Genomic DNA, 288,358 nt, shown 5'->3' on the forward strand with positions numbered 1-288,358 from the left:
AGTCACTATTACCACAGGGGGCCGCTGTGGAATGTCACTATTACTACAGAGGCTGCTATGGGATGTCACTATTACTACAGGGGGCTGCTGTGGGAAGTCACTATTACTACAGGGGGCCGCTGTGGGATGTCACTATTACTACAGGGGGCCGCTGTGGGATGTCACTATTACTACTGGGCGCCGCTGTGGGTTTTCACTATAACTACAGGGGCTGAAAAAAAGGGATACTATTAGTAATAGCATCTCCTATATCGGCCCCAGTAGTAATAGCATTACTACTGAAGCCACTGAAACCCCACCCCCATATGACCAAAGCCCCGCCCCTGCCATGCCATGGAAAAATGGTCGTGCTGGAAGCCGATCCCTGGTGCAAAAAAGGTTGAGGACCACTGCAATAATGGACTCACAAGTGCAATATAATGCCGTTTCATGGATGATATCTGCAGTATCATAGTACAAGAACATCTGTATGGAAACATTACAGCTAGCATAGCAGGAGTAAATATAGTACATGCAGACGATATATATTGGTGGCATTTGTAGCTGAGGGTGGCGATCCATTTAAAGTTCTTACTGTAAATTCACTGTATTTCTATGTAAAGCTGTGACTAATCTGAGGAGTTTACTTTGTGATGTAGGCATAAGTAGTCGCATTTCGTATGTTACCTCTTACTAAACGCCTACACAGTATCATCCAGTGTCCATGTCTGGTTTGTTTGCTCAAAAAAACTCCTAAGCCAGCAGAAGGCTGTTAACCATTACATGTAGGCAGGAGGTCACAAGCTAGATAACTGTGCAAATAGTAGCATGTAATTACGTGAAATGTCCCATATACTGCGTCGTGGGTACGGTCAGGCTCAGGCAGACTCATTTTGGCATCTGCATTATGAATACGCAATCCTACCAAAAGTAAATTGCACACCTGAGCAAGAATCAAAATTAGTATGTATTTCCATATGCTAATACTTAGGCCTCCAGCACACGGCAGAGACGGATTCCGCATGTGGAATCCGGCTCTGGCAGCAGCGGCGTCCACGCTTACCTGCTCTGTCGCCATCTTTTCTGTACTGTGGATGGACCCGACGGCTCGCCATCGTACATGCGGAGTTCAGATTTTTTTTTCAAAACCTTTTTTCCCCCATGCCGCTGGGCGACGATGCGGAATCCACAGCCAGTCTGCAATGTTGGCCGCGGATCGGACAGCTTCCATTGAATTCAATGGAAGCCATCTGCAAGGAATCCGCAAAAAAATGGAGCAGGCTGTGATTTTTACTCCACTTGCGGAAACCACAATTGGTTTACGCAAGGGTGCAGTAAGAATCTATGGGCCATGGGCGGCATTTGCTGCGGATCTGCGGTGCGGATGGCTGCCACTGATTTCGCAGCAAATATCTGCCCATGAGCAAGTGGGGCTCCTTTGGCCCTTATAATATCAGATACTCTTTATGGCATACTTTCCACTAACATCACTTCAGCTGGTATTTCCCTCCATTCATCCTGCAACCATCTGGTGAATTCTCTCAAAGGAGATGCATCAGCTTGTCTACAGTGGTGCAAGGAACGTCTTCACTGGACCATTTAGCAATGGGAGAATAGACTACGGAGTGTCCAATTACCTTTGGTAGGATAGTATATATGTGATCTATGAAACACCCTGACAAGTATTTATATACATAGTATTGATTGAATTTGCTCCCTGAAAACAAGAACTACTCCATGCAGTACCAAATCAGCGTTGGTGGAGACCTCTCCAGTGTTCTTCATCATGCATGGTTAACTTTAGCCGTCCATACACATTTATCTAGCTCCCTCCATAATCAACAGCATCCACCATCAATTTTACAAGTATACTTCCACCTAATGTCTGCTCTTGGAGCAACAATGATCGGGCTCTTGGAAATCAGTATAATTCCCTCCTGCAGCATTGAAAAACCTTTACTGTGCATTGCTGAGGTTTACTTAAAAATGTTTTAAACTCTCATGTTCTCCTATCAAAAGTACCTGGAATGAAATGTAAGGCGAACCCCTAGTTTGTGAACAGTGCCGGTCAGGGCCAGTCCTCCATTTATACAGAACATGTGCATGTCTATCTTTAATAAGCTTTGCTGTTACGATGCTATTACACAGTAGCATATCTCCTGAGGGTGCATTTCAATGTAATTCTACCAATGGGACTCTATCCAGCCACAGCAGCCAATGGGAGCACAATATTACCGATCGGTTCAGCAAGATTGTGTGGCTATTGGCAGCTGCGGCTGGTTAGAGTCTCAGCTACAAGCGTTTTTCGTTATGTGAGAATGCACCCCAAGGCTTTATTCACACGAACGTATATCGGCTTCGCTTTCACGCCTGGCTGATATACGCTGCCCTTCTGATGCATTGGTTTACAATGCATCAGTTTATATAGGCATATTACTGCGGCGTAAAAGCGCCCAGCCGTCCAAGTTAGCGCATTTCGGCTGGGCGCTTTTACGCCAGCCAGGAAAGATAGTTGAGGAACTATCTTCCTGGCCAGAATATGGCGGCCGCTGCCATAGACTCCTATAGGAGCCTATGGTAGCTGCTGAAGAAGGGAGGTGGCAAGGAGTTTAGCAGCTAAAATCATGTATAACAATGGGAATTTTATATGGTCTTTTGTATACTTTTACTAACACAATTGTGAAGCTCAACCACAATAGATATAAATAAAGTGCAACTTGGGGTTAATCTTGCAACAAATGGAATATATGAAGTTTTGGCAGAGCGCCCGATGGTATCCATTTTCTTGTAATGTTGATATGTGTGCAATATTTGTTTCATTACAAGTTTCATCACAAGCATTATCTCACCAGTAATAGGCTGGATTCCCACGAACGTATATCGGCTCGGTTTTCACGCCGAGCCGATATACGGTGTCCTCATCTGCAGGGGGGGGGGGAGGATGGAAGAGCCAGGAGCAGGAACTGAGCTCCCGCCCCCTCTCTGCCTTCTCTCCGCCCCTCTGCACTATTTGCAATGGGGAGAGGCTGGATGGGGGTGGAGCTAATTATCGCCACTTAGCCCCACCCCACCCCGCCTCCTCTCATTGCAAATAGTGCAGAGGAGCGAAGAGGAGGCAGAGAGGGGGCGGGAGCTCAGAGCACTGCTCCTGGCTCTTCCATCCTCTCCCCCCTGCAGAGAGAGACAACGTATATCGGCTCGGCGTGAAAACCGAACCGATATACGTTCGTGGGAATGCAGCCATAGTTTGATGTTTCTGTGTATTTCCCCTTTGCCCTATAGCCTATACAGCTGACAGTCATTGTAATTATCTGTTCTGTTCCACCTATTTTAGCTGGTCCCACACTCCATTCAGATCATACCACTGACGAGGGCTCTGTGTAGCCGATACGCGTCTGGTTAGAGATGTGTACACCTGGCAATTTTAAATATGACTAAATAAAGGAAAATTACAAATTTTACTCTGCAAGCAAGCGTGGATTACACTTTTTCCTGCATGGAATTCTCTGTTAGTGAAATGAGTACCCAGCTTGCTGGGGGGAAAAAGATGATTGGGGAAGGCAATGGCAAACCACCCTGCCAAGAAAACGTCACAATATGAGGTCAGTCAGGACTCGGTGCTGCACCAGGGGCCTTTACCTTACCTTATTGCACATAGATTAGAAGCAACACAAGTAGAAGCAGTAGATAAAAGATACATACACAGGCTATTCTTCATAGGTCCAAAGTCAAAAGTACCCAATTAAAACCAAATATCTATTGCTTCTCCTGGACCTGTATTGTGTCACAGCCTGGTTCTGCTGAAGAGCTCATAGCACTCTACTAACCTAGTCCAATCCTGTCCTTGGGCAAAACAATAAATGCCCCTTATACCCCCTTTTCACCAACACTACAAAAATCATGAAAATACATTTTATCAGGCTCCTGTTAACCAAAGCAACTTTGGACTTTATTTTAAAGAGCAAAATACTCCCCTATCGGTCATGGACAAACATTATGCAAGTCAGCGGGAGTGAAATGCCTCTAAGTAAGGTATTACAAAAAAAACATAAAATAGCATTTTTGGCCAGTTTTAGTTGTGTAATGTGTATCAATCCTCATAAACATTTACATTGGCTTTCTTATTTATTTTGATAGCAAACATCTTCACAAATTTGTAAATATTAGGGTTAAGGACTCTTAAAAGAAAGAAAAACAAAAATCAGCAGCCGGGTGCAGTTCCCAAGTCGGCCGCCAGGGGGCTGGTGTGAGGCGCTACCTGTGCTCTGAGTGGCTGCACTTCCCAGCAGCGCGTTGTCTTTGTGAGTCCAGAGAAACCTGCGTATGTCTTGTGTGTGATCAGGGCAGAGGACGCCGGAGCCGGGAGGCTGACAACACAGGGTTTAGCCCGGATCCCTCCTGCTGGACCTCCACGGTAAGAGCTGTGCAGGTGGAGCAGGCTGTAGTGCCCTGCACTCAGTGCTACCTAGCTGCCTCCCTGCACAATGTGATCAGCACTACCTGGTTATGCATTTAACTCTTTCAATGCTGAACCTGCATAAGGACTCCGTATTCAGTCCTGGAAATGCTCCTGTCTGTATGTTAAGGGGGCTGATCCCAATGTGCTTCTGGTCCCCATTGTTATACAGATGTGATATAATACAGAATAGCATATATTATACAGGTAAATGTATAGGTCTCCAATATATGCAGTGCCATGTCAGTTAACCCTATGAGATGCTGGATCAGGCACACTGCCGCTTGCTTTCTTGGGTGCGTATTAACCCCTGGAATATTAGGCACTTGGGCAGTTTAACATAGGTGTTTTTTTTTTCTTTCTTGTGCAAGTTGTGTCCAATTGTGAGATGGACGGAACTAGCGCGGGGAAAGAACCCATTGATTTCAAGGGGCAGTTTTTCTCTCGGACCGATAGTCCGAGATTGGAAAAAAAATTGCAGCATGTCCTATTTTACTGCGATTCTGCCATTATTCTCTATGCAACCCCCCCCTAATTTTTTCCCCCCATGCACTGATGCTAATTCATTTTAATGAGAGCCACAGGGCATAGGAAACAGATTTTCGTGTTACCAATTGCTATAGCGCGTACGTATTCTGCAGCGCTGCACAGCAGTCAGCACTTACTTTGGACCTTGTCTCCACCGGGGCTCATAATCTGCATTTACTAATATCCGTGTGAGATACAAATGTCATAGATAAGTACATTGATTATATAAATATGTAAATTAGCGACCAGATCTCTGCAGGGAAATAGTTGCCGTACCTCAATCCGTATTATGATTGTGATAAAATGGCTGACACGGTGATCGCTTATTGGCATTTGCTTTTTGTGAATGGGCCTTTAGAGGATGAGGAGGGGTTAACTGGTTCTCTGGGTAGAGTTAAATAAATGCCGTGCTGTAAACGTCTGGTTGATCGCTCTGTCATACAGGCATTACTAATTAGAGCCCTTTATTCACACTTAAGTTTCTTTCGTAGTAAACGTATAATTTACGCCGTACGAGACGCAATCTGTTACCTGTTACTGCAGTGTAATGAATCGCGCCATGGTTAGAGTGTATATTGTACTGTAATCTGCTCTTCTGCGCCCGCTGACGGCTCCACTTCCACCTATTAAAGTTTATATAGTTTTACTCTTGCTTACTTGCTGCATAGATGTGATTATTGCTATGAGTCGATTGCACCATAGCTGGCGAGGAAAGGGTTAAAGGGGAACATTGTCACTGTATCCTTTTAAGAAGTCCTCGGATTCCATGAGGATCTTTCACTCAAAATGACATTGTTCCACAGCACCCAGTGGAATGTGCTGCTGTCAAAATCCAACCCACAATCCGCACTTCTGCATGCAGATTTGGTGCGCAGTTGGCAGCACTGGCAAAGTTGGCAGTTGGCAGCAAAGTTCAACTATTTTCAATTCTGCATCAAAATTCGCACGTTCTACATGCAGACTTTGATACAGAATTTTCTATACAGCAGGGTGGCAGAACAGTTCCACCAGTGTGAAAGGTCCCTTTCCAAGTGATTATCTTGCTATTTGCCAGTCTGCAGGGACCATGTGATACTTTTAGATGGAGATGGTGATATAATGTTGCACCTGTAGACTGTTATGCACCCATATGGCTGCTATGATATTATATGGCAGCACATATGATACACTTTATTAGATACTGTATTGCAGCAGTAGTCCTTTTCTAGGAGCATCGGTTCATGGAGGCAGTACATGGCGATGCACCCATAGACACTTTTTATGCTGCCATACAGTATTTGTGTACATGGCATTGACATTAGCATGAGCCCATATTTGACACACTAATAAAGTGACCCTCTGGTCCTGGACAGACAAAGATGGCCGTGCCGCTTCTCTAACTATCTGCTGAATACTTTCATTGCTAGTCATAAGGCCCATTGAGACAGGACGAATGTCGAGCAAACGATGCCCAACCCTCGTCCCCGCACATACTCGCTCCCATGCCGCTATCACTAGCTCACAGCGGGGAGGCTGCAGGAGATCTCTCTTCTCGCGCTCCCCTGCCCCTCTCCATTGATCTAACATAGCGGCCGTTCAATACTGAACAGCTGCTATTTTACACTGAATGATCAACGATCTACGATCTGCTCATCGTCCATCGTTTATGCTGCATAAACGATGGACGATGAGCTGATCGCTCAGTGTAAATAGCAGCCTTTCAGTGCTGAACGTCCCCTATGTTAAGTTATTGGAGAGGGGCGGGGGAGCGTGAGCGGTGAAATCTCCTGCAGCCTCCCCGCCCCCCTGCTGGCCGCTTTGTGAATGAGCCAGTGAAACTAGCTCCTGTGCAATAGCATGGGAGCGAGTGTATGAAGGAATGAGTGTCGGGCATTGCTTGTCTGACATTCGTCCTGTCTAAATGGATCTTAAGGCGTCATGTCCACGGGCAGGTCGGGTGGGAGTCCGCAGCAGAATCTCACCCTGCCTGCGGCAAGAAGACAGTACCTACTGTCTGGATTCTCTGCGTGTCTGTGCGGGTCCCTCCATCTTCTCCACTGTGGATGTGAGCGGGCGCACTGCCACACACAGGCAGGGGAGTGTTTTGTTTTTTTAATCTACTGCTTCCCGCAGGATCCACGGCACGTTCGCAATGTCAGCTGTGGACATGCCACGGCTTGGACGGCTTCCATTAACTTCAATGGAAACCTTCCATGCGGGACCCGCAGAAAACTTGTGCATGCTGCGTTTTTGTTCTTTTTTTCCCTCGCTTACTATCTGCAAATCGAGAAAAATGACATCCGCAGGTATTTAACTACCTGCAGATACCCAATGATTGTCTATGGGCTGATTGAACTGCGGATCGCACGTGTCGGTGACACCCGCGGATTCTGCAATTCAATTATGCCCGTGGACATGAGGCCTTAGGCTATGTTCACCATTGCAAGCATGCTCAGAGTGTGGGAAAACATAGAAGTCAGGACTGGGGAGAGGCGGAATACAGCCAGCCAGGAGTGAGAGGGATAGAGCTGACGGCAGTCACTGCCCATTACTACTGTCCTGGTTTCTACGTGTTCCACGCTCCGAGCATGCTTGGAATGCAATGATGAATACGCCCCCAGACCCTATACCTGCTTTGATTGACCAGTGTTCCCCATGTGAGCATACTAATGCACAGTGTACATCAGGTAGTCAGAGAAGGGGTTTGGCCATCTTTATTTGTCCAGGACCGGAGGGTCGCTCTAAAGCAATTTGTCCAGAATTAGAAAAAAACATCTAGAGTGTTTCCAAAAACAGCGCCACGTCTGTCCATGGTCTGTGTGTGGTATTGCAGCTCAGGTCCATTCACTTAAATGGGAATGATGTATAGTAATAGACAGCGGCAGTGGACGGATATTACGTTATTTCTAGAGAAACCGATGGCAGACCCCCTTTCTATTCCCGAATATACCTCTTTAAAGTCTACTGGTGTCATAGGTTTCCCTTAGGACCGCTTTGTATGAGCCAGAGTGAAGAGCTGCTACGTAAGCGCTCTAACCCATCCATTTATTGAACATGACTCCAATGAGGAGCTGAACTGTTGCTGTAGAACTATAAGGGAATACATCTTGCACATCTTGCAGAACATATTGGAGTTCTGCTTCTTCTTTTCCTTTTTGTTGGTCTCTACTGTGCACTTAGAGTCTGGGCCTCGGAAACTCTATACCTACGGTTGGCAAACTTTTGCTTTACTGGTTTATTCATTTGGATAGACCATCAATCTTTTAGATTGTCCGCAATTCATGGAAATGGCTGCTATGTAATATACATCTCCCTGCAGGGGAATTTATAGGCAAACAAAACTTCCTCTCTGGTTAGAACTGCTGATTACTGGGGGTTCCAGCGGGAGGGCCTGCGCTTTCATTACAGAAGGGGTTATCTTTGGGAGAAAACCCTTAGGCCTCATGTCCACGGGGAAAATCAGATCCGCTGCAGATTCTACATGGAGAATCTGCAGCGGGTCCCTCCTGCCCCGCGGACATGAGCGCCGAAAATAAGAATTTAAAAGTATTTACCATCCGGCGCGGGCGGAGAAGATCAGCTGTTCCTCACGGCCGGATCTTCATTTTCGGCCGGCGGATGAATTCCTGACGCCGGCGGCACGTCGCCCGCACGTCGCCGACGTGCCGCGTGCATGCGCCGGGCACATCCGCCGAGCCGAAGCAAGGAAGATGCGGCCGTGAGGAACAGCTGACCTTCCCCGCCCGCGCCGGATGGTAAATACTTTAAATTCCTATTTTAGGTCTCCCGCGGATCCGGACGGCTTCCATAGGCTTCAATAGAAGCCCGCGGGAGCCGTCCCCGCGGGAGACCCGCACGAAAATGGAGCATGGTCCGGATTTTTCCATGCTCCATTTTTTTTTAAATGCCTTTTATTGACGATCCGCGGGTATTTATCTACCCGCGGGTGGTCAATGCATCCCTATGGGATGCGGATCCGCATGCGGGAGATCCGCTGCGGATCTTAAATCATATTTTGCCCGTGGACATGAGCCCTTAGAGCCCCAAAAGGAAGGCATGGTACCTGACATAATATACTGACCAGTCCTAATACAGTCTTCACGTCTGTTAAGTCTTAAGTCACCATGGGGAGGCAAGTGTGTGTGTGTGTGTGTGTGTGTGTGTGTTCTAATCTAGTTGTTTAATCCAGCAGTAAAAGAGTTAAATGCCTGCCTCAGCACCATTGGCCTTATCATTATTTCCTAGTTGGGATCAGATTGAGGATGTAAATGGTATTTTATTTTTAAAGGGGGTCAAATGTTCTTTACAGAACAAATTACAATCGGCTTTGGTATTATTCTTTCCAATTACAGGGTTTTCATGCATGGCAATATATATATTCTACAAATGAAAGTATCCAGATAGCACGAGTGCACGCACAGGGACTTACTTCACTAACACAGCAAATTTGTATATCGTTGCTCCTATACCAGAAAATTACAATTATGGCAGGAAATCTAAAAATGCATGGGAAATATTCCTATTGGGGCATAAGAAGTTTCTTAGCTGGAGTGAATGCTAGTTGGTGCCAACAATGACCTCTTCTCTAGAGGACTCAGATAAACCATTGCAAGCTTGGGCATTAAGTCAAATTGGTGCCTTGTAGGGGCATTGCTAGGGTCCTAAAAGATCAGGGGTTGGAGCCCCAAGGCATATGTTATACAAGCTAGATGCGGTACAACAGGGTACTAGAGCCTCCATGCCTGCCTGTATCACATCTTGTATCAAAGCTAGAGGCGGTACAACAGGGTACTGAAGCCTCCATGTCCACCTGTATCAAAGCTAGAGGCGCTACAACAGGATCCTTTTGCTCTTACATTGTAATCACTTAATTAAATCAACATTACAATCACAGATAAAGTTTTATTCCATTCCAACAACTGTAGTGGCCAGCGCTGGTAATTGCAGGCATAACTCCCATTAATATCAATGAGACTGTCCCTGCAATTACCAGCACTGGGCACTACACAGGGGTCATAAATTATGTTTAGGTGCTGATAGCGGGTGCCCGGACAGCCAATTGGCCAGGTTTCCAAGTAGTGGACTCCAACTGAGCACTCCCTAAAATCCATTAAATCTCTCAGTACATGAAGCACATGGTTGGTTAGCTAGACCTTCTGATGCGGAATTTACTGCTGTGCAAGATATATATGAATTATCATGCCACCGTTAAATCATCTGATAACATAAACCTCACTATCCACAGATGACGTTTTAAGATCTGGTGTATAGAGTAACCACAGACAGTGGATTACTTGTCTTTCACACATTTCTTCATCAGCTACACGGCAGCTTTTCTTATTGCTCAACTCTTTTTTTTTTTTTCTCTTAAGAAAGTTTGAACTTTAATCCAGTTACAAAAGTCTTGTATAGAGTCCAAATTTCTGCAACACGGTCATAAATTACAGAGCATTTCCTCGTGAATTGCAGCATGTCCTTGGAGATACAAGTCCTGAGTTATCTTAGGTAGCCTTCTAAAGCAGGTTGCAAATACTAGAAGACAACCACCAATGGTACCATGACGGAAACCTTTCTGTGTAGCCTAGAAGTCTTCATTGGTAAGCAATGTGTCCTCTGAAATGTCTTCTTTTAATAATGGTTTGTGTCAGTCTTTAATAGTGCTAGCACTTTATGCATGGATCAGGAAGCTCAGGGTGAACACGGTTGTAGTAGGTCTCGTCTTTCGAGGGGAGTACTACAGATTATGGAATTTATGTAAGGGGAGATAAAATGGAATCGCTCACTAACACATTTCTTGTTTGGACCAGACTTCAGTTTTAGAAAACAAAGTTTGTCTTTTAATCCAATTATATTGAGCAATGAAGATCTGGAAATTCCACATTTCTTCATCTGTTAATCCTGGCACAGGACAGACATCCAGGATTACACGGTTCATGCGCTCAGTTTCGAACTTGCAATTAATTACTGTGCTCTTCCCTCAGGTTGTTAAAAAATTCCCCTTCTGTGTATCGGTGTTGTATCTGCATTTGGTTGTTTGTCATTATCAATGGACGGTTTATACATGCCAACGAGTGTTCGAGCATTTGACAATTGGCTTGTCTAATGGGGGCTAAAATAAAGATTGGTGGAGGGCTGACTCCTGGAAGTCCGCAGATCTATTGTTTAAAAGGGTCGAGAGACTCTGGTGAGAGATGTAGCCTCTGTGTACCAGCAACAACGCCGTACGTTGCATAGTGACTGTGGTTTGCATTCTAGCCTAGTCCCATTCACTTGAGTTGGATCAAGTGGCACGTAAGGTCGTGTGATTGATGAACATGTCACAGGCCAGAGAAGAAGCCGCTGCTCACTTGAGTGCTGCAGCCTCTTCAAACAGCAGATTGGTGGAGGTATTGGGCATAGATTCCCCATTTATCTGATATCAATGACCTATGCTGGGAATAGGCCATCAATATTTACAGTAAGTCCTGGAAAACCCCTTTAAGACATGGGGACCGGGAGATCTTCCATCACTAAAGGAGTTGTACCAGAATCGTAAGTTATTCCTGTAACCACAGGATAAGGGATAACTTGGTAAGGGTCTCGGTGACGCCATGGAATGGAACGCTGGCCGAGCATGCATTTCACTTGGGTTGACGGAAATCAACCCTGGCTATCTCAAGCAGTTGTATTGAAAATGAATGAACTCATTCTTCTTCTTACTGTGGGGGGTGCAGAAAGCCTGCAGCAAGGAGGACAGGGTATACGGGACCCTCATTCGCAGAATTGATGGGAGTCTCTTGGCAGTGAGACACCAACCGAAGCCTTGTGGATAGGGAATAACTTGCAATTCTGGTACAACCCATTTTAAAGAGGTTGCTTCATGAGGACAACCCCTTCCATATGCACTAAGGCATATATTATCATAGAGAAGGGTCTTCTGTTGGGATTTTCCCGTTATTCGCTAGAGGATAGAGCCAATCCTAAAAATTGACACTTGCTTGGTTTGCTTTGGCAGTTGCATGGGAAATGCATGGCCGGCCATAGAAGATTATCCCTTAGCAATCATCTGATCTTTGATCTGAGACAACCCCTTTAAAGACCATACAGACACAATACACTACACTTATTTTATGATGTTCGAGAAGCTGCAAATATATATAGTAGTGGACAGCCAACAGAATTAGCCCTGGGCATCAAACTCCGCAGTCCATTTCCTGCTCCCTGGGAGACATTAATGCTTAGTAATTGCTTGTACGTCAATGTATTTAATTCATTGTTTAATAATAGAATCGATCCTTATGTTTGTTTCGTAATTTCTGTTTGATTTACAGTTATTAGCCTTTAGTTAGGAAAACAAATCTGTTTTTAAAGTCACATTGCCAAAATTCATCCCACTTTCTAGAAGACGTTTTTGTAATCGCAGATGTAGATATAGAAGAGGTGAGTTTGGTTTTTGGCACAACTTATCATGACAATTAATTTTCTGTAGTATCCACAGTACTGTAGACACACTTTAGTATCTCCCCCACATACGCCTCCTCCCCCCATCTCTCCGTTATGATCCCCAAGGCTCTGTCTTAGGCCCTCCAATCTTTTACATAGATAACTTTGGCCTAGGGCAGTTCATAGAATATAACCACTCTTAGTACCCCTTTTACGCTAATCACACTCAAATCGACCTCTCTGACCCTGAGGTTCCCTTTCTACTATCCAAAATCCCAAAGTGTCAACTATGGAGAAAAGAAGGTAGAGCAACCCAAATAAGAAAAGAAGAATATAGGTTTGGTCCTTAATAGCAGAGAATTCTCTGTGCAGTAGGTGCAGCCAACCCAAATTGACCGTCTTGGCCTCCAAGATGGACGTATAGACAATAGATACCAAAAAGTGGGTATAAGGTGCAACCTGGGGACATGCATGAGTACACAATGGTGATATTACTTAACTTCTCTGTTTATTACATAACAAGCACAAATATGTGTTTTTCGAAACTTGCTGAAACTTTTCTCCCTGGGCAAAACGCCAGAAGTCTGTTCCTGACGCGTGCCCCCAGCAAATACCGAGGAAGAGGCATAATGGCCTTGAAATGTGTATATGTGCTGATTATGTAACAGAAGTTAAGCAATACTACCATGGTGTGCTCATATATGTTCCCAGGTTGTACCTTATACTTAGTTTTTGGTATCTAACGTTTTAGCGATATCCTCTTCCTTATACTTCTACTTTTTAAAACTCTGCATGGAAAGTATAAAATTCTTCATCTTTCCTTCATGTTACTCAACCCTCTCACTAGATCTAGCAATCACGGACAGTGGCTCCACACTTTCCCCAATCCCACATGCCTGCTGTCTTGAGGTAACCTTTTGATTCTGCCCTCTCCTTCAAAACCTATAATCAAGCTCTCGCCACCTCCTTCTGCTTCTATGTCAAAAACATTTCTTGAATCTACTCAATCCCGAATTTTGAGTCAACAAAAATACTGCAATACATGTCCTCCTCTCCCACCTAGACTACTGCAACATCCTTTTCTGTGGCCTCCTAACATACTTGAAATCCTCCAATCTGCTTTCAACTTTACTGCCCGACTAAACCAATCCCTCCTTGTTAGTCCCCTGCCTCTCCCTTTTGCCACATTCCTTCACAGCCTACCCATCACTCAGAGAAGCGGTTTCGAGATATTATCATACCAGGCTGTCCACTCCATATATCTCTGACCTAATATCCTGATGCCTCCATACTTGTAATCTCCGATTCTCACAAGACCACCTCTCTTCTTGTCTGCTCGTCACACAATTGTCTCCTAGATTTCTTCCGTACGTTATCTATACTCTGGAACTTGCAACCTCAGCACATCAGATTCCCCACTTCACCTTCGAAACCTTCAAAAGTAACCTCAAAAGCCTGCAACCTGCGGTAACCCTGCTGCCACCACTATATGGGCAGGTTCTACCTTAATCTACTATCTCCTGGGTCATTCCAGGATAAATCGCCCAAGGGGATAATACCCGGCCATCTCAGACTTTTAAGAAGCCGTGCACACTTGTTTGTTACTATAATGGATTTAGAATTACTTTTCAGACCCGTCAGGTCAAGAAGTACAGGAAATTCAACTTTCCGAAGGTTACAGAGAACCATCATTTATAATAATGTCTCAAAAACTATTGGGCGTAGGTAGGCGTGCGAGGTGTCCTTCTCTTCAGGAAGGCGTTCTTTGAAGTTTTTATAGAAAAATGATTCTTGACCTCTTGATGGTAATAAAATAAATGACAAATGATGCAGACAGGTGACGGGCAGATATGGTGCCGCGGGAAATGTTTCAGATTTTGTAATATATATTATACACACATACAGAGTGGATATCAAAAAGTCTACGCCACCCCCTGTTAAAATGCCAGGTTTTCGTCATGTGATTGGCTAATTCTGAACACAACCGCATCCTCAAATATAAGAGGGTGTTCACACTTATGCAACCACATTATAGTTTTTTAAAATTATTTTTGCTTTTCCATCCTAAAAATTTCAGTTTGTTTTTCTAAGGCCTTGTTCCCACGAGCATATATATGCTACGATCTGATGCATTGGATTCCAGGACTATCTTTTCGGCCTGGTGTGAAAGTCCCCGCCGCTATATCGGCTGGCTGGGCGCTTTCGGCCGCGGGAATACGGCCATGGGATCTGATGCATTGGAATCCAGTGCATCAGATCGTAGCGTATATCAGCCGGCCATGAAAACGGTGGCCAATATCCGCTCGTGTAAAAGAGCCCTAAGGTGTATTTGGCCATATTTGATAACACTACAATGGTTGTCGGTATAGAGCTGGTCACCATCAATATTTTTTCTTTCTCAAAAACTGTAAAGGACGCCTTTCTGAAATTTTTGTGGTAAGAAACTTCATTGTATGGCTTATATATTAATTTTTGTACAGTTTTTTTCCTCTGGAGTGGCTCAGCTCCTTAAAAAAAAAATGTAAATATTAGAGATTAGCGAACGTCTCTAAAGATTCGCGTGCCAGCGGGGAGAGCGGGGAGGAACGGTGAAGGGGGGGGGGGGGGGGAGAGATCTCTCTCTCACTCGCTCCCCCCTGCTCACTCCCGCAACTAACCGCTCTCCCCCACCGGCACCTGAATCTTTAGAGATGAGCGGGCAGGTACTCGCATAAGGCACTACTCGCTCGAGTAGTTTGCCTTAGCGAGTATGCTCGCTCATCTCTAGTAAATATGTGTTCCATTTTCTTTAGCTTGTATTAGAATTACAGTATAAAAAATGTTCTACATTTTATTACAAAGAGATTGTCACCTTGCACATCTTTCGACGCCCAATAGTTTCCATGGTATGAATTATCCAAAATTACAGTTCTCAGTTGTCCTTGGGAGCAGAGCTCTTGAGTCAGAGGCAGGCCACGCTGGCTTCTTACAGCCCGCAGCATGTGTACTGACATCGCTCTCCCTATATACAAGCAGAGAGAAAGCCTCTGTCCGACCCACGGCCCATTCGCAATGACATTGTGGAAAAGTTGCAGGTACCCGCGTCATCGCCTAGCGACAGCATGGGAAAAATAAACATTTGAAAGAAAAAGAATCTGTCCTGTGCATGTCCGGATCATCCATGATACTGGTGAAAATCGTCGGGTCGTCGACTGCGGTCAGAGCTGGAATCCGCTGCAGAAACTGGCTCTGCCGTGTGCAGGCGACCTTAAGAGCTCTGCTGTAAACTCAAACAGGCAAACATTTCAGAATATCACCTATCACAGTGCAGATCTGACCCGGGTTCATTCAGCCCATGGTTCAAGCGGCAGGAACCCGTGATAGGTTCCCTTTAAGACATTTTTTTTTTCTTTTTTGATTGTGGTTTTATTGTGCGCGATCCGTAACCCGACAATTGTTGGTCTCACTGGTAGTGTTCACATCTGTCATAGTCACAATAGAAGAACACTCTTGCTGCCTGTATGACATTGTGGTCACAATGGCACTCGTTTAGTGAACTGCAAAAAGAACGGATAGCAACAGGTTTTTAGGGTAAGATTTGCCATATGTGACAGTTAGTTATCACTATTCTTCACTTTTCACAGATTAGACTGTCATTACCGGTTGAGGAACAGTAGTCAACATTTTAAAGCAACCCAGTCCTGGAGAGACAGAGATGGCCACACCACTTCTCCTACTACCTGATGCACACTGTACATTTAGTATACATCATTAGTCTGACACACCTGCTGTGATAGACCAGTGCTGTCCACATGAGCAGTGCCGCCAGTAGGAGCAGCATGTAGGGTCGTAGACTACCGATGCATACTAATACACGGTGTCCATCAGGCAGTCGGAGAAGTGTACGGCCATCTTTATCTGACTAGGCCCGGAGTTGCTAAAAGTGAAATGTGGCGAATCTCAGTAAAATTAGTTTTTCGTTTTGGCACCATAACCTGATCTTGAGCCAAGAGAGTCTTTATCTCCTGCTTCGTCAGCTGTGCCCTCCTGTCCTGAGATGGGGTCAGGGTTGTGGTATGCCGGCTGTCATCATATGATTGGTTGTATTCTTGTGTTTCATTTTTATCACCGTTTGCGTTTCTTTTTTTTTTTTTTTTTTTTAAATGGTAAAATTGCATCTGGACAGAAGTGAATCACTTATATGACAGAGAGGAGCTTGTATGAAACAAATCTAAACGCCTTCAATTATTTATTATAAGGTGTTCGAGATTTTATTTGATGTATTGCAGATATTACTTAAATTAATGACCATTTTTTGCATAGTGCAAACCCTGTCCACAGGAATATATTTTCCGTTGTGCTTCCTTGGTCTGCAAGGAGCCACCAGTAGGACAGTAGAATGACAGATGAGCACTGTATAATTTATATGGCTAACTACTGCGTGTATGTATATGTTTTGTAATATATTATAGATAGATTGCTTCATCTTGGGGATATTAGACTTCATTAGGGGGAGTGAAACGTTTATTAATGGTAATTTGCTAAAAAAAATTAAAACAAGTTCACATCTGCACCCCAGTCTTTGGCTGATACCTGGAGATGAGCAACAAAAATACTGGAACCACCAGATTGGTACATGCTGGACCCTTAAGGACGCCATTGATTTATAATAGTCTGTTTGGCTTTCGACATGCTAACTGAAATGTTCTCAGACAAATTAATACAGCTTGCTGCACTATTTCATTGGGGATTTTGTTGTGTTTCTGCTTCAGAGGTTCTTAATGGAGCCTCTGACAGAAATGTGATTGTAACCCAAGTGGTATAGGCTCCATCTGGTGACCATCTTGCTTTGGTTAGGGACTTGAGGCATGTGAGGATTTGATCATATATATCTATAAAGAATATATTGTTTATCATTTTGCCTTTATTTGCTTTATTAAGGCCACTTTGACCTAATTAGCTAAATTTGTCTAATGATAAGACCCCTTTTTACATCACAATGAATGAGGCGGTGGTCACATATATGCACTACTGCTCCATTCATTTAAGTGAGACAGCTGGAATAGATGAACGCTTGAACTCTACCATCTTTGGCCTCCCATTAAAGCGAATGGAGTGGCAGTGCGCACTCGTGACCACCCCTCCGCTCGCAGACCTAGTCATCAGAAAGAGTCCCTGCAGATGGAGCCTCACGGATTTTCATAGTAGTCCCCTATCCTGTGGATAAGGGGGGTAACTTCTTTGAGTCAGACAACCCCTTTAAGAAATGGTAATTCAAAGGATTCTTGTCGAAGCATATTGGGAGTTGTATTTTCTCAACAGCCAGAGAGCTACAGATTGCAGACCATAGCCTTAAAAGTATTGGTAAGCCACAAGGGACCCCTCCTCGAGACAGACAATCTATCTTATTTCTTGATGTTCTGTTAAAACTACAGCTTCAAGGTATGTTTAGTTATTGCAGTATTTTATTTGATTTTCTACCCATAAGACTAGATATGCCTTTTTTTTTCTTCTTCATTCGCCACTTGACCTTCCTCTAAAAGCCATCATGATGGCATTGTATCGAGGCTCATATTTCACAATGACAGATCTGGTGTCGTGTAGCTCCGAGCAAACCTTTCTGAAGCTAGAGAAGGTTGCAGTAAAATTCTGTTAGTCCAGCATCTGCAAAAGTTCTGTGTGATGACATTTTGAAACGCAAGTATGTGCTTACTATAAAGCGACAACCTTGGGCTGCTGCGGATGAGAAGAGTTCAGTCTTAAAGGAGTTATCGTGCAAAAAATATTCATTCTTCTCTTGACTACTAATTGGCTTTTCCCACACTAAACGGGAAAGTTTCAGCTCACCAGGTAGCCATCTTCAATCAGTAGCAAGATCACCAATTTGTCGGCAACGAGATATAAAAAAACTTCAGAACTCTGCAGGATGTGCAAATAAAATCAATTTCTTTATTTACCACAACTCTATTAAAAACGTCTTCACATAGAAAGTGCTTGTACATTTCGACCTATAGTCATGATCACAGCAGCCAAGGTCATTTTTCTGTCCAGTTGCTGCACCGATATCCCTACCCTGTGCCAGTCACTGAACTGGTTACCCAAACCCAATTTAATCTCATCACTCTCCTCCATACGGCTCTCCACAGTGCTGCACCGCCCTTTATCTCCGTCTACCACCCTACCGATTCTCTCCGCTCTGCTAATAACCGTATGGCCCTTTCAGGCGAGCCTATTTATTGTTTGAATGCACAGATGACATAATTGTTGGCTCGTTCGCTCGTGCGCTTTGTTTATACAGGCAGATACATCGTTGGCCCGTTCAAATGAGAAATCGTTAAGTCGTTCACATTCACTGTATAAGTGTCTGAGAGGGACTGAATGGGCGGTATAAACCGAACGATTAGTGAACGAGCCAACAGTGATTTTTATGCATGTGTAAAGTGAACGATTTATATCGTACATCGTTCGCACGTTGGTTCGCGTTTATGTAGTGGCCCAAAGTCTATGCATCTGGCCCTTCCATAACTCTTGTATTTGTCTCACATGTCATGTTCTCACTGTGGATGCACTGTGCAAAGTTTCCTGTCACTAGTTATGTGTATTGCATAGCTGCAGCGTGCAAGAGGTTAATGTTTATGAATGTCTGGAAATGTAACAATTTTGGCTTATGTGACATTGGATGATATATGTGCTTGCAAGGTGTGTGCAATAAGTTAGTTCTTCTGGGAATTTGTTCTTGGTTCTCCTTCTGAGAGAGCGTGCCAGCCACATGTAGGTACCTTCAACCTACATGTGGTGAAGAATGGAGGAGTAAGAGAGGTATCAGAGGTTTCTGCCCAAGACCAGCTCTCACTAAGACGTAAGGAAGTGAAGTCCGCCGTGCAGTGTCTGGAAGACAAGGTGTGAATCGGGTTAATCTCCAACACCCAAAGTTTTAAGCGAGCCCCAAACATGCATCTATTTAGGGAAACTTATTACATTCCCTTATCTAACACTTCTGTATTTTCCTCCCCTTCTACATTTATTCCTCAGAACACAATCTTGTCATTCACAGTATCTTCCACAATCCGTGTACTCAAAGGCTCTTCATATCCATACATATATTGATACCAGCTGATAACTGATTCATAAATGTATACTACTCTACTTACTATAAAAGATGGCTGGACCATTGTACCAAATGAGCACTCTTGTACCGCTTGTGTTCTCCCTAGGTCATCATAGATTGTAAGCTCTTGCGAGCAAGGCCCTCACTCCTATAGCCCAAATGGTTTATTACTTTATTATTGTATGTAATGTCTGATTTTCTTTTATGCTGTACACGTACCCTCTGATTTGTAAAGTACTGCAGAATATATCTTATCTATTGGCTTAACCAGTATAGCAATACAAGGGACTAGGGTGAAAGACCAATGTATTAAGCATAAGAGTTTAAAGCCATGTCCAAAGCTTTGCTTCCAGGCAGCAAAAATTGCTGGAAAAATTGGGGGAAAATTTTCGTACTGAACCAGGTGCCACGTCCAAAAAGCAGGCCCTGAGCCGAGGAGACAGCGGGGTAAAGTGAAGGCTTTGTCACGGGGCTCTACCATCTCCTCGCTACGAGTGGCTAGTTACCCGACCTCGTTGCTGGCTTGGGGAGATCACAACAAAAGTAGCCTAAGTTACCAGGAAGTCCTGTTTGTCACTCGTGACGCCAATGTTCCATCCTCTGATGTGGAGCTTCCATAGGAATAAAGTAGACCACACAGAGTCTTTTCTGGACAGGAACCGGGAATGTTCGGTTCTGTCCATTTACTTAAACTTGTTTGAACAATCAGAAATGGACAGTTTTTGCACACAACAAATTACAGGGTGTTGGAGTGACAAGGATTCCCGGGGTATTATAGCTCTACAGTCCCAGTTATCTGTAGGCTTTTCGTCCCCATTGAACTGTCTCTCTAACCACGGCCAAACACTCACTTCTCTCACAGACTTGCGGTTTCTCACTGTCTCTAGTTACATGCTGTTCTTGCGCTGTACTCCCATGTAGCTCCGGCATGTCCGGACATTCATACTCTCTTGGAGTAGCTGGTAAAAGGAGGGTTCCTGGTATGGCAGACCATCTCTCCATCTCTTTCTCCCTCTCATTCTGTCTCTCTCCAACTAACTTTCCAGATTCTTCCTTGGAACTCTCATGCAATTACCTAATTACCCATTCATCACATGATCAACAACCAATCCACGAATAAACAAAACGATACAATTTCCAGACATGAACAGACAATAACCCTTTCATGCCTGCACTCTAATACACCTAAAACTGATGTATTCCATAATTAAAACAGGAACACAAGACCGATATAAAACATGCATACTGAGGTGCAGTAGTGGACTCCAACACTGGGCCACTATACAGGCAAACATAAAGTGGCATAAAAATATGGCCGTGTAACATAGTAGCATAGTATGTAAGGCCGAATGAAGACAATGTCCATCTAGCCCAGCCTGTTTATCCTCCCATGTTGTTGATCCAGAGGAAGGCAAAAAACCCCAAGAGGCAGGAGCTAATGAGCCCTTTTGGGGGAAAAATTCCTTCCCAGCTCCCTAATGGCAATCAGACTAATCCCTGGATCAACCTCTAATAGTTCCTACCTGCCTGTATACCCGGATTAACAATTAACCTAACATTTATATCCTGTAATGTCTTTCTGGAGTGGAAGGATATCAAGTCCCCTCTTAAACTCCTCTATGGATTTTGCCATCACCACCTCCTCAGGCAGAGAGTTCCACAGCCTAACTGCTCTTACAGTAAAGAACCCTTTTCTGTGTTGGCGATGAAACCTGCTTTCTTCTAGACATAGAGGATGCCCTCTCGTTACCGTCGCAGTCCTGGGCATAAACAGATCATGGGAGAGATCCTTGTATTGTCCCCTCATGTATTTATACATAGTTATTTGATCACCTCTGCAAAATCACTGGTGAACACTGCAGACTAAGGGACAGGCCACTTGCAATAATACGCGCCTACAAGCCTTGCATGGCACTTGGCCTTAACTTTCTTTTTTGCTGTGGTTGACTGCGTGTAACGAGAGCCTGTTTACTTTCATTTAATATTTATAACCTGTTTAAACTTTGCGCTCAAGTCAGCAACCTCACAAGTAGAAGGAATCTTTTCTGCTTTGCTACTAATAATGATGAAGTGACCTTTAGAACCCGGAAATCATATTTTAATTTTTAATAGTCTAGATAATACGGCAATGAAAATTATTTCCGGCAATTGACACTACGTACGTAGGTTATTAAACCAGCAGTGGTTTTATTGCGAGTCGATGATTAGAGTTCCAGATATGAAATGCGACAGATAATTTTCAGTGTTACTAAGGAACTTGGATCTAAAATACCTGGCCAAAAAAACCTTGGAGGTGTCGGCTATAGCTTATGATGGCAACTGCACGCTATTAGATAGATGGGTTATGTTACAGAACACAAGCCATCCATCGCAAGGTACAAAGCATCGGCCCTTCTACAATGGCGCAAGAAAGGTCCTCATTGGACCGTTGAGCTATGGAAGAACGTTCTATGGCGTGGTGAATCGCACTACTCCATATTAAAATCGGATGAACGCAGCCGGGTGTGGAGGATGTCTGGGGGACGACTACTGCCTGATTATGTTGTTCACACAGTTTAGTACGGCAGAGGTTCCATTATGTCTAGGGCAATGTCTAGATCCATTGGTTGTAGTGGCGACACAAAGGTGTGTCTTGACATTTTAGATAATGTTTTACATAGGTTTGAGGATATGGATGTTTCACGGTTGGACCGGCCTGTACAGAGTCCCAACCTGAACCCTATTGAACATTTTTGGGATGAGCTGAAATGTCGTGTCCATCTTCTTTTGAGAGAACTCGCCAGACATTTGCAGGATGAATGGAGGGAAATCTCAGCTGAAATGTATCAGACGTTAGTAGAAGGCATACCTTGTAGAATATTTGATGTCATTAGAGCTAAAGGAGACCCACATAAGTATAAATATATTTAAATACATACTACTTTTGGTGTCCAAATACTTTTGGTAGGATAGTGTATGTTTTATTATTTGACTCTAGCAAGTCAATGGGGTTGCAGTGGGTTATTTTTTATATATTTTCTTCTTTTGTTGGACAACTCCAAAGCATCATTGGTTGGATAAAGACAGTTGTAGTATACACACATCAGTTTCCATTGTAATGTAAAGAAACCCCAAAACATGGTAGCATTGTATAAAGAGTCAGAATAATATGGTTGGAATGAAACCATTCAATGTACTAATATCTGATCGAACAACTAGATAATTGACCATATTGTATGGCTTGTCAGATCATAAAATTAAAGTGGCCTTACCATCACCATAAACGGTGGAACTTTATTTTCCGTATCTGCGCAGGTTTAGTTTCCTCCTCTGGGCCCCGGATGTGATACAACAGCAGTAAGGCAACCATTGTTTCCAGAGCTACAATATAGCATAATGCCATTTGAAACAGACTTAGCATTAAATCGCTTGCTGCTAAGGTCTGTTTCTTCTAGTTTGATGCACAAATAACCTGCTGGACCTGAATGATATGTCTTGTGTGCGCACAATGATGACTGCTATTGGGATCCTTTCACATGGGCTGGAATTAGGATGCAGCATGAACCGTAAGCTGTGGTAAGTTCCATACCGAAATCCATAGGCCACCTGCGGATTTTGATGCAGAATTGAAAATGGCTGAAAACCTTCCTACAATTTCGCATTAAAACTCAGTTAGACCTGTGGATTTTGGCATTGAATTCTGCAGCTGCAGATTTTTTGGTGCGTCCCAATTCCGGCCCATGTGAATTGTCCCTTATAATGCAACTAAAAGTATATGTGCACGTCTTTTTGAAGAGATACATAGGATGTGCCAGAAATCAATTCCACTAGTAGGCCCAAAGATCTCCAGTTCAACATTGTCTGTAGACCACCCACTTCTAAAGGGAACTGCAATTCCCATATGTGCGTTAAAGGGTTTACTTTTGGTAACCCTACAAGTGCAAAGTAAAATAATGAATGACCTTCTTAGACCTGCCAGGTCCTGCGACAAGTGAGTTGGCTGCTTACCTTTGTAGCTGCTGTCCCCTGACTGTACTGCAGTTTTTTTTTTGCCTAGTAGTCCATCCAGCTTGCCCGCTATGGTTCCCATTACATACGGTGTCCAACACTACTCTTCGATCAATTGGGCACTCTCCACAGCTCAGTGTCAATCAAAGTGACATCAGTCATTACCATTGAGGGGTGCATATTTGGTATTTCAGCCGCACTTAAGCAGAGCTGCTGATTAGAGCCACCTGATTGGCTCTTCGGCACCACGTGACTACACAGCGTGCACGCGCATTGCCTTCAGCAGCCGTGTGCACTACACACTACAGTTAAGCAGACGTGCACTACACACTACACTTAAGCAGCACGGGGTTAGGTTTAGGATTACGGTTAGGTTTAGGGTTGGGGTTAGGTTTAGGGTTAGCTAAACCTAACCCCTAAACCCTAACCCCGTGCTGCTTAAGTGTAGTGTGAAGTGCACGCCTGCTTAACTGTAGTGTGTAGTGCACACGGCTGCTGAAGGCAATGCGCGTGCACGCTGTGTAGTCACGTGGTGCCGAAGAGCCAATCAGGTGGCTCTAATCAGCAGCGCTGCTGAACTGCGGCTGAAATCCCAAATGTGCTTATGGGGTGGATACCGCCCACTTGGCAGAATACTAGTATCAGGCTTTGGATGTAACTGGAGCAATAGTGGGCGAACGAGGGGGCCAACAAGAAATATAACAATGGTGATAGAAACAGCAGGACAGCAATTCTGAAGCTGTGCAGCCCGGCCCGCTTGTCACCAGACCTGACAGATCCCCTTTAACTGGAAGTTTTTGCCTGAGTTGCACAATGATCACCTGTTGTGTGAAGTTTGACCTTGCTTATGGAAATGACCGTAGGGAGGAGGATGACTCCCACTTGCTGATTCGCTAAGCATTCTGGAGCAGTTTGATATTTGTCAATGCGGAACAAAGAGCAACACATGATGTAACCTCAGTATTTTTCATTTACACATCAGCAATGGAAATGGAGGCTATAGAGTCACAAGCTATAAATGGTTGAAGGACAAACAAGACTATTTGTGGAGGCTGGAAGTTCTTAAGACAAACATTCATATAGAAATGTTGTAGAATTAAACCTGGTTAACTCCTTCTCCGCTGCAGTAAGTGGGTTTAGTCTTAATTGACCTCCAGTGTGGTAAGATTGTAGCTAAATTCTCCCGATGGGTTTATTCGTACTTCTACTATGAACATAAATGGGCCACACAGTTTTTATTTTATTTTTTGCATTGACTGTGTGTCTGTGAAAAAAATTGCATGTCTGAAAAGGCCCCTTGAAGTTAATGAGTCTGTGTGTTGTCATGTGCAGCCTGTTGCAAACAAAGTGTGAATATGGGAGGGGACCAGTTGACTTCTGTGGGAGTGTTGTGAGCATGTTCTATGACCCACACAGAGGTCATTGTGCAGGGAAGAGGAAGAGGTGAGCTGTGAATGTCACCTATTTTGGATCCTCTGTTAGCTATATATTGCTTACCATTGTAATCCTGCTGGTGATAATGAGATGCACTCAGGCCCATGTGCTGTTAACCATGCCACGCTTTATATAATAGCTCGTTTTCTGATGATACATTCCCTTTCAGGCTAAATACCCAGTCTGAATACTACTCTGCAACACAATAATTGAGGGTCCCAACACTGAATGCATGTCTACACAAGCTAACTGCCCATTTTTGCAACTGCATCTCTATAGGGCCTCTTTCACAGGACTGTATGTGTTTTTACGGTCGCACCTACGCAGTCGCCCATAAAATCGCATGAATGAAGAATCGCTGCGATTTTGTCCCGAACTTGCTGTGTATTCTCTGCCATTCACACGGATGGCTGATGCATAGCGGCAAAAAATACGCTGCTGCGCGGAAATCCAACAGTTGGCAGAAGTTTTCTTTTCCCAGCGTTGGATGCAGGTCAACTCCCTCCCCCTCCCCTTTTTTTCACCTCCCATAGAAGTCTATAGGAGTTTCCTGCATATCTCGGCAAAAGATAAGCAAGATCTATATTTTGACCCAGCGTATAAAATCGGCGATGTGCTACTTTTACACGGCCAAAAAACGTTCATCTGAATAAATACATTGCAATCCAATGCTCGGACGGGCGCGATTTTTGCCCGTTTTTTCTTTTTTTTTTTGTTAACCCCACTAAATAGCGGCATATATATTGTTGTGTGTATAGGGCCTAAGGCTGTATTTATAGGGGCTAGTGCAATATTGGACCCAAAAAATTGGACTGATATTGCACTAGTAAAATTGCGATTTCCCTATGCAAGCATGATGCGATTTGCGTCGCATGAGAAAATCGCATTGCTGAACATATGTTTTTTATACACGTTAAAACTGCATGTTTTTTTTAAATAGGAATATTTTAAACATCGCAGGGCACTTGCCAGTGCACAGTTAGTTTTTTATTTTTTTAACTCACCCATAGGAAATAATGGATGAGTTTTCTGCAAAATCTCAGAAAAATAAGACATGCTGCAAGAGAAAAATCCCACATATAGAGAGACCCATTGAAAACAGCGGGGTCTATTTATGGGCGAATATAGTTCATCTCACAATGCACAAAACCCACATGGGAAAACTTGCCCGTGCGAAAGCCCCCTTCCATTTATGGTGGGAGATGTGGCTGCATACATCACTGAAGCATGGATGGGGAGTCACACCGGTGGCTTACCGATAGCAGGCGGCCGTGAATCTGATTGCATGAGCATTGAACTGTTAGAGCTTACTGTTATCTCCTTCCTACATGGATCGTTTCTTCATCTAGTCATCCTATGAAGGTGTAAAACTGGATCCCCTATACCAAAGTTTTGATGAAATTCAATAACTAGTCCATAAAACCAGAATTGCATTTATTTTAATCAACATTTGCAGCAACTGTTTGCATTGTATAGATGGTTCTCTAATCTGTTTAATCCTCTTCTTGAAAGGAAATCGTAAAAAAGAGACGCAATCCCCCCCCCCCCCCCCAACCCTTATACGCATGCTGCCAGTACTGTCAGCTCTCGCTGAGCGTGGCGTCTGACTCCACTCTCGGTGGGAGGGCCAACTGATGTATAGGTTGAGTGAATGATCTTCACACGTTAGTTGATCTAGAAGGGGTTGGTGCTTGGCATAGACTCAGGAAGACTGGCAGGCTTTCTCATTAGCAGAATTAACTTCAGGCTGTAAGAAGAGGCTATAGTATTTATTATACATAAGCAGGTACTGAGCGGTCTTGGGGGCCATTTTTTTGGAGTCGAAATGTGTCATCGGCACTTCTACAGACTGGTGGGTGACGAGGCTACCTTCAGAGGAGCATAAGTATCAAGCTTAATAACTCAATGGCTGCAATTACTTTATTCCAATGTTGCCGAGGAAGCTTTGTACTTACATGGAATATCGTGCAAACCCAAAATGATCAGTATACTTGTTTGTTAAGGTGTTTTGTAATAATCAGTGCCTGTCCTCAGCTGGCACAGTAGCATGTGAAGGAGTTTGATCAGCTGCTTAGCAACCGATTCCCACCGTCAAGACCAGGGTGACCGTGCTAGCTCTCCGGCGTGGTCATTTTCGTGTTCGTGGCAGTATAGACATTATTGAGATTCATCAGGGCACACAAACTCCCAAAACTCATTCTCTTTTTTTTTTTTGCCGCATTAATGTAGCACACCGAAGAAAGTGAGTCCTGAAAGTTATTTGCTAGGTGCATTTTGATTGGTTCCAATGATTAACTACTCCATTTTTGTCTTCTAGTAGTTTTGATATATTTCTCTGTTTTTGTCTTTCTACTGATGTTTGGCCCAGAAATAGAAGAGATGAATGAGTTTTAGGACTTTGTCCAGGGGGAAGATTGGGAACCCAAAGTGGCGCTGTAAGAAAATTTGCGAAGTGGCTTTATTTATTAGGTGGGGCAAATACAAGTACAGTAGGTTGCAATTCTCCAGTCATAGCCATGTAGCTGGTAGGAGGGGAAAGCCTATGCAGTGTGCATAACTCGCCACCGCTGATTCACTATGGAGGTACATAAAGTGACTATTTTTGTTGCATTAAACCACCATACTATTAGTAAAGACCAGTTTAAAAAAAATCTGTATTCTCAATAATTGCACTATATGAGGACCAAATAATACACCCAGGCTGTGACCACATAATACCACCATACTGTTACAGAAAAAAAAGGCCAGCATTGCCCCCATACAGTGTTAGATACCAGCTCTACGCAGGCATTGGTATTCGTGTATCTTAACGCCACCAGGAAGTCCTGGTGGAGTCAAGAATTACAGGGGGGTGACGCCCCCTCTACCTGATTGGCTGCAAAATAAGGCTTGCCTACAGGTCCTGGCAGGCTAGTGTAACTGTTGTGTCCCGGCTCGCAGGCTCCCCGCTCGTTTCCAATGCTAGGTGCTGCTGCTGCACCGTTTCTGCCCCTCATCTGGCAGTAGCTGTGTTGTTCTCGGCAGTGCTGGTGTAGCGTCCACGGCCCTCTGCTCCCCGCTCCTGCTACACTGTTGCTGGCCGCTGCCCGCTGCAGTTCTGCTGTCCACGTCCGTCTGCTGGACTCTCCTCTTCTGGTGCTTCCCCGACCCTCTGCTCCCCGCTGCTACTTTAATATACCCGGCCATCTGCTAGCCGCTCCTGCTGTACCGTCCCCTGCGCTGCCTCCCGGTTCCCGCTGGTGCTGTTCTGTGTGTTTGCTGCACTTGTCCATGATATGTGATGCAGGCACAGGGTCTCCCTTCTGTAGTTCACACCGGTGGCAGCAGATCCACGGCAGTCTCTATTGATTGTTGGCTGCTGTGAATGCTTAGGCTTAGGCATATATTACCTGTAGCCTTACATTACTACTTGGAAATGCTTCCATGTTACACGGGTAGCATGGAAGCATTAACTGTTTATAATGTAAAGTTATAGATAAAACATGCGTAATAGAGATGAGCGAGCATACTCGGTAAGGCGATTTACTCGAGAGAGCATCACCTTTTTCGAGTACCTGCTGGCTCATCCCTGAAGATTCGGGGGGCCGCGGGGGTGAGAGGGGGGTTGCAGACGGGATCGGGATGGTGTGAGAGAGAGAGGGATCTCTCTCACTCTCCTCCCTGCTCTCCCTCGCTGCCCTGCGCAGCCCCCGAATCTTCAGGAACGAACCAGCAGGTACTTGAGTAAAGCGATGCTCTCTCGAGTATATCACCTTACCGAGTATGCTCGCTCATCTCTAATGCCTAACCCTAAGCATTCACGGCAGCCAACAATCAATACTCGGCGTACTGCTAGCACCTTTGACAAGTCGCCCAATGGGGAGCTAGGGGTGTGACATGGGCGTTTCTCCTGTCAAACCCCTAGCTTCCTGGTGGCGTCATGATACACTGATACCATAGTAATAATGCCATAGTAGTATCTCTCTTTTTGTGCTTGCTATAGGCCTTAAACACTAAGTGCCAATTTTATAGTGACCCTCGCACAGTAAAAGCAATAGCAATAATGCCTACTTTATGCCTTCACTCAGTAATAACACCCCCCTTTTGCCTCATTCACTAATGTCCCCTTTTGCTTCCAGTCAATAATAATGCCATCTTTTGCCCCATTTTAGAAATAATGACCCCTTATATTTAATAAAATAAACAGTCTTTTTTATTTTATTAAATACACTTAAAATAAAAATTTGAATTGGGGGTCCCGAATGCCATGCATAACTCAGCAAGCCTGGCCCCCTGCAACTGGCCTTCTGCTGAGGCTTTCTTCAAGTGTGGTCAATGACCAGTCCGCCCTTGTCTCTGTCCTGGTATGGATCCATATTGTACAGATCTGTTACATGATGACCATATGCTTATGGGGGGCACATAGCTGGCATTGATGTGTATTTCTGGCTCACAGACATTTAATATGCCAAATGTACTAATAGGCGGATGCCTCTTTATAAACTTGGAGCATCTTTCTGTGGCTCCCTGCTGCTGAAGACTGGCATAAGATTTCCAGGCTTTATTATAAGTTTAGTGTCTTGTTTCTTTCTAAGTTAAAAAGTTAATAATTTAATAAAAAATTTCATATTTCCCAATATATTCGCTTTCAGTTCATGTGTAAGATTTATATTAAATTGATGGTCATAGGTTCACGGATCGGGCACTAAGACGATTAGCAAGTCATGAATGTTTGATGGGCATGTTGTGCTGTGTGCCAGGCGCTTGTCTGCAGAGAAGATAACGCATTTAATAAAAAACATAAAATATGAAGCAAAACTTTGTAGATTTCTCTGGCAAGTTAGGCTTTTGTTCACTTATTGTATTGCGCAATGTGTGTATGTTGACCCCATCAAGCTCATAGAGGGGAATATATTATTTTGGGGGGTTAGATATGTTGCACCAAAGGAGCCCTAAACATTGTCTATAGCTTATAGAAGGAGCTGCTCAGATGTAGGTAGATGAACTGGAGATGATATGAGCAGCATAAGTAGTAGCACCTGGGCCCTAGGGGGACCCAATAATAATCACCTTTATATAGTGTGTGCATATTATTGCAGCACTTTACATCAACTTGCAGATAAGCAATGCAGTGCAGGGATCACTTTAAAGTAAATCGCAGCCTGAAAAAAATCCCTATTAATAAAATTTTTTAAAGTTATAAATTGAAACCAAATCCTCAAGTTCAGGATAAATTGATACATTTATACATAGACTTAAAGAGACTGTAAGCTACTTTGAGCCCTATAAGCCAAACTTATGGGCTGAAAGTAGGTGACTCACTTAGTCCAGGGATGTAAGGGTTATACGTACTGTCCCAAAGAGTGAAAGCAGCCTAACTCAGTTAGGAGAGGCAATAATGTGCCATGATTAAATTCTATTAAATCTGATAGCAAGTTGATAATTCTAAGTACCTATCCCTGTACTGACTGTATTATGCCACTACTTAACAGTGGAGCAACCGCCCTGACAAGGACAACCCCGGTCATATGGTGGCTGCCCCTACAATGTCCACTAACACGCCCTACAGTGCAGCATCAATGTCTTCAGTTACCAATGATGAGACCCCCAATGTTTTTTCCAACCAATCCTTGGCTAATTCAGGGGATCTAAAGGCACTGAATCCTAGTTTCCACAGCATGCTGGTACTGACACTTAAAATGGTCTGACACTTGGGTTCTGTCTCCATTGGGGCTCATAATCTATATTCACCGATCCGTGTTTTTGGAGTGTGGGAAGACAAGAGGAGTATCTAGAGGAAACCCACACAAACACAAGGAGAACACACAAACTCCTTGCAGATATTGTCCTTTGTTTTGAACCTAGGACCCCAACACTGCAAGGAAACAGTTTTCATGCTACCACCTGTCACATTGCCACATAATAAATATAGTGATATTAGTAAATGCCTGTTCGGTGATGTCACTACAGTAATCCCTGTTTTGTGACATCACTGTCTACATGTAACCTTTTACCTGTGCAGTGTCCCAGGAGCGGAGCCACAGCCTAGGAGACGGAGGGGTAGAGTTTGGGCCTTGTTACGGGATTCTATCATCTCCGACCGTAAAGCGCAGGTGGATGGTGACAAAATGATTCAGACTAGGGTAGTGATTCATTAAAAAAAACCTCTGGCAAACTTAGCTAATTATAATTTAGAAATGTACATTATGTATATATGGTTGGAAGTCTCTATATTTACACAGCCGTAGTCTCTAATGCTGCAGTACTAGAACAGTCGTTTTATCACTTAGCTTTTGCATACACCAGGTGCCCTTTTCTGTGGATGTCTGTTCGGTAAAGGTGACTTGCCTGACTTTCCCATTGCTGCTACTGTTACTTGCCTGTTATCTACCTGCAACCATTGAGTCCAGTATATAGTCAGTTCTGAGACTTTGCTGCCTACACCATGGACCTTGACCACGAGGTCATCTTTTTTCTCTTATGGTTCTGGTTTTGCTTTTTAGCTGCTCCAGTAACACCATTCTAGCTCTGTCAGTACTGCATATACTATCTCTCATCATACTACCCCGACTTACACTATTCTGCATGCCTACTTCTTATGCAGGCCAAAATTCCTTCCCCGAGCAGTACTCTGGTGCCTTTTGCTGTGGGATATAGGTACTCCTGAGTCAGATACTGCACACATGTGGGAGATAATGCTATAATAAGTAAACTCATTGAAGAACACCACCCTCTCCACGGTCTGAGCATAACCGGATCAGGCAGTTGAAATCCAACTACCGGTATACCCGGTCTCCAGCTTCCTTGCCATCTGGGGAAAGCCGGTAGGCCCACATACACATTACATGATTGGTGGTACGATCTGTTGAAGTCAACTGGTTCTACTAATATGCAATTAATGTGTAGGACCACTTCTATACGAACATCCTTTTTGTAAAGGCTTCTGTGTATACTAACATGCAGAGCAATAAACTTCGAGGCATCAAAGTCTTTGAACTTCTTTATGAACGATCAGTTTTGTCATTAACCATTTTTTATAGTATCACTCTGAATACTTGTATTTGCTCACTTCTGAACAGTATTTTGCTTGGTGTAAACGGGTCTTACAATAGGCACTGTCACTTTAAGGGAAGGAATACTTTTTTGCAGATGCTTTTCTGTGCTTTATTCCTGTTGCTGCAGCTACTAGATCTTAAGGATTATAGGGCCTGATAAAATTTCTTTGACACTTGTGCTCCGCTAATCGAGCGAGTGCAGTGATTTGTGTTAAGTTGAAAATTTAAGATTTTCTGATTGCTGGACTGTAGAGTTGTAGCTCAGATTCCAGCTTCTATCGAGTTCATTACCTCTTCAGTAAATCTCAGTTGAGGTCTATTCCTACTATTCACATGCAAGCCAAATGTGTCCATAAAGCACTCAATGGGTCCTGACGGATGCCAAGAGAGTATCCTTTTGGTATCCACTGGGCTGCTGCGCTTTTCTTTGCAGTCGGCCATTGCAAATAAACCTATACAATGGTGGTCCATTGTTGAATATTTGCAGACGTCACATTTTCCCAACACATCAAATAGGAGCCCTAAACGCAAAGTGAATAGCAATATGGGGCCTCAGGTGTTTCTCCAAAAGCTCCAGAGCTATAGTTCTGGAGCATTGGATCTTGGTTTGCCTTTTCAGTAGAGCGGTGATGTGATGTATGGCTTTGATTGCTTTGTAGATTAGAAAACAACTTTAAGGTGTCTAACACATTCCACTCCAGTAAACTTCCAATTAGAGATGGCTGATGGACCATAAAGAAAGTGTGAAAACTAATTGGATTATATGGATTGAATAATTACTTAGAATGTTCTTTGAAAATGATCTTATTTTGTAGACCCAATCTGGTAAACTTTGCCATGCCGTTGCTGTGATCCTATCCCAATAGTCTCCCAGGAGATTTCGTCTGGTTCAGCGGACACAAAAGCCATCATACCAATGCCTGAATGAAATGAAATGGAACTCTAAGAGGCCATCTGAATTTTCTTGTGGCCTGGAATTAAAATCTTGTATAAACACCATCAGTACAAAACATCCCAAAAAAGTTGCGTGTCAATTTTAGGCACATTAGCTACCTAGTGCCTGGAAGTTGTGTAGCCTGGAGTTTGGGAAAAATATTTAAAGTATGAGTGTTACAATCAGCTGAAATTCCACTTCTATTTTGCCACATCCCATCATTTAGTTTGTTACTGGGGTCATTGCTCATGTAACTGTCCCATTGTACATCTATTAGTGAGGGTCAGCTGAAGACACGGCTGCTACCCAGCCTCATTTGGATGGAAGTTCTTGATTGGTTTATTTAAATATTCCTGGCTTCTACAATGTATTGCTGGTTATAGCATAAACTATGTGTGTTTAAATCCAGGATTCCTATTTTGCCTCAAGTATCTTGTTCTTAGTCTAGTTTTTGTTTCATGTTACTGTAGTTCTGTTCCTGTGGTTATTCCTAGTCCAGTCCTCTCTTCTTAGCCTAGTAGTTGCTGTTTTGCTTTTGTTCCTTGTTTTGTCTGTATTTTGTTTTGCTGCTTAGTTTGGTTTTCTTGTCCGAGTCTTAATGCCCTCTCATTTATTGGGCTCAGTGTTTCACATAGGGTTTACATTAGGGATATCTTTAGGGCTACTGAAGGATAGTGGTGTCTGGTGTTGAGTTCAGCATCAGGGAAAGACTTGGAAAAAAAATAGTTTGGGGGCCTATTGCCTATCTGCTCCATTATTTAATTACCATCACCATGCTTCATCTACTCTGTTATCTGACTACCATCACCCTTATCCAGTTATGCCATCTGGTTACCATCGCTATTCTTTTCCTGTCCTCTATACTTGTCATCCAAAAGGAATTGGTCGTGTCTCCTAAATCAAGAATGCTTTAGTAGTCCTCTTCCATTTGAAATTACAAGAGTTGTCTAGGATTAGAAAAACATGTCTTCTTCCTTCAACAACGGCGCTACACCTGCCTATGGGTTGGATAAGGATAAGCTGCAATACCGTAAGAACCATTAGTGGACAATTGTGGTGCCATTTTTGGAAGAAAGCAATGTTTTTCTAAACTTACGTAAAAGGGTATTCTGGTTGTGAAGCGAATTTTCAAAAATTCTTGATATGAAAGGTGTTTGTAGCAGGTCTATGCACAGCTGGTTATGAGCATAAATTGCACACCCATTACTTTCTTATCCTGTCCTAGAGTTCTTCTGTTGTACCAGATTGCTAATCTCCAAGATGGCAACCGCATCCCTGTTGACATGTAGCTTCAGACTACATTTACCACAATTTCTTGCTCTGTCCTTTTTCCTGTATGCTTACCCACTAAGTGCTGCCCTGCTCTTCAGCAATACGGTCCTGGGAGCTGAATATCAAAAAAAATTGTCCTTGGTTGTTCCTGGGCCACATGCACATGGCCAGGTCAGATTCCGCATGTGAGATCCCACAGCGGAATCCGACCCTGTGCCCGGCCAGTGACCCCACGTACCTATCAACGGTCTTCATAATCCATGCTGCAAATGTGCTGGCTGGCGCACATGTGCAGTACAGATTATGCCGCACCATGACTAGGCGATGACGCGGATTCTGCAACCTTTGCACAGTGATGATTACGGAAGGGCTGTGGGTCAGACAGCTTCTGTTGACTTCAATTGAAACCGTCCATATGGAATCTGGCTTAAAATAGAGCATGCTGCGATTTTTCCACCGTGAGCAGAAAACCACAGTTGATTTCTACTCGTGGGCAGGAAAAAACGCTTTACCGTAGCATGCTATGGGCAGTATTTGCTGCGGAATCCGTAGGTGGACGCCCACTCCGGATTCCGCAATGCAAATCCACCCATGTGCAGCCGACCTAACTGAGCAAGCCCAACGCTGTAGAGCTAGAATGCCTACAAAAGTTATTCAGGGCAATCTGTGAATAAACACTTCTGAAGTGCCATAAGGAGGTGGGTATTAGTGTAATATGTCAACACCAGAAGCTAGGGGTTGGCTGGCCTCAGCTAGAGGTAACGCCCCAGTCACGCTCCAAGCTGCCGATTGGCTAACTTGCAGCCTTCTGGTTTCTGATGCTGGCCGTCTCTACAAGCAGGAACATGGGGATGATGGCACTTTAGCTGCTGCTGTCCCATCTCCAGTGAAGGACGGCCTGACCCCTCATCGCTGTTAGTTGCCGGCTCGGCTCATGCGTGCTTCTGCTGTCTGGTGCTGTTCTGCCCCCTCAGCACTTGAACTTGGCACCTCGTGGTCTCTGCAGCAGGGCTGGTCTGCCGTGTGCACCGAGAGGATCGGTGTTAGAGCACCCGAGTTACGGGCAGGCTCACGCCCTCAGCACCACCTGGTGGACTCGGCAGTCTTCAGTTGTGTGTGCAGGAGAGTGCTGCTGGCCAGTTCTGCCGTCTCTGCCGGAGCACCCGACTGACGGCCAGCCTCACCTCCTCAGCGCCTGGTGCACACGGCCGTCTTGAGGTGTGTGAAGGATAACCAATAGTGAGCTAGGGGCATGACCTCTACCTGAGGCCGGCCAACCCCTGGCTTCCGGTGGGGACATATTGCACAAATGCCAAGGAGGTGATTGGTTTTAGAGCTACAGACACAAAATCCAAAGCAGATCCACATACAAACTTTAATGACATTTGATTAACATTTATTTGACAGTAACTTTGTGCAACGGGAATAGCCTTTTAAACAAATCCTCTAATCATTTCTATTCCTGGATAATATCCACAGTAATTGCTGTGTAACTGCAGAACTCTCGCCCTACTTTTCTTATATAAGAGGTAGTGTTTTGTGGACCATGTCTTGATAGCAGCACAGGAGTGTATTTTGTATTTTTAGAGTTTTTCTTTTGCCCTCCTTATTGTGAAGTTTGGGACTTTCCATCACATTGTCAGATTATTAGTGTTGATAGAGTACTTGGGTAGTGACTATAAGTACATTTGGAAGCTAGGAGGGATATTTCCTACCTAGTAATTTTAATTTTCTTTAAAAATGTGGTGTTTCTTGCAATTTAGGAATTGAGCGGCATAAATTGATTATCCTTCCCCAAAATGATCGCTTTGTGTGTATCTGGAATTTGAAGTATGGGTGGGTCTCATAACCAGGGACTAAACAAGCCTCCAGCTAGGCTGAATGCAGACGGTCGGATTCCGACTGCGAGATCTCGCAGCGGAATCAGACCCGGTGCTCCGGTGGTGACCCCCGGCTTACCCGTCCGGTGTCTTCTCTCTGCACTGTGGATGTGCTAGCAGAGCCACCATGCCGGCGATGTTGCGGATCTGCAGCGACTCGCCGCAGGATGAACAGCTTCCATTGACTGCAATGAAAGCCTTCCGTGCGAGGCTCACACTAGAATAGGACGTGCTGCGACTTTTCCCCTGCAAGCAGAAAATTGGAATTGATTTCTGCTTGTGGGCATGGAAAAGCGTTTTGCTTAGCATGTCCTATGGGCAGTATTTGCTGCAGAATCTGGAGGCAAACGCTCACTCTGGATCCCACAGTGCAAATATGCCCATGTGCATTGGGCCTTAAGCACAAATATATTATACACACCCAATATACTAACACTGGGAACACAAAATATTTATAATAAACCCGAAAAGTGGGGGAATGGGAAATCTGACCCTAACCTACTACAGCGATGACCCTAACCTACTACTGCGATGAAACCTTTCTTAAAAGCGGAGCACTTGCCCTGATGAGGGCGACACCACATCATGAACCTAGAATGACCCTGAGTCTCCCTAGTTTTAAACAAGAATGTTTGCTGTAATAAATGCCAATACATACAGTATAGATGTTATAGAAGCATGCAATGAACCAGATGAAATACCAATGCGAAAATAGCAATGGTCAGGAGATGGATGGTACAACACTCCAAATATTCATAACATCGAACTGGGCAGGAGTCACTTGACTAGAAACCCCTTCAGACTAGAAGTTTAACTAGGGTCCTCGATGAGAAGGAACTGCAATACATATGTATAGACAAGCGCTGAGTGGTTGGCTGGGACATTACTCCCAGCTGACCAATGCACACACCAGCAAAGTAGTGCCCATGTATTTGTTCAGTGCTGAATAACATTGAGCATACACGGCATGTGGATCACCCCATGACATCATCCTGGTCCCGAACTGATGTGTCTGGTGAGCCATAACCCTTTGATTAGGAAAAGCCGATAGTGGTTTTTTTGCTATTTTTTTCCCACTGCTCATTGTTTATTGAGGCTGCAAGTTTTACATTGATGTTATTTGATACCCTTGTGAATAAAATAATTACATTGCATTACAGTCTGCTTTATCGGTGAACTGTTGGCACCCTGGCAGTTCTTCTAACCTGTAAGGTCACTTTGACCTTTACCGGCAGACTTCACAATGTAATATTTTTGGCATGGAAAATTAGAAGGGAAGGTTTAACATTTATTGGTGCTTTTGAGGGCTGTTCACACAAATGACATTTATAAATGTATGGAGCATTGCATACACTACTGTAGTATAGTCTGTACCCATATGTAGTGTGCCAGAAGTAATAAATGGTATACTATTTATTATGGCATAGTAAAGTTCAGTGTATGTACTCCCATGACAGAATTCAGATTCACAAAATTCATACCTTACTGGAAATGTGAGTCACGCAATAGGTCATTTTTAGATGATACATTTTATATTAAATTCATTTTTTAATTTTTAAAAAAAAAATTTTGATGTCAAGATTCATATATTAAAAAAAAAAAATCTTGATATCCAGCATTTTCCACATTGATCACTAAGCCTAATTGTCTGACACTTTCTGTCCTGTAGAGAACTTTTCATCAGTCCTCTAATTATCACAAGCAAGATTACAATGAGAGGTAACGCCTATACAGATAACACAGGATCCACCATTCATAATAGTTGATGGTCACAGCTCACCTCTTTCACTGCTCTGCACAGTGCCCTCTGTATAGGCCATAGAACATGCCTAGAACACTCTCCCATAGAAGTCCGTGAGTCTGCTTCTGTCTTATGTGTCTTTGGCCCATGAGACTGCTTTAAAGTGAAGTACAGCTTGGGCACAATGACCTTCTCCATAGTCATGTGCAGAAAGTCTTGGGTGGCGCAGAGTGTTAAGGCAGTAGAAATGCAGTCCTAAACTTTCGCTCATGACCTAAGGGTTGTGAGTTCCATTTCCGTATGGTTCATGTAGCCGGCTCAAGGTCGACTCAGCCATCTATCCTTCTGAGGTCTGTAAAATGAGTACCCAGCTTTGTGGGGGTTGATGAATAAATTATCTGAAAGAGCTGCAAAATAAGTTGGCACTGTACAAATAACAAGATTTAATTTTTTATATGATTTTGATTAAGTCGACAACCATTTAAAAAGGTTGTCCACCTAAATCTTAGGACTAAACTTTGAAGATGGGGTCTGATGGGATCTGTCTACTGCAGAGTTCCTTTTCCTGTCTTTGTTAGGGTGTACGGCTTAGTAACTACAGTAATTAAGGATTTTTTGCTTGGCATTGAACCCTCAACAACAAGACTGCTTCAAGTTGTTCTTAGAAGTCAAGACTCAATTGGCATGGAGTTGAGGGCATAGAAAGAACAAGGAGGTTTGGAAGCTCTCCGAGGTTTATTCCTATCTCTCACTGCCATATCTGATTGTTGTAAAAGTAATTTTAAGTGAAGAGCTTCAGCAGTTGCTCCTCTTTGAGGTTCCTCACTTGTCAACCAAATTTTATGGTTTGTTAGTCATTGACAAGTCTTCGCCTCGGAATTCCTTTTCTATCACCATATGAAAAGCATCCCTTGAGCTCAAATTATTTTGCACAGACACCCCCCTTAATGCGTTTTATTTCATACGTTCTAGCCCTGTAGTCGAAGCCTCTTGCTTTTCTTACTTGCTATGAACCCTCATGTAGGCATGCTTCATGCTCGAATCCCTTCATCAGTGCATTCCACAGCTAATCCTCTGTCAGTGTAGCCACGTCCATGGGCTGGAGATCTGAGAATTGTCATCCCAACACAGAGAGAGATTGCAATCTCTCTGGGGTCACTCTTCATGAGAAACCTATGTTTTTGTAAGGCTGAGATGTAGTTCTTGGTATATATGGCATTATTATATAGTGTCACTCGTGAATATGGGAGTTTTGTGGGATGTTGGGGTCACTTCATTACTTCATGGCTCCATCAACTTTACCTTGTGAGTCTGGATTTTTTAAACTTTCCAAAGAAAGTTTGGATGAGATTTAAGAACACTCCTATCTACTTTTCCGTGAATGAAACATTGGGACTCTGCAGTATGGTACATGGTTCAGGTAGGTAGAGTATACCTGTATGTACGTATAGATATCACCCAAAGGTCTACCATGAATAATAGAACCTCTAAGTGTATTTAATTTTAACTATTTTCATTTTTCTTGATTTTATGAAAATGCCGAATTTCTTTTTAACCAGGTCCGTGTGGGTTTGTGGTCAGATTATTAATGTCTGCAATCACCATTCTTTGTAGACTGTGATTACTCATTTTATAATGTGATTTCATTTACAATGTTGTGGTCTTGTAACTCTCTTTTAGTTTAATTTTTCTTCAGTTTTTCTTTTATGGAGGATGTTACGGGAAATGTCACGAAAATGTATTCAGTCATGTTCTTATGAAAGACATTTGCTTTACTTTAAACTCTTCCAGTAAGTACAGTCACAAGATTGGAAATACTGACATCGACTTTCATAAATTAGATCCTCACCGTCAGTATGTTGGCCTTTTAATAAAGACCTAAAATATTCTCTCAGGGAGCGATCTCCAGTGAATGCTGGTGGATTAAAAGCCTTTACAATTTTAATGAATTAAAGCCAAGTTTGAAAAAGTGCATAGTTAGTGATTGATTTGGGGTTTGTTTGCACGTAGCAGAAACTCCGCAGCATTTCTATAGAAGACACAGTCAAAATCTGTACTAGGTTGGAATTTGCGACAGTGCTTCCCCTTTCCTTCAAAGTCTTTGCGCTGTCAGCGCTTCCTTCAGCCAGCATCTGGCAGCCTCTAGGGAGCGCAGCGCCGCTGGTCAGGTGATGCGGAAGTGGCATTACTTGACCACTGAGTACCGGCTACAGGGGTGCACTGACAGCACAAAGATTTCGGAGAAGAGGGGGGTGCTGGATCTTCTGAAATCAGCTGATGATGTGCAGCTGATTTCGAGTCCAAATCTGCACCAGTCCTGTGGATTTGGAGTCTGTTTTGGATGCAGAAATGCTGCAGAAATTTTGCACCATTTCTGCTACATGTAAACGTACCCTAACGGTGGTTATACTCATTATACTAACAGCAGTCAGACCCATTGATTTCAGTAGGGCCAGATGACCATGTGTTAGATGTTGGGTCAAGTGGGGTGTTGTCTCTCCTTATGGAGAGCACCCAAAAAGTGTGTGGAGACACCTAGGGGGTGAGTGGGTAGGGTGATAGCATTGTCTCTCCCTAAGGAGAGCACCCAGAAGGGGTGTGAGAAGACACCTGAGAGGTGAGTGAGGAGATTTATACGGCCATGCATACTCGTCCTGGGTAATTTATGCAAATAAGGAAGATGGAACAATACCTCTGCAGCGCCACCCATTAGATGGCAGCATTCCTTCAAATCAATGTATGACTTTTTAACAAGTCTATAAAGCAATGATTTGGGAATAGGAAACAAAGCCAGAAAACCATACACAGACAGCTGTTTTGGGGTGTTTGCCCCTCATCAGTGTACATTAGGTTTCTGGCCTGGCTGGTGAGAGGCCTGTAACGTGGGTCAAGAGGGGTGTCATCTCTCTTTAAAGAGAGCTTCAAAAGGTGTGTGGAGATGCCTAGGGATGACGTTCTGTAAGATGTTTTGGCGTAGTTGACATGATGGCATACTAGGTGGCAAGCTTAATGAAGGTTATGGACATTGCTGAAAATGGCATCAAGGAAAGTGGGGGGGGGGGGGATGTGTAGGGTAGCAGAGGAGCTTGATCACTTCCCCACCAAAGACCTTGTTGGCCAAGTTGTACGAAGCAGTAATTTAGTACCCACCGAGTCTTGTGCATTTATACTGGGTGTGAATATGTGCAGATCGTGGCACACTGAAATATTACTGGATATTCTCCCCAGAAGCATTGCTTATGAATTGCTGATTAGATTATACTTTGCATAGTCCCTTCGCTGTATCAGTTTCCATCTAGTGTGCTTCTATCAGCTGTGTAATAAATGTTACAGGAGTCTGTTTTTCTCTATGGCGTCTCCTGTGACGAGTGACCTAGAACAGACATGGGTTATTAAGCATGAACTGGAAAATGTTGATGATCAAAGCCGAAGCTTAAAAGTAACGCATTTACACTGTTGTGGCAACCGTGGAACTGCGCTGAGTCTCTGTACTCCTGCATTACATCTACTAGATCAGTGCCAGAGTGTTACACCTATGACAAGCCAGCCTCATGTCTTACGGAGACCTCAATGTCTGCACCATGCTGGTTCGCGAGTTGTGTTGTGCTTTGCTTACAGAACAAGGGTTTAGTATTCCACTGCTATCAATGAGTGAATAAGCAGTTTCCAAAGAAGGGAAGGACATTCGATGAGCAGTTTTCAGGATCCCTGGTATTTCTTTGTAGGTAGTTGATTGTCAAGCTTTGTCATGTAAACCCTTGAGCTACTGTTGTGCCATATGTTTCCCTTCCGGGCAGGGATGTTTTACTGAAAATGAATCATTTATGTACAGGTGTGAAGACATTTGTTGGCAATGTCATCTATTAGCAGAGGTGAAACATAAAGCTGTTGAGGCCCAATGCAAAAACTGTTACAAGGTCCTCCAACTATAATGCTTCATTTATATTACTGGTAATCAAATATAGGGAAGAGAGATCTTATGGGCCCCCAGAAGGCTCCTAGGCCCTGCTGTGACTGTACCCTCTGCACTCACTATAGTTGCGCCCAGGGGCGTAACTATAGGGCATACAGAGGATGCAGTTGGGCCCGGGAGCCTTAGGGGGCCAATAGGTCTCTCTTCTCCGTATAAGGAGCCCAGTACGGTATTAGTGTATCTTGATGCCACCAGGAAGTCCTGGTGGAGTCAAGATGGACAGGGGGTGATGCCCCCTGCACCTGATTGGCTGCATAGCAGGCTGCAAACTACGTCCTGGAAGGCCACTAAAATTTTGGGAAAAATACTTCCACTGGGCCCTGGAGAAAAAAAACAGCCTGTCCACCAAAGCACAAGGCGCTAGCTGGCAGACTGTTGTAGCACAGAGGCCAAAAACTGTGGAAGCAGTTTGTACTGCCGCGCCGCTGGTAAAGTCGGCCGCTCACAAGTGCCGTCGTCACTGCTAGTGCTCCGCTGCCTGCACTCTGAGCTCAGTGTAGGCCGCTCCCACAGTCACTGGTGCCGCCCTCAGTGGTTCTGCTCCGCCATGACTGTAAGATCTGTGGCGGCCGCTCCATCGCTGACAGCTATGGTCCACTGAGATTCTGGTCCGGCTTGGGGAAAGGCGCATGAGGTGTGGGTGGAAGGTGGCTGCCTGAAGGCTGCGGTATGTAAATGTGCCATCGGGTGGCAGTGCCTCTTGTAAACGGCTAAGCAGACATTTTACTGTCAGCTATTTGCTGCAGAGAACTCCGAAATCTGTCCAGACTATGCATAGCAGAAGCTGGCAAACTTGGACCTATCAGGAGCTAGGGGTGTGAGAGGGGCGTTCCTCCTCTCCTGTCAAACCCCTAGCTTTCGCTGGAGTCAAGGTACACTAATACCGCCCAGTACTACAGTGGAAATAAAACATTATATCTGCGTGCCCTGTTGCAAATTTTGCATTGGGGCCCAGAAGCTTCAAGTTACGCCCTGTCTATTGGGGTTGGCTGACCATCTCCCAATGAATGACTATCTGATGCTCATAGATAAATTCTATAAGAGTTGTGTGGTTGCCTCCTCTCCTTACTGCCTCCATAGAAGTAAATCCTAACTTCACTGAAAACTAGAGATGAGCGAGCATACTCGGCCACGCCCCTTTTTCGCCCGAGTACCGCGATTTTCGAGTACTTCCGTACTCAGGCAAAAAGATTCGGGGGGCGCCGTGGGTGAGTGGGGGGGTTGCAGCGGGGAGTGGGGGGGAGAGGAAGAGAGAGAGGGCTCCCCCCTGTTCCCCGCTGCTACCCCCCGCTCTGCCACGCCGCCCCCCGGCGCCCCCCGAATCTTTTCACCCGAGTACTGAAGTACTCGAAAATCGCGGTGCTCGATCGAGTAATTACTCGAAACGAGTAGGTTCGCTTATCTCTACTGAAAACCTAAAGTGCTCGGAAAGGCGAACTAAGGGGAGTTGGTTGCTGGAGGTCCTCTTCCTGGAAAGCTTACTGCTTTATCCTTCCTAGCAACTGTAGAATGGAGGAAATAATCTAATCAGTTGTTATCCTCTATCCCTGACTAGTAAATAAGTGCTGGTACAAAGCATACCAATCGAAGACCAGAGGCATCCAGTTCTTTTCATCTTGACATTCCTAATTCTATAGTTGTTTTATTTTTGCATAGTCACACCTGAACGAGGCATTTTTTGCAAGACAAGTTATACATTGTATTCTCATTATTTTACATATGCATCAATATTTAATTATTATTTAGCTTTGGGATTTCCTTACAATTCTAATTTAACTTTAGACTTAGAACGCAGACGTTAATGAAAAAAACTGTGTGTTACAGTATTCTGCCTATGCATACAAATATATACAGTTGCCGAATAGGGCTTTCTACAAGTATGACCTAGCAGGCATTTACCAGAGACAACCCTGGGGACCTTTGTCAGGTCTTGGGCTGTCTCCATGGCAACGCTGTCCCAGTGATGAAACTGCTGTGATTGTTTGATCGCAGAACTAAAGAGGTTAACTGCGATGATCCGAGTTTTCTCCAGTCATGGCGGGAGCAGGGCTGTGTATTGTTGCTGCACTCCTGCCATTGATCTCATGAGTACAGCAGCAGTATCTGTGATACTTAACAGTACTCGGCAATCTCCGGCAGTCCATAGTGTTGAATGGAGGGGCAGCCTCATTGAAATGGGGAGACATGAGACTCCCGTTCTCGTGACCGACGGGGTGTCCTTGACCTGCACCAATTGGGCGCTTATCTCCTATTTTGTGGATAGGGGATATGTGCGAAAGGGAATGTCTTGACTAGGATCAAACTACTAATGACCACTTGACCGGAAGTATGTATGTATGTATGTTTGTTTGTGTGTAGGTGCTTCTCATGCTCCGCACCTGGTGACATCATCACAGGTCCTACAACATATATAAAAGACAGAGCCTGACCAACAGAAGAGAAGTTAGGGCTCTTGGAAGGGAAGGACAAAAATAACAAAATGAGAATACAACTAAGCCGTTATTCTCTCAGACACAACTCAGCGGTCCTGACAGAAGACTCTGACCTACCTCTACCACAGAGATCCAGTGGGCTGAAGGACCTGTGGTGACATCACTGCTGTGGGATGAGTCATTGTGCAGTTTGGTAGAAAGTACTGTATAAACTGACAGCAGCTACCTGTGATGACGTCACCGTCATGTGATCACCTGTGTGGGTGGTGTCGGAGATCAAATGACCAGGCGCTGATCACTCAGGAGTCTGCTGAGTTGGTGATGTCTGGAAATCAGCATGGATGTACCATGTAGTAGAGCTGTGTCTGTGATGTGTGGAGTCAGGATGCATGTAGTAGAGCTGTGTCTGTGATGTGTGGGGACCAAAATGGATGTACCATGTAGCACAGCCATCTTTTCTACTACACAGCACTTAGAGATATGCTTTAAGGCAGAACTCATGGGTCATTTACATTATGCAGATTTTTGTTCATGTAAATATGCAGTGATTTTATGCATGCAGAAAAATGCACAGAAGAACCCATTATTTTGCTGCGAATTTGTTTCCTGCGTATTCGTCCTATGGCCTATTTCTGTGCACCTAAATAGACATGCCCCATATTTGTTCACGCAACTAAAAGTAATTATCATTGCTGCTTTAAGGTACCTTTTAGGCCGGCGATTTTCCCCCCCCCCCCCCCCCCCCCCCAAAAAAAAAAATTGCTCATCTGAATGAATACATTGAAATCCACAATTTTTTTAAAGCAGCTAAAAATACGGTCCTGTGAATAAGACCTTACCGAGGACGACTGTCGGGCACATAAGCACCCAACAGCTGTCCTACAGACTATGCAGGAGTGATAGTCATTCAGAGAATGAAGGCGGAGTACGCTGGAGATCTCTTCCGGCTGTCCACCTCCATTCACTGCAAAAAGGAGTCGTTCATAGAATGACTACCTGTTTACACAAACCAATAGTCGCTTGGCTTTTAGGCCAGCTAAAAACAAAGCAACTCCAACAAGTAAGTGGTTTCTTGCTCAGTGTCCTATTGGTGGCCGCATGTACACAACAATTTTTGCCCAAATTCTTTGTTTCCAGTGAAAATTTGGCTGAAATAATAATAATTAAAAAAAAATCTTAATAATTTTCTTTTTATTTGTTTTTTTTAATCCCAAAACTGAGATTTATAAAAAGTGAAACTAAATTTTTTTCCCCCCCAAATACTGCATAAAAGCTACAAAAAGCTGCAAACCTCCCTAATTCTTTCCTGGAACGATGCAACATTCATTTTACAGGGAAGCTTCCAAAGCTCTGAAAGGGTTACTGATGTGTCAGCTGGAGACTGCATGCTCATTAGAACCCGGTCTGTACTGAATAGTCACCCGCAGCTCTGGTATTGCAGTAAGCTGAAAATTGATGCAATGGCAGAGCTGCACCCGTCTACAGAGCGGAGGTTGTGTTACCTCTAACCCCAGCAGTGCTTATAGATTCCAGGTTGCAAAAACCTTTTTATTGCACGCTGGTTTCCATAGTTGGATCTGTCTGCGGGTTGGGAAATTATATGGTTCTAATCTGTTTTTATAAGGCCAGGATAATAAGCTTTCACTATATAGGTCTTCTATTGTCTGCTTGTAAAATAATATCCTGTTCTAGTAAACGCCTGTGGCAATTAGCACGTCTTGTGCAACATATGCTGAGATTCTGCCAGGCGATGAAGTGTCTTCTATAAACGCGGTGTAGTACGGTTAGCGGTGCTTTCTGCTAGCTCTGCAGTATAATACGGTATGTCATGAAGAAGGGGGAAGGCAGCGTGTGTAGGGGCAGCCAGAAGCCCTGCGCATATAGACTGCAGATGTGGCTCAGGGGCATCTCGAAGAACTGGCGGCTGCATGCTGTTACCATGGCAACATGCATCCTATGTATCGGTGACGGACTATTTTTAGGGATTTTGCACACCCGTCACTTTCTCTCCTGAGGTTGCAGGCCCGCAAGTTGTCATTAATACATCGTAAAAGTGAAATGGATGTTTTTAGTTTTATTCTCTATAATGAAAAGCGCTTCGTCACAGCAGCGGAACGACTCCCTGCGGCCTCCGGAGCTGTAGCCTCACGTGTACAGTGGGGCGGTGGAGGAGGTCAGGGCTCTGAACATGGAAGTGCTATGGCAAACCTAGAACCTGGATAATGTCATGTTAGAAGTTATTACACTACATGTCTCTCCATATACGCCTGCATGATCTGTTTTTATACAGTCTCTCTATTTCTCTTTGTTTCACTTCACCGCTCTCTTTGCTCTGACCGCCCTCTTTGCAATTTTCTTTTCACTTGCTCTTTCTACCTCCCTCCTTAGCTCTTTCTTTGCGCGCTCTCTCTGCCCTCTTCCCAAGTTTCTGCGCACACTCTCTGTCCGCTTTCCACCTCTTTGGGCACGCTCTCTGCCGCTTTCCACCTTTTAGCGCGCGCTCTCTGCCCGCTTTCCACCTTTCCGCGCGCGCTCTCTGCCCGCTTTCCACGTCTTTGGGCGCACTCTCTGCCCGCTTTCCACGTCTTTGGGCGCGCTCTCTGCCCGCTTTCCACGTGTTTGGGCGCGCTCTCTGCCCGCTTTCTACGTCTTTGGGCGCGTTCTCTGCCCGCTTTCTACATCTTTGGGCGCGTTCTCTGCCCGCTTTCTACATCTTTGGGCGCGCTCTCTGCCCGCTTTCTACATCTTTGGGCGCGCTCTCTGCCCGCTTTCTACATCTTTGGGCGCGCTCTCTGCCCGCTTTCCACGTCTTTGGGCGCGCTTTCTGCCCGCTTTCCACGTCTTTGGGCGCACTCTCTCTGCCCGCTTTCCACGTCTTTGGGCGCACTCTCTCTGCCCGCTTTCCACGTCTTTGGGCGCGCTCTCTGCCCGCTTTCCACGTCTTTGGGCGTGCTCTCTGCCCGCTTTCCACGTCTTTGGGCGCGCTCTCTGCCCGCTTTTCACGTCTTTGGGCGCGCTCTCTGCCCGCTTTCCACCTCTTTCGGCGCGCTCTCTGCCCGCTTTCCACCTCTTTGGGCGCGCTCTCTGCCCGCTTTCCACCTCTTTGGGCGCGCTCTCTGCCCGCTTTCCACCTCTTTGGGCGCGCTCTCTGCCCGCTTTCCACCTCTTTGGGCGCGCTCTCTGCCCGCTTTCCACCTCTTTGGGCGCGCTCTCTGCCTGCTTTCCACCTCTTTGGGCGCGCTCTCTGCCCGCTTTCCACCTCTTTGGGCGCGCTCTCTGCCCGCTTTCCACCTCTTTGGGCGCGCTCTCTGCCCGCTTTCCACCTCTTTGGGCGCGCTCTCTGCCCGCTTTCCACCTCTTTGGGCGCGCTCTCTGCCCGCTTTCCACCTCTTTGGGCGCGCTCTCTGCCCGCTTTCCACATCTCTTAGAATCATAAAATCATAGAATGGTAGAGTTGGAAGGGACTTCCAGGCTCATCGGGTTCAACCCCCTGCTCAGTGCAGGATCACTAAATCATCCCAGACAGATATTTGTCCAGCCTTTGTTTGAACACTTCCATTGAAGGAGAACTCGCCACCTCCTGTGGCAACCTGTTCCACTCATTGATCACCCTCACTTATTTGTGTCTCCTCCCTTTCAGTTTCATCCCATTGCTTCTAGTCCTCCCTTGTGCAAATGAGAATAGGGCTGATCCCTCTGCACTGTGACAGCCCTTCAGATATTTGTAGACCACTAGTAAGTTTCCTCTCGGCCTTCTTTTTTGGAAGCTAAACATTCCCAGTTCCTTTAACTGTTCCTCATAGGACATGATTTGCAGACCGTTCACCATCTTGGTAACTATTCTCTGAATTTACTGCAATTTGTCTGTCTTTTTTTTAAGTGGGTGCCCGGAACTAGACACAGTATTCCAGATAAGGTCTGACTAAGGAAGAGTAGAGGGGGATAATGGCCTCACGTGATCTAGACTCTATGCTTCTCTTAATACATCTGCTTCTCTTAATACATCCCAGAATTGTGTTTGCCTTTTTTTTGCTGCTGCATCACATTGTTGACTCCTGTTCAGTCTATGATCTATTAGTATACCCAAGTGTTTTTCACATGTGCTGTTGCTTAGCCCAATTCCTCCCATTCTGTATGTGTGTTTTTCATTTTTCTTGTCCAGATGTAGGACTTTGCATTTCTCCTTGTTAAATACCATTCTGTTAGTCGCTGACCACTGTTCAAGCTTTTCTAGATCTTTTTGAATACTCTCTCTTCCCTAGTGTTAGCTATCCCTCCTAGCTTTGTGTCGTCAGCAAATTTGATCAGTTTCCCATCCATTCCCTACTTTAGATAATTTATAAAAATGTTGAACAACACTGGGCCTAGGACAGAGCCTTGTGGTATCCTACCTGATACATTCTTCCACTTGGATGTGCACCCATTTATGACCACTCTTTGCGTACGATCACTTAGCCAGTTGTCAATCCACCTAGCAGTTGCCTAGCCAATCCCATATTTGGTCATTTTTCCAATAAGTATAGTATGAGACACTTTGTCAAATGCTTTACTAAAGTCAAGATATACTATATCCACCGCATTTTCCTGATCAACCCAGTTGGTGATTCTGTCATAGAAGGAAATTAGATTTGTCTGGCATGACTTATTTGTTACAAACTTCGGTATAGAAGTCAGGGACAACATTTGCCCTTTTCCAATCTTCTAAACCTCTCCTGTTCTCCAGTAATTTTCAAAGATTATGGCGAGTTGTTCAGCAATTACCTCTGCTGCTTCCATTAGTATCCTAGGATGTAATTCATCTGAACCTCGAGACTTGAATTCATTTAAGTTAGCTAAGTGTACCCTCACCATCTATCTGCTTATAGATAGCCTGCATTCTTTTATTCCCCTAATAGCACAGGGAAGATCAGTTGATGTTCCATCTACTTTCTGAGAGAAAACAGATACAAAATAGGAATTTAAAAGTTTGGCCTTTTCAACATCATTCTTAACCAATTCACCATTTTCATCTTGTAAGCATCCAATAGCATCTTTGACTTTACTTTTGACATACCCCCAAAATCCTTTTTTATTGCTTTTGGCCTCTCTTGCAAGCCTCAATTCATTATTAGCTTTAGCTTTTCTGACACTTGCCCTACAGTTTCTGCAGACCGAATTATATTCTTCTTTAGATATTCTCCCTTCTTTCCATTTGATAAATATATTTTTCTTCCTTTTTTAACCCGTATACAAGTTCTGTGTTCATCCATCCTGGTCTCTTTAAATGCTTCCCATTTTTCCTTCTTTTAGGGATTGTTAATGATTGTGCTTTGAGAATCTCATTTCGCAGTATTTTCCAACCTTTTTTGACATTTCTGTCCTTAAGAACATCCAGCCATTGGATTCTTCCTACCCTCTTTCTGAGTTCATTGAAATCTGCCTTTCTGAAATTCAACCTTGAGGTCTGAGTTTTCTCAGGTCTTCCTCCCTTAGGCCCCCTGTCCACGGCAGTGATTTCGCCGGGGAACCACGCCGGCCGACGCTTCCCATAGCATTGCTATGGAAAGCGCTGCACCTGTCCACGAGCGGAGAATCATTGCGATTCTCTGCTCGCGGCGGGCGATTCGCAGCATTCTGCAAATTGCCCCGATTCTCCGCGGTCAGCCTATCTATTAGATAGGGCTGACCGGCGGAGATTCGGCGGCGGCTCCCGCGGCGGAGCTTCACCGCAGGATAGCGCATCGCCCGTGGACAGCCGGCCTTATAGAGGCATACCTTGAAGCTCCTGGGCCCCACTGCAAAACCTGTAACAGGACCCCCAAATATAATGCTTTATTCTTACTACTAGGCTTACTATATGAGAAGAGAGGCCTTATGGGCCCCCTAAGGGTCCTCGGCCCGCGTGCAACCGCATCCACTATAGTTACGCCCATGCTCCCTTAGCTCGCTCTCTGCCCGCTTTTCAACTCTCTTTGCACATGCTCTCTTCTCTCTTTCCAACTCTTTGTGCACGCTCTCTGCCCATTTTCCACCTCTCTCTTTGTGCAAGCTCTCCATTATTTTGCGCGCTCTCCATTGTTTTTATGCTCAGTTACCGAAATCTAAGAGCCATGTGCACTACGGGGTGTTTGTTGAAGATAACCAATGATTTTGGTGTGTTCTGCCATGCTTTTATACAAAACGATTGTATTGTAGATATCCGCTAATTGTCGGCGCTCCTGGTCAAGAGATTTCCTGAGATCATCTGTTATCTTGGGTACCTACAATATAAAATGTTCATGAATCGGACAGTCCCGTTAAACCAAGCGAGCGTGTCCTTAGAGAGCTTCCTCTATCTGGAGGTATATCCTCCCATGTGTTTGCTATGTGAATAGCTCTTTCTACTACTGTTGTAATTGCTTGATGTCTTTCTTCACGCTGTGTAAACTCCAGTACATCACGCATTATTAGCATAGTGTGAGTCATGTGTGAAAACCTGCAATGTACGTGTTACACTAATCTGAGAATTACATTGTAGGGATGTTCCCAGGAAGGATCCCGACCTGAAGGCCAGGAAAACGTGTTCGAATTCAAAAGCACAAAGTCTGATAATTGACTGCATGACACATTTTGTGTGATTAAAAACCTTACGAATTCATGATTTGCCTAGTTGGTCGGTTCTTGGCTTAGAAACTAAATGGGCTGTCGGGTCGAAATTTCCCTGCTGCAGTCTTCATAGTGATATACAGTTTATTGCAACCGTTGATATACTGTATCACCAAATTATAGCTAGCCATCCGGTGTCTGTGCAAAGATATATGGACGCCCTAAAGATTGCATCACGTTTGGTTGAGGCCTGGGTAAAGAATATAACATTGAAAGCCATGATGGAGGACATTGACAATCACAGAGGATGATGCACTGAAACACTTGTTATCTACCAAGACTGATAAAGACTCGCATAGAGCCATGCATCTGTAGTGTTCCATCGGGACCACTCAAGTGAATGACAGACCATGTAACTAACTACTTCCCCTGACACCTCCATAATAGGAGCCATTTTTGCAGTGCTGTCTCACTCTCCAAGACAACCTAAACCCTGCTTCTGCTCGTAGGACAACAATTTAATATTTCTGTTTCTTCACTCCATGATATCACTGATTACCTTACATGCAACACCGCAATATCACTTCTGAAGAAAACGGAGACAAACGATTTGAATTTGCAGATTCAGCAATCACAATCCACGCATATGAGATGTGGTAATACATGGGCATTGAAATGCATGGACTTTTGCCGGTTCTCTCACACTTGTGGGTAGGAATTGAGGATTCAGCGAGCGGAAGAATAATCACAGCATGCTCCATTTTACAGCAAATTTTGCGCGAATGAGCTCCATTGAACTCTAAGGATGTGTTCAATCCGCAGTGCATAGGACACGGATTCGAATGGAATAAAGAAAACAGGAATTTGGGGGCAGACAATACTGGATGGAGTCTGGGGAGCAGCACACCATCCAGACTGCTGTCTGCAACCTCTGCTTGTTGTTCTGGGCTCTTGCTCCAGAAGAAAGGGTTGTTTTTTTTTTAGTGGTTTATACTACTTTCAAAAAAGTAGTATAAAACCTGCCTAGCCCAGAGAGAAGAATCCCGTCCTGATCTAGCATAAAATCCTGGACCGAATAGCGCAGCACTATTGGAAAATGCCAGGTGGCGCACTGGAAGGCGGACAGGCCCAATTATAGTCCATGATATTTGTCTGGCATCGTTCGTGTCCGGCATATCCGCTTCAGCTACTTCCACTATTTTGTGGTTCGGCTCCGAGGGTAGAGAATTGTATAATTGTCATCCTACAGGAACAACCTTTATTTACTGAAACCCTAAAACTCTTATGTTATATCTTGGCACACCAAAAGCCATTTTCATTTGATTACTTGTGAATTAAATTGTCTCTTCGCACTTTCAGCATGTTCATCTTAGAACTCCTTGGAGGCTCCATATAATGTTAATTAACTGAGTGAAGCAACTGGTTTGTATTTATGACCACTTTTTCATTGGCTTTACCATTGTGTTTGCATAACAAACTTCAACTAGAATGATCATTATCCCATCCGTTCAGTCGAAGACGACTTTCGGTAACTTCATGGATCATCATTCTCCATGCTTTCCTATCTTTGACCGCTTCTTCCAGTTCTTCCATGTGCATGCTTGTATCCGCCTTGATTGCATCCAGCCAGCGTGTTCTTGGTCGTCCTCTTCTTCATGGCCCACTGTACCGAGCATCAATGTTTCCAGAGAATTGGCTCTCATGATATGTCCAAAGTATGAGAGATTCAACTAGAATAGGTGTTAATAGGTTGCATTGGTCGACTAGACATCTGCTAGAATGGCAGCCAATGTACAATACTTTGTAGAAAGCTAGTTTTTTTTATATTTCGACATCTCAGGGGCTATCATTATACTAATAACATGAAAAAGTCTTATATTCCCTACATACATAACCATATAATTATAGCGGCATTGAAAGCCCAGTCCATGGAGGTACATTGTCATATTCTGTAGCTGGGCTCACAGTCAAATAATACACGCGTGGTGTATTAATAAGTAATACAGTAACGATATGCTGGAGACCTTTGTTTTCAGCAGCGGTATACGAAATATATTTTGCTTTACTAAAAGCCACCTGCCTGGGCAAACGCGAACTGTTGTGTCGGTAATGCCTATTCATTACTATGCCGGTTTTATTACAACATAAGGCTTATTAAAAGGAAGCAAAGTAGTTACCGACAGATGACTTATTCTGGATTTACAACTGCTTGAATTAATATATGACTTTGCATAATGTATTTTTTCATTATACAGTACATGAGATTTTTTTTTCCAGCACCCAGAACTGTACAATGTCCTTTTCCATAAGCTTGCATTGGGTTGCAGCTGAGCTCCAATGAAAGTCAAGGTGCATCATGACAATCACATTGAGTAATGTTGGAAAGTGACTCAAGTAGTGAAGGCCAAATTGAGTGAAAGTCACATCGTGTACCTACAGGTAGTGACCAACTGACCCACTGGTGGAAACCAATGGATCTCTTGATGGGTCCATGTTCTGTAATGGGCCCCAAAGGTCTAGCAGAAGTAACCCCATTTAAAGGGACAATTGCAGTGGCGGTGATTGACAAATGACCAATGATAACCACATACTTTAGGATGCAGTTAAAAGTAGACATCTTGTACTGACGGAGGGTGTGTCTGACACTCCTTGGAGACGTGAAATGGAGTTTCTATTGTTTCAGGTTATAAGTTAGTGTTCCTGAGAGTTTCATGACTTGAATACCACAGTAATGATGGCCAATTAGCTCCACCTCCAGAGTAGACGTACACGGATAAGAATACATACACTGTTGTCCAAAAGTTATAGGTGGGTGTGGGAAAATATTCTGCAAAGTAAGAATGTTTTCAAAATTGGAAGTGTAGTAGTTAATTTTTGTCACTTAACAAAATGCAAAGCGAATGAACGGAAGTGAAATCTAAATCAATATTTGGTGTGACCAGCCTTTGTCTGGTCACACCAAATCGATTCTTCTAGGTACACTTGCCCACAGTTTTTGGAGCAACTTGGCAGGAGGATGGTTCCAACATCTTGGAAAACTAATCACAGATCTTCTGTGAATGTAGACTTGGTCAAATCCTTCTGTCTCTTCATCAGACAGACTGGATGATGTTGAGATCAGGACTCTGTCGGGGCCTTTTCATCGCTTCCAGGACTCCCTGTTCTTTATGCTGAAGATTGTTGTTAATGACATTGGCTTTATGATTGGGGTTGTTGTGCTGCTGCAGAATAAATTTGGAGTCAGATGCCTTCTATTTTTGAAAAAAAAACTTTGTAGGATTTTTTCAACGCCTGCCTAAAACTTTTAGACCTCCCTCACACAGCAGAAACACTGTGTTTTTCAACGTTTCCTTTACTGCAGTTCCAGCAGTGTTGTCATGGGTTTCAGACAGCGTTTTGGCTGTGTTTTCATCACAGCTGAAAACGTAGCCAAGGAAGCTGAAGAAGGAAAAAAAAAGCAAAACTCCCCTAGCAGGCGCCGTCTGGGTTCATCCCGCTGCTCTCCGAAGCTCCTGCAGGCTTCCCGAACACTTGTCTGCACCGACAGAGCATCTATTACTGGTAACTGGGATTGAAAACCCCACCTCCAGCAAAAGTTTACTTTGATGGGTTCCTGAGCGCCGGTTCACCCAATCAGAGACGGTGTTTGATGCACCAATCACAGCCATTCATTGAAAGTGCACTGGAAGCCTGCAGGAGCGCCAGAGAGCAGCGGGAGGCACCCGGACGGTGCCTGCTAGGTAAGTTTTTTTTTTTTTTTTCTCACGTAGTGAAGCTAGGGCGTTTAGCGCTGCCAAAAACGCTGAAAATGCTGCCCCTTCATTTCAATGGGTGACGCACAGTGTTTCAAAACACTGAACATTGAAAACAATGGGAATGTTGTACCTGGATTAGCGCGGTGCTGAAAGTGCCACGCTAATCGCGGTAAAAAGCGCTTGTGTGAGAGGGGCCTTACACAGTACTCTACCTTGGGGGATAGACCACTCATAATCCACATTATCATAAGGGATCATCCAAACATGACAATCCTTTTACGGTCCTGATTTGTATTTGCATATGAATAGCATCTAATCTCTCTACCCATTTCAAACCTAGGATTTATCTCTCGGCAGCGTGATGACAATCTCGGGCAGATGGTGGCACTCGACATAGGCACTTGGTAGTTTATGGATTAACTTAGAGGAGAAAAATATAAAATTTGACATATCTCCATTAAAATGATGCTTGACATTTTCCTAGAAAAGCTGGCTGTGCAGTTGATTATGACTTGTAGGGGATACTTCCAGAATGCAGATGAGCGCGGCTGCATGAGTCTCTTTTGCTGAATCTGCAGAACGAATGAATGAAGTCATAGAATGAGATTTAATATGGAAAGACTTTGTGTTCAGGTTGATACATATAAATATACTTATTTGTGCTCTTATCTGAGAAACTAAGGGTTCCCATTGTGCTATCATGTAAAACTGGCGTTATACACTAAATGATCACTGCATTAGGAACACCTATTCAATAAAGGGTTGGCCCACCTTTTTGGGCAATCACGGCTTTTAGATATTGGAGAACAGCTTCCACAAGGTGACGGACGTCCTCCATAATAAATTCGACCCAGGCCCGCTGCAGCGGCTCCATCAGTTGAGCAGAGCTCACAGCCATTTCCAGAATATCTCATACATGTTCAATTGGGGTACAGTTTGGTGAGTTAGGGGGCAAAGGCATTATGGAGAATTCATTGTCATGTAGCTCTAACCATTCCCAAGTTTGAGTAGATGGCACTGAGGTCGAGGAAGATTTCCTAAAGTTATGGGTGCTCGTTGTTCATTCAAAGATTGTGGTATGACCAATGGTCCTAGGCCATGCCAGGAAAACAGTCCCCAGACCATGACACCACCGTCCTGGCCCATTGAGCCCCAACAAAGCACCCATGAAATATTGCTTCATGCTGTTTACGCCAGATGCAGACTCGACCATCCGTATTGTTCAGCAGGAAATGGGACCTTTTCCAAGGTCCATTGATGTCTTTCCTTGCGATCAACCACAAGTGTCCTGACACTGTCGGATTTCTGTCCATGGTTCAACCAGTCTTATTGTACTCTTAATATCATGGTTTGGGAACAACCAAGAAAATGTGACTGTTTCTGAAATACTTGCACCACGCCTTCAAGCACCAACGGTCTGCCTATGGTTGAGTCCGCATCTGGCGTAAATGATATGAAGCCGTATTCCATGGGTGCTCTGTTGGGGCTCAATGGGCTGGCCGGTGGTGTCATGGTCTGGGGACTGTTTTCCTGGCATGGCCTAGGACCATTGGTCATACCACAAATTTTTGAACGAAGGACGCTACAGGTCAAAGTCATCATGTTGACCCATGACCGCCAAGTGTTGCCTTCTGCTGTGCAGAAAAGAGTCCAGCACATTGTCTGAGTGCAGATCATGAAGTGGCCATCAAATGCTACCATATTACTGATCACAAAATGTCACATGCCAGCTGTTTCTAATGCAGTCATCATTCAGTGTAGGGAAAACTGCTACTTGGGCCTAATATACCATATTAATCTATGATGGGGGAATGAGCAGTCTACGTATCACTGCATTGTCTATTCATGCCAGCACCCCAATGCAGAATCTAAAGGGGCATAGGAAAAAAAAGGTGTATTTTGACATAAAGAATGAAGCCTATGTAATTTCTTAAATTGGAGAACTGAATCTTTTCCTAACCGCATTACGTTTCAAGTCCCAATCCATTCATCAGGTAAAATGCATAATAAAATAATTACCAGGGTGAAAAGTTGTGTGCAAGAGTCTGAAATCTGATCTAACTTTAGGTAACAGTTTAGGTAACCTAACTTTAGGTATTGCCATGTTCACTTCAATCTCCCTCGTAGACCAGGCTCTGGCAGTATTCCATAAATCGAAGAAGACAGGAGAATCTGGAGACTGTTGATCTAGTGCTCATAGGAGTTATTAAGTACTGGGCTCAGAGTGAGAAAAAAGGGTTACTCGCCATGATTGGTCATAGTCATATGAAAAACCAAACTGCATCAGTATGTAGCTATAGCAAAATCTATAGATTATTGGTATTAGTTCTAGTTATCATTGGCATACCTGGACATATCTGTTTGTATAGTCAACCCTTTGGTATACTAACCCTAAAACCAATAGTTCTCCTTGCTGCACATTGTCTCCACCATGTGTTACTCAAGAACATATCTTAAAATCTATCCTCTATCCTTCATATTCAGGTTTTTTTCTTTTGTTTCTTAATGAAGGAACATACATTTTGCTCAGTCTGCTGGTACCAGAATGGATGGTTCTATGTACCATGGAGGAACACTCTTGCAACTCTCAACATTTCCATTGCATAAACTAAAATGGTATCACAGGAAGTCATGTTGCTGGGCAATATAAACTAAAAGAGGTTGCGCAAAGACCAATATGGATTCTGCAAAGGCATTTGCTCGTTATACAATCGGGCATGTAAAATTCAACACGTTCAATTGGCCAGTCCCAATTCCGAGGATTTGGTCAACTTTTCTGTTATATGTATTGGGCGACCTTTTAATATAGTGGAGGTGGGGTTTGTCTTGTTGATGAAGAGATGTAATATTCCAGAGTTATGAGCGTGATCCTGTATAGTTTTGAAGTAAAGAGGCGCATGCTCTTGTGCAGCACATGTAACTTACTGTGAACACTACATAGACCGGAATGGTGCTTACTGCTGCTTATACTATTTATACAGCATTATTGTAGGGGAGTAAGGGTAGCCATACACATTAGATAGGTGTTGGTCAAACGAGCATTCCACCAACAGCTATCTCGCCCAACGCCACCATACGTAGGCATGCTCCGCTTGGCTGAGTGTGCATGTGTCCTAAATGTAGATAGTAGAGTAAGCTGCTACCGGACACTTCTAGCAGGCGCTTATCTTCATTGAGAACAAATGGATTGGGTAGTTGAAATCCAACTTCCCGATCTTGATCGCCCCCAACATCTGCAGCAGGGAGGCCTTATACAATTTACGTGACCGGCTGGACTCGCCAAAATCATTGGGTTTATCTACTACACATCTAATATATATGGCCACCCTAAGGCTCTGTGTTGTAGCGCATCCAGTCTTTGCCTAATATTACCTGTGTATTAATTAATTGATCTAATTGGTTTTGGTTTCCACGATGTATCTCTCTGCGCTTATTACAGATCTTTATTTCATACCACAATTTTAGCGCTCTCTATATATCATATGTTTCTATTTTCCAAGTCTATTCCAATAACGAAAAAAAGCAATCGCCTATTGCCGAAATAACCCAGATTGTCCTTATCTTCCAGAATGAAATTACCAGCACTCAGCGGAAACTTCTCAAATCTTTCCAGCTTTGAACATTGAATACAGGGATTTTGTAAGAGAAGATGAAGAAACATGCAGCTTGTTACTTTGTGGTATTTTGTGCAATAACTATTGGATATCTGTCAAAGAGGTCAACTGCAGATTTGGATGCGACTCCCAGGATCACAGTGACATATAACGGTAATACCATGTTTGTTAAACTTCTCTTGAGGTGTTTTGGGAGTCATTCACCCGGTGAAATCCTGGCATTGTTTAGTCTGGCCTGCCAGCCAACTGATGTGCTGATAATACATGGGCTTCTATCAGTCTCATCCATCAGACACTATTGACTGGTTAATGAGCAATGGAGCGACGGCACTTGCTTGTAGCAGCATTTTGTGTTTACGGAGAATGAATTGTTGCTGTTAATGATGATTAGCGTCTTTATGGAGATGACTCGGGCAGAGAGGAGCCATGATGCAGATACTCGGATGCGAAGAGCACCGATCGTTTCCTGCAAGCTTCAGCCCCCATGATAATGATGCGTTAAAGACTTGGCTTCCTCTTCTCCTTGGGGAGATATGTAATCATTGCTACTGATAAATCTAGAAGCAGGTTAGAACATTGAAGATTGTACTATATTTGTTGCTAAGTAGGTGTATTCTCTGGTATGGTATCTTCTGAAGACTTTGTCTAACTTTTCAACCATTCTTTTATTGTTCAAATGTATCTAGAATAAAAAAATCTTACACGGAAGTCTTAAATTCTATTGTGGTTACAGTTCCTATGCATCTCCATGGTAACAGACTACAAACAGATCCTTTGTAGTCTGATCCTGTAATCCTACTCCCTTCTATCTGTCCCTTCTTTAGTTAGCATTTGTAGGTTCCTAAGAAATAGTGGGCAGATGGGTGGCAAAATGACTACAGGATCAGACTGCACAGTTTGTAGTCTGTTTCTATGGAAACACACAGGTCTGCATAGAAACGGTAGATGTAAAAGAATTCTAGAATTTTTTTTTTTGTTTATACTGTGCAAAGTTGCCTTATATTTCATTTTAGGTACATTGGAACAATTATAATCGTTGACATCCCTTTTTACGAATTTCATATGTTAAATGTTTAAGAAGATTCTGTTCAATGTATCTTTTAGGGCGACTTCAGACAACTGTATTTGCAATGGGAGGGTGAAATGGGGGCGGAGCTAAGTCCTGGAACTTGGCTCCGCCCCACCCCTCCCATTGCCAATAGTGGCGAGGGGCAGAGCGGGGACGGGAGCTCAGTGCACTGCTCCCGGCTCTTCCAGCCTCCTCTCCCTGCAGAGAGGGATGCTGTATATCAGCTGGGCGTGAAAACCCAGCCGATATACGGTTGTCTGAATAAGCCCTTATGGAAAAAATGTACTTAATTTTTTGGAAGGAACACAAATGCAAATAATAAATAATAGTTATATTTGTTACTTCTTAAACCTGGGAGGCTGTCAATAAAACCCACTTACACTACTATTCAAGAATACTGAATGGTGTACCTGCCTGCTAGGTGTCTGGCAATTTTTTTGCCACAGGAAACCCATGGTTTTACTGCAACTTAAGGTGGCTTTACATGGGACAACTATCATCCGAACATTTGCTCCATAGAGTGACTGTAAGCGAAAGTGTTTCTGTGTAAAAACGGCACCAATGCGATGACAAGTTAGAGTTCGTTCACTAGTCGCTTGGCTTCAGCTCACCTTAAAATAGTCGCTGGTTGATGACGATTGGTGGGAGCAGATAGTCCTTTTGTTGCAACAACAAGCCAAAAACTTTTTAGAGTATGTGCTCTTGTTCAATGCGCACCTCCCAGGAAATGGTGATAGGCTTTCGCCTTTTCTAACATTTTGCCCTCCCACTTAACGCTAATTGGTTCCTGCAAAGGCACACAGGTCTGCAGGTGATAACAGGTTTTAGAAAGTACACTTTCTGCTGCAGTCTTTCGTTGGTTTGGCTTTTTTGGAGCACTTGGTGTTGTGTCCTCTCTCAGTAAAGGCCCATTTAGACACAACGATTATTGCTCAAAAATCTTTTGAGCCATTTTTGACCGATAATCGTTGTGTGCTTTTTACAGCACAAGGTGATCACTCAAACGTTGAGCGATCCCCTTGCGCTCCGAGCGGAGGATACAGAAGACAAGCAGGGTGGCCCCACTTGTCTTTTACATCCAGCAGTTTTCTGCACAGAGTGCCCGGCTGTTATACAGCTGAGCGCTCCGAGCAAAGGCTGCAGAAGACAAGCGGGGTGGCACAGCTTGTTCTCTGCATCCAGCTGTTTTCTGCACGGAGCGCCTGGCTGTTATACAGCCGAGTGCTCCGAGCGGGGTATGGAGAACACAGCTGGATAGCTGAGTTCTTCATACTCAGCCTGTCTCCACTAGCAGGATACAGCTGAAACAATAGAAAGATCAGCAATCAGCAACGGCTTAACGAAAACTGCACAACGTCAATGCAGTTAGACACAACGATTATCGCTCAAAAGATGGCTTTGAGCGATTTTTGAGCGATAATCGTTGTCTAAGTGGACCTTTAGTGTTTACCTGTAGACCGCTCTCACTTATTTGTGTGTTCAGCGGAATTTGCATGCATTGGGGAGGGTTTGAAATTTTCAATGCATGCCCACTAAAGAACTTCACTAATTAGTTAACTAACTATATTTTGTCCTGTGTAAATGCTCCCCACAATTCGTTCAGCTATCATGAGATTGAGCCACAATTGCTCTGTATAAAAGCAAACGTCAATCATTTGTACACTTTAGCGACTATTTCGAGTGACTATTGAGACAACCGTTGTTCCGTGAAAGCACTCCTACGTGCGACTGCTATATAGCCCAGCCTCATATATCTCCACCTTTAAGGATGTGACTGCTGGGTGCTCTTGGCAGTGAATGGTGTATCTTTACAGGAATGAAGGAATGATCTCTTGTCACCTGCACAGATTGCGGCATGGAACATTCCCTAGAGATCTGCTGACAGTCCGTGAGTGTATACAAATCATGGGTTTATCTCTAGCTGGGCCTCTTTTTAATATAAACAGGCTTGATGTATCTAAACTTAACTCTTCGCCAAATGCTTTCATCCTCCTTATCGACCGGTTTTGCAGGCATTTTGAGCGTTTTACGGCTTCCTGATTGTTTTTTGGTAAGTTATTCTCCAAACTATCTCAGGGAGGCAGTTGCATTGTCTAATTAAGAACAAATCTAGAAGGAAAATTGTACATTTTAGTCTTTTTACTCTTTACAACGTCAATAACCATTCCGCCTCGAGGTTTATGCAAACATTCTACTAAGGAATATACCTTGCATAAGACTGCCATAGACATAGTGATGATGGGATGATACTATTACGAGTATTATGCAGTGTTACACATTAGCTTCAAAGCACATCATCTTGAAAAGTAATGGCCAGATGGTTGTATGACTGCAGGGTCAGACTGTACAGAGTTTGTTGTCTGTTACCATATTGGTCTGCAAAGCTTCTGTAGACACAAACCAGTAGTATATTATTTGCAAAGGTGGACATGCCCTTTTAAGAACTTTTAATAAACTTTACTGAATGAGAGTAGCATTTTGTTTAACTTCACTCCTTTGGAGCACTCGAACGTTGCAATTACTACGGTATCACACGGCGTAACATTTTGTTTCATGCTCGGGTACATTTGCTTACAATGTCTCCTCCTGAACTAGGCCGTAACAAGTCACCTTCATATGTTCAACTGTCCTACTATCTGTAGCCTAGACCTTCCTTGACCCTTTAGGCTGCTTCTTTACACACAAGATGCCCCATTATCAATTTACCTACTGTCTATCCTTGCTACATCTTAATTTGCTTGTTGCACCCTGATGTACATTAAATACGTCATTTCCATGAAATCCATCATAACACATTTGCATTTGGTGCATCACAACTGCAATTCCTTCACTTATCTTGCAGCAAGGCATCGTATCTTGAGCCTTCATGGACCCGCACTCATTATTTAATCCCTTCCGGTACTCCACTTCTTAAGGCATACTGACCTACTATGTCCCATAAGGGCCACATCATAACCCAAGGATGCACAACATTCTAGACCTCACTACTACTCTCAAGGTCTCCCATACCTTATACCACTTTTCCCTCACTACCGGTGGCCTTGCTACAACTCCTGTTTCATTAACATTACACTTCTGACTATAAAGGATTAACTATGTTAACTCTTCACTTCCCCAGCATGAACCATGACTTAATCCCAATGCTTATCAGGTCTGCTACTCACTAATGTCCCCATATTCGTTTGCACACCGGTGCTTAATGAGGCCAAGCATCACTCGTGTCCTTTTGATGGGTGGAGTGTTCCCCATTGGCCCACGAAATTCCAAATGAACATCCAGCCGTTGCATCCACAGTGATGCCCGTCATTCCTTTAGCTCATCAGAGCCCCTACGCTGTTTCTTCGTCCCCAGGTCATCTTGGTCCCTGCACTGTCTCTTCAGCCCCAGGTCATCAGGCCTTCTCACTATCTGGCTGCGGCTCCAATTGTCAGGTCCAGTTAGCTGCCTGTTCACGGCGATAGTTCATTGCATTATCCACGGCGATAATTCAGCCGCGGGTAATGCACTGAACACTTTCCATAGCATAGCTATGGAAAGTGCAGCCCTGGCGTCCACGAGCGGAGAATCATAGCGATTCTCTGCTCGCGGGATTAAAATCACGGCATGCCGCGATTCTCTGCGATGAGCCTATTTGTCAGATCGGCTCAGCGCGGAGACCTGACAGCTTGCCCCCCTCCTCCCCTGTGGTGGAATATCGCTAGCGATTTTCTGTCACGGCCATGAACATGGGGCCTAGTTTCTCCTCTCCTGTGCTGCTTTCTAGCATAGAGACAGCACTTGCAGCCAGTTGCTTCTGCCACTTTACCAGTCCTGACTGCTCTCTGGGCCTATGATATGTTGCTGGGCACTCTACTGCGTACTACCAAGCAGCACACACTACTGATCTACTCTCTGCCACTCCTGTGATGCAGCACTGACCCTTATATAAGGTGCTTGCTCATCTAGAACATTTCAGAAGCTTCACAAGGGGGTGGGGACAGAGCTACAGTCCAGAGCTTTATTTTAATACGACCTCTAGGTGCCTGCGCCCTTCTCCAAGAAGGCCATTGCTGCAGAGTCATGTGAGGGGCAGGGGCAAGGGTCCTTTGGCAGCTCACTCTGCAGGAGCTTAGCTCCGTCAAGTCTCTGAAGGTCCTGGCGGGGCCATAAAATAAGGTGCACCAGGAATACCTCCATACACCTTAACAAAAAAGTACGTTCCCCCCTTACAAACCCATACCATGTATGTTCTAACAGACCATGAATTCAAGTCCTTATACAATTTTTCTTACTGGAAATTTTTTCCAAGCTGATAACCGAAAAACGTAACACCGGGAATTTTCTCTTTTAGACCTATTCAAGCTTTATCTCAGACGTATGTAAACTTTTAGGTCTAGATGTATATCCCTTATTAGGGAATCTTACCATTTTTATGGTTGTAGTGTTGTAGAATACTATAGATTTTTCTATGGCAGGAAGACCCTTTTTCTCCTCCAAGTTCCTGGTATAAAAAGAGATGGTTTCCTAGTGTTTTCTGTTGACTGTGATTTGCAGATGTGCTTTGGCTTTTCTGCCTTACTGCCTAGCAGATGACAAGGTGACAGAACTGGTGACATTCTTTTCCTTCTCATCATTTATATAATGCCGATCTAATTCAATGCTACAAGCAGATTTCCATCACTTCCATCAGTCTCTGTCCATGGCGAGGTTCACAATGACTGTACATATGCACATAGACCTTCTTCTTTCTTCAGACCCAGCACCTACCTCCGTGGTATAAGGTAGCAATGATATAATTACTTTGCTAATGTCATATTATATTTTTTAACGAGTATACCGACCTTTGGCAGTACAGTACTCTTAATAGGCAATTGCTCTAATAATGGCCCCTTAAGGACTCCTTTACATCTATGCTAATGAGTTCCATTTTTCAGCTTCATTATGGCAGCAGGAAAACCAAACCCAGTGGATCTGTCTCATGACAAACGGCTCTGAATGGACCTCATTAATTACAACGGGGGGCATTCAGGTTCTGTCCAGCATTTTTCTGAACAAAATAAATCCATATTCGGCGCTATTTCATCCTGTATTTTTGCAGAATTTAATGATTGATTGTTTTATGCTGCGGGGATAAGCAAAAAAGTCCCCGCTGGTGATCGCGGAAAAACACGCTTTTTACCGCATTATTCCGCAGTCTCACTTAATGCTATATTAATGGAGTTCTCCCGCCGCGGAAAAATGTGGTAAAATAGAACATGCCGCGTTTTTTTTTTTGCATGGAAGGACTGAGCTATTAGGTTCAATAGAACCTAATAGCTGCGTTATTCCGCCGCAGGGAACACGACATAAGGTCTCATGCCCACGGCCGTGTCGGACTCGACCACAGTAAGTGACGCGAGCACAGTAAGTGATGACGCGGCCAGCAGTGGGCGGGGATGCGTAATCACGCGATACTTCCATCGTGCTCACAGCGGAAGTATCGCGTGACAGATTGACTAATGGAAGCCGGCTGCGCGTTTTTCCGTGGCAATTAGAACATGCCACAATTTCTTTCACGCTGAGGAATTCCGTGATGGAATCTAATAGCTGCTGGATAATGCCGCTGGATTTGCCGCTCATAGGATGGAACAGAAAAACGGAAAATGAAATGCTGATGTGAACTCGGCCTACCGTATGATTATGCTCAGTAGATAAATCCACAGATAGAGAAGTACAGCAGGAAAAAGAATAAAGCTTTTTTAGTTTGCTGAAGCGTAATGAGATCAAATGAAGAATCTGAGAAGCTGCTGCACATCAGTAGGAAGGAATATAAATGGCTTCCATTAAATATTTTATCAGGTTTTTAAGTAAATTTTTTTTTTAATGGTAGCCAAACACCAAAACTTGTCATCTGTGTGTCTAGTTTTGGTGTCTCGGCACTTGGCTTTTCGACTCTGTGTGTTATGCGGGCTTCAGTACTTCAGCAACACTTGATTCCCTATTTAGTCTATACAATAGACTGCCTTTTCATGCTACACAGGCTTGTTACACTCAAGCAAAGAGAAACATGGATCACAAACAAAATAATGTGGCCAAGAACATAATCTTTGTATTGTAGAGGTAGGATATGCTATGGGGCTCATGGAGAGCGGGGACCCAGTCTTGGTTGATTCCACACTTTGTATTATGTGGAATGCAGATCTTTCCTCTGCAGAGGAACTGCATGGTTGGCAAAGAAGGCAATGGTAAATTTACCCTAGCTTCCAATTGGTGGCCGTATGGAGGTTATTTTCCTTCTCCTTTTTGTACACCTTTTTTCCAGGGAGCATTGTATAGAAGGGCTGTAGCATAGGCCTGTAAGGTCGTGGGCAGAGGCCGCCATGACGGGGTTAACAAGGGACAGAAGAGGAGGAGATAGTGGGGAAGGGAGGAGCTACAGAGTGCGGGAAAACAGGGTGGTGGAGTTGGGAAAAGTTTGGGAATGACAATCTAAAGAAAGGAGAGAGGAAAAGAAGGAAGTCCCACCCTATGAGACGATATAGTTTAAGGGATAGTATGATGAAGTTTAGTATTTTGGAAAAGGGGAAGGTACGCGTTGCATTGTCATGGCAGTTGCCGATAGGTGGGGTCCTTGAAGTCGGCATAAAAGTGGGTTGGGGGGGGAAGGTAGAGTGTGAATAGCCGCCTACTCCTCCCCCCTTTGATTGATGGTTACTGGTGGGTCTGTTGCCTCTTGGCTCTGACAGGGTGGAGTTCTTGCAAAGATGGTGGAGTTGCTAGTCTTGTAAAGGCCCTGAATCTGTGGCCGCTACTGCTGCTGGTTGTCCAGCTGTGACAGCAGGGAGGAGAGTAACAGCGTTTCATCCTGCAGCGGCCGCAGGGGGAACCATAGCAGAGGACAGCTATGAGCGACCCGCTGTTGTAGGGACGACAGTACCAGCAGGGCCGGCTGTAGGGGGAATGGGGAGAGTGACAGCTGACAGCGGGGTAGCCTGCAGCAGCCGCTGGGAGAAGCGGACGCCAGGTATGAGTGACGCGCCGGAGCGGGGACAAGAGTCACAGCGGGGCCGGCTGCAGTGGCAACAGGCAGAGTAACAGCGGGCTGGCTGCAGGGGTCTGTTCCGCTGTCTTCTGTGCTGAGTGCCGGGTTGTCAGCCGCTGCTGCTGTCTTGGAAATGGGGCTGGAACAGGCCAGCTAGGGGCATGGCCAGAGCGTACCCTCCAGCTAAGCCTGGTCAACCCCAGCTTACGGTGGAGACAAGACACACCAGTACCCCATGGCCCTACACCAACTTGGCGCTCTCCTCAAGAGAAACTTTACCCTCCAGACCCTAACCTGATGAAAAGGGGTTGGAGAAAGTGACACAAGTTTCTTCTGTCTTGAGTGGCAAATCCTGGCACCATAATAGGGGACCAATTTGATCTTTGCCATGTGCCCTCACTTTATGGTACTGCGGGGGCAAGAAAGCTTGTTCTAGGTTTTATCTGTAGGCTAGCATAACGTACTAAGGTCATAATGAGATCGCCAAAGGTGCAATTACTTGTATGGCAAGAAATGTTCCACTTAAATGCGGTTTTGCTGCTGCACTTTGGACTGTCATTTGGAAAATAATTCTGACTAAATGCTGAATCTTGCATATATCCATATTTTTATGTAGAGAATAGAATACCACGGTTACACAATTGTCTTCTTTGCTGTTATCAGACTCTTCAGCAGTGTAATTATCTTTCAGTATAAAGCTGTCAAGGTGAGTTACAATATTGTGATGGCTTTTTCCTGGATGCCTCTGCAACATGCTGCCTTCTTGCTATTAACTGCTTTCACTGCGATGGATACATCTCCGGTTTTAGAATATATGACAGGTAGCGAGTCTCTAATCTGTTCTTCACATTCGTATTACAATAGGATTTGGCGGCTGTATTAGAAAGCGGGACATTTCTAACCTTTTTGTATTTGCAGGACTGTGATATAACTATATTAATACATACGTATTTGTATAGTTCTAAGTGGCAGAACTACTTTTGTCATTTAGGAAATCTACTTCAAGCTCTTCTCCCGTCTCAGATTTTACTTGAGAATGATTTGACATTGGGGAAAAATAGCAAAGGCTTCTATGTGGAGTGCATTGGATCTTCCAATTCTGGTACCTCTTTGGTTTCCTTCTGGCATAGTCTTTGCAGGTATTCATTAAGAGGAGTTCCTGACGGGGTATGGCTGTATAGTTCTGATAAAAACACCCTCCAGAAAATCGCCCATTCAAGTCTGTAATGGATTGCACTTACATAATACACATGCGACCGTTTTAAACGCATGTAACTATGGCAGCCATAGTTAAAAAAAAGAGAACCAGGAACCTATTTTTTTATATGCATGTGAAAAACGCATACAAAAGATGGAAATCATGCTAAACATAAATCGCAAAATTCCAAGCAAAATCGGACCGAATTCGCAAATGCCCATGTGAATATACCCTTATTGCTTCCACAGGAATTAAGAGGATAGGTAGCAACCAAGTGCTGATAATTATATGTACTTGATTAATTGTTCATCAGAAAGTGTGACACCTCTATAAAAGCAGACGTTTGGTAGTTTGCTGATCTGGAGCATTCAGGTACATCTTAACGCAATGCCAAGGAGGTTTTGGCCCTCTCCTTTAGACGTAAAATGATAGACTACAAAAAGGGTGTGTTTGTTTCATGACTATGTCCATATGGAGATACTGTCTATGTCTCCCATGACCTAAAGTGCACTAGATGCGTGGTGCACTTACCTTTTTTATAGGAAAAAGACGTGGCTCTTCAACAAAGCCCAGAAGAACACTTTCTTTATTTGTTGGATCCTCTGTCAGGTATTCCAATGTATATGCAAGGAGCTTTTTCCAACTCGGGTTTCTTACCCCTGTAAGTAAATAGTTTACTCACTGCAAGCAGAGGTCTTGAGAACACTTTCGAATTCAGGTACGATATATATTAGAAACTTACATAACTTTCTCGATCATACAAACCCTCTACAGGGAAAGAGTGGAAGAAACTGCAGTGGGTTGCTACTGAAAAAGTAGGACATTTACCACAAATGTCTAGAGACTGATTTTGTGGTTTGCGCTTCTTATGCCACTTTGAAAATTAGTTTTTAGATCCAAGCGTGAATTAGGTTCTATGTATTTCATTGCTCTCCTGCTTAAAATAGAGCTAAAATGGTTCTCTGCGGGCAGACCGCTGGAAGTATAAAAGATGGGGGCATCTCGCTGCCGGTATTGTTGCCAGGAGCCTAAACAAACATGGATGAAGATCTTTCCAGCTCTGTGAATCGGATGTGACATCTCTCTCAGGCATACAGCAGCCTGGTGCCAAATGGCTGATCACTTGTAATCCATCCATGAGAATGTAATCTTTCAGTAATATCCGTCGCATACAGAGCTCCTACCAGCAGAGCGGATGTAATAAATGTATATGAGAATTCTGCTTTCGCAAAGTGACCTGAACCAAAACAACCATAATTGGTGACTGTCTTTGTAGCAAATTGCTGTTTGTTCTGCGTAGAGATATTGCAAAAATGTTACATTCCTTGCTGATGTCTGCAATTTGGTGGGATGTAATGTTGCAATATAGTACATGGGTTTCAAAGGACTTTGTTTTATATTGTCATACATTGCAACATGGTGCCACATCATGCCCATATTATGCCACCAGATATTGCTGGGACTGGCTGGATGCATGGTGTTGTGCGTAGAGGCCTGTAACGTATAAAACTAGTTCCTTACTGGAAGTGGAAACTGGCCAAATGGTTGCACATGTTTTGCCGAAAAATTGGACAGCCGTGGTATCTCCCCTGGGTAGCTGCACAATGGCGATGTGACTGGGCTCTGGCATCCGGAATGAATGTAGAGTTTTGGCTGGCCCTGATGTTGCTTTTTTCTGCTTGTACATTTGTGCCGCGGGAGGCGGTGCATGATGCAGGTTTCATGATGTGATGGCCATGGCGTTAACAAAAATATATGTTTTATTTAAGAATACAGAAATGATGATTATACCGGTATGAGTGTAAGTAGCAACAAGAGTAACTGGCAATAAACTAACTATTGGAGGTTCCCTCTATGGTTACTCAACGCTGTGCGGACTAACGCAGTTCTGTGTCCATTATTTACTGCTAGTGATAAATCAAGACTTTATGAATGACATTTTCAAGACTGAGACTGGGAACGCAGACACGGGAAGCGGTACCCAGTCGTTTTGGACAAGGTTTGTTACTGCACTATTATGGGCGGGCTATAACAAAACAGAGTGTCTGTACTACAACAAATTCCCCTGATGATAATTACCCCCAATGATCTCTGTACAGCATAATACATACTTTAGTATATACATAAAATTATTGTGACTCCGGAGCTGCTCTTCTATTACACCTCCATTATTACTCAGGAGGTTCTCTTCTACTATCTTACACCAGCTTTATTACTCCAGAGCTGCTCTTTCACTGTCTTACACCACCATTATTACTCAAGAGGTGTTCTTCCACTGTCTTACACCACAGTTATTACTCAGGAGGTGCTCTTCCACTATCTTACACCCCCGTTATTACTCAGGAGGTGCTCTTCCACTGTCTTACACCACCATTATTACTCAGGAGATGTTCTTCCACTGTCTTACACCACAGTTATTAATCAGGAGGTGGTCTTCCACTATCTTACACCCCCGTTATTACTCAGGAGGTGCTCTTCCACTGTCTTACACCCCCGTTATTACTCAGGAGGTGCTCTTCCACTGTCTTACACCCCCGTTATTACTCAAGAGGTTCTCTTCCACTGTCTTACACCACCGTTATTACTCAGGAGGTTCTCTTCTACTGTCTTACACCACCTTTATTACTCAGGAGGTTCTTTTCTATTATCTTACACCCCCGTTATTACTCAGGAGGTGCTCTTCCACTGTCTTACACCCCCGTTATTACTCAGGAGGTGCTCTTCCACTATCTTACACCCCCGTTATTACTCAGGAGGTGCTCTTCCACTGTCTTACACCCCCGTTATTACTCAGGAGGTGCTCTTCCACTGTCTTACACCCCCGTTATTACTCAGGAGGTGCTCTTCCACTGTCTTACACCCCCGTTATTACTCAGGAGGTTCTCTTCCACTGTCTTACACCACCGTTATTACTCAGGAGGTTCTCTTCCACTGTCTTACACCACCGTTATTACTCAGGAGGTTCTCTTCCACTGTCTTACACCACCGTTATTACTCAGGAGGTTCTCTTCCACTGTCTTACACCACCGTTCTTACTCAGGAGGTTCTCTTCTACTATCTTAGACCACTGTTATTACTCAGGAGGTGCTCTTCCGCTGTCTTACACCACCGTTATTACTCAAGAGGTGTTCTTGTATTATCTTACATCATCATTATTACTCAGAAGGTGCTCTTCCACTATCTTAAACCACCTTTATTACCCAGGAGGTGGTCTTCTATTATCTTACATCACCGTTATTACTAAAGAGGTGCTCTTCCACTGTCTTACACCACCGTTATTACTCAGGAGGTTCTCTTCTACTATCTTACACCACTTTTATTACCCAGGAGGTGGTCTTTTATTATCTTACATCGCCGTTATTATGGCTTTAGAGAATCCAGTACTGTTATTAGAGCCTGCATGGAGCTTCTGACACTTTTGCTATATAGGCATAAGCATTTATGATGAAGACAGAGATTTTCACAAGACAGAACAGAGACTAGTCTACAGCTTTTCACACTGTGGCCTTGATTCTACTAAAGCCATTGTGATCTTTATATATTGTCGGCATTTTTTTGTTTTTTTTTAATGTTTTTATGCTTTCATAAAAGAAGCATAATTTTCTAAGTGTAATACTGTCTTCGCTATCAGATCCCACAACATTTTGTTATAGTTTCATTTTTAATACCTGTTCGAACTTCAAAGTTGTTGGCAGAGGCTGGCACCGAGTGTTCGGCCACGGTCCGGATCATCACGTGATAAAGGGAGGATGAGTGTTAGTAGTACGCAGTGTTTTCCCCTGTGTGATGCTAGTATGACCTGACAAACTGCTTCATCAGCTGCTTGTTTGATCTCATAAAATATGTTTGTGCCTGATCTTTTTCAATAGAAAGTTTTAGAAGCCGTTTCATCTCGGTACAGAAGGTTAATAGACTATAGAAAATATGTTGCAGGAAGAAATAGAACTAAGACTCGTTCTCACCAGTGAACAGAGACATGGAAGTAGAGAGAACTGGTGTTGAAATCTGAATATTGTTCCGTGGAAGGAAATGCGAATCTATTATGTTCTGGGCGCCTCTAAAATGAGGACAGGATTTGCATATCTTGGTGCAATGGGAATGTTGTGCAGAACGTTGTTTTAAATCTAGGTCTATACAGAAAGTTTCCAGGCTAAAATAATGACATGAATGCCTTCAGCTGTTAAGTCTAAAAGTTTAGGAGCCAAATTATATTTCTGGGTCACATTGGTTATGCTTCATAGTAACATAGTATGCTAGGCTGAATGAAGACAATGTCCATCTAGTTCTGCCTGTTTCAGCCCCCCCCCCCCCTTGTTGATCCAGAGGAAGGCAAAAAACCCCAATGAGGCAGAAGCCCATTAGCCCATTCAGGGGAACAATTCCTTCCCGACTTCATAATGGCATTGAGAATAATAGAGCCTCCATACCCACTCGTATCGAATCTTGTATCCAAACTAGAGGCAGTACAACAGGGAATTAGAGCCTCCATGCCCCCCCCTGTATCTCATCTTGTATCCACACTTTAGGCGGTACAACAGGGCACTAGAGCCTCCATGCCAGCCTGTACCACATCTTGTATCCAAGCTAGAGGTGGTACAACAGGGGACTAGAGCCTCCATGCCCACCCATATCACACATTGCATCCAAGCTAGAGGCAGCCCAGCAGTATACTAGAGTCTCCATGCCCGCCTGTATCACCTCTTGCATCTAAGCTACAGGTGGTACAACGGGGAGCCCCCATGCCGTCCATATCACATCTTGTATCTAAGCTAGAGGCGGTACAACAGGGTACTAGAACCTCCATGCCCCCCATATCACATCTTGTATCCAAGCTATAGGCGGTACAACGAGGTACTAGAACCTCCATGCCCCCCATATCACATCTTGTATCCAAGCTAGAGGTGGTACAACAGAGTACTAGAACCTCCATGCCCCCCATATCACATCTTGTATCCAAGCTATAGGCGGTACAACGAGGTACTAGAACCTCCATGCCCCCCATATCACATCTTGTATCCAAGCTAGAGGTGGTACAACAGAGTACTAGAACCTCCATGCTTACCCGTATCACATCTTGTATCCAAGCTATAGGCAGTACAACGGGGTACTAGAACCTCCATGCCCCCCATATCACATCTTGTATCCAGGCTATAGGCGGTACAACGGGGTACTAGAACCTCCATGCCCACCCGTATCACATCTTGTATCCAAGCTATAGGCGGTACAACGGGGTACTAGAACCTCCATGCCCCCCATATCACATCTTGTATCCAAGCTATAGGTAGTACAACGGGGGTACTAGAATACTCTCTTCAAGTGCTTACTTTTCCGCTATAAATGATCCTTTTGTTCTTATATTGTAATCAATTATTTATATCAATATTACAATCTCACATGGAAAGCTTCATTCGATTCCGACAACTCCTTCTGGGGGGCTTGATTTTTTTTTTTTTTTATGATAATGATTGCATTTGTGCTCAAGAACCCGAATTCTGGGCTTTTCAAGCTGGTAATGAGTTAAGCTCGCTTAGTCCTCATTGCTTCCCAGATCTCCTGATAGCTGTAATATAAAGTCTCATCAATAAACTGAATATAACCAAATGGAGCACTTCAAAAGTATATCTAAGTGCTCTGTGTATTGGAAAATTATAATTCATGACGGAAAACTGCCATAGGCATGTATGAAAAATATCATTCGTATCCCTGATAGAGTCGAAGGTTATGTTCAAGGTTATCGTGGATGTTAGAATTGTCCAATGGAGGATTTTTCTAATATAGACAATTTGAGGTGTCTTTGGATTCTGTTATGTATAAAATAATCTATTTTTCAGTATTATGAACCCCCATTAGCTCTTCTTTGGTGGGGATAAGTAAGTGTCACTAAAAGTGAAGCCGCTCGGTGGCTGGTGGCAGAATACTTCTTTAGGTCATCTTCATTGACGTTCCACCTGCACTTCATCAATCCTGTGCAGTGATGGCAAATAAGGAAGGGGGCGCTATTCTTAAGGACTTACTGCCGTTGGCTGTTACATGGTATGCGTGCAGCAGAGAGTAAAAGGCCATTTTTAATTGTCTTGGGATGGAGAAGGATTTTGTTGCCAAGACCCAGCAGCCAGAGGGAAGCTCTCATTTTGACTCTATCCATGGTTTTCTAAAGGCCACACATTAGTTGTCTGCAGACATTAAACTTTTTATGGCCTCTTGCTTTGGATCTGCTTTATCGTCATTATTTTTCAGGTTAGTAAAATGCACTTATTTCAGGTCTTTGAATCCTGAATGCAATCAGCAGCTGGTTGTGTTTCATAGCAGAGTACAAAGCGGCTTTGATTTTAATGGTGTAGCTGTCGAACGACTGCGATCTCCCATCTCAATGGAGTTTTCCGACTTAAATTTAATTTTTTAAGCTATTGACAGTCCTGAAAAAGCAATAAAAGGGCAATTACAAGCTGGACTTGCTCTGCTACATTGCTACCCTGTTTCCCAGAAAATAAGACATACCCTGAAAATAAGACATAGCATGATTTTCCAGAATTTTTGAGGATGCAAAATGATTTTTCAGGCTTTTTGAGGATGCTTGAAATATAAGCCCTACTCCAAAATTAAGCCCTGCTAACAGTTAATTAAAATAAGTTAATTTAAATAGTGTCCAGGCAGCTATACATGTAAAAAAGTTAAACCTTTTTGAACAAAAATTAATATAAGACACTGTCTTATTTTCGGGGAAACACTGTAGATCTCCCATTCTCCCTGCCAGGTTAGTTTTTTAAATAGGACATGTCATCTCTTCTTGCATGTCTGTTACTATTCCGCCCCATGCAGCAAAACTCTGGATCAACTTTGTGTTGTGCTGTTCCTCTGTTGTTCCAATTGGAAATAGATGAATGAATTGGCAACTGGGTGTTGCCATTTCCTTTGGAAATGATGTATCCCTACAGTCTGGTACAGTCCAAGATCAGACTGTATAGAGAGCCCTCCAATTGGTAACACCCAGCTGTCCATTTTATTTATGCATTTCTAGGAGGAATAACAGAGGAACAGCACAACATAGAGGTCTACAAAATTGCTTCAGAATTGTTATATAGTTGGAAATACAAGTATGTACTAATACAGACCTGTCAGCAGAGGTGACTCTTTAAGAACATTGACTGGAAGATCAAGTGCTCCTGCTGCAAAGTCAGACAAGTCATATGGTTTGCCTGGAAATAAGGAGGTCTTTCCGAAATGTCTAATAAATTATTCTGCATTTGTTTAAAGTGGTTGTCTGAGACCTGTACTATTAATGACTTATCCTCAGGATAGGTCATCAGTAGTTGATCAGTGAGATTCCACCACTTGGGATCCCCACCAATTAGCTAAACGCCAAGCCTGCGGTCAGTGTAGACAAAGCTAAAACAGATAGTGCTGTCAACATTGCAGTGCCCATGTTGGTACTATAAGCACCGCTTCCATTGAATTCAAAGGCAGCTGTGCCTGCAGTACCAAACCAGGCCATTGCAATACAGACAGTGCTATATGCTTCCAGCACTGTCTGGCCTGGGGATCAGCTGAGAGAATCCAGAGCAGCGGAAGCTCACTGATGAAGCATTGATGACCTGTCCTGAGGATAGGTCAGTAATATTAAGAGTTTTGGACAAGCAATTTAAAGGGGCTGTACCACAATTGCAAGTTGTTCCCTCTCCATAGGATAAGTTGCTGATCAGTTGGGGTCTCACCACTGAGAACCACGCTGATCTCCAGAACAGGACTCCCATGTCGCCCTCTACCTGTGACTGTGGGATTCACTTCTCCTGCAGTGATATCACTGTGAATGGAGCTCTGGCCATGTGTCCATGGTCAGCGCTTCATTCCTTTCAATTGAGTTGATGGACTTACCCAAGCGGGTGCCACTCTGCTATCTCCACAGTCCCATTGAAAGTTAATGGAGCGCTAGTGCGCTTGCACGACCAGCGCGCCATTCGGTCTCCTTTTTTCTGCACGGGTTGTAGTAACCCCACGGTGAGAAAACGGGGGTCGGGGGTGGGGGCACGGGACCGCCATTCTCAGTCTCAGCGGTGAGATCACCAATGATCCGCACGTTATCCCCTAGTACAACTCCTTTACTTCCTTTACTCCAGTACTTCCCTGTGCATTGTTATATCTTCCATGCACATTTGGATCTTGATTCAGTGGTTATAGGATCTCCCATGTTTATTTATATTTGCTGCATCCATGGATAAAGAGTGCATACGTCCTCGGGATCGAGCTGTAGATCCTATAACTACAGAAGCTGTATTACACGCCACCTGTCCATACAGAGCTTAGTTTAATGTATAATCTGCAGAACCTCTTTAACAGTGGTGAATTTTGCATCTAATCTAAGGAATGGGATCCTCCTTCGTCCCCCTCCATCCTCTTACTGCGGTAGGGTTATTGCAGCACAGAACCTGGCACATCTCTGCTGAAATGCATACACCCCTCATCTTTTATTTCCTAAGTGGTCTGGGCATCGGCATACTTACTTGTAAGACACTGTTGACTTGATGACTCTCTGGGCAGAACACTGAATCATTTCTGCAAAATTGGGCTATAAAACAAGACTGGTGGAACTGAGCACATTTGGAACCAAGAAAGGAAGCCATTCCGTCTGCCCTTGAGTCTGGTGGGGACAAGAAGAGAAAGCTGTTATGTTGGATTTGGCTTTTATGTATTATTATAAACCAACACTCCTGTGTACATTTTGCTCCAGGAATAGTTCAGTGTTCCTTGGCTTTGGTCTACATTGTATGTCGATGTTCTGCTCCGTTATACAATGTTGCAATGCTTTGTAAGGTCTATATGAAGAATGCACTTATTTCCTGCTTCTTATAGCTACATCGTATCCCACAGCACTGTACAGATTGTTGTTACTGAGTCCCCAGTGAGGTTCACAATTTAATTTCCTTATCTCAGGCTCACACATTCACACTATGGCCAATGTCCTAGGAAGCCAGTTAACCTATAATTATCATGGGTTAGTTTTTGAATGGGAGAGGAAACGCACATAGACACAGGGAAACATACAAACTCCAGGTAGGTACTGGTTGTGTTTGGACCCAGGAGTTCAGTGTTGCAAAAAGAAACAAACAAAAAAAACCCTACTAACCACTGAGCCACTGTGCTGCTTTTAGCTTATTTGCTTTTCGGGGTCTTTTTTTTTCCTCTCCTCATTTTTTCCACTTACTACTTTCAAAATATTGTAACATTATTTTTCTTTCAGCATAGCAACATGATTTTTTTTTTTTAAGGGAGGGTGGGGGTTGCAGAGTTTTTATATTACTTTTATTCTCTGGGTCAGTACGATTACAGTGATACCAAATTTGTACAGTTTTTTTAACCCCTTCTCGCTCAAGGACATACGTCCTGGAGCGTCGGGGTAAGTATGAAGAGAGGTCACGGGGCGACCTCTCTTCATACAGTTCCAGGTGTAAGCTGTGTATTACAGCTGACGCCTACGGGCAATAGCTGCAATCAGGTTAAAATTGGGGCTTAAAAAAAAGTGAAAATCGGAGGAATAAAGTTTTATTAATTGTAAAAAAAAAATAAAAAATTTAAAGTTTAAATCACGCCCCTTTTGCCATATTTCTAATAGAAAAATCTGAATCCTAAAAGAAAAATATATATTTGGTATCGCTGTAGGTCCGATCTATTAAAGTAGTGCATTATTTACCCCGCACATGAACTTCGTCCAAAAATAAATAAAGAACACCAGAAATGCACTTTTTCAGTTATTCTGTCTCCTGGAAAAAATGCAATAAAAAGCCATCAAAAAGTCGTATGTATTCCGAATTGGTACTAACGTAAACAACAGGACATATCGCAAAAAATGAGCCCTTGCTCAACTACGTCGACAGAAAAATAAAAAAGTCATTGCGCGCAGAAGATGACCGCAGAAAATATTTTAAAAAATCAAAGGTCTTTAAAAAAAAAAAAAAAAAAAAAAGAGTAGTACAGTAAAAAAAAAAACTATACAAGTTTGGTATCGTAGCAATCGCACCGACCCATAGAATAAAGTTATCATGTCATTTTTGTTGCAGTTTGTGCGCCGTAGAAACAAGACGCACTGAAAGATGGCGGAATGTGTTGTTTTTTTTTTCATTTTACTCCACTTAGAATTTTTTAAAAGTTTTTCAGTACATTATTTGGTACTTTTAAATAGCACCACTGAAAAATACAACTCGTCCCGCAAAAAACAAGCCCTCATACAGCGACGTCGATGGATAAATAAAGGAGTTACGATTTTTTTTTAAAGGGGGGAGGAAAAAACGGAAATGGGGGAAAAAAAGGGGGCCATGTCATTAAGGGGTTAATGTAGTATTATTTAACCCCTACCTGCCTTTTTTTTTTTTATTAATTGCGTTGTGTCGCCAACTTTGATGAACATAACTTCATTACCTAGGGCTCGTTTTTTTTTAGTTTCAAAGGATTTTATTAAAGTACAAAATATGTCATTCGTGCATTCAATCTTCCCCACGCAGGGGCCAAAGTATTAAGTAAGAGAAATAGCAACATTTTATTTTTTTGCATCTTGGAAAATTTTTGTCATATACTTTCTCATTAGAGATGAGCGAGCCTACTCGGTAAGGCAGTTACTCGAGCGAGCATTGCTCTTCTCGAGTAACTGCTTAGTGATCCGAGCAGGCTCGGGTGGGCTGCGGGGGTGAGCAGGAGGAAGAGAGAGAGGGGGAGAGAGAGAGAGAGAGAGAGAGAGATCTCACTCTTCCTCCTGCTCCGCTCCACCCCACCCCACCCCACCCCTCACCCCCGCCCCCACAGCCCACCTGAGACTTCTCGGATCACTAAGCGGTTACTCGAGAAGAGCGATGCTCGCTCGATTAACTGCCTTACCGAGTAGGCTCACTCATCTCTATTTCTCATGTTTGTCAAAACTTTGTATTATTGCAGAATAGTCCTGAATATAAATCAAAACTCCAAAAACAAAACAAATCCTAACGTAGGTCATCTTACTCCTTGTTCCTGCAGTCACAGTAGATTCAAACATTAGATAATCATTATTAGGTCAACGGGGTAATTCTAGGTTGGGAGTAGGTTGTGTCTAAAGCCCGGGATATCGATTGGCTCAATCCAAGGTCTCCACAACACTCCATATTTCTCTAGATGTCTGATTGTATGGCGTGTAGCCTCTCATACAGGGCGATTGGTGTGATCCGGCTCTGCATTTCTCTAAACGACAGGGTGGGCTGCTTCCATCTGGCCGCTATATGGATCCTGGTCGCCATGCATATATTTTGAACAAGCTTATGAGCTTGGTGCTTAACTCTAGGGGGCGATCTCCCAGTAGGAACATTGTTGGAGATTTTGGGAATGGGCCTATAAATAATCCATGCAGTAACCTATGAACCTGGGACCAGGCTACCACCGGACATGTCCACCATATATGCAATTGGGATCCCATCTCTGTATAACCCCTGAAACATAAGGGTGAAACGGAGGGAAAAAATGTCTTAATGGATGTCTCCATTAAGGTGACATGGTGACTGCCTTTAGGAATAGTTTCACAGCAGTGAAGGGCTTGTTTTTTGCGTGGTGACCTCTAGTTTTTATTAGTACCCTTTTGGAGTACACATAGTATTTTTATTGCTTTTGTTCAATTTTTTTTTTCTTGGAGGTGGGATGACCAAACAAATGCAATTCAGGCATTGCGCATTTTCGAATAGTGTTGGCTGTGATTTGCGTTTCTACTCTCAAGTTTCAAAGCAGCATAGTAGTAGAGTGGAATATAAATGCAACCTCTGCAACACACATTGCTCTGCTACTATCGGAGATTTTTGGCAAGAATTACAGTAAATACCTCTTCCCGTCACCACTGAAACGTAATTCAGTATTTAGAGTCAACAAATCCAGCCGCTCGCCCTACTTTGTGATTTATCACATGACTAAGGAAACTTTAAAGGGGTTGTCCAGTATTTCGAAAACATGGCTGCTTTCTTCCAAAAACCGCACCAAACCTGTATACGGATGTGTTTAGTATTGACACTCGGCCACATTCATCTCAATGGACCATGTTTTCTAAACACTCGCAAGCTTTCTAACAGTATTCAAGGAACACTCCAGGTAAAACGGAGCAGGATGAGCGGAGGGAGGAAGTTGCATGGAATGTTAGGCCTATGGAACGAACGGAAAACTGCATTACCACTTTGAAACACATATGTATGCTTATAAATGTATACTAGTGCTTTCTTCTAATCATGGATGATGTGAAGTAACCAATTTTGACCTGAGCTGGGCCTTTCCCAGTAATGATGTATTTAGCACTCCTGTACACTTACTGCTGGCCTGGTACCTTACTTTGGGCAGCTTGGCACTATTATAATAATATGCTGTACATCACATGGACTTATTGATTTGTCTATAAATATAGAACACTGTACACAAGTGGGCGAAACATAAGAAATATACCAACTATCTTAACCCTTTGCAATCCAATTTTGAATTCAGGGTTTCCTAGGGGGCTTTCTCTTTCTGCCATTATACAATGGCTCCATCTGCTGGCTAGAGCCAGTACTGCGGTATGGGACATGCTGGAGAGGCCCCCAACAACAGAGCGGCCAGTAATATACAGTAAGAATACCCTCCTCATTCCACCGCTAGACCGATTTGTGATTGTGCAATGGCCTGCAGTTTCTGTTGAGGTCAATTCCCATGAATCTTAGTGCTGGCATCTCAGCCAGCAATAGTTCCACCCTGCACACCCTCTTTCAGTGATCAAGTCCCACCCACTACACCCAAGGTGCCATATATGTACTCCGCTCCAATCTTGTACAGGCACAACATGAATGGACAGACATCGGGGGCAAGAAGCTGTATGCAAGTCACTGTTGGCAATGCGCATGCATAGTTTGCAAACTAACCTGCGCATGTGTGGGGAAGTAGATGGACACCAGCAGTACATCCAGACTAGGCAGTAAATGTTATGTAACTAGAGACACAGCGTACATTGCCCTGAACAGCCAGGCAGATGATTGAAACATCACAAGAAGTCCCGAAAATGAGGTGCAAGTCCCGTGTCTCCATTTCAGATCTCCAATTCTAAACAAGTAGGGGTGGAAGTTTGTATTAACAAAGTATGAATCATGCCACAGATCTTAAAATTTGCAAAGATTGTTGGAAGCGAGAGAACTCCTTTAAACTATGTGTAACGTGAAAGCTTGCGTTCTATAATATTGGGTTATGTTCTGATGACAGATACCCTTTAATACCATTGTAAGTATACAGTGAGTTATGACTCAGTAAAATAAAGCAAAACCAAGGAAAGAAACAATGAATGGAACGAGTGTCTCACTAATCATACGGAAATCTCTTCTTCAAAGCGAGGAGCTCTTCGGTCTTGACATCAGGCTCTCCACTCCTCTATAAACAGCCCATCCATTAACATTAATAACTGGCTGCAACCATCAAAGGGACAAGGAGAGGCTTATGGAAGTTACTCAGGTTATTGTTGGGCTGTTGTAGTCACAGCTGTCAGGTAACGCAGGGCAGTACTGTGGTTGTGGAGTGCTGAATGGAAGCCAAAACAAGACAGGGCAAGGGTTTCAACCTTTGGGTGGTTCTGTCTATCTAGCTCTTCATCAGGTCCTTTACACAAGACAACTGTCATCTAAATAGTTACTCAATTACAGCGAATGTAAGCGACAGTTGCTCTTTGTAACCACCGCCGCCAACCAGTTGACAAGGAAGAATTTGTCTGCTAGTTGCTTCATTTCAGCTCACCTAAAACTAGTTACTGGCTGACTGATTATCATTAGAGATGAGCGAGCATACTCGATAAGGCAAACTACTCGAGCGAGTAGTGCCTTATTCGAGTACCTGCCCGCTCGTCTCTAAAGATTCGGGTGCCGGCGGGGGAGAGCGGGGAGGAACGGAGGGGAGATCTCTCTCTCCCTCTCTCCCCTCCCGCTCCCCCCTGCTCACCGCTCACCCGCGCCGGCAGCCGAATATTTAGATACGAGCGAGCAGGTACTCGAATAAGGCACTACTCGCTCGAGTAGTTTGCCTTATCGAGTATGCTCGCTCATCTCTAATTATCTTATAATTCGGTAATGGTTGTCTTTCAACGACTAGCTAGCTTTGCAGGGAGGTGTGAGCTTGTTTGGTGTACACCTCCCAATGAACACTGATTGGTTCATGCCTTTTTTTGGAACATTTTGACTTCTTACTTAATGCTCATTGGCTCCCAAAAACATACAAATACGTGCGATTGATCTTCGGGTGAACAGTCCATGCTGGTGTTCGAAAGAATAGTTACTGCTACAATCTCTGGCTGGTTTGGGTCTTCGAAGATAGACTTGTGAACCAGAGAAAGACAGGAGAAGTGAGTGTTCACTCGAAGACCACTTGTACGTATTAATGTGCGTTCATTAAACTCGGCAACCAATGAGCCTGCGCCGGGTATAGGTCGAAATTTCAACTACATGCACACCAAAGAACCTTATTCAGGTCTACTCGTATGATGCTGACAGAGATAGCTGAACTCCACACGTAACAATTTTTATAGACTGGAAATAGAATGGTGGTGACTAGAGATGAGCGAGCGTACTCGCTAAGGGCAAATACTCGAGCGAGTATTGCCTTTTGTGAGTACCTGCCCGCTTGTCTCAAAAGATTCAGGTGCCGGTGGAGGTGAGCGGTGAGTTGCGGGAGTGAGCAGGGGGGGAGCAGGGCGGGGGGGGGGGGGGGGGGGGGGTGGGGGAGAGAGCTCTCCCTGCCAGCACCCAAATCTTTTGAGACGAGCGGGCAGGTACTCGCAAAAGGCAATACTTGCTCAAGTATTTGCCCTTAGCGAGTACGCTCGCTCATCTGTAGTGGTGACACACGTGCACCACCACTCTATGCACCCAGTGGGTGAGCTGTTCTTGTGATCCTTGGGAGTCTCAGCTGTCAGATCCTTAACAATTTTTCATTTATCAACTATCTTGTGGTTGGGTGGTAAATTATTTTTGTGGAATATCAGAGTGGCCATCAAAGCTAACAAATTGGTTACACAACCCAAATCTTAAACCCACTAAATGGAGTTGGCGGGGTGCAAACATTTTTCCTTAACTCTACCCTACAGTCTCTTTATGTTTCATATAACCCATTGTGACTTAAATCACACACACCGATTTTGATGTAGTTTTTTGAGTCAAAGGAGATTTATAATTGTACTCTTCTTCCCATTGGGTTCAAACCCTTCACAACTAGTATTTTCTTGCAGTTTTTGCGCCAATGTCAGGAGATCCGATCTATTGATCTTCTTTTTCCACTTATGGCAATGGTCTTGAGTGTAAAACCCCTTTTAATCGTCTGTTTTCATCAAAACTCATTTCCTAATCGGGACTTGTGATTTGACCACAGTAGGCAGCAATACAAATGTAAGGTATGTTGGTCTTATTAAGCCAGATCGGTAATTTCACTTTTTTGATACTTTTCCAGTTCGCTATATAAACAGGTATTATATGAGTGCCAGACAAAAAAAAGTGCCAATTTCTAACCCAAACAATAGGGAATATTAAGTAAAACACTAGAGCTTCCAGAATTGTGCAAGGAAAGGAAGGAGAACATGTACTCTGATTAGTGCTGGGAAGCCCAGGCCCTATGTAGCACAATGGCTTAATTCAGAGTTATAGGAAATGCTTTCTAATCAGCGCAGTGCATGTTCTTCAGCATTAAGCATAGCGCCCACGGTAATTACAGTACATGTATAGAACAATATTGTACTTTTACATGTTCTATTTCTTCCATGCTGCAGGGAATTTTGTGTTCTTTGGTAAATGGGCCATATGTTTTAGAAGGAGTTTATTGCAATAATTTGGGCAAGGGTGGAAAGGAGGGTTAAGAAGCAGTCTGTAAACTGTAGCGGTCCATATTTATTAATGGAGTATATGGACATCATAGAGGGTCCCATCCGCCCCCTTGTGACCCTCTATGTATCTGGATAGAGGCTTCATGGAGGCCATGCCACATAATACTACACTTCTGCCTGGCTGTGACTTCTTTTAGCACAAGGGGGTAATGGAGGTACGCTGGAGGTTATACCAAATTTGATTGCACTAAAGGGACTTTCTTTTTACATTCTGCTGTGCCGCAGTAGGTCACTGAGAGGCTACTCTATGCTGCAACCTGTACTGCCTGTGCCACGTTCAGGGATGCACCCGCCATATAGAGTATGGATACTTTGTGCCTCTGTGGTTTTCGTGGCCGTTATGCAAGTACCTTCCATGGGTTGCCGACTACTTATGGCTGTGAGTGCACATGCTACAGAATGGTCATATGACTACTTTGTAGTCTACATAGTCCAAGTCCATGTTAGAAAAGTGGCATTGCCTATTTGTCTGCTCAAATTTCAAGGGGTGTTCTGAGAACATCTAACATTGGTGGCAGTGGGGTGGGGGAGGCATTGCCTGTAAGGAAAAAAAAATTCCTCCTGCGGTGTGCTGCTCTGATCTCTGTTTACTTTGGGCTGCAGCGGTCACGTTGTTTACGCAAGTGACCGCTGCAGCCAATAGGAGGCTGGCAGGCACCTCTCATAAACCTGCCTTTGGGCTTCTACATTAGAGGCTCACTTGGCAGCTTTGTGGGATGTCACTAGGTCTGATGGCCGAGTGACATCACCTGTCAGATGCCATGGCGCTGGATCCCTGAGTGGCAGTCCAGTTCTACGGTGAGTATTTTGATTTTATATAGTTTTGGGTATGGTGAGATTAAACTATATAAAATCAATAACTTGGAAAACTCCTTTAACTTTTAGCAACAAGCTAACTTCAACACTGGTTAACTCTTACTTACTGCACCAATATAGGCAATGGTAATTTAACACCTTTCGAGGCCAAGTGGTACCATTCCACGCTTCGTCTCGGGCAGCCCTAAAGATAAGTAATGCTATTTGTTTGTAGTTACTCAACTTTTCATTGGGATATCAATATGCAGACTGGGGGAAATGCATCTGGAAAATTGAACTTTTGTCAAGTTCTAAAAATTCTCTACAAGCACATTAGTTTTTGCTGTTCCACTTCGCTATAACACAGAGCTTGTTGACCTCTTTAAACAATTGGGGATTGTAGTGTGTAATGTGGGTTGTATTGTCCTGTAGCAACCCTCGCATGCCGTAGAATACAATGTCACATGCAATTTAGAATATCCATAGCTAGAATGCTATCCGCTAAACTGGACTGTGTGTGAAGGCTATAGATACGTGTGCACACAACATGTTATAGGGCCTTGGGCTGACTGTAGGGCATTCTTCTCCCTTTAATTGGAGCTGATGCCTTGAGTAAATCTATGCAGACAGCGCAATAATTTTACCGTACTGCAAATCTGTTCTCCATGTTGATGAATCTATCGGACACTACCTTTTAGGACTTTGTGTTGCACAGAGTGTAAAGGCAGCAAAATGCAGTCCGAAGCTCTTGCTCACGACCTGAAGGTTGCGGGTTCAATCCCTTCATGGTTCAGGTAGTCGGCTCAATGTTGACTCAGCCCTCCATCCTTCTGAGGTCGGTGAAATGAGTACCCAGTAGAGATGAGCGAGCGTACCCGTTAAGGGAGATTACTCAAGTGAGTATCGCCATTTTCGAGTACATGCCTGCTTGTCCGAAAAGATTCAGGGGGTGGGAGGGAGATCTCTCTCTCTCCCCCACTCCCCCATGCTCACTCCCGCAACTCACCGCCGGCCCCCAAATCTTTTCTGACGAGCAGGCATGTACTCGAAATGGCGATACTCGCTCGAGTAATTTACCTTAACAAGTACACTCGCTCATCTCTAGTACCCAGCTTGGTGGGGGGCAAAGATGACTAAAGAAGTCATCCTAGAAGTTGGTCACAACTCGGTGTTGCACGAGGGGACTTTACCTTTTTTTACCTTTTATACTAACTGATACATAGAACTTGTCTGACCAGGGCTCAGATTTACTCACTGTAGCAAATATATGTATGTGTGGTACAAAAAGCCGCGGAGACGTGACAACCACAAGCTTTACTGTAACTTGTTTTTCCTGATATGTGAGAAGTTTTAACAATCTGTCAGGAGTGAGCAAGGGCAACACAACCGCAAAGTGACATGTCATGGGTTACACAAGTACAAAGCCTTGTCACATGATGTTGTTTTAACCCTGTAAGGGATAAAGTTGAGCAATGTTTCTTCCAGTTTTTGCAGTGCATCAATGGCATTCTTATGATCCGATGATGCGACTACATGTTACTCCGGCACATGTAGTGGGAGAAATGTCGGCTTGGAGTTGTCATTACTTTTTTAATTTTAAAGTGCTGTTAATTTATGCATTTCTTAAAGCTTTTTTGCTCCTCTAGAACCTTCTTCACTCTTGCCTATAAGCCGTATATGATATTGCAGCTCAACCTTATTCACTTGAAGGGGAGACCATATTCCAAAACTTTGATCGCCCCACTAATATTTAGAGGGCGTTCATGTTTGGGAATAATTGTATAAATATGGTCAGTTGTGTTCTAGGATATGGTAGGGAATGCATGCCCCGTTTCTGCTAAATTACAGCATATTGCCAATAGAAAAGGGAGAACACCCTGGTATGAGCCAGGTTGTCAATGGCTCTCACTTTGGTGGACCCGGCCGTCATGGTCAGCCATTCCCTTTCAGTATTTCCATATAATACTACATGTATAGCTGGCCACTACTCTTCTCCCCCCACTCTCCTTTCTTTAAAGGAGTTTTCGGACACCTTAAAAACATGTCCCCCGGGTTACCATTGAGGCCAGCGATTGGCTGTATCAGTTGTGATCCCACGAATGGCCATCATTGCTTCCTGTGTCAGTAGGGACCGGAGCAGAGGGCACTTGGTTGGCAGTGCTGGACCAGAGGTACTGTGAGAGGTTAGTTTTTTTGTTTTCTGTTTTTTTTAAAAGTTTTTCTTAATGCCTGTACGTTTCTTGGCGCCATTTTTGTAATTATTAGCAAATCCCTATAAGTTTATAGACCATAAATAGTTGGGGAGATTTTTAGGGCTAATGCACATTGGGGATTATCATGGCGAAGTGCTGTCTGCACTTGTCACTGACTGCACACAAGCAGTACACTGACCCATTACAGTCATTGAGGCTGTACGGACATTTTTTTTTCACGAATTGTAAAAAAAATTGCAACACGTCCTACTCGGGTCCGACTTCTCGCATGACCATCACCCATTCCAAGTCATTGAGTGCCCAAAAAATAAGTGTGAACACTAAGGACATCCGTGTATGCTCTATTCTTCGCTGATCATTGCTGAACAATCCTAGAAAATATTGGACCTCCTTCTATTTTTTTTTTGTCCGTGAAAAAGAAACCTGATTTGACACGAAAGTAAAAAAACGGATGCGCAATGCATACAGATGCAACGCAGACGTGCACATGGAGTAAAAACTGGTTTTCACAGACCAAAATCAGACACAGTCGACTGAATAAATCCTTAATCCCGTCTAATATAGAACGTTGTAAATTTAAAACTGGAAAGTCTAAAAGTGTGCCAAACTTTATTACAGGGGTTCATTCTGGATGATACATTTTCTAACTCGCCTTCTCTGTTTTCTTAAATGGGCTTTCCAGGACTTCTACTATTGATGACCTATCCCCAGGGTAGGTCATCAATAGCTAATTAGCAGGGGTCCCACGCTTTGGATACCCACTGATCCCTGGGTTGGACAGTGCTGGAAGCAGATAGCGCTGTCCATATTGCAGCAGCCGTGTTTGGTACTGCAGGCATATCTCCCACTGAATCCGATGGGAGTGCCTGTAGTACCAAACTGGGCCGTCAGTGATTCTATTTAGGGTTCTGAATATAGGGTATTCAGATGGGTGAAAAGGCTGAGGGTAGACTGAAGTGTCATCTGAGGCCTTTATATATATATATATATATATATATATATATATATATATATCTCCCCAACAACCTTTTTAAAATGTAAACTTGTGCGCGCAATTAAAGTTAATGGGAGCAGGCTTGCGTGTTTTTTTTTGTGCGCACATATACGCAGGGAATGTGCGCAAAAAATGCAGTAACATGCATACACAAAAACGGCCTTAGGGCTCTTTCACACATCCATATACGCTTTTACGTTTTTTAGCGAAAAATTACATCCCTGGAAAACCCTCGCTCTGCCAAAATGCTCAGGGTGCCTTCCAATGCCTATATAGAGGCACCTGTAAGCTTTTTGCAGTGTTGGACGCTACTAAAATGCCTCCCTCTCCCTTTCTTTGTCCAGCTCCCATAGGAGTCTATGGGAGCCGCAGACACCATTTTTGAGCAAAACATAGTTCCAGAACTATCTTTTTGCCCGCCGTATATGCATCACCTCATATTTTGGTTACATATGTTCCATTTTTATGGTCTGACGTATTTACGCACCGTATATTTGCTCATGTGAACAGATCCATTGGAAACCAAGGGTTCTGATGGTCGCATATATCAGTCGGCCGTAAAAATGCACCGTTCATGCGCTCGTGTAAAAGAGCCTTTAAGAAAAGATTTAGCCCAGCTTTGATTATTGATACATGACCCCAGACCTTGCGAGTAATGAGCTGTGGTTGTTTCTGCGCCGGTTGCTGGACCGTTCGCGCCACATGTCTTGCACGGAGACAGTATGTTCGGTATGTTCTGCAGATGGCTTTCTTTTTACAGAAATATGTATTAAAAACATCTTAATTTTTTTTTCTTGGGGAACATCTTGAACATTGTGATCTTGAAATGTTTACCACATGAAATCTTCAAAACCCACCACACGGATCTTACAAGAACACAGCAAGATTATCTTTAACAGTCTGATATCAGATTAACGAGGAAGCAATAAAAACCACGCAAGTTTAACTTTGGGAAAGTCCATCACAGAGACACTAACCTCAACCAGCGAGACTCTTCCTAGGTAACGTCCCCAGCAGAGTTCAGGGGAAGTCATGAAGAAATAGACCTCAAATGGAGTGACCTTAAGAGTTCTTGAGATTTCCACTTAGAAGTCTGCAAATAAAATATTTCTGTACTCATGGAGTTAATTAGCATTTTCATTATTTCCTGTGCTAAAGACTTATGGGCCATGGTGCAAAAGTTCAGCTGGCCCCCTGTCCCTCTTGCACAACTTCTCTTCGTGATGGATGGCTTTGGTCCGCTTATAACTTCATTACTGCCAGTGCTCCTTCTAAGGTCAGTATCACACGACCAGATTTGAATTGCGGATTTTGCGATCGGCGCCCACGTGGACGACCCACGGTAAAGCGCAGGCATTGAAAAAGATGCATTTTCGAAGTTTCCTTCACACTCGCAGATACGAATTGCATATTCCGCGAGCGTAAGAAAAAGTGCAGCATGCTCTATTTTATAGCGGAATCCATGCAGACTGCCTCCATTAAAGTCAATGGAGGAGTGCAACCTGCAGCCCATACGCAATTCATATTTTGCATATGGGCTGCATCATCGCTAAGTGATGTATCGTGCATGACCACCTGCGAGCTTTCACTGTTGTTTGCAATGCAGGTAAGTGCCGTATGCAGGTCTCACTGGTTGGACTCGCAGCCGAAATCTGCTACGGGCCTCCCGCATGCGGAATCCGACCTCCTCGAGTGAGCCCGGCCTAAGCCTGTGTAGCTAGTGAGTCGGCAGTTAGGGACTTCAGTGATGTTCTGTCGCAGTTCACAACTGCATCACACAACTATTAATGTCCTGCATCCTAATAATTAACTATTAAGTATCCAGATAAATAAGGCCATGTAGCATCCAGGCAAATGGTATGAAATACCTACAGTTCTAGCACAATTAAAGTTATTGTCAACATCTCTGGTAGTTTAGGACAATAAAGGGGTTAATGTTTGTATGCCTGGTGGTTTACAGCAATAAAGTTTAATATCAATATTTCTGGGGGTCTAGGGCAGTGAAGGGGTAAGTCAGAATCCTTGGTGGTCTAGGGCAGTAACTGGGTTAGTGTCTAAGATAGTGAAGAGTTTAATACAAGGATCTTTGGTGGTCTACAGCAGTTAAATCCTAAATATTAAGATCATTGATAGAGGAGTCAAGAGTAATTCACAAGTACTCTGCCCAATCATTAAAGGAGAAAAAGGGGTGTTTGCCAGGGGATTGACTTAAAAAAAAATGGATCCCAACCATTAAAACAATAAAAGTAGCAGTACTTACCCATTCTCTTTCCGGATCCAACCTGACAGACACTAGTTGGAGCCGTGGCTGCCAAATGCTGTTCTCCTGGCATTACTGCTTAGATGCACAACAGCACCTGACTACTGTGGCCTCTGGTTGCAGTGGTCAGGTGGTAGTCGTTCCTAAACAAAGACTGAGAGGACTGCGGGGTTGCAGCCCTGGGGAAAAGGATGGGTAGGTATTGCTGCTTTTATTGTTTTAATGGTTGGGATCCATTTTTAAAAAATCAATCCCCCGTCCAACACCCCTTTTCCTCCTTTAATGATTGGGCAGAGTACTTGTGAATTACTCTTAACTCCTCTATCAATGATCTTACCAGATTTGGGTCCATTTTTTTAATATCTCACACCTGGAAAACCAGTTTAAAGGGAGACTCTGTGCATGGTGAGGAGGTACAGTGGCTTCCCCCCAGCTTTGGGGTTTGGTCACAACTGCAACCTCTATAGCTACTTCATTAGTGCTGCAAACCCAATCAGTACTTGATGTGAATACTTCCTGGATCTTCAAAAAAGTCTACAACTCTCACCCTACATTAGAGCAGGGCTATGGTCATTAGCTTCTAGTGTATACGCTTTCCTCCTGCTCATCCTTGTGCTGTTTTTGTATCAGTGTTACCCCTGCAATATTTTGCTTGTATTATCCAGATGTCCAATTTTAGTGATTTATGACTACTTTCCGTCGTCTTTGCTATGGTTTTAGAGCATGCTATATATTTTTTTATAAGTGTCAAACTTTAGCTGTGTTGTTTTTGTGATGTTTTAGCCCTTGTTGACTTTTTAAAAGACTTTTCTGAGCATACATGTTGATGGCCTATATTTAAGTTTATGGGAGTCCGACATCTGGGACAAACAGAAATCTGCAAGGATATTGCCTTTTTTTATAGTTTTTCAGCTCAGCCCCATTCCTTTTAAAAATAAGGCCTCAGTTAAAACTCTAGAAAAAAGTGATCAATGATACACCCTGATGGGGCGGTACATGATGCAAGGTCAATGAACACCAAAGATGCTACCTCTTGGAAACCAAACTATCACATTTCTTAGTGTGTTTTTGAAGGAAATGGTACCTGATGGACTGTTTTTTTGTCTAGTGTATAGATGTGCTATAATTTTTTTATGTAGTGTTCCTTTAAGTCTTAAAGTGACACATTATAAAGTCTTCATTTGCTGTGCCATTGAATGCAAACTGTTCTCTGTAAGCTGTCATTTCCAGCTAGGAAAAGGCTAACTAATATTTTTCAAGCAAGTTAGACAAGAAAAGCATCTGCCAATGTGACCACAGTAATAATATTAATATACATTTTATAAGCTTTACTTAAAGGCTTGTAGATCTAGCGCTTCTTTACCATGACCTTGTATATAGAGTTTCACGCAGCCGCCTTCAATCTCCATATTCGTCAAGGAGCTGTCCTTGGTTTGTGCTTCGATAGTGAAGAATTCTGCCTAATTAGTAGACATTTTTGCCCTGTTCCCTCATCTACACCGTGTCATTTTAATTATTACGGAGGCGGACTGGAATTTTCCACTTGTCTGTAGGAAGGAAACAATACAGAATATCTTGCAAGGAAAACAACTACAAATATGATGAAGATGAGAGAACAGTTTTCAGAGGTTAGAGGGTAAAACCGTTCTAAGTCTTATTTGTAGAAGAATAGAATAAGATGTAGATATATTTCTTGTATGATGATGGAAGATCGTTATGTACGACTACATTGTAGGCGTAAACTACTGAAATCTTGGCATCTGCATTGCTTTTTACCGTTCTTAAATTAATTTACATTCAGCAGAGATATCCTGAAATACTCTGATTTTCACAAGCTTGAAAAAATTGCATGTTCTTCCAAAACTTGGGTCAAGAGGGTGTCGTCTCTCCTTAAGGAGAGCACCCAAAAAGTATGTGGAGACACCTAGGAGTGAGTGGGAAGGGGGATGGCATCGTCTCTCCCCAAGGAGAATACCCAAAAGGAGTCTAAGAAGACACCTGAGAGGTGAACGAGGAGACTTATAAGGCCATGCATTCTCCTCTGGGTAATTTATGCAAATAAGGGAGATGGAACTATACTTCTGCAGCGCCACCTATTGGCAACATTCCTTCAAATCAATGTACGACTCTTTAACAAGTCTGTAATGCAATGATTGGAAATGGAAAGAAAATGCATCGCACTCGCATCCAAATTGCATGGCATGCCAGTGTGCGATGTGTTTTCTATTTTTTTCATGCACAGGAAATAATGGGTTATTTTTGAACCTAAGCGCCCGTAGATAGGAAATGCTGTGTTTTTTTTGATCTCGCGCGAGCACTAGAACAAAAATCGCTCATGTATATTACCCCATCAAATGTAATTATTGCGTATCGTGCAACGGACAGGAATCACGGTTTTGTCATTACATTGGTTACGAGTGTTGGTGATACAAATAAGCAGTAATGATACCCCTCCCGACTCCCGTTACAGGCCTCTCGCTAGCCAAGCCAGAATCCTACGGCACACTGATGAGGGGCAAAAAAACCAGAAACAGCTGGCTGTGGATGGATTCTGGCTTGGTTCTCAATTCCCAATCATTCTTACAAAGACTTGTGTTAAAGGGTCGGACATTATTTTGCAGGAATTCTGCCATCCAATAGGTGGCGCTGCAGAGGTATTGTTCCATCTTCCATATTTGCATATATTTCCCAGAGGAGCATGGATGGCCTTATAAGTCTCCTCACTCACCTTCTAGTTGCTCTCCTTAAGGAGTGATGATACCGCTCCCGACCGAAGTATTGGTGAGTCACATTGCCCTGTATGAAGTGTACAGTCTTCCCTAAAGTTACAATGGCCTCCGGATACAATATTTTCAACATGCAATACTCTTTCTTGGGCATTGTAACTTGAAGCAACATACATTGTTACTCAGTCCGCATCTCCGACATATGCACGGTCATGGAAAATCCAGCCAATCAGCATGGGCATTCACTGGTAAATTCTTGTATTTCTGAAGTGCATGCACTGGTTGACTCTCTAGTAGCGCCTCTCTACAGTATAGTATGGTAATACGTGTTCTGTTTTGTGTTACTTTTTCTATGACATTTTGGGGGCTTTGGAGCAAATTACCAGTTTTCCATAGAGTTAGGGTTTCCACATACAATGGTCATCGTGGAATCCATTACTATTGTATGTTGAGGGATCATTGTACATGTAGTGTTCAAATCCTTGATTAATGTAAAGTGCAGACAAATATGTAAGGGGCTTCTGTAAGAAGTTAAATGGGTTTTATGGCCTTGGACTATAAGCTGAGCCAAAAATTGTACAATTTGACGCATTTGTGAAATTGCGACGTAGTAGAACTGAACATGCCCAAGAGATGCTGGAAGATTGGTTGATGGTTAAAGGTGTAAAGGTTTGCAGAGAGAACAGAAGTTGATAGATCTACTAGAAGAGGTCTTGGTACTTCTGTACTAAGCGACCCGAGGGGAACAAATCTGGACAGCGACATACTGTAAGTGAGGTCAACTAGGTGTGCGCACAACCAGGGATGAGATTAGTAAATTCGCAGACCTGTGGGATAGTTGGGTGTCCTATAAAGTGAATGTGGTTGTTCTGCTAACAGACGTTGAGTGTGGCATTAAAGTGTACTGCTCGCGGGTTCGGATTGAAACACACATATAGGAACGCAAGCACATAGCATAGAGATGTTAGTCTGAAGTTCATGGGTGGTATTGCCTATATATGTTGATCTAAATGCAGTGTTAAGGGGATTGTACTACAATTGCAAGTTATCCCCTATTCACAGAATAGGGGATGACTTGCTAAATGTGAGGTCTCACCTCTGAGAGCCTCGCTGATTTTGAAAACGGGGCTCCCATTTCCCGCTTTCCTGTTACTATGTGTGTCGCTTCTCCCCCTGGTCAGCTCTCCATTCATTTTAATGGAGCTGACAGAAATAGCAGAGTGGCACCCACTTTGGGTATCCCTGCAGTCCCATTGAATGGAGTTCTATGCATGTGAGGGGTGCAGTTAACCTGCAGTGAGGAGGACGGGGTACGCGGTACGCCTGTTCTCGCAGCAGCTGTCATGTTACTGGAGCAGCACGGTAGATCTAAATATTTATTTTTTTCTGTTTCCCTATTACTGGTGGTTTACTTTGTGGTTTGATTTGCAACTCTGTATTTAGCTACATGACATTTCGTATCTAACTGTTGCCTTAAACAAAGTGCTGGTATACAGCTATCGCTGAGAAAAATCTATATTCTATGCTGTGCTGTCACGCTGACTGTACACCTATAGAGATTACAGCGCAGATTTAATTTCCAACATAAACTTTACACTGTGTGTGTGTGTGTGTGTGTGTGTGTGTATATATATATATAATGTATAAAATCTCAGCCATTCTTTTCAAAGAACCATTTTAATTTTGGATTGACGTAGCTTTTTTTCCTTGATGCCTTTTAATGACTCTTGTCGTCTTATCCTTGCCTAATGAGTTTCTCGGCTATATTTGATAATTAGTCTGCTTTGTCCAGAGCACAAGAAGATTTTGTTCTAATTGCCCATGAAAATGGAAAGCAAAAGCGAGCAGACCCCGCTATGTAAGTGTGGTTTCATATAGCGCTCTTAGGAAAAATGCAGACTTTGTTTTTTCCGGGTTCCTTTTTTTTCCCCCATTCAGCATGCTGCACTATTTCATCTGGGGTTTTATGCCAGATCTGCCCCAGAGGCTGCAGCGCAGAGGTGAATGTGCCCTAACTGGATCACTGTACTCCTTGTTCTGCAGCTACGAACATCCCCTCACTGTTACACTTAGAAATATATGGCAGCAATCTTGGAAAATACACAGTAGATGGTTGGCCAGTCCTGCTGATATTGGGTTCAGATCAGTTCCACCTGATATGTAATGCCTAGAGATGAGCGAGCACCAAAATGCTTGGGTGCTCGTTACTCGGGACGAAATTTTTGCGATGCTTAAGGGTTCGTTTCGAGTAACGAACCCCATTGAAGTCAATGGGCGACTCGAGCATTTTTGTATATCGCCGATGCTCGCTAAGGTTTCCATGTGTGAAAATCTGGGCAATTCAAGAAAGTGATGGGAACGACACAGCAATGGACAGGGCAAGCGAGGGGCTACATGTTGGGCTGCATCTCAAGTTCCCAGGTCCCACTATTAAGCCACAATAGCGGCAAGAGTGCCCCCCCCTCCCAACAATTTTTACTTCTGAAAAGCCCTCATTAGCAATGCATACCTTAGCTAAGCACCACACTACCTCCAACAAAGCACAATCACTGCCTGCATGATACTCCGCTGCCACTTCTCCTGGGTTACATGCTGCCCAACCCCCCCCCCCCCCTCCGCACGACCCAGTTTCCACAGCGCACACCAAAGTGTCCCTGCGCAGCCTTCAGCTGCTCTCATGCCACACCACCCTCATGTCTATTTATAAGTGCGTCTGCCATGAGGAGGAACCGCAGGCACACACTGCAGAGGGTTGGCACGGCAATGCAGCGACCCTCTTTAAAAGGGGCGGGGCGATAGTCCACAATGCTGTACAGAAGCAATGAGAAATCCAATCCTGTGCCACCTCCATCTGGAGCTGCACACGTGGGCATAGCACTGGGGAACCTATGTGCCACACACTATTCATTCTGTCAAGGTGTCTGCATGCCCCAGTCGGACCGCATTTTTTAAAAAATAGTCACAGGCAGGTACAACTCCGCAATGGGAATTCCGGGTGCACCCACAGCATGGGTGGCTCCCTGGAACCCACCGGCTGTACATAAATGTATCCCATTGCAGTGCCCTGGACAGCAGAGCTAACGTCAGATTAAATGCAGGTGGGCTTCGGCCCACACTGCATGCCCCAACCTGACCGGGGTTTTTAATTCATAGACACAGGCAGGTACAACTCCCTATTGTGAAGTCCCTGTGGACCGACAGCATGGGTGGGTGCCAGGAAGCCACCGGCGGTACATAAATATATCCCATTGCATTGCCCATCACAGCTGAGGTAATGTCATGTTTAATGCAGGTGGGCTTCGGCCCACACTGCATGCCCCAGTCAGACTGGGGTTCTTTAGAAGTGGACACATGCAGTTACAACTCCCTGTGGACCGACAGCATGGGTGGCTCCCTGGAACCCACCGACGGTACATAAATATATCCCATTGCAGTGCCCAGCACAGCTGAGGTAATGTCATGTTTAATGCAGGTGGGCTTCGGCCCACACTGCATGCCCCAGTCAGACTAGGGTTCTTTAGAAGTGGACACATGCAGTTACAACTCCCTGTGGACCAACAGCATGGGTGGCTCCCTGGAACCCACCGACGGTACATAAATATATCCCATTGCAGTGCCCAGCACAGCTGAGGTAATGTCATGTTTAATGCAGGTGGGCTTCGGCCCACACTGCATGCCCCAGTCAGACTGGGGTTCTTTAGAAGTAGACACATGCAGTTACAACTCCGTGTGGACCGACAGCATGGGTGGGTGCCAGGAAGCCACCGGCGGTACATAAATATATCCCATTGCCGTGCCCAGCAGAGCTGATGTAACGTCAGCTTTAATGCAGGTGGGCAAAAAATTAATTGGATTACACTGTAGGCGAGGGCCCCAAAAAATTGGTGTACCAACAGTACTAATGTACCTCAGAAAAATTGCCCATGCCCAACCAAGAGGGCAGGTGAAACCCATTAATCGCTTTGGTTAATGTGGCTTAATTTGTAACTAGGCCTGGAGGCAGCCCAGTTAAAATAAAAATTGGTTCAGGTGCAAGTTTCAACGCTTTATTGATCATTGAAACGTATAAAAATTGTTTACAAAAATTATATGATTGAACCTTGTGGGCCTAAGAAAAATTGCCCGTTCGGCGTGATTACGTCAGGTTTCAGGAGGAGGAGCAGGAGGAGGAGGATGAATATTATACACAGATTGATGAAGCTAAAAGGTCCACGTTTTTGATGGTGATAGAGAACAATGCTTCCATCCGCGGGTGCAGCCTACGTATTGCTTACGTATCGCTGCTGTCCGCTGGTGGAGAAGAGAAGTCTGGGGAAATCCAGGCTTCGTTCATCTTGATGAGTGTAAGCCTGTCGGCACTGTCGGTTGACAGGCGGGTACACTTATCTGTGATGATTCCCCCAGCCGCACTAAACACCCTCTCTGACAAGACGCTAGCCGCAGGACAAGCAAGCACCTCAAGGGCATACAGCGCAAGTTCAGGCCACGTGTCCAGCTTCGACACCCAGTAGTTGTAGGGGGCAGAGGCGTCACGGAGGACGGTCGTGCGATCGGCTACGTACTCCCTCACCATCCCTTTACAGTGCTCCCGCCGACTCAGCCTTGACTGGGGAGCGGTGACACAGTCTTGCTGGGGAGCCATAAAGCTGGCAAAGCCCTTGGAGAGTGTTCCCCTGCCTGCGCTGTACATGCTGCCTGGCCCTCGGAACTGCGCCTTCTGCCATTAGCGCTGTCGGATGGGAATTTTACCATCAGTTTGTCCGCCAGGGTCCTGTGGTATAGCATCACTCTCGAACCCCTTTCCTCTTCGGGTATGAGAGTGGAAAGGTTCTCCTTATACCGTGGGTCGAGCAGTGTGTACACCCAGTAATCCGTAGTGGCCAGAATGCGTGTAACGCGAGGGTCACGAGAAAGGCATCCTAACATGAAGTCCGCCATGTGTGCCAGGGTACCTGTACGCAACACATGGCTGTCCTCACTAGGAAGATCACTTTCAGGATCCTCCTCCTCCTCCTCAGGCCATACACGCTGAAAGGATGACAGGCAAGCAGCATGGGTACCCTCAGCAGTGGGCCAAGCTGTCTTTTCCCCCTCCTCCTCATCCTCCTCATGCTCCTCCTCCTCCTCAACGCGCTGAGATATAGACAGGAGGGTGCTCTGACTATCCAGCGACATACTGTCTTCCCCCGCCTCTGTTTCCGAGCGCAAAGCGTCTGCCTTTATGCTTTGCAGGGAACTTTTCAAGAGGCATAGCAGAGGAATGGTGATGCTAATGATTGCAGCATCGCCGCTCACCATCTGGGTAGACTCCTCAAAGTTTCCAAGGACCTGGCAGATGTCTGCCAACCAGGCCCACTCTTCTGTAAAGAATTGAGGAGGCTGACTCCCACTGCGCCGCCCATGTTGCAGTTGGTATTCCACTATAGCTCTGCACTGCTCATAGAGCCTGGCCAACATGTGGAGCGTAGAGTTCCACCGTGTGGGCACGTCGCACAGCAGTCGGTGCACTGGCAGATGAAACCGATGTTGCAGGGTGGCAGCGTCCGTGTGGGACTTGCGGAAATGTGCGCAGAGCCGGCGCACCTTTCCGAGCAGGTCGAACAAGCGTGGGTAGCTTTTCAGAAAGCGCTGAACCACTAAATTAAAGACGTGGGCCAGGCATGGCACGTGCGTGAGGCTGCCAAGCTGCAGAGCCGCCACCAGGTTACGGCCGTTGTCACACACGACCATGCCCGGTTGGAGGCTCAGCGGCGCAAGCCAGCGGTCGGTCTGCTCTGTCAGACCCTGCAGCAGTTCGTGGGCCGTGTGCCTCTTCTCTCCTAAGCTGAGTAGTTTCAGCACGGCCTGCTGACGCTTGCCCACCGCTGTGCTGCCTGGCTGCGCGACACTGCTGGCGACGTGCTGCTGCTGACACATCTTGATTGCGAGACAGAGGTTGCGTAGGAGGAGGAGGATGGTTTAGTGGAGGAAGCATACACCGCCGCAGATACCACCACCGAGCTGGGGCCCGCAATTCTGGGGGTGGGTAGGACTAGAGCGGTCCCAGGCTCTGACTCTGTCCCAGCCTCCACTAAATACACCCAATGTGCCGTCAAGGAGATATAGTGGCCCTGCCCGCCTGTGCTTGTCCACGTGGCCGTTGTTAAGTGGACCTTGGCAGTAACCGCGTTGGTGAGGGCACGTACAATGTTGCGGGAGACGTGGTCGTGCAGGGCTGGGACGGCACATCGGGAAAAGTAGTGGCGACTGGGAACTGAGTAGCGCAGGGCCGCCGCCACCATCATACCTTTGAAAGCCTCCGTTTCCACAACCCTATACGGCAGCATCTCCAGGCTGATAAATTTGGCTATGTGCATGTTTAACGCTTGAGCGTGCGGGTGCGTGGCGGCGTACTTGCGCTCCAACACTTGCGCTAACGACGGCTGGACGGTGCGCTGAGAGATATTGGTGGATGGGGCCGAGGACAGCGGAGGTGAGGGTGTGGGTGCAGGCCAGGAGACGGTAGTGCCTGTGTCCTCAGAGGGGGGTTGGATCTCAGTGGCAGGTTGGGGCACAGGGGGAGAGGCAGCGGTGCAACGGCCTTCGTCCCACCTTGTGGGGTGCTTGGCCATCATATGTCTGCGCATGCTGGTGGTGGTGAGGCTGGTGGTGGTGGCTCCCCGGCTGATCTTGGCGCGACAAAGGTTGCACACCACTGTTCGTCGGTCGTCTGCACTCTCAGTGAAAAACTGCCAGACCTTTGAGCACCTCGGCCTCTGCAGGGTGGCATGGCGCGAGGGGGCGCTTTGGGAAACAGTTGGTGGATTATTCGGTCTGGCCCTGCCTCTACCCCTGGCCACCGCACTGCCTCTTCCAACCTGCCCTGCTGCTGCACTTGCCTCCCCCTCTGAAGACCTGTCCTCAGTAGGCGTAGCAAACCAGGTGGGGTCAGTCACCTCATCGTCCTGCTGCTCTTCCTCCGAATCCTGTGTGCGCTCCTCCCTCGGACTTACTCCAATTACTACTACCTGAGTGATAGACAACTGTGTCTCATCGTCATCGTCCTCCTCACCCACTGAAAGGTCTTGAGACAGTTGCCGGAAGTCCCCAGCCTCATCCCCCGGGCCCCGGGAACTTTCCAAAGGTTGGGCATCGGTCACGACAAACTCCTCCAGTGGGAAAGAATTCGGAACCATTGCTGCCCATTCTGGGCAGGGGCCCGAGAACAGTTCCTGGGAGTCTGCCTGCTCCTCGGAATGTGTCATTGTAATTGAGTGAGGAGGCTGGGAGGAAGGAGGAGCAGCAGCCAGAGGATTCAGAGTTGCAGCAGTGGACGGCGCAGAATTCTGGGTGGTCGATAGATTGCTGGATGCACTTTCTGCAATCCACGACAGGACCTGCTTACACTGCTCATTTTCTAATAAAGGTCTACCGCGTGGACCCATTAATTGTGAGATGAATGTGGGGACGCCAGAAACGTGCCTCTCTCCTAATCCCACAGCAGTCGGCTGCAATACACCTGGATCAGGAGCTCAGCCTGTGCCCACACCCTGACTTGGGCCTCCGCGTCCTCGCCCGCGTCCACGTCCTCTAGGCCTACCCCTAACCCTCAGCATGCTGTATTACCAGTAGTGCAGAAACAGAACGCTGTAATTAAATGTGCCGCTTATTGGCCTGTGGTTGGAGGCTGACTTCGCTTACGGAACGCACAGCAGAGCCAGGAAAGAATTTTGCGCAAGCCTGCTGTAACACTTAGCTGGCTGCGTATGAATTAGGACAACTACCCCCAGCAGAGACGCAGTACAGTCAGGACGGTCACAGGCAGCCCAAATAGATTTTTTTTCCCAAATTTTTTTTGGAAAAGCCCACTGCCTATATAGACTGGATATGTCTTTCACTGTCCCTGCCTCACCACCACTACTGGCCCTGCACTATGTAAAATTACTGCAGGACGCAATGCTCTGGACGCAATGCTCTGCACGGCCGATATACAAAAAAAAAAAAGTGCAACACTGCAAAAAGCAGCCTCAACAGTACTGCACACGGTCAGATGTGGCCCTAAGAAGGACCGTTGGGGTTCTTGAAGCCTAAAATCAATCCTAACACTCTCCCTATAGCAGCTCCGGCATCAGCAGCACTTTCCCTGATCTCTGTCAGAATGCATTTGTGGCGAGCCGCGGGAGGGGCCGATTTATATACTCGGGTGACACCTGATCTCGCCAGCCACTCACTGCAGGGGGGTGGTATAGGGCTTGATTGTCGCAGGGGGAAGTTGTAATGCCTTCCCTGTCTTTCTATTGGCCAGAAAAGCACGCTAACGTCTCAGAGATGAAAGTGAAAGTAACTCGAACATCGCGTGGTGCTCGCCTCTAGTAACGAGCATCTCGAACATGCTAATACTCGAACGAGTATCAAGCTCGGACGAGTACGTTCGCTCATCTCTAGTAATGACCTTATGCTCCTACATATAATAATAATAAACTTTATTTGTATAACGCCAACATATTCCGCAACGCTTACAAAGACAGGGGGAATAAGGAAAGACAAAAGTAGAAATCTTTACAGAACCACGGTTACATAGTAATCAGTTGATGGAAACAATAGGGGTGAGGGTCCTGCTCTAATGAGCTTACATACTACAAGTAATGGGGTGATACAGATGGTAAAGTGGCTGGAGATGTGCGCGGTATGGCGGGGTGGAGAGTGAGGGATGCTATACACATAGACAATGGTCAGACATTTAGCCGTGTGACGGCAGGATCAGTTTTGATTGCAGGAGCTGTTTATGATGGCTAGCAGGGATTGCAGTCAGTAGGTCAGGGAGCATGTTATCAGGCGGAGTACAGAGGGGTTTGTTTAGAGTATGCGGTATGCCTCCCTGAAGAGGTGTATTTTTAGAGCACACCTGAAGTTCTTCGAGTCCTGGATGGCCCGGGTATCCTTTTGTGGTGCGTTCCAGAGGACCGGTGCTGCTCTGGAGAAGTCTTGGAGGCGGGAATGAAAAGTTCGAATTAGAAGGGTGCGCAGTCTAGTTTCGTTAGCAGAGTGGAGAGCTCGGGCTGGGTGATGGATTGAGATGAGGGAGGCAATATAGGGTTGCTCTGTGCTGTGGAGGGCTTTGTGGATGAAGGTAGCGAACATATCAGATGAACCCAATTTTAGCGGGACTGTCCAACTATCTAATGTGTGTGATGGTGCCCCAACTATAACTCTTCCTTGATGGTATATATCTGGGATAGATATGGATCAGGCATGTCTGATATCAATATGCCCAGTCATTTTATCTTATATTAGATAAGCCGCTGCAAGAAAAGTCTTGCAGCAGTTTATTTCCCTCTCCCCATTATAATAAGCATGCCCCCCTCAGCCAAGGGATTTTCTGGGACCTAAGAAAACATGTTATATGGTCTTAAAAATAAAGAAAAATTGAGCACTCGCCTATCCCAGTGGCTCCCTGTGCAGCGCTGCAACCCTGGTGCCCTCTGCATGCATCCCTGAAGAAGCGGGTGGCGGTCACATGACTTTCATTGTAACTATGACCGCTCAGCCACTCGCATGCTTTAGCAGCAATTCTTCGATGTCTTACACAGTGAACGGCACATGACCACCCACCGCTTCTTCTGGGTTCCCTGCCATGGGACTTCATTGCTGGACATAAAGCCACCAGGATAGGTGAGTATTCAATTTTTCTTTATTTTAAAGCCATGTAAACTTTTTTAATAGGCCCGGAAAACCCCTCTAAAGTTGGGGCTGGTAGGAATAACGGTCTCCACTAAGATGGGCTGAGCGTCCATGTTAATGGATACATCCCAATGCGTGAACTGGTTCATATGAGGCTCATGTGGCGCAGAGTGCTCTTGCTCACGACCTGAAGGTTGCAAGTTCAATTCCCGCATTGTTCAGGAAACCAGCTCAAGGTTCAATCCCTTCGAGGTCTGTAAAATGAGTACCCAGCTTGGTAAATAAATAAATTACTTGAAAGTGTTGTGGAATAAGTGTTGGCGCTATACATTGTTTTTTTTAGTATTATATGAGGGACTAGAGCAGAAGAAGCTAGGGCAGATTATCTCATTGCTTAGGGAAAAAATAACTTTATTTTTTGTGTTTCCCTTTAAGAGATAATGCCAGATGAGTAATTGTTCTGATAATGCATAAATGAATTAAACTGTAAAGAACATTTTAATTGTGGCAGTTAAAGAAAAACGGAACGAAGGAATATTGTGTATCTGGCATAAAGGTGGCCGACGTCCTATTCATCTTCTCTGGTAATTAAAGACACAAATCTATTCCTTGCTGGGATAAGTGATCTTCTTTTCTGCTTCTCATTACATTGTCGGAGGGGGCTTGGAGGAAGATGACTTATCATTTTTGCTGAAATCGAGAATGGTCAGCATCTCCTAGAAGACCAACTTTCCAACACAATGTGGAATAATGTACTCCTGGCCAGCGGCCAAGACAAGGGAAGGCTACGGAGACCTTGTAATTTGCTTTGAGATCGACTTTGTTAAAACAGAAATTCAACCTTTCCAACAGTTTTTGAGAACTTAATCAAGATGCAATAATGGCAATTTCAGGCTGGCGGGGACAGAAGAAGAGAAAGCATTCTTCAATCCTCACTAGTTGTGGAAGGAGTGATCTCAACGGCTGCGAGGCTTTTCTGCTCCGTCACCCCTTCCAGCTTATGCGGGGAGATGTAAATTCATTTTAATAATGCTGCTTATTCTGCCTCATTAGACACCTCCACGATGGGTGGAGGCAGTTAGATGCCATTTAAGTTGACTTCGGGCTTTAGTATAGACATACACAGTAATAACAGAAAGCTTTTATGTTTGTGTTACGCTTATGCTTTGGACGTTTCTACTTTATATTTCCCGCTGTATTATAACTTCTATTTGATTGGCTTGGTTAAACGGAATGATTTTACTAAAAATCAAGCACTGTGGGTGAAGTAGGAGTTCAGCTTGTAACTTCAGGCAAGGGTGAGTGAAGTAGGCATCTGCCTAGGGCGGCAAGGAGGAGGGAGGTGCAATTTATGGGTTTAAAAAATGCAAAAAAACTTTCTTGCCTTACTTAAAGGGGTTGTTCCGTGGCCAAAATGAAAATTTTTTCGCAGCTCAGTCCCCCATGTTTAGCAAACATTACAAACTACCCATGTAAATCGTTTCTATAGAGCGTTTCTACTCCCCATGAAGCAGTTTTATGAAGTTATAAAATTCTTCTTCCAAGATGGCTGCCGTCATTTCCCAAGGTGCACCGCTGGTCTTCTCCCACGGTGCACCGCGGGTCTTCTCCCATGGTGCACCGTGGATGTTCTTCTCCAGTCTGAGCTCCACTGCCGATTACAGCCACCTCATTGGCTGATCGGCACCACGTGATGGGGGCGGAGCTACGCGATGACTCTGAGAAGAGGGAGTAGCCAGTACGCAGCTCGTGAGCCCGGACCATCCAGAAGAGGAATCTTCAGTGCGCAAGCGCGACTGTTCCTGCGACCAGAGGAGAAGTTTGGTCGGCGCCATGGAAACGGGGACGCCAGCACAGGGGGGGACCCCCTGTAGGTAAGTAAATAACTTCTGTATGGCCAATATTTAATGCACGATGTATATTGCAAAGTGCATTAATATGGCCATACAGAAGTGTATAGACCCACTTGCTGTCGCGGGACAACACCTTTAAGCTATATGAATGAGCCTTACAGACAGACACAACATACATGTTCCTCAGAGCCACATGTACTTGTTAGTAGGTGATTCGGAGCCATCAGCAGAGCGATTGGTGATCTGGTAGGCATCATGATGAACTTCTTGAACCCCCGCAGTGGCTTGAATTCTGAAGCACTTGCCTTGGGGCCGAAGAAAGGCTGTCTTGTACAACATTAACATGCATGGATGAATAGGCGGCAAGCAGATCTAAGACAAATATTGGAAGGCTGCAATGAATAATATGAATATAAAACTGCGAGCTCCCTTTTAAGGATCATCTTTTTTTCAACTTCAGTTTTAATGGTTCCTTAACTTGAGGTACAAAAGTGAAAGTAGCTCCTTTATTTATTTTTTTCCTGAAGAGGGATAAGCACACTTTTTTGATGTATGCTTTTCATTAGCTACTGTAAATGTTAAAGCCATATTAAAGGGGTTGTCTACTTTTAAACTATTCATGGCTTATACTCGGGATAAGCCATCAATAGTAGATGGGCAGAGGTTCGGGACCTGGGACTCCCATCGATCAGCTGTTTGCTGGGCCAGTACTCTCCTGCACTTTGTTAATCTCTGCAGGAGGCACACGGCTCTGTTTACACTGTAATGGCCCCCCTTGGTATTACAGTAACGTTTCCATTCACTTCAATGAGAACTTTGCATGTAATACCATGCTTCACCATTGCAATGAGAACAGAGCTGCCTGATTCCTGCACACATCTGCTTCGTTCACGTGCATACTGATCTCCTGAAGAGCTGATTGTCAGGGGTCCCGGATGGCATAGATGTCCATTGATTGAGGTGGATGCTTGGTTAAGCTTTACTGTATGGAAATAAAGCTAAAAGAGAACCTGACAGTAGTCAACTTGGGTATTATTGTATCTTGATGCCACCTGAAGCTAGGGGTTTGAGAGGGCTTTAATGGAGGAACGCCCCTGCCACACCCTTGGCTCCCAATTGGCTGAATAGCTGAAGGTCCTTGAAGGTGCTAGAATGGAATTTAGGCAGCCTATGTGTTCCCCCGCTGCTGTCGTCCTGCAGTTTGTAGTTTTGGGCAAGCATGTGACTCTCCTCCCTGGCCTCACTGTAACTTCCCTGTGCATGCACAGGCTGTTACTCACTGTCCCCCAGTGCTGCGTGCTCTTTGCTGTCCTACTCCAGTGTGCGGCCGCCGGCAGTCAGTCACTGTCCCCCGGCGCAGTGGCCTCCCTGCTGTTCTCCTCCTGTAGTCTGCGGCCGTTGGCTGTGAGTCACTGTACCCCTGCCGATGTGGCCCCCTTTGCTGTCCTCCTGTAGTCTGTGGCCGCTGGCTGTGACTGTGTCCCCCGGTGCTGTGGGCTCCCTGCTGTCGACCACGCTGAGCGGTGACATACACAGATTGGGGAAAGGGAGGGGACCTTGTGGGGTGCTGGCGGGGAAAGTGCTTCACGGCACTGTGTTGTTTCTGCTGCCGACACCCCTCTTCAGTGAAAGACAAAGAGGCAGGGGGATGCCTTCTGGCCCGCCTGCAGGGAACCCGCTTTCAGCTGTGGGTATGCGTGGCTGCAGTGGGCCCCGCTGTCTGAATGCCAAGGAATGGCGGGGCAAGAGCCTTGGAAAAACATCTTCACGCCGGGGGCTTCCAGGATCCAGGGGAGATTAGGTGAGACGGTTGCCAAGCTCCTAGCAGTGTGCATTGGCTGGCATACACACGCTGCTAGGACCTTTAATTATTCTGCCAATTGGGAGCTAGCTTCCGGTGGTGTCAATAATACTGTCAACTTAATCATATATTTCCAGAAAAGATAACAGAAGAATGGTATAATGTATAAAAAAAATTCTCTTGAATTCTTATTTTATGGGGGATGCAAGTATTCACTAAAGCAGACACATCAGGAAAGATTTTGGGTACTCTTTAAACAATGTAGCTCTACTGTTGCAATCTCTGATGAATTCAAGACTCCTTTCAAGCAGCTTTTTAAAAGGGATGGGCAGAATGTGACAATGGTTTGTAGAAGCAAGAAAACCATTTAACGCAACATTTTTCCTTTAGTGTTGGCGAATACGGTAGTGCTCACACAGAAAAAGCATGTTAAATAGCTGTGGCAACAGTTTCAATAGAATTGCTTACAGTGTTCATGAGCAACTAGCAAGTTGAGAGCCTGTTTTTCAAGTCTCCCTTCTTCCATTTGGTCTTTGTACATTGTTTCTGTGCAGTGAAGGTTCTTTTAAAACCCTTGGACATCCTCAGCATTACAAATGAAGAATTCCATCTATATACATTTTTATGGAATTTTGGGAGGTTCTAGTGGAAAATTTGCACCAAATTCTGCATTTCACCCCTTCAATTGAAATAGGGAACTGAAAATGAATATATTAAAGGTTCTTCCAGCTTGCATGGAATGGCGAGAGCTATGTTGTTGGCTGGACTAGAATTCCTTGTTGCTCTTCAAGTCCCAATGACGAATATTGATATAAAGAAATCTCCGTGGTCACCGCCTCTTCCATGGTTGCAATAGGAGATTCATTACCTTTGTTGAAATAGTGTCATCGGTGTAGGATAGTTATATAGACAACATAGTAAAGATGTGGGAAAGGTAAACACTGTGAGAGTGTCTAGAAGGTGCGGTGTTATATGGAGATCAACATTTCAGTCTGCAACCTGGATAATAAACTTCTGTCAACATTACTAGTTACAAGCATGAACATAGAATCCCGGGTGAGGAAGCACAATAGCGTGAAGGAGAAGGTTTGGGTCACCATTTCACATACATTTAGGACAGTTTCCCATGGGAATGCCCATAAAATCTGATGCATAAAAAACAACGGACTGCAGAGGTACACAGCTTGTGTTATCCAATACTTTCGGAGCTCCACTCGTTGCATGTCCTATTCTAGCCCCTGTGTGAAAAAAATTGCATGTGTAAGTAGCCTCTTTGGCTGTTATAGAGCCATGTGCTCTTCAATTCTAGTCTCTTGTAGACTTGGACAGCAAACAGACCTAAAAAAGGCCTTTGTGAATAAGCCATTACTGTGAGAAGAGTTGGGCTGACTCATCAGAGTACCAGAGGAACATCCAGAAGGCCCAGACTATAACACAATAATGGGCCCAATGGGACAGCAGAAGACAAACCCATCTAGAGGTGACATTGGAGACAATTACTTGCCACTAGGGTCTATTTCTTATGGGATCATTCACAGATAACCTATGAGACCATATTAATATGTCTGGCCTTGCAATTATAACATAGGTTACAATGTCCCCAGAAATATTCCCTGTGATGGGGTCCAAGAAACCCAACCTTAGGTGGGTCTCACACAAGCAGATTGCATATGTATACAAGTATGATACACACGGTAATACATGGGCATTGAAATGCACTGACTTTTCCCAGTTCACTTACACTTACGGGTAGGAATTGGGGATTCCGCAAGCAAATGAAAAATAGCAGAATGCTCTAATTTACCGCAGACTTTGCACGTATTAGCTCTCTCGATCGTTATGGATGCGTTCGGGACACAGTGCATATGCGGATTCGCTTGCACGTTGTTAGAAGACCAGATGCAAATGGAATAAAGAAAGCTGGAATTTGTGGGCAAGATAATGCAGGACAGAGTCTGGGGAACCACACACCCATCCAGACTGCTGTCTGCAACCTCCGCTTGTTCCTCTGGCTCTTCCTGCACAAGAATATAAGTTTTTTGTTTTTTTTTTCGTTTTTTTTTAAAGTGGTTTATACTACTTCCAAATAAGTAGTATAAACCAGCCAGACCTAGAGAGCAGTATCTTGTTCTGAAGGCTCTCAGAACAGCTCTCACCAAAACAGCACAAGGGAATGTTGCCTGGGTGGTAGAAGGATGTTTCCAGGGGGTTGGACTACTACCTGATATCATTCCCTGCTTGCGATCTTTCTTCTGCATGGACTGTCCATCTGCATTCATCTATGCGGAAAACCGAATGCATACGTGACCATACGCAATTCGTTTCCACGATCATTCACAGGTCTTCCTCTGCGGATATCCGCACGCAGAATCCGACCCACTCATGTGAGCCCGGCTATACACATCAGATGTATACTCGCCCAACCCAACGATTTTAGTAGGACTGGACAATCATCTATGTGTGGAGTTTCCCTACTCTCCTGATAGCAGATGTCAGGGGAAATAAGGATTGGGTAGTTGGATTTCAGGGAGATAAGCCCTCTACTAGAGGTGTCTGGCAGTGGCTTTCTCCTTTTTTCAGTGCCCTTGCATGCTCAGTCGAGCCTGCATATCTCTTGGGCTTTTGGACATGAAGGCTGAGTGCTATGCAAATGGAAACATGGTACAATAGCTCTACAGCGCCAACTACTAGAAGGTAGCATTCCTGCAACTCAGTGTCACACCTTACAACCAGAGTCTTCTACAGAAGGAAAAGATAACCTGAGTACTATCTAATGTGTATGACCAGCCTGATACTGACCGTGAAATCGCCTTTTTCTGTAAAATGAATGATACGAATCTAACTGGTGAGAGGAGAGGGCACCCTTCCTGCTTTATCGTGAACTGCTGCCGCTTTTGCTTTTAGGGGATGTTTACGCTGTAGGTTATTCATGTTTGACCTTCACATGTCTCCTGCTTCGAACAACTAGAACATGTCCCCGAGCGGCTGCTCGTAGTAACGCTCCGAAGGGATAATAGACATGATACATTTTTAAGTGGCATTAACTGACTGAAAGTACATGTCACTTGGCATTTAATATCACTCCGCCATCTATATGGCAGTCCTTGTAGGTGTTGTATTTAGTGTGGCCCGAGGGGCTATACATTATTTAGATCTCGCTTTTTATCAGCTTTATTTTTACTCATGGCAATTTAATATAGGAGAATGCGGGACAGCTTATCTGGTATTATGCAATGAGCAATAGAACAGTCCCTGTCGTATACAGCATATTGCTGTGATCTGTATAAATGTAGGACATGACCTTATTAATGGTGTTTAACCCGAAAAGGACCAAGCACCATAAATCTGGTCCTGGGCTTTAATCTCAGTGATGGTAAAAATACGGTGTGGGATTAAAGCCCCTGCAATGTAGCAGTAGCAGGTTGGGTCCTCATCTGTTAGTCACTGCTGAGGACCCGGAGGAGAATGCAGAAACAGTTTTTAAGTGCTTCTGCCTTCTCTTTTGCAGGCTACATAGCGCTCAGTCAGTGCTCCGCAGTGAATAGACAAAGCATAAGTGCTACTTCCGCTATTCGACCTACCCATCATGTCCCTGTGGTCCTGAGCCAATCGCAGCAATCTGTTGCTGGAGGCGGTGTTACCAGGAAGAGAATGCTCTTTCAGCGCGGAGGACGGCATGGAAAATTGCCGCAGCGCCTGCAGAGCAGCGAGTGGGACAGGGACACCGCCTGCTAAGTAAGTATTCCGACACTCCCCCAAAATAAGATACTGTGCGTCTTTTGGGGCAAACATTAATATGACAGTGTCTTATTTTCGGGGGAAACATGGTATCTATCTCATGTCTGTCTGTCCTATCTTATTTTTGCGTAAATATACGATTTGCAAAGATAAACTTTAAGTTAATTTTTTTAGATTTTTTTTTACTCCTAATAAAACTAAAAAATGGGGGGGGGGGGGGGGGGGGAGGGAGAAAATAGCCCTATATGTCATTGAAAAAAAAAAGCACAACACAAATAATTTTGGTTGGTGAAGAAAAAAAAAATAGGCTGATAAACCACCACACAGGTAAAATGCCTTAAAGGTGTCTGGGTCCTTTTGAACCATAATACCCTGGCCCTTAAAGGGTACAGGTAGAAGAGAGGGAGCTGATGATATAGCTCTATTGAGTTTTCTTTTACAGGGGTTGTCCAACTTGTAAGATGTCAGGACAACCCCTTCGGCATGCAGTAAAATAACAAATAGGGATCTACTTACCTCTCCCTGCTCCCGCTGTGTCCTGCGCTGCTGCTCGGTCCCCCGCTCCGATCTCTGTCTACAGCTGCAGTCTTGGGACGGTTTACGGGACGTCACAGGCAATAACAGAGCTGCAACTCCTTTAAGTGTGATTCTTGTTCCTGTTTCCCCTCTCCACTCCTTAAGGAAAACGGAATCAAAATGATACTTTGCTCACATTAGGTTGGGCTACTTTTCTATAGAGGCCATTTTTTATCTTCCATTTATGAAGTACTTTAAGTGCTTTTGATTCTAGATTACAATAATGTCACAGCATGTTTTGTATAGTCCTAGTTTATGTCTTTTTTGTTTAGTCCAGTATCACTTGTTACATATCAATATATATTTAATGCAGCGTTAACTTTACCTGTTACTTGTCTGTCTGTTGCAGTATTAGAAAATGGGTTGAGTAGTAAATGCTATATACAGCTGAGTGACAACTCTAATGCTTGTCCTATTGTTACCAGTTTATTTTCTTCTTATTCTAAGCTAATACCCCCAAAATAAGACCCTGTCTTATATTCATTTTTGCCTAAAAAGAGGCACATGCTCTTATTTTCGGGGGGTGGCTTATACTTCACTAGCAGATGGCATCCGGGTCCCTTGTGCTAGTCTCCGGCGCTGTAGCAGACTTATGTGTAGTCCTCAACTCTGAGAGAGCATTCTCTTGCTGGTAACTGGCCTTCAATACATCCCGCCTCAAGCAAGCGAGTGCTCTGATTGATTTATGAGAGTTTCCTCAGCCAATCAGAGCTGGCGTTTAATGAATGACATCATTGAATGGCTGTGATTGGTTTATGAGCGCTTCCTCAGCCAATCAGAGCTGGCGCGATGAACCAATCAGAGCACTCACTTGCTGGAAGTGGGATATTCAAGGCCAGTTACCAGTAAGAGATGCGCCTTCAGTGTTGAGGAGTAGGCTAGGGTAGGCCTTACCATCTGGGTAGGTTTTATTTTCAGGGAAACACGGTATATACATTCATAATATATTATAGGAATAATAGATTTTGAGCATGTTATACAACTCGGGGACTTGTTTAAAATTTTTTTTGGGTCTACACGGAATGTTTCTACTTGTTGGAGGGCACTAGAAGAATGTAAGGAGTCTTATTCTGTAGAGGCCATGCAATGTTCCCTGGGAAAAAGCCATACAAACAAATGATAAGACAATCCTCCACAGCGCCACCTACTGGAAGTCCATATCAAACCTTTTAACAGACCTTGGAGCATGACTAGGAATATAAGCCAGACCAGAATATCCATATACATACAGCTGTTTCTGGGAGCCCCTCATCAGAGTACAGTAGGGTTTCGGTTAGCTAGGTGGGAGGGGGGATTTTTTTGGAGAGCACTGTGGGATAGAGCACCAGGAGGGTATAGAGAGTCTTGCATGGTGCTTTGGAGGATCATTACGTTTCACAGGCTTTTTTTGTTTTCTTTTTTAGATGTGATATAGGAAAATGCTTTTTTATGACTGCATTGTTTTATGTCTTCCAAGTAGGTCATTTTCAGACTTTTTGATGAAGTCCTTTTGTATTCTTATTGCTATTTTCACATCCCGAAAAAAGCTACCATGATAGTATTTTGTCATTAGATAGCCCAACAAACCTACCATTTTCCTATCCTGTAATAATCAGCCTCTGCTCTCCCGCTCGGTGCCGAAAAGGACATTGAGATAGAACCTTGGATGGAACTGTAGGCTTTAAATGTGAAAAGGAGACCCTTTTGGGAAAGGCGAAATGTGAACGAAGTCTAACTCTTCTTGGCCATGGCAATAGACCTAGATGACCTCCACATAGACCTTAGACCGTTGTACTCCATAAGATCCTTCTCCTTGAATTTCAACTTCCTTCCACACTCTAAAAACGTCTTATGGAACAAAGCCATGATTCATATGAGATACAGTAGTTAATATTGATATTTTCTTTTGTCACCATGCTGTAGTAATGTCACCCTCCACGGCTGCTTTGTCCTTGATTTTTTTTTTTGCTCTATTCACGTCTAAGATAACAGCCATTATGTAATAGCAAACACTGCAATATTATAATATTGGCTATTTCACAGCAGGTTTTTTTTCCATTGGGTTAACATATAATTTTCAGTTTTGCTGAGTGCAATTTATTGTTATACGTTATTGGCAAAATGAGGTTAAAATGTCCTTCAGTGAGATTATGGCAGGAAAATCACTCCCATAATAATTACAACTTTATCATAAATTGACCCTCCTGGTCTGGAAAAACAATTGGCCTGCAATACCAAGCCTGGGCATTGCAATAAGAACGGAGCTGTCTGCTTCCTGCCCAAAATCAGCTCAGTGCATGAATGTGCTGGCCTTGGCAGACAGCTGTTTGGTGGGGGACCTGGGTGACAGAGCCCCACTGATCTAGTATTGGTAACCTGTCCTAAGGAAAGGTCATAAATAGTTTACAACCGGACAACCCCTTTTAATTCAAGCTTCTGCTTGTATAGTGCCAAAACATCCGGTCAAACTGTATTCTATGCGACTCTAGTTTCATACTGAGATATAGGGCATTGTATTTTTTATGTCTAATTTATACAGAATCCAACAGAAAAAATTCTTGGCTTCTCCTTCAGACACCGGGGGAATGCTGAGGGGCAGGGCTTAAACAAGGGGGAGGTGCTTAATGATTTTTGTGATTAACTGTAACAGGGTAGTGGGGGGATAATTACCATGTATGCAAAAGGCTGAACTATTGAAATATCCCAACATTTATCCTGCGCAGTGAAGGCCGTTAAAAAAAAAAAACGGAATGGCAGAATTGTTTTTTTTTTCTTATCCCGACTCCAAAAAACTAATAAAACTACACTTTTCTCCACAATAAACAAGCCTTTGCACAGCCCAGTTGAGGAATAAAGAGTCAGATATGGCAACAGAAAGCAATTTCTGTTTAAGAAAAGTTTTTGTTTTTTTTTACTTTTAAAAAGTGGAAAAATGGTTTAGAAAACTATATAATTTTGATATGGCTGTAATCCTACTGACCCACAGAACAAAGGACATATGTCATTTTTACTGTGCTGTAAACGCTCTGAAAACCACCCTCTCAAAAATGATGGTGCAATTGCATTTTCCTTTATTTCTGCCCGCTTTATAATTAAAAAAGAAAAAAAAAATTGTGTACCTTATGTGGTACATTTAATGGTGCCATTAAAAATACAACTCTTCCCGCAAAAAACAAGTCGTAATGTGACTATGATGATGTTAAAAATAAAACAAGCAATGCCTCTTGGAAGGCGGGGATCAAAAATAGAAAAAAAAAACCTCTGGTCCTGAAGGGGTTAATGAGTCCTAGCTAATGAGCAGCCATCAATGAATAAAATGATAACTAGTTTAGTGCATTACTTTACATTATTTACATGGAAGCTCTTTACTGTCCCTCCCCTTTTGAGAATATGGAGAAGGGATGAATTGCTTTTGAGTGAATGCTGTCATAAAGTGTATGGCCAAGATAAAGGGGTTGACCAGTTGAAAACTATTGGGGACCTATCTTCTGGGTGCGTAATCAATAGTAGATAGGGGACCCAAAGCATTCAGCTATTCACCACGCTGGTGCTCTTGTGCACTGAGCTGATTTCTGCAGGAAGCAGATAGCTCCATTCTCATTGCAGTGGCCAGGCTTGTTATTGCAAGCACATTTAGCATTGAATTGAATGATAACTTGGCCTGCAATACCAAAGCTGGCCATTGCAGTAGGAATGGGGCTATTTGCTTCCTGCAGAAATCAGCACCGTGCACAAGAGCAACAACCCAAAAAACATCTGATTGGCGGAGGTCCCAGGTAACAAATCTCACTTACCTCCTATTGATGACCTGCCCTAAAAATAGGCCAGCGATAGTTTACATCTGGACAACCCCTTTAAGGCAGATTTTAAAGGAACGTTAGGCTTGACAGTAAATAAGAGAAAACTAAATTCAAACGTTTTTTCTTAGCATGCACAATAAGTCTTTTGAAAATATTTTGGAGAACACAGATTAATTTCTTCTTGTTTTCTTTAATTTGTGTGTAACAGGTGACCTGAGAAAAAAAGGCTTATTTCAGTTTGATGGGACTTGGATTTCTGGGTTTCCTATTGCATTTGTTTCCTACTTTTTAATTCTTTTATAATCTCCCTCAATCTACAGCTAATTGTAAAGCCAAAGACCCCTGTGCCTAACAATAGTCTTCTATCTGTGTCTTACACACCAATGGTTTTAGGAGCAGAATAGATATGACTTGAGTCAAGGTCAAACATTTCCTAGAGGAAGAACAAAAATAGGAAGCTTCTCTGTCTAATAGTAATAAATAGAGAAGGTTATTCAGATTATATCTGGGCTGCAGCTAGGGGATCGGCACGAGAGAACAGATCAGCGAACATTTATAAATTGTTGCTGTTAAGCTGAACCCTTGTAGAGGCTGAGGAGTAATGAGACTTAATACAACATTCTTCTAGATATTAATGTACCCCAATTATTTCAATCACATTTCAAAGCTGATTTTTTTAAATCAGATACTGGATATTTGCCGTGTTGGTTTATAGAGGTTGTCTCCTCACAATTCCTTTAATTTCAGAGCTGCTATTGAGGTGATCACTGCAGTTCATGCTCTCAAAACCCTTGACAGATAGCTGATTTTGCCAGACGATGTGGCAGGCATTTGGATTTTATGTTCGTCTTTGGTTTAAAGGGGTGTTCTATGTGATGTATGGACAGATACAGCTTTTAATTCCAAGTCATTGTTACAAGGTATGTATAAAGAGTCTAACATTGACTTGCAGGAATGCTGCTTTTCAATAGGTGGCGCTGCAGAGGTATTGTTCCATTTCCCTTATTTGCATATTACACCGAGGAGCATGAATGGCCTTATAAGTCTCCTCACTCAATTTCTAGGTGCTCTCCCTAAGGAGAAAAATTAGCGTTCCTGACCCACATCACAGGCCTCTTGCTAGCCAAGCCACAAACCTACTGCACACTGATGAGGGGCAAACACCCCGAAACAGCTGTCTGTGTATGGATTCTGGCTTGGCTTTCAATTCCCAGTCATAGTTACAAGGCTGGTATAAAGAGTCTTAACATTGACTTAGCAGGAATGCTGCCATCCAATAGGTGGCCCTGCAGAGGTATTGTTCCATCTCCTTTATTTGGACAGATACGTCCTGGCTGGAAACCCATCAAAAGATATGGAAACCCATGTTCTGTAGCTCATGAACTTGTAAATACTTTTGGGCATTTATGTGTTAATTCTATTTCATAGAGCTATGTATCCCTTTTCACTGCCATAGGCCGCCTGCAGACGCCTGGGTCGGATCCCGCTGCGAGAATTTTTGCAGCGGAATCTCACCCGCGCCCCTGCAGGGACCAGCGCGGGTCTCACCTGCTCCCGCGGCTCCGGCTCTGTGATGTGCCGGCTGCTGGCCAGCTGGGGCATGCGCCGAGCGGAGCCAGCCCGTCACTACTGACATTTCTGTGCGGGCCTCGCAGAAATAGTACGTGCCGCGATTTGTTTTGCGGCCTTCTGCCTAGGATTGCGTTTTCTAATGCAATCCTATGGCAGTGGCCACGGGCGGAAATTCTGCAGGAAATCCTGACGCGGAATTTCCCCCCGTGTGCAGGGGGCCATAGAGCTACATGATAATCTGATTGTCTTCACCCACCACTAAAGATAGTTTAGTATTTGTTATTGAGTTCTATGTGAACAATGTAGGCTGTAAGCTTCCTGCTATGGTGGCTGTTGGCAGCCAATGATTTATCATCTAACTTTACAGTTGTGTACACTTTAAGTGGCCACACTTACTAGGCTATGTTCACATCTCCATTCAGAGCCTCTTTGACAGAAGGAAATGCAGGACGAAAATGTCCTGCATGCAGTAAAATGCTAAACGGTCAGACAAAGGCCAAGTAAAAACCAATAGACCCTAGTAGAAGTCAATTGGCTCCTTTTTTGATATTGTTTTGTTCCATCACAAAATAGTCCGTTGCATCAGGGAATTCCCCTTTCCTACTCCCATAACCGAGCAGGAAAACGGATTCTCCTAACGCAGATGTGAACATAACCTTAGACAGATTCAGTTTTTCTCTTCCATCATAGTAACATGAAAACAAAATTCAAGCTGTGATGGATCAATCACATGATGGATACCAGTGGGACCCAATGGACCTCATCGACTTCTACAGGGGTCTATGTCAATTTATCAGAAAAACAGTTGTGAAAGTATTGAATAATATTTTATGTAGTAGTCTCCCATGTGCATAACACTTGTGCCATCTGAATTGCAAAACGTATATGAACAAAATACACTTAAGTAGTTTTACTAACACGGTTCCAGACGCTGAGCATGCAATTTTGTCATAACAACCTTTGTAATGTTTCACCAAGATAGAAGTATCACACATGTTGTAGACTTTGGATTGTTGACTTGTTTAACCTTGTGGGGGATGTGAGTGGGTTGTTGTTCTATAAAACCTTTTGCATTGCAGCAATAAAGTAGAAGAAATACTAGAAACACACTAGTGTCGTTTCTCATTCTTCTCCGATGCATTGTATGTATGTGTATATGTATGTGTATATGTATGTGTGTGTGTGTGTGTATATGTGTGTGTATGTGTATATATATATATATATATATATATATATATATATATATGTATATGTGTATATGTATATGTGTATATATATATATATATATATATATATATATAATTTAGACGTGCCTGATTGGTATACCCTTTGAGTATACTTTAATACAGTGCTACATGCATTGGTGTTTAAGACAATTTTTACGGAATCTGTAATCGAGGCTCTGAACGGAGTATATAACATAGAAGTGACCCTAATACAAGGGTCCTTTAACACAGAACACAGAACGATTATATCGTTGGATCGTACAGTGAATGTGAATGACTGACTACATAACGGATCGAATGAAATCGAAAAGATTCCTCTGCCTGTATAAACTGTTGCAATGATCGAACTCTGACCTCATTCGTGTGAACGATTTATCACTCCGTGTAAAAGGAGCCTAAGGCCACATCTACATAAGATAGCTGTGAGCAGAGGCTGACTGCTGTCTTGCACAACACTCCCATATTCGTTCACCCTCTGCTTGGCCAACATGCATGTGTTTTGTAATTAGAGCGGGGAGAAAGCAGCTGCCGGACATATCTGGCAACAGTTTATCTCAACAAGAACAAAAGGCCCCGGCAGTTGGAATCCAACTTGCCTGATCCTTATATCCTTTGACATCTGCCTTCGGGGGAGACTTGGGAGACTGCCGTACATATTAGATAAGCGTTCCGGACTCGCCAAAGTTGGCGGGTTCTGATGATATATGTCTAATCTGTTTGGTACTAAATAGAAAGCCACTTTATAATAGCAGCTTATTATTGGAAATGGCCTGAGGGGAAAGGAAGATGTTTTACTAGGAAGCTACTAGTATGTGTTTTAGCTGACACATAGCCAGTGTTACTGAAGGAGGCTTTATCAATTTAAAGGGGTTGTCCCGCGCCGAAACGGGTTTTTTTTTTTCAACCCCCCCCCCCGGTCGGCGCGAGACAACCCCGATGCAGGGAGGTAAAGAAAGCTTACCGGAGCGCTTACCTTAATCCCCGCGCTCCGGTGACTTCAATACTTACCGCTGAAGATGGCCGCCGGGATCCTCTGTCTCCGTGGACCGCAGCTCTTCTGTGCGGTCCATTGCCGATTCCAGCCTCCTGATTGGCTGGAATCGGCACGTGATGGGGCGGAGCTACACGGAGCCTGCATTCTGCACGAGCGGCTCCATAGAAGACAGTAGAAGACCCGGACTGCGCAAGCGCGGCTAATTTGGCCATCGGAGGGCGAAAATTAGTCGGCTCCATGGAGACGAGGACGCCAGCAACGGAGCAGGTAAGTATAAAACTTTTTATAACTTCTGTATGGCTCATAATTAATGCACAATGTACATTACAAAGTGCATTAATATGGCCATACAGAAGTGTATAGACCCACTTGCTGCCGCGGGACAACCCCTTTAAGGTGGCCATTGACAAAACGTTCTGTCCATAATCGTACAAATTATTCAATAGGAGAAAACTACATATTATATATAATTTATTTTTTAAAACATTTTTTATTGGCATTTAGTTATAATATAACAGTGAGAAAAATAGAAATAATGGTACGTTGCATTACAATATGGAAACCGCATGAGCTTGTACATAAACCTGTAAGATTCTAGTGGTTAGAGCTTCCAGTTACCTATATTCTATTGTCAGAAGATACATTTAAAGTAAAATGACAGAGACATGAAAGAGAGGAAGGGAAAAAAGGGTATGTATTCATATATTTTACATTACGTCTTAAAAGTATCTCAAACATCATAAAACTTAACCTTGGACCTAGGACTCTCCACCTTGGCCTAGATGTGGACCATATTCAAAATATCGAAACCTTCTGAGTTATTTGGAATTCCCATTTAGCCATCTAGTTTCAACCTCCCTAAATGGCCGGCGTTTAAAGGGGTATCTTTAAAGGGGTACACACATGAGGTAGTGAGAAATGTTACTATGAAGTAACGCCACTGTCGGAAGAATCTTTTGGCCTGTGATTGCCCGTCGTTGTGTTTATAGCCTATCCATATTGAGGAGGCGTTTGATCTGTTGTATAATATCAGATATTGTTGGCACTTGTGGTTGTAGCCAATATTGTAATCAACAGTGTTTACTCACAAACAATATAATGTGTGACAGTCTTGCCATTTTTATCGTGGGTTGCGAAGAGTCAAAGAAGTATGTTTGTGGGGACGGAGGTAATACATGCTTCCATGTTCTATGTATGAGGGTATTAATATCTATCCAGTATTTTTGGATTTTAGGGCAGGACCACATACCATGTAATAGGCCAGTCCACCATTGGGAATATTTAGGACATGCAAGCAAGCGGTCCAGGGCATTGGGGTGGGGGCAGGGATGTCAAAACCATAAATGGCTCTTTGTATTGGCTTATTTGTGATATTTTTGTAATGTCATTCCTATGGGAAAAAAATTCTGAAATTTAGATTTATTTAATTTTGTTTTGGAAATGTTTTTGCTGATTGATGCCGATCGTACTTTTAAACCTAGACCTATTTCGCTTTATATTTTACGACCCCTTCTGTATATCACATCTCTTCGGACTGGACACAATGTTAGACCAGCACAAGTCGTGTGCAGATTTGTATTTACGTGTTTTACGGGGCTGTTTGTAGGATCCTCTCTAAAGCTCCAATAAAGTGTTAACCGTAAGATAAACGAGGACTGAAAATAGGATCGCGGTTTAGCTTGAACTCTGAAGAAAAGCTATTAAACTAAAATATCTTATTAATATAAACGCTTTCTGAAAATGCTTCATAGTTTGACCTAGTAGTTGACCTAATTTTTTGATTTGCACTGAGGGAATATCTGGCAGGCGCTCGTCCAGCTTTTCCATGTAAAGGAGTCTTTTGCACAGAAGGTATCTCCCTGGTGATTAGTAGGAACAAGCTCCGACACTGGACCAGAGATCTTAATCTTGATGGTTCTCTTGTGGGTTTCTGTGCATAATAAGTCATGGCTATAAATGTATTGTTCTGAAAACGGAAGGAAGGGATGGAATGGGGTTCCACCATTGCTATATTACAGGGAAGGGATGATTGATTGCTTGTCAGTAAATTCCCAATGGCTTTTCTTTTCCACCACATTGACTAGGAGTTGCTCCAGTGAATAACTTTAATATGGCATGTCTTCAAAACATCCGTATATATGATTTAGAAGAATCGAACCCGATATGTTTAATTAACCATAGCTAATATTTGTTTCAACATGCTTTTCCCAATGTGTTTTTTGTTCTGCTAGGTATTTTTGTAGATGAAGCTACAACCTCTTTGTGAAGTCTTGACCAATTATGAGTATTTGGCTTCAGGTCCGCAGCAGAGCCACGTGGCTTCATATTCCATGTAGTGGATAGGACACCAACAACACAGGGTCCCTGTGTAAGGGTCTTTTTGGACGAGCCAATTATCGTTTGATCGAGCGAGTGACGTCACTGCCAGCTTGTCTGCTTGTGCAGCCTGTTTATACAGGCAGATATATCGTTGGCTTGTTCAAACAAGAATCTTTCGGAATCATCGTAGAGCCTCGTGTGGCGCAGAGTGTTAAGGCTGCGAGTTCAATCCCCGTGTGGTTCAGGTTATCGGCTCAAGGTTCCATCCAGCTTTGTGGGGGGGTAATAAAATGAACTACAAACGAAAAGTGAGCAATCATCGTATGGCCGTTGGCTCGCCTGCTTCCTCTGTTCCTTGACATCTGCTCTCAGAAGAGAATTGGGAGGCCTCCGTAGACATTAGATGGACGGCTCATCCCACCGGAATGTCAAATTCCGGTTTTATCATTCTAATGTGAATGGCCAGCTTTATTTTCATAGCTGTGTGTATTGGTAAATTTAACAATTGTTTGTCTGATATCTCCAGTATGCTTGTTATTTCAGTAGGTAAAGGTACTTACACATGGGACTACCACTTGACCGGTTTTAGTTTGGGCTCCAACTCATGCATTTGTTTTTTCGCCTAACTGAAGAACATGGAGTTAGGCTTTATAACATGTGATTTTGAATAAGTCTGTACAAAAGTCCTTGCTAGGTAAATTGTCTTCCTATGAAATTGGCCCTAGGGTGTGAGTCTAGTGCTTGAAAAGGGGGAAAAAACACTGTGAATGTGGATATTTTGAATGAATGGGCGATAAGGGATTAAAAATACTTGAGTGACAATTTTTGGAAGAGTGATGCAACAAAATCACGCCTTGTAGCCTCATCATTACAATCTTCTGTAATTTATCTACTCTTCAGCTAGTGAGTCCGGTCTGGGCTGTGGATGGAGCTGCGATGATACTAATGTGCTTGTAGCTCAGACACAAAATGTCAGTGAATAGGTCACATGCATGAAAGTACTTATGTGCTTGTTACTCTGAGGCCTTTGATCCATGAATTGCAGATTAAGGTGAGTGATGACACAAGTTAAAGTTTAATGCTGCTCAATGACTTATTCTGCCTGTCTAGACCTTGGTAACAGAGCATGAAATCCTCACATCAAGACTCGGAGGTTGTTATAATGATATTTTATCCATGAGGCTCATATCTGCCCACTATTTAGCTCCCATTGCTTTGCTGATCAGGAAAAAAATGTCTGAATCAGATTAACTGTTGTATGTGTAAGGGGGGCCTCCCAACTTTTCCCTAACAGATGATGTCCAGGGAAAGAAGGATCAGGCATCTTGAATTTCAACACCCCATCTTTTTGTTCTTCTCAGAGATGAAATAAGCTTCTGCCAGAGGTTTTTGCTCGTGGCGTTTTCCATTGTCCCATGGAAAACACATGACCGCTTGCCCAAACTGAACATTCATTTGTATGGGACAGCCGGGAGAAATTGCTGTTGGCTGAACAAGCATTTGGCAGACAGCTATTTGAAGGTGTATTGGCAACTTAAAGGGTTAAGGGTTAGTCCCTATCCACAAGATAGATGATAGCTTGCTGATCGATGGGTGTTCAACTGTTCCCGAAATTTCAGCCATAGTGCATCCTGAAGTGTTAGCAAAGGAGGCCATGCATGTCCACTCTCTCTAATCGGACCACCGGAGGTAGCGAAGTTCAAATGCTTAGCTATCATCGATACTCCCATTGAAGTGAATAGAGCAAAGGATCATGCCTCTTAACTGCACTTCAAGGTGCTTTATGGCTGAAATCTTGGGATCGTGGGGGTCCCAGCGGTTGGAACCCCTGTGACCAGCAAGTTATCCCCTAGCTTGCCGTGATGGGAATAATCCTTTAACTTTATGCACTGGGGCTCACAATCTTATCTCCATACCTAAGACATGCAAGTGCCAATTTCATAGGAAGTCTATTAACGTATTAGTACATTTTTAGAATTCCCAGATGAAGCCAATATAATTTGCACCAAAACATGCAAACTTCATACAGATATTGCCCTAGTCAGTTCCAAATTCCGGCATGATTGTCCCCCAATGTTCCTGTCTGGGCAAACAAGAACCAAACAGGTTGGTTTTGTGTCCATCCAATCCTGTTTACTCTGAGATTTTTTTTTTTTTTGGAAGAAAGGGGCATTGTTTTTCCAATCCCAGAAATTCCTTTACGAACCCTATAAGTGTAGCTATAGGCCAGTTCTTAGGGATCTACAAAGTAGACATTAGAGTTGTCCAACTGGAAGTGCATGGATAAGTCTTTAGGTTGCTAAGACTTAATTCTTGCCGTGTTGCTTAGACAGAACAAACGTAGGAAGATTAATAAAATATCTATCATATAGTGATATCAGACTTTTCTACACGGTATACTTATATAGTCTTTGGAGATGGCCTACTGGTACATTGTGCCAATTAGTTAAGTGATTCCGGGGGCATTTGTCAATAACCTGCTGCGATGTTTCCTCTAATAAGAACACTCCGTTGTCATAAATTGGAATGGTTGCTCCAGAAATCTCTGCTTATTTCCCTCTTATCCAAGTACACTCCAGTGGATTACAGAGGTAATGAGAAATAAAGTCTTCATGAATCTATAATTCACCCTGTTTGAAAGTGTTTACATTATCATAATTGTTTTGTCCTACAGCCATAAATCCTGGTTGTGATCTGCTGAGTTCTCGTATTATTGCTTCCCTGCCTATCTGGTTGCTTCTGTGGAATCCGTAAAACGTTCTCACAGCTTCCTTTAAATGGGTTTATCCAGGACTAGAAATAAGAGTCTTCCACGTTTGCAGAAATGGCGCCACATCTGTCTAACCGCAAGATGTGATGAGGATGGGGAGGTTTATGTCCAAAGTCCAAAAACCGGCAATTAAACTTCCAATTGGTACTTTTGTGATACCATCAACTATATTTAAATAATTTTATTTTTCTATATGTATCTGTAAGGGCTAATGCCCACAGATGGATTTATGCTGCATTTCCCGCAGGAAAGCTCTCCATAGCAACACTCGCGGCCGGCAAATCGCAGTATGCTGCGATTTGCCGCGATTCTCTGTGGTCCTTCGCGGTCGGCCTATTTGTCAGATAGACTGACAGCAAAGATCCGCCTGCCGACTCTTGCTCCTGGGTGGTGGCTCCCGCAGCGTAGATCTGCCACTGGATACAGCAATGCCCGTGGACAGGCAGCCTTAATATTTGCAAAAAAAACTACCCCACTGGAGTGTTTTAGTCCTCAAGGACCAGACACTTTTAGTGATTTTACCCATGTGGTGGTTTTACTGCCCTATTTTTTTTAATTTAGCTACCAATATTTTGCTGTTTTTTTTTTTTTTCGTGACATGTAGGTCTAATTTTTTTTCCCATTTTTTTAGTTTTATTTTGGGTAAAAAAAGCCAAAAAATGTTATTATTTTAATTTTGCTAATTTTAAAAATAAACAGCTATAGATTTAAAAAAAAAACGTACAGGGATGGGTTTTGTTTTGGAGGTTTTGATATATAACCTGTATAGTCTCAGATTACAGGGCACATATGGCGAAGGTTTTGGTTGGCATCTGCAATGTTTTTATTTATATATATATACCGGTATATATATTATATTATATATATTATATATTTTTTTTTTTTTTTTTAATTTAATTTTGTAATTTTTTTTAAACTTATTTTTGTAACTATTTTTAATATCTGTGTCTCCCATGATGTCATAATTCAGATGTTTTTTTTTCTTCTTAATTTGACACTTTTCAGCTGTAGTGGGGGCATCCATAGGAACCCCAGTTACAGGGGAAAACATTCCCCTGTAGTGACAGTAGTGGTCTGCTAGGACTCTGCAGCTCTGCTGTGCAGTGGGCACCCGGCAGTCACATGATAACTGGGTCGAATAGCAAAATAACACTTCCACTTTTTCCCTTCACTATTTAGTGCTCAGGGTTCTCGTCTGTGACTAATAATAGATTATGAAGAATTATATAAAGTATATTAAAACAAATCTACTTCCAAGGTCAAAAAGAGGAATATTTAAGGAAGAAAGAAGGGCTAGGGCCAAAAATAGGGACTTTTCCTCCAAGCAAGGGACACTTAAGGGGGAATGTATGCATAACTAAAACACATATCACTTTGTTATCATTTAGACAAAGTTTGCATTAGTTTTTGTTCTTTTTGGAGTATAGAATAGTGTAGTTGACTTAACCCCTTAGTGACCAAGCCTGTTTGCGCCTTAATGACCAGACCAAATTTTGGAAATCTGACATGTCACTTTGACATAGCATAACTCCGTAAAGGTTTTGCTTATCCAAGTGATTCTGACATTTGTTTTTTCGCCACATGTTGTACTTCATTTAGGTGGTGAAAATAGTCCGATAGAATTTGTGTATATTTATTAAAAGTGCCAAAATTGGGAATATTTGGAAAAAAATTTCATTTTTTCACATTTTCAACTGCGATATCTCAAATATGTGCAAACATACTGTACAAATTCTTGATAAGATATATATTTCCATCTGTTTACTTTATTCTGGGTGCACATTAGAAAGTTTTTTTTAACCATTTAAGAGACGTGCAAATTTAACATTGATTTTCAGTATTTTGAGGAACACTTTATTTTCCGGCACCAAGCCAAGATTACAAAGGCTCATGAGTGTCAGAATGATAGATACCCCCACAAATGACCCTATTTTAAAAACTACACCCCTTAATGTATTCACTGGGGGGGTCGTGAGTATTTTTACCTCACAGATTTTTTTCAGGAGTTAATGCAATTTAGAGGAGAAAAAATAAAATTTCATGTTTTTGCAAATATGCCATTTAAAAGATGGGATTTTTTTTCTATAATGCACATGAAAATGCGTATTTGCACCCAAAATGGATACCCCCGTTTGTCCTGTGTTCAGAAACATACCCATTGTTGCCCTAATCTTCTGTCCATATGCACAACGGGGCCCAAACCGAAAAGAGCAGACGGTGACTTTCAGAACAGTCATTTTGCTTGAAGGCGATTTCAGCCCCATTGCCCAATTGTAGAGCCCTTGATGTACCAAAACGATAGAACCCCCACAAATGACCCCATTTTGAAAACTAGACCCCTTAACAAATTCCTCTAGAGGTGTACTGTGTATTTTGACCCCACGGTTTTTGAATGAATCTTAGCAAAGCAGAAGGAAAAAATTACGATTTTAATTTTTTTGGCAATCATGTCACTTTTAAACCCATTTGTTTTGTACTGCACACATAGGGATGAAGACTTTCACCCCAAAATGGATACCCCTGTTTGTCCCGTGTTCAGAAATCTACCCATTGTGGCCCTAAAATTATGTCCGTATTCACAACGGGGCCCAAAACTAAAGGAGCAACCGGTGGCTTTTAGAACAGACATTTTGCGTTAAGGCGTTTTAGTCCACATAGCCCACTTGTAGAACCCTTGAGCGGCCAAAACGACAGAGGACCCCCACAAATGACCCCATTTTGAAAACTAGACCACTTAACGCATACACCTAGGGGTGTACTGTATATTTTAACCCCACAGTTTTTGAATGAATCTGAGCAAAGCAGATGGAAAAAATTACGATTTTAATTTTTTTGGCAGTTGTGTCATTTTAAAAACATTTTTTTTTGTACAGCATACATAAGAATGAAAAAGTTCACCCCAAAATGGATACCCCCTTTTTGTTCCGTTTTCAGAAACATACCCATTGTGGCCTTAATATTATGTCTGTATGCACAATGGGGCTCAAAAGGAAAGGCGCATCAAATTTCAACTGTCTTAAATTTTACGTAATCGCCATTATCTATTGGATAACGGCGATCACGTGACCGGGGACCGCTCACTGCGGCCCTCGGTCACTGCTCCAGGCTCTTGGCTACATTTAGTAGCCAGGAGCAAGGGGACTTTGAATTTCCAGGGCCCTCAACAGCTTTTGCGCTTGCGTCCGCCATTTTGCTAATGGGCACATGCGCCAAAGTTGGGGAAAGATCCGTGGATAAAGATCCCATCGGGGAACATCGCCAGAGGCCTTAGGTAAGTAATTTCACCTCCCCTCACGAATCTGATCTGTGATTGGAGGGGAAATTTTCACTTTTTTTACTTTTATGTGATCGCCGTTTTCAATTGGAAAACGGTGATCACGTGACCAGGAACCTCCAGGCTCTCGGCTACATTTGGTAGCCAGGAGCAGGGAGATTTTAAATTACCCTGGCAATCTGCGCCTTTTGCACATGCGTCCGTCATCTTGGTGGCGGGCGCGTGCGCAGAAGCTGTGGTGAAGTCCACGGATAAATGCGGTGCCTTAGGTACGTTATTTCATCTCCCCTCACGGATATGACCCGTGAGGGGAGATGAAACGTAACCTTTTTTTTCTTTTTTTTTTTATAACTTTTTTAAAACTTTTTTTTACTTTACATGATCGCTGCTATCCATTGGATAGCAGCGATCATGTGACCAGGAACCGCATACAGCGGCTTCCGATGACATCCCTCTGCTCTCGGCTACACATGGGAGCCGGGACCAAAAGGATTTTTAAATTTCCCAGGCCACGCGCGCCTTCTGAGTGTCCGCCTGACGTCTGGCGCGCATGCGCAGAAGGCGCCGACGGGACCTGGAGGCTGGGACATCGCCGGTCATCGCGGCGAAGGCGGGTGAGTACTTTCAGCTGCCCCGATGGATCGGATCCATCAGGGCAGCTGAATCTTTCACTTTTTTAAAACTGTTTACTAACTTTTATATAATCATGTGACCGGGGGAGGGGATCCGCGGCCCGGAATGGCAGCTCCAGGTTGCCGGCTACCTCCGGGAGCCGGCAGCATGGAGCTGCCACGTCCTCAGCTTGCAGGGCCTTAATCCCTGCAGGAAACATATTTCTACATCCTCAGGGAATAAGGCCCAGCAAGTGAGGACGTAAAAAGACTATGGGCCGGTCGTTAAGAGGTTAAGTTCTCCTATACTCCAAATATGTTGGAAACTGAACCCTTGTCAAATGGACACCAAAGTGGCATCCTTTGCAGTAATGACAGTGAAGGGTTCCGTTCGTTACCATTCGGGGGGTTCCATCACAGTGCTGTCTTTAGCACCTCTGATGAAACCCCCAGACGGCATCCCACATCATAGTGCAAAACATGAGTACACTCCCTAAGGTACACAAACATGGAACCAACAGAATTTCCAAACTATTGGATGCCATGGTAAACTAATTTCACAGTATTTGAATCTTATAAGATACTTTTTTCACATTGTGGTACGGATATGCTTTCTTATTTAACCTGTAAGACGTGTGTGTTGGTAGGTAGGTTGCACTATGGAGGGAAGCGGCCTCTAGCTATTACTGTGTATTCCCTCCTGAGGATTGAAATACTGAGTCAGCAGATGAGCTGAATACATGAACCACCTTGTATCCTGAGGCCACACCATGGCGACTGGCAGGCAGCATAAAGTGCAGCGCAGTTTTCCCTCTGGCTACTTGTCTGTAGGGGATGTTGCCTAGCAACCACTATTGTTCCGGGCTTTCGGATGTAGCCGTGAAGCCCGAGCTTTGCCTTTAAAACAGGAATGAATCCACTTTTATTCTTCGGTGTTAGTGATGGCATTCACTGCTTCTGCACAGTAGCGGTAGTAATCACATACGGATTCCTTTTGTTACATAGTCTCTGCTGTCTGTGACCTCGTTTGTAGGATGTCTAATCTTGGTTATATGGTTTAAGGGTTTGTTTGCTTTTTGACATTCCCTTATAGTAAAAAGGGTCTTCCCAAAACAGTCTAATCACAGGTTGTCTCATGGATGGGGGCTACCTGGGTCATGCAACAGCAAGTTTGAGATAAGTTAAGGGGACAAAAAAAACATTGGCATGTTTTTAAAAAAAAAAAAAAGCCAATTTGCAAATCAGAGTTGACAGATGGAGCTTCAAGGGTATACAAATGTGTCTACAGGAACAGGTTGGCATTGTTTCTGCAGCATGTGCATGGATTTCTGCAAAGCACATTCAGTTGCATAGGACAATCTCTGAAAGTTCTTCAACAAATCAGCCACATGTGAAGAATCCTATTTCTGCAAGACTGTGGCAGTGAAGAAAGAGAAGATGTTGGTACCATAGGGCATGCCCTAATCTTAATGGAATCTGTTCTTGTGCCCGTTCCCTCTATGGACTACACATTTAAGGCTCACTGACATGGACGTATGTTTGATACAGAGTGATAAAAGCCCATTGATTTACATTGGGCCATTCAGTCCTGTGTTTTCCTCATGCGTGTTATACATGCATGAAAAAAAAATGCGGCATGTCCTATTTTGGTGCGTATTACACTCATTACAGGCTGTGTTTAAATACATAGTAAATATGCATGTCACATGACCACCTGCTGGCTGATTAATTGGCTAAGCCAGTTAGTGAATATTACTCGAGCGAGTAGTGCCTTAGCCGAGTATCTCCCTGCTAGTCTCTAAAGATTCGGTGGCCGGCGGGGAGCGGGGAGGAACGGAGGGGAGATCTCTCTCTCCCTCTCTCCACCCCCCCCCCCCCCGGTCCCCACCGCAACTCACGCCGACCCCCGAATCTTTAGAGACGAGCGGGGAGATACTCGGCTAAGGCACTACTCGCTCGAGTAATGTGCCTTAGCAAGTATACTCGCTCATCTCTAATAGTTGCTCTACTTGGGGGACACAGAAAGATGGTCTGTGTCAGCCACTAAAGTGATCTGTGAGAATGGTTGAAAAAGTATGGTGTTTTGCAAGCTGGCATCACTGTGGGTTAATAAGTCCTAGAGAGGCAATGTGGTTTTTGTAAATGTCTGCTGTATTCTGCTTGATTTTACTGCTACCGTGCTGATAAAGCTGGCTTAGTGTCCGTTTGAAATATACTTCTGGCTACTGATTTTGGTGCAGAGAAACGTGTCCTTTTGAGACCAAGAAAAGGCGATCCCAAGCTAATCCTGCCACAACAGACTGAATAAATCAATTAAGTCTTTAAGGAATTAGCGTCCTGAAATACGCATCAATTTATTTGCCATAGAAAAAGAAATCTGGCTAAATAAGAAAAACCTGCATGCAGACCCGAATTGCAGGTTTAGGGCGGAGCAAAGATTTCTGAAATTCGAATTACAAAACATAGGGAGAAAAGTGCAGTCTGTATCACAGTCACAATCTCTATTTTTAAGGGTTAGTCTTTGGAACCTGACACCGTTTTTAAAAGGACAGAAACTGGTAATACAAGTTCATCCAATTTGAAACTTCCAATGATTACATGTATCTACCTGGACTGACCAGAGGGTTAAGATTCCATGAGCCCTTCTCAAATTGTTTACTTTACTCCTCTTAAAATGCAACTGTGCCTTCTAAAAAACTTTTGATATGTCACAGGGGTGTGCCAAAAGTTTTGATTACTGGGAAAGTTTTGTCTAGACTCCACAAATCGCTAGAACGAGCCAGCTGCCCGCTAGCTAAAGGCGGGCTTTAATAGAAAGTCTATGGGTCATTCTCCAGCTAGTGACCGCGCCTTAATGAGCACTTTAGCTGGCTCGTTCTAGAGTTTGGTGGGGATCTTGTCATCTGGACCCAGGGGCGTAACTATAGAGGGTGTAGGGGATGCGGTTGCACCTGGGCCCAGGAGCCTAAGGGGGCCCATAAGGCCTCTCTTCTCCATATAGGGAGCCCAGTACTATGAATAAAGCATTATAGTTGGGGGCCCTGTTACAGGTTTAGCATTGGGGCCCAGAAGCTTTAAGTTATGTCTCTGTGCAGAATGATTTAGGTATGGGTACGGGTACAGATAGAGGGGGGGACCCAGCTCACGTTTTGCATCAGGGCTCCTGAGTCTTTAGTTACGCCCCTGTCTGGACCCCCCAACTGTCAAAACTTTTACAATGTCCCTATGACATGTCAAAAATTTTAAGAAAATGCAGTTACACTTATCTAATTTAGGATACATAATGTACATGTTAAATTCATAGATCCATTTTCTCACCTTTTTAGTTTATGGTTTAATTTTCAGTACTCTGTAATATAGTAATTTTATTCTGCATGCTATCACAAAAAATCTGCTTATTCAGTGGTACCCATCACTACTTATATATCGATGTATTACTGTACAGTTTTGCCTAGTAGGAGTCTTAATTCAAGAGTATTGAAAAGCTATGTCCTTTTGTCACCTAGCAATGTTGGTTGTCAGCCAGCTTTCCCAGAACATCTATACATGCTTAAACAGAGTCGTTACCACTTGACATAAGAGGATGACTCAATGCTTTTACTGGGGTTTTCCCATCAAAAACATTTATCACCTATAAATATAAAAAATACTAATAAATCTTAATATTTGTAGAGCGCCAACTTATTCCGCAGCGATTTCAGGTAATTCATTTATTACCCCCCAGCAAGCTGGGTACTCCTTTTACCGACCTTGGAAGGATGCAAGGCTGAGCCAACCTTGAGCCGGCTACCTGAACCATGCAGGACTTGAACTCGCAACCTTCAGGTCGTGAGCGAGAGCTTAGGATTGCATTTCTGCTGTCTTAAGACTCTGTCGTAAAATAGCTGATAAATGTTTGTTTTCTGCGGGTCTGAGGACTGGAATCTCCAAGTCTTATAAGAATGATGTACGCCAAGTTACCCTAGTGAATGGAGGAGCGGTGTGCAAATGTGACCACTGCTCCATTCACTCAGTATGGAGATAGTAGAGCGACACACTCTGAGTTCCATAGATGTGAATGGGAGAGGTGCTGCTACTTTCACTAGTGGGACCTGAGATACACAATTCTCATGATCCCTGGGGGTCCTAGTAGTCCGGCACCAAGCGATAAAACGTTTATCAACCATTCTGTGGATAGATGATGTTTTTTGGTAGGCTAACCCCTTTTTCAATTTTTTTTATTTAAATGTCAAATTCTGTTACTGCCAGGGAAAGCTGCAAACAAGAGGACATTTTCTCTGCAGCATTATCAAAAATGTAGTGTTACATCCCTGTCGCGCAGATGGAAGGCCATTGTTGGGCCAGCTTCACACAGCCGAGAAAATTGCGTGAGATTTGTGCGTTGCGAGACGCACAAATCTCACACAAATATGAACTCCATTCATTCGAAAGGGTTCATACACATAAGCTATGTTTTCCAGCATAGCACCACAATGCTATGTGAGAAACAAATCTATCTGGATGCATGATCTCGCATCGCAGCTCTATTGTGTTCAGTGGGGCTTGCGCCAGCAGCGCTGCCCTTTTGAAAGCAATGGAAGAACTCTGCGATTCTTTGCCACGGCTGTCAGCTGCGCCGGAGGATCCCTTCATCTCTGAAGTGATGCGGGGCTGTTATCACATGAAAACTCCTTGCATACATTGTGCTTTTACATGGTGGGGAGCGTGATATGGGGGCAGCATTCATGGCCCCATATTGCGCTCACCCGTGTAAAACTAGTCTTAGAGTATACATTCAATATAGGTGATGCTTACCAGATATTGTAGTCTTTTTTTTAATCAGGTATGCCTAATTATTAGTCGATGCATTGGAGAAGAACACAATGAGAAACACTCAAATGATGTTTCCAAGCTCTTCTGAAGCGTTAACTTATTTGCATAATTTATATAGAGAAATGCAAAGCCTTGGTAATAATCGTCTCACTATTGTAAGTAACAGAAGTGCAGCATTTTGATGCAAATCACAAAACAAGGTCTTCTATGATGTTTGTATATATTAGTTCATTTCACATGCCCTCCACAAACTGGTTCTAGCCAGTCTGTTCCTCTTTTGACCGTTTTAATGAGTCTTTTAAGTGAACTCTTTTAACCCCGGGGAATAATGTGCAGAAACAACTATTCTAGATTACTCTTACACCATCAATGTAATGCCTGGAAGGACCGGGTCCACCAGAATAGGAGCCACACCTTTTCATTCTGGCATATAGTGGGGCATCCCTCTTTATGATGCCCCATGGGCAGGGGCTCTCGTCGTGAGGCGTACCATTTAAGTTTTCTGCCACATCACGCAGTAGTATAAGTTTTTCCTTACTTTCTAGAGGTCCAAGTATTCTAAGCAGAAAAGTACCTTCCGTTATGTTCTCACTTGAACTTTATACTTAGTTTCTGCTGTTTTTGTTCCACAGAACTTTCTGATGCAAAATGGTTTAACGATAATGTTAAAAACTACAGCACTTTACTCCTGGAGGATGAAAATGGAATTCTGTATGTTGGGGCAAGAGGTGCCATCTTCTCTCTCAACTCAAGTGACATTTCTCAAAGATCCTGGAGAACAGTAAGTATTTTGGAGGGGTTTTTTTGCTCGCTGGTTCAAATAGTTCATTGTTTGAGTTCTACTCTTTCATCGGTGTATTACTGGAGTCCGGAATTCACCATGGGTATTGTTAGGGCCCTTTTACACAAAGCCATTATCCTTCAAAAAATTGTTGGATTGTTCAAATTTGAGTAATGATCGTTCAGTGGAAACACAGCCAATGATTGAACAACGAACGAGAATTTGTTCGCTTATTGTTCACTGTGTATCCAACTTGCTGCGTCTGAACAGCGATCATTCAATCGAATGTGTACAACTGGATGATCAAGTGAACGATATTTGAAAAAAATGTTCTGCCTGTATAAACTATCCAAACGAGAGAACTCTTTCATCGTTCACTTGTGCAAATGATTTCTCGCTCTGTGCAAGGCCGCATGCAAACGGGTGGGTCGGATTCCGTAATTGGGAGCCCGCAGCAGAATCCAACCCTGTGCCCAACGACCTTTTGTTGCTGAATTTAGCTAAAATACAGGAAGAAATAGCGCTGCATGCATTGCTGTTTTATCCTATAAAATGCCAGATGGCCAGACGGAAGCCGTACAGACCCCTTTAGAGTCATTGGGCTCCATTCAGCACCCTTTGGTTCTGTCAATTGCTGCCATTTTCTGCCGAACCAGCCTCTTTACAAAAGATAAGCAGATTTCATCCTGTCTACAGACTTTTGGCATGCGAGCATGCAAAGTGCTCAACAAATCTGTAACTCGAATTTAGCATTGGACAAGAATTAAACAATTTACATTACCAATTCCAAGCTTTAAAGGGAATGTCATGTATTTAACCCTTTCCAATCCACTGTCTGACATCTAAAGACCTTATCATTTAAGGCTGTACAGCTCTGATGTTGGAAGACGGCCATCCGGGTTCTGTTACTGTATATTACCAGCCTCTCTGCTGTCGGAGCCTGTTCAACGTGTCACCTCATGCAGTACTGGCTTTAGCCAGCAGATAGCGCCGTTGTATAACGGCAGAAAAAGAGTAAGCCCCCTAGGAAAACCAGGATACACATTGGATTTGAGAGGGTTAAAGGAGTTTCCCAAGAATAGAAAGTTGTTCCTTATCTATAGGTTAGCAAATAACTTGCAGATCAGTGTCTGACCGCTAGGACCCCACCGATCCGAGGAGTGATGGTCTGCAGAGTTCAGTAATGAGTACAGTGGTCATTGGGCTCCATTCCTTTCAATAAGGACACTTGAACTCTGCTGGTTTCGGCGCTGCCATTGAAATAAATGGAGCGGTGGTGAACATGCACAACCACCACTGCATTCGTTACTGAATGTTCCAGACTGAAAGCAAAAAGAACAGTTCATATTATGTACTATGGTGGAACTGCAACTAACCAAAAAGCACTGATTGGCCTTGACTTACTGGACACTGGCCCCCCTTCCTGAAGAGATCCTAACTTTACTGGAAAAGAAGGCAAGACGGGCATCAATTGAGCAGAAGAAGGTGTCTATATGATGCCGAAACGCGTTTCTCCGTGAACTTCAGTGTTCCTTTTACCTCGCTCCTTCTTCATCAGCAGCGCTGTGGTTATCCCCCTGCTTGTCGTCTTCTCGTTTATTGCAAAAACGATTGTCTAACTAAAATACATCTTAAGTGAAAAAAAAATGTGCCCCCCTCCCCTCCCCAAAGGTGTCCGTAGCCCTTAAGGTAGAAATGGGAGTGGAAACCTCTCTCTAGGGTGTCGTCAATGAAAATAAGTCACTACTGTAATAGAACTTTTTTGAACGACGCCGGCTGTAAATTTCCTACCTCTGATGTCTTTTTACGGGTGGTGCTTGTGCGGATACATAAAAAAAATGTGCATTGTGTGTTGGAACACGAGAGACGAGGGAAAGCAGGGCATGTAGGTATTCTTCTATGGAAGTAGAAGCCTCAAGCAAGTCTGAGTCATGACTACACCTAAACAGAAGTATCAGTTCTGTTGTCAGCAAGATATTTAATCTGTGACGGCACCAACAATGTATTTGATCTCTAACCTCGACAACCCTGTGACTAGATGATAATAGGGCACTCCTTGTATCCTAAAGGCAGATGAGTTTCCTTTGCCAAGTTACACAAGGTAAATGACTTATGGTATTAGAGGCCAACTTGGCATTATATTGCTTCTGAGTCATTTTTTTTTCTCTGCGTGTATTCGAAAGCCCTCTATGTAATTGATTGAACATATCATCATATTACTAGCTGCTATGGGACGAAATGAAAAAAAAATTCTGTACAGTGTGACTCATGATGACCAGCATGTAACATACTTGATTGCAGAGGAGACATTTGTTTTCTTACGAAATTTGCCACTGTCATTACATTGTAGATGTTATCACTTGGCAACGATTATTAATGCCAATCTAACCCATGGGCTGGGTATTGCCATACCAGGCATCGCCCATGGACAAGAGTGGGTGCTGTTTCTGGAGTATAAAATAGTTCACCCCTCTTTTTATTACTATACCACCTCTTTATGTTTTGTCCACACGTGGCATATATGCTGCTGCTTTTCCTCTGCGGAGTTAAAGGGGTTGTCCCGCGAAACAAAGTGGGTCTATACACTTCTGTATGGCCATATTAATGCACTTTGTAATGTACATTGTGCATTAATTATGAGCCATACAGAAGTTATTCACTTACCTGTTCCGTTGCTAGCGTCCTCGTCTCCATGGTGCCGTCTAATTTTCAGCGTCTAATCGCCCGATTAGACGCGCTTGCGCAGTCCGGTCTTCTTTCTTCTGAATGGGGCCACTCGTGCCGGAGAGCTGCTCCTCGTAGCTCCGCCCCGTCACGTGTGCCGATTCCAGCCAATCAGGAGTCTGGAATCGGCAATGGACCGCACAGAAGACCTGCGGTCCACCGGGGGTGAAGATCCCGGCGGCCATCTTCGCAAGGTAAGTAAGAAGTCACCGGAGCGCAGGGATTCAGGTAAGCACTATCCGGTTGTTTTTTTTAACCCCTGCATCGGGTTTGTCTCGCGCCGAACGGGGGGGCTATTGAAAAAAAAAAAAAAACCCGTTTCGGCGGGACAACCCCTTTTAAGTATTGAAAATACTTAGCATGTTACAGTACAGATACTATGGATGAGAATTCAACAAATCGAATCCATATTAACATAGTATGTAAGGCTGTAAAAAATACATATTTCCATCCATTTCAGCCTATTACTCCCCACCCCCCAATGTTGATCCAGAGAAAGGCAAAAAAACCCAATGAGGTCAAAGCCAATGCTCCTTGTTTAAAAATCCCTTCCTGACTCCAGTCTCGCAATCGGAATAATCCCTGGATTACCGACCCTTTGGCGTAATCAGTGACTATAACATGTAATATTGTATGGCTCAAAAAAGGCGTCCAGGCCCCTCTTGTACTCTTTTATTTATTTCACCTCCCCACGTCCTCAGTCAAAGAATTCCATAGTCTCACTGCTCTTACAGTAAAGAATCCCCTTCTATGTCAGTGTATAAACCTTCTTCCTCTAGATGTAGAGGGCGCCCCCTTGTTACAGTCACAGTCCTGGGTATAAGTAGATGATAGGAGAGATCTCTGTATTGTCCTCTGATATATTTATACACAGTTATTAGGTCGCCCCTCAGCCGTCTTTTTTTCTAAACTAAATAACCCCAATTTTTATAACCTCTCTGGGTAATGTAGTCCGCCCATTCCATTTATTACTTTAGTTGCTCGTCTTTGTACCCGCTCAAGCTCTGATAGGTTCTTCTTGAGTACCGGTGCCCAAAACTGTACATATGCTGAGGAAAAAGAAACTCCACGGCATAAATTGACCTGTAGTGCGGATTTTTATATCCCCAGAATGTCAAGCTTGAAAAAGGACACATTTTAGCTAAAACATCGCTGCCTGTGTGCATTATGGGTGAATAGTCTTTTTTCATCATTTGCACCCACTTTGCCAAGCCCTCTTCTATTTGGATACCTTTTTGGGAAACGGTGGTTTGGATTCCCGGCTGGCTGCTGCATAGATACACCCGATCCAGCCCAGCGAGGGCTTACAAACAGGGCTGCTGGTACACATTTTTATCTCTTTTGACATGAGGCTCCAGCCAGTCACCGACTCACGATAGCCAGTGATTGGCTGCAGGGATCACATGACCTTTTTGTTGCTGAAATCATCACTCCCTCGCTCCACTGGTAACTTTTTAAAACAATACATTGTCCACAGATAACCCTTAGACCCCTTCCTGACCTCATACCGTAAATATATGAATGTACAGAGCGGGCACAGGAGCAGATTCTGCCCCACACCTGGCAGCTATCTGCTGTTTTTGACAATTGACAGCCGCGGGCAACTACTGTGATCAGAGGTGGCTCTGATTGCACCAGTTAACTGCTTAGATGCCAAGCTCAAAGCTTGATTGCGCATGTAAATGGTCACTGGAAGGGGTGACCTCTTCCTGCCCCCCATTGGCAACCCCTGCAATGAAACACTGGGGGGGGGAAAAGTGTCTTATAGAGCGAAAAATAAGGTATGTTTCTCAAAATGAGACCAATAAAAACTGCAATTTTTGTTTCAAAAAGAAAATACAATTTTAACTTAAAGTAGAAAAACATTAAAATCTGTATTATTTCTGTATCACCGTAATCGTCCTGACCCATAGAACAAAGGTCATATGTAGAGATGAGCGAATACTCGATCGAGCACCGCGATTTTCGAGTACTTCCGTACTCGGGTGAAAAGATTCGGGGGGCGCCGGGGGGCGGGGGAGGCGTGGCGGAGCGGGGGGTAGTAGCGGGGAACAGGGGGGAGCCCTCTCTCCCTCTCTCCCCCCCCCCCCCCGCTGCAACCCCCCACTCACCCACGGCGCCCCCCGAAAAATCTTTTCGCCCAAATACGGAAGTACTCGAAAATCGCGGCGCTCGGGCGAAAAAGGAGCGTGGCCGAGTAGGTTCGCTCATCTCTAGTCATATGTCATTTTTACTGTGCTTTGAGGCTAATTTTACATGGGCGAGCGTGATAACGGTCTGTGAAACTCGGCCCAATATCTGGCTCAGGAATGTGGGATTTCCCCGCCGATCAGAGGCTTTTTTGTGTAAAAAATGCTTTTCATCACTTCAGGGAGGGATCGGCAGGTGTTTCCCATTGCTTTCGATAAGAAACCTTGCATCACATCACATGCACCTTGCACGCATGCAATGTTTTTCCTAGCCCCATTGCAAACAATGAGTGAGGCATTCCAAGGGAACGCCCAAAGAGAGGGGGCATGCCGTGGGTCTTTCCTGCACTGCAATGCGGGGAAAAAAATTGTTCATCTTCAAAAGAATGGAGTTTATATTCGTGCGAGTTTGGGCATCTTGCAACGAACAAATTTTAGGTTTTTATGAACATTACATGTTACCATTTAACTAGTCCTGCAGGAAGCCCTTATACTATGTCAATGGAGAAATAAAACTATGGCTCTTGGAAAATGGGGAGGAAAAAACTAAAATAAAAACGTGGGGAAAAAAACGGTCCTGATAGGGTTAAAGTAGTTTCCAAAAGATAGAACGGATGCCATTTCCATCCCATCTAGTTGTCGGTACTGTAATCAGTTGTCAATTTTTATCCGTGCAAATGTGCAGGTAAAATCCACCGCAAATCTGCTGTCTGAATTTCACCCCTTGGCTCCTTAATGGAATTTATCCCGTCATCCTCACTAACCGTCACCCTGGCGGATTTACGTCCATGGATTACATAGAGATCTAGTTGAACGGCTGCCATGTAGTACTTCATATGCAGGCTACATCAGTCTGGCTGGCGGTGGTCTTCTCTGGAATATTCGTCTTATTGCTGGGCATCCCTGGAGGCAGCTCTTACATCTATCATGATACAACCCCTTTAATGATGTTTTTGGAACCCGCTTTCTAATATGAACCTTGTCCCCATCCTGGTTCTCCGCCAGAGCCACTTTTAGGTCATCTTGTTTAGAAAATGCTCTCCTGTGTACTAAAGTGCCTGTTCTACAACATAAGAGCCTCAACGGGCGGGAGAGCCTTCGGGGAACCATTTCATTATAATCTATATGACCCCTTTAATCGTCTGTTCCCCATTAGCTCTGATACTGCTGAATAGAGGCTGTTAATAGACCTTTAAGGGAACTTCTGTCAAAACTGCTTTTTGGGAGTCGTAAAAGAAGATGGATCAGATGGCAGCAGATGCCCATTTTAGCACAGAACAAAGCTTTAAAGCGCAATAGCACTTTTTTTTTTTTTTAGTAGGGCCAGAAATGTTCTTGCGTAACAAGTTGTGAACGTGGTATAAAAGCTGAGAGCCACGTAGTATTCAGCACTGAAATAGCTGATGATAAATGTAGTTATGTTATCAATACACTGGGATCCTTTCCAGATACCTGTGCTGTGGGTGACGGGATGGGGCACAGGTTGTGGGAATACAATGTAGTCTACAAGTAAAAAAAAAAGTAAACTTTTATTGTAACCATTGAAGTGATGGGTAACAAGGTTATGCAGCTTGAAGAAACCATTTTGAAGGCAATCAAAGTTTCACAGTACATTATATAATCCTGACTACGACTACGTAGCTTCCATGTGATGCGCAACTGAAAATAAGATTTCACACTTCGTATAAGATAGTTACATTAACAGCACAGTCTATAAGAGCAATCATCGTGGCTCGACGTGCACACTTTGTGGATATCACAATACTTTCTGCGCCCTGTGAGATACTGAGGCAATTTGCAAAAACTAAAATACTGGTTTACTTAAATTGCCAAGCTAGATTTGGTTAGAAATTCCAGTTAGAGTTTGATGCTAATGAGTAGAGATGAGCGAGTATACTCGCTAAGGCACATTACTCGAGCGAGTAGTGCCTTAGCCGAGTATCTCCCCGCTCGTCTCTAAAGATTCTTGGGCCGGCGGGGGAGAGCGGGGAGGAACGGAGGGGAGATCTCTCTCTCTCCCTCTCTCCCCCCCCAACTCACCTGTCACCCGCGCCGGTCCCCGAATCTTTAGAGACGAGCGGGGAGATACTTAGCCAAGGCACTACTCACTCGAGTAATGTGCCTTAGCGAGTATACTCGCTCATCTCTGCTAATGAGCCATGTTACAATGTCCCCAAAGAACAGTGTTCACCTTGCTATCCTAATAGTAGGCTTGCTAGTCCCTAAAAAGTCGCTATAAGTGTGCACACTGTTTGGTTTTTAATGAGACAGGCCTCACTAACGACCAAATGCTAGTGAAATCCTCGAGGCCCTCCTGGGTAGCCTGATCCGTCGGCTCTGTAATGCAGATTCGAACTCTTTCACAGATCATTGCCTCTCAGTTGGCAACTCCTTTGCTAGATTTGGCACTCTCTGCTGCGGTTATGATATTGTGAAGTAGAATAGAGTATAAACCAAGATTCAGAGATGGTGAATGCTATGCCACCTTCTATAATTTAAGATTACTATATACAGTAGGCCGTTTTGCTACCTAACTTTAGAGGCACATACCCCAATTACATGTGGTACAAGGTACGGGTTATGTATTGAGTGTCATTTTGAGGAATACTGACTGTGCTATTGGACCATGACTAATAATAATCTGCTTGATGGTTATGAAGAGCGGCTGTTTTGGCCATACCCTGCCTATCCAAGATGAAAACCATCTCGTCTAATAGGAAATAATCTTAAGCCTCCAACCATGATTTCCTTCTTTTATGTATTCTAGATTCACTGGGAAGTTAATGCCAAGGAGACGAAGACGTGCCAGGACAAAGGCCGAAATAATCAGGTGAAAGGACAACATGGAACACGAAAAGAAAGCGGACAGGATAGTTGGCGTATTCTGAGGCCCATCTAAAAACTGCATAATCTCAGATCCACAGTTTAGTTATAATTTTTTAGTGTTTTTAGTTTTCCCCCCTAAACTGCATTATAAAAATTGACTTCCTATGATCAATGGTCAGGTGTTAGTCACCTAGCTCCTATCTCTTAAAATTCTGTTGTGGTCCTGCACCTCCCGTCCTCCGTGCCAGAATGATGTGTCCATAGTTGCATAACATCTTGTATAGTAATGCGAAATTGGACGGTAGGCATTGGGTCTTGCTTCTGCTTGACTTTATATAGCTATAAGAGCATTAGGGGTCCATTCACATCATTCAACTATTGATGGTCTTGATTTATGGTAAGGTCTGCCACCCAAGATTCCCACAGATTAGCTCTTTGCCAGGCTTGTACGTTCATGAACTGAGCTAGTTTCTGCAGGAAGCAAACGGCTCTGTTCTCACTGCAGTGGTCAGTCTTGGTATCACAGGCAAAGTTTCCATTCACTTTAATGGGAACTTTGGCTGTAATACGAAAGTTGAGCACTGCAGTGAGAACGGAGCTGTCTGCTTCCTGCAGAACTCTGCTTCATTTACAAAGACAAGGGCCCAGTGAACGGCTGATAGGTAGGGGTCTCAGGTTGTAGACACCTGTTGATCTATTATTAACCCCTTAATGACATTGCCTATTTTGGGCTTAAGGACGCAACGATTTTTGGCGGATTTTCATCTCCATTTTTTAAAAGCCATAACTTTTTTTATTTTTTCATTGATGCGGCCGTATAAGGGCTTGTTTTTTGCGTGGCGAGCTTTAGTTTTTATCGGCGCCACTTTTGGGTACATAGACTATATCGTAAAATTTTTATTATTTTTTTTTTATGATAACAGGGAGAGAAAACGCATCAATTCTGCCATAGATTTTTTTTTTTTTTTTACACAGCGTTAATCATGCAGCATAAATGACACAATACATATTTTCTGCGGGTCGGTACGATTACAACGATCGCTTATACAGCGATCATAGGCATTGGCACTACAGGACGCCAGAAATTCCACCATAGTTCCTTGGGTTTTGTTTTTATGGCTTTCACCATTTGGTAAAAGTAACATGATAATTTTCTTATCTGGATCGGCACGATTCCTGCAAAACCAAGTTTATATAGTTGTTTTCTTTCTTTTTTTTCCTACTTTAGCCCCAAAAAACACATTATTAAAGGAAAAACCTATTGAATCTGCACTGCCTATTCTAAGACCTATAGCATTTTCTTAATGGCGGGAAGAGTTATAGATTTTGTTGGTACCATTTTGAAGTACGTGACTTTTTAAAATGTACACTTTATTGGACTTTTTTTTTTTTACACTGTTTTAAAGTCCCTAAAGAGACTGTTACCTTGCGTTGGTGCTAGGAAACTAGGGGTGCTAGGTTCAAATCTTAAGAAGGACTTTGAAAACTCCATTCAGCTGTTGTCTTTGGTCAGACTAGAGCCTAGGACTGCACTGTGCTTCTTCTTTGTCTGGAGGAGAAAAAGAAGAAGAAACACAAAATGTACAAACTCCATGTAGATGTTGTCATTAGCCAGATTTGGGCCTCAGACTCCAGGATTGCAAGTCAACAGGGCGAACCTCTGAACCACCATACTCTTCTTCTTTCTGGAGGAGGAGACCAAGCATACAAACTCCATGCAGATGTTGTCCTTGGGTCAGATTAGAACCTTGTACTCCAGCACTGCAAGGCAACAGTGCTAACCCCTCAGCCACCATGCTGCTGCTGCTTGCTTCCACCCGTCCTTCTTCCTCTTGCTCATTTTTCCTTCAGTGGAATTAAATAATCACGAATATAAGGAGTGGTTCCGATTATAACGTTTTATTACAGTGTTGCTATTTTCACCTCTATGGAACCAGCACTACGTTGGAACTAGATTTTAATCATTCCAAGAATGGAGGACTCCTAGTTTAGATTCTTGCCATGTAAGAAGTATGACAAGTAGTTATTTCTGTGAAATCTCTCCATGTTCATAGTATATCTTAAAGAAGCTCCCATTCTGCCAAAGTCCGTCTATGAAGCGGTTACTGTTTAATGTAAGATTAGTTTGTCTCGTCACCAGCAGAATTTAGTGCTGCGGTGCTAGAACATAACAATCTCCCTTTTTCCTTTGTTTGCAGACTGAGTGTTTCAACCATATAAGGCTCTTGCAGAGGTTTAATAAAACCCACCTGTATGTCTGCGGGACGCATGCCTTTTCCCCTCTGTGCTGCTACATTGTAAGTACACGAGACTTTTTATTTTATTTTGCCCTCCAAGATCTGAATTGTCATTTGTGTAATCAAGTAAAGTAATGGAATTATTTTCATTGATGGGGTAAAGGCCCTTTTACACACAACTATTATCGCTCAAAAGATGGCTTTTGAGTGATAGCCGTTGCGTGTAAATGTGTGCCCATTAGGCACTTACCATGCACTTTTCGCCCATCGCTGAGTTCAGCTCAACTCAAAATCCAGCGTCCCTGATAAGACGGACCGCACGCTGAGTTCTCCACAGGCAGCGCTGATAACATTCTTTCAGTAGCTGTCCCGCTAGAGAACAATAGTGATGTATTTAGAGAACAGACCACCCGCTGTTCTCTAAATACATGCAACTGAAGCTAGTTAGCTTCTAATGGGCTGATTAGCCTATTAGTAGCTAATGCAAAATTATCGCTCAAAACTGTCAGTTTCTGACGAATTTTGAGCGATCGTGTGTGTAAATGGGGCTTTACTCTTAAAGAATGGTCTCACCAGCATAACCCCTTCTATGTACCATATTAGGGACCCTTCTATTAGCCAAAAAAAAAGAGTGTATCACTTTGGTAGTTCTTACCTGTTCATATATTACATGATTGGCTATTCAGTGAAAGGTAAGAATGTAATACTACTTTTCTCCTGCAGGGGAAATATATGGCCAGCCACAACTTCCCCTGGTCATAAAGCAGATCATCTGGGGTTTCTGAAGCTGGACCTACAGAGATCTGTTGCAACAATGCACTTATTAAGTATTCTGTCGTGTCCCCACAGCACTATAAACTAAGTTATGATGCCATTTGTGGAATGTGACAGGGAGCCGATTGAGGTATTTTTTTTTATACTCTCCTGCCCCCACAACCCAGAGGTGCCGTCTCTGAAGGCGGCAGGAATATTGGACTCTTTTCAAAGTCTTGTGCATGTGCCCTCCTATACAAGTCTATGGGAGAGCGGGCACATGGGACTTTGAAAAGAGTCAGATTTTCGAGCACTGCATGATATTCATTGGATGACTGCACTGGATCGCAGGATCAGACGAGTATAAAAAATACATCGCCCGGCTCCCTGTCACGTCCCCTAATAGGACCATAACTTAGTTTATGGTGCTGTGGGGACGTGATGGGTTACCTTTAAGACCGCTGTTTCATAGGCTAGTCTTAATGCTGTTCCCATCGGTGCACAACCCACCTAAAATTTATGATCCGGCATAGATTTCTGGTATAATGTGCACTAGTTTCTGGCGTAAATTATGCATAACTGTGTTGGCCCCCTACAGACAAACCACTACCCTACAGAGAAAGTGATGTAGAGTAATTTAGCAGTCAAAAAGTCAACGTTTTTTACAAAACTTTGCTATGCTACAATCAGCTGTGAACTGATTTGTACTTTTCCACCATTGTCTTTTCACTCCTATTTCTATGATCTTTGTTAGCAGAGGTGGGAGCGGGAAGCGGAAACAATATGTAGTAACTGGTAATAGAAGGCAGCGTCCTGCCAGCAGAGGGCACATCACTATAGCATGCTGATGGTAAATAATAATCTGCTGTGTGGAGAGGGGAAGACTGCTGTGATCACTGGGGGAATTATAAAAGAAGACTAAAAACTTCTAAAAATCCAGCTAGGTCAGGTGGGGAGAGGGGGATAGAATGACCGCTTGAGTTTGGGAAGGAGGAGCATAAAGCTTACTGTTCTCACATGGGTTTACATGACCATGAGAATGTGACCTTTGGGTGCCTTTACATGGGATGATCACTCTTTTGCTTTCACATAGGAGCGATAGTTGTTCAGAGAATGGAGGTGGAGGGCGCCGGGAGATGTCTTGGAGGGGCGCCGGGAGATGTCTTGGAGGGGCGCCGGGAGACGTCTTGGAGGGGCGCCGGGAGACGTCTTGGAGGGGCGCCGGGAGACGTCTTGGAGGGGCGCCGGGAGACGTCTTGGAGGGGCGCCGGGAGACCTCTTCAGTCTACCCACCTCCATTCATTGCGAACAATCCGTCGTTCATAGATGAACAACTGTCTGTTTACACTGAGTGAAAAGTTGCTCATTAGTCACTTTGTTTCAGTGAGTTGAAAGGTAGCGACTAATGAGCAATTTCTCACTCAGTACCCTGTGGGTCCTGCTTTTACACAGAATGACTGTGAAAATCACTCATTTGACTAATTTTTTGGGCAATAGTTGGCCAATGTAAAAATACAGAGGAGGGAACACTGCTGGGCATAGAGAAAGACTGTGATCACTGTGGGAAGAGGTCATTAAAAACTTGCTGTAATCCTGTTTTCAAATGTGGATAAAATAAAGTATGCTTATGACTATTCGGGTGGGGGAGAGAGGGGCACAGAACTTTACAGTTCTGACGTGGGCCATTTATAAGGCAATTTCTCCATTTTCTGGATCTATCAGAATAGTTCAGCATTTTTTTATTTCTGCGATGGTCAAAGACCACACTTTGATCTGTAGGCTCTTTCTCTGCTGCGCTTAAAATTACCTATTTCAGGGCAATGAAAAACTACAATCAACAGAAAATCTTAAAAGCTATGTTTAAGCATCTAAATAAAAGGGAGTTATACTATAACAATCTGTAAGTAATTGTTATGTAAGCGCCAGACACTTCTCCAGACATCATACCCACATGTTACCATAGTTCACCAGTGAGTAATCCCAGCTGCTGGCATTACTGGTTTGATCACATTCCCAGTAGCATGTCTGCTGCTATGGGGAAAGTAAAACTCACAAGTCTTTGTACATTATACCTTGGAGTCTCTTGTATTAGTCTCATATAGGAAATTGCGCGCACACGCTGGTGTACAGAAGACAAAAACAACCTTGGCATTTACCTATCAGCCCATCAGGTTAAAGCTCTTATACTTCTATGGCAGGTTGGACATACTTAAATTCTGTAGCAGAATTGGTTCTTCTGGGTGACTCCTGTACTTTTCCTTTGTGCTAGTTTTTATTACACCCCCCCCCCCCCCCCTTCCTTCATGATTGGAATAAAATGTCACATTTGCCATAATAAGATTTCCCATATTGCTCTATCAATTATTTACAGGTACAGTTTGTGACTGCAGAGTAAGAGAACATGGAGACATTACACAGACAGATCATGAATTTTAATGAGAACTGTGTAATGCTTCATTTTTCCTGCGGTGGCGCTGTAGGGAATTCTGGTACTTGCTGTTCTGTTATGACATTACAGCTGATCGCTAGGAGTCATGGCGGTGGAACACCCTGTGATTGGTTTATTGCATCTATCTAATAAAAATGTAATGCCTGAAGTGGACAACGCCCTTAACAACTGTTTATATATAGGGAGTCTGGTAAAGTAGTAGGCAGTGTATTTATGGTAGGGTTGTGGCTATTTCATACCTGGGGACCAGTTCTAATAAAAGAGAACTACCTGGAAGCAGAATATGGGTCAACAGCAACCATTTAAAACTGCATCAACAAAATTGGTGCTTGTTTAAAGGGGCACTATAGTCATTTTTTTACTTCATTTTGTAGCTAGCCCCATATATATATATATATATATATATATATATATATATATATATATCAGTTAGTGTTATCTTGGTTAATTCTTCCCTCCTTCTGAAACTCCTGGCCCCCTTTTTTTCCTCAGTCATGTAATCTCAATTTTGATCAGCTCAGATCTGCTTGGGGATATGTATTCAGTTTCTAGTCAATTTCTCAGCTTGTGTGATGCTGTTACATTATTCCTAACACAGAAACTGCCTATAGGGGAGCACAGAAACTCCTATTACAGTTACTGATGCTGATCATACAGCTCCTGTCACACAGTTATAATAGAGGAGATCACAGCTCATCCTCTTGACTGTATACTTATGGGTTGGAGCTTATTTAGAAGAAAATAGAAAGTAATGATAATTAAACTGCACCGCCAAATAGGCAAAAAAAAACAAATGGTGTAGCCTTTAGCTAATGCTGTACTGATTCATCATGGGATAGATGTGAAACTGAAAGTAAAAAAATCTCATCCTTAAGCCTCTTTCACTTAGGTGTTCTGTGCGAAATCGCGGGGTTTTCTCGTGGCGATATCGTGATTTTGTGTTGCTACAAAGTTGCATGACTTAGTAGCACTCTTTTCCCAGGGTTTTCGGGGGACCTTGAAATATAAGCCCTACCCCCGAAAATAAGCCCTAGCTGCATTTAAAAAAAATAAAAAAAAACATCATCTAACAGCTGCTGTCTGGCTCCGTTACACATCTCCTCAGGAACCCAGCAGACTTGCTTGTAGTTTTTCCTTTCTCGCTTCCTGGTCAGGAGTTCAAAATCCCCGCCTCCAGAAATCGCTGGCTGTTGTTGGTTCTCGAGTGCTGCGGCTCAGCCAATCAGAGCCAGTGCTTGATGAACCAATCACAGCCATTCAATGCGATGGGCTTCACATACATGCGATTTGTAGCGCTGTTGCATCGCAAGAAAATCGCACAATTTTGGCCTTAAGATGACGCCTGATAAGCATCCGAGAGAAATCTGCACTACATGGAAGTGACTGCAATAGACCGAAGAGACCTCCAAACTGTGACAGGCAATCAGGTGAGGAGAGGCAGGCATGGGAAAATGTGTTTTTACCGGAGTGACTCTTAAAATGGCTTTTGCGCAGACTGATTGCAGCTATATTAGAGATGAATGATTGTTAATTCGATCAGTCCTCTGTAGTACCGGATCATCACTATTGGCAGCACATCCCTCAGTCACAATGGAAGATGTGTGCCGATATCTACAATTTTTGTTTCTGCAGTGTAATCTAAGCAATCAGCCGATGACCTATCCAGTGCTGATCGTTGGCACATTTACACGGCCCAATGATTGGTCAAATGAACGTTCATGCCTGTGAAGAGGTCTAGACCCACCAAATTGTGGAGTCTTTCCATATATCTCCATGAATTCGGTAAACATCCGGTAAAGTAGGATGATTAGAGATGAGCGAGCGTACTCGGAAAAGCACTACTCGCTCGAGTAATGTGCTTTATCCGAGTATCTCCCCGCTCGTCCCTGAAGATTCGGGTGCCGCTGCGGCTGACAGGTGAGTCGCGGCGGGGAGCAGGGGAGAGCGGGCGGGAGAGAGGGAGAGAAAGATCTCCCCTCCGTTCCTCCCCGCTCTCCCCTGCAGCTCCCCGCTCCGTGCCGGCACCCGAATCTTCAGACCCGAGCACAGCGATACTCGGATAAAGCAAATTACTCGAGCGAGTAGTGCTTTTCCGAGTACGCTCGCTCATCTCTAAGGATGATGCAACTAGTCATTGCTATCAAAAGGAATCCTAGAAGACACTCCTTTTCAGCCAATGTTTTCAAACAGATTTTTTTTTAAAAAGAACTACTTTTGCTGCCATCCCTTTCGTAGGTCCATTTATGAGTTTTTCTTAACAGGTTTTAAAAATATTTCTCAAGCCTCGCAGCCATCACCGCACCTCGAAGTCTTTGCAGATACAGTATTTGTTGTGTCTACTGAATGGAAGAGCCTAAGGGTCAATGAGAATCGTTGTCGCTTTCTCATTACAATGTGTTAATGCAGATGGCATGCAATCTTGCAAATCTTGTTTGGCATATTAACCCTTTCATTGCTGCCAAAACACATTATAACTAATAACATGTTATGTGGCATAACTAATTAAGCTGTCGGTGGTGTTCTCTATGAAAGCTCCTTATAGTATTTCTGTACGTTACGTTCTATATAACACAAGGGAAGCAAACATTGGTGCGCCTTCTAGTCAGATACTGGATTACGACAGACATTTTGCTCCCTCGCACTCCGGAGGACCCAATACATCTGGCATTACGTAACCAGCCTATTCATTTTCCCTGTAGGGGGGCCCAAGGGGAATTGATCACTTATTGCGACAAAGTTCTCCCTGAAATTACAACTAATTGCTAGAGGTCCCGGGATGAAGTTAAATTAAATTGTTCCATCAATTTATCACCCGGTGACCTTCTTACTTAGAAAAGACTATATCTGTCTTTTTGCAACAATATAGCAACCGTGGATGTATCACTATGTAGCTACAATCCCCGAGCCCCTGTGGTAGATACAGAAGCATCCATATTGGTTGACGCAGCTTTTCCTGAAGCTCATATGCCTTAGAAATGATTGAATAGACTTTTTAACAGCGTGCCCAACTTATATTTATTGCCATTTATTGATGTTTCTGGGAGGTTTTATAGCCATCCTAGGTGACTAGCACTGGGGCTTTAAATGCCTTATGACTGGGGAAAAATGGGCACTGTAGCTTTAAGGCGTTATTAATCAGCGTAGTATATGTTTAGACTGATATTTTACTATATATAAATACAAATTTACATTTTGTACATGTTTATTTCATCCAGTAAAGTCTAACCAGATGCTCTGGTGCCCAAACAAGGGAATAATATGTCTTCGTTACAAAGGAGTATATGCCGCCTTTAATCAAAACCCTGTGTGCTAAGGTTTTATTGGCGATCCTGTATTTATAAGAGCGCGCATTAAACGTTCCCCCTGGTTTATTGGGGATGTAGCGTCTGTTTCTTCCTTCTTTATTTCATGTTTGAGTTTCTGTGATTTGTCATGTTTCAAGCAGAAAACAGAAGGGGTTGATGGGGAACATATCTCTTTTATGTATGTAAATGCGAATAGTGTAAATCTGCTCCCCTGCGCCGCTTGTTAGCGTCTTGTGCGTGTGATGAAACGCCGCTGCCAAGACCCCGCGTGTGAAGAAAATGGTTTAGATCAATAAGTTCAGCTGGTTTCCGCATCTGATCTGCTGCTTGCTAAGGGCTTCAAAGGTAAAAAAAAAGCGTGACAGCGTTTACGGCTGTGATTATAAAACAAGCGTAAGCTTCCGCTTTTAATTAGGTTTTGATTATGAAATACTTGTTACTTTCTGCATGTTGTGAGGAGCGACACTTCCAGCATTTGTCACTACAGGAGTCACATCTTCCAAAACAGATGGCCACTCTTGATGCGTTTCTCGACCCCTTTCCTTAACCTGTCCTAATTAGGGTTTTCTACAAGGGATTGTCTAGAACCTAAGTTCTCTACCCATAGAATATACACCCCAGGGCAGGGCCGGCTTCAGTTTTACGTAGCATCTTGGGCAACAGACTTACAGTGGGCCCTCTTAGTGAATTATGTGTCCCAGATATAAAGTAATAAACTCCTCTCCATCACACTCCTCTGCATCCTCCATCCTTTGCGTTGGCCTCCACTGTCAAGGCTTGTGGAACTGTGCAGGCGGCACGATGAGAAGGCACCAAGGGTTGGAGGAGGAAGTGCCAATGTCATAGTATTTGCATTTTTAAGACAGTTTTTAAGTTGTTTTCCAAGAAGAAGGACCAGATTAATCCCACCAATGAGTGGGCTCCTCGAGGCACAGTGGGCTCTACCACTAGCTAGAGTTTGCCGGTTGCTGATGCTGGCCCAACCCCATGAGTACATTTCTGGCCTCTACTCTATGTTCATTGTAGCTATGCTGTGATTATAGCCTTGGGAGTTCTTGTTTAAAGGTTTTCTTCAAAGATTCCAACTTATACCTTACCCACACGATGGGGAATAAAAGTTTTGAATGGTGGGGATCCGACCACTGGGACCCCCACCATAAATAAGCATGGGGTGTCCATGTCCCTCTGTATGATTAAAGCTTTGGCTGAGCATGCATGCTGCAGCTCCATTTAAGTCTATGGGACTGCCAAAGACAAACTAAGCAATAAGCGGTCTTTAACAGTCCCATAGAGGTGAATGGAGCCAAAGCGCATACGCTTGGCTGCTACTCCATTCATATAGGGAGACACTGGAGCCCTATTCTTGTGTCCCAGCAGCTGGATCTGCAACAATCTGACATGTCCCCTATCTTATGGGTAGGGGTATGTTTTCAAATCTTTGAACAGTCCCTTTAAAGAGGGGTAAGTGAGTCACCAGGGGTTTGTCTGGTACTCAGGGCAGTGTAACACAGCAGAGCCCTAAACACAACATCAGCTCTGTTACACTAAAGAGCTAAATCTAAGTGTAAAGCACAAATTCTCCTAAAGGGGTGACATTAAGATAAGTGACATAACCAGCTGCCCAGCGGTTGTTCCTCCACTGATTGACAGGGCAGGAATGCCATGTCTCCTGAGAGATGGGCAAAATTAGAGTGTCGCAGATTGCCAAACACTTGAACTCTATATTCAGCACTCTCAATTCAATTAATAGAGCGGTGGCTGAGCATGCGCATTGCAGCTCCATTTATTTTGCCAGTCTTTCGGGGGGCATAGGACCCACCTTCTGGCAATCAGCGGAGGTCACTGATTAGTTAGTAATCGGAATACCTCTTTAAATTTCTTCAAACTTCGGATTGAATCCTAGTCTATGTTTAAATCTCGCTGTAGTCCCATCATGGGCTGCCACATTCTTGTCCATGTCACTCTCTGGATAATCTGTGACCTCTTAGCTGGTCTCTTCTGTTAAAAGTCCTTTAATCCGCCATCAGTAAACCTTAATAAATGTCGGATTATCGGAAGCCATTTCATTTTATCATTGTAAAGCAAATATATGAGAGATCTTAGAAAAAAACTGAAATTTCCAAGCTGTTCTAGAAAACTAGGACACATTAAAGCCCTGAGCATAATCATATTTACTTAGGTGACCACTCAAATTTCTCTTCATAGGGATATGTGAATTGGCATCCAGCAGCATATTAGTTTTAATATGAAGATAACAATATGAAGTTAACTCATGGAGCTGCGGGGGATGTTGTCATAGTTACGTGTGGTCGGAATAATAGGTCTTTCATATATACTTAGTGTCAAAATCCCTCCGCTAGAAGTTGTTGGAATTGAATGACAAGTAAGTGATTACAATATCAGAGCAAAAGGATAATTTATTGTGAAAAACTGACCCATTGAAGGGAGGCTCTAGTACCCTGTTGTACCACCTCTAGCTTGGGTACAAGATGTGATACAGGCAGGTATGGAGGCTCTAGTACCCTGTTGTACCGCCTCTAGCTTGGATACAAGATGTGATACGGAGGGCATGGAGGCTCTAGTACCCTGTTGTATCACCTCTAGCTTGGATACAAGATGTGATACAGATGGACATGGAGGTTCTAGTACCCTGTTGTACCGCCTCTAGCTTGGATACAAGATGTGATACAGGTGGACATGGAGGCTCTAGTACCCTGTTGTACTGCCTCTAGCTTGGATACAAGATGTGATACGAGTGGGCATGGAGGCTCTAGTACCCTGTTGTACCGACTCTAGCTTGGATGTAAGATGTGAAACGGGCGATATGGAGGCTCTAGCCCCCAGGTGTAGTGCCTCTAGCTTGGATACAAGATGTGATACAGGTAGGCATGGAGGCTCTAGTACCCTGTTGTACCGCCTCTAGCTTGGATACAAGATGTGATACGGATGGGCATGGAGGCTCTAGTACCCTGTTGTACCGCCTCTAGCTTGGATACAAGATGTGATACGGATGGGCATGGAGTCTCTAGTACCCTGTTGTACCGCCTCTTGGATACAAGATGTGAAACGGGCGACATGGAGGATCTAGTCCCCAGGTGTAGTGCCTCTAGCTTGGATACAAGATGTGATACATATGGGAATGGAGGCTCCAGTACCCTGTTGTAACGCCTCTAGCTTGGATACACGATGTGATACGGGTGGGCATGGAGATTCTAGTACCTTGTGAGGTTGGCTCTAGCTCGGATGTGAGATAGACAAGCATAGAGGCTCTAGTATATTGAAGGCCACCTCTAGCTCAGATGCAAGATTTGATATGGGTGGGCATTGAGGCTCTAGTACCCTGTTGGGTCACCTCTAGCTTGGATGCGAGATGTGGGCCGTCGTGGAGATATACAGGTTCCGTTTGGCATCCCGATGCATATCTTTCCACATTTGCTGTAACTGAGCCTCTAGATCATGCAAACTCGTAAGCTGACGAAGTTGGCATCCTAGATGGTCCCAAGCATATTCTGTTGTCAATAAATCTGGTGACTGGGCAGGCCACCGAAGTGTGACAATGTTGTGGAGACATTCCTGTCACACCCTTGTGTGCGACCGAGCATTACCTCCCCCAGACCATCACATGAGCAGTGGGGGCAGTGTGCTGCTTTACAGTAAAGGTAGGATTGAGGCGCTCAGCCCTAGGTCTTCAGATACAGACATGGCCATTATTAGTGCCCAAACTGAACTGGGATTCATCACTGAAGACAACTGGGTTCCATTCCATAGCAGTCCTGTTTCATCGTTAACGACACCACCTCAAACGGAGGTGACGATGGGTGGGTGTCAAAGGCAATACACGTAATGGGCACTGTGAAATAAAATGTCCTTGAGCCAAGCGCCTGGAAATGGTTCCGACAGACACAGAGGCCTCTAACGGTGGTACCAGATGTCTCTGGATGGCTGATAACGAAACAGTTAGAGCTTCTCGTGCTTGTTGGACAATTAAACAAATCTCTCTACTGGAGGTCTGTTGATGCCATTCTGAGCCCATTCTCCTTGTGTGTGTGCCTTCATGCTACCACTGGTCCCAACACCTCCTAACAGACTGGTTACAATGATCTCATCCAATCACCCTATCGATGGCTAATTCCCTGCTCATCTCAACTTCCAGTTTCAGTGATAACATTACGGACACCAGGGGCATGTGATCGCAAAAACAACCAATCACTGGCTCACTTCAACCAGTGTTTATCTATAGCGGTCTCATCCCATTGTCAAGATGTCATCACTGTAGCAGCAGGAAGTGGAGGAGCAGGGTATGAGGCATCGGCGGAACAGGAGCTACAGTTGATCAGGTGAGGCAAGTATGACTTTTTTTTTTCCTTCGTCTGTCCAGCACTCTGAGCTGCTTTCAAAAATGTTCTTTTCTTTTTGAGAAGGTGGCAGGGACATGTATGAATTCATTGCGCCATCACACCAGCTCTGTGAATACTGCCTTATGCTTGGGATTTCTATAAATGGGGACATCTTGTAATGGACTATTGTCTAGATTGTACATCGTTACGAATGTGATGACCAGTTTTGTTTTTTGTGTTTGCTGTTTTTATTCTTCATTCTCTCTAATAGTTTCAAGAAGAATTTTTATAACTTTGTGGAAATGAATTCTTATTCGTCATGCATGACTTGATCATATGGTCAGCACAACGATGGTCACAAGGATCACGGTTTTCTTAAAAAAAATTGCTGTTGACTTCACTTTCACATGTAATTGTATCTAGAGCTTCCCAGAATTAGAGACATGTGGTAAAGTAGTACTCATGGGGGGCAGATAGTTTCTAGACCTTACTTTTGTCATCCCATTGAAGAACAATGTAATTCAACTTCTCGCCAGCCTAAAATGGTTGTTGACAGGGAACAACAGACTGTATTAAATAGCAGTAGAGACGTAGAAAAAAATGTTAGTTAGCAGTTTTTTCCCCCGTTTCTTGTCTTGAGTTACTTACTACGTTTTTATATCCTCTGTGAATATTCTTGTGTGAGTTCTCCAGAGACTGTGAGCTACTGACCTCATTCATACCATGAATTGCAGAAGTAAATGCAGGCATTAGTTTCTATGTGACAGTGTAACTGATTAGTCAATACTTAAGCTGTAAACTAAATTTAGGCACAATGTTTGTGTGTGTGCGCCTGCAGATGACAACCATGTGAGCTACAGGACTGTTAACCCTTACCCCAAGAGTTAAACCTTTGAATGGTGAGAATGTTGATCTTCCCCTTTACAAATAGAATAGTGGCAGAGTACATGCTAGGGGATTCTGGAGAGTGCTGTACTCTGCTTCTCTTCAACAGTCCCTTACAGATGACTGAAGCGGGGCAAAAGTGCGCATGCTCACCCACCACACTAGTCATACAGTGAGACATTAGAATCCTGTTCTTGTGATTAGTGGGGATGAGATTCCAGCAGTTAGATTCCCGCTGATCAGATACCTATTCCCTGCCCTGGGCCATATATTGGCCATATATACTATCCTACCAAAAGTAATACTTTTAGTTTAATACTTTTTAGGGTCCGCTTTGTTCCCATTGACATTGGTACTCTTCATTAACATCTGATGCACTTTTAGCTGGTATTTCCCTACATTCATCCTGCAAATGTCTGGCGAGTTCTGTTAAAAAAGGTGCATTGGTCAGTCTACAATGGTATAAGGCGCATCATCATTGGACAGTTGATCAATTTAAAAACCTTCTATGGAGTGATGAATCCGCGCTAATCCATCTACAAATGAGATGGACATACCTGGGTGTGGAGGATGCCTGAGGAACAGCATTTCCCGAGTGTGTTGTGCCAACAGTTAAGTACAGCAGAGGTCCCATTAGGGTCTTGAGGTGTTTCTCATGGTATGGTCTCTGTCCATTGGTTGTAGTGTCAAAATCCATGACCAAAGAGGAGTACCCTGATATTCTAGAGCAGGGCTGTCGAACTCATCTACACTGATGGCCACATCAGCATTATGGTTGCCTTTAAAGGGCAGTTTGTAATTGTTGGACTGTATGAATATAACTACTCCTTAGGATATTGTTAGATAACCTGAGACACCGTATCACACAATGTTCTCGTCCATTGATCATGTTCTGAAAATAACAACAAAACAAAATGCAAGGACAACTGCTCAAATGTATTCAAATGTATAAATAAAATGTAATTCAACAGGATTTCTGGGTTGAAATATATTTTCTTATATTTTTAATTCAGGTTATTAAAAAATGCTTACCAAAGATGTTTGGCGCCCCATTTGATCCGTAAAAGGCCAAGATATCCTTTAGGGCTAGGTTCGATTGCCAGCCACTTCCACCCCATTAGACCAAGCTTCCTACCGTGGAGGGTGGCTAGAGTGCCTGGGTAGGGCTGGCAGAGCTGTGCCACCACCTGTAAGTTGCTGAACAGAGTAGTGTGGTGGTGCTTGCCGGAGCTCAAAATAAAAGATAGCCCCTGCTTCCTGTGCTGGCGGTACCCCTCTGCTAAGCGCTGGTTGCATCCTCTGGGAAAATGGAGAGTTGGTCCTTCTGCGTCCAGACCTCTTAAGCCACATAACATGACATGGCGAGCCCGGATTAGGCCCGCGGGCCTTGAATTTGACGTGTTCTAGATGATTATGTGATCCAAATCCAAACCATAAACTGTAAAAAGAATATAAGCATGAGGTGCTAGAAGAAAAATGGGTGGGGGTCTGCCATTTTTGGAGCCAATTGAAATATATAATGCAAGCACTGATTTTGCTAGAGTGAATGTCAAGAGGTGTAGCTTGGGGAAGGCTTGTTGGGCATGTTCTCCAGATGCTGGGTACTAGAAGAGGTAGTGGACCACTCTGCCTTGCTCAACGTATTTAGGTACATGGCAGAAGCAGCAAATTGAACCTTTGCCATTTTTGAAGGCATTACTAGTTTATGGCTTTGTAATATGTGACTGTTCTGTAAAACTCCACAGTTAAGGGAATGACACATCTAGATGCCTTTTGAGGTTGGCCTATGTCACTGGTTGACAGAAATAAAATGGAAGGAGGATGTCATTTTGAGGAAGACTACTTTTGGCAAGAACATTTTAGATGTTTGCCTGTTCCATAGCCTTGGGATATTCTGATGGGGTTGTAGGTTGTCAGATTCTAAATTCATTCCTTGGTTTCTAAAATTCTTTCTGTGGCCAAGTGTAAAGCTTGTACAGAACACCATCCCCATGCTCTGCTCAATGTCATTAACCTCAAGGCTGTTTAGATCCTCTGTAAACGGGGATATTCCTGCCAACATTACCTAATGTGTCATTTGGTCAAAGAGCAAACGTTTCATCGGCTCTTAAGAAAAAAGAATTAACTGGAATTCCAAAGTTTGCTTTTAAGAGTCGGTCTGTAGGGATAGAAAAATCATTTTATAGAAATGCACAATTAGTGAGATCCAAGAATATGTTCTGACTTATTAATTTTCTCTCCAGGAATTCGTCACAATGAGTTATTCGTCTTGCCGTATTTGAGCTACAATGTAATTAGCAACACATCTTTAGCAGTTCGGAAAGTGTCTTCACAATTCAATTTCTAACTGATCACAGCTGCTCATCGGGTTTAATGTAGTATAATACAGAGAAAACATTTATCACGGGTGACCACAGCACTGTTAGCATGTTTGAAAGTTATTTTTACTGTATAGGATAGAGCAAAAGTATAGCTGTATGTTCCTTGGACCCAGCATATACTATATTTTATACCTGGGTCAAGTGGCCAACCACCAGTGATGTGATGGTATATATGATCAATGTTACACTGCATAGGATGCTTAATCAATTCTGATTAAGTGGCTGCATTTGCCTCTTGGGTGGTAAAAACTTGTGTTGCTGTGTGCAAATTTGGGTCCTCACTGCCCCTAGGACCTTACTGTAGACTCTGCTTTATATGCAAGATCACCTTTTTTCAATGTAGTAATATTTCAAAGAGTTCTTCAGACTATTGCAGTAGCAAAGTGACATAAAAACCGAATGGAAGTCTAAGCTGGTTATGGCTAACTTCTAGGATAAGAATGGCTTTATAAGGGACAACTACCGTCTGAATCAGGGGCATACCTATAGGGGATGCAGAGGATGCGGTTGCACCCAAGCCCAGGAGCTTTAGAGGGACCAAAAGGCTTATCTTCTCCATATAGGGAGCTCAGTACTATGAATAAAGCATTATACTTGGGGAGCCCGGGTATAGCTTTTGTACCGGGGCTTAGAGGCTTCACGTTATTTTTCTGGTCTGAATAGTAGCTCAAAACGGGGCGTGACGTTTTTTGGTGGTCATCTATTTGAAATTTTAACCCCTCTGCTCATTGGTTGCTGAGTCCACCGAATGCACAAAACTACGTGAACACTCAATGCTGCAAGAGGCCGAAGCACCGAGTGTTCCTTTTGAAGGCGAAACTAGAAAAAGAACTTGGCAGCGAAAGTATCTTTGAAGACCAAACAAGCTATTAACCATAGCAGCAAGTGTCGTTCCTGCCGTAAGACCAGCAGAGACTATGCAGTCAAGGACCACTCACACGCATTTATGTATTTTGGGGAGCCAATAAGTATTAAGTGGGAGGGCAGAATGTTTAAAAAAAAAAAAAAAAAAGACAGGAGCCAGTCGGCATTCGGTGGGTGGCACATGTCAAGCATGCTCCCTGCAAAGTTGTTAGCTAGTTGTTGAATGATGATGCTTACACCAAATAATTAATCAAGTGACTATTTTTTACGTGAGCTGAAACAAAGCGACTAGTGAAAGAATTATCACTCCTGACCCTGTTGGCGGTCGTATTTGGACGGAACTACTGTTGCTTAGATTTGCTCTATCGAGTGATTATTCAGGCAATAGTTGTCCCGTGTAAAGCCTCCCTAAGGGCCTCTACACACATACATATGTGCAAAAATGCTTGCGCAATACATTTGTGCAATGAACGACGTGCTTTTGCGAGCGTATCGGCGCATTTTACTATACTATTTGCATTCTCGAGACAAGCTCACATGCGCGAAAGACACTTTCCCCTCACTGTGATTTTTAAAGGCTGTTTAGGTTAATTAGGTCCAGGTGGTTTTTTTCACAGAATTGTGCATTTGGCCACCTCCCATAGACTTCTATGGGCACCTTAGGTGCACAAGTGCAGACAAATATAGAGCATGATGTGTCTCTTTCCGCGTGTGCAATAAAAAAAAAAATGAGAACTAACTAGAGATGAGCGAGCATACTCCATAAGGCACAGTACTCGAGCGACTAGTGCCTTATTAGAGTACCTGCCCGCTCGTCCCTAAAGATTCGGGTGCCGGCGGGGAGCGGTGGGGGAGAGCGAGGAGGAACGGAGGGGAGATCTCTCTCTCCCTCTCTCCCCACAGCTTCCCCCTGCTCACCACCGCAACTCACCTCTCACCCGCGCCGTCCCCCGAATCTTTAGAGACGAGCAGGCAGGTACTCGAATAAGGCACCACTCGCTCGAGTAGTTTGACTTATCGAGTACGCTCGCTCATCTCTAGAACTAACCCATTGAAAGCAATAGGTTCTATTCTCTGCATATACATCCATCTGAAGTGGCCCTAAGCCTGTGCTATAGTGGCAGCCTCTGAAAGTGCAAAGGGTACATCTCCCGCAGAGACTTCATACCCAACTAAGCCTTCCATCGGGTTTCTTATGTCACTGTGCTCTTGCAACAGGCTGAAGGACTCTGTCCGAAATGTTTCTACACTACGATTCTCTATGAAATCCTGTTTATTAAGTCCGATTTACATTATTGAACCATAAACATGATATAACATTAGTATGATTGACGGAGAGGAATATTTACAATGTATAATGCATACAAACAACTAACTTCTTCCAAGATTGACATAAGAAGCCTCTTGCCGATTTCCTGCCATTACAAATTTGGAATCTTCAATTCCTAACCATAGCCTTTACCCACACCTATATGTCATTATCCAGTAGAGCGTCGGGAGACCTTTAATAAGTCTAGGCACTAGAGATGAGCAAGAATACTCACTAAGGCAAACTACTCGAGTGAGTAGTACCTTATGCTAGTACCTGCCCGCTCGTCTCCAAAGATTCGGGGGGCGGGGGAGAGCGTGGAGGAACGGAGGGGAGATCTCTCTCTCCCTCTTTCCCCCCCGCTCCACCCTACTCACCGCCGCAACTTACCTCTCACCCGCGCCGGCAGCTGAATCTTTAGAGACGGGTGGGCAGGTACTCGAATAAGGCACTACTCGCTCGAGTAGTTTGCCTTAGCGAGTATGCTCGCTCATCTCTACTTAGCACAAGCATCTTATATCCAATTTGTATAAAAGCAAAAATCCCTAAGAGCCAGAATGTAAGTTGTGAAAAAGCCTTTGGCTGGAAGTCTTATTCTAAAGAGCCATTTTCACAAAGCTGCGAAGCTTATTGTTGAGGTATTGACAGAAAATGAACTTTTTCGGCAAACCTTCATTACAAAGCACAATTGGAATTTGCAGCATTTTAAAATGTTGTTTTTAATAGAATTGGGGAAGGCTTGGCTGTACGAGCCGGAGCTCATTGATGGAAGGGCACTCTTGTGATCCATTAGCACAGCCGGTTATGGCTCTCGAGTTCAGCAGTCCGCTTTTATCTGGTGCAATCAGCAGTCCAGCTGTGGGTCCTTAATCTTATTCATTTTCTTGTTTGTTTAGAATGTAAAGACTTTCCTCTTACCTGCTACTTTTGAAGACGGAAAAGAAAAGTGCCCATACGATCCAGTCATTGGCTACACAGGTCTTATCATAGGTAAGATGTGTGTAGGGATGGATGTACTACAACATCATCGAAGGGGTTCCAAGACATGTAGTAAGAACTTGGCGATTGTCTTGTTGATTGCAGATGGAGGCCTGTACACTGCATCTCGCTACGCCTTCCACAGTGCGCCAGACATAAGAAGAAATATTGTTCCACACGCTTTGAAAGCTGAGGCATCTCCTCTGCACTGGCTGATGGGTGGTAAGATGTCTTGGATTTTGAAATCACTTGACTATTAACAGCATTGAATGATATATGTTTTTAAAATCTATTGCTTATTTGGATTGTTGACCTTTGCATGTGGTGGTGTCTGAGAGGGAGTCATCCAAGAGTTGTCACGTAAGCCTAAGGATACATGGAGTCCCCTGTGACTTGCTGTAAAAAGTACAGCATTTGTCACTACTTGAAAGTTCCAAGTGAAACTGCAAAAAAAAAATTCCCAAAGTTTGGTGTGAGTGCCGCTAAGGCTGTGAATCACTAGTGACGCCTTAGAGTCCAGAGAAAATCAAACATAACAGCGCTTCTAGTGTGGAGGGTCCGACAACAAGCAGAATAAACCAGTAGGAATAATGGTACCTCCAACGCTTGTGCACAGGCTCAACTCATCGAAATGGTCACGGAACCTGGAGAGTATCCATGTGAAACTGGAAGTGGTGGAGAAAAAAATCCAGGCGCGCCGAAGGAGGACCAGGGCAAAATGGAGATCAAATCCTTTATTAAGATAAAGGCAATGGACGGGCACGTTCTGCTGCCCGTTTACTCAACAGAATGGAGAGAACACTTGGAAATTTAAAAAGCCACAGGCTGGTGGGTGATGTCACCAAGGTCATATGACCAATGTCAAGTGATCTGACTTACAATGAAGTAAATGATATATAGGTGCAGCTAAGAATTGGGCGTTCCAAATTGAAATAGATTTCTAACCTAAATTTAAGCATAAGTGTTAAGGAATTGATCCATTTTCTCCCGAACAAAAAATGGCAGTAGTGAAGCAGAAAATGATCCAAAATACATCTACATGGCATACCGTAGTTAATTAAATTGTAGCTAAGTTTGTTAAAAAGGGATAAAACATCATTGCTGAAAATAAAAAAACATTTTCATGTCTGAGAAAGTGGGACAATAACAGCACTAACCGCCCAGAGGTTAACAGACCAGCCAATCGCAAGTGGAAAAGAAATACGACTTGCCAATGAGCAAATGGGGACAGAGGGGAACCAGCGGGACTTTCATGCAGTCCTGCTACACCAATTAAAGTGCAATAGAGCGGCCGCTGAAAAGTCAGGGGAAGACAGAACTCGGTACCATTGGACAATCGCTGTGGCTATTGGGGTTTAGAAATAATTAGTTGGGGAGCAAAAAAATACACATTATCTAAGGCTAATTTTGAGCCGGAACCTCACAGATCTGGCACACAATACCAGAAGAAAAACCACTGCATGCAGCACTTTTTCTTCTGTCCAAAAGCTAGGAGGAAAACGGATGGACCCCATTATGGTTATTGGGATTCGTCCGGCGCTGCTCGGTTCCGTCTAGAGATGGCGGGGATTTAAAAGCCGAGGGGATTCAAAACGGAGCAGGAAAGGGGAACCCTGAGCACAGATGTGAAATATAAAAAGGGAGGGATATGTAAGAGAGAATGCAGTATAAGGAGGGGGGGGGGGGGGTATGGATGTAAATAAAAGCATAAGAACAAGCTAACCACCCAGATGGGATGTGATAAGCCACAGCGGCCGGTGGGGATGACACTATAGAATTCCTAAACAGACTTGGTGCGCTCAATTAAACCATTAGAGGTCAAGTATACAATTGGAAAATCCAGAATGCTTTGCGTTGTTTCAAACGATGGAATGTATTGGAGCAATGGACGAGAGCTTGTTCAAAGGGAGTTACGGTAAGCTGGTTAAAATCAGACCTATAGTCGTAGAAGTGACGCGAGACACTAGGCAGCGCGAACTTATTAATGATATTGGGCCTGTGCTTGTTTAGTCGGTTATATAAGGACTGTATAGCCCGGCTTACATACTGGAGTCTGCATGGGCATTCAATTAGGTAAATTACGTAGTCCGAGCTACGGCTCAGGGAGGAATTAATCTTGAAGACCTCTGACGATAGAATGGATGAGAAGGAGCAACGCTTGTGGCAAATAATAAGACCACACAAGTAACGAGGCTTGCCACACTAGTAGACACCAACACAGAGGGTAACAAACCTAAGGGGCGGGATGTTCTACAATATAAATGTATAGAGTTCTGTCCTCAGTGGCTGCTCTGTTGCACTATGAGGCCTCAGTCAGACGGGCGTTTTTTCGCCCGATTTGCGCATGCGTCCGGCGATTTTTTTAAACCATTGCTTTGCAATGGTATCGGATACAGGAGCGCTTTTTATGTGCTCGTCCGATAAATTATAGAACAGAAATCGCAGATCGCACCTATCTGCGATTCCTGTTCTCTTCTCTATACGCGCTCAATGGGGCCGGCGGCAGCAGCGCCGACCCCATTGAGAACATATAGAAGACAAATCATTCTTCTCTGCCACAGCTGTAATAGCTGTGGCAGAGAAGAACGATGTTTGCCCATTGAATTGAATGGAGTCGGCAATACAGCCGGCTCCATTGAAAGCAATGGGCTGCCGGCATGCGCGGGATGAATTGTCGGGAAGGGCTTAAATATATAAGCCCTTCCCTGCAATTCATCCAGAAATGTGTTAAATTAAAAAATATATATATACTCACCTTGTCCCGGCAGACGGAGTTCAGCGCAGTCGGACTGCAGTGGGTGTGAAGGGGGTGTGAGTCAGACCTGCCCCTGATTGGCTCAGCGCTGAGCCAATCAGAGGCAGGTCTCACTCACACCCATTCATGAATTCATTAACGCTTATATTTTATGTCGCACATTCTACTTTAGTTTAGAATGCTCAATTCTCTATTATACCTGTACAGCGGATATAAAAAGGCTACACAGCCCCGATAAAATGTCATGTTTTTGTCATCTTGAAAAGTCCGAAAAGGTTAATAATTTCATATTCATTTCCACCTGCGATGTGACCCGTTATCTGTACAATTCCATTGAAAAACAAACTGAAATCTTTTAGGGTGGAGAAAAAAATAAAATGTGGTTGCGTAAATATGCACACCCTAAAACTAATACTTTGTTGATGTATCCTTTGACAGCATTTAGTCTTTGTGGTAGAAGTCTATCAGCATGACACAACTTGATTTGACAATCTTTGCCCGCTCTTCCTTGCAGACGTCTTCCAAATCTGTCAGATCGCGAGTATCTCATGTGTAGCGCCCTCTTCAGATCAACCCACAGATTTTCAATGAGATTCAGGCCAGGGCTCTGGCTGGGCAATTCCAAAACGTTGTTCTTCTTCTGGCAAAGCCATTCTTTGTTGATTTGGAGGTATGCTTTGGACCGTTTGTCATGCTGAAAGGTGAAATTCCTCTTCATCTTCAGCTTTTTAGCAGAGGGCTGAAGGTTTTGTGCCAAAATGAACTGATATTTAGAACTGTTCAGAATTCGCTTCATCCTTGACTGAAGCCCCAGATCCAGCAGTAGAAAAACAGCCCTACCTATGATGCTGCCCCCACCATCTACACTGCGGGTACAGTGTTCTTTTGGTGATGCACAGTGCCAAACATACCTTATGTTTACCTATTGTACAGATAGCTGGTCACATTAACCCTTTCCAATCCAATTTGTATCCTGGTTTTCCTATAGGGCTTACTCTGCTATTATAAAATGGCACTATCTGCTGGCTAAAGCCAGTACTGCATGAGGTGACACATTGGATAGGCTCTGACAGCAGAGAGGCTAGCAATATACAATAAGAGAACCCCGACGGACGTCTTCCAACATCGGAGCTGTACAGCCTTAAATCATAATGCCTTTAGATGTCAGACAGTGGATTGGAAAGGGTTAAAGGTGGAAACAAATCTAAAATGATTCATCTTTGTCTGATTGATTTTTAACATGGCATTTTAACAGGGATGTGAAGACTTTTTATAGCCTCTGTATATCATTCACTTCATTGTAAGGCAGATTACTTGGCATTGGTCATGTGACCTGGTGATGTCACCCACCGGTATTTGCCTGAGCTTGTTAAATTTCGAAGTCTTCTCTCCATGCTGATGTGTAAACCGAAAATATACCGATCCGGCACAGAAACGCGTTATCCAGTATCTTAATAAAGGATTTGGTCTCCATCCTGCCATGGTCCTTCTTAAGTGCGCCAGCCTTAGAATCTTAGCCAGTCTATTGCACTCAGTTCATTTCCACTTTGTCTATGTTCACCCAGCTCTGTGAAGTGAATAGGTCATCTCTGTATGTTTTTACATTTGGTTGTGGGTTAAACCCTGGAGTTGAGCTTTTTTATGGTCATGGTCTCGTATAACGATCATCTTAACACATTTTTTTTAAATTAACCTCCGAGCTTTCCTTTTGATATACACAATGGTTTATATTGTAATATTGAATTGGTGTACCAGGAAATATATGGGAGATAAATCATTTAAATCTGCATTGGACTGAGTACCAGAGTGTCCTATGGTGGGCTTGGAACACTGTTAAACCCCACAGGCCCAGCAGAAGAACCCTACATGGAGCTGGTGCAAGTGAGAAGGGGTTGTCTACTTCTATACTATTGATAAACCTATCATTAGGATAGGCCACCAGTAGTAGATTGGCAGGGGTCTGCTGTCTTGGAACTTATTTGATCAGCTGCTCAAAGGGGTTGGTGTGCTTATACACTAAGCAGACAGCTCTGCTCCTAGAGCAATGGCCAGACTTAGTGTTAAAGGCTAAGTTTCCATGCACGTCAAAGGAACCATTGCCTGTAATACCAAGCTAAGTCACTGCAGTGGGAATGGAGCTGTCTGGTTTCTGCAGAAATCTGTTCTGTGCACAAGTGCATTGGCTCAGCAGACAGGTCTTCAATACGGTTCCTGGGCAGCAGACCCCCCACCGATCCACTACTCTGCAGATAGGCCATAAATCATTTACAACTGAATTGCCCCTTTAAGTGGAGTAAGGATAAAAATGACCCCTTTCAATAGGATGCTTCCTTAAGGCACGGTTCACATTCTACTATATACTAGACTGAAGCTGAGAAGGCTCTTGTGCTATATCAGCCAGGTATATTCAGTCTCTTTTGTTTTTTGTGTTTTCATTATCTACATTTTTGTCTGACTTTTAGAAGCCTTAATACCATTGGTCCCACCAGACTGGTCCTTTCCATCAACGTCTTAAGGCTTCGTTCACACTTGACTTTTTTTGCTGTGTTGTTGAACCGCGGTAAAAGTAAACATGAAAAAATATGCATTGTTAAAAAACTGCACAAGGTTTCTAAAAATACATGCAGCTTTTTAAAAAACTGACTGTGGTTTTTGAAAAACATACATGATTTTTGCTGTGGTTTAAAAAGCACAGCAAGAAGCGCCAAGTGTGAATGCAGCCTCATTGTAAGAATGGCTGGAGGGAGTTGCAGTACCCCCGGATGATCTACGAATTGTCTAGGCAACAGACACCTGATATATATATATATGCAAATTTCGCTCCGTTGCCTTTGAAAATGATTTTTGTCTTCTGTTCTTAGTTGAGTTTGTGTACAAGGGAGATTTTGAGGAAAAGCCGTCAATAATTTATTGCAGAACATATGAAAAAGCTTCTGTTCATTCTCTGACATTCTGTGTTATGACATTCGATAAACACGGGGATTCTGGGACAGCGTGATATTTTACAAGATGGCAGGCAGCTTGTACATGGCCTTTCAAAGATACCAGCCTGGCTTTGTTCTCCTTCCATTATCAGCTGCAGCATAAGGATGCCACTTCTGGGCGGGATTATTTCACGGTTACGTTTTATTCTGTTGGCAAAAAAAAAAAAAAATCAGAGGGGACTTTAATTACTGCAACGTTGCAAACATTGTGAAGGAACGCAAACCTCAGCTTTGCAACAATTACAGATTACTATTTTTTTTTCTTTTCTCCGCCTTCTCATTGAGGTTTTCATGATTTCTGTAATTGTCATCCACCTCAATATTGATGCAAAGTTAAGAAATATATATATTTTTGTGTCCTTTTTAAGATGCTGAGTTTGTGACTTCTGCGTTAATTCGAGAAAGTCTAACTACTGCCATAGGAGATGATGATAAAATCTACTACTTCTTCAATGAGAACATCATGGAAGACACTTCTGAGTTTCTAGAAAAGACCAAAGTAGCAAGAGTAGCTCGGGTGTGCAAGGTAAGAGAAAGTGATATGGGCCTATCGGTGCAACAATGTCAGTATATTCAGCTACATTACAAAACTGTACTAGCAAAGTACTAGAATATGATTAACTGTGAAAATGGAAATATATTCTTATAGGGTTGAACCTCCATTTTTTTTCTTGTACCCTTGTTTAGCTTTACTTTCAGTCATACATTTCTATTACAGCAATCCTCTAATGATGTATTTTTGATCACTCTCTAAATGGATGGGAGTAATCCCATCACTGGTGTAACTATAGGGGATGCAGAGGATGCAGTTGTACCCGGGCCCAGGAGCCTTAGGGGGCCCATAAAGACTATCTTCTCCATATAGGGAGGCAAGTACTATGAATAAAGCATTATAGTTGGGGGCCCTTTACAAATTTTGCATTAGAGCCCAGAATCTTCAAGTTATGCCTCTGAATCCCATAGTATAGTAGAGTATTAACAGGGAAATCAAATGCTGCATAGTTGCCCTGCAAAATATAAGCAGAATGCTGACTACTGTTTATGGTAGCCTGTAGTCAGCCTATTGCACAGTATACACAGACGTAAAGGGGTTATACCATCAGTTATCCATAGGATAGAAAATAAAAATCTTATCGGTGGGGGTCTCACCATGAAGACCCCATTGATCCTGAGAATAAGCCTCCCTTTTCTCCCATCGTCCTCACTGCAGGCTCGCTGCACTCCATAAGTGAGGAGGAGATTGAATGGAGCAATGGCTGTGCATGTGCAGCGCTGCTCCATTCATTTTCAATGGGACTGACGGAGATAGCAGAGCACAAGTTCTTGGCTACTTCTGTCATGTGTAGCCATAGCTCCATTTGTTCTGATGTCACTGGGGGTGGAGCGACCCCACGGTGTCAGGAAGAGGAGGACATGGGAACCCCTTTTCTTTGGATTGGTGGGGGTCTCAATAGTCATACTCCAACCAATCAGACTTTTACCACCTATCTTGTATAACCCCTTTAAGATTAATGTCAGCCATACCCTACAGCTGAACAGTTTATATGTATGTGACTCTTCCTGACTCTACACCCAAAAGCAGACGTTAGGACAAAGAATGATTGGACTGTTGGATTTAAATATGCCCTATCCTTTTGTTTTTAGAGAGATAAGCCACCACCAGAGGCGTTTGCCAGTGGCTTACTCCCCTCTCCCAACTCAGAACACATGCATGATTGGCCGAGCATGCATGTACATGGATGGGGATGGCTTGGAAGCTACCTAATTTGTATAGCCAGCTTTGGGAATACTAATTGGGGATTGTGCACTTACATTAACATAAAATGAAGGGCACTATGTTGCGAGCCAGATTTACACACCATTGCTTACACATAATTAGGGGTCTTTCACTTTATAGGGAAAGTTTCATAGCTATCATATAGCCTCTGGCTGTATAGCGGCACTGGGTTCTAACAATGGGATCAAACTGTCTTGCTCAGGGAGGACTGCAGAGGTATTCCAGGACTTTTAATATATTTTTTATATTGCTGACCAACAGGTCATCAATAGAAGATCAGCAGGTATCCACCACTTAGATCCCCACCAATCAGCTGATTCTCTAGGCTGCAGTCACTGCGGACAGTGCAGGAAGTGGAAAGCACTGACCATAGTGAAGCAACCTATGTTGGTATTGCAGGTGAAACTCCCATTGAATTTACCATCCTGTAATATCCCTTTAATCGGTCATCTATACATCCTTCAGCTTGCAGATGACTTGCCTCTTTGGGGCCAACGGTATTACCAATAACATTCCTGACTTCATGCTCTATAGAATGTTCATGGCTCTAATGCATATATGTCCAAACTTATTTAACTCATTGGAAAATATGGCCTCCTAGCATTACAAGCTTCTTTGTCTACTAAGAGACACAACAATAAGTCGAGACTTGTTGCTCTTGCGCTATTCTAATACTTCTATAAAGAACCTTAGATCTTAGTCCTGGTACTACGCCGTCAACCTCTTCTTCTTTTATTCATTCTTGACGTCTTTGGACTATTTATTAAGCAACATTTATTCAATTTATCTTACTGCTAAACCATTATTGGACCTTGTGCAACATGATGTATGATAAGAGGGAGCCTCTGCATGCCAGGGAGGGTGTGTTTGGCCGTTTTTGTGTAGGAGGTTTTATGATTACACACCTGGGTACTATTCGACAGTTAGTCCTTTATCTTTACCGTATCTTCTTGAAACAGATTTTCTTTTTCTTTCAAATACAGAATTGTTATAATCAACAACAAGTTTCTGATTACTTCATTATGTCAACTTTGCTTCATTCGGGGACTTTCTACTTTCCAAATCTCTGTAAACACCCGTACCATGCCTTCACAATGGAAAATAAATTGTTGAGGACTGTTGGTGTTCCCCATATCAGGCTATCGTATATGTGCTGCCATTGTCTAAACTATTAATGAAAAGTTGGCGGACATTGTTAATGCAGGTGGAAGAGCTGAATATCATATCTATATGGGGGCCTCCTGACTTCAGGAAGGAGGATAGGGCATGTTAAATTTTACCACCTGACCCTTTTGTTCCTCCTGGAGATAAGCCACCGTTAGAGCTGTCTGGTAGTGATTTCTCCACTCTACCTTTTGAAAACCTATGAAGGCTCGGATGAACAGAGCATGCATTTGTATGGAGAAGTTGGGAAGAAAAGTTGCTGTTGTCTGACACCTGTAAAGGTGTACACCGAATCTGGGCAAAAGCATCCAGGTGGACAACAGGCCAATGTGTCATGTTACGCATTCTGTAAGTTCCCATACACTTTCAACAACTGTTGGACAAGCAATTGTTCATCCAAATTACTGTTTCCCCTGGCTACCCCAGACACATTTAACCTGGCCAAGGTAAGCCACAGCCAGACATCTCTGGTACCAGCTAATCTCCTAGATAAAAAGATCGGGTATTGAAATTCCATGTTACTTTTTTTTTAATCTGACATCATCTGACTGGCAGAAAGTTGAGCCAATACACATCAGAGAGTTAACTGGCCCAGCCATCATTGGCAAATTTGTAATGTGTGTGGGGATCTTAAAGCTTACCTGAGTTTTCAATAAGTTTTCTAAAATATACCAGGTTTTCCTTAGCTGCACGTTTGTCACTGTTTTCACTCTGTTCCATGGTTTTAAGTTCTGATTTTCAAGTGGTTTTACCCTTTTCTTGCTGGCCTGCTATATGCAATTCATTTTTAGACAGGGGGCATGTCACAGTAGTTCACTGTCTTGTACTTCCTTCCCCTTACTTCCTATGCTGAATTGCATTATCAATGGTACAATCAGCATGGAGGGAGCATCTAAATGCATGCCTTTTTGCTGTTGCAGGATGATTGTAGGAGTTGAACATTCAGAGCCATTCTGGCCAAATGATTAGTAAATCCAAAGTAATGTGCACACACATGCATGCTGAAGCAACAGAGAATATAGAGATTGTTTACACAATGTCTGCAGATCTGTCGGCCTGTGGGTACACAGGAGATGCCTCTCTCCCATAGCTAATAAAATGTCCCAGCATCACAATTCGTACAGAAACTTACTACCTAGCAGGCAGTGGATTGCAAAAGAGCTAGAAGGGAGACCCCTAGTGGTAGTCACCTTAGCCTTGATTTGAAGTAGCAACATGAAACCATTTTTCTTGAAAGTATATTACAAGATTGATGAGCCACACAGCGTATTGGATGAGCAGAAGTTGTCTGAAAAGTTAGTATCGCTTTAAAACTCTGCATTACCAACCATACTTCTTTTTTAAAGGAGTTGTCCTAAAAACAAGTTCCTTGCAAGCAGTTAGTCTAAAGTCTTCAAAAATTGATCTGGCGGGAGATAAGGGCACATGTATGTCATGGGGGATAAAGGGAATTGATATCTGATGAGTGGTGAGAGCTATAAAATCTCAGCCTTTGCTACAGATCATACCTGTACATAGGTGACCCATATACTTTCTTTTTGGAAAGGAATTTGGATTGTAATGCGTGAAACCAAGTCTTCCTGTCTTTTCCGTGTAATCCTTCCAGCCCCACTAGTGAAAAACCAGTCAATTGTTTAAAGGCTCCTTCACGAAATCTGATGTACTAATCTACCATAGGCTCCCATGCTGCCAATCAAATATATTGCGCAAAACACACACGCAATAAGGATTGCAGCATGTTCTATCTTGGCGCATACATGTCAAGATAGTGCATGGCAATCGGCAGCAACTACACGCAACAGCATTGCATACTTACTGCATGACTGGCACGTATGGGAGGCACGGAGCGAATCACAATAGGGTGCAGCCAAGAAAATTTGAGTTTCTGGCACGGTCTCGCCTATGAAATGATCTCAGAAGATCACTTTATCAAACATGTTCCTTGTGTTAACAGAAGGCCATAAACACGTCTGTATCCTAACTGTTCCAAAAAATCACAAAAATAGCTCACGTTTGCCCAATTTGAAAAACAAGCCATAAATGAATGTGTTCTCCGAAAACCGTCGGTATGAAACATGTTTTCCTAGTGATCTCATTTCTGTTTTGCTACTCGCTATCAGATAGAAAGCAGACAGATGGTAAATAGCTTTATTTCTTATCAATTTGTACAACATTTCCTCTTGCTTGGAACAGATTTCACAATGGGAGACATTCAGAATGTGGATCTGTACATTGGACTTTTGTTGGGACTGCCAAATGACCAAGTTGGGTAGCGGGTTACGTAGGCTTGTTTGTGTAAGATGTAGAGCCAGGGGCTTTAACTCTCGCTGTTGATCAAAGCTTAAAGGGGTTGAGAAAAACATGGCTGCTTACTTCCAGAAACAACGCCACTCTTGTCTATGGGCTGTGTCTGGTATTGCAGTTCAGTCGCATTTACTTGTGTTTAAGCTGCAATACCAAACATGGCCTATGGAAAGATTGGCGCTGTTTCTAGAAGAAAGTAGCCATGCATTTCTTCTCATACAACCTTTTGCTTCAGAGGAAAGTTAAAAGCATAAAATGTTACAATTTTATGTTGTTTATATTAAAATAATATATTTCAATTATATTTTTGTTAAGGATGAGGGTCACTTAAAAGCAGGTCTGCATTTCCAATGCAATTTGTATCCTGGTTTTCCTAGGGGGCTTACTCTTTTTCTGCTGTTACACAATGGCGCTATCTGCTGGCTGAACCCAGTACTGCATGAGGTGACACGTTGGATAGGCTCCGACAGCAGAGAGGCTGGCAATATACAGTAAGAGAACCCCAACGGACGTCTTCCAACATCGGAGCTGTACAGCCTTAAATCATAATGTCTTCAGAGGTCAGACAGTGGATTGGAAAGGGTTATCGGTGCGCTGAAATGGAGCCTTTCAGACAGCCACTAGATCGCTGTGCTTTCCAGCGCCGCAATTTTTGAGCGGAGTCTGTTTGTATTTTTGGGCGTTTGGCGCACCTCATCAACGCTTTGCCACGTTCATGTGTGAAGGAGGCCTAAGCGTCAAAATAGGATGGAGGATAGGTGTCCCACTGGTCATGAGAACAAGGTTCCCCCTGTCCACTTCCTATGGAATTGGTGATGGTGAGCCAATGTGCTGCTGGCTCTATTCATTTCTATGGGATAAAAGATGATTTCAGTTCTTGATGGGACTGCTGGGGAGCTGGGGACACCCATTATCATGATCAGTAGGGTTGGACCCCACCGATCACACACTTTCTTATTCCTTATGTGGCGCAGAGTGTTAAGGCAGCAGTATGCAGTCTTAAAGGGGTTGTCCCGCGGCAGCAAGTGGGTCTATACACTTCTGTATGGCCATATTAATGCACTTTGTAATATACATTGTGCATTAATTATGAGCCATACAGAAGTTATAAAAAGTTTTTTACTTACCTGGTCCGTTGCTGGCGTCCTCGTCTCCATGGTGCCGACTAATTTTCGCCCTCCGATGGCCAAATTAGCCGCGCTTGCGCAGTCCGGGTCTTCTGCTTTCTTCTATGGAGCCTTTCGTGCAGGATGCCGGCTCCGTGTAGCTCCGCCCCGTCACGTGCCGATTCCAGCCAATCAGGAGGCTGGAATCGGCAATGGACCGCACAGAAGAGCTGCGGTCCACGGAGGAAGAGGATTCCGGCGGCCATCTTCACAGGTAAGTATAGAAGTCACCGGAGCGCGGGGATTAAGGTAAGCGCTCCGGTAAGCTTTCTGTACGTCCCTGCATCGGGGTTGTCTCGCGCCGAACGGGGGGGGGGGGTTGAAAAAAAAAAAAACCCGTTTCGGCGCGGGACAACCCCTTTAAGCTCTCACTCATGACCTGAAGGTTGGTCACTGCTTGGTTCAGGTGGTTAACTTAGCCTTCTATCCTTCCAGTAAAATGAGCACCCAGCTTGCTGGGGGTAATAAGTAAATTACCTGAAAGTGCTGCGGAACAAGTTGGCGCTATGCAAATAACATCCCTTTCCCTTCCCCCCATTCCCTATTCTGTTGATCAAGGATACATTGATATTTTGGTATAACCTGTTTAATAGCCAATTCTTTGAATAAGCCATTAACGTGTAATCGGTAGAGATGTGACCTACCCAATGCCCTGATGTATAAGGAGATTAAAGGTTCTGCAGCTCATTCTGAGCTTAGCCATGTTCATTTTAATGAGCTGCCGTACCAGCCGCTTGGCTTCTTCATTCTCTTAAAGGGGTTGTCCCGCGCCGAAACGGTTTTATTTTAAATTCAATAGGCCCCCCGTTCGGCGCGAGACAAACCCAATGCATGTGTTAAAAAAAAAAACGTTTAGTACTTACCCGAATCCCCGCGCTGCGGCGACTTCTTCCTTACCTTAGCAAGATGGCCGCCGGGATCTTCACCCACGATGCACCGCGGGTCTTCTCCCATGGTGCACCGTGGGCTCTGTGCGGTCCATTGCCGATTCCAGCCTCCTGATTGGTGACGAGGCGGAGCTACGAGGACCAGCTCTCCGGCACGAGCGCCCCCATTCATCAGGGAGAAGACCGGACTGCGCAAGCGCGTCTAATCGGGCAATTAGACGCTGAAATTAGACGGCACCATGGCGACGGGGACGCCAGCAACGGAACAGGTAAGTGAATAACTTCTGTATGGCTCATAATTAATGCACAATGTACATTACAAAGTGCATTAATATGGCCATACAGAAGTGCTGAACCCCACTTGGTTTCGCGGGACAACCCCTTTAATTAAGAATGTTGTTCAGACCATTTTTTGCCCAATTTGTGCAATTGAAAATTGGTATGCGCTTATTTCTTTATTGAACCTCCTGAGTCCAGAATCCTCAGTCCAACACTGGAGTAACATAAAAAACACTATCAGAAGAAAAGGGGGGGGAAAAAACACAATTTAGAACGGTATCGGACAATTTTTACTAGTTGTTCTTGTAGCGATAGTACTGCTGCAGCTAATGATTTTGGGTTTGTTTCTACTGTACCTCAGGGTCTGGATTTATTAGGGCCCAGAAGGAGGTGATCTGAGCCATCACCCAATGTCATTTCTGTCCTTCATATTTTTATGGAGAACTGTATTTTCCTACATTATGGCATTATTACGTTCTCCTAGGAGGATTCTGCAATACAACAATTGGCGTTAGTAATAACAAAAGCCGGCCGTGCCTATGTGAGTGATGCTGGGTGGAAGTTACGCATCCAGTACTTATCATGCCTAATCTCAACCAAGCTCACACATTAATTTCTATAGAGGAGGAAGGCAGTATGACTGCAAATCTCCTCCAGCAGGCTTCTCCCGGAGGATGAAATGAATTAATTAAAAGCAAAAAAAAAAAAATCAAAGTATCAGAATCCATCACATGTAATGGAATGTTTATGGGCGCCTTAAACCTGCGCGAATACTGTTCTAGGAAGGAATTCTATGATAAGATAGGAAACCGAAATAATTGCTGTTTACTACTTACGAGCGATGAATGGTCTTATTATTCTGTCAGTGTAAGCAAACACAGATTGCACATCGCTATCGTGGTATTAGATTAGTTTAATGTGGGAAATTTGCAGCTTTTTGTTTTATTGCTTGCGATGTGTACTCGGAGTACATTGTGTTAGCAGTGCTTCTCACTTTAGAAAGAGTCCTTTGGTTTGTTCGTCTATATAAGTTATTCTACGATTTAGGGTCTACGGTACAAAAAATGTATAATTTGAGCTTACTGTTTGAGACACTTTTTGTAGCTAATTTACTTGGACCTCCTGAGTTATCATGCCTTAATCAACCTTCTGTTTTTACAGTTACCTTACACAGTAGAGGTAGTCTTGACAGGTCCGATTCTACGTGTATGTGGGGCAGTGGGTTACAGTTACACTAGGCCTGTGTACTCCCACCCTTTGCTTTAAAGCATACAGCGTGTTCATGCCATTTTGTCATATGTAGCCTACGTCCAGTGAACCCTAACAGCTACCAGTGTTTACTTTCTGGTGATTCTTGGCGTGAAGGTTGACTACTGCAGAACCAATTTTCTCTAACCAGTCATTGAAATGTAAATTGTCAAACCCATCTACCCAACCATATCAGCTGATCAAACGCCACTGTAAAATGCATTTCCTGACCTACCTTGAAAAAGTTTGTTATAGAATCATAGAATAGTAGAGTTGGAAGGGACCTCCAGGGTCATCGGGTCCAACCCCCTGCTCAGTGCAGGATCACTAAATCATCCCAGACAGATGTCTGTCCAGCCTCTGTTTGAAGACTTCCATTGAAGGAGAATTTACCACCTCCTGTGGTTCTCCATTGATCACCCTCACTGTCAGAAACTTCTTTTCTAATATCTTATCTGTGTCTCCTCCCTTTCAGTTTCATCCCATTGCTTCTAGTCTGTCCTTGTGCAAATGAATAGGGCTGATCCCTCTGCACTGTGGCAGCCCTTCAGATATTTGTAGACCGCTATTAAGTCTCCTCTCAGCTTTCTTTTTTTCAAGCTAAACATTTTCGAATCCTTTACCCGTTCCTCATAGGACATGATTTGCAGACGGCTCACCATCCTGGTAGCTCTTCTCTGAACTTGCGCCAGTTTGTCTATGTCTTTTTTAAAATGGGGTGCCCAGAACTGGACACAGTATTCCAAATGGGGTCTGACTAAGGAAGAGTAGAGGGGGATAATTGCCTCACGTGATCTAAACTTTATGCTTCTTTAATACATCCCAGAATTGTGTTTGCCTTTTTGGCTGTTGCATCACATTATTGGCTCATGTTCAGTCTATGATCTATTAGTATACCCAAGTCTTTTTCACATGTGCTGCTTTGCTCAATTCCTCCCATTCAGTATGTGCCTTTTTCATTTTTTTTTGCCCAGATGTAGGACTTTGCATTTCTCCTTGTTAAATACCATTCTGTTAGTCACCGCCCAATGTTCAAGCTTTTCTAGATCTTTTTGAATACTCTCCCTCTCTTCCCTAGTGTTAGCTATCCCTCCTAGCTTTGTGTCGTTGCCAAATTTGATCAGTTTCCCATCAATTCCCTCCTCCAGATCATTTGTAAAAATGTTGAACAGCACTGAGCTTAGGACAGAGCCTTGTGGTACCTTGTGGTTGTTTAGGGGGTCCCTGCCTTAGCTCACTCCACTCTGGCCTTTCACAACCTTTTTGTATCGTTGTCTGTGTACCAAGGATTTGGATCCTCATCTAGCGCAAGATGCATTTAATCTGGGCAATGCATTAGATGTATACCAGCTGATTTTGGTGGAATTGGCAGACTATCTAATTTGTACAGGGGCTTCCAGACTTGTCCGCGATGGCAGATGATGTGGAAAATTAAGTATTTTGATTTTCAATTTCAATATGTCTGACCCTTTGTTCTCAGAGAGATGAGCTGTCGCCATAGTTGTCCGGCAGTGGCTTAGGGTGGCTTTACACAGGGCAACTCTTGGCCGAAAAATCACATAAGCGAGCAATTTTCGACAGTACTTGTTCCGTGTGAAATCATTAAGTAGTCACTAGCCACTTTATTTCAGCTCACTGAAACTAAGCGACTAGTGAGCGGCGACTTGCTCAGTGTAACAAGCCGTCGTTCATCTATGAATGACTGCCTGTCAACAGTGAATATAGGCGGGGGGGTCAGAAGAGATCTCCAGCATGCTCCACCTCTGTTCACTGAACGACTATTGCCCCTGTATGAAGCACAGGAGCAGTAGTTGTTGGGATGTATGTTGGGCACTCATGCACCCAACAGTCGCCCATGTAAAGGCACCCTTATTTCCCTTCCCCTATTGAGAAGACATGTATGCTTGGCTGAGCATGCATGTTTTCGGGGGAATATAGAGAGATAACTGTCGGCCTATCGATGGATATCTTGTGCATGGCCAGATTAATTTATGTTGATGGGCCCCATTCTTGTGTCAGGTGGTTGCCTACAATGATGACAATACTGATGACTTATTTCAAGTGTACAACATATAATATATCTTCTTGAACTGAAGCACTATTTGGCTGGATGGTAAATACTCCCCTTCGCATTTTATACATTTAAGACCCTTTTGGATTACTTATTTTAGATGTTCTCAGCCATTTACACATTCTGATACTTGTCCAGTCTAAGCCACACGGTGGTAAATCATATTATGTAAAAAAAACATTGTTTAGTGAGAAAAACAAGTTCCAGTGATGTCTGAGAAGACAGTGACTTGAGTCTAGTGCTGGTCTTGTGCTCATGGCCATCATAAATCATCTGAACACACAGATCCAGACCTCTGTTAACAGTTTGTTCTGTTATTCTGATAATTATTAGTATTTTAATAGCAATAGCATGTTTTATTCCATTATGCAACTTTTACAAGATATTTTTATGACAGTATGAATTCCACTATTCATGTTCCCAGGAACATCCGCCCTCTGATTTTGCAGTTATATGACCTTTTGACTGGAGTGGTTACTGGTTCCGCAGTCCAACTATTACTAATTGCTATTGAGAGACTAGGTTATTGTACATGGCCATGTATTGGTTGTAGATCAGGGGTGCACAGCCTGCGCCCAGGGGTTACATGTAGACCACAATGTTATTCTGTACAGCCCCTAACTAAATGGATACAGAAATGTTGTCTGTGTGGAGAAGGGACAGGCAAGTACTAATGGGACACTGGGTCCCATCTTTAGGGTTACCCATCTATCAGGACGTCCATGGGGTCCCTGAAGTCTTGTTTGGCACTCTGTAAAAAAGTAAATGGGTCAGAGGTGGCCATCTATGCATGTGGCTTTTTTTATTAGGTGAGACAGAGGGACACTATTTGTGGTGGGTACAGAATGGCACTATTATTTGTGCAGACATCACAGAAGGTCACTATTATTTGTTGAGGCATAGAGGGGGCTCTATTACTCCAAGGGGGCACTATTTGTTCACACGGGGGTTCTATATTTGTGGGATCACAGAGGACATTATAACTTTGATGGGGACATAGAGGGTATTATTACTTTTCCAGGGCATTAATTAGTCATTACCTTTTGTAAGGAAGGCACAAAGGAAAATGTTGGTATAAAAGAGGGCACTATTACTATGAATTAAAAAGGAGACCTTATTTTTTTGTGGTGGGCACTATGAGAAAATAGTCCTAACCTAGGGTCATGCCAGCTTTCATCTTTCCCTTAAATATGATTGGAACGTTAGGAAGAAGTAGTGGGCACATAAAAGGAAGTATGACTCTATGATCAAACTACTAGGTTTTTTTCATTACTATGGAGACACATAGGTCTGTGCAGGAGCTGCAGACACCAAACTATAGGAAATTAGGATTTCGGACCTTTTAGAATGCGGTTTCATTTTTCATTTTAGATGTGTTCGAGCAATAAAAAGAATTGGTTGCAAAGGTGTACATGGCTTGAAATAGTGTTCTGTTACTTGTGGTTGCAGTTGCGGGTAGTAGCTAATCATAAAAAATAATAAATCGCCAATGGTCATCTTCTCTAGTCCACCTCGTTGTAAATGAGAGCCCATTGCACAGCAGGTCATAAGTATGGTATATGGGTTGTACTATAAAGAATATATAGTGCCCTCTGGCTTTATAAAGTTGTTCACTTTCTGTTAATTATTAACCTGTGAAATTGGCTTACTTAAATATTTCATTATGGGGAGACGACAGGCATTAGAAGTAGACAGATAATTTCTACCACAGCAAATAGCTGATTAGGAGGCATTTCACAATTTTCTTTCTGATACTGTTCCTAGATAAGGAGGTGTTTACCATGTCAGGAATGTAGGTATTGTAGTCAGTGACTCATTGGAATGGCCTCCAATACTCCCATATCTGACTGGGGCAGAGCCATGGATAAGGGCATAAGTCCTACTAGATAAGCGTGTTTGAACACAATCTTGTTGTCACTCATTAAGTTGTGGAACTTAACCTTAAAGGAGTTGTCTCATGGCTGACTTTTACCATCTCTCCACAGGACAGGTGACAAAAATCTGATCGGTGGGGATCTCACTGCTCAGACCTGACCCATCCCAAGAACAGGGGTTCCATGCCCCCCTCTTCTTGTCACTGTAGGATTGATCCGCCAACCGGCTATAATGTCAGATTGAACAGGAGCAATGATTATGCATTGCGGTCTGCAGGTTCATTAATTTCAATGGGGCTAATGGGAATAGCTGTGTATAAGTGTTTGGCTATCTCTGCAAGTCTCATTGAGAATTAACCCTTTCCAATCCAATTTGTATGCTGGTTTTCCTAGGGGGCTTACTCTTTTTCTGCCGTTATACAACGGCGCTATCTGCTGGCTAAAGCCAGTACTGCATGAGGTGACACATTGGATAGGCTCCGACAGTAGAGAGGCTGGCAATATACAGTAAGAGAACCCCGACGGACGTCTTCCAACATCAGAGCTGTACAGCCTTAAATCATAATGTCTTCAGAGGTCAGACAGTGGATTGGAAAGGGTTAATGGAGCAGTACAGCGCATGCACAGCCACCACTCCATTCAGTCTGATTTTACTGGGCGTCGGTGCAGCGATCCCACAGTGACGAGAAGGAGTGAGCACAGGACCCCCCGTTTTCTGTATCATCAGGGGGTCTCAGCGGTGAGATCCTTACCCTTTAGACCTTTGACAGCCATCCTATGAGTAAGTGATAAACGTCAATTGTGAGACAACCCCCTTTAGTTGGTTTATACATTTTCAACAGCTTATTCAGCAAACAGCAATTTTTCCTGAATCCCCCATGCACATGAATGATCAATTTGGCTGAGCATTCATGTGTTTTAAATAAAGACAATGAAGAAAGCCGCAGCTAGACAGCTCTGGCAGTAGCTTATCTCCATGGGGAACAAAAGGATCAGGCATTTAAATATAACATCCGTATCCTTTTATTGGATGGTCCCTATACACCTATATGAGAGTTGTCCAGTCATGCTGAAATCAGTGGCTCCAGATGACTGTAGTCTGTTTATGGCGGCCTTTAAAGGTACATCGTCTGTTTACAGTAATCCTTTCCAGATCCAGTTTGAATGGCCATGTTTCATGCCAATCATTTCTTTATGGAAAATTAAAGTTCAAAATCCGAACCAGATTTAGAGGAGCCTTAAGGCACAGATTGTTTGTTGTCTCAGACGCCATCCATCAAGTAGGCCAAAACATGTAAGACTTTGAAGGAGCTTTTCCAGACTTAGATATTGATGACTGATCCTTAGCATTGGTCATCAATATCAGATCATGGGGTACCGAGTCCAGTCACCCTATTGATTAGCTGTTTGAAGAGACTGCAGCCTCTCCTTGGTTCTATCTCCTTCGTCGGTCACATGGCCTTTCTGCTACTTAGTCACGGTCAAGTGAATAGGATTGTACAATGGAGCCTAGTACAAACACTTGGCTATCTCTGGTACTTCCGTAGAAGTAAATGAAGTGGAATAAATGAATGTGCATACTAGACCAATGCTCCATTCATTCAGGAACACTTTGTACCTCAGTTTCCTGATTAGCAGGGGGGCTCAGCAGATGGACCCCCACTGGTCGAATACTTATCCTATATATAGGTAGTACGTTAATTTTGTGTATTTGCAAATAATAATGCAATTTCTTTACAATTACAGAGTGATATAGGAGGCAAGAAGATTCTGCAGAGGAAATGGACATCATTCCTGAAAGCAAGGTTATTCTGCTCCAGTCCATACTCCGAAATTTTAAAGAGTGCTTACACCTTAGATGTGGGGAATTGGGAAGCAACCATCTTCTATGCAGCCTTTATGTATCAATGGTATGTTTTATTCTTTTTTTTTTCTTTATCCGCATTGAGTTTCCTTAATTACTTTATTGTAAATTTGTCTACATTTTTTAAAGACCTCTATTGCTATAGTTTGATTCTATCAGATTGATGGTTTTGTTTTTGGCTGTTTTTCCTTTCTCCGAATCATGTCTCAAACACTTATGAGGCCCCGTTCTTCCCATATGATCATTGCTACTCTTTAGTTTGATGTTTTTGCTGCTTATCATGCATGTATATAGAGTTGCAGTATAATCAATGTGAAATAGCCATTTAAGCAGAGATGAGCGGCGCCCCTGACTATGAAGCTGTATGGCGCTCCAAATGTGTGTTGGAATTTGTGTCATCTCCTTTGATTGACTTGACACAGAATATTTAGTCAACAAGCTGCTGAATGGGTTAAATCACTGCTGTCCTAAATATTCTTCTAGTCTATGGAACGTGACCAGTTCCTGACTACTGAAGAGATTGTTTTCTGCATGCTGTTTTCCGGCTTGGTGTGAAGTTTGCTACTCAACTTCCACTTTTAAATACTCCAGATGTGCGACCTGTCACACACAGAATACCTTCTGTGATAGAGGGAAGAAATACTCGTAAATGTACACTATTTACAATGTTTATCACACTAAGCAAAATCTATAGAGACATACCGCATTGTTTTACTGCCAATGAAGAACATGTCTACTAAATACTATTTCCCCCTAGGTGTCTTGGCTCTTTGATTTCTAGTCCCTTAAACCTGCTTTTCAGGGTTAAACTTAAGAGAAAATGAAAATTCTGAAATTCAGTAATATATATCGGCACGGCAAGTTCCCCTCTATAAAATGATATATTGGATTGGGAATTGTTTATGAACACCAACGCAATCAATAGCCTCAAAAATAACATTAGTATTTATTTAAGCTTGTGTCGAAGAGAGAAGCAATATCGGACCTGAATGCTGGAGAACTTCAAAAGCCTTAAATACCAAAAAGTTTGCAAATATGACGGAAACCTAAAATCAAAAGTTCCAAAACTCTACAATTTTTGGTTGTAATTTTAAATGTATTTTAGAGATGGTGCCCATATTTCTGAAATCCAAGTTCACCTGAACTAGACCAAACATGAAGAAGAGTGTCTTCTCACATATACGTCATGACCTCATAAAGACTCACAAAAGATCATATTAGACTGCTCACATCTGCATCCGGAACCTCTGGCATGGATCCAGTAAATAGTCCCATATGAAATAGTGCAGCATTTCAGAAGTCCAATGGACCATATCATAGTCAGTGGGGTTAATTGGGCTCCAGTGCTGAGAATCAAGTACCAAATCTGGGATTTTTGTCATTTTCATTGTTTTGCTCCTGTGACAAAGCCAAACAATAGCAAAAAGTCTAAGTTGACTGTGTTGCAAAACATAAGAATTTCCGTGTTTCCTATTTCTCCTGGTAGTTCTCAGCAGGACACCAGCTGAAAGCATGGAGAAGAAAGGATCTGTATACAGAAGACAGCGCCCCAGCTCGGAGCGCTCAGTTGGATACCAGCTGAGCGCTTCAAGAACACAGCAGCTGTGTACAGAAGACAGCGCTCCAGCTGTCTTCTGCATACAGCGGGAACCTTCATTTATACACTAATAAGCTCTTAAGTAGCCAATTAGCTACTTAAGAGCTTATGCAAAGTGAACGCTCAAAACTGTCACTCAAACTGTCATTTGAGTGATCATCTTGCCATGTAAATGCGCACAACGATTATCGCTTTAAAGATTGCTTTTGAGCGAATTTTGAGCGATAATCATTGTCTAAATGGGCCCTAATGCATACAACTGGCCAATATTAAACAGAACATGTCATTTACCAGTTCTTGACTGCCCATAAACTAAAAGCATACGGGTGGCTAATTCCTGAAATGGGGTAAAACGTCAAGTCAGGAAGTAGTTAAAAAAGACCTATTGTTTAAAGCTTTTATAGTATGCTCAGCCAATGTTGTAAGAATTTCTGTTTTCTGTATTTTTTTAAACATTTTTCATGTCACTATAGATTTAAAAAAAAAAAAAAAAAAGCCTGAAATCTTGCAGTTTTATCTCTGGCCACTAAGCCTAATAGGCTGATACTTCCTGTTCTACAAAGACCTCTTTTCAGCAGTTATCTTATTATCATCATCACAGGCAGGACTACCTGCATATAGATAACACAAGATCCACCGTTGACAATAAGTATGAGTTGGTCACAGTTGACCTTCTCCACCTCCCGGCTGAATGGCCTCTGCACAGTTCACAAAGTGCTCTCAACACTCTCCCATAGAATTCAACAACCCTCTTCAGTCTAGAGTTTCCTATAGTTGAAGCCACTGCTTTTATAGCATATGTCTAAATTCCGTTAGTAGCTTAGGCAAGAGGGTTGTCCCCATAGTCATGTACAGAAAATAGAAGGAAACAATCCTACAAAAACCATGTGCATCAGTAATTAGTAAAAAAGAATATGTGATGCCATCCCTTTATGCTCCTTAGCCTTGGGACATCTGATTGTTGTCCCAAGGGGGAGTGAGCGTTTCTGAGGCGTTAAACATATATCCCAACAGTATGTGTCATGCATTTCCATCAATGCGGATTTCTATGACAAGCTAGTGGCCACAAAGTAAAGCGCATCTCAGGTTATTGAGAGCATATGAGTACTCATTAGCAGTGACATGAGTGGGATAATTAGCAATCATTTGCAAATGACAAGTGTTATTTTTATCCTAATGGTCCCATTGTCTGGATTTATGCCAGCGGAGCACCTGTTGTGTTTGGAATTGTGACTCAACAGAAGCCTCTTGGCGCTGACTTCATACGAGACAACCATTCATGTGGTGACAGTGACGAGAGAGGGGGCCTAGTGATTGAGTACAAGCTTTTCTGTTAACAGATGCCCAAAATTACGCCAAAAGAAAACTATGTGAAATATTGCCAAGATTATAGAGAATGATACTCGAGCAGATGGGGGTTTGTTTGCTAATATCTTGTGAACTATCAAATAAATATTGAGGAAGAATAGATTCCTTTCCACCCACACCCTGCTTGATATAAATGAGTTTCTGCCTGTTGATTGGCATCATCCATCTGCTACTGTTCTGAAATTGAGCGTTTCACAATGTTGTAAAAATTTATTCTTTCTTTTTGAGAAACAGAAACTATCCTTTTGCTTCCCACCTAACCAAAAATGAGGATATTCCCATATATCGCACATCCTACAAAGTGTGATTCATTTACTGTAATAACCTACAGTAATTACATTTGCTTGAGCTAATTTTTTATGTATTGTTGGTGTCGTCTAGTGGAGTGGAGCTCCACTACAAAAAATAAAATGTGACCTCCTCCCCCCCCCCCCCCCCCTTCTAGTGATGATTAACATTGCCGCACCTTATGCATCCTTCAGGCACTAGACTGGAACATCGGGTGTAGTAGCCATGTGGGACCGTAGAGTAGTCGGGAAGAAGCTAGAGGTCATCAACAAGTAGTCACGGTTTGCAGTATCAATGGAGAAGGTGGGTAGTGGTGTTGGGAGGAGAGCCAGAGGTCGTCAACCGGTAGTCACGGTTTGAAATAAAAGAGAAGGTTTGGGAGTAAAAGCCTGATCAAGGTAGTGGGGCACAATAATCATGCAAGGTACTGGAGGAAGGGCCAGGCTTTTATAGCATGTCCAATCAGGGGCAGGGGAGAGCTAATACAGGGACTGGCTAGCAGGAGCTGGGAACAAGTCTAAGGTCCATCAAGGGAGCTGTCCAGAAGATTAGATATCTCAACAGGGAGAGCTGCCGACTGGAGCACAGGAGGTCCTGGGTTTGATCCCTGGCAATTAGAGAGGACTTGGTGCTTATTTGCGTCTATCTCCTTTCCATGATGCTTATATTAAGGAGGTTATTCTGCCCCCGTTTTTTTCTTTTAATTTGTCATGGAAAAACAAACTTTTTCTCCCCTATCCCTACCCACTGTTCTCACCACTGCAGCAGGAAGCAAAGATTAGTGGGGGACTGAGCACTGTTGGAATGGTAGCAGCGGGGAATCTGGTGAGGTGAGCATAACTTTTTATATTTTTCCACCACCCTAGGTAGGTTCAAAAAACTTTATTTTGGGGGGTCGTGGTGGTGTTTTTTTTGTTTCAATAGAATGTGGAAGTGTCACGTACGCAGGGCGAGGGCGAGGAAGGAAAGGCTCTTAGGTTGTGGAGTGACTGGTACCCAACTTTCCAGACTCCTGAAAAGCGACCATGAGCCACAGCCACAACTCTACAGCAACCCACCTGGCCCTGCACTTATTAACAATTTGTCCCTCACTGGACAAGAGGAGAGAGGGGAAGGGACGATACCTATCGATCCCACCTCTGGTCCTCAAACACTCTGCAGTATTGCAAGCTGGCAGTCGTTAGAATACAGGCTGGTTTGTATTTAGCTTCCCCACACTTCGGCACGCATGCGAAGCGGAAGCACAAATCACCCACCTGATCCGTTCTAACGCACTCCAGAGCTCTACAATCTGCATACAAAACGCTGCCACCACCAATTTGGTTACGGTAAATTGGAACCCGATTTCTGAATACAATCTTCGGAGAATATGGTTTCGTGTTAACACGGACGAGGCTCACTAATTAATTTAAAGTTTAATTCTCAAAGAATAGAGCAGTGCTTATTTACAGAAAAAATACGAAAATGATGTTACAAGATAAATGGCAAGAGACTTACATATGATATCACAAACAGTAAAATAACAGGGATTAAAAGAAGAGTGTTACCATTCTTTGGCGTGGAGTCGCGCCAGAACTGCGGACCAGACCTCACGTATAGTGACCTCCAAGGGGCTGACCCTGAGCACACGTCCGTGTGCGATTTTTAAACTCTCACTGGGGTAACTCCCACATAGTTCCTTCCAGCCCCCATGGGGGTTGGCTCATCTTGGAACACATAATTCCTTGAAATACATATTTCCTTCATAACTCCGTGTGGGTGTGACCCACCATGAAAATATGACAACGATGTTTCCTGTTGTGATTTTACGTGTGTTTTGAGCCCACGCATGATTAGTTTTGGACGCATCTGATCCGAGATACGCAATCCTCGGTTTCTGAGCGTCGTGCAAATGTAGGAGTCCCTGCATCTTATTTGTGGGGATGCGACGTTCCATAAAATATCCTCGTCCGCGGGCTGCGACGTACAGATCTTTCATAATTCCTAAATTACATTTTCCTTTGTCTTACGGGCACGTTCTTTTGTTAACTTTGCCTCCAAAAGTTATCAGGTCAGTTACGACCATTTGGACCAGTAAGGGAGGGAAAGAGCAACTGAGGTGTGAAGCCTATTTCCTCTCCTTATTTCCTAACAAACATTTGCTGGCTCTGGCTCCAGAGGGGCTGTAGGACATCAAAGACCCCCTGGGGGAGAAGTGTAACAGCCTTTCCTGAAGTCTACTTCAAAGGTAGCTCAGCACTCAGCTTTCCTATATGCGGAAAGACCATTAACTCTTCTCTCTACAAACTATACAAAATGACTGACAGACTACAATTTTCACATCACAATGCATATCTATCAATCTCTTATCTTTATCTGTCACTCTGGTATCTATCTACCCTTCTATTCTCTATCTAGTAAGGGTGAAGGATGTCAGCTCCGCTTTTCTAGTGTCCTGAACGTCAGCTGATTGATACTGGACAGCTGGGGGGGCACTTTATTCATCTCTTTTTACTACACCTCCCCTTTTTAGAGTGGGTGTAGTAGGTTGATCCCACAGATCACCTACGAAACCCACCTCTACTCCGCTCTGCTGGGACAGAGCAGCCTTTAGGGATGAAAAGGAACACTCCCAATTGGTGGTCCAGCTAACCACCTGTAGCGGATGCTCTTTTGACTCAGGGATCTGCCAATATCCTTGGCTCAGATCCATGATAGTTATGTATTGGGCCTTGGCCAGCCAGTCCAACAGCTCGGCGAGGCGGGGCATCGCATAAGCTTCAGACACAGTGATGGCGTTCAACCTCTTGTAGTCCAGACAGAGCCAGGTTTTCCAGTCCTCCTTTGGCTCCAGGATTACAGAGGAGGACCATGCACTCTGGAGCTTCTGGAAGATGCCCAAGTGCAACATCTCCTCATTGTCCCACTTCATATCTGCCTGCACCTCTGGGGAGACTTGGTAGGTAGACTGCCTACCCAGGGGATGGCTTCCAGTGTTTACCTGGTGAACTGTCAACTGGGCCATCCCTGGTTTCCCAGTGAAAGCAGACATGAAGGGGAGTAGGCCTTCCTGCAGCTGGGACCGCTGGCCCCCAGAAAGCTGCAGGCTGTGATCTGTGTCCCTGATGGATCTGTCCACCAGCGGGGTGGCTAGCAGATCCACATGGATATTACCTTCATCGGGCACAGAGAGAGGTTCCCTCGTGAGGTCCCTCAACACCCCCAAGCTGGCATCAGAATGCCCAGCGGCCTGGAACTCCTGGCTGGGAGCAGCCAGGGTCGATGTCAAGTACAGGACCCCACTGGGGTCAGACAGTATGTCAGCTGGATTCTGGGGGAATGCCACCTCTTTCAATCCAACTGGGCATACTTCTGGGTCAGTGTTGTTTACTGGTCGGCTTTCACCTGCCGCATCACACCATGCGATGGTACGTGCAGGCTCTGACCGAGCACAATTCACATTGCTGTTATTTCTTGGACCACTGTCCATACTTATTACCGGAGATATGGGGAAATCCTCTGTGACATCACACACAGGTGTGACATCACTGAGTTCCACTGTGTCACAGGACACCTCAACATTATTAGGCTGCGTCAGTTCAGTGAGCTCAAGAGTGGTGCACATCGCGTCGTCGCTGCCACTGCTACACCATTCAAGAGCACCACCAACCTCCGCAGGAACACACATGACATCAACATTTTTATTCATAGCAACAATGACTTCATACTTGTGCATTTCATCAGATCTTAGCAAAACATTGGCAGGCAGGTTATCAGATACCTCCACCTCCCGCAAATCCCTCCCTGCACCCATATCGGGATCCACCCGGATCATAGGCAGGGTAGGGTGGGTGTCCCCAATTTCCATCACAGTCACAGTCCTTTCAGGAATCATGTCCGTGGGGGACACCAGTTCAGTGAGCATGATGGTCATCTCTGCATCAGTATCATGCAGCTCCACAGTCACAGTCTTTCCTACAGCGATGATTTGCAGGTTGCCAGTGTCCTTTCTACTACCCCCACCTGCCCGGATAATACCTGCGGCAGGCTCAGGAGGCTTGGAGAAGGGGGCTGTCTTCACGTCAGGGCAAGTGGCGCTGACGTGGCCCACTTTGTTGCAGGAAAAACATTGGCGTGTCTCCCTATGAGACTTGGAGGGTGGAGAGGGAGCAGACCCCCCTGACGATCTAGGCAAAAGGGGTAAGGGTTGGTCAGAGTCACTGTTCTGCTTACCCTCTCTCCAGCTGGTTTCAGATACCTGCAGATCCGGTCTCTGGTCAGCGACGTAGCTATCCGCAGCTTTGGGGTCACAGTCCAGAACACACTGGCGGATGTCCTCCGTACCAGTCTCCAGGAACTGCTCCTTCAGCATGATATCTCCCAGGTCCGCAGACTGGGTGATGGGTTGTCCCTTGGTCCACTTCCGGATCAGAGCTGCTTTGATGACCTCGTAGTCACCATTCTGTTCTTGGGGCACTTCCATAAGCACCTCCAGGGCCTTGCCCGTAAGCCCTGGGGTCAAGTACCTGGCCCATTGCTCGGTGGGCAGCTGGTACTGGTGGCAGACCCATTCAAAGTCCCTCAGGAAAATGTCCAGGTCTCCGTCTTCCTCTAGAACAGGGAAGAAATCTCGTTGTGGTTGCACATTTCTCATGCCGTTGGACTCACATGACCGTGCTCTTAAAATCTGTGCGTCAAGTTCGGCCATCCGCAGCCTGTGCTTACGCTCAGCTTGGCGTTCTGCGGCTTCTTGCTCTGCGGCTTCTCGCTGTGCCTGGCGTTCTGCGGCTTCTCGCTCTGCCTGGCGTTCTGCGGCTTCTCGCTCTGCCTGGCGTTCTGCGGCTTCTCGCTCTGCCTGGCGTTCATGCTCTGCGATTTCTTGCAGCTTGCGAACAAATTGCATGTACCGCTTAGGGCTCTTTGCACTCAGCTGTTGTAGAGCCTCTCGGATAGGCAAGTCAAAGTTCTCTTCTCCGATGGAGTAATCCATCTCTGTATCGGGGTTCGCTGTGGTTTGGTGCGAGAAATCGTCTTTTCCCAGCACCTCGGTCACCTGCCCCTTTAGCTTAGCGGCCTGGCTTCTAGTTGCCATTACCGCTGTTGCTTTGCCAAATAAAAGATAGAATAGAAAACAAGAAGAAAGGGAAGGGGACTGTCTGGGGATATCGTAAGTCTCTTACACAAAAAGCACTGAGTGAAACCTCGTAAGAAGGGCACCAATCTTCGCAAAGACTGGGTGCTTCTTTTCGTACAAGGACTAACTGCTTAATCCTGGCACGAACGTGTTAACGTTATCCCACCGCTGCCACCAATTTGTCACGTACGCAGGGCGAGGGCGAGGAAGGAAAGGCTCTTAGGTTGTGGAGTGACTGGTACCCAACTTTCCAGACTCCTGAAAAGCGACCATGAGCCACAGCCACAACTCTACAGCAACCCACCTGGCCCTGCACTTATTAACAATTTGTCCCTCACTGGACAAGAGGAGAGAGGGGAAGGGACGATACCTATCGATCCCACCTCTGGTCCTCAAACACTCTGCAGTATTGCAAGCTGGCAGTCGTTAGAATACAGGCTGGTTTGTATTTAGCTTCCCCACACTTCGGCACGCATGCGAAGCGGAAGCACAAATCACCCACCTGATCCGTTCTAACGCACTCCAGAGCTCTACAATCTGCATACAAAACGCTGCCACCACCAATTTGGTTACGGTAAATTGGAACCCGATTTCTGAATACAATCTTCGGAGAATATGGTTTCGTGTTAACACGGACGAGGCTCACTAATTAATTTAAAGTTTAATTCTCAAAGAATAGAGCAGTGCTTATTTACAGAAAAAATACGAAAATGATGTTACAAGATAAATGGCAAGAGACTTACATATGATATCACAAACAGTAAAATAACAGGGATTAAAAGAAGAGTGTTACCATTCTTTGGCGTGGAGTCGCGCCAGAACTGCGGACCAGACCTCACGTATAGTGACCTCCAAGGGGCTGACCCTGAGCACACGTCCGTGTGCGATTTTTAAACTCTCACGGTGGTAACTCCCCTTTAGTTCCTTCCAGCCCCCATGGGGGTTGGCTCATCTTGGAACACATAATTCCTTGAAATACATATTTCCTTCATAACTCCGTGTGGGTGTGACCCACCATGAAAATATGACAACGATGTTTCCTGTTGTGATTTTACGTGTGTTTTGAGCCCACGCATGATTAGTTTTGGACGCATCTGATCCGAGATACGCAATCCTCGGTTTCTGAGCGTCGTGCAAATGTAGGAGTCCCTGCATCTTATTTGTGGGGATGCGACGTTCCATAAAATATCCTCGTCCGCGGGCTGCGACGTACAGATCTTTCATAATTCCTAAATTACATTTTCCTTTGTCTTACGGGCACGTTCTTTTGTTAACTTTGCCTCCAAAAGTTATCAGGTCAGTTACGACCATTTGGACCAGTAAGGGAGGGAAAGAGCAACTGAGGTGTGAAGCCTATTTCCTCTCCTTATTTCCTAACAAACATTTGCTGGCTCTGGCTCCAGAGGGGCTGTAGGACATCAAAGACCCCCTGGGGGAGAAGTGTAACAGCCTTTCCTGAAGTCTACTTCAAAGGTAGCTCAGCACTCAGCTTTCCTATATGCGGAAAGACCATTAACTCTTCTCTCTACAAACTATACAAAATGACTGACAGACTACAATTTTCACATCACAATGCATATCTATCAATCTCTTATCTTTATCTGTCACTCTGGTATCTATCTACCCTTCTATTCTCTATCTAGTAAGGGTGAAGGATGTCAGCTCCGCTTTTCTAGTGTCCTGAACGTCAGCTGATTGATACTGGACAGCTGGGGGGGCACTTTATTCATCTCTTTTTACTACAGGAAGGATTCAGCTTCGGACGAGAATGCAGTTACTCAAGAAGAGTGATGCTCGCTCGAGTAACTGCATTATCCGAGCATGCTCACTCATCTCTAGTCCCCAACCCTTTGTACCTTGCCAGTCACATTCAACTTTGAGTGGTGCTTAGTAGCTACACTGAATGAAAAGACGGAGAGACATTAAATATGTAAAAACATGAAATAACGAATTTGCAAACAATTGTTGATTACATGTTTCAGTGTAAATTTGACACTAGTAATATACCATTCACATTTCCACTGTTCATTGGTTAGGAAAGGATTGCAGTATTGTCAGTTGTGAGTGCATAAGGCCATAACTGAGAAGGGGTCAGGAACCACTGGGTGAAGATAACAGGTTTAGAGGAACATAGAAGTGGGATTCTTTACTGTAAGAGCAGAGTCACTCTTCCTGATGAAGTTGTCATGATGAATTTATTAAGAGAGTGCAAAAGGAGTCTGGATGCCTTCCTTGAGTCTGTTATAATCACTGGTTACTTCAGAAGGGTTGTTAATCTAGAGAGTTGTTCTGATGGCAAGGTTTGGAATCTTGAAGGAAATTTGCCTAAGATGAGGAAAATTGGCTTCTATCTCATGGAGGGGGGGGGGAGACTTTTTCTGGATCAACATTGCAGGACAATATGCTTCCCTGAATGGACATACAATATCACATGTTTCTTCCTTACAAACTATGCTACTGTACATAGGCATTTTTGACAGCTACTCTTTTTGAGTTCCCCGTAAGAGCTATCTGCGGAGATAGATGTTCCAATGTAGTAAATCCGTTTCAGGAATTCCAATTTTGGGTTTCATAAATAATTGCTCCTTTTGTTTTGGTTATCAAATTAATCAATAATCTTTAATAATAATCTTAATATAGAACCATCATCATCTGCAGCACTTTACAAATCTGAGAGTAAATACAGAGAAACAGCTCATGCCCACGGCCGGGTTGGATTCCACCGGCGAAATATCGCAGCGGAATCAGATCTGGCACCCCCCAGATACCCCATACTCACCTCTCCGGATTCGCCGTGAGTGTCTCGGCCGGAGAGCATGCACAGTGCAGCGCATGACATGCCGGCATGGGCCATTAATGCAGATTATCGCGGTACTTCCGCTGTCCTCACAGCAAAAGTATCACAGAACAGATGGCTTCCATTGACTGCAATGGAAGCCATCCGTGGGCTTTTCCGCATAGAATAGAACAAGCTGCCCCGCGATGGGAAAATCGCAGTTGATTTCTGCTCATGGGCATGGGAGAATCGTTTACCACAGCATGTCTATGGACGGACATTGCTGCGGAATTCGCAGCGGGTGTCTGGCCCGAATTACTCAGCGATAATCCATCCATGGGCATTTGCCCAAAAGGTTAGACATTGCATGCAATATACTGTAGAACCAATAACAAACTAGAACAGTAGGAGTGAGGGCTTTGCCTAATAGCGCTTACAATCTATAAGGAAAACGGTTGACACATGAGGGACAAGTACTTGTTCAGTGGTCTGGTCACCTTATATAAATGGGGCCATACAAATAATGCTAAGTGAGATGGTCACTAGCCAATACCAACATACATAAGTATTGGATCAAGGGGGTGCGATGATCAGGTTTGGACAGAGAGTGTAGAAACAGGGTAATTGGGGAAGAGTTAAATTAAGGAATGTGATATACCTTCCTATAAAGGGGGAATTTTTAGGGCTCGCTTAAAATTGTGGGTGTTGGGGATTAACCCGATTGTTGGGGTGTTCCAGATGATTGGAGCAGCTCGGGAGAAGTCTTGGAGATGGTAGTATGAGGTTCAGACTACAGATTAGCTTGGTCTGAGGTAATTGACTGAACGGAGAGCACGGTTAGAGTGGTAGACAGGGAGTAGATGTAAAGCGATGCAGCACTGTGGAGAGTTTTATGGATAAGAGTGATGGGTTTAAATTAAGTTCTATAGTGCACAGGCTACCAGTGTAATGATTGGCACGGGGTGGAGGCATCAGTGAAGCAGATAGACAAAAAGATGAGTCTGGCTGCTGCATTCATGCGTTATGACACCTTCCTGATGAAATCTTAATAGTCCGCCAAGAATGCTCTCACCTCCGTATTTCCAGGACACCACTAACCAAAATAATCTCCTATTAATGCTCCTCAAGTCCCAAAGCCTGCATTGGTACCCAGTAAGCATCGTACATGGATTTTGCAATTCTAGCTGCAAATTAAGGATGACTGCCAGTTTTGTGATAGAGCGAGGGTTAATAATGTCTAGCTGTCCAAAATAATAAGAATAATTTTCTAGTCTGTCAAGGAGCTATTGGTCCATGCAATGTCACCCAATAATGCAGAATTTCAAACCTTCCCTTGTAATTCTTTCTGTCATTCCTCTCCCAGTTCAGGCAACTTGCTGCTTGCGAATTGCATAAAATGAGAATTGGAGACAGAGCCCACGAAAATCACTGCGAATAATGTGCTTGTTTGCTTCATTCTCGGTTAATCAGAACAAATTCATGGACATTACTTCATTTGCGCCTTGTTCTGGACGCAGAATCATCTGAATAAAGAAGAATAATTGCTCGCTCGTTGCTACATTTTGGTTTTAACCATTCAGTTACGTTATACCTTGCCCTTGTAATGCAGACAACAGCTTCATTATGTCTGGGTTTTCCTTGCCGAGTCGTTTTTGTTAATTTAACCCATGATAATTGTTTTCTGCTCTGTTTACATCTCGGAATTCTTCATGGTCTATTTGCTTCCTTCTGTCATCAGTGATTTAGAGCTTTGTGTTGCCCACTAGTGGAGTGTTTAGTTATAGTGTTATGTCTCCACTCTTGTACCTAGGGGGAACATGAAGTTCTCAGTAGTCTGTCGATATAGCCTACCTGATATTCAGAAAGTATTCGAAGGGCCGTATATGGAATATCAAGACTCCTCAAGGAAATGGACCAAATATAATGGAGAGGTTCCAAAACCAAGACCTGGCTCGGTAAGTAAATTATATCTTTTTGGAACTACATTGCATGGCACAACAAAACCGTTTGCAGCAACGGGTTTTGATTCATACCAGCCAATTTGAGTTGACACATGTCCCAATTACCAATTATGTTTAGTACATTGGCAGGACCAGTTCTCTTGCTACACAATATTGAGCATTCAGAATGCTTTGCCCCCTAAGCAGTGCAGTTACTTACCTTCAGCTGATTCTTTCTACGGGGGTCGTGTGTCCCGAGCGCCATTCCATCGCCAATGAACTCTGCTTTTTAGTGCAGACAAAGTTCTAATTGGCTCTCTGTCTTGTGGTGTATACTGCATTATAAGCAAAGTGGACACATTAAAACTCTTTGCACATCCAATTGGGCAAAGGCTAGCCTAGTAATAAGCTGTGACCACTTTAAAGTGAATTCCCACCTTTTAACCCTTTCCAATCCAATTTGTATCCTGGTTTTCCTAGGGGGCTTACTCTTTGTCTGCCAGTATACAACAGCGCTATATGCTGGCTAAAGCCAGTATTGCATGAGGTGACACGCTGGATAGACTCCAACAGCAGAGAGACTGGCAATATACAATAAGAGAACCCTGACAGACATCTTCCAACATCGGAGCTGTACAGCCTTAAATCATAATGTCTTCAGACGTCAGACAGTGGATTGGAAAGGGTTAATATCATTTCATTTTTAGCTACAAAATTTTGTGCTGATTACCGGTAATTTCTTGATATACCTTTTTATAACATAGATTTTCTTTTTCTGACATGGTGTCTGTTGCATATACATAGATAGAAAAGAGATGACACACAGGATTCCTGCACTTACCACTAGAGGAAGCCTTCTGCATACTGTCTGATCATTGAGTTCAGTGTATGCGTTTGGCTCCCTTGCTCCCTCTAGTGGTGGATGCATAAAGCCAGTCAGTTATGTTTAGAGGAGATTTGGAGCTGTATATAAGAAAATCTAACGATTCAACCATGATAAAGTCATACAATATAAAGAAAGTATTCGGCACAGAACTTTTTAATCTGTTGAGATGAAGTAAAAACTGAACGGTATTTAAAAATGGATATTCACTTAAATATAGGTCCAGTTTTGAGATTCTCTTTTTCATATGGAATGGGAATAATTTCAGCAACTATTTTTTATTTATTTTTTTATTTTAAAGATGCCTTTTATGTTGTGACAGGATGACAGGAGTTGTAGTGGATGGGAGGTAGATTTCTCCCAGAGTCCTGTCATTCTGTGGAATAGCAGCGAGCAGACTCGCCTGTGACGTAATTATTGAGAAGCTCCAGTGGGTGGATGTTAATAGGCAGGGCGATGTGTAGCTTTGGGTTCTGCCCTGGAGATACAGACAGCCAAAGCTGTTGGCGCTTCTAACCTGTGAGTTTGGAACTTGTAACTGGACTTCTTTTGTTAATGCGGTTCGGCTGGGAAGGGGTAGCCCTCCAATCGGTAGTATGGGTTCTTTATGTAAAGTTAGTGCCGGACAGACCAGGTTTTATTTTGTGTTACTGTCTGAAGTGGCTGATGTCTGTACTGCTGCACCTTAAAGGGGTTTTCCAGTGAAATACTATTGATGACCTCTCATCAGGATTGGTCATCAATAGTTGATCGGCCAGGTTTCGTCGCTCGGGACCCTGACCGATCAGCTAAGGGGGTGCAAGCTGTCAGCGCTGCGATAACACAGAGGTCGGACGACGGACCCCGTCCGATCAACTATCAATGACCTATCCTGATGATAGGTCATCAATAGTATTTCCCTGGACAACCCCCTTTAAGTTAAAGAGAATAAATGTCATTCTTAGCTGAAGATCCGTGTCCAGGTTGCTTGAATTGGATGTGTGCCCTATGGTACCTAGCCCGGGCGATCCCCAGCTAATTCCCATGCCAATACGCTTTGAGCTTTACATTTTATTATTCCTTTAATAGAAAGTTCTTGACCACTTAAAAGGAACCTGTGATGGTGTTGTACCTGCAGTGCTGTCTGTAGGCATCATGTTATAGAGCAGGGGAGCTGTGTAGACTGATATATAGTTTTTTGTGGAAAAGATTTAGTATAACTTGTATCTTATTTCTTTAAATCTTTGCTCTTCCTAGGTTTAGGAGTCCAGTGGGCGGTCCTATCAATGATTGACCACTCTCTGTATGTGCAGCTATACAGGAAAAACTGTTGATCATTAAGTAAAATCACTCACTGGACTTCTAAGCCTAATAGGAGCAGGGATTAAAAGGAATAAGAGAAAAGTTATCGTTGTGGTAGGGTTGAGTGAGTTGCTCACGAAATAGCTGCTTTGGTTGCTCATAGACATGCCCAGTGGTGTCTGTAAAGTAATAATCCCAAGAGTACCATAAGCAACTGGCACAGGACTCCTGTACAATTATAGATGACTATGGGTGTAACCAAAGGCTCATGGGCCCGGGTGCAAAAGTTTATCTTGGGGCCCCCCAACTTCTCCTTACCCCTTAACGCAGAGGTGTAACTTGAAGCTCCTGGGCTCCCAATGTGAAACCTGTAACAGGGCCCCTAACTATAATGCTTTATTCATAGTACTGGGAGACGAGAGGCCTTATGGGCCCCCTAAGGCTCTCGGGCCCATGTGTAACTGCATCCCCTATAGTTATGCCAGTGTATATGATGTATATGGTGCAAGGGGAGTTAGGGCAGTGAACAAAATACCCAGGATAACTTTCTCTTGTGCAGGCGCCATTATTGTGACTGAGCCTGCCAGAAATAAGTGATCACGCACATCCTGGCTATAGATATTGCAGGGTCGAGTCTGCTGTTTCGATACTCTAAGACTGGTGACCTCTATGTCACTGATAGTCACAAGGATGACTAAAACACTTATAATGTGAGGGCTGCACCAAACCACATCCCAACTTTCATCTTCCAGGGCTCCTGTGAGGAATAAATAGGAGTGGGGAGTACCGTAGTTAACGGACTGCATACAAATTTGAATGTTCACATTTTCAGTATAATTTTTTATATTTATGCCGATATAGAAATTAAGGCAACATTCAGCAACTTGGATTAAATATTCTATAGTAGAGACTTGATGCTTTGTAAAGACATTACATAATGGTCGCTGTTTTTAGACCAATCGATGCTATATGAGTAAATGGTGAGGGGACCATGTAAAGAGAACTATGAAGGTCTTAGAAAAAGTAGCACCAAATGTTGAGGGAAATCATTTTAATATGATTGTTTTTAATATTTTACTGGCTTTTCTTCCCTGACAGTGTATTACAAATGAATTTCGGAATAGTGGCTACAACTCTTCACAAGATCTCCCAAATAACGTCCTTGACTTTGTGAAGCTCCATCCTCTGGTATCTGAGGTGGTTAAGCCGATTGGTGACCAACAGCTTCTCTCCAAGAAGAATATCGTATACACCCGTATTGCTGTGGACAGAGTTACAGCCCTGGATGAGCAGCAGTATGATGTGTTGTTTCTAGGGACAGGTCTGTCATTTACTTTTATTATACAGTACTGCACATCTATCGACAGAGAACAGGCTTCCTTTTGAATCCTCTGAAGCTACTAAGCTCTAATGTCAGAACGGTTACTTGTATTATACAATGTTAGAAAATTGTTATTCTTGCCGTCTTCTATGTTAATGTAGGTTCCTGAAATAGCTGAATATGTTTACGCATCATGCTCTAAATACAGAATCCTTGCAATGTTTCGAATCAAGGAATTTCAATGGTGCTACATCAATTTGTTGGGTTCACGTGGTTTTCTCATCAGCTCACTTTTCTTCCAAACTCCAAAGAATATTGACTTTCTTTGAAATTGACCCTTATGGGCTTATAAATGTGTCAATTAGTTAAAAGATGTGGGTCAGGAAGGGTATCGTTTCTCTTTTAGGGGAGCATCTAGAACAGTGATGGCGAACCTTTTAGAGACCGAGAACCTAAACTGCAACCCAAAACCCACTTATTTACTGCAAAGTGACACACACACACACACAGCGGCTCCAGCGATAATGGTGACATCCCACAGCGACCCCCAGTATAATAGTGACCCCCCCCAGCGGTAATAATGATTCCGGCCCCCCCAATGGCCCCCAGTATCAGTGACCCGCCCCCCCCCCCAAAACGGCCCCCAGTATCGCAGTGACACAGCCCCCTCCACAGTGGCCCTCAGTATCACAGTGACCCCCACCCCCCAGCCGCCACTAGTATCACAGCGGCCCCCACAGGGGCCCCCAGTATCACAATGGCCACCCCACACAGCGGCCCCTAGTATCACAGTGACACCCCCACAGTGGCCCCTAGTATCACAGTGAAAACCCCTACAGCGGCCCCCAGTAATAATAGTGACCCCCCCCCCCCAGGGGCGCCCAGTAATAATAGTGACACTCCCCCCACACACAACAGCCCCCAGTAATACTAGTGAACCCCCTCCCCACACAGCGTCCCTCAGTAATAATAGTGACCCCCCCCATAGCGGCCCCCATTAGTAATAGTGACACCCCACAGTGGCCCCCATTAATAATAGTGACACCCCACAGCAGCCCCCAGTAGTAATAGTGACACCCCACAGCGGTCCCCCATTCCCTCCCGAGACCCACATACCTACCCCCTCCTCCTCCTCATGGAAGCACTGATTTTCCTCTATCTGGCGCACCCTCCAGGAGCACTGATCGCAGGTGCACACTGACGTCAGTGTGCTGCTGGTCGCCTCCTCCCCCTGTTCTCACGGAACCTAAGAGGAGACTTCAAGGGTGGGGGATAGAGGATCCCGGCTGCACAGTGTGCAGCGGGATCAGCGCAGATAGCAGCACTGTGAAGTGAATGCCAGTATTCACTATCGTGGTGAGCGGGCGACGGTGACGCGTGCCATAGGATCGCCACCACTAATCTAGAAGGTGAGGAAACTTATAAGGCCATCCATGCTCCTCTGGGAAATATGCAAATTGAAATATGCAACAATACCTCTGCAGCACCACCTATCGGTAGGCAGTATTCCTACAACTCCTAACTTGCAGGAATGCTGCTTTCCAATAGGTGATGCTGCATAAGTATTGTTCTATCTTGCCATTTGCATAACTAGTTTAAAGAATAATAGTCTAAATGCAGTATAATTAAGAGGTTTTCTCAGTAAGGCAGCCCCTTACCATATGTCATATTAGGACATGCAAAACATAGAGGAGGTCCCACTCAGAACCCCCTCTATATAAGCCACTATGTAAGGGCAACTCATACTTTGGCAGGCCACCAGATTCATGTATTACATTGTCGGTCATTCATATATCGAGAAAATGTATGAGTGAATGAAATCTCAGTAGCCAGACCCACAGCGATCAGCATCTATCTTCGGAGAAGTGGCTATCTTAGGATAGGGCTACATGGTGACTTTGGGTGCACCAGACATCACATGGCCAAAGATTGCAATATCACCCTGCCTGCATCGCAAGTAGTGTAAGTGAAGGTGGTCACCAAAAACAAAAAAAATGGACAGTCAGCTCAACCAGACTCTTCCCATCCATATATTGATCATCATTCTTGCCGGTGTTGGAAGGGTACACGGATATCTCGCTGTACAACAGGTCGAGAAAGTATCTGACAGAACAACTTGTTTTCCAGAGCCACGATTGAATCATAAAGTCATTAACTTTATTATGACATTAATTAAAGGATTCAACTGTCTTGGAAATAGGATTTCATTTTCCTACGCGTTTCAATAGGGTGGCACTCTTAGTCATAGCAAGATAAAAATGAAAGTGCATTGCATCAAAACCAACAGCAGCCAATCCAATCGGCACATTGGGTCATGTGCTATCTTTCAGCCATCATCTTTTTTAATGTAATGCACTTTCATTTTTATTTTGCTATGATTAGGAGCACAACATGCTTAAAACATGTTGGAGAATGAAATCCTATTGACATGCTAGTAGAATATTTTAATTAATGTAATAACAAAGTTAATGATCTTCTAATTCCATCATGGTGCTAGAAAATGTGCTCTTCTGAAGGTGGTCATGTTGCGACTCACAAGTTGTTTTGACTACAACTCACAAGTTGCTTTGAGGCAGGGCGATACTACAATCTTTGGCCATGCAATGTGTGTTAAATAGAGATGAGCGAGTATACTCGCTAAGGCACATTACTCGAGCGAGTAGTGCCTTAGCCGAGTATCTCCCCGCTCGTCTCTAAAGATTCGGGGGCCGGCGCCGGTGACAGGTGAGTTGCGGGGTGGAGAGAGAAATCTCCCCTCCTTTCCTCCCCGCTCTCCCCCGCCGCTCCCCGCCCACCGCCGGCCCCCGAATCTTTAGAAACGAGCGGGGAGATACTCGGCTAAGGCACTACTCGCTCGAGTAATGTGCCTTAGCGAGTATACTCGCTCATCTCTAGTGTTAAACTCAAAGTCAGCGTATGGACCTAGTTTGAATAACAGAACTCCTTTAGGACGGCTGTCCACGGGTGTTGCGAAGTCCCGAGGCAGATCTCCGCTGCGGGAGCGCCACCGAATCTCCGCCACTCAGCCTTATCTAATAGATAGGCTGACCATGGAGAATCGGGGCAATTCTCAGCATGCTCCAAATTGCCCGCCGCGAGCAGAGAATCGCAATGACAGCAATGCTATGGAAAGCGACGGCCGGCGTGATACACGCCCGTGGACAGGGGGCCTTAAGGATGACCTACTGCTAAGCTTAGAAATCTGCTCTGTAGGAGTATGAAACTTACTATGGATTTTTCTTTTGCTATCAATGAAGTAAAGCATTGGCTTTTTACAACGCAAGATATTTCAATATTGTTTCCCATATAATGATAGTTGGGAAAAAACCACAAAAACTGTTGCTTTTCAACCCTGTGGCTGGCATTGCCTCCCAAACCACTCTTTGTTTGAAGCACAGAGATATCTTCAAATTACAGAACCATTTAATCGACCCTGCATACAACTTCTTCCTCGGTATTCATTCTTGATGCCTACTTTATGTTGGCATGCTTTCCATATCTGGTACTGATGTGGGCAAAAATACCATCTCAATGGCTTTTAATCTTCCTATTGGTTTTACTTCTGCAGACAATGGCTACATTCACAAGGCCGTAGTGATCAACAACAAAGTTCACATCATAGAAGAAATAAATGTTTTCAAGACCCCAGAGGCTGTTGAAAATTTGGTCATATCCAAAAAACAGGTAGGATGTTCTAATTTCTTACAGCAGCCATATGTAATTCTGTAATGTATAGCTACTCTATCTATAATGTAGGGCCTGATTTTTCTAGTTGTGACTGCTGAAGGTAATGCTAGCTGCTCTTGTTGACTGCAATTGTTATACGGGAACGGATCTGGATTCTAGTCATGTAAAGGGCTGTGCGGACTGCAGTGGAAGTGATAGTTGCTAATGATAGATTCTTGCACAGCGCCTCTATCTTTTGCATGTCGGGGATGACATTCTATCTTGTGGAGTGCCAGTATCACGGGCAATATGATCAATTTGTGTGAGCTGAGCTGCACACATAGACATTTTTCTCCTTATTGGCAAAGCCTGCAAGAATAATCTGGTGCCTTCCAGAGGTCATATCTACTTACAGACTACTATTGACTAGCCCTTTCTTCTTTTGTTAAAGCGTCTGTCCCACTTCTAGCTGTTTTACTACGTGAAGCAGTCAGCCATGTACATTTCGCAGTAGTCCAATTGAAGCCTATTGAAGTGAGTGGGAATCAGCCTGCAGTACAGATCCTGGCCACTGCACAGTGTACAGAGCTGTTTGCTTCCTGCAGCAAAACGGCTACAAGTGGGACACCCTCTTTAGTCTTGGGAGCCTGACGATATTTAAAGGATACCTGTCACTTTTAAAAACTTCCGCTGCGTCATAGTGACATATCAGAAGTTTTGCTCAAGGAGTATCTGGGTGCTGAAACCCTCACTGATGACTCGGAATAAAGTTCAGAAGTGCTGAGCAGAGCACAGTGCCCCATCAGCAATGATGGACTTTTTTGGCTCTCATGGGACAGACAAGTACCAGGATCTTCATGGGAAAAAGGAGATCATGTCCAAAGATACACAGCTCTCAACTGAGCGCATCAACCCTTTTGTTCCAGGTATCAATGGGTGTCGGAACAAAACTTATGACCTGTCACTACAGACAAACGTAAATCGGGGTCTATCCTGCCCTAACTTTTTAACTATAAAGACATGTAGTCTAATTTTGGGAATTGTGTTACTTAATTCCAATTTTCCCATATTTACTTCCATATGTTACTGAGAATGATTTGTATTTGCTTTCTTTTACACTCTTGCCCCTGGGTTGTTGTGTCTATAATTGCAATTCAACCCCATTCACTTTGAGTCTGAACTGCAATACCAGACACTGCCCACGGACAAGAGTGGTGCTGTTTCTAAAAAGAAAGGAGAGCATTAAAGAGATACTACAATCAGAAACTCAAAGTTTGATATACAAGTCAATATTTATGTGGGATGATTACTTGTTATTTATTTTCTGCAGTTCTTGCTCCTTGGCTGCTTTTTAGCTTATCTCTGTGATCTGTGACTATAGTTGACTACACTGAAGTAGTTGAGGACACACCCATTTCTCCTCATTGGTTGAGGCTCCCTCCTTTGCACCTTGAACCAATTATGAGACAGGGGATGTGTCTCAGACTACTTTGGGTTAGACATTGTATCTAAACTATAGTCACAGATCATAGCTCTGACCTAGTAGAGTATAGCTGAAAGAACAGCCAAAGAGCAACATCTGAGGGACATTACATAGCAGGTGATCATCCCCTGTAGGTCTTGACTTACATCTCAACCTTGAGCTTCTGACTTCAGGGTTGCTTTAAAGAGAAGAAAAAGAAAGTGGGATAGGGAATAAGGAAAGAAGGATAACTCTTTCTTTCTACTCTAAGGCTGGATTCCCGCTGGATGGAAATCTCGTGTAATGTCCGCAGCGGGACCGCACAGAAATTCCGTGAGATTTCCGCAATGGAAAGGCTGCTTCAAAACCAGCGCCATTTGCTGCGGCTTTTCAGCCTGCATTCTGTTACGGAAATCTCTCCCAATAGAGAGAAGAGAGCTCGCAGCGGAAACGGCCCCGAAATTGACGTCACGGATTTGAATTACGCACCACATGTCAGTTTCCGTGCGGCTTGTGCCCCCCACCACCCACCTATACACACAAATATCTGTGTATAGGCAACTTCTGAAAAGCCCTTTAAGAAAAATGCAAAGAATGTGAACTGTAATTTTAGAATGAAGCACAGGAGTTGTAAAAAAGAAAAAACCTGCTGTTTTTGCTTCTTTGCTCAAGGTCTTGTATAAAAACTGCAGTAATTCAATGTACGGCCACAAATCCAGTACTGCAGGAGAGAGCATTGTGAAGTTTGCAGGTCTTGGTTTACAGCGTCTGTCCTGCTGAAGCGGTTTCTGATTTACTTTTACGGTTTTACGGTAGACTTTGTTCGGAGAGCCACTGGTACATTTCTTCTACGACGCCCAATGCCATTATAGTCAATATAAAATCTCGTTGGCACATGCCAACGGGTTAGATTGGCTGCTTCCTACTATACCTTGGCCACTATTTCATGAGAGTATTTTGGTTGCTATTTTGTGTCAATACTTGTAAGCCAAAACATGGAATTGCTAATCTTTCCATTATACTCATGCTCTGGCTAGGTTTTACTTCCCCTTTAAGGCTGGGTCCGCACGGGGCTGATTTCCAAAAGGAATGTCCGCAACGAACATTCTGCTGCAGATCAGATACGTAACGCCTGCCTCCAAACCTGCACCATTTGGTGCAGGTTTCATCGCGAATTGCTGTACGGAATTCACCCCCTCATTGAGAGCGGGGTGAATTCCACAGCGAAGACGGCGACATAATTGACATGTCACGGATTTGACTTCTGCGACGCAAGTCAATTTCCGCACAAGTTTTCTGCGGGTTATTTCTGCAACTTGTGGACGAGGTTTTCAAAATGTCATTCACCTTGCTGCTCCTGTAAATGCAGCGGAATGTCCGTGCGGAGGGTCCACATGGAAATTCCATTCCGAGTGAACCCCACCTTCTAGTGGCCCTAATGGGAAAAATAAGGCCGCTGTCATTTATAACGTGATTTCGAGCAAAGCTCCTTTGAAATTAATGGAGGGGTTGTACCGCGATTAGCACAGCCTTTAAAGGGGTTCTATCAGAAAAAAAAAACATACCTACGACATACGGGTCGGTCACTGAGAGGCTGCTGCTCCTCTTCTTTCTCTCCGGCAGCTGTCTGATCGCAAGGCAGAAGCTGGCAAGGTGCCCACCACCCACAAACTATAGCACGTTTGTCATGATTGTAGCTCTACATTCCTCATCTTATTCTTATCTGAAATAATGAAATTGTACTTCCCTAAACTTGCCACTAGGGACAGTGGTTTATTGCCGACAGATTCATAAAGCTCACATTGAGTTCAATTGGACCTGCATAAATCCTAACCCAGTAAAATCCTGCAAGTGCTTGCTGTAAAAAGCAGAATTTGTTACAAATTAACTCTATTGATGTGCGAAGGAAAGCAGTGAGTTAGAAACCTTTATCAGAAAGCACAGCTCTGACACCTATCAAGGTATTCAATGTTTTTCTGGGACCTCAACAACCCTGTAAAACTGCATAAATTAGGTACAAAAATTGAGTTTAACATACTTAATATGAAAATGTCTTGCCTGTCTTGAGTGAAGACTAGGTTGTAGCGATGTTGCGACCATAGTGACATCAGAGCAACAACGTCCAATAGCTTGCTATGTAATATCCAAAGGCAGACATATGGCCATGACGTCACGGTAGATGCAACTTCACTGCGGCCAAGTTGTTGCGTGAGAATGTGATGGCCTGTAAGAAATAGTGCATGCAGAAACACGTGGCAGCGGCACTCATGCATTTTTCAGATATTTAATGTGTATAACTCTTGTATATACTAACCACAAAAAAAATTCAAGGTTCTTAACCAGAGATGAGCGAGCACCAAAATGCTCGGGTGCTCCTTATTCGAGCTTTTCGTAATATTCGAGAGCTCTAGTCGAGTAACGAACCCCATTGAAGTCAATGGGAGACCCGAGCATGTTTGCAATTTACCCGCCGGTTGCTGAGTTGTTTTTTTCCCTCTCCCTCTCTCTCTCTGTTTCTGTCTCAGTCTCTCTCTGTTTCTGTCTCAGTCTCTCTCTGTTTCTGTCTCAGTCTCTCTCTGTTTCTGTCTCAGTCTCTCTCTGTTTCTGTCTCAGTCTCTCTCTGTTTCTGTCTCAGTCTCTCTCTGTTTCTGTCTCAGTCTCTCTCTGTTTCTGTCTCAGTCTCTCTCTGTTTCTGTCTCAGTCTCTCTCTGTTTCTGTCTCAGTCTCTCTCTGTTTCTGTCTCAGTCTCTCTCTGTTTCTGTCTCAGTCTCTCTCTGTCTCAGTCTCTCTCTGTCTCAGTCTCTCTCTGTCTCAGTCTCTCTCTGTCTCAGTCTCTCTCTGTCTCAGTCTCTCTCTGTCTCAGTCTCTCTCTGTCTCAGTCTCTCTCTGTCTCAGTCTCTCTCTGTCTCAGTCTCTCTCTGTCTCAGTCTCTCTCTGTCTCAGTCTCTCTCTGTCTCTGTCTCTCTCTGTCTCTGTCTCTCTCTGTCTCTGTCTCTCTCTGTCTCTGTCTCTCTCTGTCTCTGTCTCTCTCTGTCTCTGTCTCTCTCTGTTTCTGTCTCTCTCTGTTTCTGTCTCTCTCTGTTTCTGTCTCTCTCTGTTTCTGTCTCTCTCTGTCTCTGTCTCTCTCTGTCTCTGTCTCTCTCTGTCTCTGTCTCTCTCTGTCTCTGTCTCTCTCTGTCTCTGTCTCTCTCTGTCTCTGTCTCTCTCTGTCTCTGTCTCTCTCTGTCTCTGTCTCTCTCTGTTTCTGTCTCTCTCTGTTTCTGTCTCTGTCTCTCTCTCTCTCTCTCCCCCCCCCCCCCCAGCCAGCCTGCCGCATACTGCTCTGAACGTGGCACATCACAGCAGGAAGTGGTAATGCGGGGAGGGGTAGAACACGGCGTGGTACTCGCTCGAGTAATGAGCACCATCAAGTATGCTAATACTCGAACGAGCATCAAGCTCCGATGAGTATGTTTGCTCAACTCTATTCTTAACACATATTTTGATCAAAGTATGTGGGCCCATCCACCACGTCTAGGAGACCAGGCTTACAGATGGATCCTGACACTATCAGATTCCATTCCTTTCCTTTGGGCCTGAACTTCAAAATGATTCAGGATAGTAGGATACCAGGCTGTATGGTCTAATTAAAATAATTTGGGAAAAATGGGTTTCCTACCTTTTAGTAGAAAACCAGGGAAGGTAGCATGCCAAGCTTTATAGTCTGATTAAAAAGGTATGGGGCAGATGGATTGAAAGGGAGTGCATGACATAAGTGAAGGCAGCCATTACTCCACAAATGCATCATGACCAAGACTGACGTGGTTTTCGTGGCCTGTAAGAAATATTGACGCTAGGCAGAGTTTACTTTAATAATTGACTAAAGTGCATCTTAGGATAGAAAAACTGTGTAATTCGCCTGAAACAGTCTTGATATGAGGAATGTGTTTGTATCAAGGACTTGGCTCCTCAGCTGCACTTATTGATAGTTCCTTGCATTTACTGCTCATTTGCAAAGAAGAGCTTTGGCAGTTCTGAGACTTCATTACTTATCACTTGGCTTCGCTGGTACAAATATTTTTTGAGTTTCCAAGGAACAAAATAAAAATAAATGTGCCCCTTCCATCTTTGATATAAGAGGCAAAGTATTAGTAGTTCTAGTCCATTTCTCATTTATATGTCAACTATTTTTAAAGGTATCAGTAGGGCTGCACACATAGCTGGGTAATGTACTAACTGTAAGTCCTTTGTGGCTTATGGGATCCTTCCGGGTCGGATCCTGCTGCGAGAATTCTCGCAGCGGGACCCGACCCGAGCCCCTGGAGGGACCAGCGCGGCACGCACCTGCTCCCGCGACTCCAGCTCTGTGATGTACCGGCTGCCGCCAAGCCGGTGCAGAGCAGAGCCAGCGTCCGAGGAGTGACACTTCTGTGTGGGGCTTCCTATGGCAGCTTACATGGGTGGAAATTCTGCGGGAAACCCCGCCGTGGAATTTCTGCCCGTGTGCAAGGGCCCTAAGAAGTTTAAAAAAAAGTTTTTAAAAAGTTTTTAGCAGTTTCAGATTAGTTACACCTAAACTATCATATTTGTACCTAGTTGAGGCATTTATTCCTGGAGCTATTCGGGGTCGTAATACTTGGCATTGATGCAATACTGTTTGTTGTATTGTTGCTTGTTTAAATATTAGGCTGGGTTCACAGATAATGGTAGTGTGTTATGCGGCCAATTACCACCATGTAGCAAAACGACTCACATGTTACTGCAAATGATTTTTTTTTTAGAAGTGAAACAGGTTTAAAAAAGACTTCACCAGTGAAAACTGTGTGTGGCCAAAAAAATGCTAAACTGCAGCAATTTGATGATTGGTTGCGCAGCACACTTCTGCAGTATGTAAACCCAGCTAATTCATTTTGTGGACTCATTCTCAAGTTACATAAAATAGCCTTTTGACTGATTTCTTGACACATTTTGTCTTTCAGCGGAGTTGTAAGGTTTTGTTTTGCTGGTATGAGCAAGAAAAAAGAAGCATGCTCTTGAATTTATAGTTCTTTCCTTAAAGGGATATCCATCCTATCATGGCATTTGACTAGAATATTTCATAACAGGACCCAGGGAACCTTTCCCTTTATTCTGCAACAGAAGTTCCCCATTCATGTGTATAGGGCTGTGTTGTACTTTCCTGCAGAATGGATAAACAGGAGTGGAATTATGTAGGGAAAAATTATAAAAGAGCCATATCGTTCAACAAGCACTGCAGCCACTCTTCACTTTGAAGATTGGTATTATGCCGTGACCACTTCTGGTGCTAAAATACTTTTAAAGGCTTTGGAAACCTTCGTGCATGGAAAATCAGTACGCATGTTTTTTACGTCTCTGCAGAAAAAAATACGCACTTATCTGTTTGGTTTTTTTTGCATTGAATTTTCCTTCTCATGCATTTAGAAAGCCTCATACTTGGTTTGCAGGCTGGTGTCTCCTGTGAAAGTGCACAAGCCCAGCTCCCTCTTCGCTTTAAGAATTTATGTAGTATAGCCATGCACACTCAATACTACACAGCTAAAGCTCCATCCTCTCTCTTCAGTAGCTTCTGGTCCCTTCCCCCTCACTGCTAATAAGAGCAGAAAATTAATCTGTAGAGAATCACAGCCCTCTGTAATAGTAGCTTTCTCTGCTCTCTATCCTTCTCATCTCCTCCACCATCTGCTGGAACTGTCATAAATCCCTTTGTAGTTGTACAGTGGAAAGGCAGTAAATGCACGTTCACAACAAGGAAGCAAGCTAGGGAAGGAGCCAATCAGTTTACTCTGAATGACAGAATTTGCGAAGATTTCAGACCTGCAGTCTGCAGTACCTTAGGAAACAATGCAAGCATGGAAATCAATTTTTAATGAAAATCAATTACAAAACGGCTTCATTTTCAAAAGCGCATTGATTAGAAAAGACTGCAAAGGTATACATAGCCTTTAAAGCAGTGTTTCTCAACTCCAGTCCTCAGAACCCCCAACAGGTCATGTTTTCAGGATTTCCTCAGTGTTGCGCAGGTGATGTAATTATTGTCGGTGCCTCAGACATTGCCACAGATATTCTTACTATGAAAACATGACCTGTTGGTGGTCCCTGAGGACTGGAGTTGAGAAACACTGCTTTAAAGGAACACTGTTTGCAAAACATACTGTGTGCATTATTAGTCTTACTGCAGGGTCTAAGGGGGCAGTGCGTGACACAGGGATCCCAAGAGCAAAGGGAGAAGTAGTGTTCCCCCTCTTCTGACTTGCACTAGTTATAACTCAACGTAGTGGCTTTGCCTGGAGTGTTCCTTTTAACCTTTTCCAATCCACTGTCTGACATCTTCCTACATTCTGATTGAAGCTTGTACAGCTCCAATGTCAGAAGACGTCCGACAGGGTATTCTTACCGTCTATTGCCAGCCACTCCGCTGTCGGAGCCTCTCTGGCGCACACACTGGCTTTAGCCAGCAGATGGCACCGTTGTATAACGGCAGAAAAAGAAGGCCTTTTAAGGAAACCCTGAATCCAAAATTGGATTGGAAAGGGTTAATTATGTGTCATTTAATATGTCCATGTAACTGGTTTACAGATTCAGATTCGTCATGTAATTAGTTTTGGTTAGGATCAAGCAATCAGTTCTAAGAATCTCTTTTGGCTTGTTTACTGTTTATATAAATGACTTTAACAAGCTGTCTTTCGGGAAGAACACAGTCTGTATTCTACCTCTTCAAAAGTTGTTTGGAATTGCTGAACTTATCTCAAAGTTCCTCCGGCCGCCAGAACTGCCATTCTCAAGACTCGTACTGTGTATCTCTTCAATTAGGACTCATGCCCACGGCCGTGGCAGACTCTGCCAGCAGAATATCGCATCCGAGTCCGAGACTGTGCCCCACAAGACCCCATACTGACCTCTCTGGATCCGCCGAGCGTTAAAAAGCGGCAGAAATCCGTTCGTGGGCATTAGGCTTGAAAGTGACCCTTTGATACTGAACAAACAAAAATGGCCACACCGGTTCTCGGACTACCCGATACACACTGTGCATTAGTATGCATCATTAGTCTAAGACCTTCCATCATAGATTCCATAAAAATTGCTGTACAAAATCGCACAACATGCAGCTCTTTTTTCTGTTGACTACAACAGAATGTGATGGCTCTCCTTACAAATCAATGGCTTCCATTGATGGTCATCCTGTAATGGATCTGTCACAACTTGAATACAATGTTTCTGCACTGGTAACATAGTAACATAGTTCGTTAGGCCAAATGAAGACAATGTCCATCTAGTCCAGCCTTCTATCCTCCTGTGTTGATCCAGAGGAAGGCAATTCAACGGGATTCCTAATGGTCATGTGAACGGAGCCTTTCATGTATCATATAAAAAGATGATCCATACAACATATAATTAATATGTGATTGTTTGTTTTTCCAGAATAGTTTGTATATTGGCGCCCAGAGCGGAGTCCTACAGCTACCCCTGTCTGGCTGTAATCAATACACTTCATGCTATGACTGCATCCTAGCCAGGAATCCATATTGTGGTTGGGATGGCAGCACCTGTCGGGAACATCTTACATCTCCAAACTGGTAAGGTGTTTTATCTTATTTTTTTCTTCCAAGAGTTCCTGTAATATCTCTTTCTGCCTTTCAACTGATTCTTCCACTCATTCCGAAGAATAGCATACTTATCTGATTAGGGCCTAAGTGGCCATCGACATGCTATATGGTATGCATTCCCCGATGTGAGTGATCTCAGTAAACACAATAAGCTATCTTGACGTTAATTGTTTTGAACTGTAGAGTAAAGCTGGGCATACAGATAGCTGTCGAGTGAGTTTTTGGGCAACAGCTGTCTCCTGGCTCCCTATAGACAAGTATGTTTGGCATAGAATGCATGTTTATTTCAGTGGGGGGGAGGAGAATAAGCTGTTGTCAGATGTTTCTGGCAGCAGCTTATATACTGTGACACCAAAGAATGGGGCATATTTAAATCCTGCATACCCCATGCTCCTGTCCCCCAACAGCCTATCGTTGGGGTTTAATTGAGAGAATCTCACATGTTTGTTTTTCGCCCATTCCACTATGATTGGCAGGCTCAGCCAACTTTTGTCTAATGTATAGGGTCAGTATACTTAAAAGTCCATTTTATTTAGCTTCATCATGTTCTAACTTAGTTGTCTTGGCATGAAAAGTGGAATTGGAAAGGGATATCTCCATCTCAGGAATCCTATTTCAGTTTGTTCGAAATTGCAAAACAATGCACTTACCCATAAGATGTTTATTTGCAAAATACTCTGTTCTCCGGACATTGCAGATATTGATTCCTCGGTTTTCTGGTTGTTTGCTGCTCATTGCCAGGGAAACGGACCGCCTCCTCTCTGGAAAGAGGTTGCAGAGAAGTCTATCGCTTGCGCACCTCTTTAATCTAGATCCAGTGGCCAGGATCCCAGGAGTGCAGGCACACTAGCTTTCGGCCGGCCACCAGCTACCAATGTGCTCTACTTCTTTCCATAGAAGAGGCGGTCTGTTTCCCTGGCAATGAGCAGTAAAGAACCAGAAGGCAAAGGAATCAATATCTGGAGAACGGAGCATTTTGGAATTAAATATCTTATGAGTGAATACATTGTTTTGTGAATTCAAACACCCTGAAATGGAATTCCTGAGATGGGAATACCCCTTAGGGCCTCCCTCACGGAGACATTTTTGTACAACGCTCCCATTCATTTCAGTGGGGCTGCTCACATAAGCATCAAAACATAGCATCTTTATCGCTGCAGTTTGACAGCAATGCATATTTTATTCAGCCGTGAAATAAATGGGCAGCAGTTTCAGTGCTGCTGAAAACGCGGCACATCTTGGTAATGCATTTTTGACCGTGCTAAACGCTAGCCCTAGCTACACTACCTAAAAAAAAACCAATATCCACCTAGCTGATGCCGTCCAGGTTCCTCCCACTGCTCTCTGCAGCTTCGGGCAGAGCATCTTTTGCTAGTAACGGGGATTGAAGACGCCGCCTCCAGCAAGAGATTGCTCTGATTGGTTCCTCGAGCGGTGTCCAGCCAATCAGAGCCAGCACTTGGAAGAACCAATCACAGCCATTCAATGAATGGCTGTGATTGGTGCATCCAGTGCTGGCTCTGATTGGCTGAGCCCTTGGCGGCTCAGCCAATCAGAGCAATCTCTTGCTGGAGGCAGAATCTTCAAACCCCATTCCTCACCCAAAGATGCTCTGTTGGAGCTGACAAAGTGCTCGGATGCCTGTAGAACAGCAGGAGCGCCCTGACGGTGCCAGCTAGGTGAATATTGATTTTTTTTTTTCGTTCCGCTTCCTTGGCTGCATTTTCAACTGTGCTGAAAACGCAGCCAAAAATCTGGCAAACTGCATGCCAGCATTGCTGAAACCGGAGTGAATGCAGCGTTGTTCAATGCTGCATTTCTACAAACGCCTTTCAACAAAATGTTTTAATTTTCTCTCTCACCATGTTCTGACACCTATAACTTGAATTTAAGGTCAAAAGGCTTTATGAGGGCTCGGTTTTGTGTGATAATCTTCAAAAAAAATGTTGTACCATTTTAGAGTACATACCGCTTTTGATCAGTTTTTATTCAATACACTTTTTAGGAGGTGCCCAAAAATAGCAATTCTGGTGTTATTGTTTTCTTACAATATTCCACATAAGGGATAATTAATAATATGCTTTAATACTTCAGACTTAAAAATTTTTTATAAGAAAAATGTGAATAGGTTTCTTGAACTTTATTTTAACTTTGTTTTACATTTATTTTTCTAAAATTTTATGAAACCTATTTTTATGAAGGTTTGTGTGTGTGTGTGGGGGGGGGGGGTGTTACGTCACCATAGGGGACTTGAACTTTCAGTCACTTGTACAATATACTGCATCACTTCTGTATATCAGTTTGTTGTGCGCTTCAATGTTAGTCTATTAAACCTTGCCCCACAGGCAAGACATAATAGACTGCAATACACGGGTACTAGAGATGAGCGAACGTACTCTGTAAGGGCGATTTCGCAATCGAGCACCGCGATTTTCGAGTACTTCACTACTCGGGTGAAAAGTACTCAGGGGCGCTGTGGGTGAGCGGGGGGTTGCAGCGGGGAGAGGGAGAGAGAGAGGGCTCCCCCCTGTTCCCCGCTGCTACCCCCCACTCCCCTCTGCAACCCCCGCCCCACAGCGCACCCGAGTACTTTTCACCCGAGTAGTGAAGTACTCGAAAATCGCGGCGCTCGATTGCGAAATCGCCCTTACCGAGTACGTTTGCTCATCTCTAATGGGTACTTTTACTAGGCTCTACACTGCTGATGGGACAATGGAGGAGGCTCCCTCCTCTAGCTAGCTTCTAGGTTGCGTGATAAGCATTGCCTGCAGCATTCAAGTAGTTAAGTGGCCGTGATCAGAGCTAACTAGTCAGAAACAACTGGTAAGCACCAAGTACAGAGTAGACTCTGCTCTCGAGCCCACTCTATACACCACCATTGACTGTCTGCCATATGTTTATGGCAAGTGGACAGTGATAATATATATATTATTAATGTCTGTTTTAGTATATGTATTTAATATGTTTGTAAAATAACATTTCTGGAGAGCATTTTATTATAACTCCGTGCTCTGCTGTTCCTCAGTTATTAGATGTTTCCCAGCTAATTGACAACTGGGTGTTACAATTCCTCTTGTCAGAGGGGTGTGTCCCAACACAGTCGGCACTGATTGGGCAATGTCAGACTGTATAGGGACACACTCGCAACTGTTAACGCCCAGTTTTCAATTTCTTAATAAATTTCCAGGAGGTATAACAGAGGATCGTCAGAATGGAGTGTTCTAAGAAAAGATGATCCAGAATTGTTGTTTCATGGCAGAATACGATTTACCAAAACAGACGTGTCAGGAGAGCTGACAGGTTCTCTTTAAAGGGAAACAGTGTATATAAACACGCAGCAAATTAAATGGGGCATGTAACACTAATTAATGTGCCAGAGCAGCCATTCTCCTTTCTCCTGATGTCATCAAGAATTCTGTCCACTTTGGCTTTCTTCTCTTCATTTTATTACATTTTGTGGCTCCGGTTGACGTGAGGCCTGCGATTGTCATCACACTTCACTGTATGAATTGTTGTTCTTGGCTGCTTGCAGGGTACAGATGACGCAGGATATGCAGAACGGCAACAGAGGATGTTTAAACGACACGGACGAGGGTAAATTCTCTGTTTATTTAACATCAGCATTGCATGCTAGCAAGAGAATTAGATTTAATGAGCCTGCTGCTGAGCCTTGGAGACCGAGTACAGGGCTACAGGAGTTAAAGGGGTTGTCCCGCGCCGAAACGGGTTTTTTTTTTTTTCAACCCCCCCCCCCGTTCGGCGCGAGACAACCCTGATGCAGGGAAGTAAAGAAAGTTTACCGGAGCGCTTACCTTAATCCCCGCGCTCCGGTGACTTCAATACTTACCGCTGAAGATGGCCGCCGGGATCCTCTGTCTTCGTGGACCGCAGCTCTTCTGTGCGGTCCACTGCCGATTCCAGCCTCCTGATTGGCTGGAATCGGCACGTGACGGGGCGGAGCTACACGGAGCCGCTCTCTGGCACGAGCGGCTCCATAGAAGACTGCTGAAGACCCGGACTGCGCAAGCGCGGCTAATTTGGCCATCGGAGGCCAAAAATTAGTCGGCACCATGGAGACGAGGACGCTAGCAACGGAGCAGGTAAGTAAAAAACTTTTTATAACTTCTGTATGGCTCATAATTAATGCACAATGTATATTACAAAGTGCATTATTATGGCCATACAGAAGTGTATAGACCCACTTGCTGCCTCGGGACAACCCCTTTAAATATTAATGCACACATTGCTTGTATTAAATGGGCAGTAGATTTAGGATGTTTTTTAAAAATCTTTGTTATACTTTTACATTCACAGTTAATGTAGAGAGATCCATTCATTGGGACATCAAACGTATGAAAAAGAAACAGTTGCTTAGAAAAAAAGTTCACACATGGAATTTAGTTGCTCATAAACAACTTCCCTTCTCAAGGAGTCTTAATGCTGGCCATGTTCTCTCACAAATGGCTCAGTGAAAAATGCCCACAGGAAAAATGCCTACAGAATAAAGCCCACGGCCATGAATGCCCACAAGGAAAGCTGCCCACACATAGCTGATAAGCAGGACTGCAGGCTGTGTCTGCTGTCCATGGTGCTGAATTCTCCATGGGGAGCCCATGGTTGAACAATACAGCTAATTACAGAGCTCAGACCTCCTGCTGAATTCTAACAGCTCCCAGAAGCTCATTTGCATGCAAATGAAGCTGATAAGTACTAATAGCAGTTAGTGCCTATTAGTACTTTTATGCAAAACGATCGCTGATCTTTCAATCTTTTGAAAGATATCTGTGTGTGTAAATGGACCTTTACTGCCATATTTGTACTCAGAGTTATCACTATGTTATCTTTTACGCAGGAACAATCATTGCTAGTGCATAGATGAATGACATGGGCCAATCCATCTTTCAGTTTTTATACATGCAGAAACTGAACGACAAACACATTTATCGTTCATTCAGTTGTGCATTCATTTTTTAGACTGAGCCATAATCGGTCAGATTCTCACTCATCACCGGAATCTGAGCAATTTCTCGGCCCGTGTAAAAGGGTCTTTAGATTTAAATGACTTGGTGAGAGAAAGAAAACCTCAAAGTGGTCACCACTTTGTGGGTTTGGCAGTCTGTAACCAGCCACCAGTGCCATGAGAATATCAAGCCACCGGCTGGTAGATTATTGTGTTAGCTAAGAGGGGGAGGGCCTTTATACATGTTGAGGGTACAAATGATGGATATCCTTAGTTTTCTAAAAGAATATGGCATCATTATGATGCAGAACCTCGTACCTGGAACCATCACCAAAAAATACTAACTGTCATGAGAGATTTCACAGTGCACTTAATTCTCTCTCGCACTGCAGTCATCCAAGTGTGTGGTTTCTATTTGATGGATTGCAGAGGGACTTGGCTTGCCACAAATTAAGGGTGGTTTCACATCTGCGCTCGAGAGTTCTGGTTTCCTGCTCCTTTCGGGAAGTAGGAAAGGGGAATCCCATGGCCGAACTTCTCTGTCTTATGTCGGAACCAAACAGCGCCATGTGTACCCCATTGACTATAATGGGATGTGTTCGCTTTCCGTTCAGCTGCATGCAGCGCTCACTCTTCTGGTATTTTGTGCCGGATATGCGACTGATCGGAGGTTCTAATGCAGATATGAAACCACTCTAACATTGGCTAATGCACAGGTAGGTCACCTTGAGATATAAAAAAAGAAAGAGGCAGTACGTGGCTTTGTGTCACCTGGTTGCCATTTATGTATAGGACTATCAGCAGGTGGAAGATAAATGTAAGCACTAATTTAGTAAATTGGCTAATTTGCAGTAAAGAATTGTATTTCATTGTGTGCGCAATGATTGTTTAATAAACTGGAGTTTTCATTAATAGACCTTTTTAATAAATGGTTATTTTGTCAGTGTGGGCAACTTTCCTGTGGGCATTCATGCTCATGGGCTTTTTTCTTTGGGCATTTTTCTGGACACCGTCACAAATGTATGATTCGGAATATAGATGCTCTTCAGCCCCTGCACAGCTATAGAGGGTGATTAAAAAGCTAAGAGTGCAAAAGTAATACATGAAGTGACCTATAACAGCCAGAAGACATGAAAAGGTAGAAGAACTCTTCAAGTTTGTATTGCACCTTGCAGATGTTCAATGTGGGCACCACTGGTAATATAGCAGATAGCATGATAGTTGTCTAGTTCTACCAACACGCATCCCAGCATATCCTCTTGTTATCAATACCATCTTAGCAGATGTCTGTTGTTTTAGGTCATCTAGTATCAGCAACAGCACCCACATCGAATATCTGTAGGGTGCAATAAAGAGTACACAATGAAGCACGAATCCTAATTGGTGGATATTCAGAAATGGGAAACCAAGATATTCATTAAAAATGAACATAAATTTCAACAATGGGGGAGATTTAGTGTTAATAGAATGCATACAATGTGTCAGCAGCATAACAAATTACTTGGCACACTTTGAAGGAGAGTTCTGGAATGTTTAGCTTACTAAATTTTCCCTATGACGTTATGGAATTTTTTTCTTAATATTAATTTCTAGTAGAAAATCATTGCAGAGTTACTTTTTTAATAGTTTGTCTGTGGAATAGGTTATTATTAGTAAAATTCTTTTACACTTTAAGAGTCACCAATCAAATACCAGTCTGTGGAATAAAATGATCCATCAAAGTCATGTTTTTAATAAGTAATTTTTACCATTTCCTCTTGAGGAAATCTGTCTTTTAAAAAAAAAAATCATTTTAATTTAACAAGCATTTCTAAAGATAGAGATTTTTAAAAAATGAAGATTTCCACCTTCTTCAAAAAGTGACAAGGGTTGGTGTAAAACCGGAGGCTGGTAACTGATGGTCATAGGAAGATAACGTGTGGGTGCGGGAATGGTACAGTAAGGATACAGGTTTATGGAGGATTCTGAAGAATCAGAGTCTGCTTAAAGCTATGTACACCTTAAAGAGGGAAAGACTCTTTGTAACTGGTTTTCATTAAAAGTTTCTGATTGTTTGAGTTCCATGCTTGTATGGTTTTCCAAGGCACTGTAGACTGGAAGACTTTGCTAATTCTGTCAATCAGAGTAAACCATAGAGCAATGAAACCCCTTTGGCGTTGTCAGGTTTTCCGTAACCAAAGTCTGAGCAACATTCCTTGCTCATTGCTATTGATTTGAATGGAATTTAGGAAGCCCGTTGTGTCGTAATTTTAGTAACTGACATGTCTGAGCAGTGCAGAAGGGGTTTGAGCTTTACATAGAGCACTTTCATTCTGGAAACCATTAGTGGTCTGAAATCAGACTTCACTAATATGGTCTTTTCAGAAGCATCTATGACGTACCAGAAATCATTTTGACTACACATTCCTCTTAAAGGGAACCTGCCATGATGTACATGTTGTCCTGTCATTAAGCAGGATAGTATAGAGCAGAAGTTGCTGAGCAGATTGTTATATAGGTTATTTAGGAATTAATTAGTATAATTTATACTTTATTCATTTAAATATTAGCCCATTCTTGGCTTAGGAGTCCAATGGGCGGGCCTATCAGTGATTGACAGCTATCTCTATGTACAGTGATATGGGGTTGGCTGTCTGTCACTCAGTAGGACCACCCTCTGGACTCCTAAGCATAGAAAGTGCAGAAATTTTAATGACTAAGATACAAGTTATACTGAATCTTTCCCTCCAAAGATATATATATATCAATCTGCTCAGCTCCTACTGCTCTATAATATGCTGCCTACATCACAGGCTCCCTTTAAGACAAAGTGCTGTAATAGTCTGTGCATTTGATTTGTTAATAGTAGGCATGAAGATTTGAAAAAGATGCAGTGCATTTCCAAAAAGACCAAGATCATTTATGGTGATCAATCAGTGGAACAGATTACCATGGGAGGTGGTGAATTCTCCTTCAATGGAAGTGTTCAAACAAAAGCTTGACAAATATCTGTCTGGGAAGATTTAGTAAATCCTACACTGAGCAGGGGGTTGGACCAGATGACCCTGGAGGCCCCTTCCAACTCTACCATTCTATGAAATAGCCCATTACAAGGATATGCTTGGCGATGCATAATTCAAAAGGGGCTACTTGATATAAGCAAATGTGCCATGCTTTCTGATCATGGCAAGTATGGCAATAAAACCTCAAAGCCATTCAGAACAGGGATTTATAGGTCATTATTATGACATTGGAATCTCTGGATTGGGAGTTGATCTGCACTTATACTTTCGAAGTGAGTATTTTGTATCGGTATTCAGTGCACACACTTGGCGCCCAGAATTTATCATCTGGGATTTTCTGAATCAAATCTGACAAATCAATATTAGGCTGAGGAGAAGGGCGGTTAAGAACAGAAGGGAGAATCAAAACACATTCTTTGTGCTTCATTGAGCAGTAAATATATATAGGCTCACTAGACCTTTTATTGATTCCCTTCCATCCTAAGCCTATTAATACATCATGACATTTTATGTCTTTTAAACTGTGGTCTTGAATGAAATTATACAAAAACCTTTTGTTTTTTTCAGCTCCTCCGATAAAGAAAGTGCGAACAGTTTTGAAAGGCGATGATGTTCTTCTGCAGTGTGATCTCCGGTCTAATCTGGCTAGGCCACAGTGGTTTGTAAATGGCTCGGACCCACTGGATAGTGATGATGCTCACCATAGAGTGGGTAACGATGGACTGCTCATCACCAATGCTCTTCTAGAACATAGTGGTGAATATAGTTGTTACTCTGAAGAAAGAGGGCTGCAGGCCATAGTGACTTCATATAATGTCAGTGTTCTGTTGGAGCTAAAAGGGAAGATCTACTCTGAACCTACCCCCTTTGTCCAGTTGCCGACACCAGCACCACAAGGTTCTTCCCAGTTGGAGTTTGTGTACATTTCCATAATTACTATCCTTGGTGGGCTATGCCTTGTTCTGTCTATCGTTTTAGTCTCCGTATCTTGCCAGCAGAAAAGAAAAGGTAAATACATCACCGCCAACTCCAGAATGAATGCCGTAGAGCTTCAGACCGTGTCATCAAACTTCAAAGACAAATCGGAAGAGAGGAACAACTATTCCGATGGATGTCTTCAGATTATTCCTGGTGAGGCACCAACTAGTCCCCCAAGCAAATTAAATCCTCCTCCTCCTCCACCGCCACCACCTCTACCCTCAGAGTTCACCAATGGGATCAGCACTCTTCCCAACATGCTAAGGAAAATGAATGGGAATAGTTATATGCTTTTAAGACAAAATGATGAGGCAAGCTCACCGTTGTATAATTCCTTCACAGAGGAGCTCAGCAAGATCCTGGAGAAGAGGAAACATACGCAATTGGTTGAGAAGTTGGATGAAAGTTCTGTTTAGTAAAAGCTGCTAAGAGACAGTGATATAACACAATACTACCTCAATGAACAATCATTTTTTAAAGATTAACTTTTTATTCTATTTTCATTTACTCATACTTATCTCTATTTTTATTTATATAAACAAACACTGTGGAAGTCTTTGACTTTTACACTACAAATCTTTATCTGTGGAGTACCAGGGTTCTCCTCTGCTGTGAAGTGTAAGCTGTAAGATGGACATGTACATGGAGACTTGGCCTCCTTGGAGAGGATTTCCTGCTCCAGTCTGTTTTGGAAGAACTGTGACCAAAGCAAAATGGAAAAATAATGACATAATAAAGGTAGGTTCTGAAGTAGAATAAAAGCACATTTTATTTATGTGGTACTTTTTGTAAAATTGGGTCATTAAGCTTTCTTCACATCTGTGATAGGGTTGTGCTAAACATCCGTGTGTTTTGCATCAGTCGCCTTCATTGTGTGGAGCAAACTGAAATAATCTAACCATGTTTCAGGTAAAACATTGATAAAAGTTTGGTTCGGCATGGACTAGAAACTTGGGTGGTACGTGTCTGCCAACACCGCTAAAACTATTACCCCTAAAACAGGTGGAGGCTGCATTCAGACGACTGTATATCGGCTGGGTTTTCACGCCCAGCAGATATACGGCGTCTCTCTCTGCAGGGGGAGGAGGCTGGAAGAGCCGGGAGCAGTGCTCTGAGCTCCCGCCCCCTCTCTGCCTCCTCTCCACCCCCTCACCGCCCCTCTGCACTATTTTCAATGAGAGGAGGCGGAACGGGGGCAGGGCTAAGTTTCGAGAATTAGCTCCGCCTCTGTCCCGCCTCTCCCCATTGAAAATAGTTCAGGGGGGTGGAGAGGAGGCACTATTTTTATTGGCTTTTCAGGGAAGGGCTTATGTTTAAAGCCCTTCCCTGAAATCCAATGACAGGGATTCCGGCAGTAGGATTCTCTACCGCAGCTGTCATGTATGACAGCTGCGGTAGAGAATTCCTCTGCTGCATCTGCCACAGATGTGGCAGATGTAGCAGCAGGGAATTCTTTTAACTAGCGGGGGTGAAGGAAACATCTGCTTCATGTGGCAGATGTGTTCTTCATCCCCGTGGGGGTCACGGCAGCGGCGGAGAGGTAAGTATTTTTTTTTTTTTTTTTTTTACACTAAATGTTTCTTTTTCAGGGAAGGGCTTATATGTAAAGTCCTTCCCTGAAAAGAATGCAGGGGTGCCGGCAGAACATTGTTTTCAATGGAGCCACGGGCAGCAGCTGCAGCTACATTAAAAACAATGTACGCAGCTGCATACACGCGTGTTTTTGCTCGTATGTAGGTGCGCACCTATGTACACGCAAAAACAAGCTCGTGTGAAGCCACCCTAAATGTCAAATAAGGAACAAGACGGATTAATGCAAAAATTAAAGGGGTTGTCCGCCCCCTCCCCCCCCCCCCCTCATGACAGTTCTGCCTTCAGTTGGCAATTGCTGAGATTTTAGAAACTAGTTATTACCACCAGTATGTCTAGGGGAAGTATAGTGTTCGGCTCGGTTTACATCAGTGTCAAGGTTTCCATTATGATTGGAAATAACATAGCACTCGAACAGTTGTACCCTGGATACCAGTGGTGCCGAATTGATCCAGTGAAAGCTATCACCAGGAAAATGGTACTGCATCTAGTAGATGGGAACAAAGCCATACATTTCACCCAATGAAGTCAATAGGTGACCATAAGATTGTTATCCTTTGTTCTCCAGAGAGCTGCTCGTTGTGGTGACTCTGTTTTGGCTGATAGAAGGGGGTATTGAGTGGCCTCATGAGCTTTTCTAGTGTCACCATGCATGGTATAATAAGTGAAACATTCAGTGCTTTCTATTGAAAATACAGTATTGTGAAAAAGTGTTTGCCCCTTTATCGGATTTCTACTAGTTGTAGTAATTTGTCACATTTGCAAATTTGTCACTTTTTGGTCAGGAGCTGTTTGCACCTTGCAACTTTCCCATTGATGCCCTATTTTGCCAAGGGTCTTTCTTATTGTGAAATTATGTACATTGACCTTAAATACGGCTAGTGAGGCCTGTAGTTCTTTACATGTCTGTCTTCTTTTATGACCTCCCAGATCTGTCCATGAGCTCTTGGTGAGATGTTGGTGGGCCGACCACTCTTGGGAAGATTCACCAGTGTTCCCACATTTTTCCATTTGTGCATAAAGGCTCATTATAATTACTTGGAGTCCCAGAGCCTGGGCTTCATGACACTTTCCAGACTGGAAGATGTCAATGACTTTATTTCCTATCCGTATTTGAGTTTCTTTGGAACGTGGCATCAGTTTCTTGAGACCTTCTAACCGGCTTCCCATCGCCAGACAGGGTCTATTTAAGTGATGTTGCGACACAACAGGTCTAGCCGTAACCATGCCTGGTTGCGACTAGTGAAATTAAACCCAATTGTCCGTTCTATTTGTTAACGGTTCGATTAAAGACATCTTTACGTGGGGTGATTATTGTCCAAATATTCACTCCAAACAGTTGCCATAGCCCACGAACTGCAGTTATTTGAAAGCGTTCACAGTGATCAGTTGTGGGAGGATTTGCGCAGGCTGAATTTTTGGGTGGATGTGTATTTGCTATTTCTACACTCCACCATGCATGGTCACTGATTGCCGAGTTCACAGCCTGACTACTGAGTGTTTACAAAAACACAAGAGGGATCTTCGAGTGTGCACTTGTATCTACGTTCTTCAGCTTGTTCGCTGCTGCGGTCTCTTTGACAATTCACTTGATTCATCAACTGAACATTTGGTTCACTGTCTGTCCAAGGCAGTTAGTAGCTAAGGGGGCAGTTACTTTTTCGCCTAGGGCCAAGTATGGCTGAATAGCATTTTTCCTTCAATAAATAAAATCATCATGTATAAACCGCATTCTGTCTTTTACTTGGGTTGTCTTGATCGAATACGTATTGAAAAAGTAGTTTGATGATCTGAAACAATCAAGTGTGACAAAAATGGGGAAAAAAATGGAGGGGGCAAATACTTTTCTCACAGCACTGTATATTTCCTGCGTTGCCATTACTTCTCTGCAGCCCTGTTCATTACATCACGTCTTATGATCTTCATTCACATACACCATAAAGCATTTAATCTGCAAGACGGATCCTAAAAATATTTGTGAAGCTCAGGGAACATCCTACATCACAGTCTTATTTGACATTTCGGTAACAATGGACGCTGTGTCTTCTTATCTGGTTTATGCAGGCAGAATAATGTACATTCAGTATCAAGTAAAGAGTGTTTTGAGGTAACAGCCTTTAGCAAAACCCACCATCATTGTTCTGGTAATGAAAATGTAATAGGTGGTGGTTTATAGGAAAATGAAGAACTTGTGCACAAGATCGTCTTATTCTTTTTACTAAACCATTTAACGTTAAGGGGGCATTTCCACTATAGACATATATATCATAAATGCCTAATGGGTGAGCGTTCTACCTCTGGGACCTGCATGTATTTACAGATTAGAGGTCTCCCAAAGCCCATGACCCCTGGTAAGGTGGGGAATCTATGTACATGTGACTAGATATGTGTGCTGCTCTCTCAGTTCATTTCTATGGGAGTTAACTCAATAAGGGCCAAGCACTATAGAGTTATGGAGCTTGGTCATGGGCTTTGATCCCAGCCTATGCTAAAAATACGGTGCAGGATTAAAGCTTCTGCAATCTAGCAAAAGCAGGTTGGGTCCTCGGCTATTACTGACAGCTGAGGAGAAGGCAGAAGCTGTTTTTAACCACTTCTCTCTGGGAGTAGAAAAAGTGCCACTTCTGCTATTTGACCTGGCGATCACGTGATCGCTGGGTGCCCGCCTGCTATGGCAGAGCTGCAAGGGCCTTGCATATCCAAATGAGCTCTGTTAGTGACTAGTAGAGGGATGTTTTCCACTGTAACTGGATGCCCCAGCTACAGTGGAAAAGTGTAAACGAACCTAAAAATAAAAACAATGCCATGGGGGACAAAAAAATTGTTACAAACATACGTTTAAAGAAAAAATGAACAGAATAAATATATATTATGTGACAGTGCAGTAGCAAGAGTGGCCTGTGGGGGCCCCCGAGCACAGTCACTGTGTTTTGGATTAGTTAACCTGCGCCTGCAAGGGTGCAGCTACACAGATTAAATTTCCCCTCCCTCACAAACTCTGGGTCCTTGAAGCCTGTGGAGCTTAGGTCCATTGAGGCCTGTTGGGCCTGAGGCCTATGTACACCTGGTGCTGGTCTGTGAGGGACCTGGAAGCATGGAGCGGACAGGGGGTAGTTGGCCCCTCACTCATTGCCTGTCGGGTCGAAGTCACCTTCCTGGAAGGTCCGCTGGAAGAAGCGGTATGCGTTGCTGTGTGCACTGTGACAGACAACTGTGTGAAGTTGCATATGATATGCTGGACTGTATGTGACTGAATACCTATGCTGTGTTGAAATAAATGCTAGAGGAACCAGCATTTGGACTTTACCTGCTGTTTCTGGACATCATTGCGGTGCTGCCACCCCTGGGCAGGGGAAAGTAAGCAGGAGATTCCAGGCAAGAAACCCCACTGATTTATTATATATATATATATATATATATATATATATATATATATATATATATATATATATATATATATATATATATATATATATACATACACACCCACACACGCAGGGGATAGACAAAAATATGGAAGTACCATATGAAATGCATGCTTTAAGTACCATGGAATTAATTATAAGTCATATTGCCCTGTGCCAGTCACTGCATTGGCTGCCCATCAAATACAGAATGCAATTTAAGTCACTACCCTCATCCACAAAGCTCCCCACAGCACTGTGCCGCCCTACATTGCATCCCTCATCTCAATCCACCACTCAGCCCATGCCTTCCGCTCCACTAACGAAATCAGACTAAGTGCCCCTCTAATTCGAACCTCTCATTCTCCCCTCCAAGACTTCTCCAGAGCAGCACCGGTCCTCTGGAACGCGCTGCGAAAAATATCCGGGCGTTCACTGACACACTAAACTTCAGGCATGCTCTGAAAATGCTCCTCCTCTTCAGGGAGGCATACCATATCCCCTAAACCAAACCCCTCTGTACTCCGCCTGATAACATGCTCCCTGTCCTAGCAAGTGCAGTTCCTGCTAGTCGTAATCAGCCGGCACCTGCAGTCATCCCGATTCCGCCACTATACGACCTGACCATTGTCTGTATGTATAGCATCCCTCACTCTCCACCGCGCCATACAGTGCACATCTCCAGCCCCTTCTGTATCCCCCCATTATCTGTAGCATGTAAGCTCGTTGGAGCAGGACCCTCACTCCTATTGTTTCCATCAATTGATTACTATGTAACCGTGGTCTTGTTTTTTTTCTCTGCCTATGTAAGCGCTGCAGAATATGTTGGCACCATATAAATATTATTATTATTATAGATATAGATATGTGCATGTGTATAATATCTAGCCTGATCCGACGCCAACCTAACCCAGTGCCATATGTGCCCTGTTAATCCTAGAGTGTACAAATTATATATCAAAAATGTCCGAAATAAAATATACTTTATTTTAACGTAATTTTCTTAATTTTAAAGATAAACCACTATAAATGTTTTTGAAATTCTTTTTTTTTCCAGCTTTTTATCCCTAATCAAACCAAAAAAGGGAAAGAAAATATTTTATAAAATTGCCCTATATGTCATGGTGGAAAAAACACAGCAAAAAAATTTTGGTAGCTAAAGAAAAAATAAACAGAGCCATGAAACTACCACCGGGATATAAACCCCCAAAGCGTCTGGTCCTTTAGGACCAAAAAACCCTAGTCCCTTAAGGGGTTAAAGAAACAGCCAAGCAAGCATCCCTTGCCTGGAAGTCGGGCGACTACAGTTATGGAGATAGGTGCGGGACTCACCTGTATTAAAATGTCTATGATGGACATACCCCAGATGTGTTTTTCCATGCGCAAATCATCTATTACATGTGGATTTTGCAGTAGATTTCACTTTTTATTTTGGTAACCTTTCTGCACAATGATTCAAAAATCTGCAAAAACACCAGAAATCTACGTGGATTGTTCCGCTACACGCCGATGGGGTTTTCAAAGCCTTTTCTGTCCCCTTTTTGCAAACACATGGGGAAAGAAATGTGGATTTCTCAGCAGTTTACATATAGAGTAATTTAAGCAAAAAGGTTGTTATACTGTATAAATGCATTGCTTATTTCACCCCGATTCTGAGCCGTGTGATTGTCCAGATCTGGGTCCAGACCTGCGGAAGTGAAATCTCCCAGCATTCCTTGCTTGTTCAGTGTCTGCTCATAGGTTGTTCTGATTTGTGGTCTGGGAAATGTCATCTTTACAGCAGTCAATGAGCAGCATTTTCGCAGCTCTGCTGATCATTTGGTTGTGTCTGTTGACCAGCTGTCACCTCCAATATCAGTCAGCAGAATTGTGAATGCAGCTCTGGACAGTTAAAGCGACCCTCCTGTCCTGGGACAGAATTTTGTCCTGAAACCAGAGGAGATGGGGAAGGTATGTCGCCTACATAAAATATCCTCAGCTTTTTTATGTATGTTATACCCTTTTGTGTTTTTGCTATTACATCGATAAGATCAGGTTCACTCCGACCTCCTCCAATGACATTTTGAATGCTCACCAGCTAATGCAATCCAAAAAGGAAGGAACATGGCATAGAGAATCCCAATGTGCAAAGCAGCTAAGGCTATAAACTCCACTCTAGTCATGGATGATTTACGCTGCCTTGGCTGAGCATATAGGATCCTGTCCGTTTCAGCTCTCTAGCTACATGTCACACTGGGATGTAAGATCGATGAAAGAATAGCTATGCTTGCTGCAGAAAATAATTTTCACTTTTGCAACAGAAGGATTTTGTTTTCTTGTTGGCTAGAGAGTTTTCAATGATACAATGAATGTTCCACTTCAAACACACAAGTATGAAAATCTATTAAAATATATTGCTAAAATATATTATAGAAATTGGAGTTATTTTCTTGGGAGAATAAATCGGATTGTTGTAAAAATGCACTTTGGTTCGGTTTTTAGTGGCCAGGAAATGAGAATATACATAACAAGTCGTGTTTATATAACCCCGAGTGAAAGCCATTCCATCAAGTCTAGATAAGTAACTAAGTTAGAACCTCACTATCCCCCCTATATGACAGATTTGGATTTGCTGCTGCCGAAAATCCACCACAAAAACCATGATAAAATCCATACCATTGGTGCAGATTTTCTCACAAATCCACAGCAGACTTCACCCCTTCATATTAGCCGCAGATCCAGACTAAAATCCACAGTCCAAAATATGTTAAGGATTTTGGTGTGGATCCGCACCCAAGTTTGCTACATGTGAAGGTGTCCTAAGGCTGGATTCACAAGGTGTGGAAATCTCGCAGAATGTCTGCAGCCGAACCACACAGAACTTCTGCGAGATTTCCGCAACTAAAGTCCTGAAACATTTGGCGTGGGTTTTGAAAGCAGCTTATTCCGCGGCGGCCATCTCTTCCCATAGGGAAGAGGCATGCCGCGGCTTTGAATTCAACGCGGCAGGTGAGTTTCAGCGTGGCTTGGCCGCAGTGAACTGTCTTCAGCATGTGGACGAGATTTCTGCACATCTCGTCCACTTTGCTGCTTAGTCTCTGGCTTAAGATTGCAAGCGGAATTTCTGTGTGGAAAGTCCACATGGAAATTCCACGGCAGTTCCACCCCGTGTGAACCCTGCCTAAAGGAGTTCTTTCACCAAGACAACTTTTTCTCTGGTCATAACCAGAGCAGCTCGTTGACCTCATGACCGTACTGACTAGAGTTCTGTCCGGCTACATATCCCATGTAGTATTCCATGAAGGGGTAACCATCCAATAGAACGCCAGGCCGTATTTATCAGAGTGGGAGCTGCTCTTTCTTAGGGCCCTTTTACATGGAACGATTCTCATTCAAATAATCATTGAATTGTGCGAAATCAAGGCCAATGATTGAACGTCAAATGTTCGCTTATAGTTATACATTTTATGCAGACCTAAAAATCATTGTTTGCTATTCGCTAGTCGTTCCGTGTAAAAGGTGATCGTTCAGTCATTGGTAAATCATTCCGAGGCATTTCTAGACGCCCTGACAGACCAACGATGGACTGAACACTCTATGACAAATAAATGACGGAAAAATGGAAACTATTATTGGAGCGTGTAAGCGGATGTTCTTTGAAAGCAAACGACTTATTAGCACATTACATAATTAATTGCTCTGCATAAAAAGACCCTTACTGTCCCTCTTCTCTGGTTACTATAGGGGTTCCCTAAGCAAGGCACACCTCCTCCTTTACGATGTCCATATGTCCTAGTAGAACATAATATAATGCGGTTGTATTCATGAGCGAACATGCTCCAAAATGTCTTGACCTGAACTTGGAAGCCAAGAAGCTCCAATCCAGAAAGGATTTTGAATCAGTAGCTGATCTACATCACAATCCATTATATCTGTAGGTGTCCTTTCTTCATCAGATATTAATGTGTTATGGCAAGTCTGTTTCCTGCCAGAACCCTTTCCTCCAAAAAAAAAAAGCCCAGCCAAACATAATCTGCCATGATATTTAAATTATGGTCATTGCCTTTTGGACATCTTCCGACTCTAGTAAGCTCTCAGATAGATTGTGTTGTGAATTAGATGCTTCATTATTGAACAGGATTTCAAGTAATTACTTATTTTATCTCTTTAGGCCATAAAAAATCAATATGTTGGCTCATTACGGAGAGACAATTGAATTCAGTTATGGCGTGCGGGTAGTTGAAATACTAAAGCAGTTGAAATACACTCATTGTACAAAAAAAAAAAAATCAAGTACTTAGAAGGAGTGGTCGTTTTGCTGAAAAACGCAGCATACAGTTCCATCTCAGTCAGTTATGCAAATTATAAGAGTTGTGGTGTGATTAGATGAATGGTCTTACCACCTGAGGCCCTAAAAGTGGCTCAACCCTGTAAAAAGGCTCTCGGAGGCTCCCTGTATGTAGTAAACTTTTTCCCGCTTCTGTAGAGCTTGTTAACCACTAGATGCCTCTACGACGCAATCCAAGAGATTTTGCCCAATTTTCTGGATGGTCATATCAACGAATTAGACATCTGCATAATGTAGATACAATGATACATTCCACCCCGTTGAGCTAGAACCTGTACTACCTTTTAGATTTTGATACTGTGTACCGTTCATAAATCACAAAACGAATACACTGTTCCAATGCAGGGGCATAGCTGGGTGGATGGCAGAGCATTTGCACTAGGGTGCTGGTGCCAATAAGCCACTATGCCTTAACCGAAGTATTAAAGGGGTTTTCTGGGATTACACTATTGATGATCTACCCTCATGATAGGTTATCAATAGTTAAGAAGGGGTTTGCTACTCAATATCCTCACTGATGAACTGATTAAAGTGATAGTGGTTCTTGGGTTAGCACCACTCTAACTTCATTGCCATACCGGAAACCGTGCCATACATTGCATAGTGGCTGTGCCTAGTTTTACTACTCAATCCAATTGCCATGTGACTGAAGAATGTGATGTCACATGCCTGAGAAGAAGCTGCAGGGCTCCCCCAAGCACCGTGGCCTCTTTAATCAGCTGAACCTGAGTGGCGGACCTTCGCAATCGGCTATTGACGACCTATCATAAGGACAATAAACAGAATATTTATCTTGGTTGAAGCAAAGCCTAGTTGCCACTCTGTACTAATGTACTAAGAGCTTCGTGTCGTGCAGAGTGTTAGGGCAGCAGAAATGCAGTCCTAAGCTCTCGCTCACAACCTGAAGGTTGCGGATTCAATCCCCGCTTGGTTCAGGTAGGCGGATCAAGGTTGACTCATCCTTCCGAGGCTGGTAAAATGAGAAAACCCAGATTATTGGGGGAGTGAGAGATGTAACTCATTTGTCGGTGATGGCACTCGGTAGGCTTTCTTTCACCTGGTTAAAGATTCAGATTGGGGATGACAAAGACATTTACAAGGTTTCTTTCTAGAGGTCAAAGTAGTGAAAACCACACACTATTGGTATTGCCAATACAGTTGCTCATATAAAAGTAATCTTTCCTGCCTATACATTAGTACTAACAACATATAAATTCCCCATAGCAGTAATACAATTGTGCCTCAGTTTTATCCATAAGTGTAGGTTATTACTGTGAGCTACTGTGTGTGTGTGTGTATATGTATGTATATATATATTGTGAGACGGTGACCGGCAAAGTGCTGGAGGGCATATATATTTCGCCTAGGATGCTCTCCTATGCTGCTTTGGGGAGCGCTTGGGCAGATACGTGCCACCGAGCAGCCTGGGCTCGGTGGAGGAAGCCGGCAGTATAGTGTTAGTAGCATTCAGCTACTAACACGTTGTAGTAAGTAAGTGGCTCCAAGCCGCATAATCCGGGCCGGCTTTTCCTAGAGTGACCAAAGTGAAGGGTGGGATGATCACTCCCACGTACCAGGTGGGGCTTGTACCAGGCCTTATAAAGCCTGGGCCTACAGGGCCAGGAGGAGAGCTGAGACCTTTGCAGGTCTGAGAGTCCTGGCTGGCTGTGTGCAGGAGCCATTTGTTTACCAGTACGTAGACAGGGACGCTACATGTTTAGTAAGTGCTCAGACGAGCAGGATTTACTTTATGTTTGCCTGGTGTTAAGGCTTGTATTTTGCTTTGTTTGCACTGAAATAAACCCAGGCGAAGCCTGGACTAAGGATTCAATCCCAAGTGTCAATGTCTCTGACTGCTTATGCCCAGGTTGCTACTGATCCTAAACGCTAATCCCTCACTATATATATATATATATATATATATATATATATATATATACTCTCAGCTATAGTGTCTGTAAATCCTGTCACTTCCAGCAACGCACAAAAAATTTCCTGACAAAATCTTCACACCTCCATGCGGATTTTCATGCGGAATGGAGAACTGTCTAATACCGCCGTCAGTTCAGCGGATTTTCTGCGTGTTACTGCCCTACGACCAAATTTGAGCCCGTGTGAAAAGCCCCAAGAAAGCCTTCCTTTATATAGGAGAATTATGTAATTCTATCCATCTTTCGTACCCATTTATCTCTTGTTGAATCGGCCATGATAACTGACATGCTTACTGTCTTTCTTCCGCTTGCATTGCGTGCTCTTCCGCACAGTCCTTTGCATTTCAATGTCCTTTATCTATTGCTGTTTCAGCCATGAAAACAAGTTTTTGTTCTGTAGAATTGTGGCCGAAGCTGAACAAAACAGGAACTTTATGTTGCATTGTGAATGCCAATCGTGCTAAATGTTTTCTTCTAGTTCTTGGGGTTTGTTTAAGCTTATGAGGGAGAGAATTAGTTCTATTACATCTGCCAAAAGCTTCCGGCTTCCCTCTGGGTGACAAATGTGCGAGATTTTGATACTACGGTGTTTCCCTGAAAATAAGACAGTGTCTTATATTAATTTTTGTTCAAAAAGGTTTAACTTTTTTACATGTATAGCTGCCTGGACACTATTTAAATTGACTTTTTTAATTAACTGTTGGCAGAGCTTAATTTTGGAGTAGGGCTTATATTTCAAGCATCCTCAAAAAGCCTGAAAAATCATTTTACATCCTCAAAAATTCTGGAAAATCATGCTATGTCTTATTTTCAGGGTATGTCTTATTTTCAGGGAAACAGGGTATTTATTTGAAGGGAATGACAAGTTGTCCCTATTTAGAAACAATGAATCTACATTCATACTACTTTATTTTACTGCCTGCATTATATTGTAACTATGGTGGAGGCATAAAATGCAACTTTTGGGGGAAGCTGGTTGGCCCATGTGCGCCCAGCCACACACTGGGAACTGAGAAAAAAATTGCTAGATAGACCGTTGTTCATCTTTGAACTGCCTATTCACAGTGAATGGAAGAAATCTTTGGTGCGCTTCATCTCCATTCGCTCAATGTCCATCGCTCCTATGTGAAAGCACAGCATCAAAAGTGATACTGCTGGGCACATAAGTTGTCCCGTGTATGTGCCCATGTGCAGGTACTCTTATGCTCCCTGCCGGACAGTCTACTTGAGTAGCTGCTGCATGGTCTACATCATGGTTCTACTTGCTTCAAATTTCAAAGCTGACAGCAGAATATAATATATTGTGCTAATACATAGCTCTAAAACACTGTAGCAACAGTACTTACATGCTAAGACATTTCTGCAGGAAGTACTCAATATCCAGGGTAGGGGCCATGGGTGTGCCAATAGCTGACTTAAAAAGACCCTCTGGTTCGCAGTGAAAATGTCACTATAAATGCAGAAGCAGACAGCTCTGTTCACACTGCAGTGGCCAGACTCGATATTGCAGGCCAAGTTTACATTCATTTCAGTGCATTGCATTCATTACCAAGTTGGGCCACTCCAATGAGAACAGAACTGTCTGCTTCCTGTAGAGATGGGCTCCGTACATGAGCATACTAGGCAGAGAACAGTCTATTGGTGGGGGTCCCTATATTGGCAACTTTCAAGACTATCCTGAGGATGGGCCAACAATAGTTTACAACTGGAGAACAGTATAGGGTATAGATGCTGTAGCTACCTCCTGATTAGAATCTCCATGATCACATATTCTTCTTTTGTCCTTTTATTTCAGATTTTGAAATCTATTGCATTTATCGTAAATGATAAACGTTCTTAAGTCTTCCACTGTGAGGCTGGAATATTGGGTGCTGAAGTATTGGTTCTTTATATCATACCCATGACAATAATATTTCCATAGAAAAAGTCAGAAAGTTCCGGAAATCTAGTTAAAATGTTCACTGCAATTAATAGTTTTCAAGTAAAACATATAAGCGCCGATTAACATTGTTTGGGGTTCATGAGCGGAAACCTAATATTTTGGGTGGGAAAGTGCATTGTGAATTCATTGAATTACTCAACAGAATGACCTAAAAATGAACTATCATGATGGTTTTATTAACCATTTTCAATCCAGTGTCGCCCCTCGTCCGACATTAATATTTCCCTGCATAGCTGCAATGTCAGACGAGGTCAGATACATATTTCTAACAGTATGCAGGACAGCACTCCGATGTCAGAGGCTGTTATCTATATGTATGCTACGATATGCAGGACAGCACTCCGATGTCAGAGGCTGTTATCTATATGTATGCTACGATATGCAGGACATCACTCCGATGTCAGAGGCTGTTATCTATATGTATGCTACGATATGCAGGACAGCACTCCGATGTCAGAGGCTGTTATCTATATGTATGCTACGATATGCAGGACAGCACTCCGATGTCAGAGGCTGTTATCTATATGTATGCTACGATATGCAGGACAGCACTCCGATGTCAGAGGCTGTTATCTATATGTATGCTACGATATGCAGGACAGCACTCCGATGTCAGAGGCTGTTATCTATATGTATGCTACGATATGCAGGACAGCACTCCGATGTCAGAGGCTGTTATCTATATGTATGCTACGATATGCAGGACAGCACTCCGATGTCAGAGGCTGTTATGTATATGTATGCTACGATATGCAGGACAGCACTCCGATGTCAGAGGCTGTTATCTATATGCATGCTACGGTATGCAGGATAGCGCTCCAATGTCAGCGGCTATGTAGCATATGTATGTTACAGTATACAGCACAGCGCTCCGATGTCAGAGGCTGTTAAGTATATGCATGCTATGGTATACAGGACAGTGCTCCGATGTCAGAGGCTGTTATGTATATGCATGCTACGGTATGCAGAACAGCGCTCCAATGTCAGAGGCTTTGTAGCATATGTATGTTACAGTATACAGAACAGAGCTCCGCTGTCATAGGCTGTTTTACATATGTATACTACACTATACAGTACAGCGCTCCGGTGTCAAGGTCTGTACTGCATATGTATGCTACAATATACAGGACAGAGCTCTGATGTTGGAGGCTGTTCGGCATATACATGTTACAGTATACAGGACAGAGCTCTGATGTCGGAGGCTGTACTTCATATGTACGCTGCAGTATGCAGGACAGCGCTCCGATGGAGCACTGTTCTGTATACTGTAACATACATATGTAGTTAATACATATGCAGAGCAGTCTCCGAGATCAGTGCCCTCCTGCATACTGTTAGAAACGTGTCGGACCTCGTCCAACATCTGAGCCATGCAGGGAAATCTTAATATAGGAGGAGGGCTGACACTGGATTGGAAAGGGTTAAATGTTCCTATGGTTCAGAGTGGTCTCATAAGGTCTGAGCAGGGAGGGGGAACAAAAATCTAAAAATGTGGCGTAATCTCCCTCCATTATACAACTATGAATGTGCCTAATGTCCTCTCCTCTCCCTATAGGGCATGCATACAGTATTCGGCCACAAGAGGAGGTACTGAAGAGCGGAGATGAAGAAGCATGAGCCAGCAGAGCTTTTATTACGATGAGGTGATTATAAACCTATCCAGACGAGAATGCCACGCAAATAACTGCATCCGCCATTAGGAGCTAATTATTCAAGATGGTCGTTAATGGCGCCAGCTGTCCTCTCTTATACCTCCGGGGTGACTGCACACACGTTAATGGGCGAATATTCAACGAAAGCAGAACGAAAAATGTACACGGACAAGCAAGATTTTACTCCCAGAATGCACCTGAACCACAACACATCTGCGTTTTTTTTGTTTTTTTCCTTCACTTTGCTCGAAATCCTACAAATGCTGAATAAAGCACTTTAGCGGGAGCGCTGCTCTTCAGGACTACGGCGCCTCCTTGTGCGACAAAAACGGAGACTGATGACTGAACTAATCTGTTGGTACTACTACTACAACGGATGCAGGGCCTTCTATAGGCCGCGGCGCTCAAACAGTCGTTCCTGTCATTGTTAGGAGGTCTGATCGGCCTCCATGTTGTCACAGTTTTAGATTTGGTTTGTAAAAGGAGTTTTCTTTGGGCCTTCGCTTGTTTCGGTTGCCCGGGGTTCAGCCATATTTGTCTTCTGTTTACCGTTGCGTTTCTTATCACACAGGCGCAGATATGTTTCGTGAAGGCATCTACTGAACAATTACGCTTTTCTTGTGGGAATATCTTGCTGAATGTCGCATCACATTCTCCTCAGGCCCGCTGTGGGCCTAGTGCCTCTTAAGAAATCGAGGCCTGGTTGCCCGTAGCAACCTATCAGAATTCAGCTTTCAGTTTCCAAAACCGAACTGCAGAATAAAATGCGCTTGCTGCAGGCGACGAGGCACTTTTGTTCTCTCAATAGCTTAGATGAGGGAGGCCTACTATGTTCCATTCGTGAAAACACGTGTACGTTGTGCGGGGGTTGCCGTGGTAACCAGTCAGTGTTCGTTTTCCAAGTAGAAAAACGTTAGCTGGAATCTGTTTATGTCCGCAACCGTTTTGTATAAATGAGGTCCGGTGGGCTTTAATTGCGAGGAATTCGAAAGGTAAAAAATATTCGGAGTGCGTTCGCGTATGGCTGCAGATTTTTGGCGGGGAGTTTAGTGCAGATCTGGAGTTGATTTCAACCCAAATTGGAGAGGTGAAATCTGCTACAGATTTGCACCAAAATTTGGGACAAAATCAACAGTAAATTGGCGACGCATAAAGCGCCCTCAAAGACAACGATCATTCGCATGATGGCTGTCTCCATCTACGCCCCCATAAAACGGGAACGGTTGACTGGACTGGGTGTGTGTATTTATTTCAGTAGGGGTAGGAGGGGAACCACTACCAGGCACCCCTTCCCCATATTTAGGGGGAACAAAGAATCTTGTCTTGTCCAAATGCCTGAACCTTGTTTTGCCCTGACAGTAGAGCAATATATATATATATATATATCATGCCAATATTGAGGTATGTTCTCACGAGGGAGGTCCGCTGCGTATTTACCATGCAGAATGTTCGTGCCAAAAATCCACAGCATTTACAGTAGCAGAGACATAGGTGAGGTTTAAAGGGGTATCCTGGTTACCGGATGGGTGAAAACTGATAGTCGGGGTCCAACCACTGGGTCCCATTTCCTGTGTCCTCCTCACTGCAGCCTCCACAGAGATTAAATGGAGCATCAATCACGCTTGCGCAGCCCCCACGCTCTATTCATTTTCAATGGGTCTGCATGAGATAGCTGAGTGCAAAGCACTCGCTTATTTTCGTCAGCCCCATTGAAGTGAGTGGAACGGCAGCGGGACATGTGTGACCTGATCACCATTCTTGAGATCAATGGGCGTCCCAGTGGTTAGTCCCCATTTTTCAACCATCTAGTGAAACTTGAAAAAAACATGCAGTAACTGGAATACCCCTTTAAACCAATCTCATTCACATGTTGTGGAAAGTATCCAGAAAAGATCCATACAGGAACTGACATGTGGGTTTTAAATCAGTAGCATGTGAACTCGTGCTCCAGGTTTTCACTGTGGGTTTCGCCCTTTGCAATGCAAAGCATATAATGTAACCCTTTCCAATCCACTTTCTGACGTCTGAAGACATTCTGATTGAAGGCTGTACAGCTCTGACGTTGGAAGAGGTCCGGCAGGGTATTCTTACTGTCTATTACTGGCCGCTCTGTTGTTGGAAGCTTCTCCAGCATGTCTTATACCGCAGTACTGGCTCTAGCCAGCAGATGGCGCCATTGTATAATGGCCGAAAGAGAAAGACCCCCTAGGAAACTCTAAATCGAAAATTGGATTGCAAAGGGTTGACGTTGTGTGCTAGTTAGCAAAAAAGGAGCACCGACCCTCATAAAGATATATTACTGAATTTTTAATGCATTTTGCACCTAAACTTAAATGGTGTTAAACGGTGAATATTCACTTTAAATGGGTTAACCAGTTGTAAGATACTGATTCTTTATCCTACAGATAGGCCATCAGTGGTAGAACTGTGGAGGTCCACTGCCTTGGTGCCCTGCCAATCCAGCTATAAGCCCGGCTAGAGCGCTTGTGGACTGAGCTGATTTCTACATGTAGCAGATGGCTCCGAGCAAAACAAGTGAATGGGAACTTTGCCTGCAATACCAAGCCTGGCCACTGTAGTGAGAACAAAGCTGTCTGCTTCTTGCAGAAATCATCTCGATGCATGAGCAGACCAGCCTGGCGAATAGCTCATCAATTAGACTCCTCTGGCAACAGACCCCCACAGATCTACTATTGATAGATAATCGGAGATTTACAACTGGACAACCCCTGTAAGCTCCACATCATGATGATGTATTTTTTTCATACTTGCTCACATGTTTGGACATGTTTTCATGACAATATCTTGAATAGAATATGCTAGTAATATGGTGGCACTGTCACAAGTGGAGCCATGCAAGGCGTGGTCTAGGGGAATTTAGTTGCTGAACTTTGGAAGCCAGGCATGAATGCAAACCCACAGGCAGGGATGCACCGTCAATGAGGTTTCAGGTGGAACACAAGGGGGCAGCTTTTTGCATATAAGACGTTCACTAATGACCTGCCCCAGTTCTAAATTCTGGTGATGGGCGCACAATTACAATTTTCACCTTGCCATAATTCTAGAGGCCTTTGTGCACTAAAATGTGGACAACTCTTCTGTCAATGGAGAACATTTCCCATAAAGTTTCAATTTATATTTTGCACCCACTGGTTTAGGCTAAGTTCACTCTAGCGTTTTTCAATAGATCCAGAAATCAGAAGTGAAAGGAAAGCATCTGTAAAGTGGTGGTTTCATGATATAGCTGTTGCCTTACCATACTGGGGTCCTAAGTTCAAATCTCATAAAGTGCAACATCAACTTTGAAAAACTCCATACAGCCAACACCTTTGGTCAGATTTGAACCTACAACTCCAGCACGGCAAGGCAGCAGTGCGAATGACTGAGCCACCATGCTCAAGAAAAGAAAAGAAGAGTAAACACAATGAGAACATACAGCCTCCATGCAAATGTTGTCCATAGTCAGACGTGAACCTGGGATCCCAGTGTTACAAGGTGTGGTGGCTCAGTTGTTATCACTACTGCTTGCAGTGCTGAAGTTGGGAGGTTCAAGAGTGATGGCTATATGGAGTTTTTCCAAAGTTGTCTTTGATGAGATTTTAACCCAAAATTTCAGCTTTACAAGGCAAAAGTGTTAACCAATGAGCTATATGCATTGAAGAACCACCATGATGTAGAAAACGGGAGATGTTCAAGTTCCATCCACCTCCTATTAAGTATAGTGTATTAACCCTTTCCAGTCCACTGTCTGTCCTGTGAAGACATTATGATTTAAGGCTGTACAGCTCTGATGTTGGAAGACGTCCGTCGGGGTTCCTCTTACTGTATTTTGCCAGCCTCTCTGCTGTCAGAGCCTATTCAACATGTCACCTCATGCAGTACTGGCTTTAGCCAGCAGATAGCGCCATTGTATAACGGCAGAAAAAGAGTAAGCCCCCTAGGAAAACCAGGATACAAATTGGACTGGAAAGGGTTAAAAAAGGATCCATCTGTATTCCGTTTTAAAGCTGGAAACAAAAGCGCTTTTGATCCAGTGTAAAAATCCAGAATGGAGACGGGAAATAGAGAAACGGATTGAAACTGAAGACCTCCCGCTTGACAACGGAAACGTTTGCTTTCAGTTTTGCTTTTCCCACACCGGATCGGCAAAACGGAAAGCATAACGCTAATGTAAAAGGCCCTTGTAGTTATTTCTACCATCCGCGAGTACCCGGGATAGTTCCATTCCATCTGTACTGGATACATTCACTTTATCTGACAGTTGTTATTATTTGTTCATTATTAGTCGTCACGTTCCACTGAGTGTAATATTATCTGTTCGCACCTTCAGTATCATTTTTATTCCACACAGATGTTTCACTACCTGCAAAATGATTATTGTTTGTGATTAATTGAAATGTGAAACTGGAAAACACAGAAATAATTTATATGGGCTTTGCAGGAAATGTTTAACTGTTTGTCAGATGACTACTAGATTTTATTTAAAGGGACCCACTAATAAAATTGGAAGATTGCAGACCTGGTAAACGTAGAGGTGTTCTCTCTGCCGCTGCAAGGGGAAAATAGTACAACATGCCTGCTCTGGCTAGTTAGAGGAGGGGAGAGGGTTAATATTCATTTGCCTTAAAAGCGCATACAGTATGAAATGGGGTTGTCTAATTGTACCTTTATGGTATAAGTGCCCGACAGCGATCCCACAGACTATCAGTCCTGTGCTGTCACACAGGACCGGTTCAGAGAATGGAGGTGGAGCAGGCCAGAGATCTCTTCCAGCCACCCGCCTACATTTACTGCAAACAGGCAGTCCTTTATAGATGAACGGCTGCCTGTTTTACATGGGCCGCTAACGGTTTGGCTTTAAGGGGAGCTAAAAACCCTACAACTCCAACAGGTGAGAGATTTCTTACTCAGTGCCCTTTCAGTGGCTGCACATACATGTGATGACTGCTGTCCAAATCCACTATCTCCAGCGATGGTTCAGACAATGCCCCATGTAAAGGTACCTCTAATGGGAGAATTGGTCCCAAATCCAATAAAATGTCAGTTTTGTCACTAGAATGGACTCCTTGTGGGTTTGTCAGTCCCCATACTGTACATATCACCTTGTTGGCAGGTACTGCAGAAGACAAGAGCTGACAACAAATGTGGTCTTTGGGGATGATTCTTGATCCCTGCCCAATTAATGGAGTCCATCAGTGGAGTGATGATTGAGATTAGTTGTAGATTAAACACATTTATGGTGTTTTCCATCAGGGTATGGCACGACAGCTTGCTGTTACCGTTTCTTTTCTCAGTGTTGTCTGTTAACGATGAGTATGGTAATGCCCAGTTGTTATCTTATTAATAGATTTCCAGGAGGAATAACAGAGGCACGACACTGCTAAGTTCTTAAAAAAATGTTCCAGCATTGTTGTTTTATAATGAACACATGATTATTACAACAGACCTGTCAGGAGAGCTAGCAGTTGGCATTCCTAGAGAAATTATGGAAACTGGTTTCTATTGGCTTAAAACTGTTTTCTAACCAGATAATTGGAATAAAAGCTCATTTTCAGCCCTATTGGATATATTTGTTGTTGTTCTGGATTGGTGCAGTACATTGCTAAATGGCTGTAACCTCACAATTACTCTAAAGGCCCGTTTACACGTAACGATTATCACTCAACATTCGTTCAAACGACCGCAAATGAGCAATAATCGTTGCGTGTAAACGCTGCCATCGTGCACTTTTCATCTAAACGATGATTTTAAGGTGAACTTAAAATCCATCTTTCAGCAGCAGAGAGATAATGTATCTCTCAACAGACCGCATACTGTGTTCTCAGCTGGAGCAGGGAGATTACATTGTATTGTGTCGGCAGCCTTAACACGAATAATGCAGCTGTGTGCAGAGCCCAGCCCATATGCTGGGCTCAGCACATAGCTCACAGAGGCCCTTTTACATGCAAATGAATATGATGAAGTGTTAGTAGACATTACTGGGCATTAACACTTTATGCACAGATGGAATTATTTGCCCTGAACTGATCAGTGTTCAAATACTTATTGGGTAATTGTTGACAAAGGAGTTGTTTCGGATTCAGAGCAGGTGTTGGCACAGGCAAACCTAGGCAGGTGCCAGTCAGACTGTCTAGGGGACCCACCAGGCCTAAACAACAATCTGCCTAACTGGGCAGATTCATGGTTGGCCGCTTCAGTAGGTCACTAAGTGGTCTGCCTGGCCTGCCCCTGTTAAATTCTATCCTTTCCACTAAAGGAGTTTAGCACGGTCTGTCTACCCCGGATGACACTGCCTCCTTCTTTCTTTGCTGTCCGTGCTCAGCATGCGGCGCTCTGTGTCTTTTACACTGATCGATAATTGCTGAAACAAGCGATTTTGGGTGACTGTTGGCCCCACAGCATCCAACATGATACTGAGTGAGAAGTTACTCAGTAGTCACTAGTCGTTCCATTTCAGTTCACTGAAACAAAGCGACTAGTGAGCGACTTTCGCCCAGTATAATCAGGCAATCGCTCATCTTTGAATGACTGCCTGTTTGCAGTGAATGGGTGCCAATGGGTTGCCAATAATGCTTTAATGTATTAAGTATAACAAAGCATTATTTCAGCAATACCCACTTATATGGTATCGCCATAATCGTAGCAACCCATATAATAAAGTTAACCTGATATTTTAACTGCATGGTAAATGACATTTTAAAAAAACACGGTAGAATACACTGTTGCAGTTTTACTGCTGGGTTTTTTGTGATTCACCACAAGGGAGCTCATTCAGACTTTTTTTTTTTTTTGCCCAAGGGCCCACCTAAAACAGTCCACCTGAAAATATGGCTGCCTTCATTTAAAACAGCTCCACACCTGTCCACAGGTTTTGTGTGGTATTGCAACTTTTCTCCATTCACCTCAAATTAGCCTGGCTGCAAGGCTAATTTGAAGCCAATCTATGGACAGCTGACAGTCACGGTTTGTGGAAGAAAATCCTCTGACTCTGGACAACCTTTCAGATATTCTCTTGGCTGGATGTCTTAAAACTGTAGTATTTTTAAGACCATAAGATACAAGATGAGTAAAACCCCTGTGTGATGGCTGTGTCTGTTCTTTTCATCTGGGTAGATCTAATGCATTTAGCTTCATGCTGATGCAGGAAAGAATCTAAGAAGCATTTCTATCCAGTCGGTGCGGGGAGCGATGTGCACTGGGTACAAATTGTATTCTTCTTATTACAGATCAATGAACTTCATTTCAGCGGCATTGTGTGCTGTGATGACCGAAAAGGACTGCGATGTGAAACAGCTGGACTAATATATCTCTCAGGGCTCAAACACACAACTATGCCATACCGGTATGCAGAGGCGTAACCTGAAGCTGCTGGGCCCCCAACTATAATGCTTTATTCATAGTACCGGGCTCCCTATATGGAGAAGAGAGGCCTTATGGCCCCCTAAGGCTCCTGGGCCAGGGTGCAACCGCATCCCCTGCATCCTCTATAGTTACGCCCCTGCTGGTGTGTACTGATCATGTACAGATCCTATAGACCAGTGTTCCCCAACTCCAGTCCTCAGGGACCGGCGACAGGTCATGTTTTCAGGATATCCTTAGTGTTACACTGGTGATGTAATTATTGTCAGTGCCTCAGACATTGCCACAGCTGTTCTTACCATAGGATATCCTGAAAACATGACCTGTTGGTGGTCCCTGAGGACTGGAGTTGGGGACCCCTGCTATAGACAATTTGTGTGCCAATCTGAGGCACAATATTCTTTCTTCCTGAGGGAAGAATGTCTGTAATACAAGATTCATAGGAGCTATGCAAGACTTTCCTAAATTGTTTAGGAGGCACAATATAGGCCCCAGTTATTGGCAATGTATTATGGATCCATTCAACATGGCTTCATAATTCAGTTATGTTCTTGAAACTTGACCCTGACTCCTCCGTTGCTGTTGATCCAGACCAACGCCTGATAAAGGTGAAGGGTACATGTGGGGTTCGTGGGTTGTGATTTCCACAGCAGAGAATGTGCTGCAGATTTTGGTAAATTGCAGTGGGTGTTTCTTTTTCTCACTTGAAGGGCTGAGATCTGCGGTGAAAGTCCACACCAGAAAGTGACATGCTGGGGATTTAAAATCCGCACTGCAGATCAGTTTACACTGCAGAGTTTGTCCATGGTGAATGGATGGGATTTCTTGAAATCTAATCTACTGCACATTGCTTGGATTGTAAAACACAGAAAATCTGCAGCATTTATACTGTATGGACAGGGCCAGCTGCAGGCTTACATGTGGGTCCCCTTAGTATTTACAGGCCCTGTTCTGCCCCTTAGTAATTTATAGGAGCCGCTGTTTCATTAGAAATTTATAGTCCCACTGTGCTCCTTTAGTAACTCATAGGCCCTGCTGTGCCCCCTTAGTAATTTATAGGCCCTGCCGTGCCCCCTTAGTAATTCATAGGTCCTGCTCTGCCCCCTTAGTAATTTATAGGCCCTGTCGTGACACCTTAGTAATTCATAGACCCTGCCATGCCCCCTTAGTAATTTATAGGCCCTGCTCTGCCCCTTAGTAATTCATAGGCCCTGCTGTGCCCCTTAGTAATTCATAGGCCCTGCTCTGCCTCCTTAGTAATTTATAGGCCCTGCTGTGCCCCCTTAGTAATTTATAGCCCCTGCTGTGCCCCCTTAGTAATTTATAGGCCCTGCTGTGCCCCCCTAGTAATTTATAGGCCCTGCCGTGCCCCCTTAGTAATTTATAGGCCCTGCCGTGCTCCCTTAGTAATTCATAGGCCCTGCTGTGCCCCCTTAGTAATTCATAGGCCCTGCTGTGCCCCCTTAGTAATTCATAGGCCCTGCTGTGCCCCCTTAGTAATTCATAGGCCCTGCTGTGCCCCCTTAGTAATTCATAGGTCCTGCTGTGCCCCCTTAGTAATTCATAGGTCCTGCTGTGCCCCCTTAGTAATTCATAGGTCCTGCTGTGCCCCCTTAGTAATTCATAGGCCCTGCTGTGCCCCCTTAGTAATTCATAGGCCCCACTGTACTCTCTTAGTAATTCATAGGCCCCACTGTGTTTCCTGGGTAATTTATAGGCCCTGCTTTCCCCTCTTAATAATTTTATAATTTCTAAAATAAAATAATCTCACTGACCTCCATCACTCTCCTATGATGACCTCCATCCTCTACAGTGGACTTTTTTTGGCCAATATTGTGCTTGCACTAGCTGCGTGGTAGAGAAGTCGCTGTGTGGCGGAACATCCCTGGTTATGGCTGATAGTGCTATCCTACAGAAGCTGCATGAAATCACATAATTACATTGTCAGAAAATATTTCTATGCCTCACTTTGGCGGAGTTGACATTTATGTCAGAAACTACGTTCAGGGCCTCCTCTGTTGCAGAATCTATTGTTTGACCAAAAAAGTAGCACAGCATGCAGCACTATTTTTTCCGGTAAATTGACAGATTCTATGACTCATAATGGGATTTTATGGGTGATGCGTCCGTCACAGAGTTATACTGTAATCACATGCAATTTCCTTCACTTTACATACAGCATCGCTAGCAGCAATAACTGATGGAAACTGCTGCGATCACACAGTGCAGTAATTGCAGTGGGTGTTATCACTGTGGAACCCAAGAATAAAAAGAGATCTAGGTTAGACCATCCTCTGTAAAATATCCTATTGGGGTATGTTGAGGTAATAAGAACCTGCTAATATTTGCCTGTGCTGAAAGTGGATTTTAGTGCTGCCCTCTATTCTGTAGGACCACCATCTTCCATTTAAGCATACCCACACTTTCAGATGACTTTTCAGAATAAGCTGCCGTGTATATACATGAGAAATAACATTAATTCTAATCATTATATCACTTGTATCTTGCATTTCCCACCAGTTTTCCCCTCTGCAAGTTATATCTCTGATTTTCAGTTGTCTTTAAGCTGGTGGGTATAGATTGCTACTATGATAACTCCCATACACTCTACATGGAAAAATGGTAGATTCTGTTTCCTAACTCTTTATAGCACACACAGGACAGCAGAGTAGTACTGAGCAGTGTAGATATGATTTCAGTAGCTATAAATCACTTATTTGGTCTCAACTGCAGCCAAATCTTTGAGCGTGTCTCTCTCTCCTCCTCTCCCTTTCTTCTCCATAGATTTCTATGGGCAGCATGAGCTATCACTCTCCTCTAGCACTAGTCATCTATACTGTGTTCTCTGTTAGTAAAGATGGACTTCATATGACAGCAACCAGCGCTTTGGATGGATATTTGCAGCACAAACACTTAATTTTAGGTAAATAAAGTGATTTGCACTAGTTATCACATTGGCTATCATATTAACACAGGTTGTTGTAAAGTGTTGTGACCATTTAAATCCATGTAGGCTGTGTAATGCACTCTTCTACATTTACTGGGTGGACACTGCTCAGCTTTACTCTGAGGGTCACAGTCTCAAAAACAACCGTCCAGGCTAAGTAAGCCCTGTAAATCATTTCAGAAATGAGTAACTGTAGAAACAAAGCCATTCCTCTAAGGAGGGAGAACGGTTTATTTTTGGAGCTTTTCTTGGCATGTTCCCTTTTAAGGTTGGCTGACATGTATGTTGTTGGCCGAAGTCTTCTGCCCTTTAAGTTTAATCTGCCATCAGATCGCATTCACCATCAAACATGAAGAAAACAAAGCAAAAACGTTTCTTCTTATTACTGGTTTATTTAGTTTCTCCAGCAGAATCATCTTCCTAATGTAAAGTTATTCCAAGCCTTTTTTCCCCATGTTTTTATTGCTTTTTGCTGAATTTTCGACATGCATTTTAATTTCCGCCAAAAGTCACGTTATACGTCGTGCGGCTTTTACAGGTGAAGCAACACTAGGAAAACTGCATCGCAAAAAAGTGTCGATTTGCGGTAAACGACGTGTGGTTTTTAGAATGTTTTTTACACTGCAGTTAAAATGCACATCAAAATGCTGCAAAAAATGTCACATGGAAACCCATTGTAATAGTTCAACTCTGTCAAATGTAGCAGCTGGAAGAGTTTTACATTTACTAATTCTAATGGGGTATTCACACCAATCGTTGATGACCATGGTACTGCGGTAGGCTGCAATTCCACAGGGTGGTACTGTGCCGCAAAACTGCACAGAAAAACCACACTGTTTTTACTGCACAGCTTCATAGCAAGTACAGGTGAATCTAGGGGCTTGGCTATAGGGGTTGCCCAGCCCCTAAGTTATAGGGGCCCATGGACCACATAAACACTGACTGACTGCAGGGTTTTCCAGGCAGCACCGCTGGGATGCAGCGGGATTGGAGCAGAAGCCGCTGCACCAACACCTGTGTAGTGGTTAGCGCTTGTAATTGCAGGTGCAGCTCCAAGATGAATCCTGGCAGCGCTGCCTAGAAAACTCATTGGATGGGACAGGCAACATCATCTACCATAGCCATAGTGAGAACTTCCTTATTTGGTCCAGCTCAGTCTTCTTTTCTCTGATCTTCTAAGTGGAGGAAATCAAGACAAGGGAAGGTAACTGAGCGTATACCTGCATTAAAAATGTTCTTTTTAGGGGTCTCCCTTCCACTTCTCTGCAATCCACTCTCTGCCATTAGATACACAGCCTGCAGGCTGACAGATCTGCAAACACTGATAATGATCTCCACAGTCTCTGTCGCTGTTACAGCATGTGGGTGTGTTACACACTATAGTGGGTTTACTAACCATGTGGCCAAAATGTCTCTAAATGCCTGATTGTCCTCCAAAAGCTGAGGAGTGGTTATTCAGATACTACCCCCCCCCCCCCACCACCTGCTGATCGGAGTAGAGACCATTCAATGCAGCATGGGAGGTCAGGGAAAGGAAGTGCTGAACAGTGAACTGCTGGCAGAATGGTAGACTTGATGCACGCCCCCTCCCTGAAAGTGGATTACAAACAGCAGAGCAACAGAAAAATGAGAAAGATCAGAACTCAGACATGAAATAGGGTGCAAACTGCAGCTCATTAGGGTAAGGAGCACCTGATGTATTTTAGGTAACTTGTTGAACACTAAGGAGCTCTTCAGAGATAAAAGCTGTAGACGCATGGAACTCATGTCATGTTGCAGGTGCTTAGGAGTATGGTGCTGTAAAGCAGCACCTGATGGGGCCTATTTTTTACATTTACAGTCATTTTTGACCCTGTCATCCATGTACTGCTTACACACTACTGGTATACAGATTGAGTACTACTACTTTATATTAAACACACATTGTCAAAAACAATCAAGCACCTAGGAGTTGTCAGAATTGAAGATTGTAACATTCCTATAAGTAAGTGATTACAATATCAGAGCAAAAAGATCATTTATTGCAGAAAACTGAACACATGAAGGGAGGCTCTAGTACCCTGTTGTCCCACCTCTAGCTTGGATACAAGATGTAATACAGATCAACATGGAGGATCTAGTACCCTGTTGTACCGCCTCTAGCTTGGATACAAGATGTAATACAGATCAACATGGAGGATCTAGTACCCTGTTGTACTGCCTCTAGCTTGGATACAAGATGTGATACAGGCAGGCATGGAGGCTCTAGTACCCTGTTGTACCACCTCTAGCTTGGATACAAGATGTGATATAGGCGGCATGGAGGCTCTAGTACCCTGTTGTACCGCCTCTAGCTTGGATACAAGATGTGATACAGGCAGGCATGGAGGCTCTAGTACCCTGTTGTACTGCTTCTAGCTTGGATACAATTTGTGATATGGGCGAGCATGGAGACATATAAGGTTCCATATTGCATCATGCTGCATGTAGGTCCACATTTTCTGATCATGTAAACTTGTAAGCGGTTGACGTTGACATCCCAGATGGTCCCATACATGTTCTGTTGGTGATAAATCTGATGACTGGGCAGCCACGGTAGTGCGACAATGTTGTGGAGACATTCCTGTGATCCCCTTGTGTGTGCGGATGAACATCCTCCTGCTGGAAAATGCCTCTTGGAAGCCACCATGAGAGGAACACGTGGCTGTAAGATGTCCTAAATATATGGTGGGTATCAAAGGCAGTACATATAATGGGCACCGTGAGACCAAATGTCCTTCAGCCAAGCACCTGGAAATGCTTCTGATAGACATAGGGGGGTAACGATGGTGCCACCTGTCTCTGGATGGCGGACAACGAAACAGTTGGAGCTGCTCTTGTTTGTCGGACGATTAGACAATCCTCTACTGGTGGTCTGTCTAGGGCGTCCTGAGTCCAGTTGTCTTGTGTGCCCTCTCACATCTACTGGTTCCAACACCTCCTAACAGTCTGGTCAGAACGGCCAGGTGGCGGCAATTTGTCAATCCAGCTTCTCACATTCCAGTAATGCGTCCCCTCTCAAACTCTGTTAACTGGGTGAAATCTCTTCGATAGCATCGTAGAGGCGTCTGGTGGCCAACAAGCTCTATACAAGGAGAAGAAGAGGTCACTACACACAAGGAGCCTCTGAGAGCCTTTTTATAGGTGAGGATGAACCACTTTTAGTGCCTCAGGTGACAAGACGGTTCATCTAATCACCCCACAACTCTAATTATTCATACATCTGCCTGAGATGGAACTGCATGGTGGGTTATGCTGCAAAACGACAACTCCTTCTGGGGGCTAGATGTTTTTTTTGACAGTGAGCGTATGTCGTACAAAATTGATGCACATTATTTACATGCTTCTACATAGAAAAGCAGTACATGTATGAATATAAAGAATTGATAACTGTTAACAATCCGTAACATCAAAAGTAGATTCAGCCAAAGCTTTACGAGATGGAAAATAAGAAATGGATGATGCTTTATTTAGCTCCGTGTTCATATTAGTACAGACTGACAATATTCATCCATAAATGGTCACTGGAATAGTGTTTTTGGTTGGATCTGTTCCTGCAGCCCCAGCCAAATGGCAGAAAACATGTTTATGTGAATATGTGTAAGAATCCCAGTACTGGTCTGCCTATACCTGTTATCCACATGTAGTGGAGACGGCAATTTGGTGATTTAAAGGGGTATGGACGCATAAATTATTTTAAATGATGTGGAAATTGGGGTTGGTAGTACCTAAAGTTTTGCAAACTTCATAACCTTTCTTCTTTTTTCTGCAAAATAGCACCCTCCACTGGGTATAGGTGAAAAGTACACTTCAAGATGGACTGGAGAAAGTGATCAGATCACCGGAATTATGTTGTGTATTGTGGAACATTCATAAACTAACAGTTGTTAGTTGGCACAATAGAAAGCAAACACTAAGTACAGGGGTATGCCAGCATTTACATATAGGGTGTAGCATGCCGCCAGCGACAGTCGGCCCCCTTTATAAAGCCCTTTAATGTTTAAATTGCTCTTTAAAAAAATCTATATATTCAAACACGCCATCATATCCCCACTGCTAAAGAAACCGACTCTGGACGCGACTGATGCTGCCAACTACCGACCCATCTCAAACCTCCCCTTCATCTCCAAACTACTAGAACGCCTAGTTTACTCCCGCCTTGTAAGCTATTTATCAGAGAACTCTCTCCTAGACCCCCTACAGTCTGGCTTCCGACCTCAACACTCGACAGAAACTGCCCTTACTAGGGTATCCAATGACCTACTGACAGCCAAATCGAAGGTCGATTACTCCCTACTGATCCTCCTCGACCTTTCTGCAGCGTTTGACACTGTTGACCACAAACTCCTCCTCAGTATGCTACGCTCCATTGGCCTAAAGGACACTGCCCTCTCCTGGTTCTCCTCTTACCTATCTGACCGCTCTTTCAGTGTCTTTTTTGCTGGCTCTACCTCCCCTCCTCTTCCCCTTGCTGTTGGGGTCCCCCAGGGCTCGGTCCTTGGCCCCCTTCTCTTCTCTATCTACACAGCCCCTATTGGACAAACCATCAGGAGTTTTGGCCTCAAATACCACCTGTACGCTGATGACACCCAGCTATACACCTCTGCCTGTGACATCTCTGCACCCTTCCTCCAAAACATCACTAACTGTCTGTCCGCTGTCTCTAACACCATGTCCTCTCTCTACCTAAAACTAAACCTCTCTAAAACTGACTTACTGGTATTTCCACCCTCCACTAACTGACCTCATCCTGACATCTCCATCTCAGTGTGTGGCGCCACCATAACTCCTAGACAACACGCCCGCTGCCTTGGGGTCATATTTGACTCTGATCTCTCTTTTGCCCCCTACATCCAATCTCTGGCCCGAACATGTCAGCTGCACCCCAAGAACATCGCAAGAATCCGCTCTTTTCTCACTGTGGAGACGTTAAAAACGCTTACTGTTGCCCTCATCCACTCCCGGCTCGATTATTGCAACTCGTTGCTGATCGGCCTCCCCTGCACCAGACTCTACCCTCTCCAGTCCATCCTGAATGCGGCAGCCAGGCTCATCTTCCTGTCCAGCCGCTACTCGGACGCCTCTGTCCTGTGTCGGTCACTGCACTGGCTGCCCGTTAAATACAGAATTCAATTTAAACTCGCTACCTTCATCCACAAAGCCCTCCACAGTACAGCGCCACCCTATATCGCCTCCCTCATCTCAATCCATCAACCAGCCCGGGCTCTCCGCTCTGCTAATGAAACCAGACTGAGCGCCCCTTTAATTCGAACTTCTCATTCCCGCCTCCAAGACTTCTCCAGAGCAGCACCGGTCCTCTGGAACGCACTACCAAAGGCTACCCGAGCAATCCAGGACTCACAGAACTTCAGGCGTGCTCTAAAAACGCACCTCTTCAGGGAGGCATACCGCATTCCCTAAACAAACCTCTCTGTACTCCGCCTGATAACATGCTCCCTGACCTACTGACTGCAATCCCTGCTAGCCATCATAAACCGCTCCTGCAGTCACACCGTTTCTGCCGTCACATGGCTAAATGTCTGACCATTGTCTATGTGTATAGCATCGCTCACTCTCCACCTCGCCATACTGTGCACATCTCCAGCCCCTTTACCCTCTGTATCACCCCATTACTTGTAGTATGTAAGCTCGTTGGAGCAGGACCCTCACCCCTATTGTTTCCATCAACTGATTACTATGTAACCGTGGTTCTGTAATGTTTGTATTTTGTCTTTCTGTTTTCCCCCTGTCTATGTAAGCGCTGCGGAATATGTTGGCGCTATACAAATAAAGATTATTATTATTATTAAATGGCATCAACTGTGGACACGTATGTTATGTGTTGGATGTTCCCTCCACATATAGGGTATTCATCATGCACTTCCTGATTGCGTTCTGTGGACTGTAATAACTCATTACCCTTGTGAAGTGATATGTACAGATTGACAAGAATATACTTATATTTTATGTAATAATGGAGTATAAAGTGTCTTTTTCTTAAATACTGGTAATAATGTACACATTGAGTGACACATATGTGAAAGTCGGCACAAGTTCACAAGTATACTGAAAATGAAGAATGTGGAGATCGGAATGTCATGCGTTGTGGAAGCTCTTCTCCATAGCCAATTCTGTACCTGGATGACAATTGGCAGGATCAGAGAATGTGGACCCGCTGTGCCACATGCCCGTTTGATTTTGGGCCAAATCCATAAGTGACACCAAAGGGACCCGGCTTTTCACTCTTTCACCCCTCCAGTTGGGATTTGGGCTTTGCTACAGGGTCCTCAGGTTGTTACACTGGAAGTGGTCCCAGTAATTTGGTAGCTGACTCCACTGGACCAAGATGCGTTACCTGGACAGAAGCATAGTCAGTGCTGTGATGCTACAATACTACTGCAGAGATTGCTAGATCTGTAATCTCACAGTAGTATTAATAGTTGTCAGAGCCATCTGGCAGTAGTATTGTAGTATCACAGAACTCTCATCCAGCATATGATGTTAGGCCGGCAAGGTGGGAAGAAGACGCCTACATGAGAAGAGCCTGAGACTATGAACATGTTTAAAATTGCTTAGCAGGAGGTCTGTAAATGAATAAAGGAGTGAAGATCGCAACCTTAAATTTAGTGCAATTTTTTTTTTTTTAACTCTAGGGACAACTACTAACATAGCTAAAAATCATTGTTTTTCATGTCAGGCGTGTGCATAATCTGCAACAAACATGAAATTTTGGCTTTAGTCTAGAGTACTTGCTACTGTTGTCCTGCAAAGGTAAGTCTCCTGACTCTGTTTTCATTCCCTAATGTTTTATTGTGGCAGCAACTGCTCTTGGAAGGCACCTTTTGACTGCATTTAATTTCGGACGGAAATTCTCTTAAAAATTTCCATTCGGTGATTAACATAGTATGTTAGGCCGAAAAAAAGACCTATGTCCATCCAGTTCAGCCTATTACCCCACAATGTTGATCCAGAGGAAGTAAAAAAAACAATGAGGTAGAAGCCAATTTTCCCAATCTAAGGGAAAAATGCCTTCCTGACTCCAATCTGGCACAAGACCAATATCTGCAACAAGGTCAAATTTCATATCTACAATTTAAAAAAAAAATATATATATTTTTAGGGAACTTGCAAACTGATAAAGTCCTGTAATCCCAGCAGCATAGGCACTGATTTAGGGTGGTTTCACATCTGCAGCGGGGACACTGTTTTCCTGCTGCATTTGTGGCTGAATAGGTTCATTTTATGATGGACCCGAACAGTGCCAAACAGACCACATTGGCTATAGTGGTGTCCTTTTGGCTTCCGCTCAGCTGCCCTCCGTTTACCGGAAGAAAAAACGCTTGTTTGAATGATTTTTCAGAACAATAATCGTTCAGTCTAAATTCAGCTTTAGGCAGTCAGTCTTTCTCCATCTGTCTTTGCATTGTTAGTCAAGAACGCTATCTTTTCCCCTTAGGGAGAGCACCTAGAAGGTGAGTGAGGAGACTTATAAGGCCATTCATGCTCCTCTGGGCAATATGCAAATAAGGGAGATGGAACAATACCTCTGCAGCACCACTTACTAAAAAGTACAAGAATGCTGCCTTCCAATAGCTGGCGCTGCAGAGGTATTGTTCCATCTCTCTTATTTGCATTGTGAGTATAACGTACACCAGCAGGCTTTGTAGTAACAGTGTTTGTTCTGCAGCCCCACTAAACTTATAACATGGCAGGCGTGATAACCACTTCCTGTTAGGGGACGTAACAACTGAGCTTTGAAGGGGACTGCTTCATAGAAGTATGTTTCAGTGTAGGTGCCATTTGAATTCGATGTTCGTAAAATTAGAAGATTACCCATGCTTCTTATCTCATTGTGAAACCCATCTGCCTGGTACTTTGTCACTATAGTCGTTCTGCCAGCAGTCACGCAATCAGAGCGCTGTGTATGGAGATGGGGCATTATGTAAGTTTACAAACACTAATTGTGTTATACGCAAATACTTCACCAACAAGAGAAGCAAACAAATACAAGAGTGTTCCCGTCATACAATACTAAACACAAAATATTCTTCAACAATAGGACATTTATTACACAAGGCTCTGGGATGTAGCGCATGAATAAATAGCGCGCTTCAGAACATTTAGCAATTACTTGTTTATTTCTACAGCTCTGATTTCAACATGGAAAAGTAATAATGTCAGGATCTGGAAAATGTAGTAAAAAGAACAGGTAGACCTCAGTGTCAGAGGTTTTAACCCCTTATGGACCTGGGTGTGTTGGTCACTTTTTAGGGATTTTACCCATGCGGTGGTTTTACAGCCTATTTTTTTTTTCTTCAGCTACCAAAATTATTTTTGGCCACGTTTTTTTGCCCGTGAGATACAGGCTATTTTTTTGGCACCTAACTGTTATTTAGGGCTAATGCCCATGGCCGTATTTCTGCCGCATTAAACGCGGCAGAAATCCGCGGCGTTTCACCGCAGCTATTAGGTTCTATTGAACCTAATACCTCAATGTTCACGCTGTGGAATTCCATTGCATGAAATGACCCGCAGCATGTCCTATTTGCCGCAGGAATATGCGCGGACGGCTTCCATTGTAGTCAATGTAAGCCGGCTGTCATGCTATACTTCTGCTGTAGCACAGCGGAAGTATAGCATGAATACACGCCTCGCCCACTGCCGGCCGTGTCATATGACACAGCCGGCGCATGATGCTGGATCCGGAGGTGAGTATTAGGGTCTTTGAGGGGGGAGGGGCGCCGTGACGGACTCCGCTGCGGTATTCTGCTGATCTTCTATTGATGGCTTATCCTGACAACAGGCCATCAACCGTTTACAACTGGACAACCTCTTTACATGATAAAGGTTTGGGCACCTGCACCCACCACTAGGGAGAGCACTATATGTATATATTTTCTGTGGAGCTCAATAAAAGCTATATACAGTGGCATACATAGAATTGATGGGGCCCCATAGCGGAAACTTAAAGGGGTTGTCCCGCGCCGAAACGGGTTTTTTTTTTTTCAACCCCCCCCCCCCCCCCCCCCCGTTCGGCGCGAGACAACCCCGATGCAGGGACTGAAAAAAAGAACAGCACAGCGCTTACCTGAATCCCCGCGCTCTGGTGACTTCTATACTTACCGGTGAAGATGGCCGCCGGGATCCTCTACCTCCGTGGACCGCAGCTCTTCTGTGCGGTCCATTGCCGATTCCAGCCTCCTGATTGGCTGGAATCGGCACGTGACGGGGCGGAGCTACACGGAGCCCCATAGAGAACAGGAGAAGACCTGGACTGCGCAAGCGCGTCTAATTTGGCCATTAGGCCATTTTAGACGGCGAAAATTAGACGGCAACCATGGAGACGAGGACGCCAGCAGCGGAGCAGGTAAGTGAAAAACTTTGTATAACTTCTGTATGGCTCATAATTAATGCACAATGTACATTACAAAGTGCATTATTATGGCCATACAGAAGTGTATAGACCCACTTGCTGCCGCGGGACAACCCCTTTAATTGGGTCCCATATTATGGTGTCTGTTTTTGCCGCCCAGGACTGGAGCGGTTTGTGTTTGTTTCCTATTCTATACCCTTTAAAATGACCTTTGGGCCAATTCTCTACCTCATTTTTGCTAACAATGCAAGTTCTCCTTGGAGGAGGATCCTGCATATGTTAGCGATACTACTACTACTAATAATCTTTATTTGTATAACGCCAAGCAGCACTTTCAAAACATGGGAACATACACGATACAACAGTTACATGTAGTATTCAATTACTAGGAACAGAAGGGGTAGGGGCTTGATGTAGGAGGTACAGGGGTAGGAGATGTACACGGTAGGCAGAGTGGAGAAATGTGGGGTGCCATAGATAGACCATAGTCCAGGCGTGCGGTGGAAGGGCATGTTGTAGGGGGTGAGGGTGGGGAATTCGTTCAGGAGATTTAATATGCTTTGAAGAGGGGCGTTTTTAAGGAGTGGCTGAAGTTCCGTGCGTTGGCGATTTGTCTGGATGTTTTGGGGTATTGCATTCCAGAGGACCGATACTGCTTTGGAGAGGTCCTGGAGGGGAGAATTTGGTGTTCGGATTAGGAGGGCATTTAGTCTGAGAGTGTTTTAGTGGAACGGAGAGCATGGGCTGGGTAATCTATGGACAGGAGGGAAGCGATGTACAGTGGCGCGGTGCCATAGAGAGCTTTATGGGTGAGGAGTTTGAATTGAGTTCTGTAGTGGATGGGTAGCCAGTGCAGTGTCTGGCATAGGAAGAGGAGTCTAGCTGCTGCATTTAGTATGGTTTGGAGAAGGGAGAGTCTGATGTGGGGAAGGCTGATTAGCAGCGAGTTGCAGTAGTCGAGCCGAAAATGGATGAGGACGACAACGAGTGTCTTTAGTGTGTCCGTGGTGAGAAATTGACAGATATTTGCAATATTTCTGAGGTGCAGATGGTATGTTCGGGCCACAGATTGCATGTGGGCGATAAAGGAGAGGTCAGTGGGGGCGTGCTGTCTGGAGGTTATGGTGGTGCCAGATACTGAGAAGGAGCTGTTGGAGAGAGGTTGGCTGACAGAGGGTGGAAAGACGGGAAGGTTGGTTCTTGAGTGGTTAAGTCTGAGAAAGCGGACAGACAGTTGGTGACTTTTTGAAGGAAGGGTGCTGAGATGTCACAGAAAGAGGCATATAGCTGGGTGTTGTCAGTGTAGAGATGGTATTGGAGTCCAAATCTGCGGATCATTCGTCCGATTGGTGTTGTGTAGACAGAGTAGAGAGGTAGGAGGAGAACTAGGAAAGAGCAGTGTTCTTTAGGCTAATGGAGCAAAGTATAATGAGGAGGAGGTCATGGTCAAGAGTGTCAAATTCTGCAGAGAGGTGAAGGAGGATTAGTAGGGAGTAGTCACCCCTCGACTTGGCCATCGGTAGATGCCAGCATTAGTCCAGTCAAGGGTCCGTTTCTTTAGCAGAGGGGATATGATGGAATGTTTAAGTGAGAAGGGGAAAATGCCTTATGTTAGGGAGAGGCTGAAGATGGTGGTGAGTTGGTTAATGACAGCCGGGAATAGGGACCAGAGTAGGCGTGAGTGAAGAGCATCACTAGCGCAGGTGGTGGGGTAAGCAGAGGAAAGCTGTCTGGACACTTCTTCCTCTGTCTTTGATTTAAGTACAGATAGTGAATGAGTGATGGATGCAGTGCTGAAGAGACCAGAATTGGCGCTAGCTGTGTAGTGTGTGGTGATTCCTTTTTGAATATTTATGATTTTTTCTTTGAAGTGGGCAGCTAGCTCTCCAGCACTGAAATCTATCATGGGGGCCTGTTCTTTGGAGTTGAGGGGGGAGTGGAAAGTGTAAAAAATTTCTTTGGGGTTCTGGGATACTGAGGAGACAAAGGAGGTGAAATAAACTTGGCATGGTGAAGTTTTGAGCATAAATTTGAAGTAGTAGAAGTCTGCGGGCTGTTTTCACTTTCTCCACAGCCATTCAGCACTCCTAGAGCACCACCGGATGAAGCGCGTTTGGAATGGGAGCCAGGGTTGCTATAGTCTTCAGCCAGAGGCTCGGGTCATGGGGGTTGCTGCTTCATCCAGGATGCATCTGAGGTTGGTGAAGTAGTGTGTGGCAGCTAGATTGGAGCATGCGAGGAGAGAGATGAGGGACTAGAATGACTGTAAGGTGTCGGCGAACTGTTGGGTATGGATGGTCTGGAGGTTCCTTTAGGTGCGATTGATGGAAGGGTCTGTGGAGATGCTAAGGTGCCTAATGGAGAAGGAGAGAAGGTTGTGATCCGAGAGGGGCTGAGGTGAATTGGTGAAGTGCGAAGCAGGAAGCGGAGCAGAGGCTGAGGAAAATTAGATCGAGGGTATTACCATCTCTGTGAGTGGGGGAGTCTGATAGTTGTGATAGGAACGGGCGAGGGGGTGAGCGTTAAATACTGGGAGGCAGATGGGGTGGTGGGGTCATTAGTGGAGATGTTGAAATCGCCTAGGATGAGGGTAGGGATTTCACAGAATAGGAAATGGGGGAGCCAGGTGGCGAAGTGGTCCAGGAATAGACGGGTGGGACCCGGAGGCCGGTGGATAACTCCAACTCACAAGGACAGTGGACGGAAGAGTCGTACGGTATGAACTACATACGACGGGAAGGCGAGTGAGGGAGCCCGGGGGATAACTTGGAAGGTGCAATTCTGCGAGAGGTGAATTCCTATTCCTTCGCCATGTCTGTCATCCAATCTAGGGGTGTGGGAGAACTGGAGACCAATGTAAGACAGTGCAGCAGGGAAAGCAGTGTCAGAGTGCTACGTTTTGGTGAGGGCGAGCTGGTTGAGACGTTTGGTGGTGAAGGAGGTCGTGGAAAGTTGGGAGTTTGTAGCATGCAGACTGGGAGTTCCAGAGTGGTGAATGTTGAATGGAATTAAGCAGTCATTTTGGGTGATGAGGCGTTTAGAATGAAATGAAGCAGGGGGGGGGGGGGGAGGGGGAGGGGGAGGGGGGAGCAGCCTTTGACAGGTCTTAGCCTGGCATCCGGCCTCAGAAGAACTTTGTCATGGTGGAGTCCATGGGGAGGCTGCAGTACCTTTTTTGGGACTAGCAGAGCAGCTGTGCCAGTGTCTCCTCAACTCCTGCTGGTCAGGCAGACCCTCAAAGCGAATCAGGAAGTATGGAGGTGTCAGCAAAGCCCCGGCCGGATGGTATCTAATCAGGACTGGGGCGTGGGGGTTAGGTTGTATGCTGCGAGTCGTGGCTGTAAGGCCGCAGCCAGGTGGAAGCAACTTGAGGGCGCCGAGGTCAGGTACGCCATGGTGGGACACGAGACAGAGCTGTGGGTGGTGACAAAAACAGCGGGCACAGGGCTGTCTGTCCGAGGGCCCTATAGCAGTCACATGATCTTTCTCTATGGTATGTATGCCCTTGGCTGTATACATTTATGTATAAGAAGCTGCCTCTAGTGGCTACTACAGAAAGAAAGCATGTTATAGAAGGAAACAGTTCTTTAAGCACTCGCAAGGACCTTTTACACAGGACGGAAGAGGCCACATGATGCACTGCAAGCTGCAATAAATTCCACACCAAAATCCGCATGTTTGATGCAGTATTTAAAATGGCTTAAAATCTGCCTACGATTCCCCATGAAAATCGGTAGTTAGACCTGCGGATTTTGGCATGGAATTCCACAACTGCAGTTTTGGTTGCGTCCTTCGGTGTAATTCCGTCCCGTATGAAAGATCCTCACAGTTAAACAGAGTCCTAATCATTACTGTATATTGTGGATTTATGGCTACTTCTAGGAGGGATTTCCAGGTGCTTTCCTATGGCATCCTTCAGAAGAGCGTTTGTGTATTTGCTTGTGCGTTTGTGTAATATTTTTGTGAAATGAACAATGCTTTTTTGCGTGCGCTTCGGTGCATTTAATGTACTTTTTCCGTGCGCAAGAGCATGTTCACATGGGAATATTTAGGTATGCAATATGCAGAGAATAGATACATTCTATCTAAAATAGCAAAGAATATGAATGCTATAACGCTCCTGTTCATAAAAAACTTTCAAGTTAATAGCTCTAAATTAGTGAATTACAATTTCTGCAGTTTGCTAGATATGTTCAAGTAGGTGGTGGTGGTGTTAGGGCTACTGATGTCCTTGCAGAAAAAACACATTGATGGGTGGTAACTAGAGATGAGCGAGCGTACTCGGAAAAGCACTACTCGCTCGAGTAATGTGCTTTATCCGAGTATCGCTGTGCTCGGATCTGAAGATTCGGGTGCCGCTGCGGCTGACAGGTGAGTCGCAGCGGGGAGCAGGGGAGAGCGGGCGGGAGAGAGGGAGAGAAAGATCTTACCTCCGTTCCTCCCCGCTCTCCCCTGCAGCTCCCCGCTCCATGCCGGCAACCGAATCTTCAGACCCGAGCACAGCGATACTCGGATAAAGCAAATTACTCGAGCGAGTAGTGCTTTTCCGAGTACGCTCGCTCATCTCTAGTGGTAACTTAAAATTATACACCCCTATCCGGGACTAGAAGACTACTGGGACAGCTAGGATGGTAGACAGACACTGGCACAAAAGACGCACGGCAGGGAACAAGACCTCCATACATACACAGTACACATGCACGCCATTCGCACGGTCACATTCAAACAGGAGCTCTTATTTGGCAGATGTAAACTTTTCTTTAACTAGCACTTTGTGATTCCTCCTTCGCATATACTTAAATTTTAACATTACATAACGAAAACTTTTTCTTTTTCACAATAAATGCCACATTATGCATGATAAACCTTTGCTTATTAGACTATGCATATGGAAAAAAAATAAACTTTTCAGTCTTTTATATTTAAAGGGGCTTAACAGGGAAATAAAGAGTCTCTTACAAAAAAAAAATCCATTGTGTTTAGTATTTAAAGCTGTTTCTGGGTCTCAGTGGGATCACATTCTCAACGGCAATCAGCTCATCATTCTGTGATTCAGGAGTCCAGCCGGTAGGAGTGGGTGCACTAGACCAAGTACTGACTCCCAAAGAGGCCGAAGATAAGTGGCTACCAGGATCCCGGACCTTTACCTCCACAGTATGCTGAGGAGACAATGCTCTGGTCAAACCGCACCCTAGCAGCTGATGCATAATAATCCTGCGTGGGTATCTTTTCCCCATGCAAGTGGCCCTGATAGTGGGTGGCGCAACTCTTCCCACAAATGCAACAGCTCCCGTTAATAAAAATAAACTTTCACCCCAGGATCCTCAAAGTCCTGGACAAAGCGACACAATCCTGGGTGTACCGCAGCTCTGGCCAACTGGTTTTCTTTGTGGATGATGATCCAGGGTAGAATCATTGGTTTCCTCTAGTATTGGTGGAATTTGATGGCTGCTGTAAACGCGGAAACTTCCTCCACGAGAATAGGCTGCACTACGTTCCTGGGCCTCGCAGACTTCAAGGTTCCTGGCCAAATAAATTCCTTTCTGGAAGCCTCCTCATGGCTCCTCTCTGGCAGTAATGAAGGGGGAGCAGCAAGGGCAAAGCCAATCCTTGGAGCTCTGGCTCATCTCCTTAGTAAAACTGCTGCTGTGGTGGAGGATACCCCGCAGCCACACCAGGTAACTTCTTGGCATTATCGGTCTCTCTCCTGGGAGGAAGCATTTATCCAGATCGGTAGTTAGTTCTGATATGAGCTGAGAGGTCCAGTGGCTCCTCTGCAATAGAATACTCCTCCCCTTAAGAGTGGTCTTGACTTTCACGCTAGAGTTCCCCTGTGGGAGTTGTCCTATGCCTTACTTTTCCTGTAGCCAAGGCGGGAAACGCTTGGTGGGAACCTTATGGCGGGAATTCCCTGTAAAGAGGAAGAAGAACAAGATGACTGGGCACCATCTTGAGTGTCCATTTTATAATCCACATGGGGCTTTGTAGCAAAGTCCATAAACTGTATACGATCCAACAGTATAACAACATCATCTCTCAGCTACAGCGGTTGGAGAGGCATTTTCTTGCTCTATCTGTGATTCAGACCGGAAACTCAGTACCAACTTTCCGGAGTCCTTCTGGGTACTGGAAAAAGACACGGCAGACACTTGCATATACAGCAGGCACGGAGATTTGAATTCTGTACTCCACACGCCAGAAAAATGAAAGTTTGCAGTAAAGCCACCACGTAAATGTGGCACCAGAGGCATTTTATCCTGTTTGTGATGCCAGAAGAAGAGGTTAGATCCTGCAATGGCCGAGACACAAGGCCCAGCGCTGAGGAGATGGCGGGGATAGAGATGGCACTTGTCACTGTGGCTCTACCCCCCCCCCCCTGCAGAGGGGTGCGTGCAACCTTGGTCAAGGCGCCACCAAGCCACCAGGCAATGCTGAGGCAGCGGTTACCTGAATAGACAGTGTGGTGGACCTCAAGAATTATGGCAAGGGTGACACCACCATTACTTACTCCACAGGATGTCCAACGGGAAGAAGAATAATAGAGTCCACACACAAGTACTTGACAACCTCAGTCGCTGGAAACGGTCAGTGACTGGAACTTTATTTGAAGAATAGGCAAATTCTTACACCAATGCAGGAAAGGCAAATTACAGAGCTCAGGGAGAAAGACACAGGATGAAACGGGGCCTACACTCCACATTATTTGTATGACTTCCGCTCCTGGACATACGCACTCCGGAACCCAGGATGATACCGGGCCTACAGTCCAAGTTATCTGTATGACTCAGCTCCTGGACGCACACACCAAAGGAGCACAACACACTCCACTGACACTCCTGTTTAAGCAGGCTGCTGAACACTACGCGGCGGTCTCTTTCTCTCTCTTTCTTAGGATGGGGATCCTGGGACTAGGTCATCAGGGTCTCTCTCTTCCTCTTCCATTCTTCACCACATGAGGGTTGAAAGTACCCCAATGTAGCCAGCACTCTCCCCCCACACTTAACCTTTGAAGCAATGGACCTCTCTCTTACATTTAACTTATATTTATATCTTACATACCCACCTGACATGACAATTGGTTACAATTTCCAGACATATCCCAGACATTAAAGGGGTTGTCCCGAGGCAGCAAGTGGGTCTATACACTTCTGTATGGCCATAATAATGCACTTTGTAATATACATTGTGCATTAATTATGAGCCATACAGAAGTTATAAAAAGTTTTTTACTTACCTGCTCCGTTGCTAGCGTCCTCGTCTCCATGGAGCCGACTAATTTTTGGCCTCCGATGGCCAAATTAGCCGCGCTTGCGCAGTCCGGGTCTTCAGCAGTCTTCTATGGAGCCGCTCGTGCCAGAGAGCGGCTCCGTGTAGCTCCGCCCCGTCACGTGCCGATTCCAGCCAATCAGGAGGCTGGAATCGGCAGTGGACCGCACAGAAGAGCTGCGGTCCACGAAGACAGAGGATCCCGGCGGCCATCTTCAGCGGTAAGTATTGAAGTCACCGGAGCGCGGGGATTAAGGTAAGCGCTCCGGTAAACTTTCTTTACTTCCCTGCATCGGGGTTGTCTCGCGCCGAACGGGGGGGGGGGGGGGGGGGTTGAAAAAAAAAAAAACCCGTTTCGGCGCGGGACAACCCCTTTAACAAGTGTCAGTATAGGGACCCATCTGAGTAAGGAGCCCTGGAGGGCCAGATGGGAAGAGAAATGTCATTTACATCCTGCTCTGCTTATTTAGTGACAATACTGAGTGTAATTGGAAGGCTTTGTCCGTTGCAGCTTGTCCTGTATTCTGTTTGGTCAGCCACATCAGAGTCACATAAACACTAACAGGATACAATAAAAAGCTTACACTGAACATACTACTATTATCTCAAGCAATTAAAAATACATTATACTTTCTTATATATACTATGTACATAAATACGACACTACCATTACATTAACGTACATCACATCTACACATATTCATATAATATCTCTACAGGCATAATATACACATTACCACTGCAAACAATATGTGCAGTAAATATAAAACATGAATACATTTGTGGGCATCAATCATATATACAGATATTGATGTGTCAATGCAGTATACAGAAAGTTTAACCGGATATAGAAACATATCACATACACATATATATTACAGAGTTAAAAGTACACAGATGTATATGAATATATAGATATATATACTCATAGTCTCCTGGCTCCCTAAGGATATAACATGAATATATTTGTGGATATCAATCATATATACAGATATTGATGTGCAAATGCAGTACACAGATATATTAACAGGATATAGAAACTGATCAGATACACATATATATTACAGAACTAAAAGTACACGGATGTATATACATATATTAATACATATATATATATATATATATATATATATATATATATATATATATATATATATATATATATATATATATACACACACACACAGTCGCCTGGCTCTCTAAGGATCTCTATTGTTCAGGCACTATGTAGATCTTCTCTTTTTTTGCTCCAGTGAACTTTACTTAGACCGCTTTAACATCTGTGGTAGAAAATACCAGAAGAAAAGGTCCTGCATGCACGCACGCACATTTAAGGCTGCTACTCAATCGAGTAACTGTGTACTCGTCCGAGCAGCATGCAGGGGGAGAGAGAGATCTCTCACTCCCCCCCCCCCCCCCCCCGCTCTACCCGCATGCTGCTCGGGCGAGTACACAGTTACTCGATTGAGTAGCAGCCTTACACGAGCGTGCTCGCTCATCTCTAATGCTAACACTATATACAAACAGAACATATGAGTATTGCAGATAGGTTATAACTCTAATGATTAATATATGCTTATGCCTTAAGCGGGCGAAATACGTGGACATCAGTAAATTTCGGTTACGAAACACTTAGCATATTTGTGTGGCTGGAATACCCTTACGCCCATGTGAATGAGCCCTAAACACCGGACAACTATAGATCTTCTTTTAGAGCTTCCAGTATAGGTCTCCATCATACGTCTACTAGTAATGAACGGAGAGAAGTACATCACCCATCAATAACTGACTGCACACAACTGACAACTTTCAAATTGACGACCAGCAATCCTATTGTTGGTCGCCTCCTAACGTTACTATGGTAACATAAACTGTTCTTTACTGTAAGAGCAGTGAGACTATAAAGCTCTCTGCCTGAGGACGTGGTGATAGTGAAGTCACTGGTATAAGAGGGTCCTGGACGCTTTCCATGAGTGTAAGGGTCAATTCCCACGTGCTAATTTTGCGTCTGTGTTATGTTCTGAATGCTTTACAGACGTAGTATAGACAGTATAGCACACCACTGTTTTCCATCAGTGTTATCAGATATACCTTTTACACGCGCAAATTTTATGCACATGAAAAAAATTGCAGCAGGTCCTATTGTGTTCTGTATTAGGGCCACCTCACACGGATACATTTGTGGCCACAATTGCGCTCGCAATGCGCAGCAAATAGACTCCCATGGGTTCTTTCACATGTGGGGTTTTTTTTCGAGTGTGAGTGGAAAAAAATGGGACATGCTCTATTTTTTTGAGCAATTGCACACAGAAAGCCCCATCTGTCCAAAATCGCAATTAAAATCACATCCAAAGACTGCATACACTATTAAAAACGCCATTATATACAGTATATACCCAGGTTATACCAGCTGTACATATATAATTATATAACAGGATAGGTATAACTGATAACAGCTCTACATATATAATTATATACAGTATATACCCAGGTTACACCAGCTGTACATATATAATTATATACAGTATATATCCAGGCTATACAAGCTGTACATATATAATTATATACAGTATATATCCAGGCTATAAAAGCTGTACATATATAATTATATACAGAAGCTGGCTTATGTGATCTGCAAACAAAGGTCCTCCTGCACTTTCATGTTCAGGCTGTGCATCCATAGCTGCGGAGTTGAGTAGAACCACACTAGCCCCTCCCCCTGGTAATCGCTGGCCGGCAGTGACTGATAGAGTGCAGCTGTGACCACTCACAGCTGTAGTCTATTAGTGGGAGGGCCGCGCACCGTGGGAGTCTGCAGCCTGTAATTGGCTGCCGACTCCCCGTGTAACAACCCTCCCCTCTGCGAGTGCCGACCTGCAGCGCTGCCTCCCGCCTCTCTCCTCTTCTCTCCCTCCGCCTCCCGCTACAAACACACTGTCGGCCACAGTGATTATGCGGCTGACAGTGCCGGTAATTCACGAACTGTGCATTTTAAATATGGTGGGGCCTCTGGGCCCCCTCAGGGCCGGGGCTGGGTCGCCATTGAAGCCTCTGCGACCCCTCACGGTATGCCAGTGACCACACCCTCCACATGCAAAACAAGTTTATTTCCCCTCCCTTGTCTCCTCACTATCCCAAAACCCCAAATAACTTTTCAATGCTTTCCATTCCCTCCTCAACCCCAAAGAACAGGCCCCCATGATGGATTTCAGTGCTGGAGAGCTAGCTGCCCACTTCAAAGAAAAAAATCATAAATATTTGAAAATAAATCACTGCACACTGCACAGCTAACCCCAGTCTCTTCAGCACTACATCTATCACTCATTCATTATCTGTACTTGAACCAGCGACAGAGGAAGAAGTCTCCAGACTACCTGCGCCAGTGAACCTCTCCCCTCACGCATCCTCTGGTCCTTCTTTCCGTCTGTCATTACCCACCTCACCACCATCTTTAACATCTCCCTAACATCAGACATGTTCCCCTCCTCACTTAAACATTCCATCATATCCCCTCTGCTAAAGAAACCGACTCTTGACCCAACTAACACTGACCACTACTGATCCATCTCAAATCTCCCCTTCATCTCCAAAGTTTTAGAATGCCTGGTCTATTCCCACCTCACACATTTTCTCTCTGAAAACTCTGTCCTCCGCCCCCTACAGTCCGGTTTCCACCCCCCTACACTTGACCGAAACCACCCTTACAAAAGTATCAAATGACTTCATGATGGCCAAGTAGAGTGGTGACTACTCCCTTGACCTCTCTGCAGCATTTGACACTGTTGACCATGACCTCTTCCTTGCAATGCTTCGCTGAATCGGCCTAAAGTATGCTACTCTTTCCTGGATCTCCTCCTACCTCTCTAAACGCTCATGTAGCATCTCCCTCACTGGCTCTACCTCCTCTCCATTTCCCCTCGCTATTGGGGTCCCAAAGGCTCGATCCTCAGCCCATCGTCTTCTCTATCTACACAGCCTCAATCAGATGAACCATTCGCAGATTTGGCCTCCCATACCATCTCTACGCTGACAACACCCAGTTATATACCTCTTCCCACATTTCAGCACCATTCCTCCAAAACATCATCAACTATCTGTCCGCTTTCTCAAATACCATGTCCTCCCTTTTTTTGTCAGACTTAATCTCTCAAAAACTGACTTTCTAGTCAATCTGCCCTCTGCCAACCCACCTCCCCCCAACTCCATCTCCATCTCAGTATCTGGCACCATCATTATATCCCCATACAGCAATCCCGCTGTTTTGAGATCACACTGAATTCTGACCTCCCCTTTTTCCCCGACATCCAATCTCTGGCCCGAACATGGCCCCTGCATCTTATTAATATGTCTTTAAATATACCTAAATCTCTATAGGCTTGTACTGGGACAAACTATTTCCTTGATCTTTATGCACATATATGACTATTTGCATTGCTAAGGTTCAGCATATATAGTACTAATTGCATTCATTTGTTTAAGACAACTTTTACACAAGCGTAGCATAATATATCCATAATATGGAGATATTACAGATGAAATTGAATTCATATTTCATCTGTATTCGCTTCCATTGGTTTCATTTTTTTACAGGACAAATATGGGTGTTTTTCTGCATAATAAAAAAATAATACAAATAAATACTAAGGTGACCAGATGTCCCGATTTACGCAGGCCAGTCCTGCTTTGGGACCCTGTGTCCCACTTTTCCCTGGGTCCCAAGTGGGACAGCCATTTATTCTGTTTTGGGATGTCTGTCCTGTTTTTGTCTCACTTTCAGGATGCAGGGTCACCATGAAGGTGATTACCAGCTGGGGTGCCACGGCTTCCTGGCTGGTAATCATCCTGCGGCGCTGCTGTGGGATGCACATACTGATGTCAGTGTGTGCACCCGGGATCTCCCCCCACTGACCTCTCCTCCTTGGTTCCGCAGGAGGAGAGAAGAAGAGGGAAGGCGTCCGGGCGCACACACTTTCCCCTGCAGCAGTGCCCAGAAAAGGGGCAGCAGCGCGCTCAAGACCAGGAGGAGGTAAGTATATGGGTTTCAGGGGGGCTCTATTATTACTGGGGCTTCTGTAGGATCACTGTTAGAGATGAGCGAGCACCAAAATGCTCGGGTGCTCGTTACTCGGGATGAATTTATTGCGATGCTCGAGGGTTCGTTTCGAGTAACGAACCCCATTGAAGTCAATGGGCGACCGGAGCATTTTTGTATTTCGCCGATGCTCGCTAAGGTTTTCATGTGTGAAAATCTAGGCAATTCAAGAAAGTGATGGGAACGACACAGAAACGGATAGGGCAGGCGAGGGGCTACATGTTGGGCTGCATCTCAAGTTCACAGGTCCCACTATTAAGCCACAATACCGGCAAGAGTGGGGCCCCCCCCCCCTCCCAACAACTTTTACTTCTGAAAAGCCCTCATTAGCATGGCATACCTTAGCTAAGCACCACACTAGCTACAACAAAGCACAATCACTGCCTGCATGACACTCCGCTGCCACTTCTCCTGGGTTACATGCTGCCCAACCCCCCTCCCCCCCACAGCGCACACCAAAGTGTCCCTGCACAGCCTTCAGCTGCCCTAATGCCACACCACCCTCATGTCTATTTATAAGTGCGTCTGCCATGAGGAGGAACTGCAGGCACACACTGCAGAGGGTTGGCACGGCTAGGCAGCGACCCTCTTTAAAAGTGGTGGGGCGATAGCCCACAATGCTGTACAGAAGCAATGAGAAATCCAATCCTGTGCCACCTCCATCAGGAGCTGCACACGTGGGCATAGCAATGGGGAACCTATGTGCCACACACTATTCATTCTGTCAAGGTGTCTGTATGCCCCAGTCAGACTGGTAATATGTACCTTAACAGTAACCGCGTTGGTGGTAATGTGGTGGTGACTGCGGACCTAGTAGCACGGTTGTATTTTGTTGGTTTTCGGAATGTGGCCAGGATTAAGTGGGCCGTGGCGGGGGGATGGTGGGGGGGCTCTCTTGTTGTGTCGGTAAAGGTGAAATTCTTGGACTGCCACCAGACGAACCAATGCAAAGGCATTTGCCAAGAATGTTTTCATTGTTGGAGGAGGAGGGGGATGTTTTTGAGGCACTACGTGTCCTCTCCACGTGTCCGTGGTTATATGCACCTTAACAGTAACCGCGTTGGTGGGAAATGGCCTCGCCGCCATCATGTCTTTGGGAAGCCTCTGTTTCCACACCCCAGAGACATACCATTAGCAGCGGTATAGGCAGAGCCCAGAATTATTAACATTTCAGCCGTAGCATTAGGACAGGCCCCACTAACATATCACTAGCAGCATTATAGGGGGAGCACAGTATTAGTTCCATTTCAGTAATAGTAGCACTCAAGACAGGCCCCAGTAACAATTCCGAAGCAGCAGTATAGGAGGAGCATAGTCTAAGTTCCATTAAAGTAATAGTAGCAGCCTACACAGGCCCCAGGAACAATTCCGAAGCAGCAGTATAGTGGGAGCGCAGTCTTAGTTCCATTTCAGTAGCTGCAGTATAGCCAAGGCCCAAGTTACATTTATGTAGCTAAAGTGTAGGCCAACCCCACACACCTTTCTGTACCATGAGTGCAGGCGAAGAACATAGAAATTGCTATGATTACACTGTAGGTGAGGGCCCAAAAAAATTGGTGTACCAACAGTACTAATGTACCTCAGTAAAAATTGGCCATGCCCAACCAAGATGGCAGGTGAAACCCATTAATCGCTTTGGTTAATGTGGCTTAAGTGGTAACTAGGCCTGGAGGCAGCCCAGTTTAACGAAAAATTGGTTTAAGTTAAAGTTCCAACGCTTTTAAGAGCATTGAAACGTCTAAAAAATTTTTAGAAAAATTATATGAGTAAGCCTTGTGGCCCTAAGAAAAATTGCCCGTTCAGCGTGATTACGTGAGGTTTCAGGAGGAGGAGCAGGAGGAGGAGGAGGAATATTATACACAGATTGATGAAGCAGAAATGTCCCCGTTTTGGATGGTGAGAGAGAACTATGCTTCCATCCGCGGGTGCAGCCTACGTATTGCTTAGGTATCGCTGCTGTCCGCTGGTGGAGAAGAGAAGTCTAGGGAAATCCAGGCTTTGTTCATCTTGATGAGTGTTAGCTTGTCGGCACTGTCGGTTGACAGGCGTGTACGCTTATCTGTGATGATTCCCCCAGCCGCACTAAACACCCTCTCTGACAAGACGCTAGCCGCAGGACAAGCAAGCACCTCCAGGGCATACAGCGCTAGTTCAGGCCACGTGTCCAGCTTCGACACCCAGTAGTTGTAGGTGGCAGAGGCGTCACGGAGGACGGTCGTGCGATCGCTACGTACTCCCTCACCATCCTTTTACAGTGCTCCCACCGACTCAGCCTTGACTGGGGAGCTGTGACACAGTCTTGCTGGGGAGCCATAAAGCTGTCCAGGCCCTTAAAGACTGTTGCACTGCCTGGGCTGTACATGCTGCTCGATCTCCGCACCTCCCCTGCTACCTGGCCCTCGGAACTGCGCCTTCTGCCACTAGCGCTGTCGGATGGGAATTTTACCATCGGCTTGTCCGCCAGGGTCCTGTGGTATAGCAACACTCTCGAACCCCTTTCCTCTTCGGGAATGAGAGTGGGAAGGTTCTCCTTATAGCGTGGGTCGAGCAGTGTGTACACCCAGTAATCCGTAGTGGCCAGAATGCGTGTAACGCGAGGGTCACGAGAAAGGCATCCTAACATGAAGTCAGCCATGTGTGCCTGGGTACCTGTACGCAACACATGGCTGTCCGCACTAGGAAGATCACCTTCAGGATCCTCCTCCTCCTACTCCTCCTCCTCCTCCTCCTCCTCAGGCCATACACGCTGAAATGATGACAGGCAAGCAGCATGGGTACCGTCAGCAGTGGGCCAAGCTGTCTCTTCCCCCTCCTCCTCATCCTCCTCATGCTCCTCCTCCTCCTCCTGAACGCGCTGAGATATAGACAGGAGGGTGCTCTGACTATCCAGCGACATACTGTCTTCCCCCGGCTCTGTTTCCGAGCGCAAAGCGGCTGCCTTTATGGTTTGCAGGGAACTTCTCAAGATGCATAGCAGAGGAATGGTGACACTAATGATTGCAGCATCGCCGCTCACCACCTGGGTAGACTGCTCAAAGTTTCGAAGGACCTGGCAGATGTCTGCCAACCAGGCCCACTCTTCTGAAAAGAATTGAGGAGGCTGACTCCCACTGCACCGCCCATGTTGGAGTTGGTATTCCACTATAGCTCTACGCTGCTCATAGAGCCTAGCCAACCTGTGGAGCGTAGAGTTCCACCGTGTGGGCACGTCGCACAGCAGTCGGTGCACTGGCAGATTAAACCGATGTTGCAGGGTGCGCAGGGTGGCAGCGTCCGTGTGGGACTTGCGGAAATGTGCGCAGAGCCGGCGCACCTTTACGAGCAGGTCTGACAAGCGTGGGTAGCTTTTCAGAAAGCGCTGAACCACCAAATTAAAGACGTGGGCCAGGCATGGCACGTGCGTGAGGCTGCCGAGCTGCAGAGCCGCCACCAGGTTACGGCCGTTGTCACACACGACCATGCCCGGTTGGAGGCTGAGCGGCGCAAGCCAACGGTCGGTCTGCTCTGTCAGACCCTGCAGCAGTTCGTGGGCCGTGTGCCTCCTATCTCCTAAGCTGAGTAGTTTCAGCACGGCCTGCTGACGCTTGCCCACCGCTGTGCTGCCACGCCGTGCGACACCGACTGCTGGCGACGTCCTGCTGCTGCTGACACATCTAGATTGCGAGACAGAGGTTGAGGAGGAGGAGGAGGAGGAGGAGGGTGCTTTAGTGGAGGAAGCATACACCGCCGAACATACCACCACCGAGCTGGGGCCCGCAATTCTGGGGGTGGGTAGGACGTGAGCGGTCCCAGGCTCTGACTCTGTCCCAGCCTCCACTAAATTCACCCAATGTGCCGTCAGGGAGATGTAGTGGCCCTGCCCACCTGTGCTTGTCCACGTGTCCGTAGTTAAGTGGACCTTGCCACTAACCGCATTGGTGAGGGCGCGTACAATGTTGCGGGAGACGTGGTCGTGCAGGGCTGGGACGGCACATCGGGAAAAGTAGTGGCGACTGGGAACTGAGTAGCGCGGGGCCGCCGCCGCCATCATAGCTTTGAAAGCCTCCGTTTCCACAACCCTATACGGCAGCATCTCCAGGCTGATAAATTTGGCTATGTGCATGTTTAACGCTTGAGCGTGCGGGTGCGTGGCGGCGTACTTGCGCTCCAACACTTGCGCTAGCGACGGCTGGACTGTGCGGTGCGAGACATTGGTGGATGGCGCCGAGGACAGCGGAGGTGAGGGTGTGGGTGCAGGCCAGGAGACGGTAGTGCCTGTGTCCTGAGAGGGGGGTTGGATCTCAGTGGCAGGTTGGGGCACAGGGGGAGAGGCAGCGGTGCAAACCGGAGGCGGTGAACGGCCTTCGTCCCACCTTGTGGGGTGCTTGGCCATCATATGTCTGCGCATGCTGGTGGTGGTGAGGCTGTTGGTGGTGGCTCCCCGGCTGATCTTGGCGCGACAAAGGTTGCACACCACTGTTCGTCGGTCGTCAGGTGTCTCTGTGAAAAACTGCCAGACCTTAGAGCACCTCGGCCTCTGCAGGGTGGCATGGCGCGAGGGTGCGCTTTGGGAAACAGTTGGTGGATTATTCGGTCTGGCCCTGCCTCCACCCCTGGCCACCGCACTGCCTCTTGCAACCTGCCCTGCTGCTGCCCTTGCCTGCCCCTCTGAAGACCTGTCCTGAGTAGGCGTTGCACACCAGGTGGGGTCAGTCACCTCATCGTCCTGCTGCTCTTCCTCTGAATCCTCTGTGCGCTCCTCCCTCGGACTTACTGCCCTTACTACTACCTCACTGCAAGACAAGTGTGTCTCATCGTCATCGTCCTCCTCACCCACTGAAAGGTCTTGAGACAGTTGCCGGAAGTCCCCAGCCTCATCCCCCGGACCCCGGGAACTTTCCAATGGTTGTGCATCAGTGACGATAAACTCCTCTGGTGGGAGAGGAACCACTGCTGCCCAATCTGAGCAGGTGCCCGAGAACAGTTCCTGGGAGTCTTCCCGCTCCTGAGCATGTGTCATTGTAGTGGAGTGAGGAGGCTGGGAGGAAGGAGGAGCAGCAGACAGAGGATGCGGATTTGCAGCACTGGACGGCGCAGAACTCTGTGTGGATGATAGCTTGCTCGAAGCACTTTCTGCCATCCACGACAGGACCTGCTCACACTGCTCATTTTCTAATAAAGGTCTCCCGCGTGGACCCATTAATTGGGCGATGAATGTGGGGACGCCAGAAACGTGCCTCTCTCCTAATCGCGCAGCAGTCGGCTGCGACACACCTGGATCAGGAACTCGGCCTGTGCCCACACCCTCACTTGGGCCTACGCGTCCTCGGCCGCGTCCACGTCCTCTAGGCCTACCCCTACCCCTCAGCATGCTGTATTACCAGTGATTTCCAAGCCAGGAAAGAAATTGGCGCAAGCCTGCAGCCAAAATAGAATTTTTTCCCTTGTTTTTCAAAGGACAAGCCACACTGCGTGTATTCAATGAATACTACTAAGTTTAATAACTGTGTTGTGGCCCTGCAAATGTGTCACAGAACTGCAGTGATGCAAAGTTATTCGCTACAGCAGATCAGGGATTTCCCATGCTGGAAAAAAATTGGCGCAAGCCTGCAGTAAAACGTAGCAGGCTGCGTCTGATTTTTTTTAACGTTCTGCACGCAGCACACACGTACCCAGAGCCCTGAGGACTGTCAGAGGCAGGCGAAATAGAATTTTTTCCCTTGTTTTTCAAAGGAAAAGCCACACTGCGTCTATTCAATGAATAATGTATGTCTTCTGGCCCTGCCTACACAATTCTATCCCTGTAGTATTAATGCCGGGTGCAATGGTCTGCACAGCCGGTTTTGAAAAAAAAAAAAATGCAACACTGCTAACAGCAGCCTGGACAGTACTGCACACGGATAGATGTGGCCCTAGAAAGGACCGTTGGGGTTCTTGAAGCCTACACTCACTGCTAACACTCTCCCTGCCTAACCACCACTTCTGTCCCTATTGCAGGGCGCAATGCTCTGCAGATCCAATTTTGAAAAAAATAAATAAAAATACAGTGCTAACACAGTACTGCACACTATTAGATGTGGCCCTGAGAAGGACCGTTGGGGTTCTTGAAGCCTACACTAACTCCTAACGCTCTCCCTACAGCAGCTCCAGCACGATTGCACTTTCCCTCAGCTAACTCACAAGGCATCTGAGCCGAGCCGCGGGAGGGGCCGATTTTTATACTCGGGTGACATCAGATCTCCCCAGCCACTCACAGCAGGGGGGTGGTATAGGGCTTGCACGTCACAGGGGGAAGTTGTAATGCCTTCCCTGTCTTTCAATTGGCCAGAGAAGCGCGCTAACGTCTCAGAGAGGAAACTGAAAGTAACCAGAACATCGCGTGGTACTCGTTACGACTACCGAAAATCCCGAACACGCTAATATTCGCCCGAGTATCAAGCTCGGACGAGTACGTTCGCTCATCTCTAATCACTGTTACTACTGAGGCCAATGTAGGGGATACTATTAGTACTAGTGTCCCCTATATCGGTGCCAGTAGTAATAGTATTACTAATGAGGCCACTCTGTATGTTGCAGCATACCTCAAGCTGACTTGGCTTTACACATGGCGGAAATGCTGCAGAATGTTGACAGCAGCAGATTTTGCAGCATTTCCACATCCAAAAACAGTTAAAATCCATACCATTGGTGTGGATTTTGAGTGGCAATTACATACTATGTGACACTCCCCCTCACCTCCTCTGAATGCTTCCGGTTGTCAGCGCTCCCCGGCTTCCGTCTTTCAACGGTGCCAATTTTGACAGTTTTTTTGGATGCGGAAATGCTTGGTAATTTACCGTAGAAATTTCAGCTGCGGAAATTCTGCCACATTTCAGCCACATGTAAACATATCCTAAGTCAGCTTCAGGTATGCTGCCATGCGCAGAGTGGCCTCAGTAGTAATAGTGACCCCTATTTCGGCCCCAGTATTATTAGTGTCCCCTATATCATCCCTAAACACATGAGCATTCAGCGAAGCCAAATGTTCCCTCGTGTGTGGGATCCAGTGCAAATAGCTGTTAGATATCCCACCGTTGTTGAAGGTGTACAAGCAGCTTTAGGGCGAGCACCCACTGGCGTTTTTTTACCTGCGTTTTGCGTTTTTCCTGCACAGGCATAGAGATAACATGTGTTCCTGTCCACTGGCATTTTTTTTGCGTTGCGTTTGCGTTTTTAACATAGGAACTGTCAGTTGCATATGTGTCCTTATTTTTCTCCTAATGCACCCATGAAAGTCAATGGAAATTAATGGAAAAGCCGCGAAAACGCCGCGAAAAACGCGCGGAAAAATCGCGGGAAACGCGGCGAAAACGCTGCGTTTTTTTTCCCGCGGAAAACGCAAACGCCAGTGGGTGCTCGCCCTAAGGGACAGAAAAAAGGTAGTATAAGGCCAGAAACACATTTGTGTATTTTGGTTCTGTGTTTTTATCCGTAATATGGAAGTGCATCCTGGCCTGACCCCAACCTATGATCCTCGGAATTCGAGTCAGGAGACCCGCGGTCAGTCCGGGACACACTTCCATAACATGGAACCGAAATACATGAGTGTTCCTGGTCAACTTTGGGTTCAGACTACACAGGGTTGGGTTGTTGTCTGTTACCACGGAAACGCACGGGTGCCATAGACACAAAACGGTAGGAAAAATTGCTTCAAATTGCATCTTTTTAAATTGCAGGTACTGGAAAAGAAATGCCCTCTTATTTATGGACTGTCTGTAAAATTTCGGCTGATTGATACACCTGTGTTGGTGTCATTTCGCTACTCTGCGGTTAAAGCCATCTTAATACATTTCTAGCATGATAAGGCCGTGAGGTGAAGACAAATTGTTTGGCAGGATAAAGATGAAACACGTTCTCCGCTGCAGTCCCGCTGTACAGAGCATAGACGCTGTTCTCACTAATTAATTCTAAATTAGCATCTTAAATGTTTCATAGACCTTTATTTAATGTATGAAATATTAATAAACCAATGATTACACAGATCAAATGAGAAGTGGAAGCCGGTGTTCTGATGAACGGAATTACATGAGGCCGGCCAGTTCCAATTAAAGGGGTTCTGACATGAATAATTTTTTTATGCTTTAGCAGCCATTGTTCCCTGGTCTGCCTAATGGACCCAGGGAACCCATGGGTTAATGGCTGCTAAAGCATAAAAATCTTATACTTACCTTGTCTCCTGTTGTTGTTGACATCGGGGGGTCATCTCCCGGCAGCATATTAGCACTTTCTGCTTAGGTTAAGCAGCCTGACTAGAGCCACCTGATTGGTGCACGCTGTGCAGTCACGTGGTGCCGAAGAGCCAATCAGGTGGCTCTAATCAGCAGCGCTGCTTAACCTAAGCAGAAAGTGCTAGTATGCCTCCCGGCATGCAGTCTTCTTCCTCCAGCAGCCGCGCTGCTCCGGGATTGCGCGCATGCGCAGTGGAGAGGTGCCCTCTGACAGGAGTCAGGACGGGCTGCGTCTCCACTGCGCATGCGCAACACTCCGGAGTTCAGCCGGACGGACGGGCCGCCCACAGCAAGCACTGCTTGTGACGTGCTTGCTGTGGCGGTCCGTCCGTTGACCTCGGAAGTGCCTGACGGACGGACCAGAGCAGGAAGCGGTCTTTTTGACCGCTCTTGCTCTGCTTTAAAGGCACAGAAGAAGATGCCGGCTGGAGGGGACATGCCTGGCGATTGGGCCAGGCCAGGCAAGGTGAGTACAATTTTTTTTTTTTCATGTCAGAACCCCTTTAAGGTTCACTCACTATTGGATTACTAAATTACAAAATGCCTTGCCAAAAGCTACAGATGGGGTGAAGATCTGAAGAAGAAGCAGCTGTTGGAAACAGGAGGACATTTTGAACCTGAAGATCTGAACATCCTGGATCCAGTATCTGCAAGGAAACAACCAGGATGGAGACCAGCCTGTCTACAGTTTCCTCTGTCTCATATTTTTCCTACCCTCCTTCTTATTCATAGATCTTTAATTCTTATGGCAGTTTTATGTTTTAGGAGGGGTAGCTGGTCTGTAATGGCTCAGCGGTGACAGACGGATGCAGAGGCAATATACATTTTTTCAAAATGAACTTTACTAAACCAGAAACTTGGCTTTAAATAACTCCATCCGTATTTCATACTCGAATGTTACATATTTTGAACCAGAAGACACCCATAACATATATATATCTACATGTCCAAATCAGGGGTAAATCTCAGCAACACAAGGCACTTCAAACTTCTCTTTGTTACCATGCGGCGGCTGCCGGGGGCGCGGGTGGCTGGTCGGCATGGTGTGCGCGCTCATGGGTCCGGGCGGCGACGTGCGTGCACGTGCCTCTGAGTGCAGCTCTATGCACGAGTCCTTGGTTATAAGATTCTGCTGGGAGGTAGTCATCTCCCTCTCTTCGGCCCTGGGTGGAGGCTTCTGTTTATAAGGCTGGCAGTGAGGTCCATTCACTGCCAGTTATTGGTTTCTGTCAGTGTGTTGGCATCCTGCCTCTGTCAGTCTCCTGTTGTCAGCTTGTTTGCTATATCTGCCAGGTTATCCATCTGCCTCGGTCTGCTTTATTTTCTGTTGGTTTATTCATCTGCCCTTCCTGTCGGTATTCTACCCTGTTCCATCTTGGTACGCCAGCGTCCCTCCTCAGTCCCTAGCAAGAGTAGGGGCTGCCGCCCAGTTGCCCGCCTGGGTTTAGCCAGGAGTGGAGGCAAGTGGGCAGGGACAGGGGTTGCTGGTAAGTTCTAGGGCAACCCGGGCTGGCGTATCATCGGGTAGGATACCATAACACTCTCATTAACCACCATCCTTGTAATACCCCATAATCATCGTACCTGTACTATATTCCTAAATGTCCTAGGCATGGCATCATCATGTCTTCACGCACAATAGTACATCACCAATTTACAAGTTCAATGTCACTACAGACTCGGTGCACTGTAGGTCAAAACTCACAGAATGGGTCAGAGGATGCCAAGAGGCATTCTGACAAACAGGTGGTGCACAGTCAAGAAGATCGCAGCCGAATGCAACATGGTTGCTACAACTTGTGTCCGAATACGTAATCTGGCGTTCCTCAGCACAGATAGAAAACCAGTTTGAATGCCATTGCCGTCTAAGAGAAACAGAAAAGCAAGACTCTAGTGGGCAAACGTGCGCACAAATTGGATTACTGAGCAGTGGAAAAACATCGCCTGGTCAGATAAATCCAGATCTCTCTTGCACCGTGCTGATGGGAGGTTAGAATTTGGCACAAGCAGCATGAATTAATGACCCCTTCCTGTCAGCTATTCACAGCTAATCAGCACCACCAGCTAATTTGTGGCAATTGCAAGAAGCTCTTCTGTCCGCATGAGTCAATATTTCCGCAGAACGATTTCAACACCCAGTGGGATCTATGCCATGATGAACCGCTGCCGAACTGAAGGCCAAAAGAGGTCCAACATTCTCCTAGATGGGTGTCTCTAATAAAGTGTTCATTCAGTGTACATTCTACAATACAATGCATAACGCACCCCACATTATTAGGAACCCCATCTAGGAATCATCTTTAAACCCACATCTTCTGTCAACCACCACCTACACCCTAACAATTGACAAACATGGTCAGGAAACGAGTGATCTTCACGGATCAGCGGGAATGTTCAACTTGTCTCATCTCAGTGGAAGCGCTGTTCTAACTTGTTCTTCAATCTTGATCAGATTTTATTGTTATGTGGATGTAAAACCATTTGCCTTGTTCAAGAATATTAAAGTCTTCAATCATGGACTAAAAAAGACGAAAACTAAATTATGCTCCCTGATTTAAAGGATTTTAGGTTGACCCAATCTGCGCGTGACGCCTGAGTGCTTTTGCCTGCACTGTATTATGGCATCTCTCGGAGAATGAAATTGTAGATTTTCAGCCGCTCTACCCTTTTGTGTTCCTTTTAATTAAACTTCTCTGTTTCTGATTTAGAACTCAGGCTCCAGGCTTCTCTGAAAGCCATAAACATCCTGTTTTCATGGTAATACCTATTACAACCACACAATGGATCTGTGCTGGGTCCACGTAGCAGTCTGTAGTGTACCTTGTAACCACATTGTACTGCTGTTCACAATTACAAGAACGCTAGATAACATTCCAAGAGTTTGGCGCTTTTTCTGTACCATGTACTGTGCAAAAAGTTACAAATGTTCTGATAATTCTGTTTTGTTCATTTTTCTACTTCACTTTGAAATAATTTGAAGTTAAGCAATCCAAACCAGGTATGAGGAGATTATAGATTCACCCTGAACTGCATCCTACATATTGTCCCCTATGAATTGCTACAGATTTTGTAGCCTTAGGACCAATGGTATATATTCATATTACAAACCTGTGTTACATGGTTCTTTAATAGTGATGAGCGAGTATACTCGCTAAGGACAATTGCTCGAGCGAGTATTGCCCTTAGCGAGTACCTGCCCGCTCGAGAGAAAAGGTTCGGCTGCCGGCGGCGGGCAGGGAGTTGCGGGGGAGAGCAGGGAGGAACGGAGGGGAGATCTCTCTCTCCCTCTCTCTCCCCCCCGCTCCCTCCGTTGACTACCGCAACTCATTTGTCACCCGCGCCGGTGGCCGAATCTTTTCTCTCGAGCGGGCAGGTACTCGCTAAGGGCAATGCTCGCTTGATCAATTGCCCTTAGCGAGTATGCTCGCTCATCTCTATTCTTTAACCCTTTCCCGCTATAGTCCTTTTTCATTTTCTCATTTTCCTCCCGCTTTCAAAAAAGTTTTGCTTTTTAAATAAACAAAAAAACTTTATTTTAACTCATTTGGACATTTTTCTTTAGTCCTCACAGGGGATTTGAACTTACAATCCTTTGATCACTCATACATTATAATGCAATGCCATACTATTGTAATCATTCATGACAGCCCTAGGGGGCTGTCCATGATAGCCATACGGCATCTCGCATTTTTATCACGAGGGGGCCATTTGGGACCCTTGAATGCTGATCAGGGCATTTAAATGTCGCTACCACAATTGACAGCGGCATTTAAAGGTTTAACAGCCACAATCGTCATGAACTCTGATTATGGCTGTTGCCAGTAGGTGTCAGCTGTCTAAAAATGGCTGAAACCATCCATGTATGAAGTGGGCTCAGCTCCCGAGCCCGCTTCATATACCGACACCTGATGTGCACCATATGTGTACAGCGCACATTGGCAAGGAGGTAAGAAGGTATTACCATCTCAGCAACTTGCTGATCAGTGGTGGTATGACTATTGAGACCATGCCAATCCTAAGATATCACCTAAAGTTCTGACAGCGGTGACCACGCATGCACGCTACCACTCCATTCACTTCAATGGGACAACTGGAGATTGTTCAGTTCAAGCACTTGGCTATGTCTGGTGGCCCCATTGAAGCGAATGGAGTAGCACCTCACATACACAATCACTGCTGCCATAACTTTGGGATGATGCCAGGGGTGAAATCCTGTGTTGGAACATAAGTATATATTCTATACGTAGCCTTTATCACAATATGCGCTTTTTATGACCAAAGACAAATTTGTTAATACCCTGTAAGAACAAGGAAGCAAAAAAAGTTCTCAGTGACTTTCCTATCATCTCCAACAGAGGGGTGCAGTTTTAAGGCTATGAAGTATAACTATTGAAGAAAGGTAAAGGATAGTGTTAAGGGGACTTATTTAACCCCTAACTAAACAGGACGTAAATGTACGTCCTAGCTGCGGGGTATTTAATACAACAGGGCATACACATACATCCCATGGATAGCGAGAGATCAGCCACTATCCCGCAGCGGGTTCACAGAGGGAGTGCGATGTAATCGCAGAGAGCCCGTTGGGTAGCAATGGCAACAGGATGCCAGATACAGGCGTCCTGCATTGCCAGTACCTATGATCGCTAATACAAGCGATAAGGCATTACAGGACAGGAGTCCCGCAATGCTTTATCATAGCGATCATAGGTGCTATTGTACAAGTCCCCTACAGGGACATAAAACGTGTAAAAAAAAAAAAGATAAAAATAATGTAAAAAAAGAAAAATGTAAAAAAAAAAAAAAGTAAAATAAACGCTTTTGTGCTTTTACCCATATTAGCATACAAAAAAGTTTTAAAAATTAAAATCCCATATATTTGGTATCGTCGGATCTGTAACTACGTGTACAATATATCGTACATGCTTTTTATCCTGCACGGCAAAAAGCGTAAAAATAAAAAACTGAGGCAAAATGCTTTTTTTTTTTTATTTTGCCTCCCAAAAAACACAATAAAAGTGATCAAAAAAGCCGTATGTACCCCAAAATGGTACCAATAAAAACTATAGCTAGCCTCTTAAAAAAATAAGCTTTCACAGAGCTCCATCCATTGAAAAATAAGAAAGTTATAGGACTTTAAATTTAGTGATTTAGAAAAAAAATAAATTCCAAAAAAGGGTTTTTATTGCAGAAAAGGGAAAAAACCTTAAAAAAATTATAAGACTTTTGCTATCGTTGTAACTTAACCTCAGAAAAAATGTATTGTGTCATTTATGCTGCATGATTAGTGCTGTAAAAAAAAAAAAATCTATGGCAGAATTGATGCCTTTTCTCACCCTGCTATCATAAAAAAATTATAAAAGTTTTACCATATAGTCTTATGTCCGTAAATGGCACCAATAAAAACTACAGGTCGCCACACAAAAAACAAGCCCTTAAAGGGGTTGCCCGGCGCCGAAACGGTTTTTTTTTTTTCAATAGCCCCCCCCCGTTCGGCGCGAGACAAACCCGATGCAGGGGTTTAAAAAAAAACAAAACGGATAGTACTTACCCGAATCCCCGCGCTGCGGCGACTTCTTACTTACCTTGCGAAGATGGCCGCCGGGATCTTCACCCACGGTGGACCGCAGGTCTTCTCCCATGGTGCACCGTGGGCTCTGTGCGTGCCATTGCCGATTCCAGCCTCCTGATTGGCTGGAATCGGCACACGTGACAGGGCGGAGCTACGAGAAGCAGCTCTCCGGCACGAGCGGCCCCATTCAGAAGGGAGAAGACCGGACTGCGCAAGCGCGTCTAATCGGGAGATTAGACGCTGAAATTAGACGACACCATGGAAACGAGGACGCCAGCAACGGAGCAGGTAAGTGAATAACTTCTGTTTGGCTCATATTTAATGCACGATGTATATTACAAAGTGCATTAATATGGCCATACAGAAGTGTATACCCCCACTTGCTTTCGCGGGACAACCCCTTTAAACGGCCACGTCGACGAAAAAAGAAAAAAGTTATGGCTTTTGAAAAATGGAGATGAAAATCCGCCAAGAACAGTTGCGTCCTTATGCCCAAAATAGGCCATGTCCTTAAGGGGTTAAATTGAACCCGTGAAGTCCATTTACCCAGCCAAACCATGCTATCTGTCTATGAGTTCTATCAAAGAGGAGTGATCAGAAAACCTAAAAACAACATTGAAAAACTGCATGTGGATTTTGATACGGTGGCAATAATACAACTGGCCCAACAGGCCAAAAGGACACTCTTAGCATCTGTTGGGTTACGGATGTGTTTGATATACATTCCAGGAGCTTCCCTGGTGCACACTGCAAACACAACGTCAATGAGCATAACTCTCTTCTCCATTGTGGAATTACATGCCATAGCATTTAAGAGTAGGCAAGAGCTGCTGCAGAACATCATAAACAACCCTTTGCCACTGTAGATAGTCCTAATAATCCCATTCACTACTGCAGCACCTCACAGTACACACTGCAGCTGCCGCAGAAAATCATACTACATGCCTCGCCACCATGAAAGTACGTCCAGATACATTACATGGTGAATTGGTGTGAGAATAAAGTGATACGAGCAATGTAATGTATAAGGCTGGGGTCACACGGGTCGTATTCTAGGCGGAAAGTCTCGTGGTTTTGCCGTAGCGAAAAAACGCAAGATTTCTGCCAATAAGGCATAGCTTTAAAACCCGTGGCACTTAGCCGTGGGTTTTGGAGCAGCTTTGCTGCATGCTTTTCTGTTGAGGCCGCTGGATTCTCCGCCACGTGTGGATGAGATTTTTGACAAATCTCGTCTACATGGCTGGCTAATCCCGGGATTAGCGGCCGCAGGTGGACTTGCCGCAGTGAAATTTTGCAGGGAAATTCCGTGGCAAATCAGCCCTGTGTGAGCCCAGCCTAAGGCCACACTTTCAGTATACTTGCTCTGCCTATGTGAGCTAGGCCAGTATGCAAATGGCAGATGGAATAATTTCTCTGCAGCACCACCTATTGGAAAGCAGCATTCCTGCAAGTCACTATCCGACTATTTAGACAAGCCTTATAACAATGGCTTGGAATTGTAAACTAAGCTAGAATACCAGCAAAGAGAAGCAGAGTTGCAGACAGCACAACCTTAACCCAATAAGGGATGAACTGGTAACTTGCAATCGCCACAAGGAAATTGATCCAAATAATTTCAAAAGTAATCCAAGTATGTAGAGAAAAGTATGGCGGCATTTGAAAAAGACTTTGTGTCGAAACGTCATGTATCTGTGACTTGAGGAGGAATAAAGCTCTGCATCATTTATCTGCACCTGGTTTGCTGCCATACTTTTCTCTACATACTAAGCTAGAATACCATACACAGACAGTCATTGTTATAAGTCTTATAGAAATGTTGCCTTCCAAGAGGTATTAATCCATCTTTGCATTTGCCACTCCACAGCAAAGACAGGATTGAGGCGCTCACCCATGAGTCTCCAGACATGAATATGGTCGTTGTCAGTGCCCAAACTAAACTGGGATTTGTCGCTGAAGACAACCCAATTCCACTCCATAGCAGCCCAGTTACATTGTTAATGACACCACTGCAGAGGCAACGATGGGTGTCAAAGGCAGTACATGTAATGGGTGCCAAGAGACCAAATGTCCTTCAGCCAAGTGCCTGGAAATGGTTCGTACAGAGAGGCCTGTAACAATGACGCCACATGTCTCTGGATGGCAGACAATGAAACAGTTGGAGCTGCTCATGCTAGTTGGACGATCAGATGATCCTCTCTACTGGTGGTCTGCCGATGGCGTCCTGAGCCCGGTCACCTTGTGTGCCCTCACGCATCCACTGGTCCCAACACCTCCTAACAGTCTGCTCAAAACAGCCCAGGTGGTGGGCAATTAATTTATAGGACCATCCAGCTTCTCACATTCCAATAAGGCTCCCACCTCAAACTCTGTTAAGTGGGTGAAATCTTTTCGATTGCGTCGTAGAGGAGTCAAGTGATCAATAAGCTCTACACAAGCGGAAGAAGAGGTCACTACACACAAGGAGCCTCCGAGAGCCTTTTTATAGGCCAAAGGTGGAACCAATTTTAGGGTCTCTGGTGGCAAGACTGTTCATCTAATCCCACCACAACTCTACTCATTTGTATATCTGCCTGACATGGAACTGCATGCCAAGTTTTGTAGCAAAATAACAACTTGTAGGTGCTTGATTTCTTTTTCTTTTTACAAAGAGTGTAGTAATGCTGTCTCATAGAGTGGCAGGGGTACCCCTGCCCCCCTTAGGCACCAGGGTCCAGAAAAAGTACAGCTCTGGTTACAAATGGACATACAATATTCATCAGGGAGTAACATTTATTGTCATTTGAAGACTACATATAAGTAGGATCATATAATCCATCTCAGCAAAAAGTAATGTCCAATCACAACATGTTGGAAAGCTAGAGAGCCCCCAGTGCCCATACAGTAAAGAAGTCTGGGTCCTATACATGGTTGTGTTCACTTAAGTCTAAAAGTAGGTCCTTTTTAGAGATGAGCGAGCATACTCACTAAGAGCAATTACTCGAGCGAGCATTGTCCTTAGCGAGTACCTGCCCGCTCGGAAGAAAAGATTTGGCTACCGGCGCGGGTGAGCGGTGAGTTGCGGCACTGAGCAGGGGGGAGCGGGGGGAGAGAGGGAGAGAGAGATCTCCTCTCCGCTCCTCACCCCCCCCCCCCCCGCCGCTCCCCGCCCCCTGCAGGCACCCAAATCTTTTCTTCCAAGCGGGCAGGTACTCGCTAAGGACAATGCTTGCTCGAGTAATTGCCCTTAGCGAGTATGCTTGCTCATCCCTAGTCCTTTTACATGCATCATCCAACAATATATTTGAACATTTTCTCTCTAAACATTTTTCCCCAAGCAGGACTGATAGAGAATGTCAATAAATCCTGACATCGCCCAAGGTGAAGCTGCAGCAACAGCAGGGTGAATCATTGGGCTATTTTGTTGCGAGAGGCCAAATTGTCTGAATCTTTGGAAATAAATAGCAAAAGTCACAACTAATTCCCCTCACAAGGCTGGATGGTAACATGTCCTAATCTAATGCAGACAGCGGCTGATATGACACAACGAGGAGGCATCAAACATTATGTATCGGCATTAGCATTTATGCATCACAAATAACCATGACCTGATTGGAATGCATTGAGTTTGATCCTTTTTTAATTAGATGGTTATGCGAGAATAACAGCTACACAATGCCATAAGCAAATGCAGAATTAAAGGGGTATTCCAGGCAAACACTAGTGATCACCTATCCTCGGGATAGGTCATCAATAGTAAATCCCCAAGGACCCACCGCTTGGGCTCCCTGGGGCCCAACGTCATCATCGGAGTTGAAGGCGAAAGTGTCATAGAGGACTTCACTCCCATTGAAAGCAATGAGAGCTGAAATCTCCTATTACACTTCCAGCACTTTTCACTCCACCAGTGGGGCAGGATGCGTAAGTGTAATAGGAGGCAGTGCTCCCATTGATTTCAATGATAGTGAAGCCCTCTATGCCAATTCTGCCGCCAACAACAATGATGAAACCCCCCCCCACTGCACTGACAAATGGTGTAGATCAGCTGATCACAGGTGACCCCTAGTGGCGGGTCCCTGACAATTAACTATTGATGACCTGTCATCAATTGTATTTGCCTGGAAAACCCCTTTAAAGAGATATTCCCATTGTATAAACGAGTGGTTTCCTCGTTAATCCCCAGACAAAAGACTAGCCCCGAATCATTCAAAGCGACCAAAAATATTCATGAGGTGGTGTCAGGGCACACAGAGCTCCAAGGGGTCCGTATGAGGTGGTGTCAGGGCACACAGAGCTCCAAGGGGTCCGTATGAGGGGCACGTAGGCAGTCACTGTGCGTCTTGCTGTATGGTACCTCTATAACGCGCAGCGATAGGACTACAATAGAGAACTGCGTAGTGCATTTCTGGAAGCATAGTTTCACGTTACAAAACTCTGCTATTAGAGAAAAAGGCGATATCCTTCAAATAAGCTGATATGTATCCAAATATGTAAAAAAGACTTGAAATGTATTTACTTTCCTAAATCTTGACCGTTAACCCATTGTTATATACGATAGTTCTCTTCTATATTTGAGGATACAGTGCCACCTATTGAAGCTAAACAGAACTACATGTGGTCTGATAGTGTTGGGAAAACTAGGAAGAACATCCCCGTTCAGTGAAGCTTTCAGTACAAATTTTCCATCCATGAACTCCGGGCAGAAGATAAATTTTAGCTTTTTTTTTAGAGGTTTGGAGATCTACTTGCTTGCTAAGTTTTCCTGAACTTAATGGCGCCATTCAAGGCACCGCCTGTTGTCCTTTACTAGATACCTGTGTTGGCGATGGCAACCCAACAGCACTGTTTTGTGCACCTTAGAATGTTGCCAATAAGAACAATCAGATCACTTCTTAAGTCGGGTTCACTTCTTCTACTGGAACCTCTGTTCGGAGGATCTGCCGCAGATCTGGCACAAAATACCAGAAGAAAAAGTGCTGGGCAGGTGAGTGGAAAGCGATTGTCCCAATTATAGCCAATATCATGGGGTCCATTAGTTTTCATGACCACGAGCGGGGGGGGGGGGGGGGAATCATGGCATGATCTATTTTGAGCCGGATTATGTACGGACGGCTTCCATTGAAGTCAATGTTGAGGAAGGAGGAGTGGACCTATCATAAATGTATGAGATGGGAATACCCCATTAAGGCCCAATGCACACGGCCAGATTTGCATTGTGGAATCCGGAGCGCTCGTCCGCCTTCGGATTCCGCAGCAAATACTGCCATAGCATGCAATGCAAAAGGGGGGTTTCTGTGCCCAAAAGCGGAAATCAATCGCCTACAGCCAATTCCTGTGGCAGTATTCTGATCAGTGTTTTGCGTCAGTATTTGTAAGCCAAAACCAGAAGAAAAACAAACAAAGCTAAAAAATGTATAAGGCTGGGTTCCCACATGGTGGAATCCCGCTGGAAATCTCACGGTTTGGCTGCAGCGAAAAAAACGCGAGATTTCCGCCGGGAAACCTGCGGCTTGATTGGATACTTTTCTGTTGCGGACGTCGCTCCCACAAAGGAGAGCACAGCCGCAATGGAAAAAACAAAATTGACATGCTGCGGCCGGGGAATCCGCGCTGCATCGGCCGGCTTTGCCACGACGGATTGGCCGTCCCGTGTGGATGAGATTTTTGCCAAATCTTGTCCACATTGCTGGCTAATCCTGGGATTAGCGGCCGCAGGCGGATCTGCCGCAGTGAAATTCCAGCCGGAATTTCCGCAGCACATGCGCCCTATGTGAACCCAGCCTAATGTAAAAAACTAGTACTTCCTCCGTGTTTCGGACTCCCTTCAGATTTTGGTTTACAAATACATCATGATACAACATACTGAGCAGAATATGGCTGTGTGAAATTTGCGTTACATTCTATAGCAACACAAAGTTAGTTTGCTGTCATCACCACTACATAAAGGGGCACGGAGAGGAAGCAGGTAGCTCCAATCCCTGTGTAATGGCAGGCACAGTGTTCATTAACCCTTTCCAATCCACTGTCTGACCTCTGAAGACATTATGATTTAAGGCTGTACAGCTCCGATGTTGGAAGACATCCGTTGGGGTTCTCTTACTGTATATTGCCAGCCTCTCTGCTGTCAGAACCTATCCAACGTGTCACCTCATGCAGTACTGGCTTTAGCCAGCAGATAGCACCATTGTATAACAATAGAAAAAGAGTAAGCCCCCTAGGAAAACCAGGATATAAATTGGATTGGAAAGGGTTAAAATCAATGGGAGCTGCACCCGCAGCAGCAGTTTCTGCTCCGTAGCCCTATGTATAGCGGTGCTGACAGCAGGCACCCAATCAGCTGATTGGACAGGGTCCCTAACTGTGTACCTCAGCCGATCAACTTCCTTGGAAACCCCTTTAAGCCACCCCCATACACATTACAGAGTCGTCCAGTCCTGCTGTTTTTGGTGCGTTTAAATGACTCTGATGTATATGGGGGGCTTAAAGGCAGAACACAACTAATATTGGGCCTGCTTTCTCCTAGTATCCACATACTGCCATCACACCTTTCCGTACAGGCAGATTTATTCCGCTCCCACTGAGTTCCGATCTAGCACTATAAACTCATAAGCAACGAGCGCTCCCAATATTTGGCTGTTTTAGCCATGCCATGTCTGCATATTTTACTATAGAAGTTATTTGCATGGCACTATTATGGCACTGAATGACAGTATTATTAAGCGGAGCATGCTTTGGGGGGACAAGGCATTTCTAGCTTCTTTTTTTCACTAATGTGTAAGTAATGATGAAATGAAACAGCACAAAAAGCTGCTGCAATTACTCTGCTCCCAACTGTAGTAGCATGATACTTCCCCCTAGTGGTGCATTCTGGTAATGCATTTGCAGCTCTCAGACACAAAAATGATCTCACCTCACTACTGTTGATATGTCGAGTGTGTCCTAAGCTCGTTCGCCTTGTGTGCCCTCACACGTCCACTGGTCCCAACACCTCCTAATAGTCTGGTCAAAACATCCCAGGTGGCGGCAATTCGTCGATACGAACACTAAGCTTCTCGCATTCCAATAAAGCACCCCTCTCAGACTCAACTGGGCGAAATCTCTTCGATTGCATCATAGAAGAGCCTAGGGGTCAACCGAAATAGAGGTCACTACACACAAGTAACCTCTGAGGACCTTTTTATTGGCCAAGGGTGGAACCTTTAACAAAACTATTGTCACCATAGTCCTGTAGGTGTAGCCGATCATCGGTTGCATATCATGTTTGGTATCCACATGTAGGTGAATTCCAGATATTGGCCCCTTAGTGACCACCCATACAAGTTTTTACGTCCTTTATTCTACAAGGTAGTAAAAACATGCTTGCCCTGTAGAGTAAAGCCGCAGGGTTTTGGAGTGTGACAGCTCCCTGCTACTGGCTGTCGGAGGTAGCTGATAGCCCGGAGCAGTCATGGGGGGCCGCGGTGTGCGACCTCCAGTCACGCAAATGCCGTTATCCAATGGATAATGGCAAGTGCATAAAAGTAAAGTAAAAAGTTAAATAAAATTAAAGTTTTATCTTTCCTCTCCAAACATAGCCAAGAGCCTGGAGATTTCACTGGGGGCCGCGGTACGCGGTCCCTGGTCATGTGATCGCCGTTATCCAATGGAGGAGATGAGCGGATTGAAATATAGTTTATGGAGAAATATTCAGTATAACTTGTATTTTCTTCATTTATATCTCTGCTCATTCTGATCTTAGTGGTCCAATGGGTGGAGCTATCAGTGATTGGTAGCTATCCCTGTATGCACAGTCACGCATATGTTATGTTTTTCAAGTGACTTTTCCTTTGCATCACTTCAAAAGAAGGGAGGGGTATAAAAATATGGAAAATCTCTACTAAAGATGGATGTGGGACCCCAGCCTTAGCACCTTAGCTGTGGCTCCATTTTGGTGGAGTTGGTAGAAATGTACTGACTTCAACTCCGGCTTATAAAAATATATATTATAAATATGGTGTAATTAATTCAATGCCGAATTTTCATATATTTCCTTTCATAGGAATATAGGAAAATGTTAAAATGACCTATAAATATACATTCTATTATACATAGATTTGAGGTCATCTACGAAGGAGGTGCCTAAAAGGGCCTTAAGCAGGCTATAAAGCCCCTTTGTTATATAAGACGACACCAATATAAGGGTGTATTCATGCCGGCTGATATACGGCGTCTCTCTCTGCAGGGGGAGGAGGCTGGAAGAGCTGGGAGCAGTGCTCTGAGCTCCCGCCTCTCTCTGCCTCCTCTCCACCCCCTATCCGCCCCTCTGCACTCTTTGCAATGAGAGGAGGCAGGATGGGGTGGGGGCATAGAGGCGGGGATTAGCTCCGCCCCCGTCCTGTCTCTCCTCATTAAAAATAGTGTAGGGGGGTGGAGAGGAGGCAGAGAGGGGGCGGGAGCTCAGAGCACTGCTACCAGCTCTTCCAGCCTCTGACCCCTGCAGAGAGGAATGCCGTATATCGGTGAATACCCGGACAGTCGTCTGAATGCACCCTAAGACTGTATTCACATGAGCGTTGTTCCCATGCAAGACCTGTGTGATTCTGAGATGGACAGAACTCGCAAGGGAAAAGAAAGCATTCATTTGAATGGGTCCAGTCACACAAGCGATTTTTTTTCACTCGGACCGATAAAGTTTTAAAAATCTCTGCATGTCCAATTTTTCAGCGATTCGTCTTCGAGAATCACACATCATTTATTATAGGAGTGGTCAAAAAAAGTATTGCATTTGCATGCCAAGTGATTTGCATGCGAGTGTGATACATTTTCAACCCCTTAACGCTCCATGATGTACAGTTACATCATGTAATTCAGGATTTGTATGGAGGGGTGTCAGATCGCAGTATGTAATTACATCATACTGCAGGAGCGATCAAACCATTGCAAGTTCATGGCGATGGGGTGGGCTAAAAAACGTAAGAGCAGTTTAAAAAAGTTTAATGGATTATTACAAAAATAAAAGTAATAAAAGTTTAATCCCTCCGCCCTTTTCACATATTTCTAATAAAAAATCTAAATAAAAACACCCCAAAACATATTTAGTATCGCTAAGTCCATAAAAGTCCAGTCTATCAAAGTAATGCATTATTTACCCCGCATGGTGAACGTCGTCAGATTTATCCTTTTTTTGGTCACCCCATTGCAGCGTTCGAGGAGCGGGCCATGGCCTAGTAGACAGCGGCTACGTCTGGCACCCCCAGATCTACACCCCTGCCTCTTTCAACCACTGCTTCCGTAGAAAATTTCAATGAAACATGGCATTAGGAATTCGTGTTTTAGGGGTTTTCACATGAGCATACGTGTTTTACGTCTGCGACGTAAATTCGCATGAATTGATGATTATCCGCTATCAAGTCCCGTGCTTAATTAGCGTTTTCTCGTCTATTCATATGACCGGGTGTGACATTTTTAGCCAAAAAAAATACGTCACACAACGGAAAGCCCTTACTCAGCATAAATCCTTGAAATGACTCCTAATGCCTACATAGAGGCACCTGTAAGCTGTTCCCTGCATCAGGCACTGCTAAACAGACTCCCCTTCCCCTTTTTTTTCTAGCTCCCATAGGAGTCTGTGGGAGCCGCCGCTGTATATCGGTCAAAAGGTAGAACCAGAACTATCTTTTTACCCACCGTATATTCACCAGCACGTATTTCGGTCGCGTATGTTCCGTTTTTTATTACGGTGCAATGCTTTTTAATCGCCCGTTTGAATGAATGCATTGGAGACCAAAACCACAGATGGTCGCGTATATCGGTTGGGCGTGAAAATGAGCAAATCAGAGCAAAATAAGGCCCTGCTGTTCCTAGGAAGC

The 288,358-nt window shown here is 44.2% G+C and overlaps 1 protein-coding gene across 2 annotated transcripts; it reads left to right on the forward strand.

The window, feature by feature from the left end:
* The first annotated feature begins 4,274 nt into the window (after positions 1-4,274).
* SEMA4G (semaphorin 4G) lies at positions 4,275-238,224 on the forward strand. Of its 2 annotated transcripts, XM_066600937.1 has the most exons (17): positions 4,275-4,393; positions 58,026-58,224; positions 131,821-131,969; positions 139,650-139,712; positions 141,907-142,005; positions 159,125-159,218; positions 159,312-159,428; positions 165,314-165,471; positions 179,462-179,625; positions 192,532-192,676; positions 195,924-196,146; positions 199,715-199,830; positions 208,694-208,848; positions 212,411-212,472; positions 217,408-217,971; positions 218,161-218,556; positions 232,568-238,224. In XM_066600937.1, exons 2-16 carry the CDS (start codon positions 58,107-58,109, stop codon positions 218,232-218,234), a joined length of 2,301 nt encoding a protein of 766 aa, XP_066457034.1. In that variant the 5' UTR covers positions 4,275-4,393; positions 58,026-58,106; the 3' UTR covers positions 218,235-218,556; positions 232,568-238,224. The 2 variants fall into 2 exon arrangements, with proteins under 2 accessions (XP_066457034.1, XP_066457033.1); XM_066600936.1 differs by having other exon boundaries at positions 217,408-218,556.
* The last annotated feature ends 50,134 nt before the right edge of the window (positions 238,225-288,358 follow it).

This window comes from Eleutherodactylus coqui, chromosome 4 (assembly GCF_035609145.1).
Source record: "Eleutherodactylus coqui strain aEleCoq1 chromosome 4, aEleCoq1.hap1, whole genome shotgun sequence".
Lineage (NCBI taxonomy): Eukaryota > Metazoa > Chordata > Amphibia > Anura > Eleutherodactylidae > Eleutherodactylus > Eleutherodactylus coqui.

Bases quoted from the DNA above. Each gene is read 5' to 3' on its own strand.
- SEMA4G (XM_066600936.1), top strand. From the start codon at position 58,107: ATGAAGAAACATGCAGCTTGTTACTTTGTGGTATTTTGTGCAATAACT. The intron at 159,219-159,311 runs GTAAGATGTGTG...TGTTGATTGCAG, and splicing joins CTACACAGGTCTTATCATAG to ATGGAGGCCTGTACACTGCA. The intron at 192,677-195,923 runs GTAAGTAAATTA...CTTCCCTGACAG, and splicing joins CAAAACCAAGACCTGGCTCG to TGTATTACAAATGAATTTCG.